General features: G+C 42.5%; 7 protein-coding genes and 1 pseudogene across 15 annotated transcripts in view; 5 read left to right on the top strand and 3 right to left on the bottom strand.

The window, feature by feature from the left end:
• Positions 1-4,017, bottom strand: part of LOC106606244 (ubiquitin carboxyl-terminal hydrolase 7) — a 71,926-nt gene extending 67,909 nt beyond the window's left edge. For both annotated transcript variants that reach the window (XM_045719686.1, XM_045719687.1), the window contains exon 1: positions 2,935-4,017. In XM_045719686.1, coding sequence (XP_045575642.1) covers positions 2,935-3,016 — 82 coding nt within the window. In that variant the 5' untranslated portion in view covers positions 3,017-4,017. The remainder of the gene's footprint in view (positions 1-2,934) is intronic.
• Positions 4,018-7,529: 3,512 nt separating this feature from the next.
• On the top strand, positions 7,530-18,191 carry LOC106606270 (UPF0472 protein C16orf72 homolog). Its single transcript, XM_014202415.2, has 4 exons — positions 7,530-7,894; positions 9,172-9,255; positions 10,692-10,982; positions 15,764-18,191. Exons 1-4 carry the CDS (start codon positions 7,699-7,701, stop codon positions 16,024-16,026), a joined length of 834 nt encoding a protein of 277 aa, XP_014057890.1. The 5' UTR covers positions 7,530-7,698; the 3' UTR covers positions 16,027-18,191.
• A 14,919-nt stretch (positions 18,192-33,110) lies between these two features.
• On the top strand, positions 33,111-52,729 carry LOC106606271 (enoyl-CoA delta isomerase 1, mitochondrial). Of its 6 annotated transcripts, none has more exons than XR_006770112.1 (8): positions 33,111-33,267; positions 42,434-42,559; positions 45,767-45,894; positions 46,669-46,815; positions 47,237-47,358; positions 47,690-47,868; positions 51,127-51,597; positions 51,893-52,729. XR_006770112.1 is itself a non-coding variant. In XM_045719684.1 (8 exons), exons 1-7 carry the CDS (start codon positions 33,225-33,227, stop codon positions 51,291-51,293), a joined length of 912 nt encoding a protein of 303 aa, XP_045575640.1. In that variant the 5' UTR covers positions 33,111-33,224; the 3' UTR covers positions 51,294-51,327; positions 51,388-52,729. The 6 variants fall into 6 exon arrangements, 3 of the variants coding, with proteins under 3 accessions (XP_045575640.1, XP_045575641.1, XP_045575639.1); XR_006770114.1 differs by having other exon boundaries at positions 51,127-52,042; positions 52,103-52,729; XR_006770113.1 differs by having other exon boundaries at positions 51,127-52,042; positions 52,073-52,729.
• A 1,779-nt stretch (positions 52,730-54,508) lies between these two features.
• Positions 54,509-67,527, bottom strand: LOC106592153 (deoxyribonuclease-1-like; the record flags this gene model as incomplete). The annotated part of the gene is made up of 6 exons (XM_045721272.1): positions 54,509-54,580; positions 56,990-57,083; positions 57,666-57,820; positions 60,824-60,936; positions 67,055-67,170; positions 67,502-67,527. Coding segments are annotated over 6 exons (570 nt in total), but the record flags the coding sequence as incomplete, so codon positions are not given.
• Positions 67,528-70,902: 3,375 nt separating this feature from the next.
• Positions 70,903-106,901, top strand: LOC106592154 (N-alpha-acetyltransferase 60). The gene is made up of 8 exons (XM_045719682.1): positions 70,903-71,146; positions 72,178-72,293; positions 72,944-73,073; positions 76,581-76,677; positions 78,091-78,211; positions 98,547-98,660; positions 102,459-102,623; positions 103,012-106,901. The coding sequence occupies exons 2-7, from the start codon at positions 72,184-72,186 to the stop codon at positions 102,613-102,615; spliced, it is 729 nt and encodes a 242-aa protein (XP_045575638.1). The 5' UTR covers positions 70,903-71,146; positions 72,178-72,183; the 3' UTR covers positions 102,616-102,623; positions 103,012-106,901.
• Positions 106,902-110,452: 3,551 nt separating this feature from the next.
• LOC106592621 (calcium-regulated heat stable protein 1) lies at positions 110,453-128,653 on the top strand. Its single transcript, XM_045719681.1, has 4 exons — positions 110,453-110,714; positions 122,569-122,813; positions 126,513-126,635; positions 128,300-128,653. The coding sequence occupies exons 2-4, from the start codon at positions 122,599-122,601 to the stop codon at positions 128,463-128,465; spliced, it is 504 nt and encodes a 167-aa protein (XP_045575637.1). The 5' UTR covers positions 110,453-110,714; positions 122,569-122,598; the 3' UTR covers positions 128,466-128,653.
• A 13,774-nt stretch (positions 128,654-142,427) lies between these two features.
• LOC106606234 (NLR family CARD domain-containing protein 3-like) lies at positions 142,428-156,816 on the top strand (annotated as a pseudogene). The gene is made up of 8 exons (XR_006770395.1): positions 142,428-142,432; positions 143,410-143,921; positions 144,088-145,360; positions 145,508-145,664; positions 148,277-148,459; positions 151,230-151,403; positions 153,166-153,212; positions 156,031-156,816. The product of XR_006770395.1 is annotated as an NLR family CARD domain-containing protein 3-like (transcript).
• Positions 156,574-217,309, bottom strand: LOC106592407 (4-aminobutyrate aminotransferase, mitochondrial). 2 transcript variants are annotated; one of them, XM_045719679.1, is made up of 16 exons: positions 216,642-217,309; positions 194,991-195,124; positions 191,442-191,539; positions 189,556-189,585; positions 188,942-189,059; positions 179,793-179,842; positions 179,162-179,242; positions 177,700-177,828; positions 177,022-177,084; positions 176,546-176,609; positions 174,141-174,289; positions 166,842-166,979; positions 162,094-162,261; positions 161,746-161,892; positions 158,629-158,740; positions 156,574-158,443 (listed from the first exon to the last, which is right to left on the bottom strand). In XM_045719679.1, the coding sequence occupies exons 2-16, from the start codon at positions 195,058-195,060 to the stop codon at positions 158,322-158,324; spliced, it is 1,539 nt and encodes a 512-aa protein (XP_045575635.1). In that variant the 5' UTR covers positions 195,061-195,124; positions 216,642-217,309; the 3' UTR covers positions 156,574-158,321. The 2 variants fall into 2 exon arrangements, with proteins under 2 accessions (XP_045575635.1, XP_045575636.1); XM_045719680.1 differs by having other exon boundaries at positions 177,736-177,828; positions 216,642-217,118.
• Between the last annotated feature and the right edge of the window lie 71,049 nt (positions 217,310-288,358).

Genomic DNA, 288,358 nt, shown 5'->3' with positions numbered 1-288,358 from the left:
TTGACCACCCGCCAATATGGCTGGTGAAATAGACATCTTACCCACCAATGCCAAAATCTACCCACATTTGGCAGGTGTTAATTTTAGGCCCTGGGTGGGACGGACTGAGAGTAGCTGGGGGCGGGGTTTAAAAGCTCACCTTCTATAACAGTTATGATTGAAAATACAATGTATAATATAAGTACATCAAAATATGGACTCATCAACCCAAAGGGTGGCTACTTTGAAGTATCTCAAACATAAAATATATTTTGATTTGTTTAACACTTTTTTGGTAATTACATGATTCCATATGTTATTTCATAGTTGATGTCTTCACTATTATTCTACAATTTAGAAAATAGTAAAAAATAAAGAAAAACCCTTGAACTGGTAGGTGTTTCCGAACTTTTGACTGGTACTGTATATGTAACAAAAGAAAACGCTTTAAAAACGTTTTTATTTGTCCCCAGAAGTGTTTGTCCTGCATCTCAGTAGGAGTGCTGCTCTGGGATCAGTTTCTCCTGCATCTCAGTAGGAGTGCTGCTCTGGGATCAGTTTGTCCTGCATCTCAGTAGGAGTGCTGCTCTGGGATCAGTTTGTCCTGCATCTCAGTAGGAGTGCTGCTCTAGGATCAGTTTGTCCTGCATCTCAGAGTAGGAGTGCTGCTCTAGAATCAGTAGGAGTGCTTACCACTGGTGCTAAATGAGGTACATTTAGTAAGAGTAGTGCATGGCTATTAGGCTAGTATTCAGCAGCTGGGATGGGAAAGGGGCCAGGCCAGAAATAACTACTGGTGTTAAGTTAGGTACATTTAGTAAGACGTTAAATTAAAATGGTTATAAGAATGACAAGGTGCCAATGTAAACCAACTGGTTGATGTGTATGACTATTACAGTGGAAGGCCTCTTGTCCATCCACCTCAGCTAGACCTGAATCTGCTCATCCAAACATCAGTTGTGTAAATAAATCAAACAGAGATTATATCAGTTGGACTAATGCCCCTGTGGTAATGATGAATGATATGTAATCTTCATCATGTGCATCACAATTGATCAAAGTGCTAAAGAGCATGCTATTGACGAAAATATTTCTTAACTGTCAGAAATGTTGTTGACTGTCCCAACAAATGGGGATCATTAAAAATGGCGAGCCACACGCGTTGTCTTCATACAATGAAGCAGCAAATCCCCGCGCGCTGGCTGTGTCGATGCAACCTCCACATGCAGGCCTTGCCGCAGAAACATAAACCCCGCACTGCCACCCACCTCGAGTTCTTATGTTGGCTGAATCCCAAACTTGGCTAAACGCCATCTATCTAGCTGTGCTCCATTAAATATTTCTGGGCATCTTTTGGGCACTAGTGCATATTTCAGTAACGTTAGTTCGCCAGCTAGCTTAGACTATCGTTGATGTATGGCAAACCAAATTGACGCATCTGTGTTGATTAACTGAATTGTAAGCTAGCTAGTACCTCTTTGCTAGCTAATGAAGTAGGTCTTTCAGCTAGATATCACCACTGCTAAATTAGTTAGCCATCTAGCTAGCTACATGATTATTTCCTGTATAGCTAGCTCATTTGAAAATGCGAGTCTCAATGACGATGATGCAAACCATTCCTTTATAAAAAACGTAAACAAACAGGTAAGGCCTTGCTTCAAATTGATCGCTTTAAAATGCTAGCTAAGTAACCACCATCTTGGAATCGCCACACACCCCCGTCCACCGAGAGGCCTGCTATAACGTCACTAAGCGCTAGCTAAGGCTAACCATTTTCAGTTAACAAATCATAATACAGCAAAACAATTATATTACAAATACACGTTATTAAATTATACATATACTGTTTACAACAAAACTGAGTGACGCAATGAATTTGGACCACTGAGTGATCGCACCTTGTTACCTGGTTACTGTAGCATGGCTAACGTTCGCGGATTCGCGGCTAAGCAGAGCTGGCGTTAGTTAGCTAATTACAAATACATTACACAGGCTAGTTAACAAACAAATAGTAAACGCACAGTAGCCATGAGATCACTGTAAAAAACCTAACTACCAATTGGTCAGTCAAAGGTGTAAGTAAATAGCAACATTTGCCTAATACTGCTGGGTCATTAATAGCCATTGTTAAAACTGCATGCGTAGGCTCAAAGAGTCAAGTGAAACGAGCTAACTTTAGCTAAGTGGGCTACTGTTTACAAACATGAACGGGGGTGTTACATTCAGACTAAAATTGTGTTAACATAACCCCTGTGACCGCGCACAAACGATTTATTTGGTAGTGTGAGTGAGCTATTGAGTCGGTTTATTTGGCAACTAGCAGGTTGGCTAGCTAACCGCGATGAATGAATTTTACATGCTATTGCTAACTAGCCAACTGATCAAAATATAATCAATCTAAGTTAGCTTGTTAGGTGACATATGGCGGTTGTAAATATACTGTAAAACATGTGGTTTATGTAATGTTTCACTCAAGTTGGCTTACGTTAAACCCAAACGGATGTTTTGACCATCGGTAGCTACCTAACGTTAGCTACCAAGTTGACTGCGCCACGTTTATCACGCCAACTTGGCTAGCTAGGTAACGTCAGACAGTGAGAGTGCAAGAAATCAGTCCGTGAATGTGCTAACCTGCCAGTTGCATGTGTGATGTAGTTAGCGAGTCTCGGCTAGTTACCGGGTTGTCCAACGTTAACTAACTAGTTACATCCATGACGCTGGTATTTGACATGTCAACAACACTAACTTAGCTAGCTAACGTTGGCTACTGACTAAACGAGCGAACGAGGTCAGATGCTGCTGCAATGGGCGCATCATCAGCAAAATGAGTTATGACCATTGTGGCAGGCCTTGATGTTTACAGGAACGATACATCAGTTCACGCTAGCTATGCACTTTTTTACATTACATTTTCATGTAATTGTTTTAGTTTTGTCCCTTCCCGTGGCATTTTACCTTCCATCTCCATATCCTCGGGCTCGCTAAGTTGTTGCTCGCCGGCTTTCTGCTGCTGTTGTTGAGTGTGGTGGTGGTTCATGTTGGCAACTGTTGTGAAGGGATGATGCCTGTTGTCTTTGTTCCCCTCGAACTTGTGTGTTGCTGGTTCCGCGGGGAGCCGGTTTCTGGGTTGTTGGTGAGGTGTTGGAGGTTGCGGAGGTGGAATAGACAGGTCGAACCTTGGCGGCTGGGCCTGTTCTAAAACAACCTCGGCCTCTTCTCCCGTCAGCGCCGGGGATTGAGGGGAGGAGGTCGGTGGGGGAGCAGGCAGAGAAACGCGGACGTATTTGCTTGCTATTCGCCCAATCTCGGCGCCTTGATGGGTGCAAGTCGCCGACGGTAGTGATGACTACGGCTCCAAAAAGGGAGACCCGTTGAATTAAATAAATCCGACTTTACCCCAGGTAATATGGGGCAATTGGCGAAGTGAGAAAGACAACTCACGACCTGCAGCCTGAGAAACAAATACTGTTGCCCTGCTTTAAAGCCAACTGGCACAATGCAGCCAACTAACGAAAGGAGTCAAACAGGGAAAACAAATGTTCATAAACGATCGATGCACATTGAAATACAACTTTCCCTTCGATATTCCCAGTCCGTGTGCTCCTCCGATTGTCCCTCGTCTGGGGGAGAGCAGAGAAAAAAGCTATCCATTCAAACCTGCTTCTAATTTGGAATCGCAGTAATTTAGAAGTTTAGGGTGATAGCGATGCCACAGCCCGATATCGACTTTCCCACACATTAAACCACCGTATTACTATTAGCAACAAAATTCAGCACCTTGTCGCATTTCAAACGTCTGTTCAATTAAGAAATGTGCCCGGTCACAGCCAGAGCCTCTCACCCGCTTCCTTGGTTTGTGATGTTGAGTTTGAGGTAAAACTCAAAATGGCGGTCGCGCTCTTCTCTGAAATGTCACATCCGCATGGAGATCTAAACACTCCCGCACACAGCACAATCGCTGGGTCGCTCGCTGACTGACTGTGTATTTTTCATTAACCAATATACTGGTCAGCAATCATAGGTTACAACTCATGGCATTAAAAAAATATATAATCCTAGGTAATATTTTGGTTAGTTGGTATAAGGGGTTATAGCAGAGGTGTCAAAATAATTTTGCTCCGGGGGCCGCATTCGGTCTTCAACGAGGTCCGGAGGACCGCACTGAAAATTGGTTATATTTCCACGCCGTCAAAATGTGCCAAAAATTGTTCTCTATCCCTCGTTTTTTTAATTTTCGATGCTCCCTGACTGTCTAGCCTAAATGTTGGTGATTATTAGCAAGCTGGACACAGTCAAGACACTGTATGAATGTAAGTCAATTATAATTGACAAAGTTTCAATTTGGTTGTAGTCATTTTAACGTAAGCCTATATTAAGTATGTTCCTTCGTCTCCCCCCCCCCCCAAAAAAAAACACACTTGGGCCGGATTTTGACACCCCTGGGTTATAGCGTTTACCCGAAATAGGAGTGTACTGGATGCACTTAAAGGGCCCATTTTCTTTAAAAGAATTGCAACAAGCCACTGCAAACACATAACATAAGTTTTATTCTCCAATGCTATGGATATGAGTTGTATAAATTGTATTATTTTTCCCGCTTTGAAGTATATTCTGTTTTAAGGATATATGATGAGTCAATATCACAGTGTAAAAACTGAGTGAAAGGGCCCAACATAATTTTTTGTCTCTAAGCTTCAATTTTCCAATCCAAATAAATTCTCTGGACAACTGAACATTGCAACATTTTGACACAATACACTGATATAAGGCTGTATCACAACCGGCCGTGATTGGGAGTCCCATAGGGCTGCGCACAATTGGCCCAGCATCGTCCGGCGTAGGCCGTCATTGTAAATAAGAATTTGTTCATAACTGACTTGCCTAGTTAAATAAAGGGGGTGAATGCAGACAGCCAACCCCATGCTTCAGCCTATTTATTTTCACTTTGCTGCATCAATTGGGCTAAAGTTGATTGTTTATTTCTAATAGCATACCTGATAATATGGACCATGCATAGGCTAGATACTGTACATGGCACAATATGTTAAAATCCTATAAAACTGGTGTTAGCTGCACTATTTACTGCATTGTTATGGGACTGTTGTAAAATGCAGTAAACTTGAAAGGTTCACAGGAATGAAATGATATCTCAAGCCTCGTAGTGGACCCACACACTCATACATTGTTATGGGACTGTTGTAAAATGCAGTAAACTTGAAAGGTTCACAGGAATTAAATGATATCTCAAGCCTCATAGTGGACCCACACACTCATACTGAATTTGTTTAGTACGTTTTTAATACATAGCTAGTATGTTTGTTATTGTTGTAGCTATTAGCTATAATATGAAGAGTATCCTTCCCTCCTATCATAGATGAAGCAATATGAACTGAGTGATGAGAGATGTTCTGTTTGTAGGAGAACAGCGCCCTCTAGTGGAGAGATAGGGGAAGGGTGCTGAAAGTTGCTGTAGTGAGGTACAACAGCTTTTCAGCTGACTCATCCAAAGCTATTGGAATGTCTTGTTCATCTACCTCCACCCACACACAGGAACACACACACACTGGCCTAACCCAGTCTTGACCAACAAGCTGCCATGATTACCATAGATATCATACCAGACACATCACTTGTAATGTCCTGCTGTTTAAGGAAAGTGGCCTATTAAATAATTATATAGCTACGTTGTGAAGAATCAAATCAAAATCAAATCAAATTGTATTTGTCACATGCGCCGAATACAACAGGTGTAGGCCTTACCGTGAAATGCTTACTTACAAGCCCTTAACCAACAATGCAGTTAAGAAAATTCCCCCAAAAAGTAACAAATAAAAGTAACAAATAATTAAAGAGGAGCAGTTTAATAACAATAGCGAGGCTATATACAGTGGGTTCAGGTACAGAGTCAATGTGCGGGGGAACCAGGTAGTCAAGATAATTGAGGTAATATGTACATGTAGGTAGAGTTATTAAAGTGACTATGCATAGATAATAACAGAGAGTAGCAACAGCGTGGAAGAGAGGGAGGGCCGCTGGCAAATGTGTAGTGAGCTGGCATTTGCCCCAAAATTTGGGATAAAAATTTAACAAAAAAGTGTTGAAAATAGGGACAAAGTACTATTGTTTAGACTGATTTGCCTCATGATTTGTCAACTCGTGCACAATAAATCTGTGCTTCTGTCTGATCAACTGTAGCCTACTGATAACAACCACAGCTGCATGTAGCCTAGAGAAGCCTATGAGCTCTGATCCCCTCTGGCCAGGGGAAAGGAAGCGGTAACTTCATGTATTTATAGCCTAAAATAGGCCTATTTATTTGTGTTAAGAGAAAAAAGTTTATATTCAAACTTTGGGTGGTCCCTTATCAATTAATCAATCAACACAGTGATGACATACAATGTGAGTAACTTTTTAATTACAGATGCAAAGACCTACATGATGCAACCCTGCATAAAGCCCTGTTAGTTCTATTGTCCAATCGCAGTTGTTCTCTAGTTTTCTTTTAACCATGATGCGAACAACTCTGGTCCTATCATAGCCCATATAAAACTATTTTACACCTGATTTATTACTATGTCATACCCTACAACTAGGGTCCCAAGTTTTACCTGGTTAGGTTAGTCTACCAGAACTGGAAAAACTCTGGACCCCAGGAAACCAACCCCCCCAGCTTTTTCTCGGTACTCCCTGTTTCAATGCGTTTTCTTTTGTGTGGTGTGTAATGAACCCGACCCAGGGCTGAGCCCATTGCTGATCGAACACCTTCAAGGCTGGAGGCAGACAGGTGTGAATCTAGGGGACCTGTCCTCAAGTAAAGGGAACCCCAGTTTGTGTAACAACATGGACTGAGTGTTAAGTTAATTAATTAAAACATTTAGCAGCTCAGCTATGTTTACAAGACAAAGTTTGAGTAACTTTTAATCAAATGGCTACAGACTATTTGCATTGCCCCCCTGCGCTGATCTTTGCAATGTGGGTAGATGGAAACCAAAACATAATGCTACAAATTAAGAAACATATCCTATATGCATGTTCTACTTTCTCTAAATGTCGAGTTAGTATCTTGAAATTTTGAGTTAGCATCTTGAAATGTTGACTTACGTATTTCAACATTTTTAGTTAGCATCTCCAAATGTTGACTTACTATTTCGAAATGTTGACTTAGTGTCTTTACATTTTGAGATAGCATAAAAAAAATGTAGATAGTACCTAAAAAAATTTAGCTAGTAGCTCTAAATGTTTCGATAGTATTAACATTTCAAAATGTTTTTGGTGGCGGGAATGGGCTTCCATAAATTTTGAATGCTATAAATTTGAGTGGAAACCTAAAAGCACAGCTTTTTACTTCTCACACAAGCTTAAGTAGCTAAGAATTTTCGTGGCGTTCCTTTATGTCATTTCTATGACAGATGTTTCTGTGGTCCACTGAAATCTTCAGCAAAAATCTGAAGCCACGACCTAGAGCCATACTAGCCAATCACTGCTTGAAATAGAGGCGGAGTAGAAACGACAACACGGTAGTATGACTTTTATATAGGCGGACGTCGGCAACGTCCAAACTAGTTGAAGAGTCTTTTCAGACCGAGTAGTCGGTTTGAGAAACAGCTATTAAGTAATAACAAAATTAATGAATTCACTAACGGACATTTATTCGCATCGCCAAGTAATTTATTAATCGACATACTAAGTTGTAATCTACCTGAGGTTTTAGCGTGGTAAATGGAGGAGAAGAAGAAAGACGGAGACCCGGAGATTCAGGAACACGGACCCGAACATTGGTTCTCAAAATGGGAGCGGCAGTGTTTGGCCGAAGCGGAGCAAAGGGAGTCAAACGAGGAGGAGGCCGATAACGACCAGGATAAATTATGGCATCTCTTCCAGAATTCCGCCACTGCTGTGGCTCAGCTCTACAAAGGTCCGAGACAAGACCAGAACTAGCTAACTAACGTTAGTCGGCTGCCACCCCTGTGCCTTGTTACTGAGCTTGCTATGCTACTCAGTCACTGTTAGTGGCGGTGGGAACTAGCTAATGTTAGCTACCTAGCTAGTAGCCAACTAGCTAGTTTACCAGCTCAGCTGATCAGCTGGTTAGCTAGCTACTGTACTGTAGCAACTGTTTGCCGTCTTAAGTCAAGACATCCCGTAATTATAGTTTGCTCGTTTTTTTGTGTTAGTAAAACAGAACACATAAAATGTATCTTTATGAAACTAAACTATTTCTTAAACGTTACAGTAGTTTGAGCTGGCTGTTGTTCGCCAACGTCTATCTAACTAACGTTATCGTCTAGCTAGTTAACGATAACTGCCAAACAACATAACCAGCCAACACACTTTCGGTAGAACTAATATAGTTTGTACTGTTACTGAGTTAACCATCTGGTTAGAGAAACTGCGAGTCCGACAATGTCAGTGAACAAGTAACTAACGTTAAACGCTGTTGAGTGCATGTATTAGAGAAACAAAATGGCGATGGAAACAACAATCATCGCTACGCGACATTCCCTTGTGACAGATTGCGTCTTTCAGTGTTGCCTTTTTGTTAGGTGTGTGGGGCTAATATTACTTACCATAGATATACATGAAAGTTATATTATCCGTTTTGGTTTGTCTACAATCAACGAATAACCCGAGTTGTTTTATCAATGCATACTGAAAATTAAACAAAATGGCGAAGATTTACTATTGGCTTTGGGGTTATTGAGAATTCTTACCTGCTACTGTAATACTTCTCATAGATATACTGAAGTATCGTAACCATAAATTCTTTAGTTACTAAGGTATTTATAATTTACGACTGCAACTTTCCTGCTGAAAGGGCAACTTTAGTTGGTGCGTTATGCACTCGTGCTCATAACCTGTCGAGTTGGCCATCTAGTGCTGGCTGACAGTTATTTTTATTCCAAAGCCCGCCTGCAACTCTACATGCAAGACAAAATGGCGAATAAAAACAGTCCTGTAATCAAGACGCTTTCAGTCTCATGTGTTGCCTTGTATCATGTACTACTAAAGTGGGAATACTGTACAATAATTGGGGCCTAACTTGCTATTTATGTCAATTGTTGTCAACCAGGCTATTTATGTAAATTGTTGTCAACCAGGCTATTTATGTAAACTGTTGTCAACCAGGCTATCTATGTTAGTAGGAAATTCCAACAAACCTGTAATGTATTTGGTGGTGTGTTGTCTCGACAGACCGAGTATGTCACCAACAGGGGGGGCTTTCTTTGTGGGTGCCGTTTCAGAACGCTGCCACCGCCGTGACCAACCTGTACAAAGGTAGGTGTCAGGGACACTTTCTTGTCTTCTAATTTGCTTTCACGACAGTATAGGATCATCATAAGTCTATAGGCTTTTCATTATCTTTCTGCTGTATTCTAAGCATGTATTGATTTGTACAGTAGTTGTCAAGGTACTTGGCCTACCACAGGGGGTAGGGTACTTCAGAAGACTCAAAAAAGGGTAATCGGGACAGAGCAGAATGTACAGTAGCCAAAAAAAGGTTGAGGGCCAAGGGCTCATAATAAAAGTCCATAGGCTTTCCTTTGTCATTCTGCTGTAAACAGCACATGTATTGATTAGTAGATTGATAGAAACTTGTAAGCAATCAAGGGCCTGTTCTAGTCACCTGAATATTGACCATCTCACAGTTTACAGCCGTCCTCTCAAGTTCTGGTCCTGGAGAGCACCGCAGGGTGTTCAGCCTAACTCTCAGACTCTAGTCGGCATTCTGCCTTCTCCCTACAGTTTTTAGCCACCACCTTCGCCAACGACTGGCTCATGTGAACTACAATCCCGACGCTGTATTTTTAAGGTTTAGAAAAGTCAATAATCATCGCTTGGATACAGCTGTCGAAACGCCCTTATCTTTCATCAGTGAGAGAGAAAAATTATACACTTACTGTAGCGGTTACAGATCCACACAGCTATGGGTGCCTCATCAAATGAAACTACACTTGTGCTGCACTTCCCGAGTTGTGTACACAGGTGTTCGGAGCACATAGCTAATTAGCACAGGTGATGGCCTCTGTAACATGGAGATATGGCCGTGTGGGAACCCTAAAAAGGTGTGTATCAATTATACCTTTTTGTTTATTGGAAATGATTTCTTGCTGATATGAAAGATATATAGTTTTGGAAGCATACAGACCTTACCTCAAGTGATGCATGTTAATGTTCAGACTGAGTGCCGAGGCTCTTATCAACCCTCCCCCTACAGAAGACCCCTTAGTCCAATAACTAATGTGTATTGGAACAGAGTCATGTTTAACGGCTAGTTCCAGTCCAGCACTAACACATCTGATTCAGCTGATCATCAAGAGTCCCTGTAGATAGTTGAATCAGGTGTGTTAGTGCTGGACTAGGACAAAAGCCTCCATACCCTGTGGCTCTCCAGGATCATGATTCCAGCATCTGCTGTCTGACTGGCAACCTCTGGAAGGGGGGGCTGCCTGCGGGGGACCAGTACGGGAAAAAAAATTATGAAATGTATGCATTCACTACTGTAAGTCGCTCTGGATAAGAGCGTTTGCTAAATGACAAAAAAAAAAAAAATGTAAATGTTGCTCTATAGTGAACTGTCAACTGTTAGTCACACGTTTCACTCAGGCTACATAAAGGAACCTTCAGCCAAGTCTCATCACATGTTCTCTCTTTCTCACACACACACTTTCTCTCACACACTCTCCTTTCTCTCTTTCTGCCCCCCCCCACAGAGTCCGTGGAGGCCCACCAGCGTAGCTATGACCTAGGTATACAGATCGGCCACCAGCGTCGCAACAAGGATGTGCTGGCCTGGGTGAAGAAAAGGAGGAGAACCATTCGGCGAGAGGACCTCATCAGCTTCCTGTGTGGCCGGGCCCCACCCCCCCGGAGTTCCAGAGCCACCCTCACCCCAGGACACAGACTGACCATGGTCTCCCCTAACCGGCCTCCCCCGGCCCCTGAGACTGACTCCTCTGTGGAGGCTGACCTTCAGCCCTTCAGAGAGGCCATCGCACTGCATGGTAAATACACAGATATACAGTGGGGTCTAAAATTGACAGCCTTGATAAAGGTGAGCAAAAATGACTGTATAAAATCAACAATTTGAGTACTGAGCTATATTTTATGGTTAATAAAATGGGGAAGTTACACTACCGGTCAAAAGTTTTAGAATACCTGCTCTTTCAAGGTTTTTTTTCTTTTATTTTTACTATTCTCTACATTGTAGAATAATAGTGAAGACATCAAAACTATGAAATAACACATTAAGTAATTAAGTGTTAAACAAATCAAAATATATTTTATATTTGAGGTTCTTGAAATAGCCACCCTTTGCCTTGATGACAGCTTTACACACACTTGGCATTCTCTCATCCAGCTTCATGAGGTAGTCACCTGGAATGCATTTCAATTAACTTTGTGGAATTCTTCCCGTAATGCATTTGAGCCAATCATTTGTGTTGTGACAAGGTAGGGGGGTTATACAGAAGATAGCAGCCCTATTTGGTAAAAGACCAAGTCCATATTATGTCAAGAACAGCTCAAATAAGCAAAGAGAAACGACAGTCCATCATTACTTTAAGACAAGAAGGTCAGTCAATATGGAAAATGTCAAGAACTTTGAAAGTTTCCACAAGTGCAGTTGCAAAAACCATCAAGCTCTATGATGGAACTGGCTCTCATGAGGACCGCCACAGGAATGGAAGACCCAGTTACCTCTGCTGCAGAGGGTAAGTTCATTAGTTACCAGCCTTTGACATTGCAGCCCAAATAAATGCTTCAGAGTTCAAGTAACAGACGCATCTCAACATCAACTGTTCTGAGGAGACTGTAAATCAGCCTTCATGGTCGAATTGCTGCAAAGAAACCACTACTAAAGGACACCAATAAGAAGAGACTTGCTTGGGCGAAGAAACATGAGCAATGGACATCAAACTAGTGGAAATGTGTCCTTTGGCCTGGAGTCCAAATTGGAGATTCTTGGTTCTAACTGCCGTGTCTTTGTTTGCTGTGTGGGTGAACGAATGATCTCCGTATGTGTATTTCCCACTGTAAAGCATGGAGGAGGAGGTGTTATGGTGTGGGGGTGCTTTGCTGGTGACATTGTCTGTGATTTATTTAGATTTCAAGGCACACTTAACCAGCATGGTTCCACAGCATTCTGCAGTGATACGCCATCTCATCTGGTTTGCGGTTAGTGGGACTATCATTTGTTTTTCAACAGGACAATCACCCAACACACCTCCAGGCTGTGTAAGGGCTATTTGACCAATAAGGAGAGGGACGGAGTGCTGCGTCAGATGACCTGCCCTCCATAATCCCCCGACCTCAACCAAATTGAGATGGTTTGGGAGGAGTCGGAGCGCAGAGTGAAGGAAAAGCAGCCAACAAATGGTCAGCATATGTGGGAACTCCTTCAAGACTGTTGGAAAAGCATTCCAGGTTGAGATATTGTCAAGCGCGTGCAAAAGCTGTCATCAAGGCAAAGGGTGGCTATTTGAAGAATCTCAAATATAAAATATATTTTGATTTGTATAAAACTTTTGGTTACTACATGATTCCATGTGTAATTTCATAGTTTTGATGTCTTCACTATTCTACAATGTAGAAAATAGTAAAAAATAGTAACTTTTGACCGGTAGTGTATCATTTTATTCTAATACAATTGAGCAGAGAGATTTGGTTCAACTGTTTTCTCTCAGGGATCAAAATTGTTGACGCCCCTGTTTTCAGAACCTTTCAATGCCTTGCAAGGGTAACGACACTAAGCCTTTTTCTGATATGTTTTGAGTTGGAGAAACCGTTGGGAGGGATCTTAGACCATTCTGCCATACAGAATCTTTCCAGATCCTTCGTCTGCGATTATGGACTGCCCTCTTCAATTTAAACCACAGGTTTAAATGGGTTTCATGTCTGGTGACTGAGATGGCCATTACTAAATGTTGATGCTGTGGCCAATCAACGATTTCTTTGTGGGTTTTGACGTGTGCTTATTCTGGAACTTGGCTCCAAGTCAAATACAATTTTATTCGTCAACAACCGGTGTAGACTAACAGTGAGATGTTGACTTACGAGCCCTTCCCAACAATGCAGAGAAAGAAAATAGAGAAATAATAGAAAAATAAAATGCGTAATAATAAATACACATTTCACGTTTTAGTCATTTAGTAGATGTTCTTATCCACAGCTACTTACAGTAGTGAGTGCATACATTTGAAACTATTTGTTACTGGTCCCTGTGGGAATCTAACCCACATCCCTGTCAATGAGTAACGATAAATTGGCTATGTATACTGGGCACCAGTACAGAGTGGATATGCAGGGGTACGAGGTAATTGAGGTAGAGATGTACATATAATTAGGAATAAAGTGACCGATTATAAAGAGTATTGGCAACGTATGTGATGGGTCAATGCAGATAACCAATAGCTACCTGGACTAACTATTTAGCAGCCTTATGGCCTGGGGATAGAACTTGTTCAGGGTCCTGTTCGTTCTAGACTTGGTGCATCGGTACCGTTTGCCGTGCAGTAGCAGAGAGAACAGTGACTTGGGTGGCTGGAGCCTTTAACAATTTTTAGGGCCTTCTTCTGACACCGCCTGGTGTAGAGGTCCTGGATGGCAGGGAGCTCGGGTCCAGTGACGTACTGGGCTCTACGCGCTACCCTCTGTAGCGCCTTGCAGTCGGACGCCAAGCAGTTGCCATACCAAGTGTTGACGCAGCCAGTCAAGATGCTCTCAACGGTGCAGCTGTAGAAGCGTTTGAGAATCTGAGGGCTCATGCCAAATCTTTTCAGCCTCCTGAGGGACCACTGTCCTGTTGTCGGCAAACTTAATGATGGCTTTGGAGTTGTGCCAGGCCACGCAGTTGTGGGTTAACAGGGAGTACAGGAGAGGACAAAGCACACACCCCTGAGGGGCCCCATGTTGAGGGTCAGTGTGGCAGATGGTGTTGGCTACACTCACCACCTGGGGATGACCCATCAGGAAGTGCAGGATCCAGTTGCAGAGGGAGGTATTTAGTCCCAGGGTCCATAGCGTAGTGATGAGGCAGCGCAATAGTCATTTAGACAGGTTACCTTGGCATTCTTGGGCAAAAGGACTATGGTGGTCTGCTTGAAACATAGCAGAGCAAAAACCAAGCCATGAGGTCGAAGGAATTGTCCTTAGAGCTACAAGACAGGATTGTGTCAAGGCACAGATCTGGTTAAGGGTACCAAAAAAAATGTCTGCAGCATTGAAGGTCCCCAAGAACAGTGGCCTCTTAAATGGATTAAGTTTGGAACCACCAAGACTCTCTTCCTAGAGCTGGCCACCCGGCCAAACTGAGCATTCGGGGGAGAAGGGCTTTGGTCAGGGAGGTAACCAAGAACCTGATGGTCACTCTGACAGAGTTCCTCTGTGGAGATGGGAGAACCTTCGAGAAGGACAACCATCTCTGCAGCACTCCACCAATTAGGCCTTTATGACCAGACAGAAGTCACTCCTCAGTAAAACTGCTTGGAGTTTGCCAAAATGTACCTAAAGACTCTGACCATGAGAAACAAGATTCTCTGGTCTGCTAAAACCCAGATTGAAATCTTTGGCCTGAATGACAAGTGTCCCGTCTGGGGAAAACCTGGCACCATCCCCACGGTGAAGCGTGGTGGCAGCATCATGCTGTGGAGATGTCTTTCAGCAGCAGGGACTGGGAGACTAGTCGGGATCGAGGGGAAAGCTGAACGAAGCAAAGTTCAGAGATCTTTAATGAAAACCTGCTCCAGAGCGCTCAGGACCTCAGACTGGGGCGACGGTTCACCTTCCAGCAGGAAAACAACTGTAAGCACACAGCCAATGTAGGAGTGGCTTTGGGAAAAATGTCACTGTCCTTGAGTGGCCCAGCCAGAGCCCGGACTTGAACCCGATCGAACATCTCTGGAGGATTAGTGTTGGTCATTCAGAGGCAGAGTCCTAAACTGCACCCTATTCCCTACATCAGGGAGGGGCAACTTCGATTGGGGTGGGGGCCAAAACGAATCTGAACTAGTCACGAGGGGCTGCAGTTTCTTGCGAGTCTGCGTACCCACATCAATACCCCTTAACACACATTGCGAGCAAAACACTTGTGGCCCCGCTCTTGACAGCAGACAATGTTTACATTTTAGAGTTAATTTTGTGCAATTCTAGACTTTGCCATGGGGTGTAGAGAAAATGTTGCTGTTTTTAGATCAAGTTTACTGTAATTCTACACATTTTGCCATGTGGCTTTCATAATATGAGTAATTTGACCATGATAACTTTAGGTAGCTGGCTGCATTACTAGCTTTGCAATCACAAAAAATGTGTTGCTGACATGGGCCATTACTATCAGTGACTTACATAATGAGAGAAACAGCTGAGGCGCAATCACATTTTGAAATTGCACGTTGTGTATTCTACTATTATAAGTTGTGACCACGACTGAGTTCCAAAAGTATTTTTTTAAATAATTAACACTTTTGATCCGAGGACCTCATGTGGCCCGCGGGCCGCCAGTTCCCCATCCCAGCCCTTCATAGTTCACTACCTTGTTGACCAGAGCCCTATGGACCCTGCTCCAAAGTAGTGCTTATATAGGGACTATGATGCCATTTGGGGATGTACCTTTGTGCCCCATGGCCTGAATGCATCCTAGACAGACTTCCTTGTTATTTCATGTCATCTCTGAGTCAGGCTTCGATGACTGAGTTTGACCTTGTGGTGGTGTTTTTCTTTCCTTCTCCCCTCCCTACCTTATCCTTCCCCTCCTCCCCCTCTCCAATCTGTCCTCTCCTCTTCTCTCCAGGTCTAAGTGGGGCTATGGCCAGCATCAGTGTTCGTTCCGGTACCCCAGGCTCTCCCACCCACGTGGGGGGTGCTGCTGGTGGTGGGGGTGGGTCGACTCCGGTGGGGCGTCGGCGTAACGGTCTCCATGATGTGGACCTGAACACTTTCATCTCCGAGGAGATGGCCCTGCACCTGGACGCTAACCCCAGGAAACGCAGCTCCGCCCAGTGCAATGATGTCATAACAGACTCCCCCACCCATAAACGCAACCGGATGATCTGATTGGGCTGGCAGCCCAGCCCCAGGGAGGGTTAAGTGACCTTTGTGGGAGGGGGGGGTGAGTTCTTGAAACAGACTGAAGGATGTATGGCTGTGGAGTGAACTGGGGTTGAGGACTAAGGAGGCCTTCCATTTAGTTGAGTGGGTGGTGTCCTCCTGTCCTTGTCTCCTTTCCTAGTTGAGAGCACTGGTCTAAACTGAAAGCATGCTTGTTGGAAACCTGTCATCAAGCCTTCCTAACCCCGTTAGGCTGCGTCTACACAGGTAACCTAATTCAGATCTTTTCCCACTAATTGGGCCTTTTGACCAATCAGATCAGTTCTTTTCCCAATAATCGGGAAACAGACCAGAATTGGGCTGTCTTTGTAAATGCAGCCTTAGTGATCAGTGCTTGTGACTGTGAGGAACGGAAGCGAGGACAGAAAGGCATCAAGGAGGTTGGGATGCAGCCCCCTTTCAGAGGAGAAATGCACTGTGCTGATTTGAAATAAAAAGAAGCCACTTGATCCTCTACACTTGTTGCCCCCTCTCCCACCCCATCCTCACCCCTCCTCCCTTCCTAAGGAAACGAGGGCCGTGGAGAACATGTTACTCAGTGAACTAGATAATGATTGATGCCAGAAGTGGTTCTGTTGGAGAGATGCCTTCTTTGCTAGGACTTATTGCTTTGTGTTAGTCATCCTGCTCAGTGGACATTGATGCTCTCTGTGATGATGAAGAGGAGGACATCCCTCACTTGAGATTTCCTGGCTGTGTCCCAAATGGCACCCTTGTCCCTACACAGCACCCTAGTCCCTACACCATAGCCCCTACACCCTAGTCTCTACACACCACCCTAGTCCCTACATGGTACCCTACTATATTACAGCATAGGGCCCTTTTGAAATGTGTTGCACTATACAGGGTGTTGTTTGGGAGCAGCCCTGCTCTCTCCTGTGTCTAGTTTCATGGCTGTGGGGTCTTGGGGATGATTCTCCCAATAGCAGGCTGTTGATATTTGATTGTATAGGCTTCCTTTCTGTCTGACAACTGTGCTTCAGCAGTCATGTTAGTTTTGAGTTGCAAGTGCAACTGACCCACAGGGTCAGCGTCCCAAAATCGCACCCTATTCCCTATATAAAGTGAACTACTTTTGCCTATAGGTCACTCTGGTCAAAGTAGTACACTATGTAGGGAATAGGGATGCTATTTGCTACACTAACCCCAGAGTTCATGTTCAGGTTTGTATCCCTCTGCTGCAGTTGGTTCATTTATACACCGCCTTGCTTTTTCTGTTGAGGGGTATTTCAAAGTTCAGGAATTATCTGTGTTACTTAATGCTTGGATAATATCTGACTGTTGCCAGACTAACCCTCCAGTCAGTGATGTAGTGTGGAAACAGATAGGAAGGTAAACTATGATCACCGTTCACAGTGAGTAAATGTAATGCTCCCTAAACTTTCAATGCATTTTTTTAATGTAAAAGATGGGACAGGTAAACGCTCCCGCAAAATAACCTGTGTTTCTACTCCACTACACCTCTGCCCCCTTCTGAGTGTGTTGAAGATGTTTTCTGAGTATTCTGTTCAGTGTGGTTGTGTTCACCATATTACCAGAGTTGGAATAATGATTTTGCACTTAAGCTTCTTTCACATCTAAACTCATGCAAGTTGATCTTCCATCAGAACCAACCAGGCAGTCCATCCTCCACCTAAGGTATTCAATCAGAGACCACCACCTTCACCTCCCCACCCTCTGGAACTGGTGGGGGTTCACCTGCCACCAAACGGAAGAGAAACAAACTGAAATGTTTTTCTACTGTGCCGTAATGAACATGCCCCAAACCAGAAGAGAAACTCCTGTTTGTTTTTTCTGTTGCAAAACGTTTTGCTATGCTGTGCCATACTGAACACCACCCAGATTAAGAGATGTGGTTGGAGCTAAAGTGGAGGCCCCAGAAACAAACTGACAGAATTGTTCTTTTAGTGAGGGGTCTACATCCCAATGTCCACACTACTGTTTAGTATGCCGTATGAATGGCCAATCCAGTGCATCGCTCCATACTAAGTGATATTGTGACGTAGTCTGTCTTCTAATGGGTGTTCATTATTGACTTGTGTTGATGTGAAAAGATGCAGTTGCCTGACTATTAAAGCTGAAAGGGATAGTTTACCTGAATTATTAGAAAATGCCGTTGGTTTCCTTGCCCTGTATAGATGAGGAATACAGCAATCCATGCTTTGATTTTTGTTTACATGTGCTGCGTTTAGTACCAAAAAAAACATAATTGAAAGGAACCGGTGCTGTACCCGTTTCCAGTTGATAAACAGGGAGGGTTTGGGTTGTGGGGGTAAGTAAACAGGGAGGATTTGGGTTGTGGGGGTAAAAAAAAATCTGCTTCCCTTTAAATAGGTCTCTCGCTGCCTTAAGCCACACCCCGGCACACTCGCCGAACGCAGTAAACACATCTCAGCCTGTTAAAGAACGTTTTGGAAAAACGCGTCGTACAGTACAAACCGTTCCACATTCTCAGAAAACGTTGAAGCGAACTGAACGCACCCCTGGCCGTGGTCTCCAAATGCCAACTTTGTAGCATTATTGTCCAACCCCAATGCAACCAAGTCATTATCCCTGATATTAGCATTTTTTGTCACATTTCATGTCAGACAAATTTTGTTATTTGTGTGAACTATCCCTTATGTGACAGATTGAGGTTGTTCCTAAACTCTGATCTAGGATCAGCTAACATGAACCCGTTTTAACCCTGATACAGAGCTCTACAGTGTCACCAATTTACTTTCATACACTGAAATATTTTGCTGTGCCACCTGGAATTGTTTATTTAGGAGCACCAGTGAGCCTAGAAAAATTAAGTATTCTAGCTTCATTACCTACAATAATGTAGATTGTGCTCCTACATTTCTTTGTGTTGGCCTATATTTTTCAACTTGTAAATTAAAAATAAGTACATTTAAAATCAGCATAGAGCCCTGGCTTAACCAATAGGTCAGAAAGCAGGACCCATATTCACAAAGCTGATCCCAGTAGGAGTGCTGATCTAGGATCAGTTTGACCTTTCAGATCATAATGAGTACCGTCATATAGACAGGGGGGAGGGGTCATACTCTGAGACACGTTATGAATATGGGACCTGATCAGAGATCAGTTCTTAGGGCCACTTCATCCTATTCTGGTTGCTTATTCAAACCAAGAGGGAGCACAGTTACCTGATCAGAGATCAGTTCTTAGGGCCACTTCGTCCTATTCTGGTTGCTTATTCAAACCAAGAGGGAGCACAGTTACCTGATCAGAGATCAGTTCTTAGGGCCAAACGGGTACCCTATTCTCTACATGGTGCAGTATTTCTGACCAGGGCACATGGGGATGAAGATATGTTTGTAGAACATTTAGGATGTAGGTACGGGGTGGCCGCGCCCCAATAATAGCTCCTTTCTCTTGAAGTGTACACTCGTTCACTACTTCGTACAAATCTAAAAGCATAGGCGGAGTTTCCCACCATGTTTCTGTTTCCAGTCATTTCCTTTTAAATCAGTGACAGGAAGTGAACAAGTGCACACTGGGAGGAATGGGACATAGCCATTCTTCGTATTCTCTCTCCTTGTCGCCTTCTGAACCCCTATTGGATGAGAAATCAAGGAAATGCAATTGAGATTGTCCCCATGTTCTCCTGCCATGCAGAATAGGAGGTCCATGCCTTTCTGCCGTGTTCAGCCCACTGAGTAGACCTCTGACTTTCAGAATATAGACAGGTCAGAGTCCAGAACAGATCTTATTCCCAGAGGCACTTCTTGTAGAGCTGAAAGAATGTGATAGGTAAACATTTTCAGCCTATTGCTTACAGCTTTCCAATCCCTTCAGCTCTACATGAGTGTTTGGTGACGGGAAATACTCTAAACCAGGGGTGGGTAACTCCGGGAAGAGGGTTGGACAGCCCTGCTCTAAACCAGGGGTGGGCAACTCCAGGAAGAGGGTTGGACAGCCCTGCTCTAAACCAGGGGTGGGTAACTCCAGGAAGAGGGTTGGACAGCCCTGCTCTAAACCAGGGGTGGGCAACTCCAGGAAGAGGGTTGGACAGCCCTGCTCTAAACCAGGGGTGGGCAACTCCAGGCCCTTGAGGACCTGATTGGTGTCACACTTTATCTCCATCCCTAGCAAACACAGCTGATTAATCACATTGAATTCTACAATGATGATTAGGTGATTATTGGAGTCAGGTGTGTTAGCTGGGGCAAAACTGTGACACCAATCAGGCCCTCGAGGACTGGAATTGCCCACCACCCTGGGTTAGAGCATCTGACTAGGGATTATTTGCCCGGGGTTTAATACCTGCTATAGTTATTATTGTACTTTTTTTGACGTATTCTAAAATGGTTTAGATAGAAATAGAATGAATAGAAATGACACGATTCCATCTGACATAATCATTTCCATCTGAACTGACACGATTCCCTATTCTATCTGACAGAATCATTTCTATCTGAACTGACACGATTCCCTACTCCATCTGACAGAATCATTTCTATCTGAACTGACATGATTCCCTACTCCATCTGACAGAATCATTTCTATCTGAACTGACACGATTCCCGACTCCATCTGACAGAATCATTTCTATCTGAACTGACACGATTCCCGACTCCATCTGACAGAATCATTTCTATCTGAACTGACATGATTCCCTACTCCATCTGACAGAATCATTTCTATCTGAACTGACACGATTCCCGACTCCATCTGACAGAATCATTTCTATCTGAACTGACACGATTCCCTATTTCTACCTGACAGAATCATTTCTATCTGAACTGACACAATTCCCTATTCTACTTGACAGAAGCATTTTTATCTGAAATGACACGATTCCCTATTCCCCTGACAGAATAATTTCTATTTGAACTGACACGATTCCCTATTCTATCTGACAGAATCATTTCTATCTGAACTGACACGATTCCCTATTCTATCTGACAGAATCATCATCCTCCTGAACTGGTGTCTGGGCGGGGCTGAGGTTCTGTCTGTCTGTCAATCAACCAGTGAACGGCCTCCATCCTTGCACCCATATCACATGACTAGATAACCCTATTTTTCCATCCCAAATGGAACCCTGTTCACTGTGTATTGCATTATGTAGGGGTTAGGGTGACATTATGTAGGGGTCAGGGTGACATTATGTATGGGTTAAAGTGACATGTAAGGAATAGGGTGACATGTAGGGGTTAGGGTGACATTATGTAGGGAATAGGGTGACATGTATGGGTTAGGGTGACATTATGTGGGGAAAAGGATGACATTATGTAGAGGAATAGGGTGACATTATGTAGGGGTTAGGGGGACATTATGTAGGGAATAGGGTGACATTATGTTGGGAATAGGGAGACATAATGTAGGGGTTAGGGGGACATTATGTAGGGAATAGGGTGACATTATGTAGGGAATAGGGTGACATGTAAGGGTTAGAGTGACATTATGTAGGGAAGAGGGTGACATTATGTAGGGGTTAGGCTGACATTATGTCGGGGTTAGGGTGACATTATGTAGGGAATAGGGTGACATTATGAAGAGAATAGGGTGACATCATGTAGGGAATAGGGTGACATTATGTACTGGTTAGGGTGACATTATGTAGGGGTTGGGCTGACATTCTGTAGGGAATAAGGTGACATTATGTTGGGGTTAGGGTGACATTATGTAGGGGTTAGGGTGACATTATGTAGGGGTTAGGGTGACATTATGTAGGGGTTAGGTTGACATTATGTAGGGAAGAGGGTGACATTATGTAGGGAATAGGGTGACATCATGTAGGAAATAGGGTGACATTATGTAGGGGTTAGGGTGACATTATGTAGGGAATAAGATGACATTATGTAGGGGTTAGGGTGACATGTAGGGGTTAGGTTGACATTATGTAAGGGTTAGAGTGACATTATGTAGGGAAGAGGGTGACATTATGTAGGGAATAGGGTGACATTATGTAGGGAATAGGGTGACATTATGTAGGAAATAGGGTGACATTATGTAGGGGTTAGGGTGACATTATGTAGGGAATAGGGTGACATTAGGGGTTAGCGTGACATTATGTTGGGGTTAGGCTGACATTATGTAGGGAAGAGGGTGACATTATGTAGGGAATAGGGTGACATTATGTAGGGAATAGGGTGACATCATGTAGGAAATAGGGTGACATTATGAAGGGGTTAGGGTGACATTATGTAGGGAATAGGGTGACATTAGGGGTTAGCGTGACATTATGTTGGGGTTAGGCTGACATTATGTAGGGGTTAGGGTGACATTACGTAGGGGTTGGGCTGACATTATGTAGGGGTTAGGGTGACATTACGTAGGGGATAGGGTGACATTATGTAGGGGTTAGGGTGACATTATGTAGGAAAAAGATGACATTATGTTGGGGTTAGAGTGACATTATGTAGGGAAGAGGGTGACATTATCTAGGGGATAGGCTGACATTATGTAGGGAATAGGGTGACATTATGTTGGGGTTAGGGTGACATTATGTTGGGGTTAGGGTGACATTATGTCGGGGTTAGGGTGACATGTCGGGGTTAGGGTGACATTATGTAGGGGTTAGGGTGACATTCTGAAGGGGTTAGGGTGACATTATGTAGGGAATAGGGTGACATTAGGGGTTAGCGTGACATTATGTAGGGAATAGGCTGACATTATGTAGGGGTTAGGGTGACATTATGTAGGGGTTAGGGTGACATTATGTAGGGGTTAGGGTGACATTATGTAGGGTTAGGGTGACATTAGGGGTTAGCGTGACATTATGTTGGGGTTAGGGTGACATTACGTAGGGGTTAGGGTGACATTATGTAGGGGTTGGGCTGACATTATTTAGGGGTTAGGGTGACGTTATGTAGGGGAAAGGGTGACATTATGTAGGGGTTAGGGTGACATTATGTAGGAAAAAGAGTGACATTATGTTGGGGTTAGAGTGACATTATGTAGGGAAGTAGGGTGACATTATCTAGGGGATAGGCTGACATTATGTAGGGAATAGGGTGACATTATGTTGGGGTTAGGGTGACATTATGTTGGGGTTAGGGTGACATTATGTCGGGGTTAGGGTGACATGTCGGGGTTAGGGTGACATTATGTAGGGGTTAGGGTGACATTCTGAAGGGGTTAGGGTGACATTATGTAGGGAATAGGGTGACATTAGGGGTTAGCGTGACATTATGTAGGGAATAGGCTGACATTATGTAGGGGTTAGGGTGACATTATGTAGGGGTTAGGGTGACATTATGTAGGGGTTAGGGTGACATTATGTAGGGGTTAGGGTGACATTATGTAGGGGTTAGGGTGACATTACGTAGGGGTTAGGGTGACATTATGTCGGGGTTAGGGTGACATTATTTAGGGGTTAGGGTGACGTTATGTAGGGAAAAGGGTGACATTATGTAAGGGTTAGGGTGACATTATGTAGGGAAGAGAGTGACATTATGTAGTGGTTAGGGTAACATTATGTAGGGGTTGGGCTGACATTATGTAGGGGTTAGGGTGACATTATGTAGGGGTTAGGGTGACATTATGTAGGGGTTAGGGTGACATTATGTAGGGGTTTGGGTGACATTATGTAGAGGTTAGGGTGACATGTAGGGGTTTGGGTGACATTATGTAGAGGTTAGGGTGACATTATGTAGGGAATAAGATAACATTATGTTGGGGTTAGAGTGACATTATGTAGGGAAGAGGGTAACATTATGTCGGGGTTAGGGTGACATTATGTTGGGGTTAGGTTGAAATTATGTCGGGGTTAGGGTGACATTATGTCGGGGTTAGGGTGACATTATTTAGGGGTTAGGGTGACATTATGTAGGGGTTAGGGTGACATTATGTAGGGGTTAGGGTGACATTATGTAGGGGTTAGGGTGACATTATGTAGGGGTTAGGGTGACATTACGTAGGGGTTAGGGTGACATTATGTCGGGGTTAGGGTGACATTATTTAGGGGTTAGGGTGACGTTATGTAGGGAAAAGGGTGACATTATGTAAGGGTTAGGGTGACATTATGTAGGGAAGAGAGTGACATTATGTAGTGGTTAGGGTAACATTATGTAGGGGTTGGGCTGACATTATGTAGGGGTTAGGGTGACATTATTTAGGGGTTAGGGTGACATTATGTAGGGGTTAGGGTGACATTATGTAGGGGTTAGGGTGACATTATGTAGGTGTTTGGGTGACATTATGTAGAGGTTAGGGTGACATGTAGGGGTTTGGGTGACATTATGTAGAGGTTAGGGTGACATTATGTAGGGAATAAGATAACATTATGTTGGGGTTAGAGTGACATTATGTAGGGAAGAGGGTGACATTATGTCGGGGTTAGGGTGACATTATGTTGGGGTTAGGTTGAAATTATGTCGGGGTTAGGGTGACATTATGTCGGGGTTAGGGTGACATTATTTAGGGGTTAGGGTGACATTATGTAGGGGTTAGGGTGACATGTAGGGGTTAGGGTGACATTATGTAGGGAATAGGGTGACATTATCTAGGGGTTAGCGTGACATTATGTAGGGAATAGGGTGACATTATGTAGGGGTTAGGGTGACATTATGTAGGGGTTAGGGTGACATTATGTAGGGAATAGGGTGACATTATGTAGGGGTTAGGGTGACATTATGTACGGGTTAAGGTGACATTATGTCGGGGTTAGGCAAACATTATGTCGGGGTTAGGGTGACATTATGTTGGGTTTAGGTTGACATTATGTAGGGGTTAGGGTGACATGTAGGGGTTAGGGTGACATTATGTAGGGAATAGGGTGACATCATGTAGGGAATAGGGTGACATTATGTCGTGGTTAGGGTGACATTATGTAGGGGTTGGGCTGACATTATGTAGGGGTTAGGGTGACATGTAGGGAATAAGGTGACATTATGTTGGGGTTAGGGTGACATTATGTAGGGGTTAGGGTGACATTATTTAGGGAATAGGGTGACATTATGTTGGGGTTAGGGTGACATTATGTCGGGGTTAGGGTGACATTATGAAGGGGTTAGGGTGACATTATTTAGGGAATAGGGTGACATTAGGGGTTAGCGTGACATTATGTAGGGAATAGGCTGACATTATGTAGGGGTTAGGGTGACAGTATGTAGGGAATAGGGTGACATTATCTAGGGGTTAGCGTGACATTATGTAGGGAATAGGGTGACATTATGTAGGGGTTAGGGTGACATTATGTAGGGGTTAGGGTGACATTATGTAGGGAATAGGGTGACATTATGTAGGGGTTAGGGTGACATTATGTACGGGTTAAGGTGACATTATGTCGGGGTTAGGCTAACATTATGTTGGGGTTAGGGTGACATTATGTTGGGGTTAGGTTGACATTATGTTGTGGTTAGGGTGACATGTCGGGGTTACGGTGACATTATGTCGGGGTTAGGGTGACATTATGTCGGGGTTAGGGTGACATTATTTAGGGGTTAGGGTGACATTATGTAGGGAATAGGGTGACATTATGTAAGGGAATAGGGTGACATTATGTAGTGAATAGGGTTACATTATGTAGGGGTTAGGGTGACATTATGTTGGAAATAGAGTGACATTATGTAGGGGTTAGGGTGACATTATGAAGGGGTTAGGGTGACATTATGTAGGGAATAGGGTGACATTAGGGGTTAGCGTGACATTATGTTGGGGTTAGGCTGACATTATGTAGGGGTTAGGGTGACATTACGTAGGGGTTGGGCTGACATTATGTAGGGGTTAGGGTGACATTACGTAGGGGATAGGGTGACATTATGTAGGGGTTAGGGTGACATTATGTAGGAAAAAGATGACATTATGTTGGGGTTAGAGTGACATTATGTAGGGAAGAGGGTGACATTATCTAGGGGATAGGCTGACATTATGTAGGGAATAGGGTGACATTATCTCGGGGTTAGGGTGACATTATGTCGGGGTTAGGGTGACATTATGTAGGGGTTAGGGTGACATTCTGAAGGGGTTAGGGTGACATTATGTAGGGAATAGGGTGACATTAAGGGTTAGCGTGACATTATGTAGGGAATAGGCTGACATTATGTAGGGGTTAGGGTGACATTATGTAGGGGTTAGGGTGACATTATGTAGGGGTTAGGGTGACATTATGTAGGGGTTAGGGTGACATTACGTAGGGGTTAGGGTGACATTACGTAGGGGTTAGGGTGACATTATTTAGGGGTTAGGGTGACATTATGTAGGGAAAAGGGTGACATTATGTAAGGGTTAGGGTGACATTATGTAGGGAAGAGAGTGACATTATGTAGTGGTTAGGGTAACATTATGTAGGGGTTGGGCTGACATTATGTAGGGGTTAGGGTGACATTATTTAGGGGTTAGGGTGACATTATGTAGGGGTTAGGGTGACATTATGTAGGGTTTAGGGTGACATTATGTAGGGGTTTGGGTGACATTATGTAGAGGTTAGGGTGACATTATGTAGGGAATAAGATGACATTATGTTGGGGTTAGAGTGACATTATGTAGGGAAGAGGGTGACATTATGTCGGGGTTAGGGTGACATTATGTTGGGGTTAGGTTGAAATTATGTCGGGGTTAGGGTGACATTATGTCGGGGTTAGGGTGACATTATGTCGGGGTTAGGGTGACATTATTTAGGGGTTAGGGTGACATTATGTAGGGGTTAGGGTGACATGTAGGGGTTAGGGTGACATTATGTAGGGAATAGGGTGACATTATGTAGGGAATAGGGTGACATCATGTAGGGAATAGGGTGACATTATGTCGTGGTTAGGGTGACATTATGTAGGGGTTGGGCTGACATTATGTAGGGGTTAGGGTGACATGTAGGGAATAAGGTGACATTATGTTGGGGTTAGGGTGACATTATGTAGGGGTTAGGGTGACATTATTTAGGGAATAGGGTGACATTATGTTGGGGTTAGGGTGACATTATGTCGGGGTTAGGGTGACATTATGAAGGGGTTAGGGTGACATTATTTAGGAAATAGGGTGACATTAGGGGTTAGCGTGACATTATGTAGGGAATAGGCTGACATTATGTAGGGGTTAGGGTGACAGTATGTAGGGAATAGGGTGACATTATCTAGGGGTTAGCGTGACATTATGTAGGGAATAGGGTGACATTATGTAGGGGTTAGGGTGACATTATGTAGGGGTTAGGGTGACATTATGTAGGGAATAGGGTGACATTATGTAGGGGTTAGGGTGACATTATGTACGGGTTAAGGTGACATTATGTTGGGGTTAGGCTAACATTATGTCGGGGTTAGGGTGACATTATGTTGGGGTTAGGTTGACATTATGTTGTGGTTAGGGTGACATGTCAGGGTTACGGTGACATTATGTCGGGGTTAGGGTGACATTATGTCGGGGTTAGGGTAACATTATTTAGGGGTTAGGGTGACATTATGTAGTGAATAGGGTGACATTATGTAAGGGAATAGGGTGACATTATGTAGTGAATAGGGTTACATTATGTAGGGGTTAGGGTGACATTATGTTGGGGTTAGGGTGACATTATGTAGGGAATAGGGTGACATTATGTAAGGGAATAGGGTGACATTATGTAGTGAATAGGGTGACATTATGTAGGGGTTAGGGTGACATTATTTAGGGGTTAGGGTGACATTATGTAAGGGAATAGGGTGACATTATGTAGTGAATAGGGTGACATTATGTAGGGGTTAGGGTGACATTATGTAGGGGTTAAGGTGACATTATGTAGGTGTTAGGGTGACATTATGTCGGGGTTAGGCTAACATTATGTCGGGGTTAGGGTTACATTATGTCGGGGTTAGGTTGACATTATGTTGGGGTTAGGGTGACATTATGTCGGGGTTAGGGTGACATTATGTCGGGGTTAGGGTGACATTATGTAGGGGTTAGGGTGACATTATGTAGGGGTTAGGGGGACATTATGTAGGGGTTAGGGTGACATTATGTAGGGAAGAAGGTGACATTATGTAGGGGTTAGGGTGACATTATGTAGGGAATAGGGTGACATTATGTAGGGGTTAGGGTGACATTATGAACGGGTTAAGGTGACATTATGTAGGGGTTAGGGTGACATTATGTAGGGGTTAGGGTGACATTATGTAGGGAAGAAGGTGACATTATGTAGGGGTTTGGGTGACATTATGTCGGGGTTAGGCTAACATTATGTCGGGGTTAGGGTGACATTATGTCGGGGTTAGGTTGACATTATGTTGGGGTTAGGGTGACATTATGTCGGGGTTAGGGTGACATTATGTCGGGGTTAGGGTGACATTATGTCAGGGTTAGGGTGACATTATTTAGGGGTTAGGGTGACATTATGTAGGGAATAGGGTGACATGTAAGGGAATAGGGTGACATTATGTAGTGAATAGGGTGACATTATGTAGGGGTTAGGGTGACATTATGTTTGGGGTTAGGGTGACATTATTTAGGGGTTAGGGTGACATTATGTAGGGAATAGGGTGACATTATGTAGGGGTTAGGGTGACATTATGTAGGGGTTAAGGTGACATTATGTAGGTGTTAGGGTGACATTATGTAGGGGTTAGGGTGACATTATGTAGGGGTTAGGGGGACATTATGTAGGGAATAGGGTGACATTATGTAGGGAATAGGGAGACATTATTTAGGGGATAGGGGGACATTATGTAGGGAATAGGGTGACATTATGTAGGGAAGAGGGTGACATTTTGTAGGGGTTAGGGGGACATTATGTAGGGAATAGGGTGACATTATGTTGGGAATAGGGAGACATTATGTAGGGGTTAGGGGGACATTATGTAGGGAATAGGGTGACATTATGTTGGGAATAGGGAGACATTATGTACGGGTTAGGGGGACATTATGTAGGGGATAGGGTGACATTATTTAGGGAATAGGGTGACATTATGTAGGGAATAGGGGGACATTATGTAGGGAATAGGGTGACATTATGTAGGGAATAGGGTGACATTATGTTGGGAATAGGGAGACATTATGTACGGGTTAGGGGGACATTATGTAGGGAATAGGGTGACATTATGTAGGGAATAGGGTGACATTATTTAGGGAATAGGGTGACATTATGTAGTGGTTAGGGTGACATCATGTAGGGGTTGGGCTGACATCATGTAGGGGTTAGGATGACATTATGTAGGGAATAAGGTGACATTATGTTGGGGTTAGGTGACATTATGTTGATGTCCTATGTTTCATAAAAATAAATAAAAATCCATGCTTTTACATTTGGGGTATTCTCTCTTTTTTTTGTCCTTCTGGTTTTCAAGTTCAAGTTTAATGTATTTCCCATTTGTCTTTAGATTAGCTCAATTGTGAAAAGGTTACATATACAGTACCAGTCAAAAGTTTGGACACACCTACTCATTCAGGGGTTTTTCTTTATTTTTACTATTTTCTAAAACACCTACAAACTATGAAATAACACAAATGGAATCATGTAGTAACCAAAAAAGTGTTAAACAAATCAAAATATATTTTTGATTCTTCTTGATTCTTTTGCACACTCTTGGGTTTATCTCAAGCAGCTTCCCCTGGAATGCTTTTCCAACAGTTTTGAAGGAGTTCCCACATTTGCTGAGCACTTGTTGGCTACTTTTCCTTCACTCCGCGGTCCAAGTCACCCCAAACCATCTCAATTTGGTTGAGGTCGGGGGATTGTGGAAGGCAGGTCATCTGATGCAGCACTCTATCACTCTCCTTCTTGGTCAAATAGCCCTTACAGAGCCTGGAGGTGTGTTGGGTCATTGTCCTGTTGAAAAACAAATGATCGTCCCACTAAGCGCAAACCAGATGTGATGGCGTATCGCTGCAGAATGCTGTGGTAAATCAAATCAAATTGTATTGGTCACATACATGTGATTAGCAGATGTTATTGCAGGTGTAGCGAAATGCTTGTGCTTCTCACTCCAACAGTGCAGTAATATCTAACAAGTAATATATAACAAATTACACAACATATACCCAATACACACACATCTAAGTAGGATTTAATTATGAATATATACATATGGATGAGCAATGTAAGAGCGGAACGGACTAAGATACAGTAGAATAGTATAGAATACAGTATATACATATGAGATGAGTAATGCAAGATATGTACATTTTATTAGCCATGCTGTTTAAGTGTGCCTTGAATTCTAAATAAATCACTGACAGTGTCACCAGCAAACCACCCCCACACCATCACACCTCCTCCTCCATGCTTCATGGTGGGAACCACACATACAGAGATCATCCGTTCACCTATTCTGCAACTCACAAAGACACAGCGGTTGGAACCAAAAATCTCAAACTTGAACTCATCAGACTTAAGGACAGATTTCCACCGATCTAATGTCCATTGGTCATGTTTCTTGGCCCAAGCAAGTCTCTTCTTCTTATTGGTGTCCTTTAGTAGTGGTTTCTTTGCAGCAATTCGACCATGAAGGCCTGATTCACACAGTCTCCTCTGAACAGTTGATGTTGAGATGTGTCTGTTACTTGAACTCTGTGAAGCATTTATTTGCACTGCAGTCTGAGGTGCAGTTAACTCTAATAAACGTATCCTGTGCAGCAGAGGTAACTCTGGCTCTTTTCCTGTGGTGGTCCTCATGAGAGCCAGTTTCATCATAGTGCTTGATGGTTTTCACGACTGCACTTGAGTGTGCAAAGCTGTCATCAAGGCAAATACCACCATAATGAATTCCCTACATAGTGCCCTAGTTCCAACCCAAATACCACCCTAATGAATTCCCTACATAGTGCCCTAGTTCCAACCCAAATTAATTCCCTACATAGTGCCCTAGTTCCAACCCAAATGAATTCCCTACATAGTGCACTAGTTCCAACCCTAGTGAATTCCCTAAATAGTGCCCTCGTTCCAACCCTAGTGAATTCCCTAAATAGTGCCCTCGTTCCAACCCAAATGAATTCCCTACATAGTACCCTAGTTCCAACCCTAATGAATTCCCTACATAGTGCACTAGTTCCAACCCTAATGAATTCCCTACATAGTGCCCTAGTTCCAACCCAAATACCACCCTAATAAATTCCCTACATAGTACCCTAGTTCCAACCCAAATTAATTCCCTACATAGTGCCCTAGTTCCAACCCTAATGAATTCCCTATATAGTGCCCTAGTTCCAACCCAAATTAATTCCCTACATAGTGCACTAGTTCCAACCCTAATGAATTCCCTACATAGTGCCCTAGTTCCAACCCTAATGAATTCTCTACATAGTGCCCTAGTTCCAACCCTAATGAATTCCCTACATAGTACCCTAGTTCCAACCCTAATGAATTCCCTACATAGTGCACTAGTTCCAACCCTAATGAATTCCCTATATAGTGCCCTAGTTCCAACCCAAATTAATTCCCTACATAGTGCACTAGTTCCAACCCAAATTAATTCCCTACCTAGTGCCCTAGTTCCAACCCAAATTAATTCCCTACATAGTGCCCTAGTTCCAACCCTAATGAATTCCCTACATAGTACCCTAGTTCCAACCCAAATTAATTCCCTACATAGTGCACTAGTTCCAACCCAAATGAATTCCCTACATAGTACCCTAGTTCCAACCCAAATTAATTCCCTACATAGTACCCTAGTTCCAACCCAAATGAATTCCCTACATAGTACCCTAGTTCCAACCCAAATGAATTCCCTACATAGTACCCTAGTTCCAACCCAAATTAATTCCTTACATAGTACCCTAGTTCCAACCCTAATGAATTCCCTACATAGTGCCCTAGTTCCAACCCTAATGAATTCCCTACATAGTACCCTAGTTCCAACCCAAATGAATTCCCTACATAGTACCCTAGTTCCAACCCTAATGAATTCCCTACATAGTACACTACTTTGACCAGGGCATGTAGTTCCACTATGTAAGGAATAGGGTGTCATTTGGGACCAATAGGTTCTGTCTGGTCTGCATTACTGTACTTATCTTGTTGCAACACCACTTCACGCCACCAGATGGCGGCAGAGCAGCAGCTCTGGACTGGGAGGACCTCTTTTACAGAGAAACGGAGATTGAGGCATCTGATCCATCGGTTGATTGATTGATCGATCAATAGACTGGGAGGACCTCTGCTGCAGAGGAACAGGGATAGAGTCATCTGATCGATTGATTAGGTTTATGGTCCGTTAAGAGGAAGATTCTCTCCACTGCTCACCATAACCAATAGCGTAAATACTGAACTTGGCGGAACAGTTAAGGTGTTGGCTTGATAGTTGCTAAACCCGGGTTCTAATCTTGGTTGGGGCTACCCACCGAATTCACTACAATATACTTCCATGGTTGGTTTCATTGTATCTCCCCTTTAAATCTGGAATCTTCCATGGTTGGTTTAATTGTATCTCCTCTTTAAATCTGGAATCTTCCATGGTTGGTTTCATTGTATCTCCTCTTTAAATCTGGAATCTTCCATGGTTGGTTTCAATGTATTTTCTCTTTAAAGCTGGAATCTTCCATGGTTGGTTTAATTGTATTTCCCCTTGAAAAGCTGGAATCCTTAATTGAAACAATAACTAAGCGGGCACCCCACCTGTGTTTTGGTAAAAAGCTGAGGGATGGGCCTGGAGAAATGTAACCACTCTTAATAAATTCAAAGCAAGAGATATGTATGCAAGGACTGACCATCCATGATATCAAAATTCTAGTTTTAACTATGATTTTAGGATATATACCGTGTTTGTTTACATTTACTCTGTTTACAAACATTTGAGTATAACAAGCTTATATTTGGGGTTCTGATGAGGTACGAGAGTTTAACCAATAGTAAAACATACATTAGTATCTAACTATGTACGACGACTGACCTTAAAACATACAACTTCAAGTCATCAGTCCTTGACCCTCGAAGTAACCTGTAACCAATCCCTGTCAAGCAACCCACACGTTGTCAGTGGGCGAGTTCGTTTTGCATGGCCCGATGCCCCGGTTTGGTGAAGATTTTTAAAGAACAATGCAATGGTTTAAAAAATGAAACTCTGCACCCTGGGCACCGGGCCTTGTTAAACGCGCTTTCCCAGTGTGGTTGATAGTCCGGCAGTCTGATAGGGTGAATCACGTCAACACCCACAATGCACCTACAGTCACGGCGTTCAGATCCAATCAGATGCCAGTAGTGATATGTTGGCGGCGCCGCTGTAGTTTCCTCCTCCAAGGCAGAGCAGCCCAGCCGCAGTGTGTGATCCCTGCTTGTGTCAACTTGACGAGTCGAGATGGCTAATGTGTTGAGAAATTCCGCTAAATTCGGGTTTTCAGGTATGTGAACTTACCTGACATTGAGTAAGAACAGCAGGAAGAGTTTAATAGCTATTTCTCATGAGTTTCGAGGGCCATTTCGAGAGCAAACAAGAATATCAGTGGTTAGATTGCATGGCTAAGTAGTTACCTAGCTAGCTAGCCTCCCCTTCGCTGGTCAATACTTTCAGAAACTAGAGCAAAGTTCACAGAACGCTTGTGTCCTTATGCCGCGTAATGTCACATTATGTCAGTTTGCGTGGGCTATCTAGGAACTATCAAGTAGTTAACTATATCAACTAGCTAATATATCGTAGCGAGTTGTTGTCATATAAGAACATATCTAACATGATTACAGAATCACACATATCATACCCCCCCCATAAATGCTAACCTACCCTGTTTTGTAATGGTGAGAGGTTAGCATGTCTTGGGGTTATGATATAAAATGCTAACCTATCCTGTTATTGTAATGGTGAGAGCATGTCTTGGGGTTATGATATAAAATGCTAACCTATCCTGTTATTGTAATGGTGAGAGCATGTCTTGGGGTTATGATATAAAATGCTAACCTATCCTGTTATTGTAATGGTGAGAGCATGTCTTGGGGTTATGATATAAAATGCTAACCTATCCTGTTATTGTAATGGTGAGAGCATGTCTTGGGGTTATGATATAAAATGCTAACCTATCCTGTTATTGTAGTGGTGAGAGCATGTCTTGGGGTTATGATATAAAATGCTAACCTATCCTGTTATTGTAGTGGTGAGAGCATGTCTTGGGGTTATGCTATTTGTGTGTCTAACTTTACTAATCATTTATTCATGATTCATTCATCATTATCATGGTAGCATCCACATTAATGTTGAAGAGTTCAGAAACAATCTATTTTTATTTACAATAAAAGTGACTCCAAAATGGCTCAATACATTATTTACCATTTCATTTCTATTGGGCACCAAATAATCTGAAACACAACCTAAAAAAACAGCAAATGTATCCAACCAATTTGTAGTCGCAAGCTTGATGTAGTCATTGCATGCTATGACTATGGGACCAAATACTACACTTTTTACTTCTTTAATTGACATAAGTGAATTTGTCACAATACTTTTGGTCCCCTAAAATGGGAGGACTATGTACACGAAGTGCAGTAATTTCTTAACAGTTGACCCGATATGGATGACAATACCCTCAAAATTAAAGCCAACGGTCTGCACTTTAACCTCATAGTCATTATATCATTTCAAATCCAAAGTGCTGGAGTACAGAGCCAAAACATCATGTCACTGTCCCAATACCTTTGGAGCTCACTGTACATAGTGAATAGGGTTCCATTTCAGACACAGCCATGGTCTTATAATACAGGGTCACATCGTTTCAGTGACAATGTCAACTATCAGGGGGGGAATCGTTATTCTAAAACCTTTTCCAATGGAAACCCTTTACTGCAAATGGGAAGAGTTTTGCCCCCCAAGTTTATTGGACAAACATTGTTCACTAACTATGTTTAATTGTCCTTCGTGCTGTTGGCACAACTTTCCTTTTGTTCTAAAGAGAGAAGGTTCCTGACTCCTCTTCCCCCAGAATACACCTGCAGGTCATAAGATTTCTTTGTATTTTATTAGGATCTTCATTAGCTGTTGCAAAAGCAGCAGCTACTCTTCCTGGGGTCCACAAAATATGAAACATAATACAGAATGATAAAGAACATCAATAGACAAGAACAGCTCAAGGACAGAACTACATACATTTAAAAAAAAAAAAGCACATTGTTTAGGGGACAAGGTGTACATTTGACCTCCATCATCTAGGATGTGACAATGGTTAATAAAATCTCTCAATTTCTGCCCATTTTTTTTGTGTGGTCTTGCATGCCTTCTAGTGCAGCTGCAACTGTAAATGCATTTGTAAATCAAGACCTTTCTTGAGTTGGGATCTGGGATGGTGCAATTGTTGAGAATGTGAGCTTATGGTTGTGTGGGGGGAAAGGGTTGAGTGTGTGTGGGTGTATGTGTGTATCCCACAACTGTTGCGAAGGAGTAAAATATGTTAGGGACAATAGAGGATGATCCACAGCTTTATATAATACAAATCGAGGTGAGGGCGATGGAAATGCATTTGGCAATTGATTTACTTCAATTCGGTAAATGGCACTGTGTGCTCTTTTGGAAGGATGGATCCCAGTCTGTTCAGGGCTATGTGATACGGGGGATCGGGGGTGGTCTGCCGGGCATTGGGATGACAACCCAAGTAGGGATGAGGAAGGCTTTTAGCGGGTGGAATAGTAGGGACCAATTGGAGGTTTACTTAGTAGCAATGCAAATATCATGGTACAGCTATATAGACACTCAATCATCATGTTACTTTTTAATGGTACGTTTACAAACATATGTTTTCATAAATAGAATTTAAAGTTGTGTCTCATTATGGTAAGTGGTGAAATAAGTATAGCCAGTTACAATTGTAATGGCCTAGCAAATAATAAGAAAAGACGATCAGTATTTACCTGGCTAAAAGAGAAGGAATATAATATCTATTGTTTACAGGAAACACATTCAAACATTTTAGATTAAGTTTTGTGGAAAAAGAACTGGGGGGGCGAAATATATTTCTCCCATGGGCAAAGAAATTCAAAAGGGGTGATGGTTTTAATTAACAGTAATGTTGATTTCAAATGTGCAAATTGTCCAAACAGGTTATCAAGGTAGATGGATTATTTTAAATATGTTATTGGACAATAAACAGATATGACTTATTAACCTATACGGTCCGAATAATGATGATCCAAGCTTCTTTGAAAATATATATAAGAATTTATAAACTCTACAAGCAACACTAGACTATTATTATGGTGTGAGATTTTAATACGGTCTTAAATACCTCTATGGACCGGAAAGGAATCACACTACAAACTATCGCCCTCAGGCACTTAAGGAAATCATGAATGTCATGGATTTTTTAAAATGTATTTCACCTTTATTTAACCAGGTAGGCTAGTTGAGAACAAGTTCTCATTTACAACTGCGACCTGGTCAAGATAAAGCATAGCAGTTAGACACATACAACACAGAGTTACACGTGAAATGAACAAAAACATAGTCAATAATACAGTAGGGAAAAAAGAAGTCTATATACAGTGAGTGCAATTTAGGTCAAATAAGGGAATTAAGGCAATAAATAGGCCATGGTGGCAAAGTAATACAGTATGGCAATTAGACACTGGAATGGTAGATGTGCAGAAGATGAATGTGCAAGTAGAGATACTGGGGTGCAAAGGAGCAAGATAAATAAATAAATACAGTATGGGGATGAGGTAGATAGATGGGCTGTATACAGACGGGCTATGTACAGGTGCAGTGATCTGTGAGCTGCTCTGACAGCTGGTGCTTAAAGCTAGTGAGGGAGATATGAGTCTCCAGCTTCAGAGATTTTTGCAGTTCGTTCCAGTCATTGGCAGCAGAGAACTGGAAGGAAAGGCAACCAAAGGAAGAATTGGCTTTGGGGGTGACCAGTGAGAGATACCTGCTGGAGCGCGTGCTACGAGTGGGTGCTGCTATGGTGACCAGTGAGCTGAGATAAGGCGGGGCTTTACCTAGCAGAGACTTGTAGATAACCTGTAGCCAGTGGGTTTGGCGACAAGTATGAAGTGAGGGCCAGCCAACGAGAGCGTACAGGTCGCAGTGGTGGGTAATGTATGGGGCTTTGGTGACAAATCGGATGGCACTGTGATAGACTGCATCCAGTTTGTTCAGTAGAGTGTTGGAGGCTATTTTATAGATGACATCACCGAAGTCGAGGATCGGTAGGATGGTCAGTTTTACGAGGGTGTGTTTGGCGGCATGAGTGAAGGATGCTTTGTTGCGAAATAGGAAGCCGATTCTAGTTTTGATTTTGGATTGGAGATGCTTAATATGAGTCTGGAAGGAGAGTTTACAGTCTAGCCAGACACCCAGGTATTTGTAGTTGTCCACGTATTCTAAGTCGGGGGCGTCCAGAGTGGTGATGCTGGATGGGCGGGCAGGTGCGGGCAATGATCGGTTGAATATCATGCATTTTGTTTTATTTGCGTTTTAAGAGCAGTTGGAGGCCACGGAAGGAGAGTTGTATGGCATTGAAGCTCGTCTGGAGGTTTGTTAACCTGTTATGGCTAGGGGGCAGTATTTTCACAGCCGGATAAAAAACGTACCCGATTTCATCTCATTATTACTCCTGCCCAGTAACTAGAATATGCATATAATTATTGGCTTTGGATAGAAAACACCCTAAAGTTTCAAAAACTGTTTGAATGGTGTCTGTGAGTATAACAGAACTCATATGGCAGGCAAAAACCTGAGAAGATTCCAAACAGGAAGCGCCCTCTCTGACAAGTTGTTGTTCATCTTGGCTCTTTTTATTGAAGACTGAGGATCTTTGCCGTAACGTGACACTTCCTACGGCTCCCATAGGCTCTCAGAACCCAGGAAAAAGCTGAATGATATCGAGGCAAACACATTATCGCGTTTGGATAGTGGCTGGTCAGAGTACTCTGAGACTCACGCTCGTGCACGAGGGCACGAGATGTATTTATTTTCTCTCTCTTTGTACGTATACAGGCTTTCCCGGTCTGAATATTATCGCTTTTTTACGAGAAAAATTGCATAAAAATTGATTTTAAACAGCGGTTGACATGCTTCGAAGTACGGTAATGGAATATTTAGACATTTTTTGTCATGAAATGCGCCATGCTCGTCACCCTTATTTACCCTTTCGGATAGTGTCTTGAACGCACGAACAAAACGCCGCTATTTGGATATAACAATGGATTATTTGGGACCAAACCAACATTTGTTATTGAAGTAGAAGTCCTGGGAGTGCATTCTGACGAAGAACAGCAAAGGTAATAACATTTTTCTTATAGTAAATCTGACTTTGGTGAGTGCTAAACTTGCTGGGTGTCTAAATAGCTAGCCCTGTGATGCCGGGCTATCTACTGAGAATATAGCAAAATGAGCTTTCACCGAAAAGTTATTTTAAAATCGGACATATCGAGTGCATAGAGGAGTTCTGTATCTATAATTCTTAAAATAATTGTTATGTTTTTTGTGAACGTTTATCGTGAGTAATTTAGTAAATTCACCGGCAGTGTTCGGTGGGAATGCTAGTCACATGCTAATGTAAAAAGCTGGTTTTTGATATAAATATGAACTTGATTGAACAAAACATGCATGTATTGTATAACATAATGTCCTAGGGTTGTCATCTGATGAAGATCATCAAAGGTTAGTGCTGCATTTAGCTGTGGTTTGGGTTTATGTGACATTATATGCTAGCTTGAAAAATGGGTGTCTGATTATTTCTGGCTGGGTACTCTGCTGACATAATCTAATGTTTTGTTTTCGTTGTAAAGCCTTTTTGAAATCGGACAGTGTGGTTAGATTAACGAGAGTCTTGTCTTTAGTTTTTGCATTTTTGAGGTATTTGAATATCGCGCCACGGGATTACACTGGCTGTTGAGTAGGTGGGACGCAAGCGTAGCCCATAGAAGTTAAGGGATTAGAAATCCGTGGCTTAAAAACGAAGGTGTCATTGTACGCCGATGATTCATGTTTTCTTTTAAAACCACAATTAGTCTCTCCACGGCCTCATAGAGGACCTAGATAATTTTGCTATCCTCTCTGGATTAAAACCAAATTATGATAAGTGTATTACGTATTGGATCACTTAAAAATGCAAATTTTACATTACCATGTAGTTTACCAATTAAATGGTCTGACGGAGATGTGGATATACTCGGTATACAAATCCCAAAAGAAAGAAATTATCTCACTCCAATACATTTTTATAGAAAGTTAGCAAAAATAGATTAGATCTTGCTACCATGGAAAGGAAAATACCTGTCTATTTGTGGGAAAATCATGCTGATTAACTCTTTAGTCATATCACAGTTTACCTATTTGCTTATGGTTTTGCCTACACCTAGTGACCTGCTTTTTAAATTATATGAACAAAAAATATTCAATTTTATTTGGAACGGCAAGGCAGATAAAATTAAAAGGGCCTATTTATATAACAAATATGAATTCGGAGGGCAGAAATTATTAAAGCATTAGACCTTTCACTAAAGGCATCAGTCATACTAAAGTTATACTTAAATCCAAACTGGTTTTCTAGTAAATTGGTACGAATGTCTCATCCTATGTTCAAGAAGGGCCTTTTTCCCTTTATTCAGATTACACCTGCCCACTTTCGGTTGTTTGAAAAGGAAATAATCTCCAAAATATATTTTTTAAACAAGCCCTAGAAAGTTGGTTGCAATTTCAGTTTAATTCACCTGAAAAGACAGAACAAATAATACAACAAATATTGTGGTTAAATTCAAATATAGTTATTGATAAAAAAACTGTATTTTTCTAAGAAATTTAAAAAAAAAAAAAAAGGTATAATTTTAGTGAATGATATTATAAATAGGACTGGTGGAGTGATGTCACACATGCAGCTAACACTGACATATGGAAATGTCTGCTCTACGCAAAATTACAACCAACTAATTGCAGCATTACCACAAAAATGGAAGAGGCAAGTGGAAGGGGAAAAAAGTAAGGAACTTGTATGTCGGCCCTGTATTAAAGAACAGAAATGGTTAAAGAAAAGTGTGATAAATAAAAACATATACCGATTTCATTTGAGGACAAAAAAACTGACAGCTGTGCCATATAAATTGCAGAATGGTTGGGAGGAGATTTTCGATGTACCAATTCCATGGCACATGGTTTATGAATTGATACGCAAAACAACGCCGGATTCAAAACTTATTACTATACAAAATTCTTGCAGATAATAGAATGTTGTATATATGGGGGATACAATCTTCCCAGCTCTGCAGATTCTACTGTGAGGAGGCAGAGTCATTAGATCATTTATTGTGGTATTGTCCATATGTAGCTCGTTTTTGGTCACAGGTCCAGGAATGGCTGAAGAATTGCAACATTTGCCTAGAACTAACGCTGCAGATAGCAATACTGGGTGATTTGAAAAGCCATAGTCAATCAATCAATAATATAATAACTATTTTAGCAATCTGTAGAAGCTATGAGAATAGAAAGGTTCAATTGTTTGGTGAAGCGTCACAGCACAGTTGAAAAATATATGGCAAATAGAAATCCCAAATGGATGATGTTGAGAGATAGATGGGAGGGGTTGAATGGAGCTGAAGGGTGGGACTATTAACAAGATAAACAATGGAAACATAAGGGGTCTGTAAAATATATATAGTTTCAGAACTTTTGAAATGGCACAGTTACAAATAGAAATCAAACTGGATGGACATCAGAAATAGAGGAAGGACTAAAAACAAACAAAAAAGAACTATTGTAAAATAGACTGTGTCTAAAATGTGTATAAGATGAATAAATTGAAGGTAAAAGCTGAAGTGTTTATTAGTTTACTCCAATTGGGGGTCGGTGGTAGGGTTTGCAGGGAATAATAAAGGTATATTCTTTAAAAAGTGTGTATGTCTATATAGGTATGTGTATGTATATATGTGTATGCGTGCGTGTATGTGTATATTTACCCCCCAAAATATGTGGGGGATTGGAAATGATGCAGACAATTACATTGATGGAAGCAATATTCTTTCTGCAATATTAAGCTGATCCACCCCTTAGAAGAAAAAAAAGCACATGTAGCCTACATAGCAATACATACACACAAACTATCTAGGTCAAATCGGGGAAAGGCGTTTGCTGTTTATTTGAGCAATATGAGATGGAACAGAGTTCCATGCAATAATGGCTCTATATAATACTGTACGCTTTCTTGAATTTGTTCTGGATTTGGGGACTATAAAAAGACCCCTGGTGGCATGTCTGGTGGGATAAGTGTGTGTATCAGAGCTGTGTGTGTGTGTGTGTGTGTGTGTGTAAGTTGACTATACAAACAATTTGGGATTTTCAACACATTAATGTTTCTTATAAAAATAAGTGATGCAGTTAGTCTTTCCTCAACTCTTAGCCGAGAGAGACTGCCATGCATAGTACTAATATTAGCCCTCTGATTACAATTAAGATGGAGAAGGTGGCTGTTTCCTGATTAGTGCTGAGCGATTAGTGCTTTTTGAGGGCAGTTCGGTTTCAATGATTAAAAAAAAAGAATCACTATTTTCAGTTTCATTAGTACATGTAAAATAATAATTAGAACATGAAATGCATTATGTGGGTTGAATGCTGTAACAACACAGGTAAAGCGATTTAATAAAACTCCCATGATGGTGGTGACAGTCCATTACTGCTTATCACTTATTAACCATCACTTATTCACTTTACTTTAATAGAATATTTCAGTTGTTGTGTATGCTACATTAGTATTTTTGGATGACTTATCTCATTCCAAGTCATCTCATCTCTATAGAGCTGCTGCCTGACAAAATCACTACTTTAGTAGTTCTTCACAGTAAATAAGGCAGACTTTTATGACTGCTGAATACTATTACCTCGCCAAGCAACATCTCTCAGTTTCCCCTCTTGATCACGCTTTCTCCTCTTATGTAGCAGGCATAAAAGAAACAGACAGGACAAGTAGCTGCGCAATGGATTATGGTCATTGTAGTTAATTATCACTTTTTCCTGGGGTAAACTATGTAGAACATTGGCATGTTGGAAAATACAAGTCCCTACTACATCGCACAGTTCAGGCATGATTGGATTTATCTCTAGAGAAACTGCAGTGCGATGACAGAACGAAAATGGAATTCAAATAATTGAACAGACGTCGGTCAATTGGTTTTTTTAAAAGCTGAAAAATAACCAACATTTCGGGTAATCGCTGTCTATACACAGTAAACATGATGTGTGTTATATTATGTTTATATTGTTTTATACCGTGGCGTTTTTGAATACTCCTTTCTGGTTGGCTTGAAGGGCGTTCTAGAGTGGGGATTATTTCCCTATTACACACTGTATATTGTTATTATTAAGTTAATTTGTTATATTATATTGTTATAGTGTTATTGTATTGTTATATTATTAAGTTAATTTTTTATATTGTTTTATTATATTGATATTGTATTGTTTTATTATATTGTTATATTATTAAGTTCACTTGTTATATTATATTGTATTGTTTTATTATTATATTGTTATATTAAGTTCATTTATTATATTGTTATATTGTTTTATTATATTGTTGTTATATTGCTGTTCTTTGGCAGGCGTGTTGTCCCAGTTGTCCATCCACAGTAGACATGGGAGAGAGTGTGTGTCGCCGTGCTTCTCTCTGCAGCAGAGGAACAACTCTACCTCACCTAAGATCAAGGTGGATCTGGACAGCAGTACAGGTAAACCCATGCACAGCTTCTTTACCTCCCTGTCCCCTACATCAGGGTAGACAGCCCTGGTCCTGGAGGCTACAGGTACTGTTTACATCAGGGTAGACAGCCCTGGTCCTGGAGGCCACAGGTACTGTTTACATCAGGGTAGACAGCCCTGGTCCTGGAGGCCACAGGTACTGTTTATATCAGGGTAGACAGCCGTGGTCCTGGAGGCCACAGGTACTGTTTATATCAGGGTAGACAGCCCTGGTCCTGGAGACTACAGGTACTGTTTATATCAGGGTACACAGCCCTGGTCCTGGAGGCTACAGGTACTGTTTACATCAGGGTAGACAGCCCTGGTTCTGGAGGCTACAGGTACTGTTTACATCAGGGTAGACAGCCCTGGTCCTGGAGGCTACAGGTACTGTTTACATCAGGGTAGACGGCCCTGGTCCTGGAGGCTACAGGTACTGTTTACATCAGGGTAGACAGTCCTGGTCCTGGAGGCTACAGGTACTGTTTACATCAGGGTAGACAGCCCTGGTCCTGGAGGCTACAGGTACTGTTTACATCAGGGTAGACAGCCCTGGTTCTGGAGGCTACAGGTACTGTTTACATCAGGGTAGACAGCCCTGGTCCTGGAGGCTACAGGTACTGTTTACATCAGGGTAGACGGCCCTGGTCCTGGAGGCTACAGGTACTGTTTACATCAGGGTAGACAGTCCTGGTCCTGGAGGCTACAGGTACTGTTTACATCAGGGTAGACAGCCCTGGTCCTGGAGGCTACAGGTACTGTTTACATCAGGGTAGACAGCCCTGGTCCTGGAGGCTACAGGTACTGTTTACATCAGGGTAGACAGCCCTGGTCCTGGAGACTACAGGTACTGTTTACATCAGGGTAGACAGCCCTGGTCCTGGAGGCTACAGGTACTGTTAACATCAGGGTACACAGCCCTGGTCCTGGAGGCTACAGGTACTGTTTACATCAGGGTAGACAGTCCTGGTCCTGGAGGCCACAGGTACTGTTTACATCAGGGTAGACAGCCCTGGTCCTGGAGGCCACAGGTACTGTTTACATCAGGGTAGACGGGCCTGGTCCTGGAGGCCACAGGTACTGTTTACATCAGGGTAGACGGCCCTGGTCCTGGAGACTACAGGTACTGTTTACATCAGGGTAGACGGCCCTGGTCCTGGAGGCTACAGGTACTGTTAACATCAGGGTAGACAGCCCTGGTCCTGGAGGCTACAGGTACTGTTTAATCAGGGTAGACAGCCCTGGTCCTGGAGGCTACAGGTACTGTTTAATCAGGGTAGACAGCCCTGGTCCTGGAGGCCACAGGTACTGTTTACATCAGGGTAGACAGCCCTGGTCCTGGAGGCCACAGGTACTGTTTACATCAGGGTAGACAGCCCTGGTCCTGGAGGCCACAGGTACTGTTCAATCAGGGTAGACGGCCCTGGTCCTGGAGGCTACAGGTACTGTTTAATCAGGGTAGACAGCCCTGGTCCTGGAGACTACAGGTACTGTTTACATCAGGGTAGACAGCCCTGGTCCTGGAGACTACAGGTACTGTTTACATCAGGGTAGACAGCCCTGGTCCTGGAGGCTACAGGTACTGTTTACTCAGGGTAGACAGCCCTGGTCCTGGAGGCTACAGGTACTGTTTAATCAGGGTAGACGGCCCTGGTCCTGGAGGCTACAGGTACTGTTTAATCAGGGTAGACAGCCCTGGTCCTGGAGGCCACAGGTACTGTTTACATCAGGGTAGACAGCCCTGGTCCTGGAGGCTACAGGTACTGTTTACATCAGGGTAGACAGCCCTGGTCCTGGAGGCTACAGGTACTGTTCAATCAGGGTAGACGGCCCTGGTCCTGGAGGCTACAGGTACTGTTTAATCAGGGTAGACAGCCCTGGTCCTGGAGGCCACAGGTACTGTTTACATCAGGGTAGACAGTCCTGGTCCTGGAGACCACAGGTACTGTTTACATCAGGGTAGACAGTCCTGGTCCTGGAGGCTACAGGTACTGTTTTCATCAGGGTAGACAGCCCTGGTCCTGGAGGCTACAGGTACTGTTTACATCAGGGTAGACAGCCCTGGTCCTGGAGGCTACAGGTACTGTTTACATCAGGGTAGACAGCCCTGGTCCTGGAGACTACAGGTACTGTTTACATCAGAGTAGACAGCCCTGGTCCTGGAGACCACAGGTACTGTTTACATCAGGGTAGACAGTCCTGGTCCTGGAGACCACAGGTACTGTTTACATCAGGGTAGACGGCCCTGGTCCTGGAGACCATAGGTACTGTTTACATCAGGGTAGACAGCCCTGGTCCTGGAGGCTACAGGTACTGTTTACATCAGGGTAGACCAGGGGTGTGGAATTTAGGAAATCACTGAACTGATATATTGTTGTAATTACACCCAGAAAATCTAAATGTCTTAGATTTTCCCCAGACCTCAGAAATGGTCTCCTGATGTAGTTTAAGTGTTGTTGTGGACTTCCAATATATATATATTTTTTCTATCAAACAAATGTGATTGAGAGTGAAAACCTGAAATTGTTCTTTTTTTTTTTTACATTTAAGTCATTTAGCAGACGCTCTTATCCAGAGCGACTTACAAATTGGTGCATTCACCTTAAGATATCCAGTGGAACAACCACTTTACAATAGTACATCTATATCTTTTTTTTTTGGTGGGGGGGGGGGTTAGAAGGATTACTTTATCCTATCCTAGGTATTCCTTAAAGAGGTGGGGTTTCAGGTGTCTCCGGAAGGTGGTGATTGACTCCGCTGTCCTGGCGTCGTGAGGGAGCTTGTTCCACCATTGGGGTGCCAGAGCAGCGAACAGTTTTGACTGGGCTGAGCGGGAACTGTGCTTCCTCAGAGGTAGGGAGGCGAGCAGGCCAGAGGTGGATGAATGCAGTGCCTTTGTTTTGGTGTAGGGACTGATCAGAGCCTGAAGGTACGGAGGTGCCATTCCCCTCACAGCTCCGTAGGCAAGCACCATGGTCCTATTCCCTACATAGTGTACTATTTTAACCACAGCCCTATTTATTTATTTTATTTATTCAACCTTTATTTAACTAAGTCAGTTTTAAGAACAAATTCTGGTTTACGATGACGGTCTACCGGGCCAGACCTGGACGACGGGTTAGGGTTTGCACCACAGAGATTAGGCTTCCATTTGTTGTCTCCTTCTCAGCTCGCTCCCCCTCCTCCTCCCTCTCTAGGTGTAGCAGTGTTGAGGATGCAGAGTCCCCCTGTCAACAGTCTGAGTCTGGACTTCCTCACTGAGTTCTGTATCAATCTGGAGAAACTAGAGATGGATAGGAGTTGTAGAGGTCTGATCATCACCTCGGTCAGTACACACACACACACACACACACACACACACACACACACACACACACACACACACACACACACACACACACACACACACGTCCTGTCACAACCATGATACACACTATAACTCCCCCCATGTGTGTGTTTGGTGTCCCAGTCCCTCTCCAAGGTGTTCTCTGCAGGGCTAGACATCATAACTCTCCCTGTGTGTGTGCCTGGTGTCCCAGTCCCTCTCCAAGGTGTTCTCTGCAGGGCTAGACATCATAACTCTCCCTGTGTGTGTGTTTGGTGTCCCAGTCCCTCTCCAAGGTGTTCTCTGCAGGGCTAGACATCATAACTCTCCCTGTGTGTGTGTTTGGTGTCCCAGTCCCTCTCCAAGGTGTTCTCTGCAGGGCTAGACATCATAACTCTCCCTGTGTGTGTGTTTGGTGTCCCAGTCCCTCTCCAAGGTGTTCTCTGCAGGGCTAGACATCATAACTCTCCCTGTGTGTGTGTTTGGTGTCCCAGACCCTCTCCAAGGTGTTCTCTGCAGGGCTAGACATCATAACTCTCCCTGTGTGTGTGCCTGGTGTCCCAGTCCCTCTCCAAGGTGTTCTCTGCAGGGCTAGACATCATAACTCTCCCTGTGTGTGTGTTTGGTGTCCCAGTCCCTCTCCAAGGTGTTCTCTGCAGGGCTAGACATCATAACTCTCCCTGTGTGTGTGTTTGGTGTCCCAGACCCTCTCCAAGGTGTTCTCTGCAGGGCTAGACATCATAACTCTCCCTGTGTGTGTGTTTGGTGTCCCAGACCCTCTCCAAGGTGTTCTCTGCAGGGCTAGACATCATGGAAATGTATGGGAAAAGTCCGGAGCGCTGTGGAGAGTTCTGGAAGGCTGTTCAGGAGATGTGGCTCAAACTCTACGGGTCCAACATGGCTACCATAGCTGCCATCAACGTGAGTCAGCACACCCAGTCGTGTCTGTCTCTGTCTGTCTCTGTCTGTCTGTCTCTGTCTGTCTCTGTCTGTCTCTGTCTCTGTCTCTGTCTGTCTCTGTCTGTTTGTCTCTGTCTGTCTGTCTCTGTCTGTCTGTCTGTCTGTCTCTGTCTGTCTCTGTCTGTCTGTCTGTCTCTGTCTGTCTGTCTCTGTCTGTCTGTCTGTGTCTGTCTGTCTATAGGGTTCTAGTCTATTGGATGTGACTATAGGATAATGGCTGATAACCACCTCTGTCTCTCTGTCTATAGGGTTCTAGTCTATTGGATGTGACTATAGGATCATGGCTGATAGCCACCTCTGTCTCTCTGTCTATAGGGTTCTAGTCTATTGGATGTGACTATAGGATCATGGCTGATAACCACCTCTGTCTCTCTGTCTATAGGGTTCTAGTCCAGCAGGTGGTTGTCTCATGTCTATTGGATGTGACTATAGGATCATGGTTGATAACCCTCGCTACAGCATCGGACTCAACGAGACTCAGCTCGGCATCGTAGCTCCCTTCTGGTGAGACACACACACACACTAATATACACTAATATACACTAATATACACTAATATACACAAACTTACACACACACTAATATACATACACACACACACACTAATAAATACACACACACACACACACACACTAATATACACAAACTTACACACACACTAATATACATACACACACACACACTAATATACAGCCTGCTGGTCTGAGTGTTGATGTGTTGAATCTGCTCAGGGTTGTGGTTGTGATGCTTCATGGTCACTGTAGTGTGTGTGTGTGAGGTGCTGAATGTGGTTGTGTTCATGTTGTCTTTATGTTGTGGTCATGTTGCGGTCCAGGTTTAAGGACACTCTGGTGAACACGGTTGGTAACCGGGCAGCAGAGCTGTCGTTGGAGCTGGGTCTGTTGTACAGCGCTCCTGATGCCCTGAAGATCGGCCTGGTGGACCAGTTAGTACCTGAGGACCAGGTCCTCTCCACTGCACAGGACACCATGTCCAAGTGGCTGGCTATACCAGGTCAGAATACTCTCTCTCTCACACTGGCTGTACCAGGTCAGAATACTCTCTCACACTGGCTGTACCAGGTCAGAATACTCTCCCTCACACTGGCTGTACCGGGTCAGAATACTCTCTCTCACACTGGCTGTACCGGGTCAGAATACTCTCTCTCTCACACTGGCTGTACCAGGTCAGAATACTCTCTCTCTCACACTGGCTGTACCAGGTCAGAATACTCTCTCACACTGGCTGGACCGGGTCAGAATACTCTCTTTCTCACACTGGCTGTACCGGGTCAGAATACTCTCTCTCTCACACTGGCTGTACCGGGTCAGAATACTCTCTCTCACACTGGCTGTACCGGGTCAGAATACTCTCTCTCTCACACTGGCTGGACCGGGTCAGAATACTCTCTTTCTCACACTGGCTGTACCGGGTCAGAATACTCTCTCTCTCACACTGGCTGTACCGGGTCAGAATACTCTCTCTCACACTGGCTGTACCGGGTCAGAATACTCTCTCTCTCACACTGGCTGTACCGGGTCAGAATCCTCTCCCTCACACTGGCTGTACCGGGTCAGAATACTCTCTCTCACACTGGCTGTACCGGGTCAGAACACTCTCTCACTTTATAGTTTATCATCCTAGACATCTCTCTCCTGCCCCCAGACCAGGCCAGACAGACATGAACATCAGTCACCATCTCTCTGACTGGATCCACAACCCTATACATTATCCTATATATACACTAACCAATATGTTATCCTGTATATACGCTGACATGTATACATTATCCTATATATACACTAACCAATATGTTATCCTGTATATACGCTGACATGTATACATTATCCTATATATACGCTGACATGTATACATTATCCTATATATACACTAACCAATATGTTATCCTGTATATACGCTGACATGTATACATTATCCTGTATATACGCTGACATGTATACATTATCCTGTATATACGCTGACATGTATACATTATCCTGTATATACGCTGACATGTATACATTATCCTATATATACACTAACCAATATGTTATCCTGTATATACGCTGACATGTATACATTATCCTGTATATACGCTGACATGTATACATTATCCTATATATACACTAACCAATATGTTATCCTGTATATACGCTGACATGTATACATTATCCTGTATATACGCTGACATGTATACATTATCCTATATATACACTAACCAATATGTTATCCTGTATATACGCTGACATGTATACATTATCCTGTATATACGCTGACATGTATACATTATCCTATATACAGTACCAGTCAAAAGTTTGGACATGCCTCCTCATTCCAGAGTTTTTATTTTTACTATGTTCTACATTGTAGAATAATAGTGAAGACATAAACTATGAAATAACACATATGGAATCATGTAGTAACAAAAAAAGTGTTAAAGCAGTCAAGATATATTTTAGATTATTTCGAAGTAAGAAAAATAAGAAACCTGCACACTGCTCTGGCTGGCGTCACTGCTCTGGCTGGCGTCACTGCTCTGGCTGGCGCCACTGCTCTGGCCGGCGTCACTGCTCTGGCTGGCGTCACTGCTCTGGCTGGTATCACTGCTATTTAATAAGCTATATGTATTGGCCTCACGGCCTTCGTCAGAGCTTTTGATTCTTCAAAGTAGCCGCTCTATTAAAAATAATGAGAAACACTTGAATGAGTAGGTGTCCAAACTGTTGACTGTTACTGTATATAAACACTAAACTATACACCTCTCCCTCTAGACCATGCCAGACAGATAGATCAGTGTGTATATATTATATATAACACCTCTCCTCTCCCTCTAGACCATGCCAGACAGATGGATCAGTGTGTTATATCTGTGTGTATATATTATATATAACACCTCTCCTCTCCCTCTAGACCATGCCAGACAGATAGATCAGTGTGTTATATCTGTGTGTATATATTATATATAACACCTCTCCTCTCCCTCTAGACCATGCCAGACAGATAGATCAGTGTGTTATATATGTGTGTATATATTATATATAACACCTCTCCTCTCCCTCTAGACCATGCCAGACAGATAGATCAGTGTGTTATATCTGTGTGTATATATTATATATAACACCTCTCCTCTCCCTCTAGACCATGCCAGACAGATAGATCAGTGTGTATATATTATATATAACACCTCTCCTCTCCCCTCTAGACCATGCCAGACAGATAGATCAGTGTGTTATATAAGTGTGTATATATTATATATAACACCTCTCCTCTCCCTCTAGACCATGCCAGACAGATAGATCAGTGTGTTCGTGTATATATTATATATAACACCTCTCCTCTCCCTCTAGACCATGCCAGACAGATAGATCAGTGTGTTATATCTGTGTGTATATATTATATATAACACCTCTCCTCTCCCTCTAGACCATGCCAGACAGATAGATCAGTGTGTATATATTATATATAACACCTCTCCTCTCCCTCTAGACCATGCCAGACAGATAGATCAGTGTGTATATATTATATATAACACCTCTCCTCTCCCTCTAGACCATGCCAGACAGATAGATCAGTGTGTTATATCTGTGTGTATATATTATATATAACACCTCTCCTCTCCCTCTAGACCATGCCAGACAGATAGATCAGTGTGTATATATTATATATAACACCTCTCCTCTCCCTCTAGACCATGCCAGACAGATAGATCAGTGTGTTATATATGTGTGTATATATTATATATAACACCTCTCCTCTCCCTCTAGACCATGCCAGACAGATAGATCAGTGTGTTATATCTGTGTGTATATATTATATATAACACCTCTCCTCTCCCTCTAGACCATGCCAGACAGATAGATCAGTGTGTTATATCTGTGTGTATATATTATATATAACACCTCTCCTCTCCCTCTAGACCATGCCAGACAGATAGATCAGTGTGTATATATTATATATAACACCTCTCCTCTCCCTCTAGACCATGCCAGACAGATAGATCAGTGTGTTATATCTGTGTGTATATATTATATATAACACCTCTCCTCTCCCTCTAGACCATGCCAGACAGATAGATCAGTGTGTTATATCTGTGTGTATATATTATATATAACACCTCTCCTCTCCCTCTAGACCATGCCAGACAGATAGATCAGTGTGTTATATCTGTGTGTGTATATATTATATATAACACCTCTCCTCTCCCTCTAGACCATGCCAGACAGATAGATCAGTGTGTATATATTATATATAACACCTCTCCTCTCCCTCTAGACCATGCCAGACAGATCACCAAGTCCATGATGCGGAAACAGACCATTGACAAGCTGCTGTCCAACAGGGAAGCTGACATCACCAACTTTGTGAGCTTCATCACTAAAGACTCCATCCAGAGGTCCCTCCGCATGTACCTGGAGATGCTCAAGAGTAGAAAGGCCTAGTCTGGGGCCCGAACGGCTCCCCGGTCCCCTTTAGGGCTTCTAACGGCTCCCCGGTCCCCTTTAGGTCTTCTAACGGCTCCCCGGTCCCCTTTAGGGCTTCTAACGGCTCCCCGGTCCCCTTTAGGTCTTCTAACGGCTCCCCGGTCCCCTTTAGGGCTTCTAACGGCTCCCCGGTCCCCTTTAGGTCTTCTAACGGCTCCCCGGTCCCCTTTAGGGCTTCTAACGGCTCCCCGGTCCCCTTTAGGTCTTCTAACGGCTCCCCGGTCCCCTTTAGGGCTTCTAACGGCTCCCCGGTCCCCTTTAGGTCTTCTAACGGCTCCCTCCTCTCCCTCTAGACCATGCCAGACAGATAGATCAGTGTGTATATATTATATATAACACCTCTCCTCTCCCTCTAGACCATGCCAGACAGATCACCAAGTCCATGATGCGGAAACAGACCATTGACAAGCTGCTGTCCAACAGGGAAGCTGACATCACCAACTTTGTGAGCTTCATCACTAAAGACTCCATCCAGAGGTCCCTCCGCATGTACCTGGAGATGCTCAAGAGTAGAAAGGCCTAGTCTGGGGCCCGAACGGCTCCCCGGTCCCCTTTAGGGCTTCTAACGGCTCCCCGGTCCCCTTTAGGTCTTCTAACGGCTCCCCGGTCCCCTTTAGGGCTTCTAACGGCTCCCCGGTCCCCTTTAGGTCTTCTAACGGCTCCCCGGTCCCCTTTAGGGCTTCTAACGGCTCCCCGGTCCCCTTTAGGTCTTCTAACGGCTCCCCGGTCCCCTTTAGGGCTTCTAACGGCTCCCCGGTCCCCTTTAGGGCCCTGGTCAAAAGTAGTGCACTGTATCGGGAATAGGGGGCTACGTCCCAATTATCTCTCCTTTCTCCTGTGTGAACTTGTTCTCTTCCCTTCACGGATTTGAAAGGACATTTTTGTGGGGAACGAGTGCACCCTTCAGGAGTTAAGGAGAGATTATTGGAACGCAGCCATCCTTGAAGAGGATGTCTTCTGAAGCCCAGGCAAACATGTGAAAGTAACCTGGGGTTGAGTCTCAATAGTCTGGCTCCCTCTGCTTGTCTCCTTTCACTTATTGAGAGACACCCACTGGTTACATCCCAAATAGCACCCTAATTCCCTATATTGTGCACTACCCCTATAGGCCCTGGTCAAAAGTAGTTCACTATATAGGGAATAGGGTGCCAGTTGAGACGCTACCCTGTCATATTCATATACGTTTTGGCCCGTTTGGATCCTAATGAACACACCCCCGGCCTTATTTCCCCTGCCACAATGTTTGACTGTTTAGACTGAAACACAGAGCGCTGTTACGATGTAGGTGATTGTACAGTATGTCATCTTGCCTTTATCTGTGAACATAATGTTTGTTTTCGTATAATCTTTTCCTCTACTGTTGGTTTGCAAGTAAACATCTTTAAAATACCTTCCATGGAATGTGTGTTGAGTTTTATGTTCTATGATGTCACTAGTTTGGGGCAGGGTTTCACAAATTCTGTCCTGCCCCCCCCCCCACACACACACACACACACACACACACACACACACACACAGGTGTTTTCTTTTTTGCACTACACAGCTGATTGAAATAACCAACTCCTCACCAAGCTTTGATTATTTAAATCTGCTGTGTAATGCTAGTGCACAAAATTCAACATGCACCCGGGTGGGGCGCCAGGACAGAGTTTGGGGAACCCTGGTTTAGAGTGACCGTTAAGTGTAAAGCGTCTCAGAGTAGGAATGTTCAACCAGGATCAGGTCCCCCTCCTCCCCCCCTCTATTCATAGTGTCTCAGAGTAGGAATGTTCAACCAGGATCAGGTCCCCCTCCTCCCTCCTCTATTCATAGTGTCTCAGAGTAGGAATGTTCAACCAGGATCAGGTCCCCCTCCTCCCCCTCTATTCATAGTGTCTCACAGTAGGAATGTTCAACCAGGATCAGGTCCCCCTCTATTCATAGTGTCTCAGAGTAGGAATGTTCAACCAGGATCAGGTCCCTTGATGAAATGTAGGGGAGAGTGTGATGGAAGAGGTGAAAGGTAGAGATGGAAGAGGTGAAAGGTAGAGAGATGGAAGAGGTGAAAGGTAGAGAGATGGAAGAGGTGGAAGGTAGAGAGATGGAAGAGGTGAAAGGTAGAGAGATGGGAGAGGTGAAAGGTAGAGAGATGGGAGAGGTGAAAGGTAGAGAGATGGGAGAGGTGAAAGGTAGTAGAGAGATGGGAGAGGTGAAAGGTAGTAGAGAGATGGGAGAGGTGAAAGGTAGTAGAGAGATGGGAGAGGTGAAAGGTAGGAGAGAGTGATGGGAGAGGTGAAAGGTAGGAGAGAGTGATGGGAGAGGTGAAAGGTAGGAGAGAGTGATGGGAGAGGTGAAAGGTAGGAGAGAGTGATGGAAGAGGTGAAAGGTAGGAGAGAGTGATGGAAGAGGTGAAAGGTAGGAGAGAGTGATGGAAGAGGTGAAAGGTAGAGAGAGAGTGATGGAAGAGGTGAAAGGTAGAGAGAGAGTGATGGAAGAGGTGAAAGGTAGGAGAGTGATGGAAGAGCTGCAGGCTGGATTCCAACCCATGCTGTCAGTGGTACGTTGTACATGTGCTCCAGAGGCAGAGGCTTGGACCTCTAAACCACCTCAAGCCACATTTTTAGATTGTTGGCAAAGACAAAATCTGTAGAGAAGCAATCTTATAACCTTCAAATGGTTGGGTTTAATTGATCAAACAGTAGCCATATGTGTTTAATAGGTGTATCTGGTTGGATTGGACGTCATTCCACTGGTGTCTGAGCTGTTACTAAGGGGCTTACAGAACCAAACTCCAGCATGAATATAGAATTCATATGTGCTCTTCCATCTCTTATAAAGCACTTGTTTCAGCTTGAATGTTGGACACAAACAATAACAGGAGTACAGTTCTACTGAGTTTTATTGGAACAGGACATGTCGACACAAATGATAACAGGAGCACAGTTCCACTGAGTTTTATTGAAACAGATCATGTCGACACAAGATAACAGAAGCACAGTTTGAATGAGTTTTATTGAAACAGGCCATGTTGACACAAACGATAACATGAACACAGTTTAGCTGAGTTTTATTGAAACGGGTCATGGTGATGACACTCAACTGGCACCCTATTCCCTATAGAAGGCTCTTGTCCAAAGTAGTGCACTACAAAGCGAATAGGGTGCAATTTGAGAGTGTCTGAACACTTACTGGAGGCGGGCTCATGCAGCAGCGGCGTGACCAATCAGCTTCACCTCAACAGGATAGTGGTCGCTGACAGCCAATGCCTGAGAGCGGGAGAGAGAGTAGAGCTGTACCAGTAAGACACTATTACTCTACCTAGCTCAACACCAACCATTTAAAATGGGCTACTAAAATCATTCCAATCCTGATTAGAAGGCAAAATGCAAGTAGCTGTCTCCTATTGACTGAGGTGAATGTTAAGTCCTCTATTGACTGAGGTGAATGTTCAGTCTCCTATTGAATGAGGTGAATGTTCAGTCTCCTATTGACTGAGGTGAATGTTCAGTCTCCTATTGACTGAGGTGAATGTTCAGTCTCCTATTGAATGAGGTGAATGTTAAGTCTCCTATTGAATGAGGTGAATGTTCAGTCTCCTATTGACTGAGGTGAATGTTCAGTCTCCTATTGACTGAGGTGAATGTTCAGTCTCCTATTGACTGAGGTGAATGTTAAGTCTCCTATTGACTGAGGTGAATATTCAGTCTCCTATTGACTGAGGTGAATGTTCAGTCTCCTATTGACTGAGGTGAATGTTAAGTCTCCTATTGACTGAGGTGAATATTCAGTCTCCTATTGACTGAGGTGAATGTTCAGTCTCCTATTGACTGAGGTGAATGTTCAGTCTCCTATTGACTGAGGTGAATATTCAGTCTCCTATTGACTGAGGTGAATGTTAAGTCTCCTATTGACTGAGGTGAATGTTCAGTCTCCTATTGACTGAGGTAAATGTTCAGTCTCCTATTGACTGAGGTGAATGTTCAGTCTCCTATTGACTGAGGTGAATGTTCAGTCTCCTATTGACTGAGGTGAATGTTAAGTCTCCTATTGACTGAGGTGAATGTTAAGTCTCCTATTGACTGAGGTGAATGTTCAGTCTCCTATTGACTGAGGTGAATGTTCAGTCTCCTATTGACTGAGGTGAATGTTCAGTCTCCTATTGACTGAGGTGAATGTTCAGTCTCCTATTGACTGAGGTGAATGTTAAGTCCTCTATTGACTGAGGTGAATGTTAAGTCTCCTATTGACTGAGGTGAATGTTAAGTCTCCTATTGACTGAGGTGAATGTTAAGTCTCCTATTGACTGAGGTGAATGTTAAGTCTCCTATTGACTGAGTCAATTTTGCTTGTTTTTGCTGAGAGTTTTAAAATTGTGTAGAAATGCACAAACAGACTAGAGTTAAGAGTTTATTTACTGTTGAGGGGAAGCCTGGCTTGAGTTTAAGGTGAAATATGCAGAAATGGCTTCTCCATTTCCTGGTTGCTAAAATTCTAATAGTTCCCCTAATTTCATTGTATGTGACAAAACAAGCAAGTGTAGATCCTTGTACCATATAAACTGCTAAGAAATACATCTTCAACAACCCAAAATATCACACTTGAAGGTTAAAGGTAGACTCAGTGAGATGACGTTGCAATGAGCATCACCACATATTTTGAAATGAGCCCTTGCTGAGACTTTGCTCTGACACAGTCCCAAAAAGTATCTGCACATGTGCACAGGTGTGCTTCACGCTGCTACAACGTGGTAGCTACGGGACCAAAGCAGAAGAGAAGTTTAGGGCAGGTAGCCTATTGGTTAGAGCAGTGGTCACCAACCGGTCGATCGCGATCCACTGGTCGATCTTCAAGGCATTCCTAGTCGATCACCAAACATTTCTGTAGAAAAGCCAATGAAAAAGTGCTACTTTGTTTTTTGTATTCGTGTTGCCCTGTTGGCGATAGGTGCACTTGATCCAGAAGCCCTGTTGGCGGTTGGTGCACTTGATCCAAAAGCCCTGTTGGCGGTTGGTGCACTTGATCCAGAAGCCCTGTTGGCGGTTGGTGCACTTGATTCAGAAGCCCTGTTGGCGGTTGGTGCACTTGATTCAGAAGCCCTGTTGGCAGTTGGTGCACTTGATCCAGAAGCCCTGCGCACCGGGTAGGCAAAGGGTTTCCATTTTGAACCATTTCATTTGTCTGAAAAGACAAACTCTGCCTACCCAGCGGACCGGGAGATCTGTGGCTAAATTGAGTTCGCATACTGCGCTGGCCAATCGGATATCTCAAATCACCGTTCCTACAGCTTCCACGACCAAAAGTTGGTGACCACTGGGTTAGAGCATTGGTCCAGTAACCCAAATGTTGCCGGTTCGAATACCCGAGCTGACAAGGTGAAAAATCTGTCCATGTGGCCTTGAGCAAGGCACTTAACCCTGATTTGCTCCAGGGGCGAAGTACTACCATGGCTGACCCTGTAAAACAACACATTTCACTGCACCTATCCGGTGTATGTGACAATAAAATATACATATTGAACGTTTAGCCTCGCGCTTCAATGCTATCAGTTGTGGAAATTGACCCGATATTGTGTTTACTTCGTGCATGCAACATCATATGGCTGAGTCCACCTTTAAGGGTTAAGAGTTGTTACCATCATATGGCTGAGTCCACCTTTAAGGGTTAAGAGTTGTTACCATGCTGTGGCTGAGCTTCAGTTGTGTCATGTAGTTGAACACCTCAGCCGACCCAGGGACCACTCCTCTCATCATCTCAGTGGTGGCCACCACCCTTCACAACCAGATCAACAGTTAGTCTGTGAGTGAGTGAGTGTGTGTGTGTGTGAGTGTGTGTGAGTGTGTGTGTGAGTTTGTGTGTGAGTGAGTGAGTGAGTGAGTGAGTGAGTGAGTGAGTGAGTGAGTGAGTGAGTGAGTGAGTGAGTGAGTGAGTGAGTGAGTGATTGTGTGTGCTAGGTCTAACCTGTCATGGGGGCAGTTGGGGTGTGTGTGTGTGTGTGTGTGTGTGTGTTGTAAATGTGTGTTTGTAATTGTGTGTGTAAATGTGTGTATGTTGAAATTGTGTGTGTAAATGTGTGTGTTTGTAATTGTGTGTGTAAATGTGTGTGTTGAAATTGTGTGTGTAAATGTGTGTGTTGAAATTGTGTGTGTAAATGTGTGTGTTTGTAATTGTGTGTGTAAATGTGTGTTTGTTGAAATTGTGTGTAAATGTGTGTGTGTGTTGAAACCGAATGTGTACATGTGTGTGTCAATGTGTGTGTGTGTTGAAAATGTGTATATATATATATTGTGTGTGTGTGTGTGTGTGTGTGTGTGTGTGTGGTTGCATGTGTATAGGTGCATGGGTGTCTCTGACCTGTCGTAGGGACAGTCGGTGTTGGAGACAGTGGTGTCAGCGTGGTCAGGTATCAGCCAGTGGTATCTGTCGTCTGTGAAGAGGTGTATCCGCTGCCAGTCTGATCCACTCATGTAGCGACAGCCTGCGTTGAAGTCCCCCAGCAGCACTATGTCCTGCCAATCAATTCATTAATCAATCAATCAATCAATCAATCAATCAAACCTTTGTGTGCAAGTCAAGTTTCATGTTTTAATGTTATGTGCACAAGAACAGTGAAATGCCTTTCTCTTGTAAACTCTAAAACCCAACAATGCAATATTCAATATCAAAGTAGTACAACACTGAACAAAAATATAAACGCAACATGCAACAATTTCAAAGATTTTACTGAGTTACAGTTCATATAAGGAAATGAATCAATTTAAATAAATTCATGAGGCCCTAATCTATGGATTTCACATGACTGGGAATACAGATATGCATCTGTTGGTCACAGATACCTTTAAAAAAAGTATGGGTGCGGGTCAGAACATCAGTCAGTATCTGGTGGGACCATCATTTGCCTCATGCAGCACGACACATCTCCTTCACATAGATTTGATCAGGCTGTTGATTGTGGCCGGTTGAATGTTGTCCCACTCCTCTTCAATGGCTGTTCAAAGTTGCTGGATATTGGTGGGACCTGGAACATGCTGTCGTACACTTCTACCCAGAGCATCCCAAACATGCTCAATGGGTGACATGTCTGGTGAGTATACAGGCCATGGAAGAACTGGGACATTCTCAGCTTCCAGGAATTGTGTACAGATCCTTGCAACATGCGGCCATGCATTATCATGCTGAAACATGAGGTGATGTCGGCGGATGAATGGCATGACAATGGGCCTCAGGATCTAGTCACGGTATCTCTGTGCATTCAAATTGCTATAGATAAAATGCAATTGTGTTCGTTGTCCATATCTTATGCCTGCCCATACCATAACCCCACCTCCATCATGGGGCACTCTGTCCACAACGTTGACATCAGCAAACCGCTCACCCACACAACACCATACACGCTGTCTGCCATCTGCCCGGTACAGTTGAAATCGGGATTCATCCATGAAGAGCACACTTCTCCAGAGTGGCAGTGGCAATCGAAAGTGAGCATTTGCCCACTGAAGTCGGTTACAATGCCAAACTGCAGTCAGGTCAAGACCCTGGTGAGGACGACAAGAATGCAGATGAGCTTTCCTGAAGCGGTTTCTGACAGTTTGTGCTGAAATTCTTCGGTTGTGCAGTTTCATCAGTTTCATTAGCTGTCCGGGTAGCTGATCTCAGACGATCCTGCAGGTGAAGAAGCCGGATGTGGAGGTCCTTGGCTGGTGTGGTTACACGTGGTCAGCTTTTTTTTTTGAGGCCGGTTGGACTTACTCCTCCAATGTCTGAAACGACGTTGGAGGGGGCTTATGGTAGAGAAATTCAAATTGAATTATCTGGCAACATTTCTGGTGGACATTCCTGCAGCCAGCATGCCAATTGCACGGTCCCTCAAAATTTGAGACATCTGTGGAATTGTGTTGTATGACAAAACTGCACATTTTAGAGTGGCCTTTTATTGTCCCCAGCACAAGGTGCACCTGTGTAATGATCATGCTGTTTAATCAGTTTCTTGATATGCCACACCTGTCAGGTGGATGGATTATCTTGACAAAGGAGAAATGCTCACTGACAGGGATGTAAACAAATTTGTGCATTTGAGAGAAATAAGCTTTTTGTGCGAATGGAAAATTTCAGGGGATCTTTTATTTCAGCTCATGAAACACAGAACCAACACTTTACATGTTGCGTTTATATTTTTGTTCAGTGTACAGTATATATACAGGGTCAGTTCCAATACCATATTTACAATGTGCAGGGATACTGGAGTGATAGAGGTAGATACTGTATGTATAGGGGTAAGGTGACTAGGCATCAGGATATATAATAAACAAGAGTAGCAGCAGTGATTGTACGAAACATTTCCATGACAGGCACTTTGTTATATCCACTTTAATCACTGTCGATGAAGAGGTGGAGACAGGTTAAAGATGAAGGGGAGGAGACAGGTTAAAGATGAAGAGGTGGAGACAGATTAAAGATGAAGAGGTGGAGACAGGTTAAAGATGAAGGGGAGGAGACAGGTTAAAGATGAAGAGGTGGAGACAGGTTAAAGATGAAGAGGTGGAGACAGGTTAAAGATGAAGAGGTGGAGACAGGTTAAAGATGAAGAGGTGGAGACAGGTTAAAGATGAAGGGGAGGAGACAGGTTAAAGATTAAGAGGTGGAGACAGGTTAAAGATGAAGAGGTGGAGACAGGTTAAAGATGAAGAGGTGGAGACAGGTTAAAGATGAAGAGGTGGAGACAGGTTAAAGATGAAGAGGTGGAGACAGGTTAAAGATGAATGGGAGGAGACAGGTTAAAGATGAAGAGGTGGAGACAGGTTAAAGATGAAGAGGTGGAGACAGGGTAGCCCTTCCCTGCAGTCAAAGACCAACATCTCCCTCTTTGGCCTCATGGGTAGTAATAATAATATTCATATGACTAAATACAGTAATATTTTATTTATTTATTCATATTTTTTCATAATGAATAAAGATACATAATTACTAACGATGGAAATCTGGTGTTTCTATGTCAAACAGTTTTGTTATATTTCAGTCTTCTGTGATGAATATAAAGTGTAATATTGGGATTCAAACTCAACATGGAATACATGTTAACTCTATAACTCAATAGTATGAAGGTGTTCTTAATGTTTTGTACACTCAGTGTAAATGATTATTATATGTTTGTGTGGAGTCAGTATACGTGTGTGTGTGTGTGTCAGTGTGTGTGTGTGTGTGTGTGTGTGTGTGTGTGTGTGTGTGTGTGTGTGTGTGTCAGTGTGTGTGTGTGTCAGTGTGTGTGTGTGTGTGTCAGTGTGTGTGTCAGTGTGTGTGTGTGTGTGTCAGTGCTGTGTGTCAATGTGTGTGTGTGTGTCAATGTGTGTGTGTGTGTCAGTGTGTGTGTCAGTGTGTGTGTGTAGAGTCCATAGAGAGAAAATAAAATAAAAGCCAGTATTGAAGTCCCCTAGCAGAACTACTACAGAGGAGAGTGCGTGTGTGCGTGCCTGTATCTGTGTTTGTTTGTTTGTGTGTGTGTGTTGTATAGTCACATTGGTGTTCCAGCGAGCTCTGACGTCAGTGGCCACATCGTACAGAGCGTCAACCTCCTTCACTGCCGAGTCTGGAGACGTGTGTTGAGGTATCAAAACAAAGTTCCTCACAGCTAGAAGAGAGGGAGGGAGGGAGGGAGGGAGGGAGAAAGAGCGAGAGGGAGGGAGGTAGAAAGGGAGGAAGGGAGGCAGGGAGGGAGAAAGAGCGAGAGGGAGGGAGGTAGAAAGGGAGGAAGGGAGGCAGGGAGGGAGAAAAACAGAAAGAGGGGAATGGAGAATTAAAGATATAATGTCTTCATTAATCATGACAGTTCCAAAATGTTTTGCAGCAGTCAAGTTTTTCAAGATATTCAGCCTGGTCTCATAGACTAGATGGAACTGCAACGTGTACGCTGGGAGTCGGGAAGCAAGTTCAGGGAGTGTATTTAATAAATAAATGAACATAGAACAAAACAAGAAACACGGGCAGCGTACAGACATGAACACTGGAACAGAAACAACAATGCCTAGGGAAAGACCCAAAGGGAGTGACATACAATGCCTTTAAACAGCTTGGAAAAATCCAGAAAATTATGTCATGGCTTTAGAAGCTTCTGATAGGCTAATTTAAATAATTTGAGTCAATTGGAGGTGTACCTGTGGATGTATTTCAAGGCCTACCTTCAAACAAAAGTGCCTCTTTGCTTGACATCATGGAAAAATCAAAAGAAATCAGCCAAGACCTCAGAAAATTGTAGACCTCCACAAGTCTGGTTCATCCCTGGGAGCAATTTCCAAACGTCTGAAGGTTCATCTGTACAAACAATAGTACGCAAGTATAAACACCATGGGACCACGCAGCAGTCATACCGTTCAGGAAGGAGACGCGTTCTGTCTCCTAGAGATGAACGTACTTTGGTGCGAAAAGTGCAAATCAATCCCAGAACAACAGCAAAGGGCCTTGTGAAGATGCTGGAGGAAACAGGTACAAAAGTATCTATATCCACAGTAAAACGAGTCCTATATCAACATAACCTGAAAGGCCGCTCTGCAAGGAAGAAGCCACTGCTCCAAAACCGCCATAAAAAAGACAGACTATGGTTTGCAACTGCACATGGGGACAAAGATCATACTTTTTGGAGAAATGTCCTCTGGTCTGATGAAACAAAATAGAACAGTTTGGCCATAATGACCATCATTATGTTTGGAGGAAAAAGGGGGAGGCTTGCAAGCCAAAGAACACCATCCCAACTGTGAAGCACGGGGGTGGCAGCATCATGTTGTGGGGGTGCTTTGCTGCAGGAGGGACTGGTGCACTTCACAAAATAGATGGCATCATGAGGCAGGAAAATTATGTTGATATGTTGAAGCAACATCTCAAGACATCAGTCAGGAAGTTAATGCTTGGTCGCAAATGGGTCTTCCAAATGGACAATGACCCCAAGCATACTTCCAAAGTTGTGGCAAAATGGCTTAAGGACAACAAAGTAAAGGTATTGGAGTGGCCATCACAAAGTCCTGACCTCAACCCTATAGAGAATTTGTGGGCAGAACTGAAAAAGTGTGTGCGAGCAAGGAGGCCTACAAACGTGACTCAGTTACACCAGCTCTGTCAAGAGGAATGGGCCAAATTTCACCCAACTTATTGTGGAAAGCTTGTGGAAGGCTACCCGAAACGTTTGACCCAAGATAAACAATTTAAAGGCAATGCTACCAAATACTAATTGAGTGTATGTAAACTTCTGACCCACTGGGAATGTGATGAAAGAAATAAAAGCTGAAATAAATAATTATCTCTACTATTATTCTGACATTTCACATTCTTAAAATAAAGTGGTGATCCTAACTGACCTAAGACAGGGCATTTTTACTAGGATTATATGTCAGGAATTGTGAAAAACTGAGTTTAAATGTATTTGGCAAAGGTGTATGTGAACTTCCGACTTCAACAGTATATAGGGAAAGTAATTAGGAAGGTGAAGTCCAGGTGTGTCTCATGAAGCGCAAGTGCACGTAACGATGGTGCTAGGTGTGCGTAACGATGGTGTTAGGCGTGCGTAACGATGGTGCTAGGTGTGCGTAACGATGGTGCTAGGTGTGCGTAACGATGGTGCTAGGTGTGCGTAACGATGGTGCTAGGTGTGCGTAACGATGGTGGCAGGTGTGCGTAACGATGGTGTTAGGTGTGCGTAACGATGGTGCTAGGTGTGCGTAACGATGGTGGCAGGTGTGCGTAACCATGGTGGCGGGTGTGCGTAACGATGGTGCTAGGTGTGCGTAACCATGGTGGCAGGTATGCGTAACGATGGTGCTAGGTGTGCGTAACCATGGTGGCAGGTGTGCGTAACGATGGTGGCGGGTGTGCGTAACGATGGTGCTAGGTGTGCGTAACGATGGTGCTAGGTGTGCGTAACGATGGTGGCAGGTGTGCGTAACGATGGTGCTAGGTGTGCGTAACGATGGTGGCGGGTGTGCGTAACGATGGTGGCGGGTGTGCGTAACGATGGTGGCAGGGGTGCGTAATAATGAATAAACTGGTGACAACGAGCGCCAGAGAGGAGGAGCTGGAGTAGACGTCACAGTAACGTAGTAAAAGTACATTCGAGACACTCAAATTTGTACAATATGTTACATTTGGGACACACAAATTTGTACAATATGTTACATTTGGTTACATGACAAAGATGGTTATTTAAGACAAAAGTAGGGTGGTTGGACAAGGGCGAGTTTGAATCTCATTACATACAACTTTAGCATTTTAGCTAATTAGCAACTAGTTACAACCTTTTAGCTACTTTGCAAGTACTTAGCATGTCAGCTAAGACCTTCCCCTAACCTTAACCCCCAGCCTAGCTAACGTTAGCCAGCTAGCTAATGTTAGCCACCTAGCCACCTAGCTAGAATTCGTAACAAATCATACATTTTGTAGATTCATAACATATTGTACATTTTGCAAATTCGTAACATATAATACAAATTGTAATTTGTAACATACAGTGCATTCAGAAAGTATTAAGACCCCTTGACTCTTTCCACATTTTGTTACATTACAGCCTTATTCTAAAATGGATTAAAAAAATGTTTTGAATCATCATCAATCTACACACAGCACCCCATACTAACAAAGCGAAAACAGGTTTGTATACATTTTTGGTCATTTAAAAATAAATTGACAAAAAAAAGGTATTTACATAAGTATTCAGACCCTTTGCTATGAGACGCGAAATTGAGCTCAGGTGCATCCTGTTTCCATTGATCATCCTTGAGATATTTCTACAACTTGATTGGAGTCCACCTGTGGTCAATTAAATTGGTTGGACATGATCTGGAAATGCACACACCTGTCTATATAAGGTCCCACAGTTGACAGTGCATGTCAGAGCAAACACCAAGCCATGAGGTTGAAGGAATTGTCCGTAGAGCTCTGAGACAGGATTGTGTCAAGGCACAGATCTAGAGAAGGGTACCAAAACATTTCTGCAGCATTGAAGGTCCCCAAGAACATAGTGGCCTCCATCATTCAAATGGAAGAAGTTTGGATCCACCAAAACACTTCCTAGAGCTGGCCACCCGGCCAAGCCGAGCATTCGGGGGAGAAGAACCTTGGTCAGGGAGGTGACCAAAAACCTGATGGTCACTCTGACAGCACTCCACCAATCAGGCCTTTATGTTAGAATAGCCAGATGAAAGCTACTCCTCAGTAAAAAGCACATGACAACCCACTTGGAGTTTGCCAAAAGGCACCTAAAGACTCTCAGACCATCAGAAACACGATTCTCTGGTCTGATGAAACCAAGATTGAACTCTTTGGCCTGAATGCCAAGCGTCACGTCTGGAGGAAACCTGGCACCACCTCTACGGTGAAGCATGGTGGTGGCAGCATCATGCTGTGGGGATGTTTTTTAGCGGCAGGGACTGTGAGACTAGTCAGGATCGAGGGAAAGATGAACGGAGCAAAGTACAGACAGATCCTTGATGAAAACCTGCTCCAGAGCGCTCAGGACCTCAGACTGGGGCGAAGGTTCTCCTTCCAACAGGACAATGGCCCTAAACACACAGCCAAGACAACGCAGGAGTGGCTTCGGGACATGTCTCTGAATGTCCTTGAGTGGCCCAGCCAGAGCCCGGACTTGAACCCGATCGAACATCTCTGGAGAGAGCTGCAAATAGCTGTGCAGCGACACTCCCCATCCAACCTGACAGAGCTTGAGAGGATCTGCAAAGAAGAATGGGAGAAACTCCCCGAATACAGGTGTGCCAAGCTTGTAGCGTCATACCCAAGAAGACTCCAGGCTGTAATTGCTGCCAAAGGTGCTTCAACAAAGTACTGAGTAAAGGGTCGGAATACTTATGTTATGTAAATGTGACATTTCAGTTTTTTTATTGTAATAGATTTTCCTTAAATTTGAAAAAAAAAATGTTTTTGCTTTGTGATTATGAAGTATGTGTGTAGATTGATGCAATTCTTTATTTTTAAATCCATTTTAGAATAAGGCTGTAACGTAACAAAATGTTGAAAAAGTCAAGGGGTCTGAAAACTTTCCGAATGCACTGTATCATATGAAATGGGTGATGGACGTCCACAAATTAATACATACATATACTACATGGAGTGTCTCGGATTCATGTACAGAATAAAATAAGAAAAAGAAGAAGAACAAAGGAAAAGAAGAAGAACAACAACAACAAAGGAAAAGAAGAAGAAGAAAATAAAAAGAAGAAGAAGAAGAAGCAGAGAGTCACTTGTAACGTCATCAACAATCTAATCAAATCAAATGTAATTTTATTTGTCACATGCGCTGACAGGTGTAGGTAGACCTTACCGTGAAAATGGCTACTTACGAGCCTTTAACCAAAAATGCAGTTCAAGAAAAGAAGTAGACTTAAGAAAATGTTTACTAAATAAAGTAAAGTAACAATTTTTAATAAAAAGCAACACAATAAAATAACAATAACAAGGCTATAAACAGGGTACCGAGTCAATGTGCGGGTTAGTCTAGGTAATTTGTACATGTAAGTAAGGGTAAAGTGATACATAGACAATAAACAGTGAGTGGTATGGTACAAAACTAATGTAAATAGTCCGGGTGTCCATTTGATTAATTGTTCAGCAGTCTTATGGCTTGGGGTAGAAGCTGTTAGGGAGCCTTTTGGACCTAGACTTGGCGCCATGCGGTAGCAGAGAAAACAGTCTATGACTTGGGTGACTGGAGTCTTTGACAATTTTTTGGGCCTTCCTCTAACACCGCCTAGTATATAGGTCCTGGATGGCAGGAAGCTTGGCCCCAGTGATGTACTGGGCCGTACGCACTACCCTCTGTAGCGCCTTACGGTCGGTTGCCGAGCAGTTGCCATACCAGGCGGTTATGCAACCGGTCAGGATGCTCTCGATGGTGCAGCTGTATGATGCAAAATGCTTCATGACACTTTGCTTCTGTGTAACATTTGTCGTAGTGGAGAGAAGACCAATACGCAGCGGGAATGTGGATACTCATCTTTTTTTAATAAAACATGAGTAAAGCATCCACAGGAAAAAAACTATAAACAATACTCACGACACGAACAGTGTGGCAGGCTAAACAAAGCAGTGCTCACAAACAACTACCCACAACCCCAAAGAAAAACACACACCTGTTTATAGGACTCCCAATCAGAGGCAACTAGAAACACCTGCCTCCAATTGAGAGTCCAGCAACCCAACTTACACATAACGCAAAACCTCTGCCACATCCTGACCAAAACTAATACAATTACTCCCTCTGCTGGTCAGGATGTGACAGTACCCCCCCCCCTAAAGGTGCAGACCCTGAATGCACCTAAAAGAAAAGACAAAAACCCCCAAACACCAAAAAATATCCCCCTAAACTAAAGGGAGGGAAAGGAGGGTGGCTGCCGTCAACGACGGTACTGTGCTACACCCCCCCTCCCCAACCCACCTATATAGGAGGCGGCTCAGGTGCGGGACGTGGACCTCGCTCCACCTTTGCCTGCTGACATGTAAAACATCTTGGGACTGACTGTATCAACAGTGGACTAATGAAAAAAAAACACGTTTTTTGAGTTAATAATTTTTTTATGTAAAGGAACCTCATATTTTTTCTCTCGCTCTCTCACACACACACTGAATCTCTCTCTCCCTCTCATTCCCCCTCTCCCTCCCCGCTCTCTCCCCATCACCATCTCCCTCCCCCTCCCACCTCTCCCCATCACCCCCTCCCTCTCCCATTCCCTCCCCCATCTCCCCCTCTCTACCTGTGTAGTTCGAGGAGAACATGACAATGAAGGGTTCTCTGATGAAGGTATCTGTACCGCAGGGCTCACAGCCGTCATCGTACGTGTAGTTCTTAGCCACAGAGACCGTATCCTCTCTATCATATAACAGGACAAACACACGCTTTAGGAGATGGTTTCAGTGTTTAGTGCAGCACAGAACGGCACAGTACAGAGCAGAACAGAGCAGAACAGAACCTGTACAGGTGGAGGTATCTCTCTGTATATTACCTGTACAGGTAGAGGTATCTCTCTGTGTATTACCTGTACAGGTAGAGTTATCTCTCTGTGTATTACCTGTACAGGTAGAGTTATCTCTCTGTGTATTACCTGTACAGGTAGCGGTATCTCTCTGTATATTACCTGTACAGGTAGAGGTATCTCTCTGTATATTACCTGTACAGGTAGAGGTATCTCTCTGTATATTACCTGTACAGGTAGAGGTATCTCTCTGTGTATTACAGTTCTACACCTGTTTTATTCGGCGCATGTGAAAAATAAAATGTGATTTGACTTGATATTTTGCACTACATTTGACCAGAAAAAGGTATTTTTATTATTATTATTTTTTTTTAATGTAATTTATCAGGGGGTGCTGCAGCACCCCTGCTATGGGAATTGGGCTTAAGATATGTACAGAGCCTAAAGAAAATATTCACACCCCTTGACTTTTTCCACATTTGAAAAATGTGTGTTACAAAGTGGGAATTTTTGTGTTACAAAACTTTTTGTGTTACAAAGTGGGAATAAATTGCTATTTTTTGTCAAGGCTGAAAGGTCAAATCAATTCAAATCAAATGTTATTGGTCGCATACACATGGTTAGCAGATGTTATTGGTCACATACACATGGTTAGCAGATGTTATTGGTCGTATACACATGGTTAGCAGATGTTATTGGTCACATACACATGGTTAGTAGAGGTTATTGGTCGCATACATGTGGTTAGCAGATGTTATTGGTCACATACACGTGGTTAGCAGATGTTATTGGTCACATACACATGGCTAGCAGATGTTATTGGTCACATACACGTGGTTAGCAGATGTTATTGGTCACATACACATGGTTAGCAGATGTTATTGGTCACATACACGTGGTTAGCAGATGTTATTGGTCACATACACATGGTTAACAGATGTTATTGGTCACATACACGTGGTTAGCAGATGTTATTGGTCACATACACGTGGTTAGCAGATGTTATTGGTCACATACACGTGGTTAGCAGATGTTATTGGTCACATACACGTGGTTAGCAGATGTTATTGGTCACATACACGTGGTTAGCAGATGTTATTGGTCACATACACATGGTTAGCAGACGTTGTTGGTCACATACACATGGTTAGCAGACGTTGTTGGTCACATACACATGGTTAGCAGATGTTATTGGTCACATACACATGGTTAGCAGACGTTGTTGGTCACATACACATGGTTAGCAGATGTTATTGCGAGTGTAGTGAAATGCTTGTGCTTCTAGTTCCGACAGTGCAGCAAAATCTAACAAGTAATATCTAACAATTCCACAACAAATACCTAGTACACACAGATCTAACTAAAGGAATGGAATAAGAATATATAAATATATATATATGGAGGAGCAATGACAGAGCGGCATAGGCTAAGATGCAATAGATAGTATAGAATACAGTATATACATATGAGATGAGTAATGCATAGACTAAGATGCAATAGATAGTATAGAATACAGTATATACATATGAGATGAGTAATACATAGACTAAGATGCAATAGATAGTATAGAATACAGTATATACATATCAGATGAGTAATGCATAGACTAAGATGCAATAGATAGTATAGAATACAGTATATACATATCAGATGAGTAATACATAGACTAAGATGCAATAGATAGTATAGAATACAGTATATACATATCAGATGAGTAATGCGTTACTAAAGTGCCATTATTAAAGTGACTAGTGTTCCATTTATTAAAGTGGCCAGTGATTTCAAGTCTGTATGTAGGCAGCAGCCACTCAATGTTAGTGAGGGCTGTTTAACAGTCTGATGGCCTTGAGATAGAAGCTGTTTTTCAGTCTCTCGGTTCCAGCTTTGATACACCTGTACTGACCTTGCCTTCTGGATGGTAGCAGTGTGAACAGGCAGTGGCTCGGGTGGATGTTGTCCTTGATGATTTTTTCGGGGCCTTCCTGTGACATCGGGTGCTGTTGTATTGGATTTGCCCGAAACATAACACTTTGTATTCAGCACAAAAAGTGAATTGCTCTGCCACATTTTTTGCAGTTTTACTTTAGTGCCTTGTTACAGACAGGATGCATGTTTTTGGAATATTTTTATTCTGTACAGGCTTCCTTCCTTTCTGTCACAAATCTGTGTTTGAAATGTACTGCTCCACTGAGGGACCTTACAGATAATAGTATGTGTGGGGTACAGAGATGAGGTAGTCATTAAAAAATCATGTTAAACACTATATTTGCACACAGTGAGTCCATGAAACTTATTATGTGACTTGTTAAGCACATTTTTACTCCTGAACTTATTTATGCATTTCCATAACAAAGGGGTTGAATAATTATTGACTTAAGACATTTCAGCTTTTCATTTTAAATACATTTGTTAACATTTCTAAAAACATTATTTAACTCACATTATAGAGTATTGTGTTCAGGCCAGTGACACAAAATCTCCATTTAATCCATTTTGAATTCAGGCTGTAACACAATAAAATGTTGGAAAAAGTAAAGGGGTGTGATTACTTTCTGAAGGCACTGTATGGTGTCCCGTAAGGGCCCTGATCAAAAGTGGTGCACCATTTGATTGTCTGTCTGAGAGGCAAGGTAGTTGCACTTGCAGTTGATAGTGTGTTGATAGCGGGAGCATCAGACCGGATATTGTTATTATCTAGTTATGTATACTAATAAAGAGTGGTAATAACTCATAATTTTTTTAAATAAATAATACATGTTAATTAATGAATTATGTAATAAATTGGGATGTTATTGTCCACCCAGGGCTGTACCTCCTCCCAGGTAATACTGGCCTGATGTTATTGTCCACCCAGGGCTGTACCTCCTCACAGGTAACACTGGCCTGATGTTATTGTCCACCCAGGGTTGTACCTCCTCACAGGTAATACTGGCCTGATGTTATTGTCCACCCAGGGCTGTACCTCCTCACAGGTAATACTGGACTGCTTTGGCCATAGACAGTGGCAGATCATCAGACTTTCATCTATTACTGTTGTGTCAACTGTATCAAAAATGATACAGAGGGATTTGACGTTAGGAAGGTGCATAAACAACTTTACTAGGGTTTCTTCCTCAGCCGAAAGGAGCATATTTTACTATAGGCTATGAATGTATACAGAGATGGGCAAAAGATGCATACAAATCTATCTTGTTAAGTACAAGATATTCTAAAAACCAATGTATCAAACTAAAATACAAAATACTTTTGCAAAGTATTGTATCTAGATAAAATACAAGTGTTTTTTCTTTTCAACCTTTTCAAAAATTTTAGAATATCTTGTACTTAACTATATATATATATATATATATATATATATATATATATATATATATATATATATATATATATACATATATATATATATATAAAAGTATTTTGTAAATATAAATTAAAGGTCTGTATGTATCTTGTTACAAAATACATTGGATTGTAGTTCGGGACAGTGTAAAAAAAAAACATACTCAAGAGTAATTAAATACGTATTTAAAATACATGTAACAGAAATACTGCCTCTGTCTGAATGTATAGTATCTTACAATCATTTTGGGGAAATTAAACTACAAAACTATATCCCAGAGAAACTACATTTCCGCACACAAAGCTGAATGACTTCCGGAATGTGACATCACAGGAAGAAGCCAACTCGGCTAGTTGTCAAATTAGCAAAGCTGACTAGCCAGCTAATGTATTGGTGGGAGACCAGTGTCAGTGGTTTTCTGAATAGAGAGCAAATTTGGATTTTATCATGGTGTTTCCACTGTAGAAAACACTTCAAACGACACCCAAGGAATTTCCCCCCGCACCTTCCTCTTGTTCCAGCGCATAAACAAGGTAGGTTACAAAATATTTGAGCTAGCTAGCTTGTCGGTCAGCTAGCAAGAGACCTTGCTAGCTACCCAGCTAATTGTAGCCATTATCCTCTACTAACTTTTGAGCTGACATAGTTAGCGAAGTGTTGTCCAGTTATACTTATATTTCCTTTACTTATTTTGCCTGGAATCGTAGCTAAGTAGGTCGCTACGTCAGCTAGCGAACTCCCACAGAACTAGAAAGCTAGCTAGCTAGGTTAGCTAACTTTCTTGTTTTGACAACCAGTCAAGTCTAAATATCTAACGCTAGCTAAAGGGGGAAGGAATTTGCTAATAATGCATATTGTTTAGCTGAATTTACTGTGTAATGTCAACCAAACAACAGAGATATCAGTTTGCTAGCAGTGTTAGCTAGCTTGATAACATAGCACCTTACTAGTACTGCTGATTAGGTTGTTTTGGCATTTAACTTAGCTAGTTAGCTAACGTCAACCAACTAACTAGTTAGCATCATAAAGCACGTTCTCTTCATAGAGCACAGCAGTTCTGTTCAAATTTTAAACCTCTGGTTTTGTTCTCACCGATGACAGTTGCTACTGCCACCAGGGGCAGAATAGAGGTTTCAGAAGTTTGTTTGCCTGTCTAGCTATCATTCTCTGTCCCTCTCCATCCACTTTTGCCTCCAAAATGGCACCCTATTCCCTTTATAGTGCACTACGTTTGACCAGGCCCATAGAGCACAGGTCGAAAGTAGTGAATTATAAAGGTATTAGGGTGCCATTTGGGATGAAGCCTCATATCCAGGACCAAGGACAGTTAACCTGGCAATTTATTGACCAGGTAACTAACTATTTTAAAAGGACCAGGGACAGTTCACCTGGCAATTGATTTACCAGCTGGCTAACCATTTTAAAAGTTGTGTATAAATATATAAACAAAGTATGGCAGACAATGTTATAGAAGATTGATCCGTGTGATTGGTGTGTGTGATCTGTGATTGGTGGGTTGTAGGAGTTAATAACTGTATCTCTCCTGGCATTGGTCGTTTTCTAGGTGTGAATGACCGACGTGGTGCCCCCCACTGCGCTCAGCGAAGTCCAGCTCCGCCTCCTCTGCCACGATGACATAGACAGTGTCAAGCTGCTGTGCGGTGATTGGTTCCCCATCGAGTGAGTACTGCGCCACGCGGCCAATAGCAACACAAGATCGTATTGTGTTCAGTGGAGAGAGAACTGCGTGAAACTGTAGTGGTATTTTAACTTGTCTAATAAGAACAGATGTTCACTTTCCGTTTCAAAACGCTTTGCTATGTTGAGCCCCACTGAACACGACCCAGGGCACCTGTCCTCACCTGTACCCTGTTACCTTAATTAAGCTGAAGTCTACACCACCTATCCTCACCTGTCCCCTGTCACCTTAATACAGCTGAAGTCTACTCATTCTATTTGCCACCTGTCCTCTGTCACCTTAATACAGGTGAAGTCTACTCATTCTATTTGCCACCTGTCCCCTGTCACCTTAAAACAGCTGAAGTCTACTCATTCTATTTGCCACCTGTCCCCTGTCACCTTAAAACAGCTGAAGACTACTCATTCTATTTGCCACCTGTCCCCTGTCACCTTAAAACAGCTGAAGACTACTCATTCTATTTGCCCTGTCACCTTAATACAGCTGAAGTCTACTCATTCTATTTGCTACCTGTACCTACCTTAAGGCATATTAGGCCTACACTTTTACCCCAAGTGACTTAGTCATGCATTTTCCATATGAGTGGCCCCAGCAGGAATCTAACCTCTGAGCCTCACCTGTCCCCCTACAGGTACCCAGACTCATGGTATAATGACATCACATCCAATAAGAAGTTCTTCTCCCTAGCCGCCATCTTCAAGGGAGGCATCGTGGGAATGATCGTAGCTGAGATCAAGGGCCGGACCAAAGTACACAGAGAGGTACGGGTGCTGGGGTAGAGATGGTCCTGACTGACTGACTGACAGTACACAGAGAGGTATGGGTGCTGGTGTAGAGATGGTCCTGACTGACTGACAGTACACAGAGAGGTATGGGTGCTGGTGTAGAGATGGTCCTGACTGACTGACAGTACACAGAGAGGTATGGGTGCTGGTGTAGAGATGGTCCTGACTGACTGACAGTACACAGAGAGGTACAGGTGCTGGTGTAGAGATGGTCCTGACTGACTGACTGACTGACTGACAGTACACAGAGTGGTACGGGTGCTGGTGTAGAGATGGTCCTGACTGACTGACAGTACACAGAGTGGTATGGGTGCTGGTGTAGAGATGGTCCTGACTGACTGACAGTACACAGAGAGGTATGGGTGCTGGTGTAGAGATGGTCCTGACTGACTGACAGTACACAGAGAGGTACAGGTGCTGGTGTAGAGATGGTCCTGACTGACTGACTGACTGACTGACAGTACACAGAGTGGTACGGGTGCTGGGGTGGAGATGGTCCTGACTGACTGACAGTACACAGAGAGGTACGGGTGCTGGTGTAGAGATGGTCCTGACTGACTGAATATGTTTGTGTGGGGTCCTGACTGACTGACAGTACACAGAGTGGTACGGGTGCTGGTGTGGAGATGGTCCTGACTGACTGACAGTACACAGAGAGGTACAGGTGCTGGTGTAGAGATGGTCCTGACTGACTGACTGACAGTACACAGAGTGGTATGGGTGCTGGGGTAGAGATGGTCCTGACTGACTGACAGTACACAGAGTGGTACGGGTGCTGGTGTAGAGATGGTCCTGACTGACTGACAGTACACAGAGAGGTGCTGGGGTAGAGATGGTCCTGACTGACTGACTGTACACAGAGAGGTACGGGTGCTGGTGTAGAGATGGTCCTGACTGACTGACAGTACACAGAGAGGTATGGGTGCTGGTGTAGAGATGGTCCTGACTGACTGACTGACAGTACACAGAGAGGTACGGGTGCTGGTGTAGAGATGGTCCTGACTGACTGACTGACAGTACACAGAGAGGTACTGGTGCTGGGGTAGAGATGGTCCTGACTGACTGACAGTACACAGAGAGGTACGGGTGCTGGTGTAGAGATGGTCCTGACTGACTGACAGTACACAGAGTGGTATGGGTGCTGGGGTAGAGATGGTCCTGACTGACTGACAGTACACAGAGAGGTACGGGTGCTGGTGTAGAGATGGTCCTGACTGACTGACTGACAGTACACAGAGAGGTACTGGTGCTGGGGTAGAGATGGTCCTGACTGACTGACAGTACACAGAGAGGTACGGGTGCTGGTGTAGAGATGGTCCTGACTGACTGACTGACAGTACACAGAGTGGTATGGGTGCTGGGGTAGAGATGGTCCTGACTGACTGACAGTACACAGAGAGGTACAGGTGCTGGTGTAGAGATGGTCCTGACTGACTGACAGTACACAGAGTGGTACGGGTGCTGGGGTAGAGATGGTTCTGACTGACTGACAGTACACAGAGAGGTGCTGGTGTAGAGATGGTCCTGACTGACTGACAGTACACAGAGAGGTACGGGTGCTGGTGTAGAGATGGTCCTGACTGACTGACAGTACACAGAGAGGTACGGGTGCTGGTGTAGAGATGGTCCTGACTGACTGACAGTACACAGAGAGGTATGGGTGCTGGTGTAGAGATGGTCCTGACTGACTGACTGACAGTACACAGAGAGGTACGGGTGCTGGTGTAGAGATGGTCCTGACTGACTGACTGACAGTACACAGAGAGGTACTGGTGCTGGGGTAGAGATGGTCCTGACTGACTGACAGTACACAGAGAGGTACGGGTGCTGGTGTAGAGATGGTCCTGACTGACTGACTGACAGTACACAGAGTGGTATGGGTGCTGGGGTAGAGATGGTCCTGACTGACTGACAATATACAGAGAGGTACGGGTGCTGGTGTAGAGATGGTCCTGACTGACTGACAGTACACAGAGTGGTACGGGTGCTGGGGTAGAGATGGTTCTGACTGACTGACAGTACACAGAGAGGTGCTGGTGTAGAGATTGTCCTGACTGACTGACAGTACACAGAGAGGTACGGGTGCTGGTGTAGAGATGGTCCTGACTGACTGACCGTACACAGAGAGGTACGGGTGCTGGTGTAGAGATGGTCCTGACTGACTGACAATTGAACCTATTGTTGGAAGCTGAATGTTTTGACAGACAGTAGTTGTTTGTGGGGTCATATTAAAGTCAGGGTTGGGGTCAATCCCTTTTAAATTTCAGTCAATTCCGGAACAACACAGGAATTCCAATTGTTTTCAATTAGGATAATTTGGAATTGGAATTTGTATCACTATCTGAATTGACAGGAATGTAAATGGGTTTGAGGCCAGCCCTGATTAGTAGTTATGTTTCAAGTAGTGTAGTTAGTTCCATATCCCTGTCAGTCAGAGTTGTTAGGAACAGTCTGAAATGGAACACACTGACATTCTACATTCTGTTTATAGTCTCCTACTAATTAGACCTGAAGCAGCCGGAGGGGAGAGGAGGGTGGGGACGAGGAGGAGTGAAGGAGGTGGGGATGGACGTGTGGAGGAGAAAAGGAGGGTGGTCATTGAGGAGGGGGGCATGAGGTGGAGGGGTGTGGGAGATGGAGGGGTGTTGAAGAGTAATGGAGAGAGGGAGGGGGTTGTTTTGCTCGGTATACCGAAACTTCTGTACTTTTTCGATACTAGAACATGAAAAACGTTTCAGTACTAGAATGTTTGTTACTTTTGGTAGTACTTCTGTCAAATGTGTCTCACGGATGAAAGGGAATGAGGGAGACCTAGTCAGGTATACAACTGAATGCTTTCAGCTGAAATGTGTCTTCCTCATTTAACCCAACCCCTCTGAATCAGAGAGGTGCAGAGTCTGTCAGTGCAGCTGATGTCTCCCTTACAGCTCTAGTGCACCTTGCCTGCTCCACTCATGGGCTCCCGAGTGGCGCAGCGGTTCGAATCCAGGCTGTATCACAACTGGCCGTGATTCGGAGTCCCATAGGGCGGCGTACAATTGGCCCAGCGTCGTCCAGGGTTTGGCCGGTGTAGGCCGTTCTTGTAAATAAGAATTTGTTCTTAACTGACTTTATTAAGGTTAAATTAAAATGTTATAACAAAAAATCATGTTAGCTCTCCACTTAGCCTGCACTGGGAGTCTGGGCTGCATCATGTTAGATCTGCACTGGGAGTCTGGGCTGCATCATGTTAGATCTCCACTTAGCCTGTACTGGGAGTCTGGGCTGCATCATGTTAGATCTCCACTTAGCCTGTACTCCACTTAGCCCACTCATGCTGCACAGAAGTTAACATACTTGAATAATGCGACACGGCGTGTAGAAATGTTGAAACTGTTCATTACTGTTCGCAAAACAATGTCCCTACATCCTAGACTCTAGATTTCCTGGTGTTAGTCAGTGTTATAAGTATTAATAGCTGTGTATAACCTCTCCTCTCTGCAGGATGGAGACATCCTAGCCTCTAGATTTCCTGTGGACACCCAGGTGGCTTACATTCTGAGTCTGGGGGTGGTGAAGGAGTTCAGGAAACATGGAATAGGTAGGTACACTTAGGGCTGTTGTAGTGACCGTTTTACTGCCACACTGGTGGTCACGAGTCATGAAGGCAGTCAGATTCCACATGACCGTATAGTCACGGTAATTAGGCTTCGCCAAGCTCAGATGCTGCTGATGGTCATTCGTAGCCTACCAAACTTGCTAACAGCCTCGTACTCAGCACTCTATTGTCCCTCTAATCACTCTGACATCAATGCAAATGTATTCGAAAATCTAATCCAACACTTCATGAGTGCTCATGTTGCGCATCATTTCTATAGGCTATGCAATTGCGGGACAAAAAACAGAGTGATGGCCTCTAATAAAAAGAGGAGGATCCCATCAGCTTTCTATAGGCTAGTGCTTTTGCTGTTCGTTAGGCCTACTCATCTAGTTGGCTGATAAAATAAATGTGGACAGTTCTTCCAATATCTTCAATATGCACCTCGGAATTGGATAAGGACGCGCGCAGGTGCATCCCCGATGTGTCTGTCTTGACTTGTAGCCTGTGAGAAAGACCCGATCTCGTGACGGAGAGCCATGTGAGTGAGAGACACTTCAGATTGTGCAGCACACTCCGGGAGAAGGTCACAACGCAGCACTCCGGGCCACAAAGGGGATGCAGCTGTGAAATATGAGGCATTATCAAGTGCTTGTCAAATTGTGAATGAGAGACTATTGGAGTGTACAGCCTGCACAAAAAACAAAGCAGAGCTCATGCCTTTTTAAGCAACTTTTTTCAAATCATCATTAGTCTCATCATGCAGCCTTACAATGTATTAAAAATCAAAACATATAGCCCAACGTTTGTAGAACAACTAAAGTTACATTAATAACTCTAAATGAAGCATATAGGAGGACCTGTTTCTTTGCTAACCGCTCAACACAGAATAACCACATGTGCGCACTCCCTCAAATCGTTTGGAGAGAATATTTATATTTTATTCAGCTTTGTTCAAATGTATTCTTCGTATTATAAAATAATATAAAATAATGCCAGGGAATTCTAAGCATGTCTTGTTTGCTAAATGAACTAGTGTAGCCCACAGCCACATGGCATAGCCAGATCAGGGTCTAACATAAGGACAACTCAGAATATGCTATTCTGTTCTTCTGAAATAGACAACATTCTCTTCATATCATGCTTCTTCTTTGGACCTGTCTAAAATAAATAGTTAATTTATTGTGAAGGTGTAGGCTATTTTGCATGGATTTATTAGACTTTTAAAATGGCTTGTAGGCTGTGTGTGGGAGCCAGGAGAGGCTACATGTGTTTATGTTAATTAACGGTCACTTACCGTGAGACAGACAGTTATTTGCATGACAATCATCGGCTGACAATTTTGTGACCGCCACAGCCCTATGTGCACTCACAGTCACTCACTGTCCTGCTACCCTTCTCTTCTCCCCCTCCCAGGCTCCTTGCTGCTGGACAGTCTTAAGGAGCACATCTCCACCACGGCCCAGGACCACTGCAAGGCCATCTACCTCCATGTGCTGACAACCAACACCACGGCTATACACTTCTACCACAACAGGTAGGTAGGTAGGTAGAGACCTGCTATACACTTCTACCACAACAGGTAGGTAGAGACCTGCTATACACTTCTTCCACAACAGGTAGGTAGGTAGGGACCTGCTATACACTTCTACCACAACAGGTAGGTAGGTAGAGACCTGCTATACACTTCTACCACAACAGGTAGGTAGAGACCTGCTATACACTTCTTCCACAACAGGTAGGTAGGGACCTGCTATACACGTCTACCACAACAGGTAGGTAGGTAGGTAGGTAGGTAGGTAGGTAGGTAGGTAGGTAGGTAGGTAGGTAGGTAGGGACCTGCTATACACTTCTACCACAACAGGTAGGTAGGGACCTGCTATACACTTCTACCACAACAGGTAGGTAGAGACCTGCTATACACTTCTACCACAACAGGTAGGTAGGGACCTGCTATACACTTCTACCACAACAGGTAGGTAGGTAGGTAGGGACCTGCTATACACTTCTACCACAACAGGTAGGTAGGTAAGTAGGTAGGGACCTGCTATACACTTCTACCACAACAGGTAGGTAGGTAGGGAAGAGACCTGCTATACACTTCTACCACAACAGGTAGGTAGGTAGGGAAGAGACCTGCTATACACTTCTACCACAACAGGTAGGTAGGTAGGTAGGTAGGTAGGGACCTGCTATACACTTCTACCACAACAGGTAGGTAGATAGGGACCTGCTATACACTTCTACCACAACAGGTAGGTAGGTAGAGACCTGCTATACACTTCTACCACAACAGGTAGGTAGGTAGGGACCTGCTATACACTTCTACCACAACAGGTAGGTAGGTAGGGCCCGATATACACTTCTACCACAACAGGTAGGTAGGTAGAGACCTGCTATACACTTCTACCACAACAGGTAGGTAGGTAGAGACCTGCTATACACTTCTACCACAACAGGTAGGTAGGTAGGTAGGGACCTGCTATACACTTCTACCACAACAGGTAGGTAGGTAGGTAGGTAGGTAGGGACCTGCTATACACTTCTACCACAACAGGTAGGTAGGGACCTGCTATACACTTCTACCACAACAGGTAGGTAGGTAGGTAGGGACCTGCTATACACTTCTACCACAACAGGTAGGTAGGTAGAGACCTGCTATACACTTCTACCACAACAGGTAGGTAGGTAGAGACCTGCTATACACTTCTACCACAACAGGTAGGTAGGTAGAGACCTACTATACACTTCTACCACAACAGGTAGGTAGGTAGGTAGGTAGAGACCTGCTATACACTTCTACCACAACAGGTAGGTAGGTAGGTAGGGACCTGCTATACACTTCTACCACAACAGGTAGGTAGGTAGGGAGAGACCTGCTATACACTTCTACCACAACAGGTAGGTAGGTAGGTAGGTAGGTAGGGACCTGCTATACACTTCTACCACAACAGGTAGGTAGGTAGGGAGAGACCTGCTATACACGTCTACCACAACAGGTAGGTAGGTAGGGACCTGCTATACACTTCTACCACAACAGGTAGGTAGAGACCTGCTATACACTTCTACCACAACAGGTAGGTAGGGACCTGCTATACACTTCTACCACAACAGGTAGGTAGGGTCCTGCTATACACTTCTACCACAACAGGTAGGTAGGTAAGTAGGTAGGGACCTGCTATACACTTCTACCACAACAGGTAGGTAGGTAGAGACCTGCTATACACTTCTACCACAACAGGTAGGTAGGTAGGGAAGAGACCTGCTATACACTTCTACCACAACAGGTAGGTAGGTAGGTAGGTAGGGACCTGCTATACACTTCTACCACAACAGGTAGGTAGGTAGGGACCTGCTATATACTTCTACCACAACAGGTAGGTAGGTAGGGACCTGCTATACACTTCTTCCACAACAGGTAGGTAGGTAGGGACCTGCTATACACTTCTACCACAACAGGTAGGTAGGTAGAGACCTGCTATACACTTCTACCACAACAGGTAGGTAGGTAGAGACCTGCTATACACTTCTACCACAACAGGTAGGTAGGTAGGGACCTGCTATACACTTCTACCACAACAGGTAGGTAGGTAGGGCCCGATATACACTTCTACCACAACAGGTAGGTAGGTAGAGACCTGCTATACACTTCTACCACAACAGGTAGGTAGGTAGAGACCTGCTATACACTTCTACCACAACAGGTAGGTAGGTAGGTAGGGACCTGCTATACACTTCTACCACAACAGGTAGGTAGGTAGGTAGGTAGGGACCTGCTATACACTTCTACCACAACAGGTAGGTAGGTAGAGACCTGCTATACACTTCTACCACAACAGGTAGGTAGGTAGAGACCTGCTATACACTTCTACCACAACAGGTAGGTAGGTAGAGACCTGCTATACACTTGTACCACAACAGGTAGGTAGGTAGAGACCTGCTATACACTTGTACCACAACAGGTAGGTAGGTAGAGACCTGCTATACACTTCTACCGCAACAGGTAGGTAGGTAGGTAGGTAGGGACCTGCTATACACTTCTACCACAACAGGTAGGTAGGTAGGGAGAGACCTGCTATACACTTCTACCACAACAGGTAGGTAGGTAGGTAAGGACCTGCTATACACTTCTACCACAACAGGTAGGTAGGTAGAGACCTGCTATACACTTCTACCACAACAGGTAGGTAGGTAGGGACCTGCTATACACTTCTACCACAACAGGTAGGTAGGTAGAGACCTGCTATACACTTCTACCACAACAGGTAGGTAGGTAGGGACCTGCTATACACTTCTACCACAACAGGTAGGTAGGTAGAGACCTGCTATACACTTCTACCACAACAGGTAGGTAGGTAGGGACCTGCTATACACTTCTACCACAACAGGTAGGTAGGTAGGGACCTGCTATACACTTCTACCACAACAGGTAGGTAGGTAGGGACCTGCTATACACTTCTACCACAACAGGTAGGTAGGTAGGTAGAGACCTGCTATACACTTCTACCACAACAGGTAGGTAGGTAGGTAGAGACCTGCTATACACTTCTACCACAACAGGTAGGTAGGTGGGAGAGACCTGCTATACACTTCTACCACAACAGGTAGGTAGGTAGGGAGAGACCTGCTATACATTTCTACCACAATAGGTAGGTAGGGAGAGACCTGCTATACACTTCTACCACAACAGGTAGGTAGGTAGGTAGGGACCTGCTATACACTTCTACCACAACAGGTAGGTAGGTAGAGACCTGCTATACACTTCTACCACAACAGGTAGGTAGGTAGGGACCTGCTATACACTTCTACCACAACAGGTAGGTAGGTAGGTACCTGCTATACACTTCTACCACAACAGGTAGGTAGGTAGGGACCTGCTATACACTTCTACCACAACAGGTAGGTAGGTAGGTAGGTAGGGACCTGCTATACACTTCTTCCACAACAGGTAGGTAGGTAGAGACCTGCTATACACTTCTACCACAACAGGTAGGTAGGTAGGTAGAGACCTGCTATACACTTCTACCACAACAGGTAGGTAGGGACCTGCTATACACTTCTACCACAACAGGTAGGTAGGGTCCTGCTATACACTTCTACCACAACAGGTAGGTAGGTAAGTAGGTAGGGACCTGCTATACACTTCTACCACAACAGGTAGGTAGGTAGAGACCTGCTATACACTTCTACCACAACAGGTAGGTAGGTAGGGAAGAGACCTGCTATACACTTCTACCACAACAGGTAGGTAGGTAGGTAGGTAGGGACCTGCTATACACTTCTACCACAACAGGTAGGTAGGTAGGGAGAGACCTGCTATACACGTCTACCACAACAGGTAGGTAGGTAGGTAGGTAGGTAGGGACCTGCTATACACTTCTACCACAACAGGTAGGTAGAGACCTGCTATACACTTCTACCACAACAGGTAGGTAGGGACCTGCTATACACTTCTACCACAACAGGTAGGTAGGGTCCTGCTATACACTTCTACCACAACAGGTAGGTAGGTAAGTAGGTAGGGACCTGCTATACACTTCTACCACAACAGGTAGGTAGGTAGAGACCTGCTATACACTTCTACCACAACAGGTAGGTAGGTAGGGAAGAGACCTGCTATACACTTCTACCACAACAGGTAGGTAGGTAGGTAGGTAGGTAGGGACCTGCTATACACTTCTACCACAACAGGTAGGTAGGTAGGGACCTGCTATATACTTCTACCACAACAGGTAGGTAGGTAGGGACCTGCTATACACTTCTTCCACAACAGGTAGGTAGGTAGGGACCTGCTATACACTTCTACCACAACAGGTAGGTAGGTAGAGACCTGCTATACACTTCTACCACAACAGGTAGGTAGGTAGAGACCTGCTATACACTTCTACCACAACAGGTAGGTAGGTAGGGACCTGCTATACACTTCTACCACAACAGGTAGGTAGGTAGGGCCCGATATACACTTCTACCACAACAGGTAGGTAGGTAGAGACCTGCTATACACTTCTACCACAACAGGTAGGTAGGTAGAGACCTGCTATACACTTCTACCACAACAGGTAGGTAGGTAGGTAGGGACCTGCTATACACTTCTACCACAACAGGTAGGTAGGTAGGTAGGGACCTGCTATACACTTCTACCACAACAGGTAGGTAGGTAGAGACCTGCTATACACTTCTACCACAACAGGTAGGTAGGTAGAGACCTGCTATACACTTCTACCACAACAGGTAGGTAGGTAGAGACCTGCTATACACTTGTACCACAACGAGGTAGGTAGAGACCTGCTATACACTTGTACCACAACAGGTAGGTAGGTAGAGACCTGCTATACACTTCTACCGCAACAGGTAGGTAGGTAGGTAGGTAGGGACCTGCTATACACTTCTACCACAACAGGTAGGTAGGTAGGGAGAGACCTGCTATACACTTCTACCACAACAGGTAGGTAGGTAGGTAGGTAAGGACCTGCTATACACTTCTACCATAACAGGTAGGTAGGTAGAGACCTGCTATACACTTCTACCACAACAGGTAGGTAGGTAGAGACCTGCTATACACTTCTACCACAACAGGTAGGTAGGTAGGGACCTGCTATACACTTCTACCACAACAGGTAGGTAGGTAGAGACCTGCTATACACTTCTACCACAACAGGTAGGTAGGTAGGGACCTGCTATACACTTCTACCACAACAGGTAGGTAGGTAGAGACCTGCTATGCACTTCTACCACAACAGGTAGGTAGGTAGGGACCTGCTATACACTTCTACCACAACAGGTAGGTAGGTAGGGACCTGCTATACACTTCTACCACAACAGGTAGGTAGGTAGGTAGAGACCTGCTATACACTTCTACCACAACAGGTAGGTAGGTAGGTAGAGACCTGCTATACACTTCAACCACAACAGGTAGGTAGGTAGAGACCTGCTATACACTTCTACCACAACAGGTAGGTAGGTAGGGAGAGACCTGCTATACACTTCTACCACAACAGGTAGGTAGGTAGGGAGAGACCTGCTATACATTTCTACCACAATAGGTAGGTAGGGAGAGACCTGCTATACACTTCTACCACAACAGGTAGGTAGGTAGGTAGGTAGGTAGGTAGGTAGGTAGGGACCTGCTATACACTTCTACCACAACAGGTAGGTAGGTAGGTAGAGACCTGCTATACACTTCTACCACAACAGGTAGGTAGGGACCTGCTATACACTTCTACCACAACAGGTAGGTAGGAGGGACCTGCTATACACTTCTACCACAACAGGTAGGTAGGGACCTGCTATACACTTCTACCACAACAGGTAGGTAGGTAGGTAGGTAGGTAGGGGGACCTGCTATACACTTCTTCCACAACAGGTAGGTAGGTAGAGACCTGCTATACACTTCTACCACAACAGGTAGGTAGGTAGAGACCTGCTATACACTTCTACCACAACAGGTAGGTAGGGACCTGCTATACACTTCTACCACAACAGAGGTAGGTAGGGTCCTGCTATACACTTCTACCACAACAGGTAGGTAGGTAAGTAGGTAGGGACCTGCTATACACTTCTACCACAACAGGTAGGTAGGTAGAGACCTGCTATACACTTGTACCACAACAGGTAGGTAGGTAGAGACCTGCTATACACTTCTACCGCAACAGGTAGGTAGGTAGGTAGGGACCTGCTATACACTTCTACCACAACAGGTAGGTAGGTAGAGAGACCTGCTATACACTTCTACCACAACAGGTAGGTAGGTAGGGGAAGGACCTGCTATACACTTCTACCACAACAGGTAGGTAGGTAGAGACCTGCTATACACTTCTACCACAACAGGTAGGTAGGTAGAGACCTGCTATACACTTCTACCACAACAGGTAGGTAGGTAGGGACCTGCTATACACTTCTACCACAACAGGTAGGTAGGTAGAGACCTGCTATACACTTCTACCACAACAGGTAGGTAGGTAGAGACCTGCTATACACTTCTACCACAACAGGTAGGTAGGTAGGGACCTGCTATACACTTCTACCACAACAGGTAGGTAGGTAGGTGAGACCTGCTATACACTTCTACCACAACAGGTAGGTAGGTAGGGACCTGCTATACACTTCTACCACAACAGGTAGGTAGAGACCTGCTATACACTTCTACCACAACAGGTAGGTAGGTAGAGACCTGCTATACACTTCTACCACAACAGGTAGGTAGGTAGGTAGAGACCTGCTATACACTTCTACCACAACAGGTAGGTAGGTAGGTAGGGACCTGCTATACACTTCTACCACAACAGGTAGGTAGGTAGAGACCTGCTATACACTTCTACCACAACAGGTAGGTAGGTAGGTAGGTAGGGACCTGCTATACACTTCTACCACAACAGGTAGGTAGGTAGGTAGAGACCTGCTATACACTTCTACCACAACAGGTAGGTAGGTGAGACCTGCTATACACTTCTACCACAACAGGTAGGTAGGTAGGGACCTGCTATACACTTCTACCACAACAGGTAGGTAGGTAGGGACCTGCTATACACTTCTACCACAACAGGTAGGTAGGTAGGTAGGTAGGGACCTGCTATACACTTCTACCACAACAGGTAGGTAGGTAGAGACCTGCTATACACTTCTACCACAACAGGTAGGTAGGTAGAGACCTGCTATACACTTCTACCACAACAGGTAGGTAGGGACCTGCTATACACTTCTACCACAACAGGTAGGTAGGGACCTGCTATACACTTCTACCACAACAGGTAGGTAGGTAGGGACCTGCTATACACTTCTACCACAACAGGTAGGTAGGTAGGGACCTGCTATACACTTCTACCACAACAGGTAGGTAGGTAGGTAGGGACCTGCTATACACTTCTACCACAACAGGTAGGTAGGTAGGGACCTGCTATACACTTCTACCACAACAGGTAGGTAGGTAGGGACCTGCTATACACTTCTACCACAACAGGTAGGTAGGTAGGGACCTGCTATACACTTCTACCACAACAGGTAGGTAGGTAGGGACCTGCTATACACTTCTACCACAACAGGTAGGTAGGTAGGTGGGACCTGCTATACACTTCTACCACAACAGGTAGGTAGGTAGAGACCTGCTATACACTTCTACCACAACAGGTAGGTAGGTAGGGACCTGCTATACACTTCTACCACAACAGGTAGGTAGGTAGGGACCTGCTATACACTTCTACCACAACAGGTAGGTAGGTAGGTAGGGACCTGCTATACACTTCTACCACAACAGGTAGGTAGGTAGGGACCTGCTATACACTTCTACCACAACAGGTAGGTAGGTAGAGACCTGCTATACACTTCTACCACAACAGGTAGGTAGGTAGAGACCTGCTATACACTTCTACCACAACAGGTAGGTAGGTAGAGACCTGCTATACACTTCTACCACAACAGGTAGGTAGGTAGGTAGGGACCTGCTATACACTTCTACCACAACAGGTAGGTAGGTAGGGGACCTGCTATACACTTCTACCACAACAGGTAGGTAGGTAGGTAGGGACCTGCTATACACTTCTACCACAACAGGTAGGTAGGTAGGAGACCTGCTATACACTTCTACCACAACAGGTAGGTAGGTAGAGACCTGCTATACACTTCTACCACAACAGGTAGGTAGGTAGGGACCTGCTATACACTTCTACCACAACAGGTAGGTAGGTAGAGACCTGCTATACACTTCTACCACAACAGGTAGGTAGGTAGGGACCTGCTATACACTTCTACCACAACAGGTAGGTAGGTAGAGGGACCTGCTATACACTTCTACCACAACAGGTAGGTAGGTAGAGGGACCTGCTATACACCTCTACCACAACAGGTAGGTAGGTAGGGGACCTGCTATACACTTCTACCACAACAGGTAGGTAGGTAGGGACCTGCTATACACTTCTACCACAACAGGTAGGTAGGTAGGGACCTGCTATACACTTCTACCACAACAGGTAGGTAGGTAGAGACCTGCTATACACTTCTACCACAACAGGTAGGTAGGTAGAGACCTGCTATACACTTCTACCACAACAGGTAGGTAGGTAGGGACCTGCTATACACTTCTACCACAACAGGTAGGTAGGTAGGGAGAGACCTGCTATACACTTCTACCACAACAGGTAGGTAGGTAGGGAGACCTGCTATACACTTCTACCACAACAGGTAGGTAGGTAGAGACCTGCTATACACTTCTACCACAACAGGTAGGTAGGTGAGTAGGGTAGGGACCTGCTATACACTTCTACCACAACAGGTAGGTAGGTAGGGAGACCTGCTATACACTTCTACCACAACAGGTAGGTAGGTGGTAGGGACCTGCTATACACTTCTACCACAACAGGTAGGTAGGTAGGTAGGGACCTGCTATACACTTCTACCACAACAGGTAGGTAGGTAGGGACCTGCTATACACTTCTACCACAACAGGTAGGTAGGTAGAGACCTGCTATACACTTCTACCACAACAGGTAGGTAGGTAGGTAGAGACCTGCTATACACTTCTACCACAACAGGTAGGTAGGTAGGGACCTGCTATACACTTCTACCACAACAGGTAGGTAGGTAGGGACCTGCTATACACTTCTACCACAACAGGTAGGTAGGTAGGTAGAGACCTGCTATACACTTCTACCACAACAGGTAGGTAGGTAGGGACCTGCTATACACTTCTACCACAACAGGTAGGTAGGTAGGGACCTGCTATACACTTCTACCACAACAGGTAGGTAGGTAGGAGGGACCTGCTATACACTTCTACCACAACAGGTAGGTAGGTAGAGACCTGCTATACACTTCTACCACAACAGGTAGGTAGGTAGGGACCTGCTATACACTTCTACCACAACAGGTAGGTAGGTAGGTAGGTAGGGACCTGCTATACACTTCTACCACAACAGGTAGGTAGGTAGGTAGAGACCTGCTATACACTTCTACCACAACGAGGTAGGGACCTGCTATACACTTCTACCACAACAGGTAGGTAGGTAGGGACCTGCTATACACTTCTACCACAACAGGTAGGTAGGTAGAGACCTGCTATACACTTCTACCACAACAGGTAGGTAGGTAGGGTAGGGACCTGCTATACACTTCTACCACAACAGGTAGGTAGGTAGAGACCTGCTATACACTTCTACCACAACAGGTAGGTAGGTAGGGAGGGACCTGCTATACACTTCTACCACAACAGGTAGGTAGGTAGAGACCTGCTATACACTTCTACCACAACAGGTAGGTAGGTAGAGACCTGCTATACACTTCTACCACAACAGGTAGGTAGGTAGGGACCTGCTATACACTTCTACCACAACAGGTAGGTAGGTAGGGAGACCTGCTATACACTTCTACCACAACAGGTAGGTAGGTAGGTAGGGACCTGCTATACACTTCTACCACAACAGGTAGGTAGGTAGAGACCTGCTATACACTTCTACCACAACAGGTAGGTAGGTAGGGACCTGCTATACACTTCTACCACAACAGGTAGGTAGGTAGGGACCTGCTATACACTTCTACCACAACAGGTAGGTAGGTAGGGACCTGCTATACACTTCTACCACAACAGGTAGGTAGGTAGGGACCTGCTATACACTTCTACCACAACAGGTAGGTAGGTAGGGACCTGCTATACACTTCTACCACAACAGGTAGGTAGGTAGGTAGGTAGGGACCTGCTATACACTTCTACCACAACAGGTAGGTAGGTAGGGACCTGCTATACACTTCTACCACAACAGGTAGGTAGGTAGAGACCTGCTATACACTTCTACCACAACAGGTAGGTAGGTAGGTAGAGACCTGCTATACACTTCTACCACAACAGGTAGGTAGGTAGGGACCTGCTATACACTTCTACCACAACAGGTAGGTAGGTAGAGACCTGCTATACACTTCTACCACAACAGGTAGGTAGGTAGGTAGGTAGGTAGGGACCTGCTATACACTTCTACCACAACAGGTAGGTAGGTAGGGACCTGCTATACACTTCTACCACAACAGGTAGGTAGGTAGGTAGGACCTGCTATACACTTCTACCACAACAGGTAGGTAGGTAGGGACCTGCTATACACTTCTACCACAACAGGTAGGTAGGTAGAGACCTGCTATACACTTCTACCACAACAGGTAGGTAGGTAGGGACCTGCTATACACTTCTACCACAACAGGTAGGTAGGTAGGACCTGCTATACACTTCTACCACAACAGGTAGGTAGGTAGGTAGGGACCTGCTATACACTTCTACCACAACAGGTAGGTAGGTAGGTAGGGACCTGCTATACACTTCTACCACAACAGGTAGGTAGGTAGGTAGGGACCTGCTATACACTTCTACCACAACAGGTAGGTAGAGACCTGCTATACACTTCTACCACAACAGGTAGGTAGGTAGGGACCTGCTATACACTTCTACCACAACAGGTAGGTAGGTAGGGACCTGCTATACACTTCTACCACAACAGGTAGGTAGGTAGAGACCTGCTATACACTTCTACCACAACAGGTAGGTAGGTAGGGACCTGCTATACACTTCTACCACAACAGGTAGGTAGGTAGGGACCTGCTATACACTTCTACCACAACAGGTAGGTAGGTAGGGACCTGCTATACACTTCTACCACAACAGGTAGGTAGGTAGAGACCTGCTATACACTTCTACCACAACAGGTAGGTAGGTAGAGGACCTGCTATACACTTCTACCACAACAGGTAGGTAGGTAGAGACCTGCTATACACTTCTACCACAACAGGTAGGTAGGTAGGGACCTGCTATACACTTCTACCACAACAGGTAGGTAGGTAGGGACCTGCTATACACTTCTACCACAACAGGTAGGTAGGTAGGGACCTGCTATACACTTCTACCACAACAGGTAGGTAGGTAGGTAGGGACCTGCTATACACTTCTACCACAACAGGTAGGTAGGTAGAGACCTGCTATACACTTCTACCACAACAGGTAGGTAGGTAGGGAGACCTGCTATACACTTCTACCACAACAGGTAGGTAGGTAGGGACCTGCTATACACTTCTACCACAACAGGTAGGTAGGTAGGGACCTGCTATACACTTCTACCGCAACAGGTAGGTAGGTAGGTAGGGACCTGCTATACACTTCTACCACAACAGGTAGGTAGGTAGGGAGAGACCTGCTATACACTTCTACCACAACAGGTAGGTAGGTAGGGACCTGCTATACACTTCTACCACAACAGGTAGGTAGGTAGAGACCTGCTATACACTTCTACCACAACAGGTAGGTAGGTGGAGACCTGCTATACACTTCTACCACAACAGGTAGGTAGGTAGGGACCTGCTATACACTTCTACCACAACAGGTAGGTAGGTAGAGACCTGCTATACACTTCTACCACAACAGGTAGGTAGGTAGGACCTGCTATACACTTCTACCACAACAGGTAGGTAGGTAGGGACCTGCTATACACTTCTACCACAACAGGTAGGTAGGTAGGGACCTGCTATACACTTCTACCACAACAGGTAGGTAGGTAGGGACCTGCTATACACTTCTACCACAACAGGTAGGTAGGTAGGTAGGACCTGCTATACACTTCTACCACAACAGGTAGGTAGGTAGGGACCTGCTATACACTTCTACCACAACAGGTAGGTAGGTAGGGACCTGCTATACACTTCTACCACAACAGGTAGGTAGGTAGAGACCTGCTATACACTTCTACCACAACAGGTAGGTAGGTAGGGACCTGCTATACACTTCTACCACAACAGGTAGGTAGGTAGGAGAGACCTGCTATACACTTCTACCACAACAGGTAGGTAGGTAGGGAGGGACCTGCTATACACTTCTACCACAACAGGTAGGTAGGTAGAGACCTGCTATACACTTCTACCACAACAGGTAGGTAGGTAGGTAGGGACCTGCTATACACTTCTACCACAACAGGTAGGTAGGTAGGTAGGGACCTGCTATACACTTCTACCACAACAGGTAGGTAGGTAGAGACCTGCTATACACTTCTACCACAACAGGTAGGTAGGTAGGGACCTGCTATACACTTCTACCACAACAGGTAGGTAGGGACCTGCTATACACTTCTACCACAACAGGTAGGTAGGTAGGTAGGTAGGTAGGTAGGGACCTGCTATACACTTCTTCCACAACAGGTAGGTAGGTAGGGACCTGCTATACACTTCTACCACAACAGGTAGGTAGGTAGAGACCTGCTATACACTTCTACCACAACAGGTAGGTAGGTAGGTAGAGACCTGCTATACACTTCTACCACAACAGGTAGGTAGGTAGGGACCTGCTATACACTTCTACCACAACAGGTAGGTAGGTAGGTAGGGACCTGCTATACACTTCTACCACAACAGGTAGGTAGGTAGAGACCTGCTATACACTTCTACCACAACAGGTAGGTAGGTAGAGACCTGCTATACACTTCTACCACAACAGGTAGGTAGGTAGGGACCTGCTATACACTTCTACCACAACAGGTAGGTAGGTAGGGAGAGACCTGCTATACACTTCTACCACAACAGGTAGGTAGGTAGGGAGAGACCTGCTATACATTTCTACCACAATAGGTAGGTAGGGAGAGACCTGCTATACACTTCTACCACAACAGGTAGGTAGGTAGGTAGGTAGGTAGGTAGGTAGGTAGGGACCTGCTATACACTTCTACCACAACAGGTAGGTAGGTAGGTAGAGACCTGCTATACACTTCTACCACAACAGGTAGGTAGGGACCTGCTATACACTTCTACCACAACAGGTAGGTAGGTAGGGACCTGCTATACACTTCTACCACAACAGGTAGGTAGGGACCTGCTATACACTTCTACCACAACAGGTAGGTAGGTAGGTAGGTAGGTAGGTAGGTAGGTAGGTAGGTAGGTAGGTAGGTAGGGACCTGCTATACACTTCTTCCACAACAGGTAGGTAGGTAGGGACCTGCTATACACTTCTACCACAACAGGTAGGTAGGTAGAGACCTGCTATACACTTCTACCACAACAGGTAGGTAGGTAGGGACCTGCTATACACTTCTACCACAACAGGTAGGTAGGTAGGTAGGGACCTGCTATACACTTCTACCACAACAGGTAGGTAGGGACCTGCTATACACTTCTACCACAACAGGTAGGTAGGTAGGGACCTGCTATACACTTCTACCACAACAGGTAGGTAGGTAGAGACCTGCTATACACTTCTACCACAACAGGTAGGTAGGTAGAGACCTGCTATACACTTCTACCACAACAGGTAGGTAGGTAGGGACCTGCTATACACTTCTACCACAACAGGTAGGTAGGTAGGGAGAGACCTGCTATACACTTCTACCACAACAGGTAGGTAGGTAGGTAGAGACCTGCTATACACTTCTACCACAACAGGTAGGTAGGTAGAGACCTGCTATACACTTCTACCACAACAGGTAGGTAGGTAGGTAGGTAGGTAGGTAGGTAGGGACCTGCTATACACTTCTACCACAACAGGTAGGTAGGTAGAGACCTGCTATACACTTCTACCACAACAGGTAGGTAGGTAGGGACCTGCTATACACTTCTACCACAACAGGTAGGTAGGTAGGGACCTGCTATACACTTCTACCACAACATAGGTAGGTAGGGACCTGCTATACACTTCTACCACAACAGGTAGGTAGGTAGGGACCTGCTATACACTTCTACCACAACAGGTAGGTAGGTAGGGACCTGCTATACACTTCTACCACAACAGGTAGGTAGGTAGGTAGAGACCTGCTATACACTTCTACCACAACAGGTAGGTAGGTAGAGACCTGCTATACACTTCTACCACAACAGGTAGGTAGGTAGGTAGGGACCTGCTATACACTTCTACCACAACAGGTAGGTAGGTAGGTAGGGACCTGCTATACACTTCTACCACAACAGGTAGGTAGGTAGGGACCTGCTATACACTTCTACCACAACAGGTAGGTAGGTAGGGACCTGCTATACAGTTCTACCACAACAGGTAGGTAGGTAGGTAGAGACCTGCTATACACTTCTACCACAACAGGTAGGTAGGTAGAGACCTGCTATACACTTCTACCACAACAGGTAGGTAGGTAGGGACCTGCTATACACTTCTACCACAACAGGTAGGTAGGTAGGTAGGTAGGTAGGTAGGTAGGTAGGTAGGTAGGTAGGGAGAGACCTGCTATACACTTCTACCACAACAGGTAGGTAGGTAGAGACCTGCTATACACTTCTACCACAACAGGTAGGTAGGTAGAGACCTGCTATACACTTCTACCACAACAGGTAGGTAGGTAGAGACCTGCTATACACTTGTACCACAACAGGTAGGTAGGTAGAGACCTGCTATACACTTCTACCGCAACAGGTAGGTAGGTAGGTAGGTAGGGACCTGCTATACACTTCTACCACAACAGGTAGGTAGGTAGGGAGAGACCTGCTATACACTTCTACCACAACAGGTAGGTAGGTAGGTAGGTAAGGACCTGCTATACACTTCTACCATAACAGGTAGGTAGGTAGAGACCTGCTATACACTTCTACCACAACAGGTAGGTAGGTAGAGACCTGCTATACACTTCTACCACAACAGGTAGGTAGGTAGGGACCTGCTATACACTTCTACCACAACAGGTAGGTAGGTAGAGACCTGCTATACACTTCTACCACAACAGGTAGGTAGGTAGGGACCTGCTATACACTTCTACCACAACAGGTAGGTAGGTAGAGACCTGCTATACACTTCTACCACAACAGGTAGGTAGGTAGGGACCTGCTATACACCTCTACCACAACAGGTAGGTAGGTAGGGACCTGCTATACACTTCTACCACAACAGGTAGGTAGGTAGGTAGGTAGGTAGGTAGAGACCTGCTATACACTTCTACCACAACAGGTAGGTAGGTAGGGACCTGCTATACACTTCTACCACAACAGGTAGGTAGGTAGGGACCTGCTATACACTTCTACCACAACAGGTAGGTAGGTAGGTAGAGACCTGCTATACACTTCTACCACAACAGGTAGGTAGGTAGGTAGAGACCTGCTATACACTTCTACCACAACAGGTAGGTAGGTGGTAGAGACCTGCTATACACTTCTACCACAACAGGTAGGTAGGTAGGGAGAGACCTGCTATACACTTCTACCACAACAGGTAGGTAGGTAGGGAGAGACCTGCTATACATTTCTACCACAATAGGTAGGTAGGGAGAGACCTGCTATACACTTCTACCACAACAGGTAGGTAGGTAGGTAGGTAGGTAGGTAGGTAGGGACCTGCTATACACTTCTACCACAACAGGTAGGTAGGTAGGTAGAGACCTGCTATACACTTCTACCACAACAGGTAGGTAGGGACCTGCTATACACTTCTACCACAACAGGTAGGTAGGTAGGGACCTGCTATACACTTCTACCACAACAGGTAGGTAGGGACCTGCTATACACTTCTACCACAACAGGTAGGTAGGTAGGTAGGTAGGTAGGTAGGTAGGTAGGTAGGGACCTGCTATACACTTCTTCCACAACAGGTAGGTAGGTAGAGACCTGCTATACACTTCTACCACAACAGGTAGGTAGGTAGGTAGAGACCTGCTATACACTTCTACCACAACAGGTAGGTAGGGTCCTGCTATACACTTCTACCACAACAGGTAGGTAGGTAAGTAGGTAGGGACCTGCTATACACTTCTACCACAACAGGTAGGTAGGTAGAGACCTGCTATACACTTCTACCACAACAGGTAGGTAGGTAGGGAAGAGACCTGCTATACACTTCTACCACAACAGGTAGGTAGGTAGGTAGGTAGGGACCTGCTATACACTTCTACCACAACAGGTAGGTAGGTAGGGACCTGCTATATACTTCTACCACAACAGGTAGGTAGGTAGGGACCTGCTATACACTTCTTCCACAACAGGTAGGTAGGTAGGGACCTGCTATACACTTCTACCACAACAGGTAGGTAGGTAGAGACCTGCTATACACTTCTACCACAACAGGTAGGTAGGTAGAGACCTGCTATACACTTCTACCACAACAGGTAGGTAGGTAGGGACCTGCTATACACTTCTACCACAACAGGTAGGTAGGTAGGGCCCGATATACACTTCTACCACAACAGGTAGGTAGGTAGAGACCTGCTATACACTTCTACCACAACAGGTAGGTAGGTAGAGACCTGCTATACACTTCTACCACAACAGGTAGGTAGGTAGGTAGGGACCTGCTATACACTTCTACCACAACAGGTAGGTAGGTAGGTAGGGACCTGCTATACACTTCTACCACAACAGGTAGGTAGGTAGAGACCTGCTATACACTTCTACCACAACAGGTAGGTAGGTAGAGACCTGCTATACACTTCTACCACAACAGGTAGGTAGGTAGAGACCTGCTATACACTTCTACCACAACAGGTAGGTAGGTAGAGACCTGCTATACACTTCTACCGCAACAGGTAGGTAGGTAGGTAGGTAGGGACCTGCTATACACTTCTACCACAACAGGTAGGTAGGTAGGGAGAGACCTGCTATACACTTCTACCACAACAGGTAGGTAGGTAGGTAGGTAAGGACCTGCTATACACTTCTACCATAACAGGTAGGTAGGTAGAGACCTGCTATACACTTCTACCACAACAGGTAGGTAGGTAGAGACCTGCTATACACTTCTACCACAACAGGTAGGTAGGTAGGGACCTGCTATACACTTCTACCACAACAGGTAGGTAGGTAGAGACCTGCTATACACTTCTACCACAACAGGTAGGTAGGTAGGGACCTGCTATACACTTCTACCACAACAGGTAGGTAGGTAGAGACCTGCTATACACTTCTACCACAACAGGTAGGTAGGTAGGGACCTGCTATACACCTCTACCACAACAGGTAGGTAGGTAGGGACCTGCTATACACTTCTACCACAACAGGTAGGTAGGTAGGTAGGTAGGTAGAGACCTGCTATACACTTCCACCACAACAGGTAGGTAGGTAGGGACCTGCTATACACTTCTACCACAACAGGTAGGTAGGTAGGGACCTGCTATACACTTCTACCACAACAGGTAGGTAGGTAGGTAGAGACCTGCTATACACTTCTACCACAACAGGTAGGTAGGTAGAGACCTGCTATACACTTCTACCACAACAGGTAGGTAGGTAGGGACCTGCTATACACTTCTACCACAACAGGTAGGTAGGTAGGGAGAGACCTGCTATACACTTCTACCACAACAGGTAGGTAGGTAGGGAGAGACCTGCTATACATTTCTACCACAATAGGTAGGTAGGGAGAGACCTGCTATACACTTCTACCACAACAGGTAGGTAGGTAGGTAGGTAGGTAGGTAGGTAGGTAGGTAGGTAGGTAGGTAGGTAGGTAGGGACCTGCTATACACTTCTACCACAACAGGTAGGTAGGTAGGTAGAGACCTGCTATACACTTCTACCACAACAGGTAGGTAGGGACCTGCTATACACTTCTACCACAACAGGTAGGTAGGTAGGGACCTGCTATACACTTCTACCACAACAGGTAGGTAGGGACCTGCTATACACTTCTACCACAACAGGTAGGTAGGTAGGTAGGTAGGTAGGTAGGTAGGTAGGTAGGTAGGTAGGTAGGGACCTGCTATACACTTCTTCCACAACAGGTAGGTAGGTAGGGACCTGCTATACACTTCTACCACAACAGGTAGGTAGGTAGAGACCTGCTATACACTTCTACCACAACAGGTAGGTAGGTAGGTAGAGACCTGCTATACACTTCTACCACAACAGGTAGGTAGGTAGGGACCTGCTATACACTTCTACCACAACAGGTAGGTAGGTAGGTAGAGACCTGCTATACACTTCTACCACAACAGGTAGGTAGGTAGAGACCTGCTATACACTTCTACCACAACAGGTAGGTAGGTAGGGACCTGCTATACACTTCTACCACAACAGGTAGGTAGGTAGGTGGGTAGGTAGGGTAGGTGGGTAGGGTGGGTAGGTAGGTAGGGGAGAGACCTGCTATACACTTCTACCAAAACAGGTAGGTAGGTAGGGAGAGACCTGCTATACACTTCTACCACAACAGGTAGGTAGGTAGGGAGAGACCTGCTATACACTTCTACCACAACAGGTAGGTAGGTAGGGACCTGCTATACACTTCTACCACAACAGGTAAGTAGGTAGGGACCTGCTATACACTTCTACCACAACAGGTAGGTAGGTAGGTAGGTAGGGACCTGCTATACACTTCTACCACAACAGGTAGGTAGGTAGGTAGGTAGGGACCTGCTATACACTTCTACCACAACAGGTAGGTAGGGACCTGCTTTACACTTCTACCACAACAGGTAGGTAGGTAGGGACCTGCTATACACTTCTACCACAACAGGTAGGTAGGTAGGTAGGGGCCTGCTATACACTTCTACCACAACAGGTAGGTAGGTAGGTAGAGACCTGCTATACACTTCTACCACAACAGGTAGGTAGGGACCTGCTATACACTTCTACCACAACAGGTAGGTAGGTAGGTAGGTAGGTAGGTAGGTAGGTAGGTAGGTAGGTAGGTAGGGAGAGACCTGCTATACACTTCTACCACAACAGGTAGGTAGGTAGGGAGAGACCTGCTATACACTTCTACCACAACAGGTAGGTAGGTAGGGAGAGACCTGCTATACACTTCTACCACAACAGGTAGGTAGGTAGGGACCTGCTATACACTTCTACCACAACAGGTAAGTAGGTAGGGACCTGCTATACACTTCTACCACAACAGGTAGGTAGGTAGGTAGGTAGGGACCTGCTATACACTTCTACCACAACAGGTAGGTAGGTAGGTAGGTAGGGACCTGCTATACACTTCTACCACAACAGGTAGGTAGGGACCTGCTTTACACTTCTACCACAACAGGTAGGTAGGTAGGGACCTGCTATACACTTCTACCACAACAGGTAGGTAGGTAGGTAGGGGCCTGCTATACACTTCTACCACAACAGGTAGGTAGGTAGGTAGAGACCTGCTATACACTTCTACCACAACAGGTAGGTAGGGACCTGCTATACACTTCTACCACAACAGGTAGGTAGGTAGGTAGGTAGGTAGGTAGGTAGGTAGGTAGGTAGGTAGGGACCTGCTATACACTTCTACCACAACAGGTAGGTTGGTAGAGAACTGCTATACACTTCTACCACAACAGGTAGGTAGGTAGAGACCTGCTATACACTTCAACAGGTAGGTAGGTAGAGACCTGCTATACACTTCTACCTCAACAGGTAGGTAGGTAGGGACCTGCTATACACTTCTACCTCAACAGGTAGGTAGGTAGAGACCTGCTATACACTTCTACCACAACAGGTAGGTAGGTAGGGACCTGCTATACACTTCTACCACAAAATCTAGGTAGGTAGAGACCTGCTATACAATTCTACCACAAAAGGTAGGTAGGTACCTGCTATACACTTCTACCACAACAGGTAGGTAGGTTGGTAGGTAGGGACCAGCTGTGGAAATAAATAATTGATTTGATTGTTATTTCCTGAGGAAAAATGTACTTTATGACTGATATGTGGTTGTCTGACCTAGCTGACTTATGATTAATGCTGCTCTGGAGAGCGTCTGCTAAATTACTCAAATCTAAAACTGTATTTTTTTTTATGTAGCTACCGGGTATATATATATATTATTAAATGTAGCTACAGGGTATATATATGTATTATTAAATGTAGCTACTGGGTGTGTATATGTATTATTAAATGTATATATGTATTATTAAATGTAGCTTCTGGGTGTATATATGTATGTGTATTATTAAATGTAGCTACTGGGTGTATATATGTGTATTTTTAAATTGTCATATAAATGAATTGAATTCCAACAGAGACTTCACGCAGCATCACTATCTACCTTACTACTACTCCATACGAGGGGTGCTGAAAGATGGGTTCACATACGTACTGTACATCAACGGAGGGCATCCGCCCTGGACGCTCTTATATCCTTTACCACAAGGGGGGTGGGAGGGGATTGGTGGGGGGGGTACAAGTGTGTGTGATGTTGTTGATTGTTGGTTTGGGGGGTACAAGGGGGGATGTGGGGGTAGGAGTTTGAGTGTGTGTGTCCATGTGGAGCTCCTGGACTAACTTAGATGTGTCACAGCAAGGGGGTGTGAAGACCTTTGCAATCAATATTTCTTAGTTTTTATTTGTAATTTATTTCAGAATTATTTTTTTTCACTTTTAAAATGTGGCATAGGTTGTGTAGATCAGTGGTAAAAACATCCCTATTTAGAAATTGAAGACAGCAACACGTGAAGACTGTGCACGGGTATGTAGACTTCCCCTAGGCACAATTCTGGAATACAAGCAGGAAGTGGAGAATTGAATTGCATTTGAATTGGAATTGCAGTAATCTTTAAAAGTCTAATTGTAAAAGAAAATCATTCCTGGAATTGGAATTGAACTGAATTGAACAAGAGCCATCCTTGGCTGTGTTTGCTAGTGACAGAGACATGGTTGTTGTGTTCAGTTCTTATCCATTCTGCAGCCTTCACAAAGTGAGTGCCTAATTGAATATATTATCCTTAAAATATAACCCGTTATATCAATACATTACATATCAAATCAACGTTTATTTGTCACGTGCACCGAATACAACCGGTGTAGACCTTACTGTGAAATGCTTACTTACAAGCCCTAACCAACAGTGACATTTTTAAGTACAAAATAGGTATTAGGTAAACAATAGATAAGTAAAGAAATACAAAAGAAAACAGTAAAATGACAGTGAAAATAACAGTAGCGAGGCGATATACAGGTGGTACTGGTACAGAGTCAATGTGGAGGCTATATACAGGTGGTACCGGTACAGAGTCAATGTGGAGGCTATATACAGGTGGTACTGGTACAGAGTCAATGTGGAGGCTATATACAGGTGGTACTGGTACAGAGTCAATGTGGAGGCTATATACAGGTGGTACTGGTACAGAGGCAATGTGGAGGCTATATACAGGTGGTACCGGTACAGAGGCAATGTAGAGGCTATATACAGGTGGTACCGGTACAGAGTCAATGTGGAGGCTATATACAGGTGGTACCGGTACAGAGTCAATGTGGAGGCTATATACAGGTGGTACTGGTACAGAGTCAATGTGGAGGCTATATACAGGTGGTACCGGTACAGAGTCAATGTGGAGGCTATATACAGGTGGTACTGGTACAGAGTCAATGTGGAGGCTATATACAGGTGGTACCGGTACAGAGGCAATGTGGAGGCTATATACAGGTGGTACCGGTACAGAGTCAATGTGGAGGCTATATACAGGTGGTACTGGTACAGAGTCAATGTGGAGGCTATATACAGGTGGTACCGGTACAGAGTCAATGTGGAGGCTATATACAGGTGGTACTGGTACAGAGTCAATGTGGAGGCTATATACAGGTGGTACTGGTACAGAGTCAATGTGGAGGCTATATACAAGTGGTACTGGTACAGAGTCAATGTGGAGGCTATATACAGGTGGTACTGGTACAGAGTCAATGTGGAGGCTATATACAGGTGGTACTGGTACAGAGTCAATGTGCGGGGGCACCGGTTAGTCGGGCTAATTGAGGTAATATGTACATGACTGTATAGTTAAAGTGACTATGCATAGATGTTAAACAGAGAGTAGCAGCAGTGTGAGAGGGGGGTTGGGGGTGGCGGGACACAATGCAAATAGTCCGGGTTGCCAATGTGCGGGGGCACCGGTTAGTCAGTCTAATTTGAGGTAATATGTACGTGAATGTATAGTTAGTGACTATGCGTAGATGATAAACAAAAATAAAATAAAAATAATTTTTTTTTAAAACAGAGTAGCAGCAGCGTAAAATCATAAGGCTATAGCTCAACAGCGTAGTTTTACCCCGACACAGTGGTCTGAAACTCCTGGTTTGCAGGCCACATCAGTCAAGTCACATTATGCTGGCTTGTAAAAGGGGCAATAAGTCCAACTACTAACAGATTGGATTAGTTTAGATTGTATGTGGGGTTCCTCTGATCCATTTGGCCTTGTCCTTGCATGTTTGTCAGAGAGGCCCTGAAGCCCCCTGCACTGCAGCCCACAGAGCTTGGACCCTTTTTAGCCCACCGACAGCCTACTGTACCGGGCCACCGACTGCCCACCGTACCGGGTCCACCAACAGACGTTCAGTCGTCTCAGTCTGGTTTTGACGTTCAGTCGTCTCAGTCTGGTGTTGACGTTCAGTCGTCTCAGTCTGGTGTTGACATTCTGAATGATCAAAACGATAGTAAACTGTTCCTCCTCCTTTATATTTATCCCTTGGGTTTTCTTCTCAGCTTGCCACCATAAGATCAATTACAAAAACACATATTTAAACTTTTTTTTAAAAATCCACCTGCAATAAAGCATGCTGGGAAATATGATAATGATGGGTGTGGTTTTGAGAGTTTTACTGTACACAGAGTGAAAATGACACAATCACCTCTGGTTGTTAACACCAACACTCAGGTCTTCACAACACTGAGTGTTCATTTAACTCCTAAATTAATGGAGAGTGGAATTCCACTCTATCTTTTTTAGTATTTTTGCTGTAGACAGACACAGCAAATGAAAGCACGGTATCTATTCCCCCCATTTGAAAAACTCAGGTATTTGGACAAATTCACTTGGTGTATTAAAAACTTTGGTTTGGAGATGGGAATCGAACCCTGGTCTCCAGTGGGGAAGCTGGGAGTGTTGACCACATGACCACGGCTCAGGATGAGCCTCTAGTTTCTATTATGATTCTTGTTTCTAACAGTGATTCTTGTTTCTAACAGTGAATCTTGTTTCTAACAGTGAATCTTGTTTCTAACAGTGATTCTTGTTTCTAACAGTGCATTTAAGCAATTTACAACGTGTAAATGTTACAATTGTTTTTGTTGAAATATAATAATGGTGTTTTTAGTTGTTTCCCAATCTCATAAAAAAAGTGTTTTGGGATTATTGTAATTGTTTTTAGAGCAGGAGGTTTTGTTCCCCACAAAGTGCCAAACCAATTGGAAAAAATGGGTAACTCAATAAAGGATAATAATCACATTTATTTATAATGGCCTTTTTATATCAGCTGATGACACAAAGTGCGGTACAGAAACCCAGCCTAAAACCCCAAACAGCAAGCCATGCAGGTGTAGAAGCACGGTGGCTAGGAAAAACTCCCTAGAAAGTCAGAAACCTAGGAACAAACCTAGAGAGGAACCAGGCTATGAGGGGTGGCCAGTCCTCTTCTGGCTGTGCTGGGTGGAGATTATAACAGCACATGGCCAAGATGTTCAAAGGTTCATAGATGACCAGCAGGGTTTAATAATAATAATAATAATGATAATGATAATAATAATCAATACAGTAGCCAATACAGAGTGGAATAGAGTATTGAGCATTTCCAGAATGATTTCATGCTGTTCATATTAAACAGCTTCAACAGCTCTGATATTCACTCATTGGATTGGTTAAATTTAGGATCATGTTTTACATCTTTGATTTGTATGTTTTAATATGAAAGCAAATACCTGAAAGTTTTCAGAATTCAGGGGACATTTAGAGGTTTACCAGGAATATTCCCTGTTAGTTCGTTAAGAGTTTGACTTAGTCTGGAATTGGAGATTAGTTGAATTAAATATAAATTGAAGAACTGTTATAGAATATTACATTGATGGAATTTATAGGGAGATGGAATTGAATTAAAGTTGAATTTGTGTAATTGACCCCGACCTTGTTACATAAATCCTATAGTCCTTGACGATCCCCTTGCACTGACTACATCCAACACATTGGCTCGGCCCTGGCCAGCCTCAGTCCCTGCTCAATCCCCCAGAGACTCTACAGACAGGCCCAGTCTCTGCTCCGCAGCCTGATACCCTGGTCCGGCATCGCATCCAAGACTGGTATCCAGTACAGCAGGACCATGTGACAGTAGAGGTGTGTATTTGGGAGAGGGGGAGGTGTGTGTACAGTATCTGTTGTTGATTGACTTTCATTTAACTCAATACTCTCCCCCCCCCTCTCTCTCTCTCTCTCTCTCTCTCTCTCTCTCTCTCTCTCTCTCTCTTTCTCTCTCTCTTTCCCTCTGTCTCCCTACTCTCTCCCCTCTCCCCCCTCTCTCTCTCTCTCTCTCCTCTCCCCTCTCTGTCTCTCCCTCTGTCTCCCTACTCTCTCCCCTCTCTCTCTCCCCCCTCTGTTTATCTCTGTCTCCCTACTCTCTCCCCTCTCTCTCTCTCTCCCCTCTCTGTCTCTCTCTCCACCCCTCTGTTTATCTCTGTCTCTCTCCTTATCTCCTTCTTTTCTCTCCCCCTCTGTTTTTCTTCAGGGTCTTCACCTGTGTTCTTCAGGACCCTCTGACCTCACCTGACCCACCACCACCTGGAACCCTGGAATGACTGAGGGCTGAGACCCCCCCAAACACCAACCAAGACACCCAGCCACTAAGCCCAGAACCTACAAACCAAGCCTCCCAGACCCTACAAACCAAGCCTCCCAGCCCACCAAACCAAGCCTCCCAGCCCACCAAACCAAGCCTCCCAGCCCACCAAACCAAGCCTCCCAGCCCACCAAACCAAGCCTCCCAGCCCACCAAACCAAGCCTCCCAGCCCACCAAACCAAGCCTCCCAGCCCACCAAACCAAACCAAGCCTCCCAGCCCACCAAACCAAGCCTCCTAGCCCACCAAACCAAGCCGCCCAGACCCTACAAACCACGCCTCCCAGCCCACCAAACCAAACCAAGCCTCCCAGCCCACCAAACCAAGCCTCCCAGCCCACCAAACCAAGCCTCCCAGCCCACCAAGCCTCCCAGCCCACCAAACCAAGCCTCCCAGCCCACCAAGCCTCCCAGCAAGCTACACACCAAGCGTCTCATCTCTCCCTAGCTGTCCTATCCTGTCCTACAGCTCATACAGAGACGATGTATTATAGCTGTACATTACATATATCCTCTAATATATATATATTAGTTTAATATATAATTAATATATATATAACAGGGCAGCTACTGACAGGGTATATGTATATATATATATATATATATATATATATATATATACCCTGTCAGTAGCTGCCGTGTGGACCGGGTTTAGATTCAGTAGGTTGAAGTCAACTCTGGTTTCAACTGGACCGGGGTGAGATTCAGTAGGGTTGAAGTCAACTCTGGTTTCAACTGGACCGGGGTGAGATTCAGTAGGGTTGAAGTCAACTCTGGTTTCAACTGGACCGGGGTGAGATTCAGTAGGGTTGAAGTCAACTCTAGTTTCAGTTCAGACAATTTGAAATGCTATTTGTCAATAATCAGAATCCACATAGAAAAATAATTTTGTTATTTCAATACAATCATTGAAATCCTGAATCCTGAGTTGAGATCAGCACTCACATTTTCACACAAATCTTCCATTGACATCAACATATGATCTACACGGAAGTCTACTTTAAGTGTGCACAGAGATCTCAAGGACTAGGATTCCTCCCCGATTGACTTTCAGTTCACTTTGGGTCCGATTCAGACTTGAGATAAGTAGACTTACAGTAAATCCATTTTTTGGTTTTACTGAAGTCCACGTTTAGTCAACTTATCTCAAGTCTGAATTGTGCCCTTCCTGACCTAATTTTGATCTGAAATGTGTTTTGACCTGAAACCCTGCTGTCTGTCTGTCCCCTTCAGGGCTGTCTGTCATTCTGCTGGTCATGTAGACAACCAGACAGTCTGGTTTTAATCCAGATGTTTAACATAGCTGACATTAGATTTGTATGTCTGCCTGTTTGTATTAAGAGATTAAAAAATATAACATGGTAGAAGTTGCTCCCTCTGTGAGATTCTCCCAATACCCCAAATATATGTATGTGTGTGTGTAGTGTGTGTCGAGTCAAATGTAGTGCACTATATAGGGAATAGGGTGCTATTTGGGACTGAACCGAGGTGTAGTTAAGTTAGACAGTTTCTAGATAATGCTTTAAAGAGGAGCAGTGTGTGTATAGGGTTGCTAAGTTAAAGACAGTTTCTGGATAATGTTTTAAAGAGCAGTGTGTGTATAGGGTTACAGAATTTCTCTAACTTTCCCAACACTCCCAAAGTTTTCCAGAAATCCTGGTTGGACGATTTCTGGAATAACGACCGGATAAGCAGGAAATACGGGAATCGTCCAACTAGGATTTGTTAAATACCATGGAACTTTGAGAAAGTTAACGGAGTTCTGCAACGCTACTAGGTGTCTAAATAACATCTTTAAACAGGAGGGTGTATTGAGGTAATACTGAATGTAGTGTTGATAGCACCAGTTAACTGACCAGTCTGATTTTAGAAGAAACAACTCACTCTGGACACAGATCCAGTTAACTGACCAGTCTGATTTTAGAAGAAACAACTCAGTCTGGACACAGGTCCAGTTAACTGACCAGTCTGATTTTAGAAGAAACAACTCACTCTGGACACAGATCCAGTTAACTGACCAGTCTGATTTTAGAAGAAACAACTCAGTCTGGACACAGGTCCAGTTAACTGACCAGTCTGATTTTAGAAGAAACAACTCAGTCTGGACACAGGTCCAGTTAACTGACCAGTCTGATTTTAGAAGAAACAACTCACTCTGGACACAGATCCAGTTAACTGACCAGTCTGATTTTAGAAGAAACAACTCACTCTGGACACAGGTCCAGTTAACTGACCAGTCTGATTTTAGAAGAAACAACTCACTCTGGACACAGATCCAGTTAACTGACCAGTCTGATTTTAGAAGAAACAACTCACTCTGGACACAGATCCAGTTAACTGATTGACCAGTCTGATTTTAGAAGAAACAACTCACTCTGGACACAGGTCCAGTTAACTGACCAGTCTGATTTTAGAAGAAACAACTCAGTCTGAACACGGATCCTAAATTGAGATGTATTCTCATCAATAGCAGCATTAGAGCCACATTTTTATAGTGCAAAAGCAATGTGCAAAATGTACGGTAAAGAGACGTATATTAAGGCATCGCTCAGTTTACTGAACTCTAGTGAAGCAATCGCCTCTTTTATAATGCGTATTGTTGAAGGAAAGTTTCAAATTAAATCTTACTGCGAGATTATAATGAGGTTTACTGTAATTTTTCAATTTTGCAGAATGTTTTTTGCGCTATGAAAATAGGAACCCTTAATCAGGGTCTGGGAACCTTCCCCTGTTGATGAAATGGAACAGAGTGGGTCTCGTAGAAACTGTCTGAACCCCAAATGGCGCCCAGTTCCTGAATTTGTCCACTACTTTTGACCACAAACCAATGTAGAGCTCTGGTCAACAGTAATGCACTATATAGGGAATAGGTTGCCATTTTGGATCGAGACACTATTGTTCAACTGAAAATATAATTTGATCAGGTGTTTTTTATTGTGCTTGACAGCCTTCATCCAAAACGTGGATGTGCACGCAGGTCACGTTTGTGTCTTAAGAGGCAGTGAGTGTGTCCCAAATGGCACCCTATTCCCTACGTAGTGCACTGCTATAGACCGTAACCACAGAGGGTTAGCCATTCAGGGCTCTGGTTAAAAGTAGTGCACTACATTGGGAATGGGGTTCCATTTGGGGTGTAGTTCATCTGGTTGTAGGTAGTGTAAATACAAAATATATAATGTCCTTTTTTTCCACAGCAGAAGAATGGATGGTTTTTAAACTAATGTCTGTGATTGCATCTTGAGCTGGTTTTCTATTTAATATATTTATATATATATGTTTATTTCTTTCTGTTGATTTGTTGTCTTCTATGTGGACAGGGACAGGAAAGATCCCTTTTATTTGGTTTGTTAAGTAAGTCTTTTCACTACATTGTCTTGTCTTGAGTTTTTCAATAAGTTTGGTTTTTCAATAAGGGACAGCCTTGTATCGTTCTAGCTGATTTGACTAGAACTTCAAATAGATTATTTTCTCCGTTGTGAATGAGAAAGCACTTTTTCAAGTTCACCTGCGGCCTTGGTTCCAATACACCTTTATCCAGACCAAATATAACCGTTCAGATGGGGACTACTAGACATGATGACGCAGAATACACATTACATGTATCCAGTAGCACGTTCATGTTTATATTCTGTGTTACAGAAATGAATCACTTTTCTATCATGTAGAGGTTACCAGGGTTGGGGTCAAATCACTTTTTAAATTCCAGTCAGTTGAGGATGTACACTGACATTCCAGTTCCAATTGTCTTCAATGCATTTCAATAAAGAACATTTGAAGTTTGGTTTACTTAGTGAATTGAAATAGAGCTCCACCCTGATAGCTATATATATTGCTGTGTATACTGATAGGTGTACTACGCTGTACAACCCTTTCCCCAACCAATGGTAAAACTGTTGTGGTGCCCTCTGCTGTTTAATGGAAGTAGTGCAGTCTAATGTCCCCTTCACGTCTTCACACACCTGGGTCGTGTTCATTAGTAGCACACCTTAGCAAAACGCTTTATGCGTTTCTTATTAGACACGTTCAGGTCGTTTCAGCCTGTTTGCTTCCATTTGATTCCTAGTGAATATGACCCTGTCCTGTGGTGTATTCATTCTGTTTGATTCCTAGTGAATATGTGTTACGTGAATTAAGTTATCAATGTTCTTAAACAGAACTTCAATTAAACTACTCAGTCTGCCCCCCAGAGTGTGTAAGATTCTGGTTGAATGAAGCAGATGAAGAACCAGCCTACAGGGGTCAAAACGTTTATTTATGAGAGCTCGAAAATTCAAACAATGTACAAAGCCTTTTATATTCTCACACACACACACACACACACACACACACACACACACACACACACTTACATCAGTAGAGAACTCCACCCCGCTTTAGGCGGCTGTATTTTTCCACAGTACACATACATTCCTTATCAACCTTGCTACCTGTCTTCTGATCTCCTGCCCACTAGCCGTTCCCAGGCCGTTGTTTCTCTCCCTAACTTAGGGAGGCCTCTTCTCCTGTTTCTTTCCCAAGGTCGTCTTATCAACTCTGCCCTGCTCATTTTGAACAGTGTCTTATTCACACACAGTATTGGAATATAGTTTTTAACCCATTATTATAGCCTTATTTCAAATACATTTCAACAGGTTATAGGGTTTCTGAGTGAAATAATTTAGTCAAACCTTTAATCATATGATTTCCATTACAATATGACCCTGTCCTGTGGTGTATTCATTCTGTTTGATTCCTAGTGAATATGACCCTGTCCTGTGGTGTATTCATTATGTTTGATTCCTAGTGAATATGACCCTGTCCTGTGGTGTATTCATTCTGTTTGATTCCTAGTGAATATGACCCTGTCCTGTGGTGTATTCATTATGTTTGATTCCTAGTGAATATGACCCTGTCCTGTGGTGTATTCATTATGTTTGATTCCTAGTGAATATGACCCTGTCCTGTGGTGTATTCATTATGTTTGATTCCTAGTGAATATGACCCTGTCCTGTGGTGTATTCATTATGTTTGATTCCTAGTGAATATGACCCTGTCCCGTGGTATATTCATTTGTGCACACTAGGAAACTGTAGCAAAGTGTTTTGCAACAGAAAATGCTTTGTAATGAAATCAAGTGTTTCCTACTGGATAAGTTCAGGTAGTCCTTCACGGTTTGCTTCTGTTTGGTGCCTAATGAATACAACCATGTCCTGTTTCCTGCATCTGGTTTAGATTGAATACAACCGTGTCCTGTTTCCTGCATCTGGTTTAGATTGAATACAACCGTGTCCTGTTTCCTGCATCTGGTTTAGTTTGAATACAACCGTGTCCTGTTTCCTGCATCTGGTTTAGATTGAATACAACCATGTCCTGTTTCCTGCATCTGGTTTAGATTGAATACGACCGTGTCCTGTTTCCTGCATCTGGTTTAGATTGAATACGACCGTGTCCTGTTTCCTGCATCTGGTTTAGATTGAATACAACCGTGTCCTGTTTCCTGCATCTGGTTTAGATTGAATACAACCGTGTCCTGTTTCCTGCATCTGGTTTAGATTGAATACAACCGTGTCCTGTTTCCTGCATCTGGTTTAGATTGAATACAACCGTGTCCTGTTTCCTGCATCTGGTTTAGTTTTTGATTTCATACATCCAGTACCAGGGCTGTTCCTTACTTGTGTTGATTCCTGAACATGTCTTCACAGCTCCTGTTCCTCTGGTTTATATCATCACATATTATCAACAGACATATATATACACACACACACACAAACCCCAATGTTAAACGTTTGTACCAACAGCTCAGATGAAAATAAATGAATTTACGCTGTGGGGTCCCTTGATTGAGTGTTATGTTTGTTAGGGCATGTTATTGTGTTGTTTGTTAGGGCATGTTATTGTGTTGTTTGTTAGGGCATGTTATTGTGTTGTTTGTTAGGGCATGTTATTGTGTTGTTTGTTAGGGCATGTTATTGTGTTGTTTGTTAGGGCATGTTAGTGTATTGTTTGTTAGGGCATGTTATTGTGTTGTTTGTTAGGGCATGTTAGTGTATTGTTTGTTAGGGCATGTTATTGTGTTGTTTGTTAGGGCATGTTATTGTGTTGTTTGTTAGGGCATGTTAGTGTGTTGTTTGTTAGGGCATGTTATTGTGTTGTTTGTTAGGGCATGTTATTGTGTTGTTTGTTAGGGCATGTTATTGTGTTGTTTGTTAGGGCATGTTATTGTGTTGTTTGTTAGGGCATGTTATTGTATTGTTTGTTAGGGCATGTTAGTGTATTGTTTGTTAGGGCATGTTATTGTGTTGTTTGTTAGGGCATGTTATTGTGTTGTTTGTTTGAGCACGTTAGAGTGTTTTTGATTGTTAGGACACGTTAGAGTGTTTTTGTTAGGACATGTTAGTGTATTGTTTGTTAGGGCATGTTAGAGTGTTTTTGTTTGTTAGGACACGTTAGAGTGTTTTTGTTAGGACATGTTAGTGTTTTGTACAGATATCATGCTTGCAAACAAATTCTAGAGTTCACAAACCCCCCCCAATCGTATGTGGAAAATTCCCACTTCCCAAAATGGAAGCAAACGAGATGGAATGGGGAGTGACCTCTGTGCATTTGTCCAATAAAAACTCATTCTTGTTGCAAGACATTTTTACTGCTGTGTGCACAAATGAATACATCACAGGTTAGTCCCTCCCTGTTTTGGCCTGTTGGCTTCCGTTTGGTTCCTAGTGATTACCACCCACTTGAAGCCCATAGGGTAACAGTTTGTCTATTTCTAGTGTTGTAGCCCACAGTGGAACAGTTTGTCCATTCCTCTAATGGTAGTTCTAGTGTTGTAGCCCACAGTGTAACAGTTTGCTCATTCCCCTAATTTTTTTATTTAACAAGGCAAGTCAGTTAAATACAAATATTAGGGGAATGGGCAAACTGTTACCCTAATGGTAGGTTAAAGCAGGGTTTCCCAAAGTCAGTCCTGGTTAGGGTTTGACTGGGGTAGGCCGTCATGAAAATAAGAATTTGTTATTAATAGACTTGCCCAGTTAAATAAAGGTCAAATAAAATAAAAAATCCAGACGTAAAATCTGGCATGTGTCTGTAATGTAGTGAGGCAGAAACTCGACCAATGGCCTGGTAATCTGTTCCTAGATCTGTTGGTAAAGTTAACCCTTTACTCTAGGCTCATGTTGCGTAAGGTAAAGGTTGACTTTTGCACTTGGAGACAATTGTTTGGCGTCCTAACGTGCGGCATGGAGAGCTGGACGATCAATATCGAGTGCAACTAAAGCCATGTATCTCCGTTGTGGGGGTTTAGATTCAGATCTCTTCGGGGAGTTACGGTAATGAGTAGTCCGCTCCATGATGACGTCATCAGTAGATGAAAGCTAATGGGTCCCGCCCATCGGGACTCGCACCGAAAAGAACGGAGAAACAAACCCAGCTTCACTGCTGTCGTGTTCTTCACATGTCCCATCTATTCTCCCAGATAAGTGTTTTGTTGTGAGAAAAGGTTACGAATTGACTGATTCCAATCTCAGACTGTAGGGGGGTAGTTTTATCCATTATCTGCTGCTCGACCTCAAAAGGAAAGTGTTTTTGTTTCCTCCACGGAAAAGTTCAGAAAAGGTGAGTGGTGACGCGCTTTACTTTAAAGTCTTGCGCAAACATGATTGCTTAATTAACGCCATTCATATAATGCGTACAGCATTTATATCCAGTTACGCTGTTAGCCTACATTATTGACACAGTCGAATGAAAATCAGTGCAGTCGCTCGATACAATCAAAATAACTATAGTTGGCTATTTTACATAGATTTTTCATAATTAAGTCTTAAACATACACATTCATGATTGGGATTCAAAACGAAGTGAAGCATATTTTTTGGTTTAAATATTTGTAGTTGGAAGTTAGGGCGGGAGTGGGTTGCGTGGGGGCGGGGTAGTTTAGGGGGGGGTATTTGCGTGCGTGTTAAGAGTCAAAGACTGGTGTAAATCCCAGTTTTCTTCTGTTGAGTGTTGTCAATATGAATGGTTCTAGAAGGCTAGTGTTTTGTAGACTAGTGTTCTATTGTCAATATGAATGGTTCTAGAAGGCTAGTGTTCTATTGTCAATATGAATGGTTCTAGAAGGCTAGTGTTCTATTGTCAATATGAATGGTTCTAGAAGGCTAGTGTTCTATTGTCAATATGAATGGTTCTAGAAGGCTAGTGTTCTGTTGTCAATATGAATGGTTCTAGAAGGCTAGTGTTCTGTAGACTAGTGTTCTGTTGTCAATATGAATGGTTCAAGAAGGCTAGTGTTCTGTAGACTAGTGTTCTATTGTCAATAGAATGGTTCTAGAAGGCTAGTGTTCTGTTGTCAATATGAATGGTTCTAGAAGACTAGTGTTCTGTGCTAATGGTCCCTAACGAGCAATAAGATGAAAGTAGGAGGGGAGAGACAGAGGGGCAAGGAGAGAGGATATTAGGAGGGGAGGGGCAAGGAGAGAGGATATTAGGAGGGGAGGGGCAAGGAGAGAGGATATTAGGAGGGGAGGGGCAAGGAGAGAGGATATTAGGAGGGGAGGGGCAAGGAGAGAGGATATTAGGAGGGGAGGGGCAAGGAGAGAGGATATTAGGAGGGGAGGGGCAAGGAGAGAGGATATTAGGAGGGGAGGGGCAAGGAGAGAGGATATTAGGAGGGGAGGGGCAAGGAGAGAGGATATTAGGAGGGGAGGGGCAAGGAGAGAGGATATTAGGAGGAGAGAGACAGAGGGAGGATATTAGGAGGGGAGCGACAGAGGGAGGATATTAGGAGGAGAGAGACAGCGGGAGGATATTAGGAGGAGAGAGACAGCGGGAGGATATTAGGAGGGGAGAGACAGAGGGAGGATATTAGGAGGGGAGAGACAGAGGGAGGATATTAGGAGGGGAGAGACAGAGGGAGGATATTAGGAGGAGAGAGACAGCGGGAGGATATTAGGAGGGGAGAGACAGAGGGAGGATATTAGGAGGAGAGAGACAGCGGGAGGATATTAGGAGGGGAGAGACAGAGGGAGGATATTAGGAGGGGAGCGACAGAGGGAGGATATTAGGAGGGGAGCGACAGAGGGAGGATATTAGGAGGGGAGCGACAGAGGGAGGATATTAGGAGGGGAGCGACAGAGGGAGGATATTAGGAGGGGAAGCGACAGAGGGAGGATATTAGGAGGGGAGCGACAGAGGGAGGATATTAGGAGGGGAGAGACAGAGGGAGGATATTAGGAGGGGAGAGACAGAGGGAGGATATTAGGAGGGGAGAGACAGAGGGAGGATATTAGGAGGGGAGCGACAGAGGGAGGATATTAGGAGGGGAGCGACAGAGGGAGGATATTAGGAGGGGAGCGACAGAGGGAGGATATTAGGAGGGGAGAGACAGAGGGAGGATATTAGGAGGGGAGCGACAGAGGGAGGATATGTATTTATTTTATTTCAGCTTTATTTAACCAGGTAGGCTAGTTGAGAACATGTTCTCATTTGCAACTGCGACCCGGCCAAGATAAAGCGTAGCAATTCGACACATACAACAACACAGAGTTACACATAGAATAAACAAAACATACGGTCAATAATACAGTAGAACAAAAGAAAACAAAAAGTCTATATACAGTGAGTGCAAATGAGGTAAGTTAAGGCAATAAATAGGCCATGGTGGCGAAGTAATTACAATATAGCAATTAAACACTGGAATGGTAGATGTGCAGAAGATGAATGTGCAAGTAGAGATACTGGGGTGCAAAGGAGCAAGATAAATAAATAAATACAGTATGGGGATGAGGTAGGTAGATAGATGGGCTATGTACAGGTGCAGTGATCTGTGAGCTGCTCTGACAGCTGGTGCTTAAAGTTAGTGAGGGAGATATGAGTCTCCAGCTTCAGAGATTTTTGCAGTTCGTTCCAGTCATTGGCAGCAGAGAACTGGAAGGAAAGGCGACCAAAGGAAGAATTGGCAGCATGAGTGAAGGATGCTTTGTTGTGATATAGGAAGCCGAGTCTAGATTTGATTTTGGATTGGAGATGCTTAATGTGAGTCTGGAAGGAGAGTTTACAGTCTAACCAGACACCTAGGTATTTGTAGTTGTCCACGTATTCTAAGTCAGAGCCGTCCAGAGTAGTGATGCTGGACGGGCGATCGGGTGCAGGCAGTGATTGATTGAATAGCATGCATTTAGTTTTACTGGCGTTTAAGAGCAGTTGGAGGCCACGGAAGGAGAGAGAGACAGGGGGAGGATGTTAGGAGGGCAGAGACAGGGGGAGGATGTTAGGAGGGCAGCGACAGGGGGAGGATGTTAGGAGGGCAGCGACAGGGGGAGGATGTTAGGAGGGGAGCGACAGAGGGAGGATGTTAGGAGGGGAGCGACAGAGGGAGGATGTTAGGAGGGGAGCGACAGAGGGAGGATGTTAGGAGGGGAGCGACAGAGGGAGGATGTTAGGAGGGGAGCGACAGAGGGATATGAAAGGATAGAATGAGGAAGAGATATGGGGGAGGAGAAAGATAATAGATGGAGATGGGAGGGAGGGAGTAAAAGTTAGTGAGGTATAGGGTTATAGGGTGAAGGTGGTCTTTACCACTCCAAGGTCTGGGAATGGGGAAGTAGATGTGTCTCTACCACTCCAAGGTCTGGGAATGGGGAAGTAGATGTGTCTCTACCACTCCAAGGTCTAGGAATGGGGAAGTAGATGTGTCTCTACCACTCCAAGGTCTGGGAATGGGGAAGTAGATGTGTGTGTGTGTGTGGGAAGTTCTAAACATCACAGAAATTGTGTTAATAGATCCGTACAGTAAATCCTCTGTGTTTCTCTGGGTAAATGTGTACAGTTCTGTTTTGTGCCATAAGTGGCACCCTAATCCCTCCATAGTGCCCTCTGGACTGGAGTTGTATGGGCCCTGGTCAAGTAGTGTAAAACATAGAGAATAAACTGCCATTTAGGACACAGTCCTGGGAACCTTGCCTTTGTACATTATTATGGCTGCTCACTCACACTGGTGTGTGTGTGTGTGTATATATAACACACACTGTTTTATCATATCATTTCAGCTGTTTGTGAATGTGATATAAGGAACCATAATGTTTAGAAGGATCTTGACAGAGTAGAAGGGTTGTGTTACTAAAGGTATTGAGTTACAATGTGGACGGCTGGGGGGGCAGACAGACTGTCTGACTTCATGTCTCTCTATCTGAGTGTTAGTGTCTTTTCTGTGTTTTCTTAGAGCACTGTGAGTTGGCTACTTCCCTCCAGACTCCCGCTGTGTGTTGTTGAACAGACACAGACATGGACACATTAGCTGTTACCCTCTCTGTTGTTGAACAGGCACAAAGACATGGACACACCTGTTACCCTCTCTGTTGTTGAACAGACACAGACATGGACACATTAGCTGTTACCCTCTCTGTTGTTGAACAGGTACAAAGACATGGACACACCTGTTACCCTCTCTGTTGTTGAACAGGCACAAAGACATGGACACACCTGTTACCCTCTCTGTTGTTGAACAGGCACAAAGACATGGACACACCTGTTACCCTCTCTGTTGTTGAACAGGCACAAAGACATGGACACACCTGTTACCCTCTCTGTTGTTGAACAGGCACAAAGACATGGACACACCTGTTACCCTCTCTGTTGTTGAACAGGCACAAAGACATGGACACACCTGTTACCCTCTCTGTTGTTGAACAGGCACAAAGACATGGACACCTGTTACCCTCTCTGTTGTTGAACAGGCACAAAGACATGGACACACCTGTTACCCTCTCTGTTGTTGAACAGGCACAAAGACATGGACACACCTGTTACCCTCTCTGTTGTTGAACAGGTACAAAGACGTACAGAGTCATTTACGCTTTCATTTTAAATGAATATGTTAACATTTCTAAAAACATACTTTAACTTTCACATTATGTGTAGGCCAGTGACACATCTCCCATTGAATCCGTTTTGAATTCAGGCTGTAACACAACAAAAGGTGGGGAAAGTCAAGGGGTGTGATGACTTTCTGAAGGCGCTGTAAGAATAAAGCGACTAGGCAACAGGATTGATAATAAACAATAGCAGTGTATGTGATGAGTAAAACAATGTAGTGCAAAAAGGGTCAATACAGATAGTTAAATATTTAACCAAGCCGTAAGGCTGCTAAACAGTTAGTCTGGGTAGCTAGTTAGTTAAATATTTAACCCATTTTTGGGGCCTTCCTCTGACACGGCCTGGTATAGAGGGTCCTGGATGGCAGTCTGACTACTGCTGTACGACTTCCACTGCTCCTTGCTTCACCCTTTACATGAAGAGTAGAACTAAATAGAACAGAAGGACATTTCTCAGTTTAGTTAAAGGTATTTCATCTCCGGTGACTGGGCAGGAGGACACTTGGGCATTCCTGATTTGTGTTTTCCAGGAAGCGCCAGTCCTGTTCCTGGTTTCCTCCCTGAGGATGGTGTGGGAAGGAAGGATGGGGGTGGGGAGAAAGAGAAGGGGGGGAGTAGCTGTGTCTCCACCCAGGTTGTCTCTGTGTGTGTGTGTGTGTGTGTGTGTGTGTGTGTGCGTGTTTTAAGCCTATCCCAGACCTTAACTATTCAGAGTTAATGCCTAAACTTAACCATAAACACAAAATGTGATGTTTGGAACAACTTCTAAATGTTACCTTTGAGAAACATGGATGAACATCTAATTCTGACGTGAGACTGAGACAGCTGATAGGACAAACACAGACCAGAAAGAAAAGAAAGGATTGTGTTCACTACTAACCAGCTGAATCTCCTCCGTTATGTCAACCTGTTGCTGTGTTCACTACTAGAACCAGCTGAATCTCCTCCGTTATGTCAACCTGTTGCTGTGTTCACTACTAGAACCAGCTGAATCTCCTCCGTTATGTCAACCTGTTGCTGTGTTCACTACTAACCAGCTGAATCTCCTCCGTTATGTCAACCTGTTGCTGTGTTCACTACTAGAACCAGCTGAATCTCCTCCGTTATGTCAACCTGTTGCTGTGTTCACTACTAGAACCAGCTGAATCTCCTCCGTTATGTCAACCTGTTGCTGTGTTCACTACTAACCAGCTGAATCTCCTCCGTTATGTCAACCTGTTGCTGTGTTCACTACTAGAACCAGCTGAATCTCCTCCGTTATGTCAACCTGTTGCTGTGTTCACTACTAGAACCAGCTGAATCTCCTCCGTTATGTCAACCTGTTGCTGCGTTTGGCCACAGCCAGTTATTGTGAAGAAAATAGGAACATTCTCTCTCTTTGAAGGTCACCAACGTTTCAGCAGCTTCATCATCATGAAAACCGTCCATCCAACCAACTACCTCCTCATCCTCATATTTGTTTTAGTTTTTTTCTGCTCTTTTGCACACCAGTATTTCTACCAGTATTTCTACCAGTATTTCTACTTGCACATCCTCATCTGCACATCTATCACTCCAGTGTTAATTGCTAAATTGTAATTACTTCGCTACTATGGCCTATTTATTGCCTACCTCCTTACTTCATTTGCACACACTGTATATAGATTTTGTATTGATTTTCTACAAACGTACAGTCAATAACGTACAGTGTTGACTTTATGTGTAACTCAGTTTTTTTTGTCACATTGCTTTGCTTTATCTTGACCAGGTCGCAGTTGTAAATGAGAACTTGTTCTCAGCTGGCCTACCTCCTTAAATAAAGGTGAAATAAATCAAATGAAAAACTCAGGCTGTAGAACAACTGAGATGTAGTGTCCTGCTGGTTAGTGTCCACACTATTAAACAGTGATTCACTGGTACAGACTATAATTCAGCTGTAGTGTCCTGCTGGTTAGTGTCCACACTATTAAACAGTGATTCACCGGTACAGACTATAATTCAGCTACTCAAGTGGAAACACTGCATCTAGACTCATGGAGGATAACTCAACGTGTTGACTTGTTTCCATTGTGGACACACTACATAGTGTCAACTCCAAGAGGTTTAACTGTGTCTGATCCTATACAGACATGAGGGAAGGGACAGTGATGATAATCACCGTGATGGTGTATTTATGTATGTTATGGTAGCAGTACTGCTAAACCTGTCTGACCGGTAATATTGATGCAGGTTATTCAAAAACAAAAAATATAGGCCACACAGAGATGTAGAGATTAGCATTGGTCTCTGGTGGAATATTCCATGGGTCTGATCGCTACTGAAACCAGCCAGTGTCAGCACGTGTGTGTGTGTGTGTGTGTGTGTGTGTAAAATAGCCACACATGTCAACCAGATGGACACAATGGAACTATCTCTATTGCAGCCAGAGGAGGAGGGTCAGTTTATACAGGTAATGTATCCAAAATGACACCCTATTCCCTATGGAGGGAACCCTATAGCACCCTCTTCCCTGTGTAGGGAACTCTATAGCACCCTTTTCCGTATTGGCCCTGGTCAAAAGTAGTGCACTACGTGAGTGATTCCTCACAAAACCCACACCCCAAAAATAGTTTGGGGTTTTTCAGGAAACCTAAACCATAGAATAGTTCTTTGGCGGAAATATTGTTGACATATTTGGCGTTTGTATCTAAAAGCATAATGGAGAAATAATTAAACAAAGTTGGTGTGTGTGTGTATATATCTATATCTCTTTTAGTCTTACACAGGCCTCCTTTAAGACTCCATAGTGTTTCATCTGTAGAGGCTACAAAGCAACATTGGTGTCACGTGAAGATTTACTGCTTGCTCTTGAGCAGGTGAATTTGTCCCAGTGTCTGGTGGAAAGCAGACTGAACCAGGATTTCCTCTAGGATTAAGCCTTAGCTCTATTCTGTTCATTTTTGTCCTAAAAAACTCCCTAGTCCTTGCTGATGACAAGCATACCCATAACATTATGCAGCCACCACCATGCATGAAAATATGAAGAGTGGTACTCAGTGACGAGTTGTTTTGGATTTGCCCCAAACAATGCTTTCTTTTCAGGACATAAAGTTAATTTATTTTCCATACTGTTTTAAAGTCACTATTGGCTTCATGGTGAAATCCCTGACCTGTTTCCTTCATCTCTGGCAACTGAGTTGTAGTGACTGGGTGTATTGATAGACTGTCCAATGTGTAATTAATAACTTCACCATGCTCAAAGGGATGTTCAATGTCTGTTTTTTTTTTTTTTTTTTTACCCATCGACCAACAGGTGCCCTTTGCAAGGCATTGGAAAACCTCCCTGGTCTTTGTGGTTGAATCTGTGTTTGAAATTCACTGCTCGACCGAGGGTCCTTAGAGATAAATGTATGTGTGGGGTACATAGATGAGGTGGTCATTAAACACTGTTATTGCACACAGTGAGTCCATGCACCTTATTATGTGACTTGTTAAGGACATTTTTACTCCTGAACTTAATTAGGCTTACCATAAAAAAGGGGGTGAATACTTATTGACTCAAAACATTTTTTATTAATTTGTAAACATTTCTAAAAACATTATTTAACTTTAACATGATGGGGTATTGTGTGTAGGCCAGTGACACAAAATCTGAATTGAATCAATTTTAAATTCTGGTAGAATTTGGTAGAGCGTAGCTCGGTTGGTAGAGCATGACTCTTGAAATGCCAGGATAGTGGGTTCAATCCCAGGGACCACTCATTTGGCACGCATGACTAAGTTGCTTTGGATAAAAGCGTTTGCTGAATGACATACGGTTGAAGTCGGAGGTTTACATACACCTTAGCCAAATACATTTAAACTCAGTATTTCACAATTCCTGACATATAATCCTAGTAAAAATGCCCTGTCTTAGGTCAGTTAGGATCACCACTTTATTTTAAGAATGTGAAATGTCAGAATAATAGTAGTGATTTATTTCAGCTTTTATTTCTTTCATCACATTCCCAGTGGGTCAGAAGTTTACATACACTCAATTAGTATTTGGTAGCATTGCCTTTAAATTGTTTAACTTGGGTCAAATGTTTCGGATAGCCTTCCACAAGCTTCCCACAATAAGCTGGGTGAATTTTGGCCCATTCCTCCTGACAGAGCTGGTGTAACTGAGTCAGGTTTGTAGGCCTCCTTGCTTGCACACGCTTTTTCAGTTCTGCCCACAAATGTTCTATAGGATTGAGGTCAGGGCTTTGAGATGGCCACTCCAATAATTGATTTTGTTGTCCATAAGCCATTTTGCCACAACTTGGGAAGTATCCTTGGGATCATTGTCCATTTGGAAGACCCATTTGCGACCAAGCTTTAACTTCCTGACTGATGTCTTGAGATGAAGCCTCAATATATCCACAATTTTCCTTCTCATGATGCCATCTATTTTGTGAAGTGCACCAGTCCCTCCTGCAGCAAAGCACCCCCACAACATGATGCTGCCACCCCCGTGCTTCATGGTTGGGATGGTGTTCTTCAGCTTGCAAGCGTCCCCCTTTTTCCTACAAACATAACAATGGTCATTATGGCCAAACAGTTCTATTTTTGTTTCATCAGACCAGAGAACATTTCTCAAAAAAGTACGATGTTTGTCCCCATGTGCAGTTGCAAACCGTAGTCTGGCTTTTTTATGGCGGTTTTGGAGCAGTGGCTTCTTCCTTGCTGAGCGGCCTTTCAGGTTATGTCGATATAGGACTCGTTTACTGTGGATATAGATACTTTTGTACCTGTTTCCAGCATCTTCACAAGGTCCTTTGCTTTTGTTCCGGGATTGATTTGCACATTTTGCACCAAAGTACGTTCATCTCTAGGAGACAGAACGCGTATCCTTCCTGAGCGGTATGACGGCTGCGTGGTCCCAAACTATTGTTTGTACAGATGAATGTGGTACCTTCAGGCATTTGGAAATTGCTTCCAAAGATGAACCAGACTTGTGGAGGTCTACAATTCTTTTCTGATGTCTTGGTTGATTTCTTTTGATTTTCCCATAATGCCAAGCAAAGAGGCACTGAGTTTGAAAGTAGGCCTTGAAATACATCCACAGGTACAACTCCAATTGACTCAAATTATGTCAATTAGCCTATCAGAAGCTTCTAAAGCCATGACATCATTTTCTGCAATTTTCCAAGCTGTTTATGTAAACTTCTGGCCCACTGGAATTGTGATACGAATTATGAGTGAAATAATCTGTCTGTAAACTATTGTTGGAAAAATTACTTGTCATGCACAAAGTAATGTCCTAACCGACTTTCCAAAACTATAGTTTGTTAACTCTTGGGAATGTGGGACGTGACCGTCCCACCTGCGGGACACACTATTCAACAGCCAGTGAAATAGCAGAGCGCCAAATTCAAAACAACAATAATCTCATAATTCAAATTTCTCAAACATACAACTATTATATCCCATTTTAAAGATACACTTCTCCTTAATCCAACCACATTGTCCGATTTCAAAAAGGCTTTACGGCGAAAGCATAGCATTAGATTATGTTAGCACATCACCTTGACACGAAAAACCACACAGCCATTTTCCAAGCAAGGAGAGGCGTCACAAAAACCAGAAATACAGCTAAAATTAATCACTAACCTTTGATCTTCATCAGATGGCACTCATATGACTTCATGTTACACAATACATGTATGTTTTGCTCGTTAAAGTTCATATTTATATCCAAAAACCCCATTTTACATTGGTGTGTAATGTTCAGAAATGTTTTGCCTCCCAAAACTTCCGGTGAATGAGCACATCAATTTACAGAAATACTCATCATAAACGTTGATAAAATATTAAACTAATTCAAAGAATTATAGATACACCTCTCCTTAATGCAACCGCTGTGTCAGATTTCAAAAAGAACTTTACAGCGAAAGCACACTTTTCAATAATCTGAGTACAGCGTTCAGACACAAAACCAAACCCGCCATTTTGTGGAGTAAGTAAAACTCAGAAATAATATTATAAATATTCACTTACCTTTGATGATCTTCATCAGAATGCACTCCCAGGAATCCCAGGTCCACAATAAATGTTTGTTTTGTTCGATAAAGTCCATCATTTATGTCCAAATACCTCCTTTTTGTTTGTGCGTTCAGTCCACTACTCCAAATGCAGGAAGCGCGCAAAAATGTCACGACAAAAAGTAAAACAAAGTTATATTTACGTTCGTAGAAATATGTAAAACGATGTATAGCATCAATCTTTAGGATGTTTTTAACATAAATCTCTAGTAATATTCCAACCGGACAATTCCAATGTCTTCAGAAAAGAAAAGGAACACAGCTCACACTCACGTGAGCGCACACCTCTGAGCTCATGTAATTTCCTCACTCATCTGACTCCAGGCCCTCTTGTTCACTTCAAATTCACAGTAGAAGCCTGAAACAACGTTCTAAAGACTGTTGACATCTAGTGGAAGCCTTAGGAAGTGCAAAATGAACCCTAAGTCACTATCGGCAATCACTTGAAAAAAAACACAACCCTCAGATTTCCCACTTCCTGGTTGGATTTTTCTCAGGTTTTTTCCTGACATATGAGTTCTGTTATACTCACAGACATCATTCAAACAGTTTTAGAAACTTCAGAGTTTTCTATCCAAATCTACTAATAATATGCATATCCTACCTTCTGAGCCTGAGTAGCAGGCAGTTTAATTTGGGCACGCCTTTCATCCGGACGTCAAAATACTGCCCCCTACCCTAGAGAAGTTAACAAGAAATTTGTGGAGGGGTTGAAAAACAAGTTTTATTGACTCCAACCTAAGTGTATGTAAACTTCTGACTTCAACTGTGTATATAAAATGTGTTCTACACATTTCTATCTGAATGTTCTGTAATGTTAAACCCTCCTGAACAGGCCCCATGGGCTAGAACCTGGCAGCTCTTTGATTGGTGTTGCCATGGTGAAGAGGATTCTTAATGTCCTAGGAGGACACTGATTGGACGGCCAGGGTTTGGAGTGGGTGTGTTTGTGTGTCTGCAGTCAGGCTAGTGCCTATGTAGCTGATGGAGAGTTTTCAGTGTGAGTCTAGTAGAGTGGAATTAGCCTGGTCCCAGATCTACTGATCTATCATAGTAGAGTGGAATTAGCCTGGTCCCAGATCTACTGATCTATCATAGTAGAGAGGAAATAGCCTGGTCCCAGATCTACTGATCTATCATAGTAGAGTGGAATTAGCCTGGTCCCAGATCTACTGATCTATCATAGTAGAGAGGAAATAGCCTAGTCACGTCCCAGTTCTGTTTGTGCATCATGCTAATACTTCTTGTCATGTCTAACAGTGGCATAATGGCACAAACAGACTGGTACCCAGGCTAGGGAAGATATGACAGACCAAATACATTTCCTAGACAGTGGAACAGGAAGAGGAAGAGTTAGGAGGGAAGGACAAAAATGATACACCCCTCCCTCCCTCTTATCTCTTAGTATTCTCTGTAGTTATGACATCCACCTCTCCTGTCTATTGTAAACTGTTTAGAGGGCCATTTGGAACTGTGATGTTATTATCAGGTCTATTAGTATAACAACTAAAATGGGTTTCTCCTCCCTTTCTCTCCTCTCCTGTCTGCCTCTTTCTGTCCATCTGTCTACTCTAGGTGGTTGTCACGACTGCCCTTCCTCCCACAATGTCTTCTGAAACCAAGAACATCCAGGGGTCAGTATCCCCATGCTCTACGACCCCTCCCCTGACCTCCAGGTCCCCTGGCTCCCCAGTCTCTCCGGTGTCCCCTGGGTCCCTGTGCCCGCCGGCCTTCCGGCACCGAGACCGTTCCCCCTCCCCCATGAGAGGTTACCTCATACCCAGCCCCCTGCCAACCAGACGTACTAGGACCTGCTCCGCGTGAGTACATACACACACACACACACACACAGTTAGTGTTATAATTCAATAGTTATGAAACTGCTTAACTTATTATGTCTAGGGGTCCTAGTCCTAGCTACATGGTCTGTAACCTGACTCATTATGTCTAGGAGTCCTAGTCCTAGCTACATGGTCTGTAACCTGACTCATTATGTCTAGGGGTCCTAGCTACATGGTCTGTAACCTGACTCATTATGTCTAGGGGTCCTAGCTACATGGTCTGTAACCTGGCTCATTATGTCTAGGTGTCTTAGCTACATGGTCTGTAACCTGGCTCATTATGTCTAGGGGTCCTAGCTACATGGTCTGTAACCTGGCTCATTATGTCTAGGGGTCCTAGCTACATGGTCTGTAACCTGGCTCATTATGTCTAGGAGTCCTAGCTACATGGTCTGTAACCTGACTCATTATGTCTAGGGGTCCTAGTCCTAGCTACATGGTCTGTAACCTGACTCATTATGTCTAGGGGTCCTAGCTACATGGTCTGTAACCTGGCTCATTATGTCTAGGTGTCTTAGCTACATGGTCTGTAACCTGGCTCATTATGTCTAGGGGTCCTAGCTACATGGTCTGTAACCTGGCTCATTATGTCTAGGGGTCCTAGCTACATGGTCTGTAACCTGGCTCATTATGTCTAGGGGTCCTAGCTACATGGTCTGTAACCTGACTCATTATGTCTAGGGGTCCTAGCTACATGGTCTGTAACCTGACTCATTATGTCTAGGGGTCCTAGCTACATGGTCTGTAACCTGACTCATTATGTCTAGGAGTCCTAGCTACATGGTCTGTAACCTGACTCATTATGTCTAGGGGTCCTAGTCCTAGCTACATGGTCTGTAACCTGACTCATTATGTCTAGGGGTCCTAGCTACATGGTCTGTAACCTGACTCATTATGTCTAGGGGTCCTAGCTACATGGTCTATAACCTGACTCATTATGTCTAGGGGTCCTAGCTACATGGTCTGTAACCTGACTCATTATGTCTAGGGGTCCTACTAGCTACATGGTCTGTAACCTGACTCATTATGTCTAGGGGTCCTAGTCCTAGCTACATGGTCTGTAACCTGACTCATTATGTCTAGGGGTGTCCTAGCTACATGGTCTGTAACCTGACTCATTATGTCTAGGGGTCCTAGTCCTAGCTACATGGTCTGTAACCTGACTCATTATGTCTAGGTGTCTTAGCTACATGGTCTGTAACCTGGCTCATTATGTCTAGGTGTCTTAGCTACACGGTCTGTAACCTGGCTCATTATGTCTAGGGGTCCTAGCTACATGGTCTGTAACCTGGCTCATTATGTCTAGGAGTCCTAGCTACATGGTCTGTAACCTGACTCATTATGTCTAGGGGTCCTAGTCCTAGCTACATGGTCTGTAACCTGACTCATTATGTCTAGGGGTCCTAGCTACATGGTCTGTAACCTGACTCATTATGTCTAGGGGTCCTAGCTACATGGTCTGTAACCTGACTCATTATGTCTAGGAGTCCTAGCTACATGGTCTGTAACCTGACTCATTATGTCTAGGGGTCCTAGTCCTAGCTACATGGTCTGTAACCTGACTCATTATGTCTAGGGGTCCTAGCTACATGGTCTATAACCTGACTCATTATGTCTAGGGGTCCTAGCTACATGGTCTATAACCTGACTCATTATGTCTAGGGGTCCCAGCTACATGGTCTGTAACCTGACTCATTATGTCTAGGGGTCCCAGCTACATGGTCTGTAACCTGACTCATTATGTCTAGGGGTCCTAGCTACATGGTCTGTAACCTGACTCATTATGTCTAGGGGTCCCAGCTACATGGTCTGTAACCTGACTCATTATGTCTAGGGGTCCTAGCTACATGGTCTGTAACCTGACTCATTATGTCTAGGGGTCCTAGCTACATGGTCTGTAACCTGACTCATTATGTCTAGGGGTCCTAGCTACATGGTCTGTAACCTGACTCATTATGTCTAGGGGTCCTAGCTACATGGTCTGTAACCTGATTGGATGTGTGCATTAATATGAGAATTAAGCGTATGTGACCAGGTGTTGACTGCATTTACCCAGGAGACACCTTACCTTGGTCCAGGACCAGCTCTGTCTCTCTTGACCTCGTGGTCGGTCAGTCCAAGAGGATTATTATTGGTTCAGATGGTGAGGAAACAATATGTACAAGAAGGAAACATACCAAAGGCCCAAACTAAAGACTCTAAACCAAACCAAAGGCCTCAAGACCACCAAAGAAATCCTTCAGCCTCACGGTTTTTCCAGATGGGACACTGACTGACATTCACCTTAATTGGCAACACCTGATGTGCTTATCAAGGCTTAGCTCAGCACCTAGACCCGTTTGGTGCTGCCATCTGGGGGATGGAGTGTGGAAGTGTATCCTGGCAGTGGCAATCTGTTGACTGTTTGCCAACACTACCCCCACCCCATATCATAACACTGTGCGCCGTATCATAACACTGTGCGCCGTATCATAACACTGTGCGCCGTATCATAACACTGTGCGCCGTATCATAACACTGTGCGCCGTATCATAACACTGTGCGCCGTATCATAACACTGTGCGCCGTATCATCACACTGTGCGCCGTATCATCACACTGTGCGCCGTATCATCACACTGTGCGCCGTATCATCACACTGTGCGCCGTATCATCACACTGGGCGCCGTATCATCACACTAAAGTAGTAGGTCAATTAAGAGTTGTGAGCTTATGCCTCAACTTCTGTCATTGCACCACACTATCACAAGGGGGAGTTAGAACGCTGATATGTCACTCGTCTAAACTGTGGCACAAATTGGGGGATTTTTCACACCAAGCTCAGCTGTTTACGCTATCCTTTTGTAAATGAATGGAGCTGGGAATGTTTCAGTCTGAGAGTCTCTCTCCTCTGGCGCTAGAGTCCTGCATCAGGCAAAACAACATTTAGCTGGCGGGTTGGTCCCAGAGTTGAGAGAGAACTTGGGGAAATACAATGGCTCAATTACACTTGACATATGGACTGATGATTTTAGAAAAATAGACATGGTGTCCTTTTGGTTTCTCTCCCGCTAAAACCAGAAATAAACCATTCTAAATAACAAACTGTCTTTATTTACCACAGTGTGAGAGTGACAGCCCCTCTATAGAAAGTGAGTTTCTGAAACACGGAGTCCTTCTTTACTGATGAGAAGAAGAAACTGAATGAAAGAAAGTACAGTGAGGATAGGGAGGGGAAAAAGATTGCCCATATTTTCAAGACCTGAGCTAGTTAATTTATTTAATTAATGAAATGTACTAGTTTATTTAGGCAATTTAATATTCATCTAGGTTTGGCCTATTTAGTAGGCTATTTACAGCAAAATCTATATTTGTCAGCATAAAGCTGTGACTCACTCATTTCTGGCTTTGTATCAAAATAAATAAGTACCAACATTCTTTCTGATCAACTTGGTCAAAACATTTCTTTATTGAAGACTAATCTGCTCATATTGTTTGTGTTAAATTATTTGTGACGTTGTCGTGGTTACAATGAAGAATGGAAACCGAATATATCAAATCTAATTCATACTGAATAATTAGATGCGTGTTGCAAGCTTGTCATTGTTCCTTTCTGAAAATGTTGCCTGCCTTTTATTGTGTGTGTGTGTGTGTGTGTGTGTGTGTGTGTGTGTGTGTGTGTGTGTGTGTGTGTGTGTAGGGCGGAGCGTGCAGCGGAGGGTCCGTCGTTCAGCGGCGTATGTAAGTGTTTCTCTCGGACTAAAGGACACGGCTTCATCACACCAGCCGACGGAGGCAGCGACATCTTTGTCCACATCTCAGAGTGAGTTTGTGGGTCACGGCCTCAACACATATTAAAAAAATAATAGCAGCTCCCACTCACCCAGTGATGAGGACGGTGACGAGGGGTACGGTCTGCAGTTCACTGTGTGTCCTTCCACCTTTTATCGTGGCGTCATTGGTCCCTGAGGTCCTAGTGCCCGTCTTTAGAGAGGAGAGTCTCTCTCCTTCAAAAGCAGGCTATTCGAGTGGTCGACCGTATCAGAAGTACAGAGCGATTGGTACAGCCGGTACTTTTAGTCCCCAAGAGCAATGGAATGTAGCGTCCCGTCCTGAACCTCAAGGTAGCAAGTTCAAAATGCTCACACTCTGCCGCCGCCGGCTACTGCAGTCGGTGCCTCCCAGCAGTTGGTTCAAGTCCATACATCTGAAGGATTTCTATTATTTTCAATGTGCTATACATCCTCCCCATCTCCCAATCATCCTTCTCTATGGTAGTGGAGGCGGTGCCAGGGGATCAGAGTATTGGCCTATCAGGGTGATTGGCTGGTCGTAGCGGAGTCGAGGGAACAAGTGGAGCTCCACGCTGCCACGCTGGTTTCCCATAGTCAGTCTCTGAGTTCATAGTGAATCTCTGGGGTTCGTGGTGAATAACAAGAAAAGTTGCTTGTCTCCGATTCAGTTTCTGGGTCTTGTTTTGGACTTGGTTCTGAATAATTTGTTTTAGTCCCAACAGAGGAGGGTCGCATTGCAGCTTTGTCTGGCACAGTTTCAGCTGGGGCACTCTTTTAGACTTGTGCATGCGGTTATTGTGTCTGATGGTCTCTATGATAGCTGTGGTGCCTCTGGGACTTCTGTTAATCATACCTGCTGGCCTTGTACAGCTTGTACCTGCTGGCCTTGTACGAGTCGCGTTGGGATAGGTCATCAGGGTTCATTCTGTTGACATTGAATGCTGCAGTATGGGCTCTCAGCATGGCAGGGATTTCTCTGTTCATCCAATGTTTTTGGTTGGGTTATGTCCGGATTGTTATTTTGTGGGTACATCATCATCAACACATTTCCTAATGAAGTCTGTGACTGACGATGTATATTCCTCAATGTTCATGGATGAGTCTTTAAACATATTCCACTCAGTATTCTCAAAACATTCCTGCAGCATTGAGTCTGCCTCTGTCCAGCTCCTCACCGTTCTCTGTGTTGGTGGCTCCCTCTTGAGTTGCTGCTTGGAGGAGGGGAGTAGGAACAGAGAGCCATGATCTGATTGGACGAAGTGAGGGCGGGAGATGGTTATTTACGAGTCACTGAGTGTACAAAACATTATGGACACCTTCCTAATATTGAGTTGCACCCCCCCTTTGTTCAAGGCACTAAAATATTTTCTTGCCTTTTGAATGGCACACATACACAATCCATGTCTCAATTGTCTCAAGGTTTAAAAATCATTCTTTAACCTGTCCCCTCCCCTTCATCTATACTGATTTGAAGTCCATTTAACAAGTGACATCAATAAGGTATCATAGCTTTCACCTGGTTAGTCTGTGATGGAAAGAACAGGTATTCATAATGTGTTGTACACTCAGTGTATGTTTGTGGTCTGGCAAGTTGTGTACACGTGGTTCTAGGAGAGAAGACAGTTGGAAAAGAACAAACTGATTAAGATGAGCATGTATTCTCATCTCTCACTCATCCCTCCTCCCTCTACAGTATCGAGGGGGAATACGTGCCAATGGAAGGAGATGAGGTGAGCTATAAGGTGTGCTCCATCCCTCCCAAGTACCAGAAGATCCAGGCGGTGGATGTCACCATCACCCACCTCAACCCAGGATCGAAGCACGAGACCTGGGGTGGGGCGCTGCTCAGCTCCCCCTGAGTCCCGGAGGTTTCTGGAGGGGAGAAATGTCAACAGGGAAAGGGTCCCCTTCTTTTTAGTTTTTCTGAAGGGACATATGGGTTAAAGCTTGTTGTGGGAGGAAATGGAAAGGTTGGTATTTGAATGGGGAAGACATGTATCATTAGACTGGAAGGTTAATCAAATAAAACTGCATCACTTCAACAATACATGGTTCTCTAGTTTTTATTCATTGTTTGAACTAATATCACTGAGATCTCATTTGTACATTTTTACATTTTAGTCATTTAGCAGACGCTCTTATCCAGAGCGACTTACAGTAGTGAATGCATACATTTCATTCATTTCATGCATTTTTGTACTGGCCCCCCGTGGGAATCGAACCCACAACCCTGGCGTTGCACACACCATGCTGGCGTTGCAAACACCATGCTCTACCAACTGAGCCACATGTAGGCTACAGTGGTAAGCATCCCTCCATGTAGGCCACAGTGGTAAGCATCCCTCCATGTAGGCTACAGTGGTAAACATCCCCCCATGTAGGCTACAGTGGTAAACATCCCCCCATGTAGGCTACAGTGGTAAACATCCCTCCATGTAGGCTACAGTGGTAAACATCCCCCCATGTAGGCTACAGTGGTAAGCATCCCTCCATGTAGGCTACAGTGGTAAACATCCCTCCATGTAGGCTACAGTGGTAAACATCCCTCCATGTAGGCTACAGTGGTAAACATCCCTCCATGTAGGCTACAGTGGTAAACATCCCCCATGTAGGCTACAGTGGTAAACATCCCCCCATGTAGGCTACAGTGGTAAACATCCCTCCATGTAGGCTACAGTGGTAAACATCCCCCATGTAGGCTACAGTGGTAAACATCCCTCCATGTAGGCTACAGTGGTAAACATCCCCCATGTAGGCTACAGTGGTAAACATCCCCCCATGTAGGCTACAGTGGTAAACATCCCTCCATGTAGGCTACAGTGGTAAACATCCCCCATGTAGGCTACAGTGGTAAACATCCCTCCATGTAGGCTACAGTGGTAAACATCCCTCCATGTAGGCTACAGTGGTAAACATCCCTCCATGTAGGCTACAGTGGTAAACATCCCTCCATGTAGGCTACAGTGGTAAACATCCCTCCATGTAGGCTACAGTGGCAAACATCCCCCCATGTAGGCTACAGTGGTAAACATCCCCCCATGTAGGCTACAGTGGTAAACATCCCTCCATGTAGGCTACAGTGGTAAACATCCCTCCATGTAGGCTACAGTGGTAAACATCCCCCCATGTAGGCTACAGTGGTAAACATCCCTCCATGTAGGCTACAGTGGTAAACATCCCCCATGTAGGCTACAGTGGTAAACATCCCCCATGTAGGCTACAGTGGTAAACATCCCTCCATGTAGGCTACAGTGGTAAACATCCCTCCATGTAGGCTACAGTGGTAAACATCCCTCCATGTAGGCTACAGTGGTAAACATCCCTCCATGTAGGCTACAGTGGTAAACATCCCCCATGTAGGCTACAGTGGTAAACATCCCCCCATGTAGGCTACAGTGGTAAACATCCCTCCATGTAGGCTACAGTGGTAAACATCCCTCCATGTAGGCTACAGTGGCAAACATCCCTCCATGTAGGCTACAGTGGTTGTATAGACCGTTTTCTGTGTTTACAAAGTTGGTGTCAGAACAAGGGGGAGTTCTTAAAGAATGCCAGCAAAAAAGGGCTCTATTTACATGTTTCTTATGAGGACATTCACACTACTTATGGATTATAATGGGATTTTAAGGCTCATATGAATGTCCTGCTTATTATAAAGTTTGTGTCATCATCGCAAATCAACTGCATTATACTTTAAAAGAAAAACCACTTCAAGTTCAACCAGTAAAATGGCTCTTTGTCTAGCTTTTGCTACAGCCTGTATAAATGAGCTTTAGCTTTCTAGCTAACGACTGCGGCATCCAAAATAGTTATTTTGCAAAGATCAAATTATAATCTTAGCAACTGTTCAAGCAAGAATCAACACATCACTGTAAGTGTATGAGAACCCCAAAAATATGTTTAGTTTAGAAGTGATTAAAAGGTAGATCTAGGCTGTGTTGAATGGGCGCAGATGGAGAGGGCTTTCTTACTGCAGCCAAGAGTCGCGCTCATCTGTGGCTGACGTCAGTGTGTCGTGTACAGGAAATTAGTCTATTGTCGGAGGAGAAAAACATTCACACATTTAAAAACAATTTGCTACTTATCCTTTTATCTATAAAATGTGTTGCAACTTTTAACTTCATTTGTTTTTAATCACTTTACACATATTTTGGGATCCACCCTTGTAAATGTAATTTGCTTGATGATGCGCAAGTGGAAAAGGAGCTTCTCGTTTCGTACAAGGGTATTCTCGATTACCTTTGACCTTTATCAAAAAGAGTGGAGAGAGAACAGAGGAGAAAGGACGCAGGAGTTGAGAGTCCATTGAAAAAAGAAAGAGATGATGCGATGCAGGAAGCAAACATTTTTTTCCTCTCCTTTCCTTCCACTGAGGTAAAAATCACAGGTGGAAGCTGATTCCCAGTCCTTCTCTTCCATGCTGGACCCTCGTCCTTCCACCTCTCATTTCCTTCTGTTTAGATAGAGAAGACTGGAGAGTTGCTATATTCCTGTTCTTTAACATCTCCTAATAAGGTCACTTTGAATACTGCAAGCTCAACTTCCTGATCATAGTGGTTTCTTCTCAGGGTGTTTCAAAGTAAAAAATGCTGTGACGCAACCAATAGTTAATGCAATGTAACGCCTACACATCTAGTCAGGCAAGAAGTTAACCAGTAGTTTCCTGTCAGGGTGTTACCCCTCATCCTGACACCTCCATCACACGACAGCTTCATTGTGCAAAATAGTACCCAACACCATCTGGATATGTGTGCAACAAAAGTTCAATATTTACCTGTCAAGCCATCTAGACATATCATTTGATGCATATGTTTGATAAATCCAAAGTATGCACCACACAGAACACCCTGCAACTGCCTCTGCAACGCAATGCTTCCCTGTAGCTCAGTTGGTAGAGCATGGTGTTTGCAACGCCAGGGTTGTGGGTTCGATTCCCACGGGGGGCCAGCACAGGAAAATAAAAAAATGTATGAAATGTATGCATTCACTACTGTAAGTCGCTCTGGATAAGAGCGTCTGCTAAAATGTTAAAAAAATGTTTAAAAAAATAAAAAATGCTGCAAGGCAAACGCGGCGTTCCATTGGAAATGTATGTACTTCTGGTCTACCTAAACGCAATAACACTGTTGGTGTGATCGAGGCGTGAGATGCTGTGATGCAGGAAGTGAACATAATTGAGAGAACAGGGAGTGAATATGTAGCTGCTATAAAAGAGAACAGAGTGAATATGCAGCTGCTATAAAAGAGAACAGAGTGAATATGCAGCTGCTATAAAAGAGAACAGAGTAAATATGCAGCTGCTATAAAAGAGAACAGAGTGAATATGTAGCTGCTATAAAAGAGAACAGAGTGAATATGTAGCTGCTATAAAAGAGAACAGAGAGTGAATATGTAGCTGCTATAAAAGAGAAAAGAGAGTGAATATGTAGCTGCTATAAAAGAGAACAGAGTGAATATGTAGCTGCTATAAAAGAGAACAGAGAATGAATATGTAGCTGCTATAAAAGAGAACAGAGAGTGAATATGTAGCTGCTATAAAAGAGAACAGAGAGTGAATATGTAGCTGCTATAAAAGAGAACAGAGAGTGAATATGTAGCTGCTATAAAAGAGAACAGAGTGAATATGTAGCTGCTATAAAAGAGAACAGAGAGTGAATATGTAGCTGCTATAAAAGAGAACAGAGAGTGAATATGTAGCTGCTATAAAAGAGAACAGAGTGAATATGTAGCTGCTATAAAAGAGAACAGAGTGAATATGTAGCTGCTATAAAAGAGAACAGAGTGAATATGTAGCTGCTATAAAAGAGAACAGAGAGTGAATATGTAGCTGCTATAAAAGAGAACAGAGTGAATATGTAGCTGCTATAAAAGAGAACAGAGAGTGAATATGTAGCTGCTATAAAAGAGAACAGAGAGTGAATATGTAGCTGCTATAAAAGAGAACAGAGTGAATATGTAGCTGCTATAAAAGAGAACAGAGAATGAATATGTAGCTGCTATAAAAGAGAACAGAGAGTGAATATGTAGCTGCTATAAAAGAGAACAGAGAGTGAATATGTAGCTGCTATAAAAGAGAACAGAGAGAATATGTAGCTGCTATAAAAGAGAACAGAGTAAATATGTAGCTGCTATAAAAGAGAACAGAGAGTGAATATGTAGCTGCTATAAAAGAGAACAGAGAATGAATATGTAGCTGCTATAAAAGAGAACAGAGTGAATATGCAGCTGCTATAAAAGAGAACAGAGAATGAATATGTAGCTGCTATAAAAGAGAACAGAGTAAATATGCAGCTGCTATAAAAGAGAACAGAGAGTGAATATGTAGCTGCTATAAAAGAGAACAGAGTGAATATGCAGCTGCTATAAAAGAGAACAGAGAATGAAGTAAGTACAATAATATACATTACAAAGAACAGAGGAAGAGGAGATGATTAAATATCATTCATAATGGTATGATTTTTGTGGAATACTGTTCATGTGACTCGGTTTAGTCAAAGATGGAAATATGTTCTGACTGGAAAGTGAACCCACTGAGTCGACTAAATATGATTCAACTCTAAACTTGATTGATTCAGTTAATTGACCTAATAAAAGCTATGCATGTGGTTGATGAGGCGGCAGCGTGGTAGGCACAGTTTGTCCCATGAATTAATCATAAAAATGTAGCATTAGCTGATAACTGCGAAACAAACATTCTGCATAATATAGGGAACCTTGAACTATTTATTGATCAGCATTTTGATATGCTCGAAAAAGAATCAGATACATCGAAGCGAACAAGAGAAGACCTTTCATCTAGCGAAACTGAAAGGAAGCAAATGTAACATGATTTAGGCAATTTGGAACTTTGGACTGTATGGACTTAAAATCAGGTTTTGATTTAGGGAAGGCGAAGATGAGTAAGGCTGACCTTTTTTCTTTTTGATTGTTTTTTAAATTTAATTTCAACATTGTACATTAGAAATTCCAAGTTGTTTTGGTTTGATATGATATGGCCTAGTTGTATAGGTCGGGTCTGCTATATTATGACTTAAAAGCTGTTATATAGTGCGGCCCTTGTTCGCGGATGTGAATCGGAATGATTAGCTTTTAAGATAAAACGTAATAAATAGGAATAGATCTAATGTAGGGCTAGGATAAAGGATTATAACATTAAAAACCTATTGGAGTAGGTCTATACGATTCTAAAATAAATGGTGTCATTTTGTTTTTACATTTAAAAAATACATCTTAATATAAAAACTGTATTGTTCCGATACACACCTGCAAATGGATTAGGTATTGTCAACACGGTTGTTGTCTGTATTAGTGTGTGGCGGGCTGGATAACACTGGGATAAACTGATTAAAGATAACGCTAGAACCAACACAATTATGGAAGCACTTCTCTAAAGTGAGAGAGAGGTATATTATATATTTCTATATAAGCTATTTTACGCTACCTTTTATATTCTTGATCCTAATGATATACGCTGAGGTGACAGTGCAACGACCCTGGAATAAAAACTAAATGTGTGTAGGGTGGAGAGAGGGTTGGTTTAACAGGTTAACTCGCTCTGGATTGTCAGTACTGCATGTATTCTATCGTGCCATGGTTGTGTCAGAGTACATTGGAAGTTAAACTAAGGTATTCCTTTATAGGTAGTGTGACGACTAAAACAAATGTTTACTTGCAGTCATTAGCGGCCGTTAGAATCTATGTTCCTTTTCCCTTCTTTTTTTGTCGGAATATAACAGGATATAATGAGGACTGCATGTCTCTCTGCTGATAGGAATATAACAGGATATAATGAGGACTGCATGTCTCTCTGCTGATAGGAATATAACAGGACATAATGAGGACTGCATGTCTCTCTGCTGATAGGAATATAACAGGATATAATGAGGACTGCATGTCTCTCTGCTGATAGGAATATAACACGATATAATGAGGACTGCATGTCTCTCTGCTGATAGGAATATAACAGGACATAATGAGGACTACATGTCTCTCTGCTGATAGGAATATAACAAGATATAATGAGGACTGCATGTCTCTCTGCTGATAGGAATATAACAGGATATAATGAGGACTGCATGTCTCTCTGCTGATAGGAATATAACAGGACATAATGAGGACTACATGTCTCTCTGCTGATAGGAATATAACAGGATATAATGAGGACTGCATGTCTCTCTGCTGATAGGAATATAACAGGACATAATGAGGACTACATGTCTCTCTGCTGATAGGAATATAACAGGACATAATGAGGACTACATGTCTCTCTGCTGATAGGAATATAACAGGATATAATGAGGACTGCATGTCTCTCTGTTGATAGGAATATAACAGGATATAATGAGGACTGCATGTCTCTGCTGATAGGAATATAACACGACATAATGAGGACAGCATGTCTGTTGATAGGAATATAACAGGATATAATGAGGACTAAATATTCACTACTGTAAGTCGCTCTGGATAAGAGCGTCTGCTAAATGACTAAAATGTAAAATGTAAATGTAAATGTCTCTCTGCTGATAGGAATATAACAGGATATAATGAGGTCTACATTTTTTTCTGCTGATAGGAATATAACAGGATATAATGAGGTCTACATTTTTTTCTGCTGATAGGAATATAACAGGATATAATGAGGACTACATGAAATATGTCTCTCTGCTGATAGGAATATAACAGGATATAATAAGGACTACATGTCTTTCTGCTGATAGGAATATAACAGGATATAATGAGGACTGCATGTCTCTCTGCTGATAGGAATATAACAGGATATAATGAGGACTACATGAAATATGTCTCTCTGCTGATAGGAATTGAACATGATATAATGAGGACTACATGTCTTTCTGCTGATAGGAATATAACAGGATATAATGAGGACTACATGAAATGTGTCTTGCATGTAATGGACATATATAATATATATTGTTTACAGGAAACTCATTCTACAAATATAGATGAGGTTGGGTGGAAAAAGGACTGGGAGGGAGAAATATATTTTTTTCATGGGCAAAGAAACTCAAAAGGGGTGATTGTACTAATTAATACAAATGTTGATCCGATTGTGCAAACTGTGCAAACAGATACTCAAGGAAGATGGATTATTTTAAATATGCTATTGGACCAAAAACAGATCTGGCTAATTAATCTATTGTCACGACTTCCGCCGAAGGTGGCTCCTCTCCCTGTTCGGGCGGCGCTCGGCGGTCGTCGTCGCCGGCCTACAAGCTGCCACCGATCAATTTTTCCTTTTCGTTTGTGTCTGTCTGTTTTATCACACCTGTGTTCATTTCCTTGGGTTTAGTTACAGCCCGCTGCCTGCTAGTCTTTGTGCGGGATTGTTCAGTGTTACTTTGTTAGGGGTGCGTGTATGCACCACGGGGTTTTCTTTGCTCACGGTAATGTTACCGTTTTGATTTGTTCGTATAGGAGTAGTAATTTCCCCTCCGTGTGTCGTGTTTCTTCCCTGTGTGTGGCGATTTTGTTTTAGCTTGTTTTCCCACATGTTGTTGTTTGTTTGGGACACTGTGAATAAACGATTGTGTCACTGGGACTTCCTTGCTCTCCTGCTCCTGATTCCTGCACCTCCCTCCTACAAGGAGGAACGTAACATCTATATAGTGCAAATAATGATGATCCACACTTCTAAAATATATATAATAATCTATTGAGCTCACAAGCAACGAATGAATCTATTATTAAGGTGGGAGATTATAATACTGTTTTAAGTACCACTATGGATCGTAAAGGAAATCACTCTACAAGCTATCACCCTCAAGCACTTAAGGATATCACGAAGATCATGGATACATTAGAACTAGTGGATATATGGAGGCTGAAAAACCCTGACCTAGTGAGATATACATGGGGGAGAGCTCCCGAGTGGCGCAGCGGTCTAAGGCACTGCATCTCAGTGCTAGAGGTGTCACTACAGACCCTCGTTCGTTCCCGGGGTGTATCACAACCAGCCGTGATCGGAAGTCCCATAGGGCGGCGCACTATTGGCCCAGCATCGTCCGGGTTAGGGAAGGGGTTGGCCGCCATTGTAATACTGGCTTGCCTAGATAAGTAAAGGTTAAAAAAGGCTTAATCAGGCTAGCCGTCTTGATTACTTCCTGGTCTCTATCTTACTGGTTTAAAAAGTATTAATAGGAGGCTGAATGCATCAGACCACCATCTAATTGGCCTCCATATAACTATTACAGAATTTCCACGTGGACGGGATGTTGGACATTTAATCAAAGCCTATTGGATGACAATTTGTTTTTAACTAAGACAAAATAAATAATAATTGACTTATTTCTGCACAACATAGGTACAGCAGATCCTCTTAATGTATGGGACACTTTTAAATGTACTTTTATAGGCCATTCAATACAATACACATCATTAAAACAAAAGCGGTTTAGCTCAAAAGAGATTAAACTAATAAAGGGAATAGATGAAGTAACAGGTAGGTAGATGGTAATGGAAACTGTACCATAGAGGCACAAAATAGGTTAGAGGAAAAAAAAAAAAAATGGAGGTACTTATTCAAGAACGAGGAAGTATAATATAATACCAAAGTAAAGCGAATTGGATGGAAAATTGTGAAAAATGCACAACATATTTCTTGAATCTTCAACATAGAAATGCTACCAAAAATCATTTACAGAAACTCGTTACAAATAATGGAGTCATCCATGATTCACCCAATTATATTTTGAAAGTAGAAGCAAAATATTTTAAGCATATGTTTTCTTTTCAGTCTCCTCCATTTCCACTGAATGATGTTAACTGTAAGGATTTCTTAACTAATAATCTAAAATTAACACATTTACAGAAAGACCTGTGTGAAGGCCAACTTACAGAAGAGGAACTTTGAGGCAATAAAATACTTTCAGTCTGGAAAAACACCAGTGCTTGACAGTATACCAGTATCAGACCTTTTTTAATGTACTCAAAGATCCATATTAGCATGTTTTAATTACTCCTATACAAATGGTAGACTTTCAGGTACTCAAAAGGAAGGTCTGATTTCATTACTACTAAAACAGGACCCAGGTGGTAAGTATAAAGATCCAGTCCATTTAAAAAACTGGAAGCCTCTAACACTTCAATGTTGTGATGCGAAAATCCTGGTGAAATGCATAGCACATAGAATAAAAAATGTTTTACCTGATATTTTTCATCCGGATCAGACAGGTTTTTTACATGGACGATACATTGGAGATAATATACGACAATTACTCGAAACAATTCAACATTATGTAACATCAAAGATACCAAGCCTGGTCTTCATAGCAGATTTTTGAAAAGGTCTTTGATAAAGTACGACTAGAACTGATATGTAAATGCCTGGATTACTTTGATTTTGGTGAATCTCTTATACAATGGGTTAAAGTTATGTACAGCAACCCCAGATGTAAATAGTAAATAATGGTTACTTCTCAGAAAGTATTGAGCTTTTAAGATGAGTAAAACAAGGCTGCCTGTTGTGTGTTATTAGTTAATCAGTTAAATATAGATTTGAGTTTTTTGAAGTAAAAAAATACACTTTTCATTACTCTGAAGCATGTCATCACGATAGGGGTGTGCTAGATTTGGACACATGAAAAAAATATATAAACGCAATATGCAACAATTTCAACGTTTTTACTGAGTTACAGTTCATTTAAGGCAGTGGTTCCCTAACTTTTTATAGTCCCCTACCTCTTCAAACATTCAACCTCCAGCTGAGTACCCCCTCTAGCACCAGGGTCAGCGCACTCTCAAATGTTGTTTTTCCCGTCATTGTAAGCCTACAACACACACACACACACATACACACACACACACACACACACACACACACACACACACACACACACACACACACACACACACACACACACACACACACACACACACACACACACACACACATACGATACATTTATTAAACATAAGAATGAGTGTGAGTTTTTGTCACAACCTGGCTCGTGGGAAATGACAAAGAGCTCTTATAGGACCAGGGCACAAATATTAATATAATAATAATCAATAATTTTGCTCTTTATTTAACCATCTTACATATAAAACCTTATTTGTTCATCAAAAATTGTGAATAACTCACCACAGGTTAATGAGAAGTGTGTGCTTGAAAGGATGCACACAACCCAATGTTGGGTTGTATTGGAGAGAGTCTTAGTCTTAAATCATTTTCCACACACAGTCTGTGCCTGTATTAGTTTTCATGCTAGTGAGGGCCGAGAATCCACTCTCACATAGGTACATGGTTGCAAAGGATATCAGTGTCTTAACAGCTTGATTTGCAAAGGCAGGATACTCTGAGTGCAGCCCAATCCAGAAATCTGGCAGTGGCTTCTGATTAAATTAAATATTCACAGAACCGCTTGTTGCAATTTTGATGAGGCTCTCTCATTCAGATATCGGTAAGTGGACTGGAGGCAGGGTATGAAAGGGATAACAAATCCAGTTGTTTGTGTCGTCCGTTTCAGGAAAGTACCTGTGTAATTGCGCACCCAACTCACTCATGTGCTTCGCTATATCACATTTGACATTGTCCGTAAGCTTGAGTTCATTTGCACACCAAAAAATCATACAATGATGGAAAGACCCGTGTGTTGTCCTTGTTAATGCAGACAGAGAAGAGCTCCAACTTCTTAATCATAGCCTCAATTATGTTCCGCACATTGAATATAGTTGCGGAGAGTCCCTGTAATCCTAGATTTTTTTTATTTTTGATTTGACCTTTATTTAACCAGGTAGGCCAGTTGAGAATAAGTTCTCATTTACAACGGCGACCTGGACAAGATAAAGCAAAGCAGTGCGATGAAAACAACAACACAGAGTTACACATGGGATAAACAAACGTACAGTCAATAACACAATACAAAATCTGTATACAGTGTGTGCAAATGAAGTAACGAGGTAAGCAAATTCAGATCATTCAGGCGAGAAAAAACATCTCCCAGATAGGCCAGTCGTGTGAGAAACTCGTCATCATGCAAGCGGTCAGACAAGTGAAAATTATGGTCAGTAAAGCAAACTTTAAGCTCATCTCTCAATTAAAAAAAAAAAGTCAATACTTTGCCCCTTGATAACCAGCGCATTTCTGTATTTTGTAAAAGCGTTGCATGGTTGCTGCCCATATCATTGCATAGTGCAGAAAATACACGAGAGTTAAGGGGCCTTGCTTTAACAAAGTTAACCTTTTTCATTGTAGTGTCCAAAACGAATTTCAAGCTGTCAGGCATTCCCTTGGCAGCAAGAGCCTCTCGGTGGATGCTGCAGTGTACCCAAGTGACGTCAGGAGCAACTGCTTGCACGCACGTTACCACTTCGCTATGTCTCCCTGTCATGGCTTTCATGCCATCAGTACAGATACCAACATGAGCAGCAGCTATGTTTGGCTACATACGGACCGTTACTGGAATTCCAGCGAAAGAGTAACGGTTAATGTGATTGAATGTTAATTATTTGACTAGGCTACCTGTATTTGACATTGTTGTTATTTCGCTGAACACTAGATGGTTTAATTTTATTTTTAGCAGTGAAACGAGGCTACTCAGGTGAGGAAAAAAAACTCACCCAAACTCACCGTTGGAAAATATAAATGGATTGTTTGAAAATGTGAAGAAAAAGAAATATATAAAATATATCCAATTGAAGTCGGAAGTTTACATACACTTAGGTTGGAGTCATTAAAACTCGTTTTTCAACCACTCCACAAATGTATTGTTAACAAACTAGTTTTGGCAAGTCGGTTAGAACATCTACTTTGTGTATGACACGTGATTTTTCCAACAATTGTTTACAGACAGATTATTTATAATTCACTGTATCACAATTCCAGTGGGTCAGAAGTTTACATACACTAAGTTGACTGTGCCTTTAAACAGCTTGGAAAATTCCAGAAAATGATGTCATGGCTTTAGAAGCTTCTGATAGGCTAATTGACATCGTTTGAGTCAATGGAGGTGTACCTATGTATGTATTTCAAGGCCTACCTTCAAACTCAGTGCCTCTTTGCTTGACATCATGGGAAAATCAAAAGAAATCAGCCAAGACCTCAGAAACAAATTGTAGACCTCCACAAGTCTGGTTAATCCTTGGGAGCAATTTCCAAACGCCTGAAGGTACCACGTTCATCTGTACAAACAATAGTACGCAAGTATAAACACCATGGGACCACGCAGCCATCATACCACTCAGGAAGGAGACGCATTCTGTCTCCTAGAGATTAACTTACTTTGGTGCGAAAAGTGCAAATCAATCCCAGAACAACAGCAAAGGACCTAGTGAAGATGCTGGAAACAGGTACAAAAGTATCTATATCCATAGTAAAACGAGTCCTATATCAACATAATCTGAAAGGCCGCTCAGCAAGGAAGAATACACTGCTCCAAAACCGCCATAAGAAAGCCAGACTACGGTTTGCAACTGCGCATGGGGACAAAGATTGTACTTTTTGGAGAAATGTCCTCTGGTTTGATGTAATAAAAATAGAACTGTTTGGCCATAATGACCATTGTTATGTTTGGAGGAAAAAGGGGGATGCTTGCAAGCCGAAGAACACCATCCCAACCGTGAAGCACGGGGGTGGCAGCATCATGTTGTGGGGGTGCTTTGCTGCAGGAGGGACTGGTGCACTTCACAAAAAAATTGCATTATGAGGAAGGAAAATTATGTGGATATATTGAAGGAACATCTCAAGACATCAGTCAGGAAGTTAAAGCTTGGTCGCAAATGGGTCTTCCAAATGGACATTGACCCCAAGCATACATCCAAAGTTGTGGCAAAATGGCTTAAGGACAACAAAGTCAAGGTATTGGAGTGGCCATCACAAAGCCCTGACCTCAATCCCATCTAAAATTTGTGGGAAGGACTGAAAAAGCATATGCGAGCAAGGAGGCCTACAAACCTGACTCAGTTACACCAGCTCTGTCAGGAGGAATGGGCCAAAATTCACTGATCTTATTGTGGGAAGCTTGTGGAAGCCTACCTGAAACGTTTGACCCAAGTTAAACAATTTAAAGGCAATGCTACCAAATACTAATTGAGTGTATGTGAACTTCTGACCCACTGGGAATGTGATGAAAGAATTAAAAGCTGAAATAAATAATTCTCTCTGCTATTTTTCTGACATTTCACATTCTTAAAATAAAGTGGTGATCCTAACTGACCTAAGATAGGGAATAAATGTCAGGAATTGTGAAAAACTGAGTTTAAATGTACGTGTATGTAAACCTCCGACTTCAACTGTATATATATATGTGTGTGTATTTATATATTTTAAATGTGAATCACATTTTTATTTGGCGTACACCTGACGGCATTGCACATACCCCTGCGAGTATGCCTACCCAATTTTGGGAATACCTGATTTAAGGAAATCAGTCAATTGAAATACAATCACTAGGCCCTGATCTATGGATTTCATGGCTGTGAATTTGCATCTGTTGGTTTCAGATACTGTAAAAACATATTTTTTTTTAAGTAGGGGCATGGATCAGAACACCAGTCAGTATCTGGTGTGACCATCATTTCCCTCATGAAGCGGGACACATCTCCTTCAAGTAGAGTTGATCAGGCTGTTCACTGTAGCCTGTGGAATGTTGTCCCACTCCTCTTCAATGGCTGTGCGAAGTTTCTGGATATTGGTGGGAACTGGAACATGCTGTCGTACACTTCTACCCAGAGCGTCCCAAACATGCTCAATGGGTGACATGTCTGGTGAGTATACAGGCCATGGAAGAACTGGGACATTTTCAGCTTCCAGGAATTATGTACAGATCCTTGCAACATGGGGCTGTGCATTATAATGCTTAAACATGAGGTGATGGGTGCAGATGGATGGCATGACAATGGGCCTCAGGATCTGGTCACGGTATCTCTGTGCATTCAAATTACCATTGATTAAATGCAATTGTGTTTGTTGTCCGTAGCTTATGCCAGCCCATACCACAACCCCACTGCCACGATGGGGCACTCTGTTCTCAAAACTAACATCAGCAAACTGCTCGCCCACATGACAGGGCGGCAGGTAGCCAACCCAGACAGGACGACCACGTCAGTGACTTAACCCACTCAAGTGACGCACCCCTCCTAGGGACGGCATGGAAGAGCACCAGTAAGCCAGTGACTCAGCCCCTGTAATAGGGTTAGAGGCAGAGAATCCCAGTGGAGAGAGGGGAACCGGCCAGGCAGAGACAGCAAGGGTGTTTTTTTGCTCCAGAGCCTTTCCGTTCACCTTCACACTCCTGGGCCAGACTACACTCAATCATATGACCTACTGAAGAGATGAGTCTTCAGTAAAGACTTAAAGGTTGAGACCGAGTCTGCGAATTCTAGGGACAATTAGGAGGCCTGCGTCTTGTGACCGTAGCGTACGTGTAGGTATGTACGGCAGGACCAAATCGGAAAGGTAGGTAGGATCAAGCCCATGTAATGCTTTGTAGGTTAGCAGTAAACCTTGAAATCAGCCCTTGCCTTAACAGGAAGCCAGTGTAGGGAGGCTAGCACATTAATCAATATTAAAATGTTGATTAAATATGACCATATTTTATAGACTTCTAAACAGGAAGTGTAGGGACAACACCAGGGTCTTCAGTCTCAATGTTGTTGGAGGGAAGGATCTGCAGAGGGACTCTGAACTAGAACAGAAGAATTAGATGTTTCCTCAACAGCTTCTTTCTCAACACCAACCGCTGCTAAGAGAAAGAGGAAGGGGTATGTCCCAGAGAACCTTTGAGAAACCCTCTTTTCTTCATGTCTTTGAACATTTACTAAATTAAATGTTGTTTGGATATATAGTTCTGCATACCATTGGAAACTCAAGTCTTACCTGAAAGATACATATACAAATGTATTTGAGGGGATACCTGAAGCAGGAAATTCAGTAGATCTCAATGAGATCTACACAGCGCTCTACATCACAGAGGGTGGAAGTGGAGAGGTCATAACTGGACATGAGGTGAGGCATATTGAGACAACAATCAGGAGACCAGCAAGACCAGAGACATCAATCAAATGCAATGACATCTTTAAACCCTTAACTGGACGAGGCAAACATATCAGAACTGTGCTGACAAAGGGAGTCGCTGGCATTGGAAAAAGTGTATCTGTGCAGAAGTTCATTCTGGACTGGGCTAGAGGAAACGCAAACCAAGACATTCATTTCATTTTTCCACTCCCTTTTCCAGAGCTGAATTTGATGAAAAAGGAAGAGCATAGCTTTGTTGGCATTGTAGATAATTTTTTTGTAGGTGTGAAAGAATCAGGAATTTTCAAGAACAACAATTTCAAATTTCTGTTTATCTTTGATAAAAATTGTCATTTAGCAGACGCTCTTATCCAGAGCGACTTACAGTAGTGAATGCATACATTTCCTTTCATACATATATATATATATTTTTTTTTCTGTGCTGGCCCCCCGTGGGAATCGAACCCACAACCCTGGCGTTGCAAACACCATGCTCTACCAACTGAGCTACAGGGATGAGTGCCGACTGCCCCTAGACTTTGAAAATAACAAGAGTTGCCGTGATGTGACAAAGTCAACCTCAGTGGACGTGCTGTTGACAAACCTCATCCACAGGAAGCTGCTTCCCTCTGCTCTCCTCTGGATAACCTCCCGGTCTGCAGCAGCCAATCAGATCCCTCCTGAGTGTGTTGACCAGGTGACGGAGGTACGAGTGTTTAACGATCCACAGAAGGAAGAGTACTTCAGGAAGAGATTCAGTGATGAGGACGTGGCCAGCAAAATAATCACTCACATAAAGACATCAAGGAGCCTCCACATCATGTGCCACATACCGATCTTCTGTTGGATTTCTGCCACAGTTCTTGAAGACCTGTTGTCTGAAAAGAAGACAGGAGAGATACCCAAGAACCTGACTGAGATGTACTCACAATTCTTTGTATTTCAGTCCAAACAGAAGAATAGGAAGTATCATGGACAAGCTAAGACAGTGTCACACTGGGATAAAAAGATGATAATGAAAATATGTAAGCTGGCTTTTCAACAGCTTCAAAATGGCAACCTGATCTTCTACAAGTCAGACCTGGAAGAGTGTGGCATTGATGTCACTGAAGCCTCAGTGTACTCAGGAGTGTGCACACAGATCTTTAGACAGGAGACTAGGATTTCCAAGGAGAAGGTGTACTGCTTTGTGCATCTCAGCATACAGGAGTTTCTGGCTCCTGTATATGTCTTTCTCTCATTCAACAACAGAAATCGAAATCTATTATCTAAGACACTGTCAACCCCCCAAATGCCTCTCACGCAGTTCAGGACAATATCGACAAATGAATTCCACAAGCGTGCAGTGGACAAGGCCTTACAGAGTAAGAATGGACACCTGGACTTGTTCCTTCGTTTCCTTCTGGGTCTCTCACTGGAGTCCAATCAGATTCTCTTACGAGGCTTACTGAACGAGAGAACAAGAAGTTCAGAGGACAATGAGGAAACAGTCAAGTACATCAAGGAGAAGATCAGGGAGAATCCCTCTCCAGAGAGGTGCATCAATCTGTTCCACTGTCTGAATGAACTGAATGACCATTCTCTAGTGGAGGAGATCCAAAGCTACCTGAGCTCAGGAAGTCTCTCAGAAGCCAAACTGTCACCTGCACAGTGGTCAGCTCTGGTCTTTGTGTTGCTGACTTCAGAAAAGGAGCTGGATGTGTTTGACCTGAAGAAATACTCCAGATCAGAGGAAGGTTTTCTGAGGCTGCTGCCAGTGGTCAAAGCCTCCCAAACCGCTCTGTAAATATGGGGTTTTTAATATAATCATCAGTCAGAATACACAGATATGCATTAGCATATTACAAATTCATTGTTGATTCTCAAATGCTCTGCTACATGTACACACAGTGGTCTAAATGAATGTTCATTGTGTTTTACTTTTCAAAGGCTTAATGAGTGTAACCTCACTGTGAAATGCTGTGAAGCCTTGGCCTCAGCTCTGTACACAACACCTGAGAGAGCTGGACCTAAGTGACAATGACCTGAAGGATTCAGGAGTGAAGCTGCTCTCTGCTGGACTGGAGAATCCACAGTGTAAACTGGAGACTGAGGTCAGTGAATCTTATTGTTTTGTCATTAAATCCACATATGTCTACTCCGTATTCCTGCTGTTCTTTAGTTTCCATTAAACTGAACTATCACTGTTCCCAAGCTAACCAATTAAAACCCTGTTTGTAAATGAAAATCTAACTCACCATACAGTACAGTATGTGATTAGACTGACCGTATACAGTATGTGATTAGACTGATTAGACTGACCGTATACAGTATGTGATTAGACTGACCGTATACAGTATGTGATTAGACTGACCATATACAGTATGTGATTAGACTGACCGTATACAGTATGTGATTAGACTGACCGTATACAGTATGTGATTAGACTGACCGTATACAGTATGTGATTAGACTGGCCATACAGTATGTGATTAGACTGACCGTATACAGTATGTGATTAGACTGACCATATACAGTATGTGATTAGACTGACCATATACAGTATGTGATGAGACTGACTGTATACAGTATGTGATTAGACTGACTGTATACAGTATGTGATTAGACTGGCCATACAGTATGTGATGAGACTGACCATATACAGTATGTGATTAGACTGACCGTATACAGTATGTGATTAGACTGACCATATACAGTATGTGATTAGACTGACCATATACAGTATGTGATTAGACTGATTAGACTGACCGTATACAGTATGTGATTAGACTGACCGTATACAGTATGTGATTAGACTGACCATATACAGTATGTGATTAGACTGACCGTATACAGTATGTGATTAGACTGATTAGACTGACCGTATACAGTATGTGATTAGACTGACCGTATACAGTATGTGATTAGACTGGCCATACAGTATGTGATTAGACTGACCGTATACAGTATGTGATTAGACTGACCATATACAGTATGTGATTAGACTGACCATATACAGTATGTGATGAGACTGACTGTATACAGTATGTGATTAGACTGACTGTATACAGTATGTGATTAGACTGGCCATACAGTATGTGATGAGACTGACCATATACAGTATGTGATTAGACTGACCGTATACAGTATGTGATTAGACTGACCATATACAGTATGTGATTAGACTGACCATATACAGTATGTGATTAGACTGACCATATACAGTATGTGATTAGACTGACCATATACAGTATGTGATTAGACTGACTGTATACAGTATGTGATTAGACTGACCATATACAGTATGTGATGAGACTGACTGTATACAGTATGTGATTAGACTGGCCATACAGTATGTGATGAGACTGACCATATACAGTATGTGATTAGACTGACCATATACAGTATGTGATTAGACTGACCATATACAGTATGTGATTAGACTGACTGTATACAGTATGTGATTAGACTGACCATATACAGTATGTGATTAGACTGACTGTATACAGTATGTGATTAGACTGACCGTATACAGTATGTGATTAGACTGACCATATACAGTATGTGATGAGACTGACTGTATACAGTATGTGATTAGACTGACCATATACAGTATGTGATTAGACTGACCATATACAGTATGTGATGAGACTGACTGTATACAGTATGTGATTAGACTGACCATATACAGTATGTGATTAGACTGACCATATACAGTATGTGATGAGACTGACTGTATACAGTATGTGATTAGACTGACTGTATACAGTATGTGATTAGACTGGCCATACAGTATGTGATGAGACTGACCATATACAGTATGTGATTAGACTGGCCATACAGTATGTGATTAGACTGACCGTATACAGTATGTGATTAGACTGACCATATACAGTATGTGATTAGACTGACCATATACAGTATGTGATTAGACTGACTGTATACAGTATGTGATTAGACTGACCATATACAGTATGTGATGAGACTGACTGTATACAGTATGTGATTAGACTGGCCATACAGTATGTGATGAGACTGACCATATACAGTATGTGATTAGACTGACCATATACAGTATGTGATTAGACTGACCATATACAGTATGTGATTAGACTGACTGTATACAGTATGTGATTAGACTGACCATATACAGTATGTGATTAGACTGACTGTATACAGTATGTGATTAGACTGGCCATACAGTATGTGATTAGACTGACCATATACAGTATGTGATTAGACTGACCATACAGTATGTGATTAGACTGACCGTATACAGTATGTGATTAGACTGACCATATACAGTATGTGATTAGACTGACCGTATATAGTATGTGATTAGACTGACCGTATACAGTATGTGATTAGACTGACCATATACAGTATGTGATTAGACTGACTGTATACAGTATGTGATTAGACTGACCATACAGTATGTGATTAGACTGACCGTATACAGTATGTGATTAGACTGACCGTATACAGTATGTGATTAGACTGACCATATACAGTATGTGATTAGACTGACCGTATATAGTATGTGATTAGACTGACCGTATACAGTATGTGATTAGACTGACCATATACAGTATGTGATTAGACTGACCATACAGTTGACATGGTGGTTGGGTTTTAAACTTGAGGTTCTGTCAATTGGAATGAGACTTGTAAGACGTGTGATCATCAAAGTGGCCCCCTTGAACCCTTCAAATGTAATCTCTCTGTCAGGCTGTCCGGCTGTCTGCTCACAGAGGAAGGCTGGGCTTTTCTGGTCTCAGCAATGAGGTTAAACCCCTCACACCTGAGAGAGCTGGACCTGAGTAACAATGACCTGAAGGATTCAGGAGTGAAGCTGCTCTCTGCTGGACTGGAGAATCCCCACTGTAAACTGGAGACTCTGAGGTCAGTAGTCTGTATTAGTTCATCAAGTGATAGTTTATTAGAACCACATGTTTTACAATGGACTTTATGTGTTTGGTACCTTTGGAAAGTATTCACTATTCAGACCCCTTGACTTTTTCCACATTATTCAAAAATGTAATAAAAGAAAGCAGGTTTTTAGAAATGTTTTGATATTTTTGCTAATTTAGAACAGTTCCATACACTACTGTTCAAAAGTTTGGGGTCATTTAGAAATGTCCTTGTTTTGAAAGAAGAGCAAAAAATGTTGTCCATTAAAATAACATCAAATTGATCAGAAATACCGTTTGATAGACATTGTTAATGTTGTAAATGACTATTGAAGCTGGAAATGGCAGATTTTTAATGGAATATCTACAGAGGCACATTATCAGCAACCATCACTCCTGTGTTCCAATGGCACGTTGTGTTAGCTATTCCAAGTTTATCATTTTAAAAGGCTAATTGATCATTAGAAAACCCTTTTGCAATTATGTTAGCACAGCTGAAAACTATTGTTCTGATTAAAGAAGCAATAAAACTGGCTTTCCTTAGAGTAGTTGAGTATCTCAAAATGGCCAGAAACAAATAACTTTCTTTTGAAACTTGTCAGTCTATTCTTGTTCTGAGAAATTAAGGCCATTTCCATGCGAGAAATTGCCAAGAAACTGAAGATCTCGTACAACGCTGTGTACTACTCCCTTCACAGAACGGCGCAAACTGTCTCTAACCAGAATAGAAAGAAGAGTGGGAGGCCCCGGTGCACAACTGAGCAAGAGGACAAGTACATTTGTCTTCAACTGGCAGCTTCATTAAATAGTACCCGCAAAACACCAGTCTCAACGTCAACAGTGAAGAGGCGACTCCGGGATGCTGGCCTTCTAGGCAGAGTTGCAAAGAAAAAGCCATATCTCAGACTGGCCAATAAAAATGAAAGATTAAGATGGGAAAAATAACACAGACACTGGACAGAGATATTTGAATTTGTATTTATTAAGGATCCCCATTAGCTGGTGACAAGGCAACAGTTACTCTACCTGGGGTCCAGCAACATTAAGGCTCTTCATAACACTTTTCACAACACATTAAGTGTGTTCCCTCAGTCCACATATCTACAATACAAAATCCATGTGTACGTGTGTGTGCATGTCTTATCATGTGTGTCTGTGCCTGTGTGTGTGTCTCTTCACAGTCCCCCCTGTTCCATAAGGTATTATAAGGTATAAGCATTATTCTGCAGCATACTGTAAATTATGATACATTGTGGGAAAAAGTTGTGGGAAGGGAAATAATTACTGTAATTTCACCCACAGAATACAGTACCGTACCGTATTTTTGGAGCGCCAAAAATCTTTTCACCACTAGAGATTGCATGATATTGTTGTTTCTGGCTCATTAACATACACTATATACAAACGTATGTGGACACTCCTTCAAATTAGTGGATTTGGCTATTTCAGCCACACCCTTTGCTGACAGGTGTGTCAAATCGAGCACACAACCATGCAATCTCCATAGACAAACATTGGCAGTCAATTAGTCACATTTCTGCCCTGCTAGAGCTGCCCCAGTCAACTGTAAGTGCTGTTATTGTGAAGTGGAAACGTCTAGGAGCAACAATGCCTCAGCTGTGAAGTGGTAGGCCACATAAGCTCACAGAACGTGACCTCCGAGTGCTGAAGCGCGTAAAAAACGGCTGTCCTCGTGTTGCAACACTCACTACCAAGTTTCAAACTGCCGAACAGCTGCACACAAGCCTAAGATCACCATGCGCAAGGCCAAGCGTTGGCTGGAGTGGTGTAAAGCTCGCCTCCATTGGACTCTGGAGTAGTGGAAACGCATTCTCTGGAGTGATGAATCACGCTTCACCATCTGGCAGTCCGACGGACAAATCTGGGTTTGGCGGATGCTAGGAGAACGCTACCTGCCCCAATGCATAGTGCCAACTGTAATGTTTGGTGGAGGAGGAATAATGGTCTGGGGCTGTTTTCCATGGTTCAGCCTTAGGCCCCTTAGTTCCAGTGAAGGGGAATCTTAACACTACAGCATACAATTACATTCTGTGCTTCCAACTTTGTGGCAAAGGTTTGGGGAAGGCCCTTTCCTGTTTCAGCATGACAATGCCCCCGTGCACAATGCGACTTCCATACAGAAATGGTTTGTCGAGATTGGTGTGGAAGAAATTGACTGGCCTGCACAGAACCCTGACCTCAACCCCATCGAACACCTTTGGGATGAATTGGAACGCCAACTGCTAATCCCCCAACATCAGTGACCTCACTAATGTTGTCACTAATATTAAAGTAACAATATTGGATACCATAAAATACGGTAACATACTGTACTTTTTTAGGGTAACTTACAGGCAACTGGACTGAAAAAATAACAGGAACATTTTTACGGTGCATGCTCAACAGAGGAGATTGACTTACATCGGGTTTTGGGCTGAAAAATGTTATTATTAGCATTTGTTGTCAGTGGCTAGCTTGTTTACTGCAGTCCCTCCTTGTACATAGACTGCTGTCAAGGTAAGGAAACAAATATCTAAATACTTAGTTTAGCTGAATTAAACAAGATGGTCATTAGAACCTCATGTTTTAAAGAAAGTGTGCCTAAACCTATTTGAAAGAAAATCAGACACTATTTGAATCCAGGTCTGTCAGGGACGTGACGTGTTGTTACTAAGAGCATCTGAGAATGAGAAGATAAGGTTGTATTGTCTGGTGTGGTCTGGTATTTAGTCAGTGTGGTTAAATAATGTTTAACTCTGCAGGCTGTCAGGCTGTCTGGTCACAGAGGAAGGCTGTGCTTCTCTGGTATCAGCTCTGAGGTCAAACCCCTCATACCTGAGAGAGCTGGACCTGAGCTACAATCACCCAGGAGACTCAGGAGTCAGACTGCTCTCTGCTGGACTGGAGGATCCACACTGGAGACTGGAGAAACTTGAGTAAATTGATAACTTGTGGGCCAAACATCCAGTTAAATTAGGACAGTGTTTGGAGCTCTTTCTTTGTCTCTTTCTCATAGAATCTGTCATGACTGTCCTGATCAGGTCAGGGTACAGGAGACCACCACCCTACAGATTATCTCCCAAACCCCCAACAGAGGAGGAGAGATCTAGGGGTCTGAAGATGTGGGGGTTTTATGACCCCTCACGCCATAATAAACCTTAGGCCACAGAGAAATTCCTTTGTCCTCACAATGGAATTCTGGCCTCAGAACATTAAACATGCAATAAAGGGACTTTGGAACAATGGTTTCCGTCAGCCACAACGGTGGTCATGACGAGAGGTGGAATATGAAAATGTATGTAACTTTTGTATTGTTATTAAAGGTTAAGAGATGACGTTATTATGAAAACATTGTACCTTTAAGAGTTTTCCCAGTATATGCCTGATGTTTATACATTGTACGTTGTGTGGAAAATATCCAAATCAAAGAGAATGTTTTGGTAAAGATGAGATGTGAAGGTAGTGTCTAAAATAGGATTTTAGTCAAATCTAGGCCTTGCCCCTTAACTTGGTCCGCCCAGAGAATTGCCCTAAAGGCGGTTACGCCCACTTCTGACCCAGGGGTATAAGACAGGAGAGTGAAGAATTAACATATCAGACTAATTGACCCCAAGCTGCAGCGAAGGTCTAACAAAGTCAACGAACCCCAAAACGAAACACAAGGTTGAAGACAAAGAAATCTTTTTCTACACGAGCTACGGACGAGTAGCTGTGTCTAAGCGGGTGAATTCAAGCCGAACCACCCAGCCTCCACTCTCCATTGAATCGTGGTATATACACCGTTCGAGTCCGAAGCTGTGAGCTCTGAGCTACAGATCTGTCTGTCCTCAGAAGACCCCTTTCAGATCAAGGGCGAGGGATCAGACCACTTAGCCAAGAAGGACACTGACATCGTGAGGACAACCAGAGAGTTGCGCCGGAGAAGTGCGTCATTGAGAAGCCTAAACGACACACGCGGAGCTTCCCACCTGAGACCTCCAACACGTAATTACATCATTATATTCTGACAAATAAGAGCAGCAGTTCGGGGCAAGGCTAGGTTTAAATAAGCATGGCTGACAAATGAACCCAAATGTATATTTCTCTCGTGTACTTTCTTGGTTTCTCTCTCTTTTAAATCCCCATTTTGGGTAACACGCGCCATAGTGTGTTGGCCCGTTATACTAAGTCCTAATCAATAGCTAGACTGTGTTTTGTGTATGTGTATTTTTATCATCATTTTAGCTTGCTAGTAAATAAATAATCAACTAAGATTGGTGTGGTAAACTCATTGGTGAAGCCCGGGTCCGTGCAGATTCCCGGATTATGCGACGTTCAGAATGAGACTGTAGAGGAAATTGATTAATTTAGCGACTGTTGTAAAATCGATATTCTGATATCCTTTGAGTTAATTTGGGAAATAGAAACTCAATCAAAATACTGTTCCCATGGTGCCCCAGGTTGATGAGTTAATAATTGCTTGATTCATTGCTTAATTCATTTAATCACGCAATTATAAACCGTTAATCATTCGATGAGCAACAGTCGTCACATTAACTAATACAACGTCACGACAAATCTGAATGTCCGTAATGCGTAATTATTTTTCTTTTTGTGTGTGTGTGTGTGTGTGTGTGTGTGTGTGTGTGTGTGTGTGTGTGTGTGTGTGTGTGTGTGTGTGTGTGTGTGTGTTTAACTGTCTATTTGATTCTCCTTCAGCATTGAAAATGGTGAAAAGTGCAGAATCATACCAGGGCTAAAGAAATGTGAGTATTGGCTGCTGGGAAGAATAACCTATTCTCCCCCTCCCACTGTCTACTAGCTCCCCTCCCATTGGATGAATAACCTATTCTCCCCCCTTCCCACTGTCTACTAGCTCCCCTCCCATTGGATGAATAACCTATTCTCCCCCTCCCACTGTCTACTAGCTCCCCTCCCATTGGATGAATAACCTATTCTCCCCCTTCCCACTGTCTACTAGCTCCCCTCCCATTGGATGAATAACCTATACTCCCCCTCCCACTGTCTACTAGCTCCCCTCCCATTGGATGAATAACCTATTCTCCCCCTCCCACTGTCTACTAGCTCCCCTCCCATTGGATGAATAACCTATACTCCCCCTCCCACTGTCTACTAGCTCCCCTCCCATTGGATGAATAACCTATTCTCCCCCTCCCACTGTCTACTAGCTCCCCTCCCATTGGATGAATAACCTATACTCCCCCTCCCACTGTCTACTAGCTCCCCTCCCATTGGATGAATAACCTATACTCCCCCTCCCACTGTCTACTAGCTCCCCTCCCATTGGATGAATAACCTATACTCCCCCTCCCACTGTCTACTAGCTCCCCTCCCATTGGATGAATAACCTATACTCCCCCCTCCCACTGTCTACTAGCTCCCCTCCCATTGGATGAATAACCTATACTCCCCCTCCCACTGTCTACTAGCTCCCCTCCCATTGGATGAATAACCTATTCTCCCCCCTCCCACTGTCTACTAGCTCCCCTCCCATTGGATGAATAACCTATACTCCCCTCCCACTGTCTACTAGCTCCCCTCCCATTGGATGAATAACCTATTCTCCCCCTCCCACTGTCTACTAGCTCCCCTCCCATTGGATGAATAACCTATTCTCCCCCTCCCACTGTCTACTAGCTCCCCTCCCATTGGATGAATAACCTATTCTCCCCCTCCCACTGTCTACTAGCTCCCCTCCCATTGGATGAATAAACTATTAGGGTGTCCACCAATGCAGCCTGTCTCATTAATAAATGAGGGATAACAAATTACAAAAACACCATTCCTTGTGTTTTGAATTTTGATGTGTAGCATATTCTAAACTTGATAGCGTATTGTTTTATCGGTTTCTACTTTCCTAAAACAATAATTTTCTACCTTACGGTTCAGATGTTGGGAGATTTGAGCTTTAAATGTATCAGGGCATTGCATGCATAGACCTATAGGCTGAGGCATCCACTGTATGATATTAATATTACAAAATCTATATAAAAGAAGAGAAGCCCCAGAGAGAGAGAGAGAGATGCTGGTGACATGCTACAACACCCACATTCTTTATGTCAGATGGCTACTGTGTCTGCTAAACAGATATAGACTCACAGAAGGAGTCTAATTCCTACATTTGTTGTATGTAAAGATAAGCATTATATTGTTAGATTATCGGAGTAACTCCTGTCGGCCTAAAACATTCTTCCTCACCTCAAGTCGAACTGTCGGAGTCAGTTGGAGCGCCAGTGCACACTGCCTTCATATCGTAGACCTGCACTATAACAGACTAACAGCCACACCACACCAAACCTTTAGAAACTTTATTAAGGTCATTTCAAAAGTAATCAAGCCATTGTTTCTAGGGTAAATACGAGCAGGATTGTTTCGTTCTCAACAGAATGAAACAAAACACGTTTTGCATAGGCTATTAAAATAACTGGTTTAGATGAATAAATAGGACTATAATAATAACAATGATATAAGATTATAATGATAAAACAAATGATTATAAATACGATTTGTTAATAACTTAAGTTCGAATATTGCATCCTAGAGAGTTGATCAGTAGCCTGCATTTGGCCATTGGTGTGGTATTCAAAAATATTCTGTTAAATATCCTTTAAACACTTCTTTATAGAGCCTTTATCAATCTCAAAGAAGAAGAATCTAGGGTTTTCTATTCTGGGTAGCCATATTATTGTTAAAATTCCATAGATATGAATTATTGTGTTAATTGACCAGTTTAATCAGGTGTGATAGCTCTGGAACAGCTGGGGGTCCCTGAGGAGAACATTGAGAACCACTGACTAAATCGAGCGTTCTCTATTGACACAAGGCCATATGTGAGTCTTTCACAAAACACTGGCCATAGTCATACATATAACACAATATAACACAACAGATTAGATCAACTGGAATGACACTCACTCATGGTTGTGAGCAAACCACGCTCCCTTACATTTTAATTATCACTACAGAGCAAAGAACACTTTTGTGAACGGCAAAGAACCATTGAAGTGCTCAAAGGGTTCCACATAGAACCATCACCCATCCCAAAGAACCCTTGAGGAACCCTCTTTTCTTAGTGTGTAGTCCTGTACAGAATTCAGTGAATTGAGTCTAAACGTGGTTCTGTGCACAGAGCCAGGTATCCAATTGATTTTGTTTGTTTGTTTACATGTAAATTGTACTCTATAACTGACATCTTTCTGGTAAACCACAGGAGGGTTAGGGTCAGCCGTTATTATGAGCCATCCTCCCCTGGTCACACAATCATCAGACTTGAGATGAAAAGACCCCCCAAAATACATATTGATGCGCAGTCTGTCAGATGTATTAAAGAGGAACTATCGCAAAAACAAACTTTTCCGGTTGACAACGGGCTATATGGCATCCGTAATAGTCACATCAATTATAGTCCCAAACTTAACCCCAAAATACCAGAGACTAGAAAAAGGTATTTACAAGCAGTCTGTCTGTCAGATGTCATATTCCATTACATCATCGTCTTCATAAAAGGCCTTGATGATGAACATTCTGATGGAAATGATTTCTAATATTGATCTTCCCTAACAGATGCCTGTGATGTCACACTGGACCCAAACACAGCATACAGACTCCTCTCTCTGTCTGAGGAGAACAGGAAGGTGACATGGAGGTTAGAGAACCAGCTGTATCCTGATCACCCAGAGAGATTTAACTACTGGGACCAGGTGCTGTGTAGAGAGGGTCTGACTGGGCGCTGTTACTGGGAGGTAGAGTGGAGTGGGAGGGCTCATATAGGAGTGACATATAAAGGAATCAGCAGGAGAGGAGACAGTAATGACTGTGTGCTGGGAGCCAATAACAAGTCCTGGAGTCTATGGAGTTCCAACGATAGTCACACTGCCTGGCACAATAACAAGGAAACGGATATACCTGTCCCATCAGCCCACTCCAACAGACTGGCCAGCTGGCACTCTGTCCTTCTATAGAGTCTCCACTGACACACTGACCCACCTCCACACATTCACTGAGCCCTTCTATCCAGGGTTTTGGGTTTGGTATGAATCCTCAGTGTCCCTGTGTCAGGTAAAACAGAACAGAACCATATGATAAGGAACACAAACTCCAGAGGAATTCATTAAAATGGGATTCTGGTTTTATTTTAGGATACATAAAGAGGATTCTTCATAGACAACAATAATTAGAGATCTGCAATAACCTCTAACCTCACAGAACAATGTAAACAAACATAGCAATGCTTCTACTATTGTTAAGGGTTACCAGGAAATCAGCTCTCTATACAATACTGATTGTTAAGGGTTACCAGGAAATCAGCTCTCTATACAATACTGATTGTTAAGGGTTACCAGGAAATCAGCTCTCTATACAATACTGATTGTTAAGGGTTACCAGGAAATCAGCTCTCTATACAATACTGATTGTTAAGGGTTACCAGGAAATCAGCTCTCTATACAATACTGATTATTAAGGGTTACCAGGAAATCAGCTCTCTATACAATACTGATTATTAAGGGTTACCAGGAAATCAGCTCTCTATACAATACTGATTGGGCTGGTTAACAAGACAGGTATCATCATCACTGTAATCGCCATCACCATCGTCATGGCCATATTATAAAGCTTCTGCTGAAGCCTACTCCTTGGTGTTACTGCTGCTATTTCAACCTGTCCACAACATTTAAAAAAACAAAAACAACAGGCATTCAGAACGTAGACACCTTGTGCTGTACATCAATAATGAGTCCAGTCGTTTCATGAGGAAACCGGATGAATATGGCAAGATGCACTACTACGACTACGTCCCAAACAAGTCAACAAATATAATACATCTTTTTATTAGCGGTCCTGACTGCAAAAACCTGCCTTCAATTTAAACATGGGTATATCTGTAGGTTTGTATGGTTATGTGTTAATAAGTGGGGGTTTAAAATAGACTGTTAGCCCTACAGCGAGTCTGGAACCCAGGTCTCAATTCCTTCAACCCAAAGGAAGTTCAGGAACAACAACATGCAGACACACTAAATCATGTAATATAATATTCTCCTTCATAAAATCCCAATGTCTGGGGTTGAGATAATCCAAGTCAAACGGAAACATAATTGTTCTGTTAAAAAGAGCTAGGACACTCAGAGGACTCACAGAACACAAACTAGGACATCATCTCAAGGTCAGGGGTTAAAGGTCGGCGTGCAGCGGCCATTTTGTATCATTACAACCTCGTTTAGGTTAGCTTGCTGCTAACCACTCCTGTCAGGTGTGTTTGTTCTAAAATATCTTGCTGTTCCTTCATCTGTTAGGGAGTTGGAGGGTTTGTGTGATATGACCAAAATAAGACTATGTTTTGTGCTTGTGCCTTGTGACATGCGGAATGCTAGGACTGCCACATGAGCAATGGGACAAATTCAAGTGTGTGTGTGTGTATGGTGTGTGTTTGAGTATGTGTTAAAGGGATACTTCAGGATTGTGGCAGTGAGGCCCTTTATCCACTTCCCCAGAGTCAGATGAACTCGTGGATACCATTTTTATGTCTCTGTGTCCAGGTTAAAGGAAGTTAGAGGTAGTTTCACGAGCCAACGTTTCCAGTCATTGCGCTAATGCTAGTTAGCAATTGCGCTAGTTAGCAACTTCCTTCAAACAGCACACAGATACATATAAATGGTATCCACGAGTATCATCTGACTCTGGGGAAGGAGAAAAAGGGCTTCAATCCCGTAGCATCCCTTTAAGTGTATGCGTTACTGTGTGAGCCTCTGTGATAGGTTAAGACTCTTGTGCTTCCTCTCCCCTACACCGCATCCCCAGCTGGTCTTGGCTTATGTTGGTTTGGCCCAGTCCAGTGTGGAAGGGACCGGGGCAGGGTTCTAGTTGTGTTCTGCCAGGACGTCGCTGAACACGTTCAGGAACATGTGAACATGGTACTCTTTAAACACCAGAGCAGGACGGAACCGGATGGACCGATCTCCACAGCCACCCAGCAGAACACCTGAGAGACAGACAGAGAAGATAGAGGTTACACAGAACATCACCAGCGTGGAGTGTGGATATGAGTGTGTACGCAGGTGTTTCTGTCTGTCTGTCCATATCTGTGTGTGTGGGTTGTGTGTTTGTACACGGGTGTGTCCCTATCAATCCATCCATCTGTGTGTGTGTGTGAATAGTCTCTCTTACCCTTGTCCCGGGCTTTGAGGATGATGCTGTTGCGTGTGGCGTCATCACGGATGTCGATGGCACAGAATGTCCCCTGTCCCCGAGCACTGCTCAACAGGTTAGGGTACTGGTCCTGAAGGAGAGGCACAGACGTTAGCATGCACACACAACGTCTCTGGTACCTGTAGTTTTATAGAGTCTCTGGTACCTGTAGTTGGTAGAGTCTCTGTCTCTAGTACCTGTAGTTGGTAGAGTCTCTGTCTCTAGTACCTGTAGTTGGTAGAGTCTCTGTCTCTAGTACCTGTAGTTGGTAGAGTCTCTGGTACCTGTAGTTGGTAGAGTCTCTGTCTCTGGTACCTGTAGTTGGTAGAGTCTCTGGTACCTGTAGTTGGTAGAGTCTCTGTCTCTGGTACCTGTAGTTGGTAGAGTCTCTGTCTCTAGTACCTGTAGTTGGTAGAGTCTCTGTCTCTGGTACCTGTAGTTGGTAGAGTCTCTGGTACCTGTAGTTGGTAGAGTCTCTGTCTCTGGTACATGTAGTTGGTAGAGTCTCTGGTACCTGTAGTTGGTAGAGTCTCTGGAACCTGTAGTTGGTAGAGTCTCTGGAACCTGTAGTTGGTAGAGTCTCTGGTACCTGTAGTTGGAAGAGTCTCAGGTACCTGTAGTTGGTAGAGTCTCTGGTACCTGTAGTTGGTAGAGTCTCTGGTACCTGTAGTTGGTAGAGTCTCTGGTACCTGTAGTTGGTAGAGTCTCTGGTACCTGTAGTTGGTAGAGTCTCTGGTACCTGTAGTTGGTAGAGTCTCTGTCTCTGGTACCTGTAGTTGGTAGAGTCTCTGGTACTTGTAGTTGGTAGAGTCTCTGGTACCTGTAGTTGGTAGAGTCTCTGGTACCTGTAGTTGGTAGAGTCTCTGGTACCTGTAGTTGGTAGAGTCTCTGGTACCTGTAGTTGGTAGAGTCTCTGGTACCTGTAGTTGGTAGAGTCTCTGGTACCTGTAGTTGGTAGAGTCTCTGGTACCTGTAGTTGGTAGAGTCTCTGGTACCTGTAGTTGGTAGTCTCTGGTACCTGTAGTTGGTAGAGTCTCTGGTACCTGTAGTTGGTAGAGTCTCTGGTACCTGTAGTTGGTAGAGTCTCTAGTACCTGTAGTTGGTAGAGTCTCTGGTACCTGTAGTTGGTAGAGTCTCTGGTACCTGTAGTTGGTAGAGTCTCTGGTACCTGTAGTTGGTAGAGTCTCTGGTACCTGTAGTTGCTAGAGTCTCTGGTACCTGTAGTTGCTAGAGTCTTTGTCTCTAGTACCTGTAGTTGGTAGAGTCTTTGTCTCTAGTACCTGTAGTTGGTAGAGTCTTTGTCTCTAGTACCTGTAGTTGGTAGAGTCTCTGGTACCTAGTACCTGTAGTTGGTAGAGTCTCTGGTACCTGTAGTTGGTAGAGTCTCTAGTACCTGTAGTTGGTAGAGTCTCTAGTACCTGTAGTTGGTAGAGTCTCTAGTACCTGTAGTTGGTAGAGTCTCTAGTACCTGTAGTTGGTAGAGTCTCTAGTACCTGTAGTTGGTAGAGTCTCTAGTACCTGTAGTTGGTAGAGTCTCTAGTACCTGTAGTTGGTAGAGTCTCTAGTACCTGTAGTTGGTAGAGTCTCTAGTACCTGTAGTTGGTAGAGTCTCTGGTACCTGTAGTTGGTAGAGTCTCTGGTACCTGTAGTTGGTAGAGTCTCTAGTACCTGTAGTTGGTAGAGTCTCTAGTACCTGTAGTTGGTAGAGTCTCTAGTACCTGTAGTTGGTAGAGTCTCTAGTACCTGTAGTTGGTAGAGTCTCTAGTACCTGTAGTTTGTAGAGTCTCTGTCTCTAGTACCTGTAGTTGGTAGAGTCTCTGTCTCTGGTACCTGTAGTTGGTAGAGTCTCTGGTACCTGTAGTTGGTAGAGTCTCTGGTACCTGTAGTTGGTAGAGTCTCTGGTACCTGTAGTTGGTAGAGTCTCTGGTACCTGTAGTTGGTAGAGTCTCTGGTACCTGTAGTTGGTAGAGTCTCTGGTACCTGTAGTTGGTAGAGTCTCTGGTACCTGTAGTTGGTAGAGTCTCTAGTACCTGTAGTTGGTAGAGTCTCTGGTACCTGTAGTTGGTAGAGTCTCTGGTACCTGTAGTTGGTAGAGTCTCTGTCTCTGGTACCTGTAGTTGGTAGAGTCTCTAGTACCTGTAGTTGGTAGAGTCTCTGTCTCTGGTACCTGTAGTTGGTAGAGTCTCTGTCTCTGGTACCTGTAGTTGGTAGAGTCTCTGTCTCTAGTACCTGTAGTTGGTAGAGTCTCTGTCTCTAGTACCTGTAGTTGGTAGAGTCTCTCTCTCTGGTACCTGTAGTTGGTAGAGTCTCTGGTACCTGTAGTTGGTAGAGTCTCTGGTACCTGTAGTTGGTAGAGTCTCTGGTACCTGTAGTTTTATAGAGTCTCTGGTACCTGTAGTTGGTAGAGTCTCTGTCTCTAGTACCTGTAGTTGGTAGAGTCTCTGTCTCTAGTACCTGTAGTTGGTAGAGTCTCTAGTACCTGTAGTTGGTAGAGTCTCTGTCTCTGGTACCTGTAGTTGGTAGAGTCTCTGGTAGCTGTAGTTTTATAGAGTCTCTGGTACCTGTAGTTGGTAGTCTCTCTGTCTCTAGTACCTGTAGTTGGTAGTCTCTCTGTCTCTAGTACCTGTAGTTGGTAGTCTCTCTGTCTCTAGTACCTGTAGTTGGTAGTCTCTCTGTCTCTAGTACCTGTAGTTGGTAGTCTCTCTGTCTCTAGTACCTGTAGTTGGTAGAGTCTCGGTCTCTAGTACCTGTAGTTGGTAGAGTCTCTAGTACCTGTAGTTGGTAGAGTCTCTAGTACCTGTAGTTGGTAGAGTCTCTGTCTCTAGTACCTGTAGTTGGTAGAGTCTCTGTCTCTAGTACCTGTAGTTGGTAGAGTCTCTGGTACCTGTAGTTGGTAGAGTCTCTAGTACCTGTAGTTGGTAGAGTCTCTGTCTCTAGTACCTGTAGTTGGTAGAGTCTCTGGTACCTGTAGTTGGTAGAGTCTCTAGTACCTGTAGTTGGTAGAGTCTCTGTCTCTAGTACCTGTAGTTGGTAGAGTCTCTAGTACCTGTAGTTGGTAGAGTCTCTGGTACCTGTAGTTGGTAGAGTCTCTAGTACCTGTAGTTGGTAGAGTCCCTGTAGCAGAGTCTTCCCAGAGCGGGTCACCTCCTCCAGAAGGTTCTCTCTGCGGATCACGTTTAGAACCTCAGCCAGGAACAGGTTCTTAGACGGGTCACCCATCCACGTGTTAAAGATACGGTAGGCCTGGGAAAGAAAACACACACAGCTATAATAAGGTTATACATTGTACACGTAAACAAAGTGTGTTTGGGTGTGTGTGCATGTCTGTGTCCTGTGTGTACCTTATACGCCTGTGTGTGTGTGTGTGTGTGTGTGTGTGTGTGTGTGTGTGTGTGTGTGTGTGTGTGTGTGTGTGTGTGTGTGTGTCCTGTGTGTGTGTGTTACCTTGTCTGCCTGCAGCTCGTCTTTATGGTAAAAACCTCCAGTGAGCATCTTCTTGCTGAAGGAGACGATGTCAGCAGGGTCGTCCATCCCCCAGTGTTCATGAGCCCAGAACTTCCCGGTAGCTCCTCCACCTGTCTGCACCTCATCCAAATGGAACGCACAGCCATGCTGAGAGAGGGGAGAGGAGGGGAAGATGTTTTGTTCCTTCCATGATTGATGGATGGACTTTATTTCAGTGTCACCCCAGACTACCATGTGTTAGGGCTGGGCGATATGACGATATATATCGTGTGATGATAGAAAAACGACTATCGTTTCATATTATGCTCTATCGTTTATTTCATTGTGTCGCAAATCACACTATTTATGGCAATATTTTTAGTCAATTGGACGACGCTTTGCGTTGTGTAAGGAAATTTGCTACACAAACAAACATGAAAGAGAGTGAATGTGACACAGAGCACAGAGACACGGAGCTCGTACCTAGAAGAGGGGCTACTTCGGTTGCATGGACGTGGTTTGGTTATGAAACGTCTGACACGGACCAGAAAACCATCCACTACTAAATATGTCGCAGACCGGTCCCGACAACAGGCTCAAACACCACTAACCTCCTTTACCACCTAAACAAGAATCATGTGAAACAGTACGGAGAGAGTCTATGGATGAGACCCAAAAAAGTACAGTCGAGTGCTCAAAACAAAGGTTCTAAATAAAAGGAGAAATAATCAAATATGAGTAAGTACCTTTTATTTGTTGAGTTTAATTAAAAATGTAATAAGAAATAGGCCTTTACATGTGGTAATTTTATATAAACTATTTATTAATTGAATTTACCGAAAATGTGCTATATCGTGATATAAAACGTTATCGGGATATGAAATTACCTATATCGGGATATGAGATTTTGGCCATATTGCCCAACCCTACCTTGTGTATGACTCTCATCCCCTCCCTCTCCAGACTACCTTGTGTATGACTCTCATCCCCTCCCTCCCTCTCCAGACTGCCTTGTGTATGACTCTCATCCCCTCCCTCCCTCCCTCCCTCCCTCCCTCCCTCCCTCCCTCCCTCCCTCCCTCCCTCCCTCCCTCCCTCCCTCTTCAGACTGCCTTGTGTACAGTGGAGGGAAAAAAGTATTTGATCCCCTGCTGATTTTGTACCTTTGCCCACTTACAAAGAAATTATCAGTCTATAATTTTAATGGTAGGTTTATTTGAACAGTGAGAGACAGAATAACAACAAAAAAATCCAGAAAAACGCATGTCAAAGATGTTATAAAATGATTAGCATTTTAATGAGGGAAATAAGTATTTGACCCCTCTGCAAAACATGACTTAGTACTTGGTGGCAAAACCCTTGTTGGCAATCAGAGTTCAGACGTTTCTTGTAGTTGGCCACCAGGTTTGCACACATCTCGGGAGGGATTTTGTTCCACTCCTCTTTGCAGATCTTCTCCAAGTCATTAAGGTTTCGAGCCTGATGTTTGGCAACTCGAACGTTCAGCTCCCTCCACAGATTTTCTGGCTAGGCCACTCCAGGACCTTAATGTGCTTCTTCTTGAGCCACTCCTTTGTTGCCTTGGCCGTGTGTTTTGGGTCATTGTCATGCTGGAATACCTATCCACGACCCATTTTCAATGCCCTGGCTGGGGAAGGAGGTTCTCACCCAAGATTTGACGGTATATGGCCCCGTCAAATGATGCGGTGAAGTTGGCCTGTTCCCTTAGCAGAAAAACACCCCCAAAGCATAATGTTTCCACCTCCATGTTTGACGGTGGAGATGGTGTTCTTGGGGTCATAGGCAGCATTCCTCCTCCTCCAAACACGCGAGTTGAGTTGATGCCAAAGAGCTCCATTTTGGTCTCATCTGACCACAACACTTTCACCAGTTGTCCTCTGAATCATTCAGATGTTCATTGGCAAACTTCAGACGGGCATGTATATGTATTCTTGAGCAGGGGGACCTTGCGGGCGCTGCAGGATTTCAGTCCTTCACGGCGTAGTGTGTTACCAATTGTTTTCTTGGTGACTATGGTCCCAGCTGCCTTGAGATCATTGACAAGATCCTCCCATGTAGTTCTGGGCTGATTCCTCACCGTTCTCATGATCATTGCAACCCCACGAGGTGAGCTCTTGTATTGGAGTCCCAGGCCGAGGGATATTGACAGTTCTTTTGTGTTTCGTCCATTTGCGAATAATCGCACCAAATGTTGTCACCTTCTCACCAAGCTGCTTGGCAATGGTCTTGTAGCCCATTCCAGCCTTGTGTATGTCTACAATCTTGTCCCTGACATCCTTGGAGAGCTCTTTGGTCTTGGCCATGGTGGAGAGTTTGGAATCTGATTGATTGATTGCTTCTGTGGACAGGTGTCTTTTTTACAGGTAACAAGCTGCGGTTAGGAGCACTCCCTTTAAGAGTGTGCTCCTAATCTCAGCTCGTTACCTGTATAAAAGACACCTGGGAGCCAGAAATCTTTCTGATTGAGACGGGGTCAAATACTTATTTCCCTCATTAAAATGCAAATCAATTTATAACATTTTTGACATGCGTTTTTCTCAATATTTTTGTTGTTATTCTGTCTCTCACTGTTCAAATAAACCTACCATTAAAATTATAGACTGATCCTTTCTTTATCAGTGGGCAAATGTACAAAATCAGCAGGGGATCAAATACTTTCCCCCCCACTGTATGACTCTAATCCCCTCCCTCCCTCTCCAGACTACCTTGTGTATGACTCTCATCCCCTCCCTCCCTCTCCCGACTACCTTGTGTATGACTCTCATCCCCTCCCTCTCCAGACTACCTTGTGTATGACTCTCATCCCCTCCCTCTCCAGACTACCTTGTGTATGACTCTCACCCCCTTCCTCCCTCTCCAGACTACCTTGTGTATGACTCTCACCCCCTTCCTCCCTCTCCAGACTACCTTGTGTATGACTCTCACCCCCTTCCTCCCTCTCCAGACTACAGTGGCTTGTGAAAGTATTCACCCCTTTGGCATTTTTCCTATTTTGTTGCCTTACAACCTAGAATTAAAATAGATTTTTGGGGAGTTTGTATAATTTGATTTATACAACATGCCTACCACTTTGAAGATGCAAAATATTTTTCATTGTGAAACAGACAAGAAATAAGACAAACTGAAAACTTGAACGTGCATAACTATTCACCCCCCCAAAATCAATACTTTGTAGAGGCACCTTTTGCAGTAATTACAGCTGCAAGGTATTGGGGTATGTCTCCATAAGCTTAGCACATCTAGCCACTGGGATTTTTGCCCATTCTTCAAGGCAAAACTGCTCCAGCTCCTTCAAGTTGGATGGGTTCCGCTGGTGTACAGCAATCTTTAAGTCATACCACATATTCTCAATTGGATTGAAGGCTTTGACTCAGCCATTCCAAGACATTTAAATGTTTCTCCTTAAACCACTCAAGTGTTGCTTTAGCAGTATGCTTAGGGTCATTGTCCTGCTGGAAGGTGAACCTCCGTCCCAGTCTCAAATCTCTGGAAGACTGAAACAGGTTTTCCTCAAGAATTTCCCTGTATTTAGCGCCATCCATCATTCCTTCAATTCTGACCAGTTTCCCAGTCCCTGCCGATGAAAAACACCCCCACAGTGTGCTGCCACCACCATGCTTCACTGTGGGGATGGTATTCTCGGGGTGATGAGAGGTGTTGGGTCTGCGCCAGAAATAGCACTTTCCTTGATGGCCAAAAAGCTCAATTTTAGTCTCATCTGACCAGAGTACCTTCTTCCATATGTTTGGGGAGTCTCCCACATGCCTTTTGGCGAACACCAAACGTGTTTGCTTATTTCTTTCTTTAAGCAATGGCTTTTTTTCTGGCCACTCTTCCGTAAAGCCCAGCTCCGTGGAGTGTACGGCTTAAAGTGGTCCTATGGACCGATACTCCAATCTCCGCTGTGGAGCTTTGCAGCTCCTTCAGGGTTATCTTTGGTCTCTTTGTTGCCTCTCTGATTAATGCCCTCCTTGCCTGGTCCGTGAGTTTTGGTGGGCGGCCCTCTCTTGGCAGGTTTGTTGTGATGCCATATTCTTTCAATTTTTTAATAATGGATTTAAATGGTGCTCTGTGGGATGTTCAAAGTTTGATATTTTTTTTGTAACCCAACCCTGATCTGTACTTCTCCACAACTTTGTCCCTGACCTGTTTGGAGAGCTCCTTGGTCTTCATGGTGCCGCTTGCTTGGTGGTGCCCCTTGCTTAGTGGTGTTGCAGACTCTGGGGCCTTTCAGAACAGGTGTGTATATATACTGAGATCATGTGACAGATCATGTGACACTTAGATTGCACACAGGTGGACTTTATTTAACAAAATATTTGACTTCTGAAGGTAATTGGTCTCACCAGATCTTATTTAGGGGCTTCATAGCAAAGGGGGTGAATACACATGCACGCACCACTTTTCCGTTTTTTATTTTTTAGACTTTTTTGAAACAAGTATTTTTTTTCATTTCACTTCACCAATTTGGACTATTTTGTGTATGTCCATCACATGAAATCCAAATAAAAATCCAATGAAATTACAGGTTGTAATTCAACAAAATAGGAAAAACGCCAAGGGGGTGAATACTTTTGCAAGGCACTGTACCTTGTATTTGACTCTCACCCCTTCCTCCCTCTCCAGACAACCTTGTGTATGACTCTCATCCCCTTCCTCCCTCTCCAGACTACCTTGTGTATGACTCTCCCCCCCTCCACACTCTCCTCCCTCTCTCTCCAGCCAACCTTGCGTGCGATGTTCCGTAGCTTCTTGAAGAAGTCCGGTGTTGCGTGGTTGTCTCCTCCCTCAGCCTGGATGGGTTCAATCACTATCCCAGCCACCGGCCGGCCCTTCTGACGCCACTGGACTATCAGGTCCTCTACCTGGTACACACACACACACACACACACAAACACACACACAGGTCAAAATACCTGCAGCAGCGGTTTGAGGCACTCGCCACGATCCAAGCCACCCCAGTCTGTGGCCAATTTGTGACCAAGATCAGAAACCAGGAAGCATTGGTGCACTGTGCTTTTTGAGAGCCCACAGGTACAGCCTATAGCCTATGATTTTGTTTGTTAGTTTGTTTACTACGGGGTAGGCCCACCAGGTTGATTTACGTAGCCTATAGCCTAAGTTGTGTGTAGAATGCTTGGCTGGGTCTTGAGAATCAGTCAGCTACAATCACAGTAACCTACCTATATTTACTCTGTTTCTGACAGTCTGTTTTTGACCCAGAGACCCATGGGGCAGTGCCTACATTGGCCCAGTGTTGTCCGGGTTAGGGGAGGGTTTGGCCGGCAGGGATATCCTTATCCCATCGCGCTCTAGCGACTCCTGTGGCGGGCCGGGCGCAGTGCACGCTGACACGGTCGCCAGGTGTACGGTGTTTCCTCCGACACATTGGTGCTGCTGGCTTCCGGGTTGGATGTGCGTTGTGTCAAGAAGCAGTGCGGCTAGGTTGGGTTGTGTTTCGGAGGACGCAAGGCTCTCGACCTTCACCTCTCCCAAGTCCGTACGGGAGTTGCAGCGATGGGACAAGACTAACTACCAATTGGACACCACGAAATTGGGTAGAAAAATAATGGGAGAACAGAGTGTCTTTTAATGAACTCAAATTGAACAAGAAAGTTTTGTGAAAATGAAAAAGAGATAATGGTGTAGAGTAATAAAGAAAAACAGTAATGTCTCAGGGTCTGGACTTGTTTACAACATCTTATTATACAGTCCAAGTTTGTGTAGCCAGAAGGCTCACGTTTCATTATTTTATTCCGTGACTAAATACATTTTTAAAAACAAAGTCTTGAGAGATTATCATTGACTTTATTGCTAGAAATATGCCTACCATAGATTTTTAGGCTAACAAATGCTAACCACTGATAATGAATGCTAACAACTGATAACGAATGCTAACAACTGATAACGAATGCTAACAACTGATAACGAATGCTAACAAGTAAAGGTTATCTTTTATATGAAACATAGCCAAACTTAGAATGGCGTATGATTCACAGTGGGTTTAGATACGCGGGCAATTGATAAACCACCTTGCTATCCATGGTACTGAATCTCCGCTACAGCTGATCGGTTTGAGAAAAGAATCAGAAAAGTTCCCTCTGAATAAATCACCACAACAAGAGAAATAAAAAAACTGCCACAACCTTCCCTGATTCCCCCGATAGCCAGGTGTAAGGAGAGAGAAAAGGACCAAGCTTCATCTTTCAGTTAAAGGTAGGCTAAAATAAATTGAATTTTCACTAGACTGTAATAACCTCATCATATTTTACTAGTCGGCCAACAGTGGTTCATAGACCTACATTAAAACTAGACTAAACCAGTCATACAACAGTGGTTCATAGACCTACATTAAAACTAGACTAAACCAGTCATACAACAGTGGTTCATAGACCTACATTAAAACTAGACTAAACCAGTCATACAACAGTGGTTCATAGACCTACATTAAAACTAGACTAAACCAGTCATACAACAGTGGTTCATAGACCTACATTAAAACTAGACTAAACCAGTCATACAACAGTGGTTCATAGACCTACATTAAAACTAGACTAAACCAGTCATACAACAGTGGTTCATAGACCTACATTAAAACTAGACTAAACCAGTCATACAACAGTGGTTCATAGACCTACATTAAAACTAGACTAAACCAGTCATACAACAGTGGTTCATAGACCTACATTAAAACTAGACTAAACCAGTCATACAACAGTGGTTCATAGACCTACATTAAAACTAGACTATACCAGTCATACAACAGTGGTTCATAGACCTACATTAAAACTAGACTAAACCAGTCATACAACAGTGGTTCATAGACCTACATTAAAACTAGACTAAACCAGTCATACAACAGTGGTTCATAGACCTACATTAAAACTAGACTATACCAGTCAGTGGTTCATAGACCTACATTAAAACTAGTCTATACCATTCAGTGGTTCATAGACCTACAGTGAGGGAAAAAAGTATTTGATCCCCTGTTGATTTTGTACGATTGCCCACTTACAAAGAAATGATCAGTCTATAATTTTAATAGTAGGTTTATTTGAACAGTGAGAGACAGAATAACAAAAAAATCCAGAAAAAGGCATGTCAAAAATGTTATAAAATTATTTGCATTTTAATGAGGGAAATAAGTATTTGACCCCTCTGCAAAACATGACTTAGTACTTGGTGGCAAAACCCTTGTTGGCAATCACAGAGGTCAGAGGTTTCTTGTAGTTGGCCACCAGGTTTGCACACATCTCAGGAGGGATTTTGTTCCACTCCTCTTTGCAGATCTTCTCCAAGTCATTAAGGTTTCGAGGCTGACGTTTGGAAACTCGAACCTTCAGATCCCTCCACAGATTTTCTATGGGATTAAGGTCTGGAGACTGGCTAGGCCACTCCAGGACCTTAATGTGCTTCTTCTTGAGCCACTCCTTTGTTGCCTTGGCCATGTGTTTTGGGTCATTGTCATGCTAGAATACCCATCCACGACCCATTTTCAATGCCCTGGCTGAGGGAAGGAGGTTCTCACCCAAGATTTGACGGTACATGGCCCCGTCCATCGTCCCTTTGATGCGGTGAAGTTGTCCTGTCCCCTTAGCAGAAAAACACCCCCAAAGCACAATGTTTCCACCTCCATGTTTGACGGTGGGGATGGTGTTCTTGGGGTCATAGGCAGCATTCCTTCTCCTCCAAACACGGCGAGTTAAGTTGATGCCAAAGAGCTCCATTTTGGTCTCATCTGACTTTCACTTTCACCCAGTTGTCCTCTGAATCATTCAGATGTTCATTGGCAAACTTCTGATGGGCATGTATATGTATTCTTGAGCAGGGGGACCTTGCGGGCGCTGCAGGATTTCAGTCCTTCACGGCGTAGTGTGTTACCAATTGTTTTCTTGGTGACTATGGTCCCAGCTGCCTTGAGATCGTTGACAAGATCCTCCCGTGTAGTTCTGGGCTGATTCCTCACCGTTCTCATGATCATTGCAACTCCACGAGGTGAGATCTTGCATAGAGCCCCAGGCAGAGGGAGATTGACAGTTCTTTTGTGTTTCTTCCATTTGCGAATAATCACACCAACTGTTGTCACCTTCTCACCAAGCTGCTTGGCGATGGTCTTGTAGCCCATCCAGCCTTGTGTAGGTCTACAATCTTGTCCCTGACATCCTTGGAGAGCTCTTTGGTCTTGGCCATGGTGGAGAGTTTGGAATCTGATTGATTGATTGCTTCTGTGGACAGGTGTCTTTTACACAGGTAACAAGCTGAGATTAGGAGCACTCCCTTTAAGAGTGTGCTCCTAATCTCAGCTCGTTACCTGTATAAAAGACACCTGGGAGACAGAAATCTTTCTGATTGAGAGGGGGTCAAATACTTATTTCCCTCATTAAAATGCAAATCAATTTATACAATTTTTGACATGCGTTTTTCTGGATTTTTTGGTTGTTATTCTGTCGCTCTGTCACGTCCTGGCCAGTATATAAGGTTAATTGTTTTGTAGTTTGGTCAGGGCGTGGCAGGGGGTATTTGTTTTATGTGGTTCGGGGTGGTGTGTTTGTGTAAAGGGTGTTTGATTTAGTAATTCCGGGTTTTGGTTTATGTTTAGTTAATTCTATGGTTAGTCTAGGTTGTGTGTTTCTATGTTTGGTTGATTGGGGTTGGGACTCTCAGTTGAAGGCAGGTGTTGTCTATCTGCCTTTGATTGAGAGTTCCATATATTAGGGTGTGTTTGTATGTGTGATTTGTGGGTGATTGTTCTGTGTTTCGCCTTGTGCCTTACCAGACTGTTTTTGTTGATCGTTCGTGTTTTGTTATTTTGTATGTTCGTTTTGAAGATAATTAAAAATCAAGATGAGCATTCACGTACCTGCTGCGTATTGGTCCTCATTCACCGACAACAACCGTGACAGAATCACCCACCACCAAAGGACCAAGCAGCAGAGGAAGGAGCAGACGGAGTTCGAGTTGGACTGGCGGGAGAAGTGGACTTGGGAGGAAGTTCTGGACGGGGCCGGACCTTGGCACCAGGCTGGGGATTATCGACGCCCGCAGTGGGAAATTGAGGCAGCCAAGGCAGAGAGGCGGTGGTACGAGGCCAAGTACGCGCTGAAGGAGAAGCACGAGAGGCACCCCCAAGAAATTTTTTTGGGGGGGCACACGGGTAGTTTGGCTAGGCGTAAGAAGAGCCGGAAGCCAGCTACTCGTGGTTATATGGAGGAGCGTATGGGGTGGAGAGCGCTATGTTTCGCTGAGGAGCGCACTATCTCACCCATACGCACGCACAGTCCGGTGCGCGTTATTCCAGCCCCTCGCAGGTGCCGTGCTAGAGCGGGCATCCAGCCTGGTAGGAGGATGCCTGCGCAGCGCATCTGGTCGCCGGTACGCCTCCGAGGACCAGGCTACCCAACTCCCGCTCTACGCACGGCTACCATCAGGCCCCTGCACAGCCCAGTCTGCCCTGTACGAGCACCCCGCTCGTACAGGGCTACTAGTTCCATCCAGCCAAGGCGGGTTGTGCAGGAGGTAAGATCTAGACCGGCTGTGCGCCTCCATAGCCCTGGGTTTCCAGCTCCTGTCTCTCGTGCGGACCCGGAAGTGCGTCAACCCAGTCCGACTCGTCCTGTTCCCGCTCCCCGCACTAGCCTGGAGGTGCGTGTACATAATCTGGTAAGCCCAGTACCAGCACCACGCACCAGGCTACAAGTGCGTCAACCCAGCCTCGCCAGTCAACAGTCTTCATCAGAGCTGCCCGCCAGTCAACAGTCTTCATCAGAGCTGCCCGCCAGTCAACAGTCATCATCAGAGCTGCCCGCCAGTCAACAGTCTTCATCAGAGCTGCCCGCCAGTCAACAGTCATCATCAGATCTGCCCGCCAGTCAACAGTCATCGTCAGAGCCGCCCGCCAGTCAACAGTCATTGTCAGAGCTGCCCGCCAGTCAACAGTCATCGTCAGAGCTGCCCGCCAGTCAACAGTCATCGTCAGAGCTGCCCGCCAGTCAACAGTCATCGTCAGAGCTGCCCGCCAGTCAACAGTCATCGTCAGAGCTGCCCGCCAGTCAACAGTCATCGTCAGAGCTGCCCGCCAGTCAACAGTCGTCAGAGCTGCCCGCCAGTCAACAGTCGCCAGAGAGGTCAGACTGCGCTGAACTGCCGGAGTGGTCAGACTGCGCTGAACTGCCGGAGTGGTCAGACTGCGCTGAACTGCCGGAGTGGTCAGACTGCGCTGAACTGCCGGAGTGGCCAGACTGCGCTGAACTGCCGGAGTGGCCAGACTGCGCTGAACTGCCGGAGTGGCCAGACTGCGCTGAACTGCCGGAGTGGCCAGACTGCGCTGAACTGCCGGAGTGGCCAGACTGCGCTGAACTGCCGGAGTGGCCAGACTGCCCTGAACTGCCGGAGTGGCCAGACTGCCCTGAACTGCCGGAGTGGCCAGACTGCCCTGAACTGCCGGAGTGGCCAGACTGCCCTGAACTGCCGGAGTGGCCAGACTGCCCTGAACTGCCGGAGTGGCCAGACTGCCCTGACTGCCCAGACTGTCCCGAATTGCCCGACTGCCCCTCGGCGATGCCAGAGTGGCCCGACAGCCTGGAACGGCCGGAACCAGAGCCACCTCCAGAAATAGGTGGGTTGGGGAGGGGGGGTGTAGCACAGTGCCGTCGTTGACGGCAGCCACCCTCCCTTCCCTCCCTTTAGAAAAGGGGACTTTTTGTTGGTGTTGCTTGGGGTTATTTTTTGTTAAGGTGCTTCTGGGGTAGCACCTTTAAGGGGGGGGTACTGTCACGTCCTGGCCAGTATATAAGGTTAATTGTTTTGTAGTTTGGTCAGGGCGTGGCAGGGGGTATTTGTTTTATGTGGTTCGGGGTGGTGTGTTTGTGTAAAGGGTGTTTGATTTAGTAATTCCGGGTTTTGGTTTATGTTTAGTTAATTCTATGGTTAGTCTAGTTTGTGTGTTTCTATGTTTGGTTGATTGGGGTTGGGACTCTCAGTTGAAGGCAGGTGTTGTCTATCTGCCTTTGATTGAGAGTTCCATATATTAGGGTGTGTTTGTATGTGTGATTTGTGGGTGATTGTTCTGTGTTTCGCCTTGTGCCTTACCAGACTGTTTTTGTTGATCGTTCGTGTTTTGTGATTTTGTATGTTCGTTTTGAAGATAATTAAAAATCAAGATGAGCATTCACGTACCTGCTGCGTATTGGTCCTCATTCACCGACAACAACCGTGACACGCTCACTGTTCAAATAAACCTACCATTAAAATTATAGACTGATAATTTCTTTGTCAGTGGGCAAACGTACAAAATCAGCAGGGGATCAAATACTATTTTCCCTCACTGTACATTAAAACTAGACTATACCAGTCAGTGGTTCATAGACCTACATTAAAACTATCAACCAAATAGTGTGGTGACTTCAATAGAACTTTGAGACTGATTCAATTGAATCAATGTGTCTATTTCTCCATTTACAGTGGTATAATCATGTGTCTTTCTCCATTTACAGTGGTATAATTATGTGTCTTTTTCCATTTACAGTGGTATAATTATGTGTCTATTTTTCCATTTACAGTGGTATAATTATGTGTCTTTCTCCATTTACAGTGGTATAATCATGTGTCTATTTCTCCATTTACAGTGGTATAATCATGTGTCTATTTCTCCATTTACAGTGGCATAATTATGTGTCTATTTTTCCATTTACAGTGGTATAATCATGTGTCTTTCTCCATTTACAGTGGTATAATCATGTGTCTATTTTTCCATTTACAGTGGTATAATTATGTGTCTATTTCTCCATTTACAGTGGTATAATCATGTCTATTTCTCCATTTACAGTGGCATAATTATGTGTCTATTTTTCCATTTACAGTGGTATAATTATGTCAGTTTTATTTTTGGGCTGGTATTATATGCTTTTAAAATAGCACTTCCAGTTTGAAAGGGAATACCGGGAAAATTGGTAGATTCTCAGGAAAATACTCAATCCTAAACACACACACACACACACACACACACACACACACACACACACACACACCTCCTCCAGGCAGCGGGCCTCTTCCTGTGCGTTCTCCCGTGTGAACTCCTCCAGAGGGTACTTCAGTTTAGGGAAGGGAGCGATCGGCCAATCAAATGACGGCACATCCAGCTTGTGGATGGCCTTGGAGTGCGTCGTTGCCAAGCAACCTGAAAACAGATCAGACATGGTGAGTTGTTGTTTTTAAGGAGTGGGGCAGTCCTACCCTCGTTCGAGCATCCTGATCCTGCGAGGTTACATTCTGTTACGCTACCGTAAAACTAAACAAGAGCGCAGGATGGTGGATCTTAACTGACTTGCCTAGTTAAATAAAGGTTCAATAAAAAAAAATATAAAAAACATCAGGATAGGGCAGTCCTCAGGATGGTGGATAGGATAGGGCAGTCCTCAGGATGGTGGATCAGGAAGTCCTCAGGATGGTGGATAGGATAGGGAAGTCCTCAGGATGGTGGATAGGATAGGGAAGTCCTCAGGATGGTGGATAGGATAGGGAAGTCCTCAGGATGGTGGATAGGATAGGGAAGTCCTCAGGATGGTGGATAGGATAGGGAAGTCCTCAGGATGGTGGATAGGATAGGGAAGTCCTCAGGATGGTGGATAGGATAGGGAAGTCCTCAGGATGGTGGACCAGGAAGTCCTCAGGATGGTGGACCAGGAAGTCCTCAGGATGGTGGATCAGGATAGAGCAGTCCTCAGAATGGTGGATCAGGATAGAGCAGTCCTCAGAATGGTGGATCAGGATAGAGCAGTCCTCAGAATGGTGGATCAGGATAGAGCAGTCCTCAGAATGGTGGATCAGGATAGAGCAGTCCTCAGAATGGTGATCAGGATAGAGCTGTCCTCAGAATGGTGGATCAGGATAGAGCAGTCCTCAGAATGGTGATCAGGATAGAGCAGTCCTCAGAATGGTGATCAGGATAGAGCAGTCCTCAGAATGGTGGATCAGGATAGAGCTCTCCTCAGAATGGTGGATCAGGATAGAGCTGTCCTCAGAATGGTGGATCAGGATAGAGCAGTCCTCAGAATGGTGGATCAGGATAGAGCAGTCCTCAGAATGGTGGATCAGGATAGAGCAGTCCTCAGAATGGTGGATCAGGATAGGGAAGTCCCACTCCTTTTGTATTCTATTGTATTTTTATTGAACAGATAGGACAGTAGGGGAACAGACAGGACAACGGGGGAAGAGAAAGTAGGAAGTCAAAGGGCAGTGAGATTCTAATCCATGTCGACTGGCTCACATCTGGGTTATGTGGAGCTGTCAGTCTTTGTCAGGCTTAAGGCTTTTCAGGAGCCTGTTGATGTCCTTGGGGTTTGAATGGGTCTCGATAGAGCAGCTAGAGGAAAACTCCATACATGGAGCAAGAGTCTTTTGCATCTTGTAGGTGGCATTTCTGTGCAAAAGCCTCACAGAACACTTCTGCTCTGTCCCATGCAGTGATGTGTGTTACGTCGTGGTGTATGATGACAGGGATATCAGAGTTAGCAGCTCTTCCAGAGCGGGAGTTGACAAGCCTCCACCATCTCTTGCTGCTTAGGGTGTTATCAGTGAGTTCCTTTGTGAGTTTGATATCACGGTTCCTTCTAGCTTGCTTCTCAGTCTGGTTGAATGTGTCTGGCCTGGGAAAACTTCTGCTTGTTGGCGGCATTTTCTTTTTTTAGCTGTTGGGGAAAAAAAAGCGACATTTCTTCATCCATGCTGCTCTCTTGGTCTTTCATCAAACCATACTTTTCCCCCGGGCTTTCTGGTGACAGTTCTGCTAGGGATGAATTGCTCCATGGCATCATGGGTGATGTCAGTAATCTAGTTATACATCTTCTCCGTATCTTCCTCAGAGAAGACTTTCTGCCAGTCAGTGGATGTGATAAAGCCTGGCATTCCCCAGTAGCTGGCTTTGTTGTATTGTCACACTTTCCTCTTGTAAGTATTGTCTCTGTATACAGGCAGATCAAGCTTTACTAGGACAGGGTTGTGGTCCGAGGTGCCCAGGTTGGCGAGTGTTGTAGACACAGTCGGAAGGTCAGTCATGATGTGGTCCAGGATTTGATCTCCTCTGGTTGGAATAACCACAATCTGTTGTAGGCCTAAGCAGCTTGCAAGCTGTCGGGCTCAGCAACCAGCATGACAGTTGTTCGGCTACCCAGCCAGTCTTCATGGTGGACATTGAAGTCGCCCGCCAGCATGACAGAATGTGCACCAAACTCTGTAATTTTGGGTTTCAGTGTCTAGGTCTATAAAACAGCTCCTAGGAGTGTAAGGTGACTAGAAGACATGTCTTTTGGGTCTTTGTGGGTCTCATGGTGGATGGAGATTTCTTGTAACTGCAATGCCGCCACCTGATGAGGCAGGTCTGTTATTTTACTTTCATTCAACAATAAGATGTGTAATAATATTTAACCTTACTGACCCATTGTCCTGCCATGAAATCCACCCATAAACGACAGGATGCTGAGGTCTGGACAGCCAGGGTTCTGAGAGCGAGAGAGAGCGAGAGAGAGCGAGAGAGAGCGAGAGAGAGAGATTTTAATGTGGCTACTAAAGAATAGTCAAGAGGAACGTGATGATGAACACCGGTCATGGCCTGCTCTGATTCTCCGCACCTTACACACACCAGATTATACTGCTCAGTTTATACACTGCCCCTCATCCCCTCCTTCCCCAATACATGTGTAAATACTGGACTATAAATTGTTCCTTCCTGTATTATACTGATATTAAAATGTTTATTCTACTGAGACATTTACTTTATGTTCCTATTCATATCTTTTAAAAGTTCTTATTGTTGTTGCATTGTCCAGAAGGAACCTGCCAGTAAGCATTTCATTGGACGATGTGTACCATGTGTATCCCGTACACACGACTAATAAAACAGATTTCACCCACCTGGTTGATCATACAGGAGCTCATGTCTTCATCAGAGGGGATGTTGTGGCCTCTCTCCTTATTCTGAGACAGACAGACAGACAGACAGACAGACAGACAGACAGACAGACAGACAGACAGACAGACAGACAGACAGACAGACAGACAGACAGACAGACAGACAGACAGACAGACAGACAGACATATATATAACACCTGGTCAATCTATGTCATGTATAACACCTGGTCAATCTATGTCATGTATAACACCTGGTCAGTCTATGTCAGGTATGTCATGCATAACACCTGGTCAGTCTATGTCATGTATACCACCTGGTCAGTCTATGTCAGGTATGTCATGTATAACACCGGGTCAATCTATGTCATGTATAACACCTGGTCAATCTATGTCATGTATAACACCTGGTCAATCTATGTCATGTATAACACCTGGTCAGTCTGTCATGTATGTCATGTATAACACCTGGTCAGTCTGTCATGTATGTCATGTATAACACCTGGTCAGTCTTTGCCATGTATAACACCTGGTCAGTCTATGTCATGTTTGTCATGTATAACACCTGGTCAGTCTATGTCACACTTTGTGACATCAGCTGATGTAAAAAAGAGCTTTAGAAATATATTTGATTGAAAGAGCAGGTGTTCTTAATGTTTTGTACACTCAGTGTATGTACTCACTCTGTACCAGATGAACATGGCTTTGTATGTACTCACTCTGTACCAGATGAACATGGCTTTGTATGCATTCTCATTGGAGCAGGATCCACAGGCCATGGTCTGAACACGGCTCATACCACTAGGAGCAACCTGGACAGAGGAGGAAAGGAGAAGTGGGGAGGAGAGAGAAGGAGCATTTTGGATGGTGTCCAGTCAGAAGGATTGCACTATCCACAAGATGGAGGAAACCAGTCTACAGTAGTGGGGTCCAGCTAGAATCCATCACTAGTTAGTTTCTAGTCTTTTTAAATGGAGGAAACCAGTCTACAGTAGTGGGGTCCAGCTAGAATCCATCACTAGTTAGTTTCTAGTCTTTTTAAATGGAGGAAACCAGTCTACAGCGGTGGGGTCCAGCTAGAATCCATCACTAGTTAGTTTCTAGTCTTTTTAAATGGAGGAAACCAGTCTACAGTAGTGGGGTCCAGCTAGAATCCATCACTAGTTAGTTTCTAGTCTTTTTAAATGGAGGAAGTCAGTCTACAGTAGTGGGGTCCAGCTAGAATCCATCACTAGTTAGTTTCTAGTCTTTTTAAATGGAGGAAACCAGTCTACAGCGGTGGGGTCCAGCTAGAATCCATCACTAGTTAGTTTCTAGTCTTTTTAAATGGAGGAAACCAGTCTACAGTAGTGGGGTCCAGCTAGAATCCATCACTAGTTAGTTTCTAGTCTTTTTAAATGGAGGAAACCAGTCTACAGTAGTGGGGTCCAGCTAGAATCCATCACTAGTTAGTTTCTAGTCTTTTTAAATGGAGGAAACCAGTCTACAGCGGTGGGGTCCAGCTAGAATCCATCACTAGTTAGTTTCTAGTCTTTTTAAATGGAGGAAACCAGTCTACAGCGGTGGGGTCCAGCTAGAATCCATCACTAGTTAGTTTCTAGTCTTTTTAAATGGAGGAAACCAGTCTACAGCGGTGGGGTCCAGCTAGAATCCATCACTAGTTAGTTTCTAGTCTTTTTAAATGGAGGAAACCAGTCTACAGCGGTGGGGTCCAGCTAGAATCCATCACTAGTTAGTTTCTAGTCTTTTTAAATGGAGGAAACCAGTCTACAGTGGTGGGGTCCAGCTAGAATCCATCACTAGTTAGTTTCTAGTCTTTTTAAATGGAGGAAACCAGTCTACAGCGGTGGGGTCCAGCTAGAATCCATCACTAGTTAGTTTCTAGTCTTTTTAAATGGAGGAAACCAGTCTACAGCGGTGGGGTCCAGCTAGAATCCATCACTAGTTAGTTTCTAGTCTTTTTAAATGGAGGAAACCAGTCTACAGTGGTGGGGTCCAGCTAGAATCCATCACTAGTTAGTTTCTGGTCTTTTTAAATGGAGGAAGTCAGTCTACAGCGGTGGGGTCCAGCTAGAATCCATCACTAGTTAGTTTCTGGTCTTTCAGTAAAGGATCCAGTGTATTCAACGTGTGTGTGGCACTCACTGAGAGAAGGCTTTCCGCCAGCTTTTCCGGAAAGTTCTCGGGTGGCATGATCCCAAGAGCTGGCCTGTTCACAAACGCACTCTGAGAGGAAGGGAGAAAGAGGTAAACATGGGGAACTAAGCAGGACTGTCAGATAAACCTGGGGAGAGATGTTCAACTCCAATGTCTTCTGATTGGTTTTCAATAACAGTTAGTGCTGAGAGATTCCATTTCGTTAGGTTTTTTCTGTGAGCTCATAGAGAGCAGTTACTTCGCAAGGTATCTCTACCTGAAAATACATGATCTAAGTGATTGATAGTTGGTATTCAGCAGTCATAAAGCCTTATTTACTATGAAGAACCACTAAAATAGTGATTTTGTCAGACAGCAGAGACAGCAGCTCTATAGAGATGAGATGATGACTTGGAATGAGATAATAAAGTCATCAAATTAAACTAATGTAATATACACAACAACTGAAATATTCTATTAAAGTAAAGTGAATAAGTGATGGTTAAGTGATAAGCAGTAATGAACAGTCACTAGCATCATGGGACTTTTCAAAAAAATATATTCTGTGTTACAGCATTCAACCCACATAATGCATTTACTCTCTCCCTCCCTCCCTCTCCCTCTCTCCCTACCTACCTACCATATTGTTGGGGTTGGACATCACTTTAATGAGTGAGGGATGGTTGTATCCTGAAAGAGAAAAATTACAATTCGTGTTACCACTTCATTATAACTAAACCATTTTAACCCAATGGAGTCAAATACAAGCTATAACCTAACCAACTATTGTAGTGTAGAAGACTGATTCCCACTGATGTAGCATATGAAACACAACAGTGTTTGACTGCACTATCAGCCTTATATAAAGATCTGCATAGCAGTTCCAGTTTCCACCACTAGGGGCCAGTACGAGAAGAGGGAACCCCTCAGACACCAGGGCCCGTTCCACAAAGAGTCTCAAAGTAGGAGTGCTGATCTAGGATCTGTCTATCTCAGGGTTCTCCAACTCTGTTCCTGGAGAGATACCCTCCTGAAACCTCTCCAGGAACAGATACCCTCCTGAAACCTCTCCAGGAACAGATACCCTCCTGAAACCTCTCCAGGAACAGATACCCTCCTGAAACCTCTCCAGGAACAGATACCCTCCTGAAACCTCTCCAGGAACAGATACCCTCCTGAAACCTCTCCAGGTAACAGATACCCTCCTGAAACCTCTCCAGGTAACAGATACCCTCCTGAAACCTCTCCAGGAACAGATACCCTCCTGAAACCTCTCCAGGTAACAGATACCCTCCTGAAACCTCTCCAGGTAACAGATGCCCTCCTGAAACCTCTCCAGGAACAGATGCCCTCCTGAAACCTCTCCAGGAACAGATACCCTCCTGAAACCTCTCCAGGAACAGATACCCTCCTGAAACCTCTCCAGGAACAGATACCCTCCTGAAACCTCTCCAGGAACAGATACCCTCCTGAAACCTCTCCAGGAACAGATACCCTCCTGAAACCTCTCCAGGAACAGATACCCTCCTGAAACAGGGTTGGAGAGCCCTGGTTGATATATTCTTAATGATCCTGGATCAGCAGTCTTACTCTGAGACACTTTGTGGATACGGGCCCTGAAGTTATAGAGCCCCATCATCCTAACCTACCACTTCCCAACACACCTGGGTTCAAATACTATTTGATATTTTCCGAATACATTTAGAATTTGCTTTAGCCTGCCTGGAGCGCCAGATGGGCAGGGTTTTTGTATTTTTGAGCCACTCTATTGGTCCATTAAAGCCAGGCCACCGCAATCAAACGAAGAAAATCTATATAAAATAGTATTTGAACCCAGGTCAGTTAACACAAAGAATGTATAATCTGGGTGAAAAACATGTGGTTCTCCATGACAGCTGTGTTAGCCAGAAAAACTAGACATGACATGCAGCCTGGCTTCATACCCAGATACTAGCATGAGGATTTCAAGCTTAGTTTAGAGCGAGGCAGCAAGGCAGGTAATACCATGGTTGCTCATTGAAGGTTGTGATTGTGTGTGTGTGTGTGTGTGTGTTTGTGTGTGTGTGTGTGTACTTTGACGGAAAGTGCACCGGGTGTATAGCCAAGGGCTGTGTGTGTTTGGAACAATACAGTGTGTGTGATCTCTGCTTCATGGCTTTATCTCAGTATTCCAGACCACTGTTATGCCTCAGAGAGAGACAGAGAGAAAGAGAGAGAGGAAGAGAGAAAGACAGAGAAATTGAGAGAGAGACAGAGAAATTGAGAGAGACACAGAGAAATTGAGAGGGAGAGAGAGACACAGAGAGAGACAAATTGAGAGAGACAGAGAGAGAGAGAGAGACAGAGGGGTGGGGTTATAACAGGTCTTGTGATTATTTGAGAGGAAACTCAGACAGTGAATGAGAGGATTTATTTGAAATGGTTATGTAATTGCATTGGTCCAGGGCAGGGACCTGTGTGTGAGTGGCCTGTGACAGGGTGAGTCATTGACCTGTCTCCATGCAGTCTGTTAGACAGAAACTGATTGGATAATATTAATAATAAATACTGTCAAACCCCACCACAATGTCCTGTCCTGGTAAGCCTGGCCTCTGTGGCTGTGTGTGTGGGTCTATCTTCTGTGTGTATGTGTGTGTGCGTGCGTGTGTGTTAAACGCACCATCTCCCCTCTTATTAAGCTGTCGCTGAGTTGTCACAGCGAGTTTACATCAGGACATGCTTCTGGTAACCTTAGCAACCAGGGCTATGTGTTACTATGGCAGCATTAGTCCCTGAGAGAGAGAGAGAGAGAGAACGCCATCACTTTACCACTAACCCTACTGTAGATCCCTGTCCTGTCTGACTGGACCACGACACTTTATCACTAACCCTACTGTAGATCCCTGTCCTGTCTGACTGGACCACAACACTTTATCACTAACCCTACTGTAGATCACTGTCCTGTCTGACTGGACCACAACACTTTATCACTAACCCTACTGTAGATCCCTGTCCTGTCTGACTGGACCACAAAACTTCATCATTAACCCTACTGTAGATCACTGTCCTGTCTGACTGGACCACAACACTTTATCACTAACCCTACTGTAGATCCCTGTCCTGTCTGACTGGACCACAAAACTTTATCACTAACCCTACTGTAGATCACTGTCCTGTCTGACTGGACCACAACACTTTATCACTAACCCTACTGTAGATCCCTGTCCTGTCTGACTGGACCACAACACTTTATCACTAACCCTACTGTAGATCACTGTCCTGTCTGACTGGACCACAACACTTTATCACTAACCCTACTGTAGATCCCTGTCCTGTCTGACTGGACCACAACACTTTATCACTAACCCTACTGTAGATCACTGTCCTGTCTGACTGGACCACAACACTTTATCACTAACCCTACTGTAGATCCCCGTCCTGTCTGACTGGACCACAACACTTTATCACTAACCCTACTGTAGATCCCTGTCCTGTCTGACTGGACCACAACACTTTATCACTAACCCTACTGTAGATCACTGTCCTGTCTGACTGGACCACAACACTTTATCACTAACCCTACTGTAGATCACTGTCCTGTCTGACCACAACACTTTATCACTAACCCTACTGTAGATCACTGTCCTGTCTGACCACAACACTTTATCACTAACCCTACTGTAGATCCCTGTCCTGTCTGACTGGACCACAACACTGTATCACTAACCCTACTGTAGATCCCTGTCCTGTCTGACTGGACCACAACACCTTATCACTAACCCTACTGTAGATCACTGTCCTGTCTGACTGGACCACAACACTTTATCACTAACCCTACTGTAGATCCCTGTCCTGTCTGACTGGACCACAACACTTTATCACTAACCCTACTGTAGATCACTGTCCTGTCTGACCAGACCACAACACCTTATCACTAACCCTACTGTAGATCACTGTCCTGTCTGACTGGACCACAAAACTTTATCACTAACCCTACTGTAGATCACTGTCCTGTCTGACTGGACACAAACACTTTATCACTAACCCTACTGTAGATCCCTGTCCTGTCTGACTGGACCACAACACCTTATCACTAACCCTACTGTAGATCACTGTCCTGTCTGACTGGACCACAACACTTTATCACTAACCCTACTGTAGATCCCTGTCCTGTCTGACTGGACCACAACACTTTATCACTAACCCTACTGTAGATCACTGTCCTGTCTGACTGGACCACAACACTTTATCACTAACCCTACTGTAGATCCCCGTCCTGTCTGACTGGACCACAAAACTTTATCACTAACCATAACCAGTGGGGTAGTGGAGGGTAAACGTTTTTCATAAATATTTAATTTGGAGCAAGCAGTTACTCACCTACAGCAGAAAAATGCATTGAAATTATACAGGGCGTTACTTGATTTACCATGAATGGCGATCAGAGTTGACCAACTATATGTTTACTACATCACTGGCTTTAACCTGCTAACTCCTACTGCATGTAATCTGGTCCTTAACCTGCTAACTCCTACTGCATATAATCTGGTCCTTAACCTGCTAACTCCTACTGCATGTAATCTGGCCTTAACCTGCTAACTCCTACTGCATGTAATCTGGTCCTTAACCTGCTAACTCCTACTGCATGTAATCTGGCCTTAACCTGCTAACTCCTACTGCATGTAATCTGGTCCTCAACCTGCTAACTCCTACAGCATGTAATCTGGCTTTAACCTGCTAACTCCTACTGCATGTAATCTGGTCCTCAACCTGCTAACTCCTACTGCATGTAATCTGGTCCTCAACCTGCTAACTCCTACTGCATATAATCTGGTCCTTAACCTGCTAACTCCTACAGCATGTAATCTGGTCCTTAACCTGCTAACTCCTACAGCATGTAATCTGGTCCTCAACCTGCTAACTCCTACTGCATGTAATCTGGTCCTCAACCTGCTAACTCCTACAGCATGTAATCTGGTCCTCAACCTGCTAACTCCTACTGCATATAATCTGGTCCTTAACCTGCTAACTCCTACTGCATATAATCTGGTCCTTAACCTGCTAACTCCTACAGCATGTAATCTGGTCCTCAACCTGCTAACTCCTACAGCATGTAATCTGGTCCTCAACCTGCTAACTCCTACTGCATGTAATCTGGTCCTCAACCTGCTAACTCCTACTGCATATAATCTGGTCCTTAACCTGCTAACTCCTACTGCATGTAATCTGGTCCTTAACCTGCTAACTCCTACAGCATCTATTGATATCTGGATTGTGCCAATGTTGCCGTTTGTTATATGTTAACTATCTATCTCCTTTAAATGTTAATCCACCTTCTCTCTGGGTAGAATGTACCTCTCCTGTTCTATTATAGTCCTAGTCAGAGAGATTCTCAACTAGAATAGCTACATTGTGTCCTTCCTCCACTTCCTGACAGTTCCATTAGGTTTCATAACATCACTGTAGAATGTTCTAAGTTAATAGGAGACATACTGTAGATACACATTTACATCATTAATGACTACATGGAAATCCATCAGGAAAAAGTCTAATATGCCGCACACGCACACACACTTATCCTCATAAACCAGATAGGACATGAATAAATCAGTCCCTGAACAGATGGCTTCTCTCTCAGTCCAGAGTCCAGAGATGTCCAGAGTCCTAGAAACACTCCACACGCCCTAAATGGCTCCCTATTCCCTACATAGTGCTCTGGTCAAAAGTAGTGCACAAAGGGAAAAGGGAGCCATTTAGGACACAAACACTATCAATCCATTGAAGTGCAGAGCAGCGTCCAGTATTTAGAAGCTTTATCATTGAGAGAACAGAAAGTGTTAGCTACTCTGTCAGGTCACGACCCAGCCTGAAATACGATGCTTCATGGCTAATGGCTAATGAGTAGGAGCAGTATATACAGTAACTTCGGAAGTATTCAGACCCCTTGACCTTTCCACAATTTGTTACATTACAGCCTAATTCCAAAACTGGTTAAATTGTTTTTTCCCCCTCATTTATCTACGCACAATACCCCACAACGACAAAGCAAAAACAGGTTCACTTTTTTTGCTAATTTATTACAAGTAAAAAACTTAAATATCACATTTACATAAGTTTTCAGACCCTTTACTCAGTACTTGGTTGAAGCACCTTTGGCAGCGATTACAGCCTAGAGTCTTCTTTGGTATGACGCTACAAGCTTGGCACACCTGTTTTTGGGGCGTTTCTCCCATTCTTCTCTGCAGAGCCTCTCAAGCTCTGTCAGGTTGGATGGGGAGCGTCGCTACACAGCTATTTTCAGGTCTCTCCAGAGATGTTCGATCAGGTTCAGGTCCGGGCTCTGGATGGGCCACTCAAGGATATAAAGAGACTTATTCTAAAGCCACTCCTTCATTGTCTTGGCTGGGTGCTTAGGGTCGTTGTCCTGTTGGAAGGTGAACCTTCACCCCAGTCTGAGCGCTCTGGAGCAGGTTTTCATCAACGAACTCTCTGTATTTTGCTCTGTTCAGCATTGCCTCGATCCTGACTAGTCTACCAGTCCCTGCAGCTGAAAAACATCCCCACAGCATGATGCTGCCACCACCATGCTTCACAGTAGGGATGGTGCCAGGTTTCCTCCAGACGTGATGCTTGGCATTCAGGCTAAGTTCAATCTTGGTTTCATCAGACCAGAGAATCTTGTTTCTCATGGTCTGAGAGTCTTTAGGTGCCTTTTGTCAACTCCAAGCGGGCTGTCATATGCCTTTTACTGACGAGTGGCTTCTGTCTGGCCACTCCACCATAAAGGCCTGATTAGTGGAGTGCTGCAGAGATGGTTCTCCCATCTCCACAGAGGAACTCTAGAGAGCTCTGTCAGAATGACCATCGGGTTCTTGGTCACCTCCCTGACCAAGAACCCTGATTGCTCAGTTTGGCCCAGGCAGCCAGCTTGGTGGTTCCAAACTTCTTCCATGTAAGAATGATCGAGGCCATTGTGTTCTTGGGGACCTTCAATGCTGCATAAATGTTTTGGTACCCTTCCCCAGATCTGGGCCTCCACACAATCTTGTCTCTGAGCTGTACGGACAATTCCTTCAACCTCATGTCTTGGTTTTTGCTCTGACATGCACTGTAAACTGTAGGACCTTATATAGACAGGTGTGTTCCTTTCCAAATCATATCCAATCAATTGAATGTACCACAGGTGGAGTCCAATCAAGTTGTAGAAACATCTCAAGGATGATCAATGGAAACAGGATGCACCTGAGCTCAATTTACAGTCTCATAGCAAAGGGTCTGAATACTTATGTAAATAAGGTATTTCTGTTTTTCAATTTTTATAAATTTGCCAACAAATCACTTTGTGATTATGGTGTGTGTAGATTGCTGAGGATTTTTATTTATTTAATCAATTTTAGAATAAGGCTGTAATGTAGCAAAATGTGGAAAAAGTGAAGGGGTCTGAATACTTTCAGAATGCACTGGATATACACATATACACACACACACCATTTTTGTAACCTTTATTTTAACAGGGAAAACATATTGAGACCTTGTTTTTTTTTTTACACATGTGCCCTGAATACACAACATACAGTCAATATACCCAAACATATAGAACCTTTAAATACTAAAACACAGTCATGGGAAGCACAAATAAAACATCACAAATCACCCTGAAAAACTGTTACATTCCTCCACAAATGATCCCCAATCAATACTTTAACTCTACATAGCTGAGAGGAAGTAAAGACAAGGTCATCATTAACTGCCTTACCTGTCCTAGACCTCATCATAACTAAACACATGAGGACAAGGTCATCAATAACTGCCCTATAGGTCCTAGACCTCATCATAACTAAACACATGAGGACAAGGTCATCATTAACTGCCCTATAGGTCCTAGACCTCATCATAACTAAACACATGAGGACAAGGTCATCATTAACTGCGCTATAGGTCCTAGACCTCATCATAACTAAAACACATGAGGACAAGGTCATCATTAACTGCGCTATAGGTCCTAGACCTCATCATAACTAAACACATGAGGACAAGGTCATCAATAACTGCCCTATAGGTCCTAGACCTCATCATAACTAAACACATGAGGACAAGGTAATCATTAACTGCGCTATAGGTCCTAGACCTCATCATAACTAAAACACAAGGACAAGGTCATCATTAACTGCTGTATGTGGCCTAGACCTCATCATAACTAAAACACAAGGACAAGGTCATCATTAACTGCTGTATGTGGCCTAGACCTCATCATAACTAAAACACAAGGACAAGGTCATCATTAACTGCTGTATGTGGCCTAGACCTCATCATAACTAAAACACAAGGACAAGGTCATCATTAACTGCTGTATGTGGCCTAGACCTCATCATAACTAAAACACAAGGACAAGGTCATCATTAACTGCTTCATGTGGCCTAGACCTCATCATAACTAAAACACAAGGACAAGGTCATCATTAACTGCTGTATGTGGCCTAGACCTCATCATAACTAAAACACAAGGACAAGGTCATCATTAACTGCTGCATGTGGCCTAGACCTCATCATAACTAAAACACAAGGACAAGGTCATCATTAACTGCTGTATGTGGCCTAGACCTAAACCACTGTAATCTAAGTCTCTCGCCTCCAGCTGCTTTCTGTGTTGCAATGTCAGGCTAAAAAACACAAGGTCTTCTCAGGTATGTAGCTTTTGGTTTGCAGCATTCTATAATATAGTAATATAACACAGTAATATAACAATATCATAATATAGTAATATAACATAATAATATAGTAATATAATATAATATAGTAATATAAAATAATATAATAATATCATGTAATAACAATAATAATATAGTAATATAACATAATAATAAGATCCTATAATAAAGTAATATAACAATAATATCATATAATAAAAATAACCTACACTAATATAATATATAATAATAATACAGACTCTTTTCTCCAAAGAGACTTACAGTCATGCATACATTTTAGGCATGAGTAGTCCTGGGAATCAACCCCACTATCCCGGTGTTGCAGACGCCCTGCTCTACCCAGCTACAGTGAACCGCTAACCTTGAGAGTCTAGGGTCGCAAGTTCAACACCTGCCAAGCAGAAGTGCTGTGGTGTTAAAATGGGAAAATGCTACGCTACAGATAAGTTGCTTACCTCCAGCACGCTACTCTGTCAAACTATAGAACACATGACTAGCTAGATCTTCTAGACACCAACCGATAAGGATGGAGTAGGCTTGTGTGCTAACCAATAGGAATAGAGGAGATGTGTGTGCTAACCAATAGGAATAGAGGAGATGTGTGGGCTAACCAATAGGAAGAGAGGAGATCTGTGCACTAACCAATAGGAATAGAGGAGATCTGGGTACTAACCAATAAGGATGGAGGAGATCTGTGTAAATCAAACAACATTTTATTGGTAACATACACATGGTTAGCAGATGTTATTGCGAGTGTAGCGAAATGCTTGTAGTGTAGCGAAATGCTTTTATTGAGCAATAAGGATGGAGATGTGTATACTGACCAGTAAGGATGGAGGAGATGTGTGTACTGACCAATAAGGATGGAGAAGATGTGTGTACTGACCAGTAAGGATGGAGGAGATGTGTGTACTGACCAATAAGGATGGAGGAGATGTGTGTACTGACCAATAAGGATGGAGAAGATGTGTGTACTGACCAATAAGGATGGAGGAGATGTGTGTACTGACCAATAGTGATGGAGAAGATGTGTGTACTAACCAATAGGGATGGAGGAGATGTGTGTACTAACCAATAGTGATGGAGGAGATGTGTGTACTGACCAATAGGGATGGAGGAGATCTGTGTGTAGACGTCCAGCATGCGGTTTCCGTCCACGTCCACCAGGTAGTTTCCTCTGCTCTCCTCATAGTTACAGAAGAAATTGATTGCTCCCACGTTCTGGGGGGAGGGAGAGAGTGAGATGGACAGAGAGAGAGGGACAGAGAGAGAGGGACAGAGAGAGAGGGACAGAGAGAGAGGGACAGAGAGAGAGGGACAGAGAGAGAGGGACAGAGAGAGATGGACAGAGAGAGATGGACAGAGAGAGATGGACAGAGAGAGAGGGACAGAGAGAGAGGGACAGAGAGAGAGGGACAGAGAGAGAGGGACAGAGAGAGAGGGACAGAGAAAGGTACAGAGAAAGGGAGAGAGAGAGAGAGAGAGAGAGAAAGAGATAAGGTAGTCATTCAGTTAACTCAGTCTAGACACAGAGAGAGACTGTGTGTCTGTCTCCGTTGTGTGTCTGTGTGTGTCTGTGTGTGTGTGTGTGTGTGTGTGTGTGTGTGTGTGTGTGTCTGCGTTATGTGTGCACGCATGCAAGTGTGTGACCCAATAATGCATTGTTTTATTCCATCATCAAAACAGCCTCACACACACACACACTCTCTTGGCGTACCTGCATCTCTCCCAACTGTTTGGTCAGCTCCTGGTGGGGGAGGAGAAGGAGGGAGGGGGAGGAGAGAGGAGGAGGGAAGAGGGAGGGGAGGAGAGGAAGAGAGAGATGTCATGTCAAGGTGGTTCCTCAACAGTTTGTTAATGTATCTCAAAATGGCAGCCTATTCCCTCCATAGTGCACCTCCCTATGGGCCCTGGTCTAATGGCAGCCTATTCCCTCCATAGGGTTCTGCTTGGGACGAAGCCTGTGTGCAACAGAGTGTTCAGGATGGGTGTGTACAGTCCACTGTTCCCATCACAGGGTCACACAGAGGTCACCATTAACCTCTTACGACACCAATCGCATAGGGGGCAGTATTGTTACTTTCGGATGAAATACGTGCCCATATTAAACTGCCTCCTACTCAAACTCAGAAGCTAGGATATGCATATTATTAGTAGATTTGGATAGAAAACACTCTGACGTTTCTAAAACTGTTTGAATGATGTCTGTGAGTATAACAGAACTCATATAGCAGGCAAAAACCTGAGAAAAATCCTACCAGGAAGTGGAAATCTGATGGGTGGAATCTTTCCAAGTCATTGCCTATCTAACACACAGTGACTAAGGATTCATTTTGCACTTCCTAAGGCTTCCAATAGATGTCAACAGTCTTTAGAACCTTGTTTCAGCCTTTTGCAGAGAACAGAGAGCGAACAAGAAGGTGGGGAAGTTGTTGACTCAGGGAAGGACATCAGTTCATTGGCGCGCATTCACGTGAGGAGTTAGCTGTGTTCCAAAACGTTTTTCAAGACAATGGAATCGTCCGGTTGGAATATTATTGAAGTTTGACGTTAAAAAGGCCCTAAAGATTGATGCTTTACAACGTTTGACATGTTTGAACGAACGTAAATATAACTTTTTTTACTTTTCGTCGTGACATTTTCCGCACGCTTCCTACATTTGGAGTAGCTAACTGAACGCGCTAACAACAAGGAGCTATTTGGACATAAATTATGGACTTTATCGAACAAAACAACATTTATTGTGGACCTGGGATTCCTGGAAGTGCCTTCTGATGAAGATCATCAAAGGTAAGTGAATATTTCTAATGCTATTTATGATTTTAGATGACTCCAAAATGGCGGGTATCTGTATTGCCTGATGTATTTTTCTGAGCGCCGTACTCAGATTATTGCAAGGTGTGCTTTCCTTGTGAAGCTTTTTTAAAATCTGTCACAGCGGCTGCATAAAGGAGATGTTCATCTATAATTCTTTGAATAACAGTTTAATATTTTATCAACGTTTATGATGAATATTTTTGTAAATTGTTGTGCTGATTCACCGGAGTATTGGAGGCTAAATATTTTCTGAATGTCACGCGCCAATGTAAAATGCTGTTTTTGGATATAAATATGAACTTTATCGAACAAAAAATGCATGTATTGTGTAACATGATGTCCTAGGAGTGTCATCTGATGAAGATCGTCAAAGGTTAATGCTTCATTTAGCTGTGTTTTGGGTATTTGTGATGCATCTAGTTGCTTGGAAAATGGCTGTGTGGTTATTTTTGTCTATGTACTCTCCTAACATAATCTAATGTTTTGCTTTCGCTGTAAAGCCTTTTTGAAATCGGACAACGTGGTTCGATTCAGGAGAAGTGTATCTATAAAATGGTATAAAATAGTTGTATGTTTGAGAAATTGAAATTATTAGATTTGTGGTTTTGAATATGGCGCTCTGATTTTTCACTGGCTATTGTCAAACTCGGTGTCATATGAAACATCAACAATGTCAAACAGAACAAGCCTTTTTAACAGATAGCAATTATTCCTACTGGTTCATTGTGCTGTTAGTGACATACAGAGAATCAGGCCCGGCATTTAACCCACTGTGTGGTTCAGTACCTTGGAACGGGGTCCTGGGACCTCGGTCTTCATGGAAGGCCCATCGTATTCAAACTCCATCTGAGTCTTAGCTGCTGCCTTACTGACATACCTGCAGCCTGTCCACACACACACACACACACACACACACACACACACACACACACACACACACACACACACACACACACACACACACACACACAGAGAGAGAGAATGTTAAGGCAATGCTGTGTTGCTGACTTGTCCTGCAGAAGATCCTTCAACTTAACCTTAGACAAGGACAAACCCTCCATTCATTATGTGATGCTGTATCAGCCTTAGTTCCTGTCTGTCTGGCCACAGGGTCTGTAGGGTGATATCATTAGTCTGTCTGGCCACAGGGTATGTAGGGTTAAATCATTAGTCTGTCTGGCCACAGGGTATGTAGGGTTAAATCATTAGTCTGTCTGGCTACAGGGTCTGTAGGGTTAAATCATTAGTCTGTCTGGCTACAGGGTATGTAGGGTTAAATCATTAGTCTGTCTGGCCACAGGGTATGTAGGGTTAAATCATTAGTCTGTCTGGCCACAGGGTATGTAGGGTTAAATCATTAGTCTGTCTGGCTACAGGGTCTGTAGGGTTAAATCATTAGTCTGTCTGGCCACAGGGTCTGTAGGGTTAAATCATTAGTCTGTCTGGCCACAGGGTCTGTAGGGTTAAATCATTAGTCTGTCTGGCCACAGGGTATGTAGGGTTAAATCATTAGTCTGTCTGGCCACAGGGTATGTAGGGTTAAATCATTAGTCTGTCTGGCCACAGGGTCTGTAGGGTGATATCATTAGTCTGTCTGGCTACAGGGTATGTAGGGTTAAATCATTAGTCTGTCTGGCCACAGGGTATGTAGGGTTAAATCATTAGTCTGTCTGGCCACAGGGTATGTAGGGTTAAATCATTAGTCTGTCTGGCCACAGGGTCTGTAGGGTTAAATCATTGGTCTGTCTGGCCACAGGGTCTGTAGGGTTAAATCATTAGTCTGTCTGGCCACAGGGTCTGTAGGGTTAAATCATTAGTCTGTCTGGCCACAGGGTATGTAGGGTTAAATCATTAGTCTGTCTGGCCACAGGGTCTGTAGGGTTAAATCATTAGTCTGTCTGGCCACAGGGTATGTAGGGTTAAATCATTAGTCTGTCTGGCTACAGGGTCTGTAGGGTTAAATCATTAGTCTGTCTGGCCACAGGGCATGTAGGGTTATATCATTAGTCTGTCTGGCTACAGGGAATGCAGGGTTATACCATTAGTCTGTCTGGCAGCAGGGTGATATCATTAGTCTGTCTGGCCACAGGGTGATATCATTAGTCTGTCTGGCCACAGGGTATGTAGGGTGATATCATTCATCTGTCTGGCCACAGGGTCTGTAGGGTTAAATCATTAGTCTGTCTGGCCACAGGGTCTGTAGGGTTAAATCATTAGTCTGTCTGGCCACAGGGTCTGTAGGGTGATATCATTAGTCTGTCTGGCCACAGGGTATGTAGGGTTAAATCATTAGTCTGTCTGGCCACAGGGTATGTAGGGTTAAATCATTAGTCTGTCTGGCTACAGGGTCTGTAGGGTTAAATCATTAGTCTGTCTGGCTACAGGGTATGTAGGGTTAAATCATTAGTCTGTCTGGCCACAGGGTATGTAGGGTTAAATCATTAGTCTGTCTGGCCACAGGGTATGTAGGGTTAAATCATTAGTCTGTCTGGCTACAGGGTCTGTAGGGTTAAATCATTAGTCTGTCTGGCCACAGGGTCTGTAGGGTTAAATCATTAGTCTGTCTGGCCACAGGGTCTGTAGGGTTAAATCATTAGTCTGTCTGGCCACAGGGTATGTAGGGTTAAATCATTAGTCTGTCTGGCCACAGGGTATGTAGGGTTAAATCATTAGTCTGTCTGGCCACAGGGTCTGTAGGGTGATATCATTAGTCTGTCTGGCTACAGGGTATGTAGGGTTAAATCATTAGTCTGTCTGGCCACAGGGTATGTAGGGTTAAATCATTAGTCTGTCTGGCCACAGGGTATGTAGGGTTAAATCATTAGTCTGTCTGGCCACAGGGTCTGTAGGGTTAAATCATTGGTCTGTCTGGCCACAGGGTCTGTAGGGTTAAATCATTAGTCTGTCTGGCCACAGGGTCTGTAGGGTTAAATCATTAGTCTGTCTGGCCACAGGGTATGTAGGGTTAAATCATTAGTCTGTCTGGCCACAGGGTCTGTAGGGTTAAATCATTAGTCTGTCTGGCCACAGGGTATGTAGGGTTAAATCATTAGTCTGTCTGGCTACAGGGTCTGTAGGGTTAAATCATTAGTCTGTCTGGCCACAGGGCATGTAGGGTTATATCATTAGTCTGTCTGGCTACAGGGAATGCAGGGTTATACCATTAGTCTGTCTGGCAGCAGGGTGATATCATTAGTCTGTCTGGCCACAGGGTGATATCATTAGTCTGTCTGGCCACAGGGTATGTAGGGTGATATCATTCATCTGTCTGGCCACAGGGTATGTAGGGTGATATCATTCATCTGTCTGGCCACAGGGTTTGTAGGGTGATATCATTAGTCTGTCTGGCCACAGGGTATGTAGAGTGATATCATTAGTCTGTCTGGCCAGAGGGTATGTTGGGTGATGTCATTAGGCTGTCTGGCTACAGGGTGTGTAGGGTGATATCATTAGTCTGTCTGGCCACAGGGTATGTAGGGTGATATCATTAGTCTGTCTGGCCACAGGGTATGTAGGGTTAAATCATTAGTCTGTCTGGCTACAGGGTCTGTAGGGTTAAATCATTAGTCTGTCTGGCCACAGGGTATGTAGGGTGATATCATTAGTCTGTCTGGCCACAGGGTATGTAGGGTGATATCATTAGGCTGTCTGGCCACAGGGTATGTAGGGTTATATCATTAGGCTGTCTGGCCACAGGGTATGTAGGGTTAAATCATTAGGCTGTCTGGCCACAGGGTATGTAGGGTTATATCATTAGGCTGTCTGGCCACAGGGTATGTGGGGTGATATCATTAGACTGTCTGGCCACAGGGTATGTAGGGTGATATCATTAGGCTGTCTGGCCACAGGGTATGTAGAGTGATATCATTAGGCTGTCTGGCCACAGGGTATGTAGAGTGATATCATTAGGCTGTCTGGCCACAGGGTATGTAGGGTGATGTCATTACCCTGTGGCCAGACAGCCTATGTAGGGGGAAATCATTAGGCTGTCTGGCCACAGGGTATGTAGGGTGAAATCATTAGGCTGTCTGGCCACAGGGTATGTAGGGTGATATCATTCGTCTGTCTTAACCATGTAGCTGACCTCTGTTTTATGATTGAGGAAGCTGACTCATTAAGAGAATGTAGTTGTGTGACGTTTCTCTCAGTGTGTGTGTGTGTGTGTGTGTGTGTGTGTGTGTGTGTGTGTGTGTGTGTGTGTGTGTGTGTGTGTACACCAAACGGGATATAACTGGTATAGAGCATTAGCTGATTGCATATAGATATTACCTCTAACAGACATAACCTCTACACACGACTGTTCCTACTAGCTCTGTGTGTGTGAGCGGTGTGTACCTGGTGCAGTGAACCTGAGGTTCTGCTGGAGGGAGAGGACCAGCTGCCTGCTGAGCAGAGAGGACGCCATGACTCAGAACAACAGAATGATGCAGAGAGAGAAAGACAGTCCTCAACACCTGCCTTCACGCCACCTGAAGACGGAGGGAGAAATGTCAGTCATATACAATCAGAGGACACACACAGAGACAGAGACAGAGAGAGCTCTAAGGCATAGGTACAGTTCTCAGAGCAGTGGTTTTAACTGAGAATCCATCCTACAGCACCACAACAAGTCTGACAGACAGTGTAGAGGTTAGCAGCACAGTGACAGACAGTGTAGAGGTTAGCAGCACAGTGACAGACAGCGTAGAGGTTAGCAGGTCAGTGACAGACAGTGTAGAGGTTAGCAGGTCAGTGACAGACAGTGTAGAGGTTAGCAGGTCAGTGACAGACAGTGTAGAGGTTAGCAGGCCAGTGACAGACAGTGTAGAGGTTAGCAGGCCAGTGACAGACAGTGTAGAGGTTAGCAGCACAGTGACAGACAGTGTAGAGGTTAGCAGGTCAGTGACAGACAGTGTAGAGGTTAGCAGGTCAGTGACAGACAGTGTAGAGGTTAGCAGGTCAGTGACAGACAGTGTAGAGGTTAGCAGGTCAGTGACAGACAGTGTAGAGGTTAGCAGGCCAGTGACAGACAGTGTAGAGGTTAGCAGGCCAGTGACAGACAGTGTAGAGGTTAGCAGCACAGTGACAGACAGTGTAGAGGTTAGCAGGTCAGTGACAGACAGTGTAGAGGTTAGCAGGTCAGTGACAGACAGTGTAGAGGTTAGCAGGTCAGTGACAGACAGTGTAGAGGTTAGCAGGTCAGTGACAGACAGTGTAGAGGTTAGCAGGTCAGTGACAGACAGTGTAGAGGTTAGCAGGTCAGTGACAGACAGTGTAGAGGTTAGCAGCACAGAGACAGACAGTGTAGAGGTTAGCAGCATAGTGACAGACAGTGTAGAGGTGTGTGTGTGTGGGGAGGCGTTATTGGGGGGGGGGGGTGATAACTAAAAGGCATCTGAGGACAACACTACCTGTCTCATTCCATCTGCACTAGATAGACCCTGATGAAGCCATACTGACACCTATAGACAGATGACTGTAACTCTGGTGCAGCCATACAGTACTGTTATGTAGACAGATGACTGTAACTCTGGTGCAGCCATACAGTACTGTTATGTAGACAGATGACTGTAACTCTGGTGCAGCCATACAGTACTGTTATGTAGACTGATGACTGTAACTCGGGTGCAGCCATACAGTACTGTTATGTAGACAGATGACTGTAACTCTGGTGCAGCCATACAGTACTGTTATGTAGACAGATGACTGTAACTCTGGTGCAGCCATACAGTACTGTTATGTAGACTGATGACTGTAACTCTGGTGCAGCCATACAGTACTGTTATGTAGACAGATGACTGTAACTCTGGTGCAGCCATACAGTACTGTTATGTAGACAGATGACTGTAACTCTGGTGCAGCCATACAGTACTGTAATGTAGACTGATGACTAACTCTGGTGCAGCCATACAGTACTGTTATGTAGACTGATGACTGAAACTGACTGGCTTCACTGATACCATAGTTGCAACATTCTGGAAACTTTCCCAAAATCCTATCAGGTTTTGATCAACTGTATGAATCCTATCAGGTTTTGATCAACTGTATGAATCCTACCAGGTTGTATAAACTGTATAAATCCTAATCAGGTTGTATAAACTATATAAATCCTATCAGGTTGTATAAACTATATAAATCCTAATCAGGTTGTATAAACTATATAAATCCTAATCAGGTTGTATAAACTATATAAATCCTAATCAGGTTGTATAAACTATATAAATCCTAATCAGGTTGTATAAACTATATAAATCCTAATCAGGTTGTATAAACTATATAAATCCTAATCAGGTTGTATAAACTATATAAATCCTAATCAGGTTGTATAAACTATATAAATCCTAATCAGGTTGTATAAACTGTATAAATCCTAATCAGGTTGTATAAACTGTATAAATCCTATCAGGTTGTATAAATCCTATCAGGTTGTATAAACTATATAAATCCTATCAGGTTGTATAAACTATATAAATCCTATCAGGTTGTATAAACTACATAAATCCTATCAGGTTGTATAAACTATATAAATCCTATCAGGTTGTATAAACTACATACATCCCCAGGTTTTCCTTAAATCCTGGTTGGAGGATTATGTATTTTCTGCTGATTCTGTGAATCTTCAAACCAGGATATATGGAATTTGGGGAATTTTGTAGAAGCCAGATATACTGACTGGTTTAACTGGTACACCTGCATCCTTCATCTGGACAGAGACAGCAAAGAATCCCCGACTAAAACAACATCTCACTAACACACAGGAGAACCCTGAGACTTAGGTCAGCCTGTCTGGGGACATCATCTAACAACCAACAACATTATGTGCCCGTCCACACATACACACACTACGTCAACTATAATGAGGGATGGAGAGAGGCAGACAGAGAGACTACGTCAACTATAATGAGGGATGAGAGAGGCAGACAGAGAGACTACGTCAACTATAATGAGGGATGGAGAGAGGCAGACAGAGAGACTACGTCAACTATAATGAGGGATGGAGAAGGAGAGAGGCAGACAGAGAGACTACGTCAACTATAATGAGGGATGAGAGAGGCAGACAGAGAGACTACGTCAACCATAATGAGGGATGGAGAGAGGCAGACAGAGAGACTACGTCAACTATAATGAGGGATGGAGAGAGGCAGACAGAGAGAATACGTCAACTATAATGAGGGATGGAGAAGGAGAGAGGCAGACAGAGAGACTACGTCAACTATAATGAGGGATGGAGAAGGAGAGAGGCAGACAGAGAGACTACGTCAACTATAATGAGGGATGGAGAGAGGCAGACAGAGAGACGACGTCAACTATAATGAGGGATGGAGAGAGGCAGACAGAGAGAATACGTCAACTATAATGAGGGATGGAGAAGGAGAGAGGCAGACAGAGAGACTACGTCAACTATAATGAGGGATGGAGAGAGGCAGACAGAGAGACTACGTCAACTATAATGAGGGATGAGGAGAGAGGCAGACAGAGAGACTACGTCAACTATAATGAGGGATGGAGAGAGGCAGACAGAGAGACTACGTCAACTATAATGAGGGATGGAGAGAGGCAGACAGAGAGACTACGTCAACTATAATGAGGGATGGAGAGAGGCAGACAGAGAGAATACGTCAACTATAATGAGGGATGGAGAAGGAGAGAGGCAGACAGAGAGACTACGTCAACTATAATGAGGGATGGAGAAGGAGAGAGGCAGACAGAGAGACTACGTCAACTATAATGAGGGATGAAAGAGGCAGACAGAGAGACTACGTCAACCATAATGAGGGATGGAGAGAGGCAGACAGAGAGACTACGTCAACTATAATGAGGGATGGAGAGAGGCAGACAGAGAGAATACGTCAACTATAATGAGGGATGGAGAAGGAGAGAGGCAGACAGAGAGACTACGTCAACTATAATGAGGGATGGAGAAGGAGAGAGGCAGACAGAGAGACTACGTCAACTATAATGAGGGATGGAGAGAGGCAGACAGAGAGACGACGTCAACTATAATGAGGGATGGAGAGAGGCAGACAGAGAAACTACGTCAACTATAATGAGGGATGGAGAGAGGCAGACAGAGAGAATACGTCAACTATAATGAGGGATGGAGAAGGAGAGAGGCAGACAGAGAAACTACGTCAACTATAATGAGGGATGGAGAGAGGCAGACAAGAGAATACGTCAACTATAATGAGGGATGGAGAAGGAGAGAGGCAGACAGAGAGACTACGTCAACTATAATGAGGGATGAGAGAGGCAGACAGAGAGACTACGTCAACTATAATGAGGGATGGAGAGAGGCAGACAGAGAGACTACGTCAACTATAATGAGGGATGGAGAGAGGCAGACAGAGAGACTACGTCAACTATAATGAGGGATGGAGAGAGGCAGACAGAGAGACGACGTCAACTATAATGAGGGATGGAGAGAGGCAGACAGAGAGAATACGTCAACTATAATGAGGGATGGAGAAGGAGAGAGGCAGACAGAGAGACTACGTCAACTATAATGAGGGATGGAGAAGGAGAGAGGCAGACAGAGAAACTACGTCAACTATAATGAGGGATGGAGAGAGGCAGACAGAGAGAATACGTCAACTATAATGAGGGATGGAGAAGGAGAGAGGCAGACAGAGTGACTACGTCAACTATAATGAGGGATGAGAGAGGCAGACAGAGAGACTACGTCAACTATAATGAGGGATGGAGAGAGGCAGACAGAGAGACTACGTCAACTATAATGAGGGATGGAGAGAGGCAGACAGAGAGACTACGTCAACTATAATGAGGGATGAGAGAGGCAGACAGAGAGACTACGTCAACTATAATGAGGGATGGAGAAGGAGAGAGGCAGACAGAGAGACTACGTCAACTATAATGAGGGATGGAGAAGGAGAGAGGCAGACAGAGACTACGTCAACTATAATGAGGGATGGAGAAGGAGAGAGGCAGACAGAGACTACGTCAACTATAATGAGGGATGGAGAAGGAGAGAGGCAGACAGAGACTACGTCAACTATAATGAGGGATGAGAGAGGCAGACAGAGACTACGTCAACTATAATGAGGGATGGAGAAGGAAAGAGGCAGACAGAGAGACTACGTCAACTATAATGAGGGATGGAGAGAGGCAGACAGAGACTACGTCAACTATAATGAGGGATGGAGAAGGAGAGAGGCAGACAGAGAAACTACGTCAACTATAATGAGGGATGGAGAAGGAGAGAGGCAGACAGAGAGACTACGTCAACTATAATGAGGGATGGAGAAGGAGAGAGGCAGACAGAGAAACTACGTCAACTATAATGAGGGATGGAGAGAGGCAGACAGAGAGACTACGTCAACTATAATGAGGGATGGAGAGAGGCAGACAGAGACTACGTCAACTATAATGAGGGATGGAGAAGGAGAGAGGCAGACAGAGAAACTACGTCAACTATAATGAGGGATGGAGAGAGGCAGACAGAGAGACTACGTCAACTATAATGAGGGATGGAGAGAGGCAGACAGAGACTACGTCAACTATAATGAGGGATGGAGAGAGGCAGACAGAAAGACTACGTCAACTATAATGAGGGATGGAGAAGGAGAGAGGCAGACAGAGACTACGTCAACTATAATGAGGGATGGAGAGAGGCAGACAGAGACTACGTCAACTATAATGAGGGACGGAGAGAGGCAGACAGAGAGACTACGTCAACTATAATGAGGGATGGAGAAGGAGAGAGGCAGACAGAGAAACTACGTCAACTATAATGAGGGATGGAGAGAGGCAGACAGAGACTACGTCAACTATAATGAGGGATGAGAGAGGCAGACAGAGAGAATACGTCAACTATAATGAGGGATGGAGAAGGCAGACAGAGAGACTACGTCAACTATAATGAGGGATGGAGAGAGGCAGACAGAGAGACTACGTCAACTATAATGAGGGATGGAGAGAGGCAGACAGAGAGACTACGTCAACTATAATGAGGGATGAGAGAGGCAGACAGAGAAACTACGTCAACTATAATGAGGGATGGAGAAGGAGAGAGGCAGACAGAGACTACGTCAACTATAATGAGGGATGAGAGAGGCAGACAGAGAGACTACGTCAACTATAATGAGGGATGGAGAAGGCAGACAGAGAGACTACGTCAACTATAATGAGGGATGGAGAGAGGCAGACAGAGAAACTACGTCAACTATAATGAGGGATGGAGAGAGGCAGACAGAGACTACGTCAACTATAATGAGGGATGGAGAGAGGCAGACAGAGAGACTACGTCAACTATAATGAGGGATGGAGAAGGAGAGAGGCAGACAGAGAGACTACGCCAACTATAATGAGGGATGGAGAAGGAGAGAGGCAGACAGAGAGACTACGTCAACTATAATGAGGGATGAGAGAGGCAGACAGAGACTACGTCATCTATAATGAGGGACGGAGAAGGAAAGAGGCAGACAGAGACTACGTCAACTATAATGAGGGATGAGAGAGGCAGACAGAGAAACTACGTACACTATAATGAGGGATGGAGAGAGGCAGACAGAGACTACGTCAACTATAATGAGGGATGGAGAAGGAGAGAGGCAGACAGAGAAACTACGTCAACTATAATAAGGGATGAGAGAGGCAGACAGAGAGACTACGTCAACTATAATGAGGGATGGAGAGAGGCAGACAGAGACTACGTCAAATATAATGAGGGATGGAGAAGGAGAGAGGCAGACAGAGAAACTACGTCAACTATAATGAGGGATGGAGAAGGAGAGAGGCAGACAGAGAGACTACGTCAACTATAATGAGGGATGGAGAAGGAGAGAGGCAGACAGAGACTACGTCAACTATAATGAGGGATGGAGAGAGGCAGACAGAGACTACGTCAACTATAATGAGGGACGGAGAGAGGCAGACAGAGAGACTACGTCAACTATAATGAGGGATGGAGAAGGAGAGAGGCAGACAGAGAAACTACGTCAACTATAATGAGGGATGAAAGGAGAGAGGCAGACAGAGACTACGTCAACTATAATGAGGGATGGAGAAGGAGAGAGGCAGACAGAGAGACTACGTCAACTATAATGAGGGATGGAGAAGGAGAGAGGCAGACAGAGAGACTACGTCAACTATAATGAGGGATGAAAAGGAGAGAGGCAGACAGAGAGACTACGTCAACTATAATGAGGGATGGAGACGGAGAGAGGCAGACAGAGAAACTACGTCAACTATAATGAGGGATGGAGAAGGAGAGAGGCAGACAGAGAAACTATGTCAACTATAATGAGGGATGGAGAAGGAGAGGAAGACAGGGAAGAGTACCTCTAGGGCGGAGGCCGTTTCTTCCAATCATATAATGAGGGATGGAGAAGGAGAGAGGCAGACAGAGACTACGTCAACTATAATGAGGGATGGAGAGAGGCAGACAGAGAGACTACGTCAACTATAATGAGGGATGAGAGAGGCAGACAGAGAGACTACGTCAACTATAATGAGGGATGGAGAGAGGCAGACAGAGACTACGTCAACTATAATGAGGGATGGAGAGGCAGACAGAGACTACGTCAACTATAATGAGGGATGGAGAGGCAGACAGAGACTACGTCAACTATAATGAGGGATGGAGAGGCAGACAGAGACTACGTCAACTATAATGAGGGATGGAGAGGCAGACAGAGACTACGTCAACTATAATGAGGGATGGAGAGGCAGACAGAGACTACGTCAACTATAATGAGGGATGGAGAGGCAGACAGAGACTACGTCAACTATAATGAGGGATGGAGGAAAAAGGAAAATTACAGACAGAATCTTCCAGTCTTCCAAGGAGAAGTGAGACCCCCACATCTCCATCAAACATTTTTTAACTAGGCAAGACAGTTTTATTTACAATGAAGGCCTACCGGGGGCAGAACGACAGATTTTTACCTTGTCAGCTCGGGGATTCAATCTAGCAACCTTTCAGTTACTGGCCCAACACTCTAACCACTAGGCTACCTGCTGCCGGGATAATCATATAGTCGTACAGTCCCAGTGGTATAGTCATATAGTCACACAGTCCCAGTGGTATAGTCATATAGTCACACAGTCCCAGTGGTATAGTCATATAGTCCCAGTGGTATAGTCACACAGTCCCAGTGGTATAGTCATATAGTCCCAGTGATATAGTCCCAGTGGTATAGTCATATAATCATATAGTCCCAGTGGTATAGTTATATAGTCCCAGTGGTATAGTTATATAGTCCCAGTGGTATAGTCATATAGTCACACAGTCCCAGTGGTATAGTCATATAGTCCCAGTGGTATAGTCATATAGTCCCAGTCATATAGTCCCAGTGGTATAGTCATATAGTCCCAGTGGTATAGTCATATAGTCCCAGTGGTATAGTCCCAGTGGTATAGTCATATAGTCCCAGTGGTATAGTCATATAGTCCCAGTGGTATAGTCATATATTCATATAGTCCCAGTGGTATAGTCATATAGTCCCAGTGGTATAGTCATATAGTCACAGTGGTATAGTCATATAGTCACACAGTCCCAGTGGTATAGTCATATAGTCACAGTGGTATAGTCATATAGTCACACAGTCCCAGTGGTATAGTCATATAGTCACAGTGGTATAGTCATATAGTCCCGGTCGTATAGTCATATAATCATATAGTCCCAGTCTCCAGATCTTTCCTCTCTCACCTCTCCATGTTAACAGAGAAGCCAGTCTCCAGGTCTTTCCTCTCTCACCGCTCCATGTTAACAGAGAAGCCAGTCTCCAGATCTTTCCTCTCTCACCTCTCCATATTAACAGAGAAGCCAGTCTCCAGGTCTTTCCTCTCTCACCGCTCCATGTTAACAGAGAAGCCAGTCTCCAGATCTTTCCTCTCTCACCGCTCCATGTTAACAGAGAAGCCAGTCTCCAGATCTTTCCTCTCTCACCTCTCCATGTTAACAGAGAAGCCAGTCTCCAGATCTTTCCTCTCTCTGTTATAAAACTGAACTGATCATTATTCATCAGGGGTCTCCACTTCATTCTGTCACTGAGCAGAGGGCTGACACACACACACACACACACACACACACACACACACGGTTCTCACTCAGTCAGAGAATCCAGTGTTTAGCGAGAATGGAGAATGAATGACACACAAAAGTAGAAAGACATTCATGAATGAATCTGGCTTGTACACCTGTGTCCTCTATCTGTCGTGTTATAACACGAGGACGTAGCCTGGGTGTCGCGTTATAACACGAGGACGTAACCCGCGTGTCGCGTTATAACACGAGGACGTAACCTGGGTGTCGCGTTATAACACGAGGACGTAACCTGGGTGTTGCTTCTAGGGGCAGCAGGTAGTCCCCCTACCTCTCTCCCTCTCCCCCCCTACCTCTCCCTTCTCCCCCCTACCTCTCTAACTCTCTCTAGGGTGGCAGATATCCTAGCTGTTAGAGTGTTTGGCCAGTAACTGAAAGATCACTGGTTCCAATACCCCAGCAGACAAGGTCAAAAATATGCCGACGTGCCCTTGAGCAAGGCACTTCACCCCAATTTCCTCCAGGAGTAATGTACTACTATGGTTGACCCTGTAAAACAACACATTTCTCTGCACCTATCAGGTGTATAAAAATAAATTCTAGGAATGACCGGGCGAGTGTAGATAGACCACAGACGCTCAGTGACGATTCAACAACAGACAGATACAGGTTGTAATGTATGGACCGTTCAGCAACAACAGACAGATACAGGTTGTAATATATGGACCGTTCAGCAACGACAGACAGATACAGGTTGTAATATATGGACCGTTCAGCAACAACAGACAGATACAGGTTGTAATGTATGGACCGTTCAGCAACGACAGACAGATACAGGTTGTAATGTATGGACCGTTCAGCAACGACAGACAGATACAGGTTGTAATGTATGGACCGTTCAGCAACAACAGACAGATACAGGTTGTAATGTATGGACCGTTCAGCAACAACAGACAGATACAGGTTGTAATGTATGGACCGTTCAGCAACAACAGACAGATACAGGTTGTAATGTATGGACCGTTCAGCAACAACAGACAGATACAGGTTGTAATGTATGGACCGTTCAGCAACAACAGACAGATACAGGTTGTAATGTATGGACTGTCGTGTCTTTGGCTATGCCGGATTAAGTGATATGACATGCTAACTTATAAAATGATTTCTCTGTAATTAATATTACCTGATTAAGCTAATCATGTAAATGTAATTAACTAGAAAGTCGGGGCACCACGGAAGAACGTTTATAGAGCTGTTATCTTCCGAATAAACTCTTAAAATACTTTGTAATATTTTACATCGATAGCAGTCAATATTAACCCTTGTCTTATTTTCAGTCTCATAATGAAAGTTGTAAATTCTTGGCTATCTTCACGAACCCTTCACGAACAAGTTGAATCAGCAATACAAAATTGGGTTTAATTATTTATTTACTAAATACCTAACTAATCACACAGAATTACAAATACACAGAATACAATGATGTCATACAGAAAACGTCCCGGTAGACGGAACAGATATGACGGCTGGTTACACAAAGGAAAGGGGGTTGGGCTTGAATGAAAGAGCGGGAAGATTTAGGAACAGAGAAACAGCAGCTATGCTATCGTAAATACATTATCTTATGCATTCTAAATTACCGCCCATTTGGAAAAGGAAAATGCAATAAATATGTACTCTGAGCTGCGCTTCGGTAGATTGGTCGTAGATGCTGGCCGGGTTGGCCAACAGATCTTCCTGGCCGGAAGAATGTCAATGGTGGTCAATTGGATACGTGGTGGTATCTTCGTCTGGTTGTTAGACAGGATCCCTCGTCCGTCCTTTCCTAGCCCACGTAAGCAGCGGCCGCTGCTAACTCAACGGCTAGGAAGTAGCACTTCTGTAGTGAATAAGCTCAAAGTTCATACCATTCGCCAGCAAAGCTCACGCCGAGGTTGGCTTAGTTCTGTTCTTGACATGTGTGTCCTTCTAACGTAGAGGCTGCAGACCTCCCGCACTGGAACAAAACCTGGTTATCTTTTCGTCAAAGGATTATATAGTGGAGAGGGGGAGGGAGGTGTTTCATCGTTTATAACCCCTGTCTCTTCACAGGGTTGGGCCACTGATAGAGCAGGGCACTTTCCTTATGAAAACCCAAATCTCTCATTCGGAAGCTAAAATTACATTTCATCTCCTAACAAACATTTTCAATATCAAACATTTCAATTGCATAACAATTCCATGTGACTCTGATAACTAGAGGGCGTATACTTTCTCAGATACAGTTTGTCGTCCTGTCATCAGTCATAATGTCTCAGATGACAACTGAAATGAAATCCATACTCATTACGTTCCCAAGCATATTTCCAACTGGTTTTATTAACAAAATATGTGGTACCTTTCCCCATTTGTTTGATGTTCCCAGACTCTCTATATTTAACACAGGCTATTCAAGTCCTTCAGTAGATTCAGAGAGGGGAAGGGAGAAAGGTATTTATGGGGGGGGGTCATAAACCTTACCCACAGGCCAACGTCATGACAGGACCGTTCAGTGATGATGCAACAACAGACAGATACAGGTTGTAATATATGGACCGTTCAGCAACGACAGACAGATACAGGTTGTAATGTATGGACCGTTCAGCAACAACAGACAGATACAGGTTGTAATGTATGGACCGTTCAGCAACAACAGACAGATACAGGTTGTAATGTATGGACCGTTCAGCAACAACAGACAGATACAGGTTGTAATGTATGGACCGTTCAGTGATGATGCAACAACAGACAGATACAGGTTGTAATATATGGACCGTTCAGTAACGACAGACAGATTCAGGTTGTAATGTATGGACCGTTCAGCAACAACAGACAGATACAGGTTGTAATGTATGGACCGTTCAGCAACAACAGACAGATACAGGTTGTAATGTATGGACTGCTACCAGAGAGTCATGATTCATCTGACAACAATGAGACAACACACATGACCAGTCATAACAGTCTCGCCACTCTCCCTACAGCATGACCCTATGAGACAGTGACATCCACTGTGTGTGTGTACATACTAACCCACATTATGTCTGGCCCACTGTTCTACATGAAACCAGGACAGAGAGATCCCTCTGGGACCTAACTACAGGTGGAAACACTACTACCATACCCCGTGTACAGACAAGCAGAATACCCAGGACCTGTTTCCAGGACACAGATTAAGCCTAGTTCAATTTACATTCTCCATTGAAAATGCTTCTTAGTCCAAAACTAGTGTTCATCTGTGACTGGGAAAATCCCCCCTCAATGTTTAATCAGAATTCTACTGACTGACTACATGGTTGTTATGATCATTTAACCTCTGACCTTTAGGCTGCATAGCGCTAATGCTAAAAGTGACAGTTAAATATAGTTCCATGACATCCTCTTTGGCATGGCCCCTGTAGAGATACTACAACATGCAGCTATACATCAGATGTGAAATCAGATCTACTGAGGCAGGACAGGACAAAGGGAGAGTGCAGGGTGTATTTCTGAGAGGCCAGAGACAGGATTCCTCTACTGTAGATCCTGTTACGTCATGTCATTTGACTTGTATATACTCTCTGGTACTGAAGTCCACATGACAGACAGGGAGCGTCTCTGGTACTGAAGTCCACATGACAGACAGGGAGCGTCTCTGGTACTGAAGTCCACATGACAGACAGGGAGCGTCTCTGGTACTGAAGTCTACAGTGTTCAGTCCTATACAGTCAGCCTGTCCTACAGTGTTCAGTCCTATACAGTCAGCCTGTCCTACAGTGTTCAGTCCTATACAGTCAACCTGTCCTACAGTGTTCAGTCCTATACAGTCAGCCTGTCCTACAGTGTTCAGTCCTATACAGTCAGCCTGTCCTACAGTGTTCAGTCCTATACAGTCAGCCTGTCCTACAGTGATAGTGTTCAGCTGAAACGCAAACAGAGTTAATAACCTCATCACAGAACCATGGTGTAAAATCAGTCACCCTGGCAACGAGAGAGATGAGAGAGACGATTTCACCCTGGGAGGAACATCCCTGAAACACAGCACCAACTATACTGACCTTGGTCTGACTAGAAGTTCATCTGGGTGGTTTGCCGTGGCCATAAAGTCTAACAGATAAAGCACGCAGAGAACTTTTTGCAATTAGAAAGACCCTGTATAAATGTAACCGAACAATTACAATTTGGCTTAAATTATTTTACTCTGTCATAACTCCAATGTACAATTTAAAATATACATCATCAAATTGTACACCTGGAATTTAGTATAACTATTGTAGGTGTGCACATATATTGCCCCAAACATAGCCTGTAGGGCAGAACTTGGGAGATTCCCCCTAGTACAGATTCTGGACTCTAGCTAACACACTGTAATCCAGAATATTATCATCACACTGTAATCCAGAATATTATCATCACACTGTAATCCAGAATATTATCATCACACTGTAATCCAGAATATTATCATCACACTGTAATCCAGAATATTATCATCACACTATAATCCAGAATATTATCATCACACTGTAATCCAGAATATTATCATTACACTGTAATCCAGAATATTATCATCACACTGTAATCCAGAATATTATCATCACACTATAATCCAGAATATTATCATCACACTATAATCCAGAATATTATCATCACAAGGCTTTCTTATGCAAACACCACAACCCAGAGAGTGAATATTTAGACAACTAGCCCAAAAGCACCAGCTAATTTCAACCATTCAACCCATCAATAACTACATTAAAACAAATAGAAATCTCTATCCAAAATTCATACACTAATTATTGGCAAAACTAAAATTTCATTTAATTATAAACTTCAACGTTACCAGATAATAAATAGAGATATCAAAGCACAACACCTCGTCAAAATCAAAGAATTCAAACAAAGGAAGAAATGAACAGCGTACAGACTCACTGACCATAACCTGGCAATAGAGTCAGGGCACCATAGAAAAACATTATTAAACATAATATAATAGAGACAGTAGATCTAGCTCCAGATTATATCCTGGTCTGTCATAATATAATAGAGACAGTAGATCTAGCTCCAGATTATATCCTGGTCTGTCATAATATAATAGAGACAGTAGATCTAGCTCCAGATTATATCCTGGTCTGTCATAATATAATAGAGACAGTAGATCTAGCTGCAGGTTATATCCTGGTCTGTCATAATATAATAGAGACAGTAGATCTTGCTGCAGATTATATCCTGGTCTGTCATAATATAATAGAGACTCTAGATCCAGATGATATCCTGGTCTGTCATAATATAATAGAGACAGTAGATCTAGCTCCAGATTATATCCTGGTCTGTCATAATATAATAAAGACAGTAGATCTAGCTGCAGATTATATCCTGGTCTGTCATAATATAATAGAGACAGTAGATCTAGCTCCAGATTATATCCTGGTCTGTCATAATATAATAGAGAGTAGATCTAGCTGCAGATTATATCCTGGTCTGTCATAATATAATAGAGACAGTAGATCTAGCTGCAGATTATATCCTGGTCTGTCATAATATAATAGAGACTGTAGATCTAGATCCAGATGATATCCTGGTCTGTCATAATATAATAGAGACAGTAGATCTAGCTGCAGCTTATATCCTGGTCTGTCATAATATAATAGAGACAGTAGATCTAGCTGCAAATTATATCCTGGTCTGTCATAATATAATAGAGACAGTAGATCTAGCTGCAGATTATATCCTGGTCTGTCATAATATGTGAAACATACACTACTCAAAGATAATCTCCCACAAACCCAGGTGGAAAAAAAACCTACTTAAGTATGATCTCCAATTAGAGACAACGAGGACCAGCTGCCTCTAATTGGAGATCATCCCAAACAAAACCAACATAGAAATACAAAACTAGAACATGCACATAGAAATACAAAATATAGAAAAACACCCCCGTCACGCCCTGACCTACTCTACCATAGAAAATAACATTTTACTATGGTCAGGACGTGACAGTCATAATATAATAGACAGTAACTCCCACCATGTCATACACATGAGCCCTTGTTGTTTTAATTTCTCAGTTGTTGCAGTTAGTTTGCTTTTTTGTGTATTATACAGTGCCTTCAGAAAGTATTCACAACCCTAGATTGTTTCCACATTGTTGTGTTACAAGGTGGGATTAAAATGGATTTAATTGTATTTTTTGTGTGTTTTAGGTTATTGTCCTGCTGAAAAGCTAAATTTGTCTCCCAGTGTCTGTTGGAAAGCAGACTAAACCAGTTTTTCCTCTAAGATTTTGCCTGGGCTTAGCTCTATTCCGTTTATTTTGTATCCTCAAACAAAAACTCTGAAGTCCTTGCAGATGACAAGCATACCCATAACATGATGCAGCAACCACCATGCTTGGTACTCAGTGATGTGTTGTGTTGGATTTGGCCCAAACATAATGCTTTGTATTCAGGACAAAGTTATTTTCTTAATCCACATGTTTGCAGTATTTCTTTAGTTCCTTGTTGCAAACAGGATGTATGTTTTGGAATATTTTTATTCTGTACAGACTCCCTTCTTTTCACTCTGTCATTTAGGTTAGTATTGTGGAGTAACTACAATGTTGTTGAGGCATCTTCAGTTTTCTCCTATCGAAGACATTCAGCTCTGTACGTTTTTTTTTTTAAGTCACCATTGGCCAGGGGTGCAACTTTCACTGGGGACATCGGTCTGCTTTAGGACCATACTACAGAGCGTGCAGACAGGCTGTGTGAAGGCTAAGCTTCTGAAAGGTTGGTTTACAGGATGAATGGAGGCAGCTGCTGTCTGTGTGTGTTGCGCTTTTTCTCTGAGTTGTAAAAGCAAGCAGAGCAGAAACTGGCTACTCTTCATTTGACTGATGTAGGCAAGGTAACTGCTGTTTGACTTAAGAGAAGAGAAAGAAAATACATATATATATATTTTTTTTCCTCTTAACAGAAGAGGGAAAAAATTTGACCTATGATATGAATTACAGTGCCCTCCAAAAAGTTATATTACTCTTCCAAGAGTCTTGATGATCATCCAGGTGCTTTTTTGGCAAATTTGAGTAAACTTTTTGGACGACATGGGTCCCAAACACCGCATTCCACAGTAAGAACCTCACACCAACGGTCAGCATGGTGGTGGTAGTGTGATGGTTTGGAGATGCTTTGCTGCTTCAGGACCTGGACAACTTGCCCTAATAGAAGGAACCATGAATTCTGCTCTGTATACAGGAGAATGTCAGGCCAGCTGTCTTTGAGCTGAAGCACAGCTGGTTGATGCAGCAAGACAATGATCCAAAAAACAATCAAGTCTACTGCTATAACTCAGACTGAGCTTGTGCAAGAGTTGGAATGCAAAAGGATGCAAATGAGGCCACACACACACACAAAAGATGTTTCTGGGTTGATACTTTTCCTTGCAAAACACCAGCGGTGATGAGAAAAGCTGCTGTTAAGGGTAGTTCTCTCCAATTCGCTCAACTAGCTAAACGACATGCCGCAAGACGCCACCACTCCACCCAATCCCATGTGGCGGTGATTAACATAACAACCACGTGTTAAGCACTTTGTGATAACTCCGGATGTAAGAAAGGGCTTTATAAAATAAAATGTGATTGACTGGACAACAACAACAACCTGTAGCTATAGGAACGGTCCTGGGAGAGGTCACTGTAACTATAGGAACGGTCCTGGGAGAGACCACTGTAACTATAGGAACGGTCCTGGGAGAGGCCACTGTAACTATAGGAACGGTCCTGAGAGGGGTCACTGTAACTATAGGAACGGTCCTGAGAGGGGTCACTGTAACTATAGGAACGGTCCTGAGAGGGGTCACTGTAACTATAGCAACGGTCCTGAGAGGGGTCACTGTAACTATAGGAACGGTCCTGAGAGGGGTCACTGTAACTATAGGAACGGTCCTGAGAGGGATCACTGTAACTATAGCAACGGTCCTGAGAGAGACCACTGTAACTATAGGAACGGTCCTGGGAGAAACGACTGTAACTATAGGAACGGTCCTGGGAGAGACCACTGTAACTATAGCAACGGTCCTGAGAGAGACCACTGTAACTATAGGAACGGTCCTAGGAGAGGCCACTGTAACTATAGGAACGGTCCTGGGAGAGACCACTGTAACTATAGGAACGGTCCTGGGAGAGACCACTGACAGAGTAGCTCTAGTGTTGTGTAATCACTGCTACAGTGGGGGTTATTATTATTGAACACTGCAGATAGTAATACTGAACAGAGAGGTTTGACAACACAGGGAGGGAGAGAGGGAAAGAGAGAGAGAGAGGTCTTGATAACCTGTGACACTGAATAGAGAGGTTTGACAACACACACAGAGAGAGTCTTCATAACCTGTGATACTGAGAGAGCTTCATAACTTACTGAACAGAGAGGTTTGACAACACACACAGAGAGAGAGAGAGGTCTTCATAACCTGTGATACTGAACAGAGAGGTTTGACAACACACAGAGAGAGAGAGAGAGAAGTCTTCATAACCTGTGATACTGAACAGAGAGGTTTGACAACACAGAGAGAGTCTTCATAACCTGTGACACTGAACAGAGAGGTTTGACAACACACAGAGAGTCTTCATAACCTGTGACACTGAACAGAGAGGTTTGACAACACAGAGAGAGAGAGACAGAGAAAAAGAGAAGTCTTCATAACCAGTGATACTGAACACACAGAGAGAGAGAAGTCTTCATAACCAGTGATACTGAACAGAGAGGTTTGACCACACACACACACACACACACACACACACACACACACACACACACACACACACACACCTTCATAACCTGTGTATATATTTTCTACTTGTTTATGAAGGATGCAGCAGTACGGCAAGCAGCTATAGAGCCCCAGAGACAGGAAGAGGAAACATCAAAGCTCTGAGATAAACACAGCTAAAATCCAGAAAACATTCCTTACCCCAGGATACTTAACTGGTGACTATCATTCCTTAACCCAGGATACTTCAACTGGTAACTATCATCCCTTACCCCAGGATACTTAACTGGTGACTATCATTCCTTAACCCAGGATACTTCAACTGGTAACTATCATCCCTTACCCCAGGATACTTCAACTGGTGACTATCATCCCTTACCCCAGGATACTTCAACTGGTGACTATCATCCCTTACCCCAGGATACTTCAACTGGTGACTATCATCCCTTACCCCAGGATACTTCAACTGGTGACTATCATCCCTTACCCCAGGATACTTCAACTGGTGACTATCATCACTGTAACTATAGCAACGGTCCTGAGAGGGGTCACTGTAACTATAGGAACGGTCCTGAGAGGGGTCACTGTAACTATAGGAACGGTCCTGAGAGGGATCACTGTAACTATAGCAACGGTCCTGAGAGAGACCACTGTAACTATAGGAACGGTCCTGGGAGAAACGACTGTAACTATAGGAACGGTCCTGGGAGAGACCACTGTAACTATAGGAACGGTCCTGGGAGAGACCACTGTAACTATAGGAACGGTCCTGGGAGAGACCACTGTAACTATAGGAACGGTCCTGGGAGAGACCACTGTAACTATAGGAACGGTCCTGGGAGAGACCACTGTAACTATAGGAACGGTCCTGGGAGAGACCACTGTAACTATAGGAACGGTCCTGGGAGAGACCACTGTAACTATAGGAACGGTCCTGGGAGAGACCACTGTAACTATAGGAACGGTCCTGGGAGAGACCACTGTAACTATAGGAACGGTCCTGGGAGAGACCACTGTAACTATAGCAACGGTCCTGAGAGAGACCACTGTAACTATAGGAACGGTCCTGGGAGAGACCACTGTAACTATAGCAACGGTCCTGAGAGAGACCACTGTAACTATAGGAACGGTCCTAGGAGAGGCCACTGTAACTATAGGAACGGTCCTGGGAGAGACCACTGTAACTATAGGAACGGTCCTGGGAGAGACCACTGACAGAGTAGCTCTAGTGTTGTGTAATCACTGCTACAGTGGGGGTTATTATTATTGAACACTGCAGATAGTAATACTGAACAGAGAGGTTTGACAACACAGGGAGGGAGAGAGGGAAAGAGAGAGAGAGAGGTCTTGATAACCTGTGACACTGAATAGAGAGGTTTGACAACACACACAGAGAGAGTCTTCATAACCTGTGATACTGAACAGAGAGGTTTGACAACACACACAGAGAGAGTCTTCATAACCTGTGATACAGAACAGAGAGGTTTGACAACACACACAGAGAGAGAGAGAGGTCTTCATAACCTGTGATACTGAACAGAGAGGTTTGACAACACACAGAGAGAGAGAGAGAGAAGTCTTCATAACCTGTGATACTGAACAGAGAGGTTTGACAACACAGAGAGAGTCTTCATAACCTGTGACACTGAACAGAGAGGTTTGACAACACACAGAGAGTCTTCATAACCTGTGACACTGAACAGAGAGGTTTGACAACACAGAGAGAGAGAGACAGAGAAAAAGAGAAGTCTTCATAACCAGTGATACTGAACACACAGAGAGAGAGAAGTCTTCATAACCAGTGATACTGAACAGAGAGGTTTGACCACACACACACACACACACACACACACACACACACACACACACACACACACACACACACACACACACACCTTCATAACCTGTGTATATATTTTCTACTTGTTTATGAAGGATGCAGCAGTACGGCAAGCAGCTATAGAGCCCCAGAGACAGGAAGAGGAAACATCAAAGCTCTGAGATAAACACAGCTAAAATCCAGAAAACATTCCTTACCCCAGGATACTTAACTGGTGACTATCATTCCTTAACCCAGGATACTTCAACTGGTAACTATCATCCCTTACCCCAGGATACTTAACTGGTGACTATCATTCCTTAACCCAGGATACTTCAACTGGTAACTATCATCCCTTACCCCAGGATACTTCAACTGGTGACTATCATCCCTTACCCCAGGATACTTCAACTGGTGACTATCATCCCTTACCCCAGGATACTTCAACTGGTGACTATCATCCCTTACCCCAGGATACTTCAACTGGTGACTATCATCCCTTACCCCAGGATACTTCAACTGGTGACTATCATCCCTTACCCCAGGATACTTCAACTGGTGACTATCATCCCTTAACCCAGGATACTTCAACTGGTGACTATCATCCCTTACCCCAGGATACTTCAACTGGTGACTATCATCCCTTACCCCAGGATACTTCAACTGGTGACTATCATCCCTTACCCCAGGATACTTCAACTGGTGACTATCATCCCTTACCCCAGGATACTTCAACTGGTGACTATCATCCCTTACCCCAGGATACTTCAACTGGTAACTATCATCCCTTACCCCAGGATACTTCAACTGGTGACTATCATCCCTTACCCCAGGATACTTCAACTGGTGACTATCATCCCTTACCCCAGGATACTTCAACTGGTGACTATCATCCCTTAACCCAGGATACTTCAACTGGTGACTATCATCCCTTACCCCAGGATACTTCAACTGGTGACTATCATCCCTTAACCCAGGATACTTCAACTGGTGACTATCATCCCTTACCCCAGGATACTTCAACTGGTGACTATGATTCCTTAACCCAGGATACTTCAACTGGTGACTATGCTGGAAAATGAAGAAAAAGGAGCACTCTGTGTCAATCTGATAGATATTTCATTTGAACTGAAGCCTGTTTTGGGTATACCTTTCCCCCCATATAGACAGAGCTCTGAGTGGTGTCTACGGTGTTGTGATCGTTGTGTAACATCAAAATGAGACGTTACATGACTCTCTGTAAAAGGTGCTAGATCAACAGCACTACAGGTTGAATTGAGTTCCTCCAGCCCAACCCTGGGAAGTTCAGTCTACTCTATTCTAGCCTTCCACCACCGTCTGTCCCCATCTGTCTCTGTAGGGACTTGGAGAGTGCTGGGTGCATCTCAAATGGCACCCTATTCCCTATATAGTGCACTACTTTTGAACAGGGACTATGAGGCTAAAGTAGTGCACTAAATAGGGAATAGGCAAGGTGCCATTTGGGAACATATCCATGCTGTCAGAAGTTGACGTGGTTGTGTACTAAAGCCTTCATGGAGCCAGTGATCCCACAACAACATTCCCACTCACATGGTCTAGGCTGTGACCTACAGTAACCTGACAGGTTCCCTGTCTAAAGCACTACTTTTCCTATTGACATCCTTATGATGCATTCTAACCACATTATGATGCATTACACAGAGATCCTATACAAGTAGTTATCGTTATTAATTAAATGGGACTATACCTGCAAACTCTGGACTAAGAGATAATAGATATCCTTAAAGTAAAAGTGTTACCGGCTATTGTTATGCAAATGAATCCTAGCCGCTGTTAGAACCAGAATAAACTGCCTTCCACTGGGCGCTATCAGAAGAGCACTGCACTGTTGCACAACAACTGTAGCCTAGTGCCTCATGAACCGGTTCCGACTGGATCAGTCTGGATCCCTTCCGCAGAGAAGAGGCAAGAAGAATTGAGTCTGCAGCAGACTAAAAGAACGCAGAGTAAAAGCGACACAAAACGAAATGACCATCTATTCTCTAGGCTGCATAGGACAGCAGCGCTACAGTGTAGTGACGTTATAGACTAGTAGCCTGTCTGGCAGCGCAGGTGACCTATTCACTAGCTAGAAAGACTACCTACTCTACAGTATTGTATTGCTAACTAGGATATAGGCAAAAGCGCTCACGTCAACACAGAAGGTGTCCAAAGTCATTGCTAACTAAGTGCAGATGTGTCTTGCAAAGACGATTGAAAAGCAGCTTTATGAGCCACACAACAGCTAGGGCAGTACCGCGCGGTGGGTTCGACATGTCACATGTCTGTGCGTCCTAGTGTGTGCAGAGTTATTTGGTGGTTTTGTGTGTGTGTGTGTGTGTGTGTGTGTGTGTGTGTGTGTGTGTGACAGAGAGAGAGAGAGAGAGCGAGAGACACAGAGATGACAGCGCATAGGGGAACTCACCGAGGCTTCACCTGGTACCGCTGGGAGCTTGGTGTCCGCTTGGGTCGTGCGGTAAGACTGGCTGGCTGAAACACTATGTCAAAACGGTGGAGAAGCGTACTGGAAGGATGAACAGAAAGACTGCCTTTAAATGATCAATCAGAATCTGTCTTTTTTGCTGGGAGGAGGCGGGTCCACGGGCAGGCTGACTGCGGCTCAGCCAATAGCAGAAGCCGAAGTAGTCAAAAGGAACTAATGCTGGCCAATGAGCGACGTGGCTTCCCAGTTCAGCGAACTCCAGACGATTCGTCAAAGCGAATCATGACATCTACGTTCACGAAGTATCCGTTTCACAGAACAGTGTCAAGGTAGCGGACTGGCTAAACACTAACCACTCAATGATAAAACTAGGAAATGTTATATTGGACTCAAACAGATTAGGTCTTGTTATGTCAGAGTCTCAGAGAGCATGCCGGATAACAACCTAGTTTAAATGGCTGATGGGCATGGACAAAATGTAGACCTATGTGCCAGACATACCTTTGCTCCTAGTCAATCATTCATAACGCGTATCAACATTTGCCTAACAAGTTACTGGCTACAGTAGCCCATGGACAGCTTTTCAGATGACACCCTAGCCTTCACTCTCCCGACATCTACTGCAGCCCTCATGCTCCACATACAACACCCGTTCTGCCAGTCACATTCTGTTAAAGGTCCCCAAAGCACACACATCCCTGGGTCGCTCCTCTTTTCTGTTCGCTGCAGCTATTGACTGGAACGAGCTGCAACAAACACTCAAATTGGACAGTTTTATCTCAATCTCTTCATTCAAAGATTCAATCATGGACACTTACTGACAGTTGTGGCTGCTTTGTGTGATGTATTGTTGTCTCTACCTTCTTGGCCTTTGTGCTGTTGTCTGTGTCCAATAATGTTTGTACCCTGTTTTGTCCTGCTACCATGTTGTTGCCATGTTGTGTTGCTGCCTTGCTATGTTGTTGTCTTAGGTCTCTCTTTATGTAGTGTTGTGTTGTCTCTCTTGTCGTGATGCCTGTTTTGTCTTATATTTAATTGAATGTATTTTCAATCCCAGCCCCCGTCCCTGCAGAAGGCCTTTTGGTAGTCCATCATTGTAAATAAGAATTTGTTCTTAACTGACTTGCCTAGTTAAATAAAGGTTAAATAAGTAGAAATACAATTCTGATATATCGGAACATAACATGAAACTGGATATTTCTGTGTGTTAACTGTTGATGAATGCACATTGTCAGCAACACATGCACCACACACACACACACACACACACACACACACACACATGCACAGATAATCACAACATATCTGGTCACACACAACAAGCTCAAACAACCAGTGGTGGAAAAAGTACCCAATTCTCATACTTAAGTAAAGATACTTTAATAGAAAATGACTCAAGTAAGTGAAAGTAACCCAGTAAAATACTATTTGAGTAAAAGTCAAAAAGTTTTTGGGTTTAAATATAGTTAAGTATCAAAAGTAAAAGTATAAATCTTTTCAAATTCCTTATATTAAGCAAACCAGACGGCACCATTTTCTTGTTTTTTAATTACGGATAGCCAGGGGCATGCTCCAACATTCAGACATCATTTACACACGAAGCATTTGTGTTTAGTGAGTCCGCCAGATCAGAGGCAGTAGGGATGACCAGGGATGTTCTCTTGATAAGTGTGTGAATTGGACCATTTTCAGTCCTGCTAAGCATTCAACATGTAACGAGTACTTTTGGGTGTCAGGGAAAAGATAGAGTAAAAAGTTTTAAAAAATCTTTAGGAATGTAGTGAAATAAAAACAAAAGTTGTCAAAAATATAAATAGTAAAGTACAGATACCCTCAAAAACTACTTAAGTAGTACTTTCAAGTATTTGTACTTAAGTACTTTACACCACTGCCAACAACCAACCATTTCATTTCCATTTGACATGTTATCTAAGACCTAAAAGCAGTAGAATGTCCTCACCTGATAGGCTGCTCTGACTGTAGAGGACAACACCTGATAGGCTGCTCTGACTGTAGAGGACAACACCTGATAGGCTGCTCTGACTGTAGAGGACAACACCTGATAGGCTGCTCTGACTGTAGAGGACAACACCTGATAGGCTGCTCTGACTGTAGAGGGCAACACCTGACACCAGAGACGGACAGGGACCAGAAATCAGGCACTTCTGACACAACGGCCCATTTTGTTTCTCAAGGCCCCTATTATTAATCAAATAATGGCAAACCCCCAATTTAGACCGCCCAGCAGGCTAAAAATGGACAAGCCCATCGGGCATTTGCCAGAATTGCCCTATCATGACCAGTCTGTCTCTGCCTGACATTGTTCTGACGGTATAGGACAACACCTGCCTGACATTGTTCTGATGGTAGAGGACAACACCTGCCTGACATTGTTCTGATGGTAGAGGACAACACCTGCCTGACATTGTTCTGATGGTAGAGGGCAGCACTATTTACCTACTCTCCACTCCTTCAGCTCTATAGGACCAGGGCCCGTCTCAGAGTAGAAGTGATGATCTAGGATCTGTCCATATCATCTTATTCATTATAATTTAAAAAGGTAAAAATGATCCTAGATCAGCACTCTTACTCTAAGACGCTTTGTGGATATGGGCCCTGGGTTCAGAATACTGTTCTCTACAGCCCTACTGCATAACAAACCCACTGTTCTCTATAACCCTACTGCATAACACAAACCCACTGTTCTCTATAACCCTACTGCATAACACAAACCCACTGTTCTCTACAGCCCTACTGCATAACACAAACCAACTGTTCTCTATAGCCCTACTGCATAACACAAACCCACTGTTCTCTATAACCCTACTGCATAACACAAACCCACTGTTCTCTACAGCCCTACTGCATAACACAAACCCACTGTTCTCTATAACCCTACTGCATAACACAAACCCACTGTTCTCTACAGCCCTACTGCATAACACAAACCCACTGTTCTCTACAGCCCTACTGCATAACACAACCCCACTGTTCTCTATAGCTCTACTGCAGGGGCGGAAATCCCGGGGGGGACGGGGGGACACGACCCCCCCCATCCTGGGAAAAATATGATTTGTCCCCCCCAATATATCACTGAAACATAACTATGTAATTTAAATAATATTAATAATACGCAATGAAAGCAATTGTGCTGATTATAGACACTTAATAGCGCATTTTTAAGTTTCAAAAGATTGCAACCCCCCCACCCATTGCCTCACAATGGTTTGATCCACTGCCAGTTCCTAAGCTTGCTAGGTAACAGAGGGCTCGTATCCACTGTCTGAAAGGCACTCAATGAACGTAACTGACGTGAGGTTAATCCAGTCAATCGCGCACACACACTAGCTGAATATGCAGAGCTAGCGCGCAAATATGAACTATTAAGCTAGCTAGTACCTATTCCATTTATGTGGCCTCGTCAAAGATGGAATCTTTGCTATCGTCAATTTATTCCAAGATCAGCATGCAGATGATGTAAGTTAGTGCTTCAAAGTCCCTGTGATAAAGTTAGCGATAAACTGGAGTCCAAACTGAACAGAACTACACTCTCTTCTACCATTGTCTTAAATATATTTAATGGTCTCGTTGCAAAAGCTAAATTGTCACAAGGGAACTTTTATTTATTTATTTTATTTCACCTTTATTTAACCCGGGTAGCAAAGATTATAGCAAACACCACTGAAACGGAATTGGTGCTCGCTAGCTTTGCAAATTCAGCTATTGTTGGAAGCCAGCCAATATGAAACAAACTATTAAAATTACAAAAGGTTGCAGCATATGTTGTGTAAATGGTGAACTCATACAGCTGTCAACTCTTGTCATTTTAATCCGTTTCACATTTGCTAGCTACCTTTTAGATCGAAGCCCAAATAGAATGATAAAAGATATGATAGAAGCCCATCTACTGTAAATAACCTACACACTGTGTGTGTGTGTAGCCAGCCAGCCAGCCAGCCAACAAGGTAGAAAAATGGCAGAAAAATAAAAGACGGACATCAGAGTATTTTTCAGTACACCAAAACGCAAAGTAAGAACCCTAGTAGCCTAATATCTCAAAGACTAGTTGATAAAATGTTCATAAGAAAGAAATGAAATTCTAATGGAAATGTTTCACAATGACGTCTTTAGGCAGAGCAGGCAACAGATGGCACACAGACAGCAGAGTTGGGGACAGATATGCAGGGACAGACTGGCAGAGACAGGGAGTCTCAGGTAAGTTTGTTGAGTCTTTGTTTGGCAACATTATGAAAGGTTCTCAATTTTTTTGACTTGTAAAATAGGAACATAATTGGAAAATGCCATGGATACCCCCACTCTCAACTTAAACTGGTGACTGAACTAAGATTTGTTAAAGGCAATGGTATTGCTGTTGTGATTAGTTGTGTAGTTTTGGGTACCGGTAGTTAGGAGTACGGCAAAAACCTTATTACTTTGGTTCCTCAATATACATTTACCATACTACAATGTAGGCTATGTGTTACAGCACTACTTTTGGTGTCCCCCTCAGGAATTGCTCTTGAGAAAATTTCATATAATTGTCCCCTCCAAAGTTGATATCAGATTTTCGCCCCTGCACTACTGCATAACACAACCCCACAGTTCTCTACAGCTCTACTGCATAACACAACCCCACTGTTCTCTACAGCCCTACTGCATAACACAAACCCACTGTTCTCTATAGCTCTACTGCATAACACAAACCCACTGTTCTCTATAGCCCTACTGTATAACACAAACCCACTGTTCTCTACAGCCCTACTGTATAACACAACCCCACGGTTCTCTATAGCCCTACTGCATAACACAACCCCACTGTTCTCTATAACCCTTCTGCATAACACAAACCCACTGTTCTCTATAGCCCTACTGCATAACACAAACCCACTGTTCTCTACAGCTCTACTGCATAACACAAACCCACTGTTCTCTATAACCCTACTGCATAACACAAACCCACTGTTCTCTACAGCCCTACTGTATAACACACACCCACTGTTCTCTATAGCCCTACTGCATAACACAAACCCACTGTTCTCTACAGCCTTACTGCATAACACAACCCCACTGTTCTCTACAGCCATACTGCATAACACAAACCCACTGTTCTCTATAACCCTACTGCATAACACAAACCCACTGTTCTCTACAGCCCTACTGCATAACACAAACCCACTGTTCTCTACAGCCCTACTGCATAATACAAACCCACTGTTCTCTATAACCCTACTGCATAACAAACCCACTGTTCTCTACAGCCCTACTGCATAACACAAACCCACTGTTCTCTATAGCCCTACTGCATAACACAAACCCACTCTTCTCTAGAGCTCTACTGCATAAAACAACCCCACTGTTCTCTATAGCTCTACTGCACAACACAAACCCATTGTTCTCTACAGCCCTACTGCATAACACAAACCCACTGTTCTCTACAGCCCTACTGTATAACACAAACCCACTCTTCTCTATAGCTCTACTGCATAACACAACCCCACTGTTCTCTATAGCTCTACTGCACAACACAAACCCACTGTTCTCTACAGCCCTACTGCATAACACAAACCCACTGTTCTCTATAGCCCTACTGCATAACACAAACCCACTCTTCTCTATAGCTCTACTGCATAAAACAACCCCACTGTTCTCTATAGCTCTACTGCACAACACAAACCCACTGTTCTCTACAGCCCTACTGCATAACACAACCCCACTGTTCTCTACAGCCCTACTGTATAACACAAACCCACTGTTCTCTACAGCCCTACTGCATAACACATACCCACTGTTCTCTACAGCCCTACTGCATAACACAAACCCACTGTTCTCTACAGCCCTACTGTATAACACAACCCCACTGTTCTCTATAGCCCTACGGCATAACACAACCCCACTGTTCTCTATAGCCCTACTGCATAACACAAACCCACTGTTCTCTATATCCCTACTGTATAAAACAAACCCACTGTTCTCTACAGCCCTACTGCATAACACAAACCCACTGTTCTCTATAGCCCTACTGCATAACACAAACCCACTGTTCTCTACAGCCCTACTGCATAACACAAACCCACTGTTCTCTACAACCCTACTGCATAACACAACCCCACTGTTCTCTACAGCCCTACTGCATAACACAAACCCACTGTTCTCTATAGCCCTACGGCATAAAACAACCCCACTGTTCTCTACAGCCCTACTGCATAACACAAACCCACTGTTCTCTACAGCCCTACTGCATAACACAAACCCACTGTTCTCTATAACCCTACTGCATAACACAAACCCACTGTTCTCTATAACCCTACTGCATAACACAAACCCACTGTTCTCTATAACCCTACAGCATAACACAAACCCACTGTTCTCTACAGCCCTACTGCATAACACAACCCCACTGTTCTCTATAGCTCTACTGCACAACACAAACCCACTGTTCTCTACAGCCCTACTGCATAACACAAACCCACTGTTCTCTACAGCCCTACTGTATAACACAAACCCACTGTTCTCTATAGCCCTACTGCATAACACAAACCCACTGTTCTCTAAAGCCCTACTGCATAACACAAACCCATTGTTCTCTACAACCCTACTGCATAACACAAACCCACTGTTCTCTACAGCCCTACTGCATAACACAAACCCACTGTTCTCTACAGCCCTACTGCATAACACAAACCCACTGTTCTCTACAGCTCCACTGCATAACACAAACCCACGGTTCTCTATAACCCTACAGCATAACACAAACCCACTGTTCTCTATAACCCTACTGCATAACACAAACCCACTGTTCTCTATAACCCTACTGCATAACACAAACCCACTGTTCTCTATAACCCTACGGCATAACACAAACCCACTGTTCTCTACAGCCCTACTGCATAACACAACCCCACTGTTCTCTATAGCTCTACTGCACAACACAAACCCACTGTTCTCTACAGCCCTACTGCATAACACAAACCCACTGTTCTCTACAGCCCTACTGTATAACACAAACCCACTGTTCTCTATAGCCCTACTGCATAACACAAACCCACTGTTCTCTAAAGCCCTACTGCATAACACAAACCCATTGTTCTCTACAACCCTACTGCATAACACAAACCCACTGTTCTCTACAGCCCTACTGCATAACACAAACCCACTGTTCTCTACAGCCCTACTGCATAACACAAACCCACTGTTCTCTACAGCTCCACTGCATAACACAAACCCACGGTTCTCTATAACCCTACAGCATAACACAAACCCACTGTTCTCTACAGCCCTACTGCATAACACAAACCCACTGTTCTCTACAGCCCTACTGCGTAACACAAACCCACTGTTCTCTACAGCCCTACTGCATAACAAACCCACTGTTCTCTACAGCCCTACTGCATAACACAACCCCACTGTTCTCTATAGCCCTACAGCATAACACAACCCCACTGTTCTCTACAGCCCGACTGTATAACACAACCCCACTGTTCTCTACAGCCCGACTGTATAACACAACCCACTGTTCTCTACAGCCCTACTGCATAACACAAACCCACTGTTCTCTACAGCCCTACTGCATAACACAAACCCACTGTTCTCTACAGCCCTACTGTATAACACAAACCCACTGTTCTCTACAGCCCTACTGCATAACAAACCCACTGTTCTCTACAGCCCTACTGCATAACACAACCCCACTGTTCTCTACAGCCCTACTGCATAACACAACCCCACTGTTCTCTACAGCCCTACTGCATAACACAACCCCACTGTTCTCTATAGCCCTACTGCATAACACAACCCCACTGTTCTCTACAGCCCTACTGTATAACACAAACCCACTGTTCTCTACAGCCCTACTGCATAACACAAACCCACTGTTCTCTACAGCCCTACTGCATAACACAAACCCACTGTTCTCTACAGCCCTACTGCATAACACAAACCCACTGTTCTCTACAGCCCTACTGTATAACACAAACCCACTGTTCTCTACAGCCCTACTACATAACAAAACCCCACTGTTCTCTATAGCCTACTGCATAACACAAACCCACTGTTCTCTATAGCCCTACAGCATAACACAAACCCACTGTTCTCTATAGCCCTACTGCATAACACAACCCCACTGTTCTCTACAGCCCTACTGTATAACACAAACCCACTGTTCTCTACAGCCCTACTGCATAACAATCCCACTGTTCTCTACAGCCCTACTGCATAACACAACCCCACTGTTCTCTATAGCCCTACAGCATAACACAACCCCACTGTTCTCTACAGCCCGACTGTATAACACAACCCCACTGTTCTCTACAGCCCGACTGTATAACACAACCCACTGTTCTCTACAGCCCTACTGCATAACACAAACCCACTGTTCTCTACAGCCCTACTGCATAACACAAACCCACTGTTCTCTACAGCCCTACTGTATAACACAAACCCACTGTTCTCTACAGCCCTACTGCATAACAAACCCACTGTTCTCTACAGCCCTACTGCATAACACAACCCCACTGTTCTCTACAGCCCTACTGCATAACACAACCCCACTGTTCTCTACAGCCCTACTGCATAACACAACCCCACTGTTCTCTATAGCCCTACTGCATAACACAACCCCACTGTTCTCTACAGCCCTACTGTATAACACAAACCCACTGTTCTCTACAGCCCTACTGCATAACACAAACCCACTGTTCTCTACAGCCCTACTGCATAACACAAACCCACTGTTCTCTACAGCCCTACTGCATAACACAAACCCACTGTTCTCTACAGCCCTACTGTATAACACAAACCCACTGTTCTCTACAGCCCTACTACATAACAAAACCCCACTGTTCTCTATAGCCTACTGCATAACACAAACCCACTGTTCTCTATAGCCCTACAGCATAACACAAACCCACTGTTCTCTATAGCCCTACTGCATAACACAACCCCACTGTTCTCTACAGCCCTACTGTATAACACAAACCCACTGTTCTATACAGCCCTACTGCATAACACAAACCCACTGTTCTCTACAGCCCTACTGTATAACACAAACCCACTGTTCTCTATAGCCCTACTGTATAACACAACCCATCTTTTCTCTATAGCCCTACTGCATAACACAAACCCACTGTTCTCTATAACCCTACTGCATAACACAAACCCACTGTTCTCTATAACCCTACTGCATAACACAAACCCACTGTTCTCTACAGCCCTACTGCATAACACAAACCCACTGTTCTCTATAATCCTACTGCATAACACAAACCCACTGTTCTCTACAGCCCTACTGCATAACACAAACCCACTGTTCTCTAAAACCCTACTGCATAACACAAACCCACTGTTCTCTACAGCCCTACTGCATAACATGAACCCACTGTTCTCTACAACCCTACTGCATAACACAACCCCACTGTTCTCTATAGCCCTACTGCATAACACAAACCCACTCTTCTCTATAGCTCTACTGCATAACACAACCCCACTGTTCTCTACAGCCCTACTGTATAACACAAACCCACTGTTCTCTACAGGCCTACTTTATAACACAACCCCACTGTTCTCTATAGCCCTACTGCATAACACAAACCCACTGTTCTCTACAGCTCCACTGCATAACACAAACCCACCGTTCTCTATAACCCTACTGCATAACACAAACCCACTGTTCTCTATAACCCTACTGCATAACACAAACCCACTGTTCTCTATAACCCCACTGCATAACACAAACCCACTGTTCTCCATAACCCTACTGCATAACACAAACCCACTGTTCTCTACAGCCATACTGTATAACACACACCCACTGTTCTCTACAGCCCTACTGCATAACACAAACCCACTGTTCTCTATAACCCTACTGCATAACACAACCCACTGTTCTCTACAGCCCTACTGCATAACACAAACCCACTGTTCTCTATAGCCCTACTGCATAACACAAACCCGCTCTTCTCTATAGCTATACTGCATAACACAACCCCACTGTTCTCTATAGCTCTACTGCACAACACAAACCCACTGTTCTCTACAGCCCTACTGCATAACACAAACCCACTGTTCTCTACAGCCCTACTGCATAACACAAACCCACTGTTCTCTACAGCTCCACTGCATAACACAAACCCACGGTTCTCTATAACCCTACAGCATAACACAAACCCACTGTTCTCTACAGCCCTACTGCATAACACAAACCCACTGTTCTCTACAGCCCTACTGCATAACACAAACCCACTGTTCTCTACAGCCCTACTGCATAACAAACCCACTGTTCTCTACAGCCCTACTGCATAACACAACACCACTGTTCTCTATAGCCCTACTGCATAACACAACCCCACTGTTCTCTACAGCCCGACTGTATAACACAACCCCACTGTTCTCTACAGCCCGACTGTATAACACAACCCACTGTTCTCTACAGCCCTACTGCATAACACAAACCCACTGTTCTCTACAGCCCTACTGCATAACACAAACCCACTGTTCTCTACAGCCCTACTGTATAACACAAACCCACTGTTCTCTACAGCCCTACTGCATAACAAACCCACTGTTCTCTACAGCCCTACTGCATAACACAACCCCACTGTTCTCTACAGCCCTACTGCATAACACAACCCCACTGTTCTCTACAGCCCTACTGCATAACACAACCCCACTGTTCTCTATAGCCCTACTGCATAACACAACCCCACTGTTCTCTACAGCCCTACTGTATAACACAAACCCACTGTTCTCTACAGCCCTACTGCATAACACAAACCCACTGTTCTCTACAGCCCTACTGCATAACACAAACCCACTGTTCTCTACAGCCCTACTGCATAACACAAACCCACTGTTCTCTACAGCCCTACTGTATAACACAAACCCACTGTTCTCTACAGCCCTACTGCATAACAAAACCCCACTGTTCTCTATAGCCCTACTGCATAACACAAACCCACTGTTCTCTATAGCCCTACAGCATAACACAAACCCACTGTTCTCTATAGCCCTACTGCATAACACACCCCACTGTTCTCTACAGCCCTACTGTATAACACAAACCCACTGTTCTCTACAGCCCTACTGCATAACACAAACCCACTGTTCTCTACAGCCCTACTGTATAACACAAACACACTGTTCTCTATAGCCCTACTGTATAACACAACCCATCTTTTCTCTATAGCCCTACTGCATAACACAAACCCACTGTTCTCTATAACCCTACTGCATAACACAAACCCACTGTTCTCTATAACCCTACTGCATAACACAAACCCACTGTTCTCTACAGCCCTACTGCATAACACAAACCCACTGTTCTCTATAACCCTACTGCATAACACAAACCCACTGCTCTCTACAGCCCTACTGCATAACACAAACCCACTGTTCTCTAAAACCCTACTGCATAACACAAACCCACTGTTCTCTACAGCCCTACTGCATAACATAAACCCACTGTTCTCTACAACCCTACTGCATAACACAACCCCACTGTTCTCTATAGCCCTACTGCATAACACAAACCCACTCTTCTCTATAGCTCTACTGCATAACACAACCCAACTGTTCTCTACAGCCCTACTGTATAACACAAACCCACTGTTCTCTACAGGCCTACTTTATAACACAACCCCACTGTTCTCTATAGCCCTACTGCATAACACAAACCCACTGTTCTCTACAGCTCCACTGCATAACACAAACCCACCATTCTCTATAACCCTACTGCATAACACAAACCCACTGTTCTCTATAGCCCTACTGCATAACACAAACCCACTGTTCTCTATAACCCCACTGCATAACACAAACCCACTGTTCTCCATAACCCTACTGCATAACACAAACCCACTGTTCTCTACAGCCCTACTGTATAACACACACCCACTGTTCACTACAGCCCTACTGCATAACACAAACCCACTGTTCTCTACAGCCCTACTGTATAACACAAACCCACTGTTCTCTACAGCCCTACTGCATAACAAAACCCCACTGTTCTCTATAGCCCTACTGCATAACACAAACCCACTGTTCTCTATAGCCCTACAGCATAACACAAACCCACTGTTCTCTATAGCCCTACTGCATAACACAACCCCACTGTTCTCTACAGCCCTACTGTATAACACAAACCCACTGTTCTCTACAGCCCTACTGCATAACACAAACCCACTGTTCTCTACAGCCCTACTGTATAACACAAACCCACTGTTCTCTATAGCCCTACTGTATAACACAACCCATCTTTTCTCTATAGCCCTACTGCATAACACAAACCCACTGTTCTCTATAACCCTACTGCATAACACAAACCCACTGTTCTCTATAACCCTACTGCATAACACAAACCCACTGTTCTCTACAGCCCTACTGCATAACACAAACCCACTGTTCTCTATAACCCTACTGCATAACACAAACCCACTGTTCTCTACAGCCCTACTGCATAACACAAACCCACTGTTCTCTAAAACCCTACTGCATAACACAAACCCACTGTTCTCTACAGCCCTACTGCATAACATAAACCCACTGTTCTCTACAACCCTACTGCATAACACAACCCCACTGTTCTCTATAGCCCTACTGCATAACACAAACCCACTATTCTCTATAGCTCTACTGCATAACACAACCCCACTGTTCTCTACAGCCCTACTGTATAACACAAACCCACTGTTCTCTACAGGCCTACTTTATAACACAACCCCACTGTTCTCTATAGCCCTACTGCATAACACAAACCCACTGTTCTCTACAGCTCCACTGCATAACACAAACCCACCGTTCTCTATAACCCTACTGCATAACACAAACCCACTGTTCTCTATAACCCTACTGCATAACACAAACCCACTGTTCTCTATAACCCCACTGCATAACACAAACCCACTGTTCTCCATAACCCTACTGCATAACACAAACCCACTGTTCTCTACAGCCCTACTGCATAACACAAACCCACTGTTCTCTACAGCCCTACTGCATAACACAACCCCACTGTTCTCTATAGCTCTACTGCACAACACAAACCCACTGTTCTCTACAGCCCTACTGCATAACACAAACCCACTGTTCTCTACAGCCCTACTGCATAACACAAACCCACTGTTCTCTACAGCTCCACTGCATAACACAAACCCACGGTTCTCTATAACCCTACAGCATAACACAAACCCACTGTTCTCTACAGCCCTACTGCATAACACAAACCCACTGTTCTCTACAGCCCTACTGCATAACACAAACGCACTGTTCTCTACAGCCCTACTGCATAACAAACCCACTGTTCTCTACAGCCCTACTGCATAACACAACCCCACTGTTCTCTATAGCCCTACTGCATAACACAACCCCACTGTTCTCTACAGCCCGACTGTATAACACAACCCCACTGTTCTCTACAGCCCGACTGTATAACACAACCCACTGTTCTCTACAGCCCTACTGCATAACACAAACCCACTGTTCTCTACAGCCCTACTGCATAACACAAACCCACTGTTCTCTACAGCCCTACTGTATAACACAAACCCACTGTTCTCTACAGCCCTACTGCATAACAAACCCACTGTTCTCTACAGCCCTACTGCATAACACAACCCCACTGTTCTCTACAGCCCTACTGCATAACACAACCCCACTGTTCTCTACAGCCCTACTGCATAACACAACCCCACTGTTCTCTATAGCCCTACTGCATAACACAACCCCACTGTTCTCTACAGCCCTACTGTATAACACAAACCCACTGTTCTCTACAGCCCTACTGCATAACACAAACCCACTGTTCTCTACAGCCCTACTGCATAACACAAACCCACTGTTCTCTACAGCCCTACTGCATAACACAAACCCACTGTTCTCTACAGCCCTACTGTATAACACAAACCCACTGTTCTCTACAGCCCTACTGCATAACAAAACCCCACTGTTCTCTATAGCCCTACTGCATAACACAAACCCACTGTTCTCTATAGCCCTACAGCATAACACAAACCCACTGTTCTCTATAGCCCTACTGCATAACACAACCCCACTGTTCTCTACAGCCCTACTGTATAACACAAACCCACTGTTCTCTACAGCCCTACTGCATAACACAAACCCACTGTTCTCTACAGCCCTACTGTATAACACAAACCCACTGTTCTCTATAGCCCTACTGTATAACACAACCCATCTTTTCTCTATAGCCCTACTGCATAACACAAACCCACTGTTCTCTATAACCCTCCTGCATAACACAAACCCACTGTTCTCTATAACCCTACTGCATAACACAAACCCACTGTTCTCTACAGCCCTACTGCATAACACAAACCCACTGTTCTCTATAACCCTACTGCATAACACAAACCCACTGTTCTCTACAGCCCTACTGCATAACACAAACCCACTGTTCTCTAAAACCCTACTGCATAACACAAACCCACTGTTCTCTACAGCCCTACTGCATAACATAAACCCACTGTTCTCTACAACCCTACTGCATAACACAACCCCACTGTTCTCTATAGCCCTACTGCATAACACAAACCCACTCTTCTCTATAGCTCTACTGCATAAAACAACCCCACTGTTCTCTATAGCCCTACTGCACAACACAAACCCACTGTTCTCTACAGCCCTACTGCATAACACAAACCCACTGTTCTCTACAGCCCTACTGCATAACACAAACCCAATGTTCTCTACAGCCCTACTGCATAACACATACCCACTGTTCTCTACAGCCCTACTGCATAACACAAACCCACTGTTCTCTATAACCCTACTGCATAACACAACCCCACTGTTCTCTATAACCCTACTGCATAACACAAACCCACTGTTCTCTATAGCCCTACTGCATAACACAAACCCACTGTTCTCTACAGCCCTACTGCATAACACAACCCCACTGTTCTCTACAGCCCTACTGTATAACACACCCACTGTTCTCTACAGCCCACTGCATAACACATACCCACTGTTCTCTACAGCCCTACTGAATAACACAAACCCACTGTTCTCTATAGCCCTACTGTATAACACAACCCCACTGTTCTCTATAGCCCTACGGCATAACACAACCCCACTGTTCTCTATAGCCCTACTGCATAACACAAACCCACTGTTCTCTATAGCCCTACTGCATAACACAACCCCACTGTTCTCTACAGCCCTATTGTATAACACAAACCCACTGTTCTCTACAGCCCTACTGCATAACACAAACCCACTGTTCTCTACAGCCCTACTGTATAACACAAACCCAGTGTTCTCTATAGCCCTACTGTATAACACAAACCCACTGTTCTCTATAGCCCTACTGCATAACACAACCCCACTGTTCTCTACAGCCCTACTGCATAACACAAACCCACTGTTCTCTACAGCCCTACTGCATAACACAACCCCACTGTTCTCTATAGCCCTACTGCATAACAAACCCACTGTTCTCTATAACCCTACTGCATAACACAAACCCACTGTTCTCTACAGCCCTACTGCATAACACAAACCCACTGTTCTCTACAGCCCTACTGTATAACACAAACCCACTGTTCTCTACAGCCCTACTGCATAACAAAACCCCACTGTTCTCTATAGCCCTACTGCATAACACAAACCCACTGTTCTCTATAGCCCTACAGCATAACACAAACCCACTGTTCTCTATAGCCCTACTGCATAACACAACCCCACTGTTCTCTACAGCCCTACTGTATAACACAAACCCACTGTTCTCTACAGCCCTACTGCATAACACAAACCCACTGTTCTCTACAGCCCTACTGTATAACACAAACCCACTGTTCTCTATAGCCCTACTGTATAACACAACCCATCTTTTCTCTATAGCCCTACTGCATAACACAAACCCACTGTTCTCTATAACCCTCCTGCATAACACAAACCCACTGTTCTCTATAACCCTACTGCATAACACAAACCCACTGTTCTCTACAGCCCTACTGCATAACACAAACCCACTGTTCTCTATAACCCTACTGCATAACACAAACCCACTGTTCTCTACAGCCCTACTGCATAACACAAACCCACTGTTCTCTAAAACCCTACTGCATAACACAAACCCACTGTTCTCTACAGCCCTACTGCATAACATAAACCCACTGTTCTCTACAACCCTACTGCATAACACAACCCCACTGTTCTCTATAGCCCTACTGCATAACACAAACCCACTCTTCTCTATAGCTCTACTGCATAAAACAACCCCACTGTTCACTATAGCTCTACTGCACAACACAAACCCACTGTTCTCTACAGCCCTACTGCATAACACAAACCCACTGTTCTCTACAGCCCTACTGTATAACACAAACCCAATGTTCTCTACAGCCCTACTGCATAACACATACCCACTGTTCTCTACAGCCCTACTGCATAACACAAACCCACTGTTCTCTATATCCCTACTGTATAACACAACCCCACTGTTCTCTATAACCCTACTGCATAACACAACCCCACTATTCTCTATAGCCCTACTGCATAACACAACCCCACTGTTCTCTACAGCCCTACTGCATAACACAACCCCACTGTTCTCTACAGCCCTACTGTATAACACACCCACTGTTCTCTACAGCCCACTGCATAACACATACCCACTGTTCTCTACAGCCCTACTGAATAACACAAACCCACTGTTCTCTATAGCCCTACTGTATAACACAACCCCACTGTTCTCTATAGCCCTACGGCATAACACAACCCCACTGTTCTCTATAGCCCTACTGCATAACACAAACCCACTGTTCTCTATAGCCCTACTGCATAACACAACCCCACTGTTCTCTACAGCCCTACTGTATAACACAAACCCACTGATCTCTACAGCCCTACTGCATAACACAAACCCACTGTTCTCTACAGCCCTACTGTATAACACAAACCCAGTGTTCTCTATAGCCCTACTGTATAACACAAACCCACTGTTCTCTATAGCCCTACTGCATAACACAACCCCACTGTTCTCTACAGCCCTACTGCATAACACAAACCCACTGTTCTCTACAGCCCTACTGCATAACACAACCCCACTGTTCTCTATAGCCCTACTGCATAACAAACCCACTGTTCTCTATAACCCTACTGCATAACACAAACCCACTGTTCTCTACAGCCCTACTGCATAACACAAACCCACTGTTCTCTATAGCCCTACTGCAGTACACAAACCCGCTCTTCTCTATAGCTATACTGCATAACACAACCCCACTGTTCTCTATAGCTCTACTGCACAACACAAACCCACTGTTCTCTAAAGCCCTACTGCATAACACAAACCCATTGTTCTCTACAACCCTACTGCATAACACAAACCCACTGTTCTCTACAGCCCTACTGCATAACACAAACCCACTGTTCTCTACAGCCCTACTGCATAACACAAACCCACTGTTCTCTACAGCTCCACTGCATAACACAAACCCACGGTTCTCTATAACCCTACAGCATAACACAAACCCACTGTTCTCTACAGCCCTACTGCATAACACAAACCCACTGTTCTCTACAGCCCTACTGCGTAACACAAACCCACTGTTCTCTACAGCCCTACTGCATAACAAACCCACTGTTCTCTACAGCCCTACTGCATAACACAACCCCACTGTTCTCTATAGCCCTACTGCATAACACAACCCCACTGTTCTCTACAGCCCGACTGTATAACACAACCCCACTGTTCTCTACAGCCCGACTGTATAACACAACCCACTGTTCTCTACAGCCCTACTGCATAACACAAACCCACTGTTCTCTACAGCCCTACTGCATAACACAAACCCACTGTTCTCTACAGCCCTACTGTATAACACAAACCCACTGTTCTCTACAGCCCTACTGCATAACAAACCCACTGTTCTCTACAGCCCTACTGCATAACACAACCCCACTGTTCTCTACAGCCCTACTGCATAACACAACCCCACTGTTCTCTACAGCCCTACTGCATAACACAACCCCACTGTTCTCTATAGCCCTACTGCATAACACAACCCCACTGTTCTCTACAGCCCTACTGTATAACACAAACCCACTGTTCTCTACAGCCCTACTGCATAACACAAACCCACTGTTCTCTACAGCCCTACTGCATAACACAAACCCACTGTTCTCTACAGCCCTACTGCATAACACAAACCCACTGTTCTCTACAGCCCTACTGTATAACACAAACCCACTGTTCTCTACAGCCCTACTACATAACAAAACCCCACTGTTCTCTATAGCCTACTGCATAACACAAACCCACTGTTCTCTATAGCCCTACAGCATAACACAAACCCACTGTTCTCTATAGCCCTACTGCATAACACAACCCCACTGTTCTCTACAGCCCTACTGTATAACACAAACCCACTGTTCTATACAGCCCTACTGCATAACACAAACCCACTGTTCTCTACAGCCCTACTGTATAACACAAACCCACTGTTCTCTATAGCCCTACTGTATAACACAACCCATCTTTTCTCTATAGCCCTACTGCATAACACAAACCCACTGTTCTCTATAACCCTACTGCATAACACAAACCCACTGTTCTCTATAACCCTACTGCATAACACAAACCCACTGTTCTCTACAGCCCTACTGCATAACACAAACCCACTGTTCTCTATAACCCTACTGCATAACACAAACCCACTGTTCTCTACAGCCCTACTGCATAACACAAACCCACTGTTCTCTAAAACCCTACTGCATAACACAAACCCACTGTTCTCTACAGCCCTACTGCATAACATAAACCCACTGTTCTCTACAACCCTACTGCATAACACAACCCCACTGTTCTCTATAGCCCTACTGCATAACACAAACCCACTCTTCTCTATAGCTCTACTGCATAACACAACCCCACTGTTCTCTACAGCCCTACTGTATAACACAAACCCACTGTTCTCTACAGGCCTACTTTATAACACAACCCCACTGTTCTCTATAGCCCTACTGCATAACACAAACCCACTGTTCTCTACAGCTCCACTGCATAACACAAACCCACCGTTCTCTATAACCCTACTGCATAACACAAACCCACTGTTCTCTATAACCCTACTGCATAACACAAACCCACTGTTCTCTATAACCCCACTGCATAACACAAACCCACTGTTCTCCATAACCCTACTGCATAACACAAACCCACTGTTCTCTACAGCCATACTGTATAACACACACCCACTGTTCTCTACAGCCCTACTGCATAACACAAACCCACTGTTCTCTATAACCCTACTGCATAACAAACCCACTGTTCTCTACAGCCCTACTGCATAACACAAACCCACTGTTCTCTATAGCCCTACTGCATAACACAAACCCGCTCTTCTCTATAGCTATACTGCATAACACAACCCCACTGTTCTCTATAGCTCTACTGCACAACACAAACCCACTGTTCTCTACAGCCCTACTGCATAACACAAACCCACTGTTCTCTACAGCCCTACTGCATAACACAAACCCACTGTTCTCTACAGCTCCACTGCATAACACAAACCCACGGTTCTCTATAACCCTACAGCATAACACAAACCCACTGTTCTCTACAGCCCTACTGCATAACACAAACCCACTGTTCTCTACAGCCCTACTGCATAACACAAACCCACTGTTCTCTACAGCCCTACTGCATAACAAACCCACTGTTCTCTACAGCCCTACTGCATAACACAACCCCACTGTTCTCTATAGCCCTACTGCATAACACAACCCCACTGTTCTCTACAGCCCGACTGTATAACACAACCCCACTGTTCTCTACAGCCCGACTGTATAACACAACCCACTGTTCTCTACAGCCCTACTGCATAACACAAACCCACTGTTCTCTACAGCCCTACTGCATAACACAAACCCACTGTTCTCTACAGCCCTACTGTATAACACAAACCCACTGTTCTCTACAGCCCTACTGCATAACAAACCCACTGTTCTCTACAGCCCTACTGCATAACACAACCCCACTGTTCTCTACAGCCCTACTGCATAACACAACCCCACTGTTCTCTACAGCCCTACTGCATAACACAACCCCACTGTTCTCTATAGCCCTACTGCATAACACAACCCCACTGTTCTCTACAGCCCTACTGTATAACACAAACCCACTGTTCTCTACAGCCCTACTGCATAACACAAACCCACTGTTCTCTACAGCCCTACTGCATAACACAAACCCACTGTTCTCTACAGCCCTACTGCATAACACAAACCCACTGTTCTCTACAGCCCTACTGTATAACACAGACCCACTGTTCTCTACAGCCCTACTGCATAACAAAACCCCACTGTTCTCTATAGCCCTACTGCATAACACAAACCCACTGTTCTCTATAGCCCTACAGCATAACACAAACCCACTGTTCTCTATAGCCCTACTGCATAACACACCCCACTGTTCTCTACAGCCCTACTGCATAACACAAACCCACTGTTCTCTACAGCCCTACTGTATAACACAAACACACTGTTCTCTATAGCCCTACTGTATAACACAACCCATCTTTTCTCTATAGCCCTACTGCATAACACAAACCCACTGTTCTCTATAACCCTACTGCATAACACAAACCCACTGTTCTCTATAACCCTACTGCATAACACAAACCCACTGTTCTCTACAGCCCTACTGCATAACACAAACCCACTGTTCTCTATAACCCTACTGCATAACACAAACCCACTGCTCTCTACAGCCCTACTGCATAACACAAACCCACTGTTCTCTAAAACCCTACTGCATAACACAAACCCACTGTTCTCTACAGCCCTACTGCATAACATAAACCCACTGTTCTCTACAACCCTACTGCATAACACAACCCCACTGTTCTCTATAGCCCTACTGCATAACACAAACCCACTCTTCTCTATAGCTCTACTGCATAACACAACCCAACTGTTCTCTACAGCCCTACTGTATAACACAAACCCACTGTTCTCTACAGGCCTACTTTATAACACAACCCCACTGTTCTCTATAGCCCTACTGCATAACACAAACCCACTGTTCTCTACAGCTCCACTGCATAACACAAACCCACCATTCTCTATAACCCTACTGCATAACACAAACCCACTGTTCTCTATAACCCTACTGCATAACACAAACCCACTGTTCTCTATAACCCCACTGCATAACACAAACCCACTGTTCTCCATAACCCTACTGCATAACACAAACCCACTGTTCTCTACAGCCCTACTGTATAACACACACCCACTGTTCACTACAGCCCTACTGCATAACACAAACCCACTGTTCTCTACAGCCCTACTGTATAACACAAACCCACTGTTCTCTACAGCCCTACTGCATAACAAAACCCCACTGTTCTCTATAGCCCTACTGCATAACACAAACCCACTGTTCTCTATAGCCCTACAGCATAACACAAACCCACTGTTCTCTATAGACCTACTGCATAACACAACCCCACTGTTCTCTACAGCCCTACTGTATAACACAAACCCACTGTTCTCTACAGCCCTACTGCATAACACAAACCCACTGTTCTCTACAGCCCTACTGTATAACACAAACCCACTGTTCTCTCTAGCCCTACTGTATAACACAACCCATCTTTTCTCTATAGCCCTACTGCATAACACAAACCCACTGTTCTCTATAACCCTACTGCATAACACAAACCCACTGTTCTCTATAACCCTACTGCATAACACAAACCCACTGTTCTCTACAGCCCTACTGCATAACACAAACCCACTGTTCTCTATAACCCTACTGCATAACACAAACCCACTGTTCTCTACAGCCCTACTGCATAACACAAACCCACTGTTCTCTAAAACCCTACTGCATAACACAAACCCACTGTTCTCTACAGCCCTACTGCATAACATAAACCCACTGTTCTCTACAACCCTACTGCATAACACAACCCCACTGTTCTCTATAGCCCTACTGCATAACACAAACCCACTCTTCTCTATAGCTCTACTGCATAACACAACCCCACTGTTCTCTACAGCCCTACTGTATAACACAAACCCACTGCTCTCTACAGGCCTACTTTATAACACAACCCCACTGTTCTCTATAGCCCTACTGCATAACACAAACCCACTGTTCTCTACAGCTCCACTGCATAACACAAACCCACCGTTCTCTATAACCCTACTGCATAACACAAACCCACTGTTCTCTATAACCCTACTGCATAACACAAACCCACTGTTCTCTATAACCCCACTGCATAACACAAACCCACTGTTCTCCATAACCCTACTGCATAACACAAACCCACTGTTCTCTACAGCCATACTGTATAACACACACCCACTGTTCTCTACAGCCCTACTGCATAACACAAACCCACTGTTCTCTATAACCCTACTGCATAACAAACCCACTGTTCTCTATAGCCCTACTGCATAACACAAACCCGCTCTTCTCTATAGCTATACTGCATAACACAACCCCACTGTTCTCTATAGCTCTACTGCACAACACAAACCCACTGTTCTCTACAGCCCTACTGCATAACACAAACCCACTGTTCTCTACAGCCCTACTGCATAACACAAACCCACTGTTCTCTACAGCTCCACTGCATAACACAAACCCACGGTTCTCTATAACCCTACAGCATAACACAAACCCACTGTTCTCTACAGCCCTACTGCATAACACAAACCCACTGTTCTCTACAGCCCTACTGCATAACACAAACGCACTGTTCTCTACAGCCCTACTGCATAACAAACCCACTGTTCTCTACAGCCCTACTGCATAACACAACCCCACTGTTCTCTATAGCCCTACTGCATAACACAACCCCACTGTTCTCTACAGCCCGACTGTATAACACAACCCCACTGTTCTCTACAGCCCGACTGTATAACACAACCCACTGTTCTCTACAGCCCTACTGCATAACACAAACCCACTGTTCTCTACAGCCCTACTGCATAACACAAACCCACTGTTCTCTACAGCCCTACTGTATAACACAAACCCACTGTTCTCTACAGCCCTACTGCATAACAAACCCACTGTTCTCTACAGCCCTACTGCATAACACAACCCCACTGTTCTCTACAGCCCTACTGCATAACACAACCCCACTGTTCTCTACAGCCCTACTGCATAACACAACCCCACTGTTCTCTATAGCCCTACTGCATAACACAACCCCACTGTTCTCTACAGCCCTACTGTATAACACAAACCCACTGTTCTCTACAGCCCTACTGCATAACACAAACCCACTGTTCTCTACAGCCCTACTGCATAACACAAACCCACTGTTCTCTACAGCCCTACTGCATAACACAAACCCACTGTTCTCTACAGCCCTACTGTATAACACAAACCCACTGTTCTCTACAGCCCTACTGCATAACAAAACCCCACTGTTCTCTATAGCCCTACTGCATAACACAAACCCACTGTTCTCTATAGCCCTACAGCATAACACAAACCCACTGTTCTCTATAGCCCTACTGCATAACACAACCCCACTGTTCTCTACAGCCCTACTGTATAACACAAACCCACTGTTCTCTACAGCCCTACTGCATAACACAAACCCACTGTTCTCTACAGCCCTACTGTATAACACAAACCCACTGTTCTCTATAGCCCTACTGTATAACACAACCCATCTTTTCTCTATAGCCCTACTGCATAACACAAACCCACTGTTCTCTATAACCCTCCTGCATAACACAAACCCACTGTTCTCTATAACCCTACTGCATAACACAAACCCACTGTTCTCTACAGCCCTACTGCATAACACAAACCCACTGTTCTCTATAACCCTACTGCATAACACAAACCCACTGTTCTCTACAGCCCTACTGCATAACACAAACCCACTGTTCTCTAAAACCCTACTGCATAACACAAACCCACTGTTCTCTACAGCCCTACTGCATAACATAAACCCACTGTTCTCTACAACCCTACTGCATAACACAACCCCACTGTTCTCTATAGCCCTACTGCATAACACAAACCCACTCTTCTCTATAGCTCTACTGCATAAAACAACCCCACTGTTCACTATAGCTCTACTGCACAACACAAACCCACTGTTCTCTACAGCCCTACTGCATAACACAAACCCACTGTTCTCTACGGCCCTACTGTATAACACAAACCCAATGTTCTCTACAGCCCTACTGCATAACACATACCCACTGTTCTCTACAGCCCTACTGCATAACACAAACCCACTGTTCTCTATATCCCTACTGTATAACACAACCCCACTGTTCTCTATAACCCTACTGCATAACACAACCCCACTATTCTCTATAGCCCTACTGCATAACACAACCCCACTGTTCTCTACAGCCCTACTGCATAACACAACCCCACTGTTCTCTACAGCCCTACTGTATAACACACCCACTGTTCTCTACAGCCCACTGCATAACACATACCCACTGTTCTCTACAGCCCTACTGAATAACACAAACCCACTGTTCTCTATAGCCCTACTGTATAACACAACCCCACTGTTCTCTATAGCCCCTACGGCATAACACAACCCCACTGTTCTCTATAGCCCTACTGCATAACACAAACCCACTGTTCTCTATAGCCCTACTGCATAACACAACCCCACTGTTCTCTACAGCCCTATTGTATAACACAAACCCACTGATCTCTACAGCCCTACTGCATAACACAAACCCACTGTTCTCTACAGCCCTACTGTATAACACAAACCCAGTGTTCTCTATAGCCCTACTGTATAACACAAACCCACTGTTCTCTATAGCCCTACTGCATAACACAACCCCACTGTTCTCTACAGCCCTACTGCATAACACAAACCCACTGTTCTCTACAGCCCTACTGCATAACACAACCCCACTGTTCTCTATAGCCCTACTGCATAACAAACCCACTGTTCTCTATAACCCTACTGCATAACACAAACCCACTGTTCTCTACAGCCCTACTGCATAACACAAACCCACTGTTCTCTATAGCCCTACTGCAGTACACAAACCCGCTCTTCTCTATAGCTATACTGCATAACACAACCCCACTGTTCTCTATAGCTCTACTGCACAACACAAACCCACTGTTCTCTACAGCCCTACTGCATAACACAAACCCACTGTTCTCTACAGCCCTACTGCATAACACAACTCCACTGTTCTCTACAGCCCTACTGCATAACACAACCCCACTGTTCTCTACAGCCCTACTGCATAACACAACCCCACTGTTCTCTGCAGCTGTCATAAAAATAGTTGTACTCATCCTTAAAAATGTCGTACTGGAGAGAAGAGGACCAAAACGCAGCAGGTATGTGCAGGCTCATCTTGACTTTTATTCACTATCAAAATGAATGCCAAAATAACAAACCATGAGAATGACCGAACAACCAACAAACAGTCTGGCAAAGCATAGGCTCAACACAGAACAATTCCCCACAACCCCAAAGACAAACACACACCTATATAGGACTTCCAATCAAAGGCAACTATACACACTTGCCTTCAATTGGAAGTCCCAATCATCAACCCAACATTTAACAAACACAAACCTGCCACGTCCTGACCAAAACTAAAACACTAGCTCCATCTGCTGGTCAGGACGTGACAGCAGCCCTACTGCATAACACAAACCCACTGTTCTCCACAGCCCTACTGCATAACACAAACCCACTGTTCTCTACAGCCCTACTGCATAACACAAACCCACTATTCTCTATAACCCTACTGCATAACACAAACCCACTGTTCTCTATAACCCTACTGCATAACACAAACCCACTGTTCTCTATAACCCTACTGCATAACAAACCCACTGTTCTCTACAGCCCTACTGCATAACACAAACCTACTGTTCTCTATAGCCCTACTGTATAACACAAACCCACTGTTCTCTACAGCCCTACTGCATAACACAAACCCACTGTTCTCTATAGCCCTACTGCATAACACAACCCCACTGTTCTCTACAGCCCTACTGCATAACACAAACCCACTGTTCTCTACAGCCCTACTGTATAACACAAACCCACTGTTCTCTATAGCCCTACTGTATAACACAAACCCACTGTTCTCTATAGCCCTACTGCATAACACAACCCCACTGTTCTCTACAGCCCTACTGCATAACACAAACCCACTGTTCTCTATAGCCCTACTGCATAACACAAACCCACTGTTCTCTACAGCTCTACTGCATAACACAAACCCACTGTTCTCTATAACCCTACTGTATAACACAAACCCACTGTTCTCTACAGCCCTACTGTATAACACAACCCCACTGTTCTCTACAGCCCTACTGTATAACACAAACCCACTGTTCTCTACAGCCCTACTGCATAACACAAACCCACTGTTCTCTACAGCCCTACTGCATAACACAAACCCACTGTTCTCTACAGCCCTACTGCATAACACAACCCCACTGTTCTCTATAACCCTACTGCATAACACAAACCCACAGTTCTCTATAGACCTACAGCATAACACAAACCCACTGTTCTCTACAGCCCTACTGCATAACACAAACCCACTGTTCTCTATAGCTCTACTGCATAACACAAACCCACTGTTCTCTATAGCTCTATTGCATAACACAAACCCACTGTTCTCTACAGCCCTACTGCATAACACAAACCCACTGTTCTCTACAGCCCTACTGCATAACACAAACCCACTATTCTCTATAGCCCTACTGCATAACACAACCCCACTGTTCTCTACAGCCCTACTGCATAACACAACCCCACTGTTCTCTACAGCCCTACTGTATAACACACCCACTGTTCTCTACAGCCCAATGCATAACACATACCCACTGTTCTCTACAGCCCTACTGCATAACACAAACCCACTGTTCTCTATAGCCCTACTGTATAACACAACCCCACTGTTCTCTATAGCCCTACGGCATAACACAACCCCACTGTTCTCTATAGCCCTACTGCATAACACAAACCCACTGTTCTCTATAGCCCTACTGCATAACACAACCCCACTGTTCTCTACAGCCCTATTGTATAACACAAACCCACTGATCTCTACAGCCCTACTGCATAACACAAACCCACTGTTCTCTACAGCCCTACTGTATAACACAAACCCAGTGTTCTCTATAGCCCTACTGTATAACACAAACCCACTGTTCTCTATAGCCCTACTGCATAACACAACCCCACTGTTCTCTACAGCCCTACTGCATAACACAAACCCACTGTTCTCTACAGCCCTACTGCATAACACAACCCCACTGTTCTCTATAGCCCTACTGCATAACAAACCCACTGTTCTCTATAACCCTACTGCATAACAAACCCACTGTTCTCTACAGCCCTACTGCATAACACAAACCCACTGTTCTCTATAGCCCTACTGCAGTACACAAACCCGCTCTTCTCTATAGCTATACTGCATAACACAACCCCACTGTTCTCTATAGCTCTACTGCACAACACAAACCCACTGTTCTCTACAGCCCTACTGCATAACACAAACCCACTGTTCTCTACAGCCCTAATGCATAACACAACTCCACTGTTCTCTACAGCCCTACTGCATAACACAACCCCACTGTTCTCTACAGCCCTACTGCATAACACAACCCCACTGTTCTCTGCAGCTGTCATAAAAATAGTTGTACTCATCCTTAAAAATGTCGTACTGGAGAGAAGAGGACCAAAACGCAGCAGGTATGTGCAGGCTCATCTTGACTTTTATTAACTATCAAAATGAATGCCAAAATAACAAACCATGAGAATGACCGAACAACCAACAAACAGTCTGGCAAAGCATAGGCTCAACACAGAACAATTCCCCACAACCCCAAAGACAAACACACACACCTATATAGGACTTCCAATCAAAGGCAACTATACACACTTGCCTTCAATTGGAAGTCCCAATCATCAACCCAACATTTAACAAACACAAACCTGCCACGTCCTGACCAAAACTAAAACACTAGCTCCATCTGCTGGTCAGGACGTGACAGCAGCCCTACTGCATAACACAAACCCACTGTTCTCCACAGCCCTACTGCATAACACAAACCCACTGTTCTCTACAGCCCTACTGCATAACACAAACCCACTATTCTCTATAACCCTACTGCATAACACAAACCCACTGTTCTCTATAACCCTACTGCATAACACAAACCCACTGTTCTCTATAACCCTACTGCATAACAAACCCACTGTTCTCTACAGCCCTACTGCATAACACAAACCCACTGTTCTCTATAGCCCTACTGTATAACACAAACCCACTGTTCTCTACAGCCCTACTGCATAACACAAACCCACTGTTCTCTATAGCCCTACTGCATAACACAACCCCACTGTTCTCTACAGCCCTACTGCATAACACAAACCCACTGTTCTCTACAGCCCTACTGTATAACACAAACCCACTGTTCTCTATAGCCCTACTGTATAACACAAACCCACTGTTCTCTATAGCCCTACTGCATAACACAACCCCACTGTTCTCTACAGCCCTACTGCATAACACAAACCCACTGTTCTCTATAGCCCTACTGCATAACACAAACCCACTGTTCTCTACAGCTCTACTGCATAACACAAACCCACTGTTCTCTATAACCCTACTGTATAACACAAACCCACTGTTCTCTACAGCCCTACTGTATAACACAACCCCACTGTTCTCTACAGCCCTACTGTATAACACAAACCCACTGTTCTCTACAGCCCTACTGCATAACACAAACCCACTGTTCTCTACAGCCCTACTGCATAACACAAACCCACTGTTCTCTACAGCCCTACTGCATAACACAACCCCACTGTTCTCTATAACCCTACTGCATAACACAAACCCACAGTTCTCTATAGACCTACAGCATAACACAAACCCACTGTTCTCTACAGCCCTACTGCATAACACAAACCCACAGTTCTCTATAGCTCTACTGCATAACACAAACCCACTGTTCTCTATAGCTCTACTGCATAACACAAACCCACTGTTCTCTACAGCCCTACTGCATAACACAAACCCACTGTTCTCTACAGCCCTACTGCATAACACAAACCCACTGTTCTCTACAGCCCTACTGCATAACACAACCCCACTGTTCTCTATAACCCTACTGCATAACACAAACCCACTGTCTCTAACACATCAACTCACCCTCATCAAAGCCAACGGTCACAATGAAAGAAAGCAACACAGGAGGGTACACAGAGTGACAGCCTAACATTAATGACATGCATGTCAATCTCTCATGGCTCAAAGTGGAAGAGAGATTGACTTCCACATTACTTGTTTTTTGTAAGAGGTGTTGACAAGCTGAAGGTACGGAGCTGTCTGTTTAAACTCCTAGCACACAGCTCGGACAGCCATGCATACCCCACAAGACATGCCACCATGAGCCATGACTACATGGAACTCTATTCCTCATCAAGTAACTGATGCACGCAGTAGAATCAGATTTAAAAAGTAGGTCAAATCAAATCAAAGTTTATTCGTCACGTGCGCCAAATACAACAGGTGTAGACCTTACAGTGAAATGCTTACTTACAGGCTCTAACCAATAGTGCAAAAAAGGTATTAGGTGAACAATAGGTAAAGAAATAAAAACAACAGTAGAAAGACAGTGAAAAATAACTGTAGCAATACACCTTATGGAACAGCGGGGACTGTGAAGTAACACTAACATAGGCACAGACACATGCATACACACACATAGTAACACTATACACACACGTACACATGGCATTTGGGTTGCAGATATGTGGTAGTGGAGTATGGTTCTGAGGGCACACTCTTAGTGTGTTGTGAATTCTGTAATGAATGTATTGTAATGTTTGCTGGTCACTCTGGGGAATGGCACTGTTTCATCTCTGTACAGAACACATAGCTCCCTCTGCTGGTCACTCTGGGGAATGGCACTGTTTCATCTCTGTACAGAACACAGAGCTCCCTCTGCTGGTCACTCTGGGGAATGGCACTGTTTCATCTCTGTACAGAACACAGAGCTCCCTCTGCTGGTCACTCTGGGGAATGGCACTGTTTCATCTCTGTACAGAACACAGAGCTCCCTCTGCTGGTCACTCTGGGGAATGGCACTGTTTCATCTCTGTACAGAACACAGAGCTCCCTCTGCTGGTCACTCTGGGGAATGGCACTGTTTCATCTCTGTACAGAACACAGAGCTCCCTCTGCTGGTCACTCTGGGGAATGGCACTGTTTCATCTCTGTACAGAACACATAGCTCCCTCTGCTGGTCACTCTGGGGAATGGCACTGTTTCATCTCTGTACAGAACACATAGCTCCCTCTGCTGGTCACTCTGGGGAATGGCACTGTTTCATCTCTGTACAGAACACAGAGCTCCCTCTGCTGGTCACTCTGGGGAATGGCATTGGTTCATTTCCAGAATCAAACACTTCATTTCACAACAGGATGCTGAAAAACTAGTCCAATGTATTTGTCTTACCAGGGTTATATTATTGGAACTCCCTCCTATCTAGTGGCTCAATTAAAACCCTGCAACTTGTTTCAGTTTCAAGTTTGATTAGTCATATGTACAGGACACGCATGGTAACAGGGGAAGTTATCATTCCTTTTTTATGTCTCCAACTTTCTCACTCATTATTCATGGTTCATTCAGGATGATCTGTAACCATGGTAACATCCACATTTATGTAGAAGTGTTTAGAAACATTCTATTCGTATTTAGGGATTTACAAGCCCGATGTAGTCATTGCGTGCTATGAATATGGACCCAAATACTTCACTTTTTAATACACCAGGGAATTTGTCCCATTTTCTTTTGGTCCCTTAAAATGGGGGTACTATTTACAACAAGTGCTGTAATTTCTAAATGGTTCACCTGACATGGATGAAAATATCCTCAAAATAAAGCTGACAGTCTGTACTTTCCCATAGTCATTGTACAATTTCAAATCCAAAGTGCTGGAGTACAGAGCCAAAACAACAAAAAATGTGTCACTGTCCCAATACTTTTGGAGCATACTGTATGTATTGATGGATAAAACTTATGACTCATGACCTTAATTAAACCGTCTTATGGGATCAGAACCCAAAATATAAGCTTGTTATACTCCACTGTATGTAAAGAATGTAATTGTAAACAAACACCGTATAGCCTCAAAACATGGTTAAAACTATCATTTTGATCTCATAGATGGTCAGTCGTAGCTCCGTCTATGAATTTGAGATGGTTCCATTTCTCCAGCTCCATTCCTCAGCTGTTTACATAAAAAAGTGGCCGGGTGACAGCTCGGTTGTTGTTTCAATCGCAGATTGCCCCTTTAACCTGTTATGGCTAGGGGGCAGTATTTTCACGGCTGGATAAAAAACGTACCCGATTTAATCTGGTTACCACTCCTACCCAGTAACTAGAATATGCATATACTTATTACATATGGATAGAAAACACCCTAAAGTTTCTAAAACTGTTTGAATGGTGTCTGTGAGTATAACAGAACTCATTTGGCAGGCAAAAACCTGACAAGGTTTCATGCAGGAAGTGGCCTGTCTGACAAGGTGTCGTTCTTCTTGTCTCTGTTTATTGAAGAGTGAGGATCTTAGCTGTCCCGTGACACTTCCTACGGCTGCCATAGGGTCTCAGAAGGCGGCAAAAAGCTGAATCGTGGCTTTGCAGGCTCTGGCTGAAAAAAAAGTAGCGCGTTTGGGTAGTGGCTGGTTACAGTACTGTGAGACTCAGGCTCGTGCCCGCGTCGACCGAAAGCTTTGTTTACTTTCCTCTGTTTAGCTAAAAGGAGATTCCTGGTCGGAATATTATCGCTTTTTTACGAGAAAAATGGCATAAAAATGGATTTTAAACAGCGGTTGACATGCTTCGAAGTACGGTAATGGAATATTTAGATTTTTTTTGTCACAAATTGCGCCATGCGCACGACCCTGATTTACCATTTCAGATAGTGTCTGGGACGCACGAACAAAACGCCGCTATTCGGATATAACGATGGATTATTTTGGACCAAACCAACATTTGTTATTGAAGTAGCAGTCCTGGGAGTGCATTCTGATGAAGACAACAAAAGGTAATCAATCTTTTATAATAGTAAATCTGATATTGGTGAGTGCTAAACTTGCCGGGTGTCTAAATAGCTAGCCCGTGATGCCTGGGCTATGTACTTAGAATATTGCAAAATGTGCTTTCACCAAAAAGCTATTTTAAAATCGGACATATCGAGTGCATAGAGGAGTTCTGTATCTATAATTCTTAAAATAATTGTTATGCTTTTTGTGAACGTTTATCGTGAGTAATTTAGTAAATTCACCGGCAGTGTTCGGTGGGAATGCTAGTCACATGCTAGTCACATGCTAATGTAAAAAGCTGGTTTTTGATATAAATATGAACTTGATTGAACAAAACATGCATGTATTGTATAACATAATGTCCTAGGGTTGTCATCTGATGAAGATCATCAAAGGTTAGTGCTGCATTTAGCTGTCTTCTGGGTTTTTGTGACATTATATGCTAGCTTGAAAAATGGGTGTCTGATTATTTCTGGCTTGGTACTCTGCTGACATAATCTAATGTTTTGCTTTCGTTGTAAAGCCTTTTTGAAATCGGACAGTGTGGTTAGATTAACGAGAGTCTTGTCTTTAAATAGCTGTAAAATAGTCATATGTTTGAGAAATTGAAGTAATAGCATTTCAAAGGTTTTAAAAATCGCGCCACAGGATTCAACTGGCTGTTACGTAGGTGGGACGAATTCGTCCCGCCTAGCCCAGCGATTAAGACCGTATGAATCAAAGTTCACAAGTTCTAATAAAGACATTTTTGTTGAAATAATCAATAATCAGTATTATATTTAGTAATTTTAATCAAAAGATGACTGTATAATTGTGAAAGAAACAGTGCCATGGTTTTGTATCAATATACACACATTATTAACACTATATGTCTGCTTATAAAGCTCTTATAAACATTATGGCGTTATTTTAATAAATATATGAACTTATAAATACTGATTGATAAACAGTTTATATACTAAATTGTTAACAAGCTATTTAATAATGTCTTATAAGTTATAAACAGACATTAAGGTAGTGTCCCATAGGACTCTGGTCCAGGGTCCGTAGGACTCTGGTCCAGGGTCCGTAGGGCCTAGCCCAGGGTCCATAGGGCTCTGGTCCAGGGTCCATAGGGCTCTGGTCCAGGGTCCATAGGGCTCTAGCCCAGGGTCCATAGGGCTCTAGCCCAGGGTCCATAGGGCTCTAGACCAGGGTCCATAGGGCTCTAGACCAGGGTCCATAGGGCTCTTGTCCAGGTTCCATAGGGCTCTAGACCAGGGTCCATAAGGCTCTAGTCCAGGGTCCCTACGGCTCTAGACTAGAGGTCGGCCGATTATTATTTTTCAACGCCGATACCGGTACCGATTATTGGAGGGCCAAAAAAAAGGCCTGTACCGATTAATCGGCCGATTTTTAACATTTATTTGTAATAATGACAATTACAACAATACTGAATTAACACTTATTTTAAGTTAATATAATACATCAATAAAATCAATTTAGCCTCAAATAAATAATGAAACATGTTCAATTTGGTTTAAATAATGCAAAAACAAAGTGTTGGAGAAGAAAGTAAAAGTGCAATATGTGCCATGTAAAAAAGCTAACGTTTAAGTTCCTGGCTCAGAACATGAAAACATATGAAAGCTGGTGGTTCCTTTTGACATGAGTCTTCAATATTCCCAGGTAAGAAGTTTTAGGTTGTAGTTATTATAGGACTATTTCTCTCTATACCATTTGTATTTCATATACCTTTGAATATTGGATGTTCTTTAGTTTTGCCAGTGTAACAGTATAGCTTCCATCCCTCTCCTCGCTCCTACCTGGGCTCGAACCAGGAACACATCGACAACAGCCACCCTCGAAGCAGCGTTACCCATGTAGAGCAAGGGGAACAACTACTCCAAGTCTCAGAGCGAGTGACGTTTGAAACGCTATTAGCGTGCACCCCGCTAACTAGCTAGACATTTCACATCGGTTACACGAGCCTAATCTCGGGAGTTGATAGGCTTGAAGTCATAAACAGCTTGAAGCATTGCGAAGAGCTGCTGGCAAACGCACAAAAGTACTGTTTGAATGAATGCTTACAAGCCTGCTGGTGCCTACCATCGCTCAGTCAGACTGCTCTATCAAATCATAGACTTAATTATAACATAACACACAGAAATACGAGCCTTTGGTCATTAAAATGGTCGAATCCGGAAATTATCATTTCGAAAACAAAACGTTTATTCTTTCAGTGAAATACGGAACCGTTCCGTATTTTATCTAACGGATGGCATCCCTAAGTCTAAATATTGATGTTACATTGTACAACCTTCAATGTTATGTCATAATTATATACAATTCTGGCAAATTAATTACGGCCTTTGTTAGGAATAAATGGACTTCACACAGTTCGCAATGAGCCAGGCGGCCCAAACTGCTGCATATACCCTGACTGCTTGCACGGAACGCAAGATAAGTGACACAATTTCCCTAGTTAAAAGAAATTCATGTTAGCAGGCAATATTAACTAAATATGCAGGTTTAAAAATATATACTTGTGTATTGATTTTAAAGAAAGGCATTGATGTTTATGGTTAGGTACATTGGTGCAACGACAGTGCTTTTTTCGCAAATGCGCTTGTTAAATCATCACCCATTTGTCGAAGTAGGCTGTGATTCAATGAGAAATTAACAGGCACCGCATCGATTATATGCAACGCAGGACACGCTAGATAAACTAGTAATATCATCAACCATGTGTAGTTAACTAGTGATTATGTTAAGATTGATTGTTTTTTATAAGATAAGTATAATGCTAGCTAGCAACTTACCTCGGCTTCTTGCTGCCCTCGTGTAACAGGTAGTCAGCCTGCCACGCAGGCTCCTCGTGGAGTGCAATGTAAGGCAGGTGGTTAGAGCGTTGGACTAGTAACTGGAAGGTTACAAAAACGAATCCCCGAGCTGACAAGGTAAAAATCTGTCGTTCTGCCCCTGAACAAGGCAGTTAACCCACCGTTCCTAGGCCATCATTGAAAATAAGAATGTGTTCTTAACTGACTTGCCCAGTTAAATAAAGGTCCAAAAATACAGATTAACGATTGTTATGAAAACCTGAAATCGGCCCTAATTAATCGGCCATTCTGATTAATCGGTCGACTTCTACTCTAGACCAGGGTCCATAGAGCTCTAGTCCAGGGTCCATAGGGCTCTGGTCCAGGGTCCATAGGGCTCTGGTCCAGGGTCCATAGGGCTCTGGTTTAAAGTAGTGCACTATATTGAGGATAGGATACCATTTCAGATGCATCCTAGGTTAGTGTTTACCTGATCACTCATCATTTACATAGGAACAAAACATTCAGAGGCTATGGGGCTGTCCCATTTGATCGGTTCACTTCAATCTAACAGCAAGTAAATGAGAATATACTGAATATCTATATCACAACCCCTGGTCTGAGCTTAAAAACATCTTATTTAACAAGTGTGTTCATTTACAGAGATACTTCCTAGTGCATTTGTTCACTGCTGTCCAGCTGCCCTGATTGAAATGACTGCTATTAGTTCAATAAATAATCTATATATTTTATCAATACCTTCTCAACACTGACCACAAGAGGTTCAGAAAACACTAGGTCTAAGATCAGAAAACTCCATGTCTCAGGTCAAGGTGCAGGTCAAGGAGCAGGTCTAGGAGCAGGTCTAGGAGCAGGTCTAGGAGCAGGCCTAGGAGCAGGCCTAGGAGCAGATCAGCTCCTCAGAGGGTTAGACAGGCACTGCTGTCACTTTCCACAACTCCTGAAAAAGAGAAAGTCTAACATCGGAATTGAAGTTGATGACAACGCAATATATAAAAGACTGTAAATACCCAACTTGAAGCAACCATATATTTAGCAATGGAGCATGTTCTGATTGGCCAGTGAGGGGGTCATGCCTCGACACAGCTACAACTTATTCATCAAAACCCAGCCCTTTCGCGCCACCGCCAGCTCTTGCGCTCATAACTCCGGCTGTGAAAATAGCTAAACTATTTCCACCCTGGACCTATACTACCATTGTGTTATGCTCTGTAGATTTACCATTGTGTTAGGTAGATTTACCATTGTGTTAGCTTAGTAGATGTACCATTGTGTTAGCTTAGTAGATGTACCATTGTGTTAAGCTTTGTAGATGTACCATTGTGTTAGGTAGATTTACCATCGTGTTAAGCTTTGTAGATGTACCATTGTGTTAGCTAAGTAGATGTACCATTGTGTTAGCTAAGTTGGTGTACCATTGTGTTAGCTAAGTAGATGTACCATTGTGTTAGCTAAGTAGTTGTACCATTGTGTTAGCTAAGTAGATGTACCATTGTGTTAGCTTAGTAGATGTACCATTGTGTTAGCTTAGTAGATGTACCATTGTGTTAGCTTAGTAGATGTACCATTGTGTTAGCTTAGTAGAAATACCATTGTGTTAGGTTTAGGATATAGTATAGAAACATTCTGTTGGATAAGGGTTTAGGATATAGTACTAGAAACATTCTGTTGGGTTTAGGATATAGTATAGAAACATTCTGTTGGGTTTAGGATATAGTACTAGAAACATTCTGTTGAGTAGGGGTTTAGGATATAGTACTAGAAATATTCTGTTGAGTAGGGGTTTAGGATATAGTACTAGAAATATTCTGTTGAGTAGGGGTTTAGGATATAGTACTAGAAATATTCTGTTGAGTAGGGGTTTAGGATATAGTACTAGAAACATTCTGTTGAGTAGGGGTTTAGGATATAGTACTAGAAATATTCTGTTGAGTAGGGGTTTAGGATATAGTACTAGAAACATTCTGTTGGGTTTAGGATATAGTACTAGAAACATTCTGTTGGGTTTAGGATATAGTACTGGAAACATTATGTTGGGTTTAGGATATAGTACTAGACACATTCTGTTGGGTCTAGGATATAGTAGTAGAAACATTCTATTCGATAGGGGTTTAGGATAAAGTACTAGAAACATTCTGTTGGGTTTAGGATATAGTACTAGAAACATTCTGTTGGGTTTAGGATATTGTACTAGAAACATTCTGTTGGGTTTAGGATATTGTACTAGAAACATTCTGTTGGGTTTATGACATAGTACTAGAAAAATTCTGTTGGGTTTAGGATATAGTACTAGAAACATTCTGTTGGGTTTAGGATATAGTACTAGAAACATTCTGTTGGGTTTAGGATATAGTACTAGAAACATTCTGTTGGGTTTAGGATATAGTACTAGAAACATTCTGATGGGTTTAGGATATAGTACTAGAAACATTCTGTTGGGTTTAGGATATAGTACTAGAAACATTCTGTTGGGTTTAGGATATAGTAGTAGAAACATTATGTTGGGTGTAGGATATAGTACTAGAAACATTCTGTTGGGTTTAGGATATAGTACTAGAAACATTCTGTTGGGTTTAGGATATAGTACTAGAAACATTCTGTTGGGTTTAGGATATAGTACTAGAAACATTCTGTTGGGTTTAGGATATAGTACTAGAAACATTCTGTTGGGTTTAGGATATAGTACTAGAAACATTCTGTTGGGTTTAGGATATTGTACTAGAAACATTCTGTTGGGTAGGGTTTAGGATATAGTACTAGAAACATTCTGTTGGGTTTAGGATATAGTACTAGAAACATTCTGTTGGGTTTAGGATATTGTACTAGAAACATTCTGTTGGGTTTAGGATATAGTACTAGAAACATTCTGTTGGGTTTAGGATATAGTACTAGAAAAATTCTGTTGGGTTTAGGATATAGTACTAGAAACATTCTGTTGGGTTTAGGATATAGTACTAGAAACATTCTGTTGGGTTTAGGATATAGTACTAGAAACATTCTGTTGGGTTTAGGATATAGTACTAGAAACATTCTGTTGGGTTTAGGATATAGCTCTAGAAACAATGTTGGGTTTAGGATATAGCACTAAAAACATTCTGTTGGGTTTAGGATATAGTTCTAAAAACATTCTGTTGAGTTTAGGATATAGTACTAGAAACATTCTGTTGGGTTTAGGATATTGTACTAGAAACATTCTGTTGGGTAGGGTTTAGGATATAGTACTAGAAACATTCAGTTGGGTTTAGGATATTGTACTAGAAACATTCTGTTGGGTTTAGGATATAGTACTAGAAACATTCTGTTGGGTTTAGGATATAGTACTAGAAACATTCTTTTGGGTTTAGGATATAGTACTAGAAACATTCTGTTGGGTTTAGGATATAGTACTAGAAACATTCTGTTGGGTAGGGTTTAGGATATAGTACTAGAAACATTCTGTTGGGTTTAAGATATAGTACTAGAAACATTCTGTTGGGTTTAGGATATAGTACTAGAAACATTCTGTTGGGTTTAGGATATAGCTCTCGAAACAATGTTGGGTTTAGGATATAGCACTAAAAACATTCTGTTGGGTTTAGGATATAGTACTAGAAACATTCTGTTGGGTTTAGGATATAGTACTAGAAACATTCTGTTGGGTTTAGGATATAGTACTAGAAACATTCTGTTGGGTTTAGGATATAGTACTAGAAACATTCTGTTGGGTTTAGGATATAGTACTAGAAACATTCTGTTGGGTTTAGGATATAGTACTAGAAACATTCTGTTGGGTTTAGGATATTGTACTAGAAACATTCTGTTGGGTAGGGTTTAGGATATAGTACTAGAAACATTCTGTTGGGTTTAGGATATAGTACTAGAAACATTCTGTTGGGTTTAGGATATAGTACTAGAAACATTCTTTTGGGTTTAGGATATAGTACTAGAAACATTCTGTTGGGTTTAGGATATAGTACTAGAAACATTCTGTTGGGTAGGGTTTAGGATATAGTACTAGAAACATTCTGTTGGGTTTAAGATATAGTACTAGAAACATTCTGTTGGGTTTAGGATATAGTACTAGAAACATTCTGTTGGGTTTAGGATATAGCTCTCGAAACAATGTTGGGTTTAGGATATAGCACTAAAAACATTCTGTTGGGTTTAGGATATAGTACTAGAAACATTCTGTTGGGTTTAGGATATAGTACTAGAAACATTCTGTTGGGTTTAGGATATAGTACTAGAAACATTCTGTTGGGTTTAGGATATAGTACTAGAAACATTCTGTTGGGTTTAGGATATAGTACTAGAAACATTCTGTTGGGTTTAGGATATAGTACTAGAAACATTCTGTTGGGTTTAGGATATTGTACTAGAAACATTCTGTTGGGTAGGGTTTAGGATATAGTACTAGAAACATTCTGTTGGGTTTAGGATATAGTACTAGAAACATTCTGTTGGGTTTAGGATATAGTACTAGAAACATTCTGTTGGGTTTAGGATATAGTACTAGAAACATTCTGTTGGGTTTAGGATATTGTACTAGAAACATTCTGTTGGGTAGGGTTTAGGATATAGTACTAGAAACATTCTGTTGGGTTTAGGATATAGTACTAGAAACATTCTGTTGGGTTTAGGATATAGTACTAGAAACATTCTGTTGGGTTTAGGATATAGTACTAGAAACATTCTGTTGGGTTTAGGATATAGTACTAGAAACATTCTGTTGGGTTTAGGATATAGTACTAGAAACATTCTGTTGGGTTTAGGATATAGTACTAGAAACATTCTGTTGGGTTTAGGATATAGTACTAGAAACATTCTGTTGGGTTTAGGATATAGTACTAGAAACATTGGGTAGGGTTTAGGATATAGTACTAGAAACAATTATGTTGGGTTTAGGATATAGTACTAGAAACATTCTGTTGGGTTTAGGATATAGTCCTAGAAACATTCTGTTGGGTTTAGGATATAGTACTAGAAACATTCTGTTGGGTTTAGGATATAGTACTAGAAACATTCTGTTGGGTTTAGGATATAGTACTGGAAACATTCTGTTGGGTTTAGGATATAGTACTAGAAACATTCTGTTGGGTTTAGGATATAGTACTAGAAACATTCTGTTGGGTTTAGGATATAGCTCTAGAAACAATGTTGGGTTTAGGATATTGTACTAAAAACATTCTGTTGGGTAGGGTTTAGGATATAGTACTAGAAACATTCTGTTGGGTTTAGGATATTGTACTAGAAACATTCTGTTGGGTTTAGGATATTGTACTAGAAACATTCTGTTGGGCTTATGATATAGTACTAGAAAAATTCTGTTGGGTTTTGGATATAGTACTAGAAACATTCTGTTGGGTTTAGGATATAGTACTAGAAACATTCTGTTGGGTTTAGGATATAGTACTAGAAACATTCTGTTGGGTTTAGGATATAGTACTAGAAACATTCTGTTGGGTAGGGTTTAGGATATAGTACTAGAAACATTCTGTTGGGTTTAGGATATTGTACTAGAAACATTCTGTTGGGTTTAGGATATAGTACTAGAAACATTCTGTTGGGTTTAGGATATAGTACTAGAAACATTCTTTTGGGTTTAGGATATAGTACTAGAAACATTCTGTTGGGTTTAGGATATAGTACTAGAAACATTCTGTTGGGTAGGGTTTAGGATATAGTACTAGAAACATTCTGTTGGGTTTAAGATATAGTACTAGAAACATTCTGTTGGGTTTAGGATATAGTACTAGAAACATTCTGTTGGGTTTAGGATATAGCTCTCGAAACAATGTTGGGTTTAGGATATAGCACTAAAAACATTCTGTTGGGTTTAGGATATAGTACTAGAAACATTCTGTTGGGTTTAGGATATAGTACTAGAAACATTCTGTTGGGTTTAGGATATAGTACTAGAAACATTCTGTTGGGTTTAGGATATAGTACTAGAAACATTCTGTTGGGTTTAGGATATAGTACTAGAAACATTCTGTTGGGTTTAGGATATAGTACTAGAAACATTCTGTTGGGTTTAGGATATAGTACTAGAAACATTCTGTTGGGTTTAGGATATAGTACTAGAAACATTCTGTTGGGTTTAGGATATTGTACTAGAAACATTCTGTTGGGTTTAGGATATAGTACTAGAAACATTCTGTTGGGTTTAGGATATAGTACTAGAAACATTCTGTTGGGTTTAGGATATAGTACTAGAAACATTCTGTTGGGTTTAGGATATAGTACTAGAAACATTCTGTTGGGTTTAGGATATAGTACTAGAAACATTCTGTTGGGTTTAGGATATAGTACTAGAAACATTCTGTTGGGTTTAGGATATAGTACTAGAAACATTGGGTAGGGTTTAGGATATAGTACTAGAAACAATTCTGTTGGGTTTAGGATATAGTACTAGAAACATTCTGTTGGGTTTAGGATATAGTCCTAGAAACATTCTGTTGGGTTTAGGATATAGTACTAGAAACATTCTGTTGGGTTTAGGATATAGTACTAGAAACATTCTGTTGGGTTTAGGATATAGTACTGGAAACATTCTGTTGGGTTTAGGATATAGTACTAGAAACATTCTGTTGGGTTTAGGATATAGTACTAGAAACAATCTGTTGGGTTTAGGATATAGCTCTAGAAACAATGTTGGGTTTAGGATATAGCACTAAAAACATTCTGTTGGGTTTAGGATATAGTACTAGAAACATTCTGTTGGGTTTAGGATATTGTACTAAAAACATTCTGTTGGGTAGGGTTTAGGATATAGTACTAGAAACATTCTGTTGGGTTTAGGATATTGTACTAGAAACATTCTGTTGGGTTTAGGATATTGTACTAGAAACATTCTGTTGGGTTTATGATATAGTACTAGAAAAATTCTGTTGGGTTTAGGATATAGTACTAGAAACATTTTGTTGGGTTTAGGATATAGTACTAGAAACATTCTGTTGGGTTTAGGATATAGTACTAGAAACATTCTGTTGGGTTTAGGATATAGTACTAGAAACATTCTGTTGGGTTTAGGATATAGTACTAGAAACATTCTGTTGGGTTTAGGATATAGTACTAGAAACATTCTGTTGGGTTTAGGATATAGTACTAGAAACATTCTGTTGGGTTTAGGATATAGTACTAGAAACATTCTGTTGGGTTTAGGATATAGTACTAGAAACATTCTGTTGGGTTTAGGATATAGTAGTAGAAACATTCTGTTGGGTTTAGGATATAGTACTGGAAACATTCTGTTGGGTTTAGGATATAGTACTAGAAACATTCTGTTGGGTTTAGGATATAGTACTAGAAACATTCTGTTGGGTTTAGGATATAGCTCTAGAAACAATGTTGGGTTTAGGATATAGCACTAAAAACATTCTGTTGGGTTTAGGATATAGTACTAGAAACGTTCTGTTGGGTTTAGTATATAGTACAAGAAACATTCTGTTGGGTAGGGTTTAGGATATAGTACTAGAAACATTCTGTTGGGTTTAGGATATTGTACTAGAAACATTCTGTTGGGTTTAGGATATTGTACTAGAAACATTCTGTTGGGTTTATGATATAGTACTAGAAAAATTCTGTTGGGTTTAGGATATAGTACTAGAAACATTCTGTTGGGTTTAGGATATAGTACTAGAAACATTCTGTTGGGTTTAGGATATAGTACTAGAAACATTCTGTTGGGTTTAGGATATAGTACTAGAAACATTCTGTTGGGTTTAGGATATAGTACTAGAAACATTCTGTTGGGTTTAGGATATAGTACTAGAAACATTCTGTTGGGGTTAGGATATAGTACTAGAAACATTCTGTTGGGTTTAGGATATAGTAGTAGAAACATTCTGTTGGGTTTAGGATATAGTACTAGAAACATTCTGTTGGGTTTAGGATATAGTACTAGAAACATTCTGTTGGGTTTAGGATATAGTACTAGAAACATTCTGTTGGGTTTAGGATATAGTACTAGAAACATTCTGTTGGGTTTAGGATATAGTACTAGAAACATTCTGTTGGGTTTAGGATATTGTACTAGAAACATTCTGTTGGGTAGGGTTTAGGATATAGTACTAGAAACATTCTGTTGGGTTTAGGATATAGTACTAGAAACATTCTGTTGGGTTTAGGATATTGTACTAGAAACATTCTGTTGGGTTTAGGATATAGTACTAGAAACATTCTGTTGGGTTTAGGATATAGTACTAGAAACATTCTGTTGGGTTTAGGATATAGTACTAGAAACATTCTGTTGGGTTTAGGATATAGTACTAGAAACATTCTGTTGGGTTTAGGATATAGTACTAGAAACATTCTGTTGGGTTTAGGATATAGCTCTAGAAACAATGTTGGGTTTACGATATAGCACTAAAAACATTCTGTTGGGTTTAGGATATAGTTCTAAAAACATTCTGTTGGGTTTAGGATATAGTACTAGAAACATTCTGTTGGGTTTAGGATATTGTACTAAAAACATTCTGTTGGGTAGGGTTTAGGATATAGTACTAGAAACATTCTGTTGGGTTTAGGATATTGTACTAGAAACATTCTGTTGGGTTTAGGATATAGTACTAGAAACATTCTGTTGGGTTTAGGATATAGTACTAGAAACATTCTTTTGGGTTTAGGATATAGTACTAGAAACATTCTGTTGGGTTTAGGATATAGTACTAGAAACATTCTGTTGGGTAGGGTTTAGGATATAGTACTAGAAACATTCTGTTGGGTTTAAGATATAGTACTAGAAACATTCTGTTGGGTTTAGGATATAGTACTAGAAACGTTCTGTTGGGTTTAGGATATAGTACTAGAAACATTCTGTTGGGTTTAGGATATAGTACTGGAAACATTCCATTGGGTTTAGGATATAGTACTAGAAACATTCTGTTGGGTTTAGGATATTGTACTAGAAACATTCTGTTGGGTTTATGATATAGTACTAGAAAAATTCTGTTGGGTTTAGGATATAGTACTAGAAACATTCTGTTGGGTTTAGGATATAGTACTAGAAACATTCTGTTGGGTTGAGGATATAGTACTAGAAACATTCTGTTGTGTTTAGGATATAGTACTAGAAACATTCTGTTGGGTTTAGGATATAGTACTAGAAACATTCTGTTGGGTAGGGTTTAGGATATAGTACTAGAAACATTCTGTTGGGTTTAGGATATTGTACTAGAAACATTCTGTTGGGTTTAGGATATAGTTCTAGAAACATTCTGTTGGGTTTAGGATATAGTACTAGAAACATTCTTTTGGGTTTAGGATATAGTACTAGAAACATTCTGTTGGGTTTAGGATATAGTACTAGAAACATTCTGTTGGGTAGGGTTTAGGATATAGTACTAGAAACATTCTGTTGGGTTTAAGATATAGTACTAGAAACATTCTGTTGGGTTTAGGATATAGTACTAGAAACATTCTTTTGGGTTTAGGATATAGTACTAGAAACATTCTGTTGGGTTTAGGATATAGTACTAGAAACATTCTGTTGGGTTTAGGATATAGTACTAGAAACATTCTGTTGGGTTTAGGATATAGTACTAGAAACATTCTGTTGGGTTTAGGATATAGCTCTAGAAACAATGTTGGGTTTACGATATAGCACTAAAAACATTCTGTTGGGTTTCGGATATAGTTCTAAAAATATTCTGTTGGGTTTAGGATATAGTACTAGAAACATTCTGTTGGGTTTAGGATATTGTACTAAAAACATTCTGTTGGGTAGGGTTTAGGATATAGTACTAGAAACATTCTGTTGGGTTTAGGATATTGTACTAGAAACATTCTGTTGGGTTTAGGATATAGTACTAGAAACATTCTGTTGGGTTTAGGATATAGTACTAGAAACATTCTTTTGGGTTTAGGATATAGTACTAGAAACATTCTGTTGGGTTTAGGATATAGTACTAGAAACATTCTGTTGGGTAGGGTTTAGGATATAGTACTAGAAACATTCTGTTGGGTTTAAGATATAGTACTAGAAACATTCTGTTGGGTTTAGGATATAGTACTAGAAACGTTCTGTTGGGTTTAGGATATAGTACTAGAAACATTCTGTTGGGTTTAGGATATAGTACTTGAAACATTCCATTGGGTTTAGGATATAGTACTAGAAACATTCTGTTGGGTTTAGGATATAGTACTAGAAACATTCTGTTGGGTGGGGTTTAGGATATAGTACTAGAAACATTCTGTTGGGTTTAGGATATTGTACTAGAAACATTCTGTTGGGTTTAGGATATTGTACTAGAAACATTCTGTTGGGTTTATGATATAGTACTAGAAAAATTCTGTTGGGTTTAGGATATAGTACTAGAAACATTCTGTTGGGTTTAGGATATAGTACTAGAAACATTCTGTTGGGTTTAGGATATAGTACTAGAAACATTCTGTTGGGTTTAGGATATAGTACTAGAAACATTCTGTTGGGTTTAGGATATAGTACTAGAAACATTCTGTTGGGTAGGGTTTAGGATATAGTACTAGAAACATTCTGTTGGGTTTAGGATATTGTACTAGAAACATTCTGTTGGGTTTAGGATATAGTACTAGAAACATTCTGTTGGGTTTAGGATATAGTACTAGAAACATTCTTTTGGGTTTAGGATATAGTACTAGAAACATTCTGTTGGGTTTAGGATATAGTACTAGAAACATTCTGTTGGGTGGGTTTAGGATATAGTACTAGAAACATTCTGTTGGGTTTAGGATATAGTACTAGAAACATTCTGTTGGGTTTAGGATATAGTACTAGAAACATTCTGTTGGGTTTAGGATATAGCTCTCGAAACACTGTTGGGTTTAGGATATAGCACTAGAAACATTCTGTTGGGTTTAGGATATAGTACTAGAAACATTCTGTTGGGTTTAGGATATAGTACTAGAAACATTCTGTTGGGTTTAGGATATAGTACTAGAAACATTATGTTGGGTTTAGGATATAGTACTAGAAACATTCTGTTGGGTTTAGGATATAGTACTAGAAACATTCTGTTGGGTTTAGGATATAGTACTAGAAACATTCTGTTGGGTTTAGGATATTGTACTAGAAACATTCTGTTGGGTAGGGTTTAGGATATAGTACTAGAAACATTCTGTTGGGTTTAGGATATAGTACTAGAAACATTCTGTTGGGTTTAGGATATAGTACTAGAAACATTCTGTTGGGTTTAGGATATAGTACTAGAAACATTCTGTTGGGTTTAGGATATAGTACTAGAAACATTCTGTTGGGTAGGGTTTAGGATATAGTACTAGAAACATTCTGTTGGGTTTAGGATATAGTACTAGAAACATTCTGTTGGGTTTAGGATATAGTACTAGAAACATTCTGTTGGGTTTAGGATATAGTACTAGAAACATTCTGTTGGGTTTAGGATATAGTACTAGAAACATTCTGTTGGGTTTAGGATATAGTACTAGAAACATTCTGTTGGGTTTAGGATATAGTACTAGAAACATTCTGTTGGGTTTAGGATATAGTACTAGAAACATTCTGTTGGGTTTAGGATATAGTACTAGAAACATTCTGTTGGGTTTAGGATATAGTACTAGAAACATTGGGTTGGGTTTAGGATATAGTACTAGAAACAATTCTGTTGGGTTTAGGATATAGTACTAGAAACATTCTGTTGGGTTTAGGATATAGTACTAGAAACATTCTGTTGGGTTTAGGATATAGTACTAGAAACATTCTGTTGGGTTTAGGATATAGTACTAGAAACATTCTGTTGGGTTTAGGATATAGTACTGGAAACATTCTGTTGGGTTTAGGATATAGTACTAGAAACATTCTGTTGGGTTTAGGATATAGTACTAGAAACATTCTGTTGGGTTTAGGATATAGCTCTAGAAACAATGTTGGGTTTAGTATATAGCACTAAAAACATTCTGTTGGGTTTAGGATATAGTACTAGAAACATTCTGTTGGGTTTAGGATATTGTACTAAAAACATTCTGTTGGGTAGGGTTTAGGATATAGTACTAGAAACATTCTGTTGGGTTTAGGATATTGTACTAGAAACATTCTGTTGGGTTTAGGATATTGTACTAGAAACATTCTGTTGGGTTTATGATATAGTACTAGAAAAATTCTGTTGGGTTTAGGATATAGTACTAGAAACATTCTGTTGGGTTTAGGATATAGTACTAGAAACATTCTGTTGGGTTTAGGATATAGTACTAGAAACATTCTGTTGGGTTTAGGATATAGTACTAGAAACATTCTGTTGGGTTTAGGATATAGTACTAGAAACATTCTGTTGGGTTTAGGATATAGTACTAGAAACATTCTGTTGGGTTTAGGATATAGTACTAGAAACATTCTGTTGGGTTTAGGATATAGTACTAGAAACATTCTGTTGGGTTTAGGATATAGTACTAGAAACATTCTGTTGGGTTTAGGATATAGTAGTAGAAACATTCTGTTGGGTTTAGGATATAGTACTGGAAACATTCTGTTGGGTTTAGGATATAGTACTAGAAACATTCTGTTGGGTTTAGGATATAGTACTAGAAACATTCTGTTGGGTTTAGGATATAGCTCTAGAAACAATGTTGGGTTTAGGATATAGCACTAAAAACATTCTGTTGGGTTTAGGATATAGTACTAGAAACGTTCTGTTGGGTTTAGTATATAGTACTAGAAACATTCTGTTGGGTAGGGTTTAGGATATAGTACTAGAAACATTCTGTTGGGTTTAGGATATTGTACTAGAAACATTCTGTTGGGTTTAGGATATTGTACTAGAAACATTCTGTTGGGTTTATGATATAGTACTAGAAAAATTCTGTTGGGTTTAGGATATAGTACTAGAAACATTCTGTTGGGTTTAGGATATAGTACTAGAAACATTCTGTTGGGTTTAGGATATAGTACTAGAAACATTCTGTTGGGTTTAGGATATAGTACTAGAAACATTCTGTTGGGTTTAGGATATAGTACTAGAAACATTCTGTTGGGTTTAGGATATAGTACTAGAAACATTCTGTTGGGTTTAGGACATAGTAGTAGAAACATTCTGTTGGGTTTAGGATATAGTACTAGAAACATTCTGTTGGGTTTAGGATATAGTACTAGAAACATTCTGTTGGGTTTAGGATATAGTACTAGAAACATTCTGTTGGGTTTAGGATATAGTACTAGAAACATTCTGTTGGGTTTAGGATATAGTACTAGAAACATTCTGTTGGGTTTAGGATATAGTACTAGAAACATTCTGTTGGGTTTAGGATATAGTACTAGAAACATTCTGTTGGGTTTAGGATATAGTACTAGAAACATTGGGTAGGGTTTAGGATATAGTACTAGAAACAATTCTGTTGGGTTTAGGATATAGTACTAGAAACATTCTGTTGGGTTTAGGATATAGTCCTAGAAACATTCTGTTGGGTTTAGGATATAGTACTAGAAACATTCTGTTGGGTTTAGGATATAGTACTAGAAACATTCTGTTGGGTTTAGGATATAGTACTGGAAACATTCTGTTGGGTTTAGGATATAGTACTAGAAACATTCTGTTGGGTTTAGGATATAGTACTAGAAACATTCTGTTGGGTTTAGGATATAGCTCTAGAAACAATGTTGGGTTTAGGATATAGCACTAAAAACATTCTGTTGGGTTTAGGATATAGTACTAGAAACATTCTGTTGGGTTTAGGATATTGTACTAAAAACATTCTGTTGGGTAGGGTTTAGGATATAGTACTAGAAACATTCTGTTGGGTTTAGGATATTGTACTAGAAACATTCTGTTGGGTTTAGGATATTGTACTAGAAACATTCTGTTGGGTTTATGATATAGTACTAGAAAAATTCTGTTGGGTTTAGGATATAGTACTAGAAACATTCTGTTGGGTTTAGGATATAGTACTAGAAACATTCTGTTGGGTTTAGGATATAGTACTAGAAACATTCTGTTGGGTTTAGGATATAGTACTAGAAACATTCTGTTGGGTTTAGGATATAGTACTAGAAACATTCTGTTGGGTTTAGGATATAGTACTAGAAACATTCTGTTGGGTTTAGGATATAGTACTAGAAACATTCTGTTGGGTTTAGGATATAGTACTAGAAACATTCTGTTGGGTTTAGGATATAGTACTAGAAACATTCTGTTGGGTTTAGGATATAGTAGTAGAAACATTCTGTTGGGTTTAGGATATAGTACTGGAAACATTCTGTTGGGTTTAGGATATAGTACTAGAAACATTCTGTTGGGTTTAGGATATAGTACTAGAAACATTCTGTTGGGTTTAGGATATAGTTCTAGAAACATTCTGTTGGGTTTAGGATATAGCACTAGAAACATTCTGTTGGGTTTAGGATATAGTACTAGAAACATTCTGTTGGGTTTAGTATATAGTACTAGAAACATTCTGTTGGGGGTTTAGGATATAGTACTAGAAACATTCTGTTGGGTTTAGGATATTGTACTAGAAACATTCTGTTGGGTTTAGGATATAGTACTAGAAACATTCTGTTGGGTTTATGATATAGTACTAGAAACATTCTGTTGGGTTTAGGATATAGTACTAGAAACATTCTGTTGGGTTTAGGATATAGTACTAGAAACATTCTGTTGGGTTTAGGATATAGTACTAGAAACATTCTGTTGGGTTTAGGATATAGTACTAGAAACATTCTGTTGGGTTTAGGATATAGTACTAGAAACATTCTGTTGGGTTTAGGATATAGTAGTAGAAACATTCTGTTGGGTTTAGGATATAGTACTAGAAACATTCTGTTGGGTTTAGGATATAGTACTAGAAACATTCTGTTGGGTTTAGGATATAGTACTAGAAACATTCTGTTGGGTTTAGGATATAGTACTAGAAACATTCTGTTGGGTTTAGGATATAGTACTAGAAACATTCTGTTGGGTTTAGGATATAGTACTAGAAACATTCTGTTGGGTTTAGGATATAGTACTAGAAACATTCTGTTGGGTTTAGGATATAGTACTAGAAACATTCTGTTGGGTTTAGGATATAGTACTAGAAACATTCTGTTGGGTTTAGGATATAGTACTAGAAACATTCTGTTGGGTTTAGGATATAGTACTAGAAACATTCTGTTGGGTTGAGGATATAGTACTAGAAACATTCTGTTGTGTTTAGGATATAGTACTAGAAACATTCTGTTGGGTTTAGGATATAGTACTAGAAACATTCTGTTGGGTAGGGTTTAGGATATAGTACTAGAAACATTCTGTTGGGTTTAGGATATAGTACTAGAAACATTCTGTTGGGTTTAGGATATAGTTCTAGAAACATTCTGTTGGGTTTAGGATATAGTACTAGAAACATTCTTTTGGGTTTAGGATATAGTACTAGAAACATTCTGTTGGGTTTAGGATATAGTACTAGAAACATTCTGTTGGGTAGGGTTTAGGATATAGTACTAGAAACATTCTGTTGGGTTTAAGATATAGTACTAGAAACATTCTGTTGGGTTTAGGATATAGTACTAGAAACATTCTTTTGGGTTTAGGATATAGTACTAGAAACATTCTGTTGGGTTTAGGATATAGTACTAGAAACATTCTGTTGGGTTTAGGATATAGTACTAGAAACATTCTGTTGGGTTTAGGATATAGTACTAGAAACATTCTGTTGGGTTTAGGATATAGCTCTAGAAACAATGTTGGGTTTACGATATAGCACTAAAAACATTCTGTTGGGTTTCGGATATAGTTCTAAAAATATTCTGTTGGGTTTAGGATATAGTACTAGAAACATTCTGTTGGGTTTAGGATATTGTACTAAAAACATTCTGTTGGGTAGGGTTTAGGATATAGTACTAGAAACATTCTGTTGGGTTTAGGATATTGTACTAGAAACATTCTGTTGGGTTTAGGATATAGTACTAGAAACATTCTGTTGGGTTTAGGATATAGTACTAGAAACATTCTTTTGGGTTTAGGATATAGTACTAGAAACATTCTGTTGGGTTTAGGATATAGTACTAGAAACATTCTGTTGGGTAGGGTTTAGGATATAGTACTAGAAACATTCTGTTGGGTTTAAGATATAGTACTAGAAACATTCTGTTGGGTTTAGGATATAGTACTAGAAACGTTCTGTTGGGTTTAGGATATAGTACTAGAAACATTCTGTTGGGTTTAGGATATAGTACTAGAAACATTCTATTGGGTTTAGGATATAGTACTAGAAACATTCTGTTGGGTTTAGGATATAGTACTAGAAACATTCTGTTGGGTTTAGGATATAGCACTAGAACAATGTTAAAACATTCTGTTGGGTTTAGGATATAGTACTAGAAACGTTCTGTTGGGTTTAGTATATAGTACTAGAAACATTCTGTTGGGTAGGGTTTAGGATATAGTACTAGAAACATTCTGTTGGGTTTAGGATATTGTACTAGAAACATTCTGTTGGGTTTAGGATATTGTACTAGAAACATTCTGTTGGGTTTATGATATAGTACTAGAAAAATTCTGTTGGGTTTAGGATATAGTACTAGAAACATTCTGTTGGGTTTAGGATATAGTACTAGAAACATTCTGTTGGGTTTAGGATATAGTACTAGAAACATTCTGTTGGGTTTAGGATATAGTACTAGAAACATTCTGTTGGGTTTAGGATATAGTACTAGAAACATTCTGTTGGGTTTAGGATATAGTAGTAGAAACATTCTGTTGGGTTTAGGATATAGTACTAGAAACATTCTGTTGGGTTTAGGATATAGTACTAGAAACATTCTGTTGGGTTTAGGATATAGTACTAGAAACATTCTGTTGGGTTTAGGATATAGTACTAGAAACATTCTGTTGGGTTTAGGATATAGTACTAGAAACATTCTGTTGGGTTTAGGATATAGTACTAGAAACATTCTGTTGGGTAGGGTTTAGGATATAGTACTAGAAACATTCTGTTGGGTTTAGGATATAGTACTAGAAACATTCTGTTGGGTTTAGGATATTGTACTAGAAACATTCTGTTGGGTTTAGGATATAGTACTAGAAACATTCTGTTGGGTTTAGGATATAGTACTAGAAACATTCTGTTGGGTTTAGGATATAGTACTAGAAACATCTGTTGGGTTTAGGATATAGTACTAGAAACATTCTGTTGGGTTTAGGATATAGTTCTAAAAACATTCTGTTGGGTTTAGGATATAGTACTAGAAACATTCTGTTGGGTTTAGGATATTGTACTAAAAACATTCTGTTGGGTAGGGTTTAGGATATAGTACTAGAAACATTCTGTTGGGTTTAGGATATTGTACTAGAAACATGCTGTTGGGTTTAGGATATAGTACTAGAAACATTCTGTTGGGTTTAGGATATAGTACTAGAAACATTCTTTTGGATTTAGGATATAGTACTAGAAACATTCTGTTGGGTTTAGGATATAGTACTAGAAACATTCTGTTGGGTAGGGTTTAGGATATAGTACTAGAAATATTCTGTTGGGTTTAAGATATAGTACTAGAAACATTCTGTTGGGTTTAGGATATAGTACTAGAAACGTTCTGTTGGGTTTAGGATATAGTACTAGAAACATTCTGTTGGGTTTAGGATATAGTACTGGAAACATTCCATTGGGTTTAGGATATAGTACTAGAAACATTCTGTTGGGTTTAGGATATAGTACTAGAAACATTCTGTTGGGTTTAGGATATAGTACTAGAAAGATTCAGTTGGGTTTAGGATATAGCTCTCGAAACAATGTTGGGTTTAGGATATAGCACTAAAAACATTCTGTTGGGTTTAGGATATAGTACTAGAAACATTCTTTTGGGTTTAGGATATAGTACTAGAAACATTCTGTTGGGTTTAGGATATAGTACTAGAAACATTCTGTTGGGTTTAGGATATAGTACTAGAAACATTCTGTTGGGTTTAGGATATAGTACTAGAAACATTCTGTTGGGTTTAGGATATAGTACTAGAAACATTCTGTTGGGTTTAGGATATAGTACTAGAAACATTCTGTTGGGTTTAGGATATAGTACTAGAAACATTCTGTTGGGTTTAGGATATTGTACTAGAAACATTCTGTTGGGTTTAGGATATAGTACTAGAAACATTCTGTTGGGTTTAGGATATAGTACTAGAAAGATTCAGTTGGGTTTAGGATATAGCTCTCGAAACAATGTTGGGTTTAGGATATAGCACTAAAAACATTCTGTTGGGTTTAGGATATAGTACTAGAAACATTCTGTTGGGTTTAGGATATAGTACTAGAAACATTCTGTTGGGTTTAGGATATAGTACTAGAAACATTCTGTTGGGTTTAGGATATAGTACTAGAAACATTCTGTTGGGTTTAGGATATAGTACTAGAAACATTCTGTTGGGTTTAGGATATAGTACTAGAAACATTCTGTTGGGTTTAGGATATAGTACTAGAAACATTCTGTTGGGTTTAGGATATAGTACTAGAAACATTCTGTTGGGTTTAGGATATTGTACTAGAAACATTCTGTTGGGTAGGGTTTAGGATATAGTACTAGAAACATTCTGTTGGGTTTAGGATATAGTACTAGAAACATTCTGTTGGGTTTAGGATATAGTACTAGAAACATTCTGTTGGGTTTAGGATATTGTGCTAGAAACATTCTGTTGGGTAGGGTTTAGGATATAGTACTAGAAACATTCTGTTGGGTTTAGGATATAGTACTAGAAACATTCTATTGAGTTAAGGATATTGTACTAGAAACATTCTGTTGGGTTTATGATATAGTACTAGAAACATTCTGTTGGGTTTAGGATATAGTACTAGAAACATTCTGTTGGGTTTAGGATATATTACTAGAAACATTCTGTTGGGTTTAGGATATATTACTAGAAACATTCTGTTGGGTTTAGGATATAGTACTAGAAACATTCTGTTGGGTAGGGTTTAGGATATAGTACTAGAAACATTCTGTTGGGTTTAAGATATAGTACTAGAAACATTCTGTTGGGTTTAGGATATAGTACTAGAAACGTTCTGTTGGGTTTAGGATATAGTACTAGAAACATTCTGTTGGGTTTAGGATATAGTACTGGAAACATTCCATTGGGTTTAGGATATAGTACTAGAAACATTCTGTTGGGTTTAGGATATAGTACTAGAAACATTCTGTTGGGTTTAGGATATAGTACTAGAAACATTCTGTTGGGTTTAGGATATAGCTCTCGAAACAATGTTGGGTTTAGGATATAGCACTAAAAACATTCTGTTGGGTTTAGGATATAATACTAGAAACATTCTGTTGGGTTTAGGATATAGTACTAGAAACGTTCTGTTGGGTTTAGGATATAGTACTAGAAACATTCTGTAGGGTTTAGGATACAGTGCTAGAAACATTCTGTTGGGTTTAGGATATAGTACTAGAAACGTTCTGTTGGGTTTAGGATATAGTACTAGAAACATTCTGTTGGGTAGGGTTTAGGATATAGTACTAGAAACATTCTGTTGGGTTTAGGATATTGTACTAGAAACATTCTGTTGGGTTTAGGATATTGTACTAGAAACATTCTGTTGGGTTTATGATATAGTACTAGAAACATTCTGTTGGGTTTAGGATATAGTACTAGAAACATTCTGTTGGGTTTAGGATATAGTACTAGAAACATTCTGTTGGGTTTAGGATATAGTACTAGAAACATTCTGTTGGGTTTAGGATATAGTACTAGAAACATTCTGTTGGGTTTAGGATATAGTACTAGAAACATTCTGTTGGGTTTAGGATATAGTAGTAGAAACATTCTGTTGGGTTTAGGATATAGTACTAGAAACATTCTGTTGGGTTTAGGATATAGTACTAGAAACATTCTGTTGGGTTTAGGATATAGTACTAGAAACATTCTGTTGGGTTTAGGATATAGTACTAGAAACATTCTGTTGGGTTTAGGATATAGTACTAGAAACATTCTGTTGGGTTTAGGATATAGTACTAGAAACATTCTGTTGGGTTTAGGATATTGTACTAGAAACATTCTGTTGGGTAGGGTTTAGGATATAGTACTAGAAACATTCTGTTGGGTTTAGGATATAGTACTAGAAACATTCTGTTGGATTTAGGATATTGTACTAGAAACATTCTGTTGGGTTTAGGATATAGTACTAGAAACATTCTGTTGGGTTTAGGATATAGTACTAGAAACATTCTGTTGGGTTTAGGATATAGTACTAGAAACATTCTGTTGGGTTTAGGATATAGTACTAGAAACATTCTGTTGGGTTTAGGATATAGTACTAGAAACATTCTGTTGGGTTTAGGATATAGCTCTAGAAACAATGTTGGGTTTACGATATAGCACTAAAAACATTCTGTTGGGTTTAGGATATAGTTCTAAAAACATTCTGTTGGGTTTAGGATATAGTACTAGAAACATTCTGTTGGGTTTAGGATATTGTACTAAAAACATTCTGTTGGGTAGGGTTTAGGATATAGTACTAGAAACATTCTGTTGGGTTTAGGATATTGTACTAGAAACATTCTGTTGGGTTTAGGATATAGTACTAGAAACATTCTGTTGGGTTTAGGATATAGTACTAGAAACATTCTTTTGGGTTTAGGATATAGTACTAGAAACATTCTGTTGGGTTTAGGATATAGTACTAGAAACATTCTGTTGGGTAGGGTTTAGGATATAGTACTAGAAACATTCTGTTGGGTTTAAGATATAGTACTAGAAACATTCTGTTGGGTTTAGGATATAGTACTAGAAACGTTCTGTTGGGTTTAGGATATAGTACTAGAAACATTCTGTTGGGTTTAGGATATAGTACTGGAAACATTCCATTGGGTTTAGGATATAGTACTAGAAACATTCTGTTGGGTTTAGGATATAGTACTAGAAACATTCTGTTGGGTTTAGGATATAGTACTAGAAACATTCTGTTGGGTATTAGGATATAGCTCTCGAAACAATGTTGGGTTTAGGATATAAAAACTAAAAACATTCTGTTGGGTTTAGGATATAGTACTAGAAACATTCTTTTGGGTTTAGGATATAGTACTAGAAACATTCTGTTGGGTTTAGGATATAGTACTAGAAACATTCTGTTGGGTTTAGGATATAGTACTAGAAACATTCTGTTGGGTTTAGGATATAGTACTAGAAACATTCTGTTGGGTTTAGGATATAGTACTAGAAACATTCTGTTGGGTTTAGGATATAGTACTAGAAACATTCTGTTGGGTTTAGGATATAGTACTAGAAACATTCTGTTGGGTTTAGGATATTGTACTAGAATCATTCTGTTGGGTAGGGTTTAGGATATAGTACTAGAAACATTCTGTTGGGTTTAGGATATAGTACTAGAAACATTCTGTTGGGTTTAGGATATAGTACTAGAAACATTCTGTTGGGTTTAGGATATAGTACTAGAAACATTCTGTTGGGTTTAGGATATTGTACTAGAAACATTCTGTTGGGTAGGGTTTAGGATATAGTACTAGAAACATTCTGTTGGGTTTAGGATATAGTACTAGAAACATTCTGTTGGGTTTAGGATATATTACTAGAAACATTCTGTTGGGTTTAGGATATTGTACTAGAAACATTCTGTTGGGTTTAGGATATAGTACTAGAAACATTCTGTTGGGTAGGGTTTAGGATATAGTACTAGAAACATTCTGTTGGGTTTAAGATATAGTACTAGAAACATTCTGTTGGGTTTAGGATATAGTACTAGAAACATTCTGTCGGATTTAGGATATAGTACTGGAAACATTCTGTTGGGTTTAGGATATAGTACTAGAAACATTCTGTTGGGTTTAGGATATAGTACTAGAAACATTCTGTTGGGTTTAGGATATAGTATAGAAACATTCTGTTGGATAGGGGTTTAGGATATAGTACTAGAAACATTCTGTTGGGTTTGGGATATAGTATAGAAACATTCTGTTGGGTTTAGGATATAGTACTAGAAACATTCTGTTGAGTAGGGGTTTAGGATATAGTACTATAAATATTCTGTTGGGTTTAGGATATAGTATAGAAACATTCTGTTGGATTTAGGATATAGTATTAGAAACATTCTGTTGAGTAGGGGTTTAGGATATAGTACTAGAAATATTCTGTTGAGTAGGGGTTTAGGATATAGTACTAGAAACATTCTGTTGGGTTTAGGATATAGTACTGGAAACATTCTGTTGGGTTTAGGATATAGTACTAGAAACATTCTGTTGGGTTTAGGATATAGTACTAGAAACATTCTGTTGGGTATAGGATATAGTATAGAAACATTCTGTTGGATAGCAGTTTAGGATGTAGTACTAGAAACATTCTGTTGGGTTTAGGATATAGTATAGAAACATTCTGTTGGGTTTAGGATATAGTACTGGAAACATTCTCTTGAGTAGGGGTTTAGGATGTAGTACTAGAAATATTCTGTTGAGTAGGGGTTTAGGATATAGTACTAGAAACATTCTGTTGGGTTTAGGATATAGTACTAGAAACATTCTGTTGGGTTTAGGATATAGTACTGGAAACATTCTGTTGGGTTTAGGATATAGTACTAGAAACATTCTGTTGGGTTTAGGATATAGTAGTAGAAACATTCTATTCGATAGGGTTTAGGATAAAGTACTAGAAACATTCTGTTGGGTTTAGGATATAGTACTAGAAACATTCTGTTGGGTTTAGGATATAGTACTAGAAACATTCTGTTGGGTTTAGGATATATTACTAGAAACATTCTGTTGGGTTTAGGATATTGTACTAGAAACATTCTGTTGGGTTTAGGATATAGTACTAGAAACATTCTGTTGGGTAGGGTTTAGGATATAGTACTAGAAACATTCTGTTGGGTTTAAGATATAGTACTAGAAACATTCTGTTGGGTTTAGGATATAGTACTAGAAACATTCTGTCGGATTTAGGATATAGTACTGGAAACATTCTGTTGGGTTTAGGATATAGTACTAGAAACATTCTGTTGGGTTTAGGATATAGTACTAGAAACATTCTGTTGGGTTTAGGATATAGTATAGAAACATTCTGTTGGATAGGGGTTTAGGATATAGTACTATAAACATTCTGTTGGGTTTGGGATATAGTATAGAAACATTCTGTTGGGTTTAGGATATAGTACTAGAAACATTCTGTTGAGTAGGGGTTTAGGATATAGTACTAGAAACATTCTGTTGGGTTTAGGATATAGTATAGAAACATTCTGTTGGATTTAGGATATAGTATTAGAAACATTCTGTTGAGTAGGGGTTTAGGATATAGTACTAGAAATATTCTGTTGAGTAGGGGTTTAGGATATAGTACTAGAAACATTCTGTTGGGTTTAGGATATAGTACTGGAAACATTCTGTTGGGTTTAGGATATAGTACTAGAAACATTCTGTTGGGTTTAGGATATAGTACTAGAAACATTCTGTTGGGTATAGGATATAGTATAGAAACATTCTGTTGGATAGCGGTTTAGGATGTAGTACTAGAAACATTCTGTTGGGTTTAGGATATAGTATAGAAACATTCTGTTGGGTTTAGGATATAGTACTGGAAACATTCTCTTGAGTAGGGGTTTAGGATGTAGTACTAGAAATATTCTGTTGAGTAGGGGTTTAGGATATAGTACTAGAAACATTCTGTTGGGTTTAGGATATAGTACTAGAAACATTCTGTTGGGTTTAGGATATAGTACTGGAAACATTCTGTTGGGTTTAGGATATAGTACTAGAAACATTCTGTTGGGTTTAGGATATAGTAGTAGAAACATTCTATTCGATAGGGATTTAGGATAAAGTACTAGAAACATTCTGTTGGGTTTAGGATATAGTACTAGAAACATTCTGTTGGGTTTAGGATATAGTACTAGAAACATTCTGTTGGGTTTAGGATATAGTACTGGAAACATTCTGTTGGGTTTAGGATATAGTACTAGAAACATTCTGTTGGGTTTAGGATATAGTACTAGAAACATTCTGTTGGGTTTAGGATATAGCTCTAGAAACAATGTTGGGTTTAGGATATAGCACTAAAAACATTCTGTTGGGTTTAGGATATAGTACTAGAAACGTTCTGTTGGGTTTAGTATATAGTACTAGAAACATTCTGTTGGGTAGGGTTTAGGATATAGTACTAGAAACATTCTGTTGGGTTTAGGATATTGTACTAGAAACATTCTGTTGGGTTTAGGATATTGTACTAGAAACATTCTGTTGGGTTTATGATATAGTACTAGAAAAATTCTGTTGGGTTTAGGATATAGTACTAGAAACATTCTGTTGGGTTTAGGATATAGTACTAGAAACATTCTGTTGGGTTTAGGATATAGTACTAGAAACATTCTGTTGGGTTTAGGATATAGTACTAGAAACATTCTGTTGGGTTTAGGATATAGTAGTAGAAACATTCTGTTGGGTTTAGGATATAGTACTAGAAACATTCTGTTGGGTTTAGGATATAGTACTAGAAACATTCTGTTGGGTTTAGGATATAGTACTAGAAACATTCTGTTGGGTTTAGGATATAGTACTAGAAACATTCTGTTGGGTTTAGGATATAGTACTAGAAACATTCTGTTGGGTTTAGGATATAGTACTAGAAACATTCTGTTGGGTTTAGGATATTGTACTAGAAACATTCTGTTGGGTAGGGTTTAGGATATAGCACTAGAAACATTCTGTTGGGTTTAGGATATAGTACTACAAACATTCTGTTGGGTTTAGGATATTGTACTAGAAACATTCTGTTGGGTTTAGGATATAGTACTAGAAACATTCTGTTGGGTTTAGGATATAGTACTAGAAACATTCTGTTGGGTTTAGGATATAGTACTAGAAACATTCTGTTGGGTTTAGGATATAGTACTAGAAACATTCTGTTGGGTTTAGGATATAGCTCTAGAAACAATGTTGGGTTTACGATATAGCACTAAAAACATTCTGTTGGGTTTAGGATATAGTTCTAAAAACATTCTGTTGGGTTTAGGATATAGTACTAGAAACATTCTGTTGGGTTTAGGATATTGTACTAAAAACATTCTGTTGGGTAGGGTTTAGGATATAGTACTAGAAACATTCTGTTGGGTTTAGGATATTGTACTAGAAACATGCTGTTGGGTTTAGGATATAGTACTAGAAACATTCTGTTGGGTTTAGGATATAGTACTAGAAACATTCTTTTGGGTTTAGGATATAGTACTAGAAACATTCTGTTGGGTTTAGGATATAGTACTAGAAACATTCTGTTGGGTAGGGTTTAGGATATAGTACTAGAAACATTCTGTTGGGTTTAAGATATAGTACTAGAAACATTCTGTTGGGTTTAGGATATAGTACTAGAAACGTTCTGTTGGGTTTAGGATATAGTACTAGAAACATTCTGTTGGGTTTAGGATATAGTACTGGAAACATTCCATTGGGTTTAGGATATAGTACTAGAAACATTCTGTTGGGTTTAGGATATAGTACTAGAAACATTCTGTTGGGTTTAGGATATAGTACTAGAAAGATTCAGTTGGGTTTAGGATATAGCTCTCGAAACAATGTTGGGTTTAGGATATAGCACTAAAAACATTCTGTTGGGTTTAGGATATAGTACTAGAAACATTCTTTTGGGTTTAGGATATAGTACTAGAAACATTCTGTTGGGTTTAGGATATAGTACTAGAAACATTCTGTTGGGTTTAGGATATAGTACTAGAAACATTCTGTTGGGTTTAGGATATAGTACTAGAAACATTCTGTTGGGTTTAGGATATAGTACTAGAAACATTCTGTTGGGTTTAGGATATAGTACTAGAAACATTCTGTTGGGTTTAGGATATAGTACTAGAAACATTCTGTTGGGTTTAGGATATTGTACTAGAAACATTCTGTTGGGTAGGGTTTAGGATATAGTACTAGAAACATTCTGTTGGGTTTAGGATATAGTACTAGAAACATTCTGTTGGGTTTAGGATATAGTACTAGAAACATTCTGTTGGGTTTAGGATATAGTACTAGAAACATTCTGTTGGGTTTAGGATATTGTGCTAGAAACATTCTGTTGGGTAGGGTTTAGGATATAGTACTAGAAACATTCTGTTGGGTTTAGGATATAGTACTAGAAACATTCTATTGAGTTAAGGATATTGTACTAGAAACATTCTGTTGGGTTTATGATATAGTACTAGAAACATTCTGTTGGGTTTAGGATATAGTACTAGAAACATTCTGTTGGGTTTAGGATATATTACTAGAAACATTCTGTTGGGTTTAGGATATATTACTAGAAACATTCTGTTGGGTTTAGGATATAGTACTAGAAACATTCTGTTGGGTAGGGTTTAGGATATAGTACTAGAAACATTGTGTTGGGTTTAAGATATAGTACTAGAAACATTCTGTTGGGTTTAGGATATAGTACTAGAAACGTTCTGTTGGGTTTAGGATATAGTACTAGAAACATTCTGTTGGGTTTAGGATATAGTACTGGAAACATTCCATTGGGTTTAGGATATAGTACTAGAAACATTCTGTTGGGTTTAGGATATAGTACTAGAAACATTCTGTTGGGTTTAGGATATAGTACTAGAAACATTCTGTTGGGTTTAGGATATAGCTCTCGAAACAATGTTGGGTTTAGGATATAGCACTAAAAACATTCTGTTGGGTTTAGGATATAATACTAGAAACATTCTTTTGGGTTTAGGATATAGTACTAGAAACATTCTGTAGGGTTTAGGATATAGTGCTAGAAACATTCTGTTGGGTTTAGGATATAGTACTAGAAACGTTCTGTTGGGTTTAGGATATAGTACTAGAAACATTCTGTTGGGTAGGGTTTAGGATATAGTACTAGAAACATTCTGTTGGGTTTAGGATATTGTACTAGAAACATTCTGTTGGGTTTAGGATATTGTACTAGAAACATTCTGTTGGGTTTATGATATAGTACTAGAAACATTCTGTTGGGTTTAGGATATAGTACTAGAAACATTCTGTTGGGTTTAGGATATAGTACTAGAAACATTCTGTTGGGTTTAGGATATAGTACTAGAAACATTCTGTTGGGTTTAGGATATAGTACTAGAAACATTCTGTTGGGTTTAGGATATAGTACTAGAAACATTCTGTTGGGTTTAGGATATAGTAGTAGAAACATTCTGTTGGGTTTAGGATATAGTACTAGAAACATTCTGTTGGGTTTAGGATATAGTACTAGAAACATTCTGTTGGGTTTAGGATATAGTACTAGAAACATTCTGTTGGGTTTAGGATATAGTACTAGAAACATTCTGTTGGGTTTAGGATATAGTACTAGAAACATTCTGTTGGGTTTAGGATATAGTACTAGAAACATTCTGTTGGGTTTAGGATATTGTACTAGAAACATTCTGTTGGGTAGGGTTTAGGATATAGTACTAGAAACATTCTGTTGGGTTTAGGATATAGTACTAGAAACATTCTGTTGGGTTTAGGATATTGTACTAGAAACATTCTGTTGGGTTTAGGATATAGTACTAGAAACATTCTGTTGGGTTTAGGATATAGTACTAGAAACATTCTGTTGGGTTTAGGATATAGTACTAGAAACATTCTGTTGGGTTTAGGATATAGTACTAGAAACATTCTGTTGGGTTTAGGATATAGTACTAGAAACATTCTGTTGGGTTTAGGATATAGCTCTAGAAACAATGTTGGGTTTACGATATAGCACTAAAAACATTCTGTTGGGTTTAGGATATAGTTCTAAAAACATTCTGTTGGGTTTAGGATATAGTACTAGAAACATTCTGTTGGGTTTAGGATATTGTACTAAAAACATTCTGTTGGGTAGGGTTTAGGATATAGTACTAGAAACATTCTGTTGGGTTTAGGATATTGTACTAGAAACATTCTGTTGGGTTTAGGATATAGTACTAGAAACATTCTGTTGGGTTTAGGATATAGTACTAGAAACATTCTTTTGGGTTTAGGATATAGTACTAGAAACATTCTGTTGGGTTTAGGATATAGTACTAGAAACATTCTGTTGGGTAGGGTTTAGGATATAGTACTAGAAACATTCTGTTGGGTTTAAGATATAGTACTAGAAACATTCTGTTGGGTTTAGGATATAGTACTAGAAACGTTCTGTTGGGTTTAGGATATAGTACTAGAAACATTCTGTTGGGTTTAGGATATAGTACTGGAAACATTCCATTGGGTTTAGGATATAGTACTAGAAACATTCTGTTGGGTTTAGGATATAGTACTAGAAACATTCTGTTGGGTTTAGGATATAGTACTAGAAACATTCTGTTGGGTATTAGGATATAGCTCTCGAAACAATGTTGGGTTTAGGATATAAGAACTAAAAACATTCTGTTGGGTTTAGGATATAGTACTAGAAACATTCTTTTGGGTTTAGGATATAGTACTAGAAACATTCTGTTGGGTTTAGGATATAGTACTAGAAACATTCTGTTGGGTTTAGGATATAGTACTAGAAACATTCTGTTGGGTTTAGGATATAGTACTAGAAACATTCTGTTGGGTTTAGGATATAGTACTAGAAACATTCTGTTGGGTTTAGGATATAGTACTAGAAACATTCTGTTGGGTTTAGGATATTGTACTAGAAACATTCTGTTGGGTAGGGTTTAGGATATAGTACTAGAAACATTCTGTTGGGTTTAGGATATAGTACTAGAAACATTCTGTTGGGTTTAGGATATAGTACTAGAAACATTCTGTTGGGTTTAGGATATAGTACTAGAAACATTCTGTTGGGTTTAGGATATTGTACTAGAAACATTCTGTTGGGTAGGGTTTAGGATATAGTACTAGAAACATTCTGTTGGGTTTAGGATATAGTACTAGAAACATTCTGTTGGGTTTAGGATATAGTACTAGAAACATTCTGTTGGGTTTAGGATATTGTACTAGAAACATTCTGTTGGGTTTAGGATATAGTACTAGAAACATTCTGTTGGGGGTTTAGGATATAGTACTAGAAACATTCTGTTGGGTTTAGGATATAGTACTAGAAACATTCTGTTGGGTTTAGGATATAGTACTAGAAACATTCTGTTGGGTTTAGGATATAGTACTAGAAACATTCTGTTGGGTTTAGGATATAGTACTAGAAACATTCTGTTGGGTTTGGGATATAGTATAGAAACATTCTGTTGGGTTTAGGATATAGTACTAGAAACATTCTGTTGAGTAGGGGTTTAGGATATAGTACTATAAACATTCTGTTGGGTTTAGGATATAGTATAGAAACATTCTGTTGGATTTAGGATATAGTACTAGAAACATTCTGTTGAGTAGGGGTTTAGGATATAGTACTAGAAACATTCTGTTGAGTAGGGGTTTAGGATATAGTACTAGAAACATTCTGTTGGGTTTAGGATATAGTACTGGAAACATTCTGTTGGGTTTAGGATATAGTACTAGAAACATTCTGTTGGGTTTAGGATATAGTACTAGAAACATTCTGTTGGGTATAGGATATAGTATAGAAACATTCTGTTGGATAGCAGTTTAGGATGTAGTACTAGAAACATTCTGTTGGGTTTAGGATATAGTATAGAAACATTCTGTTGGGTTTAGGATATAGTACTGGAAACATTCTCTTGAGTAGGGGTTTAGGATGTAGTACTAGAAATATTCTGTTGATAGGGGTTTAGGATATAGTACTAGAAATATTCTGTTGGGTTTAGGATATAGTACTAGAAACATTCTGTTGGGTTTAGGATATAGTACTAGAAACATTCTGTTGGGTTTAGGATATAGTAGTAGAAACATTCTATTGGATAGGGTTTACGATATAGTACTAGAAACATTCTGTTGGGTTTAGGATATAGTACTAGAAACATTCTGTTGGGTTTAGGATATAGTACTAGAAACATTCTGTTGGGTTTAGGATATATTACTAGAAACATTCTGTTGGGTTTAGGATATTGTACTAGAAACATTCTGTTGGGTTTAGGATATAGTACTAGAAACATTCTGTTGGGTAGGGTTTAGGATATAGTACTAGAAACATTCTGTTGGGTTTAAGATATAGTACTAGAAACATTCTGTTGGGTTTAGGATATAGTACTAGAAACATTCTGTCAGATTTAGGATATAGTACTGGAAACATTCTGTTGGGTTTAGGATATAGTACTAGAAACATTCTGTTGGGTTTAGGATATAGTACTAGAAACATTCTGTTGGGTTTAGGATATAGTATAGAAACATTCTGTTGGATAGGGGTTTAGGATATAGTACTAGAAACATTCTGTTGGGTTTGGGATATAGTATAGAAACATTCTGTTGGGTTTAGGATATAGTACTAGAAACATTCTGTTGAGTAGGGGTTTAGGATATAGTACTAGAAATATTCTGTTGGGTTTAGGATATAGTATAGAAACATTCTGTTGGATTTAGGATATAGTACTAGAAACATTCTGTTGAGTAGGGGTTTAGGATATAGTACTAGAAATATTCTGTTGAGTAGGGGTTTAGGATATAGTACTAGAAACATTCTGTTGGGTTTAGGATATAGTACTGGAAACATTCTGTTGGGTTTAGGATATAGTACTAGAAACATTCTGTTGGGTTTAGGATATAGTACTAGAAACATTCTGTTGGGTTTAGGATATAGTATAGAAACATTCTGTTGGATAGCGGTTTAGGATGTAGTACTAGAAACATTCTGTTGGGTTTAGGATATAGTATAGAAACATTCTGTTGGGTTTAGGATATAGTACTGGAAACATTCTCTTGAGTAGGGGTTTAGGATGTAGTACTAGAAATATTCTGTTGAGTAGGGGTTTAGGATATAGTACTAGAAACATTCTGTTGGGTTTAGGATATAGTACTAGAAACATTCTGTTGGGTTTAGGATATAGTACTGGAAACATTCTGTTGGGTTTAGGATATAGTACTAGAAACATTCTGTTGGGTTTAGGATATAGTAGTAGAAACATTCTATTCGATAGGGGTTTAGGATAAAGTACTAGAAACATTCTGTTGGGTTTAGGATATAGTACTAGAAACATTCTGTTGGGTTTAGGATATAGTACTAGAAACATTCTGTTGGGTTTAGGATATAGTACTGGAAACATTCTGTTGGGTTTAGGATATAGTACTAGAAACATTCTGTTGGGTTTAGGATATAGTACTAGAAACATTCTGTTGGGTTTAGGATATAGCACTAGAAACATTATGTTGGGTTTAGGATATAGCACTAGAAACATTCTGTTGGGTTTAGGATATAGTACTAGAAACGTTCTGTTGGGTTTAGGATATAGTACTAGAAACATTCTGTTGGGTAGGGTTTAGGATATAGTACTAGAAACATTCTGTTGGGTTTAGGATATTGTACTAGAAACATTCTGTTGGGTTTAGGATATTGTACTAGAAACATTCTGTTGGGTTTATGATATAGTACTAGAAAAATTCTGTTGGGTTTAGGATATAGTACTAGAAACATTCTGTTGGGTTTAGGATATAGTACTAGAAACATTCTGTTGGGTTTAGGATATAGTACTAGAAACATTCTGTTGGGTTTAGGATATAGTACTAGAAACATTCTGTTGGGTTTAGGATATAGTAGTAGAAACATTCTGTTGGGTTTAGGATATAGTACTAGAAACATTCTGTTGGGTTTAGGATATAGTACTAGAAACATTCTGTTGGGTTTAGGATATAGTACTAGAAACATTCTGTTGGGTTTAGGATATAGTACTAGAAACATTCTGTTGGGTTTAGGATATAGTACTAGAAACATTCTGTTGGGTTTAGGATATAGTACTAGAAACATTCTGTTGGGTTTAGGATATAGTACTAGAAACATTCTGTTGGGTTTAGGATATAGCTCTAGAAACAATGTTGGGTTTACGATATAGCACTAAAAACATTCTGTTGGGTTTAGGATATAGTACTAGAAACATTCTGTTGGGTTTAGGATATAGTACTAGAAACATTCTGTTGGGTTTAGAATATAGTACTAGAAACATTCTGTTGGGTAGGGTTTAGGATATAGTACTAGAAACATTCTGTTGGGTTTAGGATATTGTACTAGAAACATGCTGTTGGGTTTAGGATATAGTACTAGAAACATTCTGTTGGGTTTAGGATATAGTACTAGAAACATTCTTTTGGGTTTAGGATATAGTACTAGAAACATTCTGTTGGGTTTAGGATATAGTACTAGAAACATTCTGTTGGGTAGGGTTTAGGATATAGTACTAGAAACATTCTGTTGGGTTTAAGATATAGTACTAGAAACATTCTGTTGGGTTTAGGATATAGTACTAGAAACGTTCTGTTGGGTTTAGGATATAGTACTAGAAACATTCTGTTGGGTTTAGGATATAGTACTGGAAACATTCCATTGGGTTTAGGATATAGTACTAGAAACATTCTGTTGGGTTTAGGATATAGTACTAGAAACATTCTGTTGGGTTTAGGATATAGTACTAGAAAGATTCAGTTGGGTTTAGGATATAGTACTAGAAACATTCTGTTGGGTTTAGGATATAGTATAGAAACATTCTGTTGGATAGGGGTTTAGGATATAGTACTATAAACATTCTGTTGGGTTTGGGATATAGTATAGAAACATTCTGTTGGGTTTAGGATATAGTACTAGAAACATTCTGTTGAGTAGGGGTTTAGGATATAGTACTAGAAATATTCTGTTGGGTTTAGGATATAGTATAGAAACATTCTGTTGGATTTAGGATATAGTATTAGAAACATTCTGTTGAGTAGGGGTTTAGGATATAGTACTAGAAATATTCTGTTGAGTAGGGGTTTAGGATATAGTACTAGAAACATTCTGTTGGGTTTAGGATATAGTACTGGAAACATTCTGTTGGGTTTAGGATATAGTACTAGAAACATTCTGTTGGGTTTAGGATATAGTACTAGAAACATTCTGTTGGGTATAGGATATAGTATAGAAACATTCTGTTGGATAGCGGTTTAGGATGTAGTACTAGAAACATTCTGTTGGGTTTAGGATATAGTATAGAAACATTCTGTTGGGTTTAGGATATAGTACTGGAAACATTCTCTTGAGTAGGGGTTTAGGATGTAGTACTAGAAATATTCTGTTGAGTAGGGGTTTAGGATATAGTACTAGAAACATTCTGTTGGGTTTAGGATATAGTACTAGAAACATTCTGTTGGGTTTAGGATATAGTACTGGAAACATTCTGTTGGGTTTAGGATATAGTACTAGAAACATTCTGTTGGGTTTAGGATATAGTAGTAGAAACATTCTATTCGATAGGGGTTTAGGATAAAGTACTAGAAACATTCTGTTGGGTTTAGGATATAGTACTAGAAACATTCTGTTGGGTTTAGGATATAGTACTAGAAACATTCTGTTGGGTAGGGTTTAGGATTTAGTACTAGAAACATTTTGTTGGGTTTAGTATATAGTAGTAGAAACATTCTGTTGGGTTTAGGATACTTTAGTAGAAACATTCTGTTGGGTTTAGGATATAGTACTAGAAACATTCTGTTGGGTTTAGGATATAGCTCTAGAAACATTCTGTTGGGTTTAGGATATAGCACTAGAAACATTATGTTGGATGGGGTTTAGGATATAGTACTAGAAACATTCTGTTGGGTAGGTGTTAGGATATAGAACTAGAAACATTTCTGTTGGATAGGGTTTACGATATAGTACTAGAAACATTCTGTTGGGTTTAGGATATAGTACTAGAAACATTCTGTTGGGTTTAGGATATAGCTCTAGAAACATTCTGTTGGGTAGGGTTTAGGATATAGTACTAGAAACATTCTGTTGGGTTTAGGATATTGTACTAGAAACATTCTGTTGGGTTTAGGATATTGTACTAGAAACATTCTGTTGGGTTTATGATATAGTACTAGAAACATTCTGTTGGGTTTAGGATATAGTACTAGAAACATTCTGTTGGGTTTAGGATATAGTACTAGAAACATTCTGTTGGGTTTAGGATATAGTACTGGAAACATTCTGTTGGGTAGGGTTTAGGATATAGTACTAGAAACATTCTGTTGGGTTTAGGATATTGTACTAGAAACATTCTGTTGGGTTTAGGATATAGTACTAGAAACATTCTGTTGGGTTTAGGATATAGTACTAGAAACATTCTTTTGGGTTTAGGATATAGTACTAGAAACATTCTGTTGGGTTTAGGATATAGTACTAGAAACATTCTGTTGGGTAGGGTTTAGGATATAGTACTAGAAACATTCTGTTGGGTTTAAGATATAGTACTAGAAACATTCTGTTGGGTTTAGGATATAGTACTAGAAACATTCTGTTGGGTTTAGGATATAGTACTAGAAACATTCTGTTGGGTTTAGGATATAGTACTGGAAACATTCTGTTGGGTTTAGGATATAGTACTAGAAACATTCTGTTGGGTTTAGGATATAGTACTAGAAACATTCTGTTGGGTTTAGGATATAGTACTAGAAACATTCTGTTGGGTTTAGGATATAGTACTAGAAACATTCTGTTGGGTTTAGGATATAGTACTAGAAACATTTTGTTGGGTTTAGGATATAGTACTAGAAACATTCTGTTGGGTTTAGGATATAGTACTAGAAACATTCTGTTGGGTTTAGGATATAGTACTAGAAACATTCTGTTGGGTTTAGGATATAGTACTAGAAACATTCTGTTGGGTTTAGGATATAGTACTAGAAACATTCTGTTGGGTTTAGGATATAGTACTAGAAACATTCTGTTGGGTTTAGGATATAGTACTAGAAACATTCTGTTGGGTTTAGGATATAGTACTAGAAACATTCTGTTGGGTTTAGGATATAGTACTAGAAACATTCTGTTGGGTTTAGGATATTGTACTAGAAACATTCTGTTGGAGGGTTTAGGATATAGTACTAGAAACATTCTGTTGGGTTTAGGATATAGTACTAGAAACATTCTGTTGGGTTTAGGATATAGTACTAGAAACATTCTGTTGGGTTTAGGATATAGTACTAGAAACATTCTGTTGGGTTTAGGATATAGTACTAGAAACATTCTGTTGGGTTTAGGATATAGTACTAGAAACATTCTGTTGGGTTTAGGATATAGTACTAGAAACATTCTGTTGGGTTTAGGATATAGTACTAGAAACATTCTGTTGGGTTTAGGATATAGTACTAGAAACATTCTGTTGGGTTTAGGATATAGTCCTAGAAACATTCTGTTGGGTTTAGGATATAGTACTAGAAACATTCTGTTGGGTTTAGGATATAGTACTAGAAACATTCTGTTGGGTTTAGGATATAGTACTGGAAACATTCTGTTGGGTTTAGGATATAGTACTAGAAACATTCTGTTGGGTTTAGGATATAGTACTAGAAACATTCTGTTGGGTTTAGGATATAGCTCTAGAAACAATGTTGGGTTTAGGATATAGCACTAAAAACATTCTGTTGGGTTTAGGATATAGTACTAGAAACGTTCTGTTGGGTTTAGGATATAGTACTAGAAACATTCTGTTGGGTTTAGGATATTGTACTAGAAACATTCTGTTGGGTTTAGGATATAGTACTAGAAACATTCTGTTGGGTTTAGGATATAGTACTAGAAACATTCTGTTGGGTTTAGGATATAGTACTAGAAACATTCTGTTGGGTTTAGGATATAGTACTAGAAACATTCTGTTGGGTTTAGGATATAGTACTAGAAACATTCTGTTGGGTTTAGGATATAGTACTAGAAACATTCTGTTGGGTTTAGGATATAGTAGTAGAAACATTCTGTTGGGTTTAGGATATAGTACTGGAAACATTCTGTTGGGTTTAGGATATAGTACTAGAAACATTCTGTTGGGTTTAGGATATAGTACTAGAAACATTCTGTTGGGTTTAGGATATAGTAGTAGAAACATTCTGTTGGGTTTAGGATATAGTACTAGAAACATTCTGTTGGGTTTAGGATATAGTACTAGAAACATTCTGTTGGGTTTAGGATATAGTACTAGAAACATTCTGTTGGGTTTAGGATATAGCTCTAGAAACAATGTTGGGTTTAGGATATAGCACTAAAAACATTCTGTTGGGTTTAGGATATAGTACTAGAAACGTTCTGTTGGGTTTAGTATATAGTACTAGAAACATTCTGTTGGGTAGGGTTTAGGATATAGTACTAGAAACATTCTGTTGGGTTTAGGATATTGTACTAGAAACATTCTGTTGGGTTTAGGATATAGTACTAGAAACATTCTGTTGGGTTTATGATATAGTACTAGAAAAATTCTGTTGGGTTTAGGATATAGTACTAGAAACATTCTGTTGGGTTTAGGATATAGTACTAGAAACATTCTGTTGGGTTTAGGATATAGTACTAGAAACATTCTGTTGGGTTTAGGATATAGTACTAGAAACATTCTGTTGGGTTTAGGATATAGTACTAGAAACATTCTGTTGGGTTTAGGATATTGTACTAGAAACATTCTGTTGGGTAGGGTTTAGGATATAGTACTAGAAACATTCTGTTGGGTTTAGGATATAGTACTAGAAACATTCTGTTGGGTTTAGGATATAGTACTAGAAACATTCTGTTGGGTTTAGGATATAGTACTAGAAACATTCTGTTGGGTTTAGGATATAGTACTAGAAACATTCTGTTGGGTTTAGGTTATAGTACTAGAAACATTCTGTTGGGTTTAGGATATAGTACTAGAAACATTGGGTAGGGTTTAGGATATAGTACTAGAAACATTCTGTTGGGTTTAGGATATAGTACTAGAAACATTCTGTTGGGTTTAGGATATAGTCCTAGAAACATTCTGTTGGGTTTAGGATATAGTACTAGAAACATTCTGTTGGGTTTAGGATATAGTACTAGAAACATTCTGTTGGGTTTAGGATATAGTACTGGAAACATTCTGTTGGGTTTAGGATATAGTACTAGAAACATTCTGTTGGGTTTAGGATATA

Source organism: Salmo salar, chromosome ssa06 (assembly GCF_905237065.1).
Source record: "Salmo salar chromosome ssa06, Ssal_v3.1, whole genome shotgun sequence".
NCBI classification, from domain to species: domain Eukaryota; kingdom Metazoa; phylum Chordata; class Actinopteri; order Salmoniformes; family Salmonidae; genus Salmo; species Salmo salar.
Note: the sequence above shows the minus strand (reverse complement) of the source record. Positions and strands in the feature narration are given on the sequence as shown.

Coding starts and splice junctions, on each gene's coding strand:
- LOC106592621 (XM_045719681.1), top strand. CDS start 122,599: ATGTCTTCTGAAACCAAGAACATCCAGGGGTCAGTATCCCCATGCTCT. Junction 122,814..126,512: donor CGTACTAGGACCTGCTCCGC/GTGAGTACATAC, acceptor GTGTGTGTGTAG/GGCGGAGCGTGCAGCGGAGG. Junction 126,636..128,299: donor ATCTTTGTCCACATCTCAGA/GTGAGTTTGTGG, acceptor CTCCCTCTACAG/TATCGAGGGGGAATACGTGC.
- LOC106606271 (XM_045719684.1), top strand. CDS start 33,225: ATGGCTAATGTGTTGAGAAATTCCGCTAAATTCGGGTTTTCAG. Junction 33,268..42,433: donor CGCTAAATTCGGGTTTTCAG/GTATGTGAACTT, acceptor GTTCTTTGGCAG/GCGTGTTGTCCCAGTTGTCC. Junction 47,869..51,126: donor CAAGTGGCTGGCTATACCAG/GTCAGAATACTC, acceptor CTCTCCCTCTAG/ACCATGCCAGACAGATCACC.
- LOC106592154 (XM_045719682.1), top strand. CDS start 72,184: ATGACCGACGTGGTGCCCCCCACTGCGCTCAGCGAAGTCCAGCTCCGC. Junction 76,678..78,090: donor GTTCAGGAAACATGGAATAG/GTAGGTACACTT, acceptor TCCCCCTCCCAG/GCTCCTTGCTGCTGGACAGT. Junction 98,661..102,458: donor CATCCGCCCTGGACGCTCTT/ATATCCTTTACC, acceptor ATCCCCTTGCAC/TGACTACATCCAACACATTG.
- LOC106606270 (XM_014202415.2), top strand. CDS start 7,699: ATGGAGGAGAAGAAGAAAGACGGAGACCCGGAGATTCAGGAACACGGA. Junction 7,895..9,171: donor TGTGGCTCAGCTCTACAAAG/GTCCGAGACAAG, acceptor TTGTCTCGACAG/ACCGAGTATGTCACCAACAG. Junction 10,983..15,763: donor AGAGGCCATCGCACTGCATG/GTAAATACACAG, acceptor TCTTCTCTCCAG/GTCTAAGTGGGGCTATGGCC.
- LOC106592407 (XM_045719679.1), bottom strand. CDS start 195,060: ATGGCGTCCTCTCTGCTCAGCAGGCAGCTGGTCCTCTCCCTCCAGCAG. Junction 158,741..161,745: donor AGGGACTCTACCAACTACAG/GTACTAGAGACT, acceptor CCTCTCCTTCAG/GACCAGTACCCTAACCTGTT. Junction 158,444..158,628: donor CCTCAAAGCCCGGGACAAGG/GTAAGAGAGACT, acceptor TCTGTCTCTCAG/GTGTTCTGCTGGGTGGCTGT.